The following is a 243,793-nucleotide window of genomic DNA, read 5'->3' as shown; positions in this document are numbered from 1 at the left end:
ACATCAATCATTTTTTTCTATTTTCTTCCTAAAAGAATAATGAGTGTTTTGTAGAAAGCTGCACAGACATTATTAATGGATTAAGGAATGACGTATTCATTAAGTGACAGTGTGACTATTGTCCTAGAAAACTCCCCTAGAAAAGCTAGAACAATCTGTCTTAAAGAAGACGGTCACCCCAAAATGGAGATCGTCATTATTTACCCATCCTTATGCCAAACCTGTTTGACAGATTTCTGGGCACAAGACAAACCAAGTACATTTGAAGATATATGGGCCCGTTTCAATAAGGAGGTTCAACCAACATCAAGTAAAAACGTGAACTCTGAGTTGATTTACAAGATGCGCTGATTTGAGTTAGTTCTATCAACTCTGGGTAGGCTTACCTTGAGTTAAACGCATACACCACGACAACGACAAGCCATGATCAATGGAGCTACGATATGACAATTCACCATGGCAACGGCACTAAAAAAAGCAACATGGTGGCAGAAAGCGCTTGAGAACGAGGCACACTTTCCACTCTGCATACAGTGGATTTTCTAATGTGCTCGAAATGACTTGAGTTCATCAAATCATAAATAGATTAATCTACCAATAAACAAATAAATAAATCAGGAAATGAAGGAATAATGAATGAAACGACAGACGCCATGGTATATAGGACACTTGTAAGGGTGTCAGACTTTCGTGGCAAATTCTGCCCGGAGAAGATTTGGGAAGGAATGGCTGCACATCTAAATGAATAGTTTATTACCTTTATCGCTTAATTTCTGCATTTATGTATGTATTTATTCATTTCTTTATTTGTGCACTTTACTCATACACTTTATTGGGTAACTTCTCATCCAGAACAAAACTAACAGGGAACTAGAGTCTAAAACTCAAAAATAAATTTTGCTCCTCAAACCAAATCTGTGTAAGAAATAGACAAAGGTTCTACATAGTATGTCAACAACATTCTTAGCTAGGGTTTCGTTGACTAAGCTTCAGCTTAAATACAAATTGTATCCAGAAAAACAAATAACAAAACCCACTCAACCTAATAACCTGTTTAGGCTTAATACAGAAAAGTGAATTTACTAAAATAGCATAACAACCCAAACAAAAGCACAAACATTCAATACCAAACATGCAAACCAGTCTAACCAGAAACTAAATAATATAAAATAGAGCTGTGTAATTTGTGTTATATTTTTTTGATATAATTTTTCCAAACAAAAATCTTAATATACAGTGGCTACGGTATTGACCTCCCCCCACACCTTTATTTTTTCATATTTTGTAATGTTGCGGCCTTATGTTGAACTACCTCAAGTTACTTTTTTCACATCAAACAATATTCATGTTCATTCAATTTACATTATAATGATGAAGCAATAGACAAATTTGTGACAACTTGGAAAAAAAATGTAAGTAAGAAGACTTAAAGAGGTCATATTGGAGCGCTAAAAACTAACATTATTGTGTGTATTTGGTGTAATACTGTGCGTTTACGTGGTTTTCGGTAAAAACGTTGGTTTTCATACTGTATACAGTGTATTACTGTTTCTCCTCTGTGCCCGCCCTCCTCAGACGCCTCGATTTTTAACAAAGCTCATTGTTGTGAAAAGCACTGTGTGCTCTGATTGGCCAGCTACCCCGTGAGTTGTGAGTGGCTGAATACCTCAAGCATGTGGCGGAAATGTAACGTCCCTTACCATGTTCGGAACATCAGTCTTCAAAGCATATTCAGAGTTAATGCCCCAATATGATCCATGAAAAAGCGGATAAATCAGCAGCAGAACGTAAACAATCAGTAAGGTTACATTTTTTAAAACTATTATGTTTAACAATAAGCTAACTATAGCTAACTTCTCGAGCTGCCTTTGATGCTTGGTCTCGACGCGACAAAGTCAATAAAACTTATTGTAACGAGGCATTTGTTGCATCCAGTAGGGACATAGTTACTGAACATAATGAATGAATTATATTGACCTACAAATCATTACCAGGGCCTTGAACGGCGCAGCTGTCTGTCTAAAACGCAGATCCTCTCCAAAACAGACAAAAAGGAAAAAGATTCATGATTCATAAGCACCTTTCATCTATAAGTGACTTCCTTATGAATCATTTCATTGTGCTCTACGTTTCCCAGGTTCAGTCTCAGTGAGGAGGCAGCAGTCATCAACAGAACCAAATAGAGCAGCAGTGCTCTTACCTCCCATGAGAGAAACAAAGTGCCAATCCTAATAAGTAATCGTGCAGCTATGGCAACTGCATGCGGCTGCTGGTGCCTCAGACTCCATTCCTTCAAGTGCGCACAGCGAGGAGGTGCATTATGGGATGTGTTTCCTGCTTTGCCTGGACCGCCCATGAGTTACAGGCACACAGATAGAGAGACAGAAAGAGAGATGGGGTGGTTTGTCAATACACATTTCATCAATCTCACATTTAAAGATGCGTATGCACACAGTCTGGCTTCGGTAAAATCTCTGGCCTGCATCACGTCTGGCGAGAAAGGTGTCCACACCGGAGGTTACTAACGCACGGAGCTGCATCAAAACAGAACAATTGTGACGAACATTTAACACATTTAAAGATGTAAGTTTTTCTAGCTTTCTTTTTCATTAACTGAAAACATTTAAAGAGAAAACATAACTTCCTGGAACTCCGTGAACCACGTGACACGTTACTTTTCTGTTGTCCCGACATTCTGTTCTCTCTCTCTCTCTCTCTCTCTCTCTCTCTCTCTCATCTGTAACATTACTGTCAGTCTGTTCATTTAAACACAAGTGTGGGAGGGGTCTACTTCTTGGTCCTGTCAATCATCCAGCGTCCCTCCTCCACCCTCAACTCAATTTTATTTAAACCTCATTTTATCTAATTGTGAGGTGCCAAGTCTTTGGATCATTTCCAATAAAAATGACAAATGAAACTATGAATAAATTCTTTAAAACATCAAAGTATGTTATAAAAAAAATTGACGGGGGGTTTAAATAGAGAGGGCCTGTCTGTAGATAACACCAAGCTGTCTAAGGGCAGGCAGTGATTTGATTGACGTTGCTCTGGAGGCTGAGACAGCATGAACACTGGCCTGGTGTATATACACAATATCACATGCCCTCCCATCCCACAATCACCGTTATGGATGCGCATTGGGTGATTTTTTTATCGCTGAATCTGTAGCTTTTGAAATGCAAAGGCGGTGTCAAATTGTCTTCAGAACAGTTGTGCTGTAGGGTTAGAGCACATTTACCTGCTCTCGCCAGTGACCAACTGGCACATTTCAAAGTGCTGAGTGATGTTTTCCAAAAACAAGTGCTACTTCAGCAAGAAACATATTAATGCATCTTTTGATGCAATGCTTAAAACGAAATGGAATAAAGAAGAATATCAAATAAAACAGAACAAAGCTCCCATGCAGATGCTCGAGCATCTTTTTCAAGCTGAACTCCGAATGAAAATTCAAACTGATCGCAAATACCCTTTGACTCCTGCAAAGTCTTAAATATGTATGTATCCTATTTAAGAATTTAACGGCACCATTGAGACGAAAGGCAATTTCCGCATTATCTACTCTAACATTCCCCTTCACCCCTGACACTATACTGATACACGCACACATGCAGACTTTATTCTGCAACTCCACTATCCACCGAAACTAGAGGCGATGTCTTACTCCCCGGATACAGTCTTGCTCATCCGTAAAATTGTGTTTTACATAAAGGACCCGTTACTGAAAGGCTGCTCGACCCTAAATGTCCACAACAGCTTCTGTTTCAATTGCTAGTTAACTAATGCTCCCCCTGGTTTAATTATATTACTTAAAGCCTCTAACTTTAAGAAGGGGCTTTTGGGGGGAATATGTGTGCATGCATGTGTGTGTGCGCTTGAGACGACCAATTAATTCAGCTCCTGGAGAGCAGGTGAGGAGACATAGTGACTTCCAGGCAGTATTAGTCATGCAGCGTGGCACAGAGCGGCAGTCATCGGGGGAGCTCTCATGCATTTTAAAGGGGATGGTGGAGATGTGATTCTTCTCTTCTCTGTTCCTTCTGGCTGTGGTCTTGGTCTTGGTCTTGTCTTGTCCTGTCCTGTCCTCTCCTCTCCTCCTGGCTGTGCAGCGGTGCGCTGGGCCCCAGCATGCTGTCCCCTCTGCAGCTTAAAGTTGTGCATCTGCAGACAGAATCTGAATATGAAATATGAAAACTTATATTGTATGAAAATGATTAACCCAAATATGGTCCCAAGTTAGTATGCATTTGTTTCTTCTATGGAAACCTTTACAGACACTAGAATTCATGGCGGCCAAATCTGTGGCTACGAAATGAGGAAGAGTAAATAATGACATCATTTTAATGCTAAATCAATCCTTTCCTTTTTATTAAATGCACTTCCAATGTAGAAACAGTTTACTAAATACATTTTATTCAAGCACACCATAATGTATTTAAAGTGCTCTGTTGTCACACATTAATTTTGTACTTAAAAGTCTAGTGTGTAATTTTGGGGATGATTTGTTGACAGAAATGCAATATAATATACATAGCTATGTCTTCGGAGGTATATAAAGACCTTACATAATGAAACGTTATTTTTGTATTACCTCAGAAATAGCTTTTTATTTTCTATCTACACACATTGCGGGTCTCCTTAAATGTAATTCTCCATGTTGTTTCTACCGTAGCCCTAAATGGACAAACTGCTCTATAGAGCATGTTTCGTAAATATGTTATCTCCTTCGGCAAAAACGGGACAAGAGGGCATCTTAGCCCTGTGTCAGCCTCCGTAGTGCTTTGATAGGGAGGGATGAGCGGTGATATGCTCACCACTAGATGCCGCTAAAACTATATACACCGGACTTGAAATGACTTCTATTCACACGGTTGAGTGCTTTTAAATGTTTATCTTAGATGATAAACTACTTTTTTTTGTATTGGTTAGGGTGACCATACGTGCCTTTTTTCCCGGACATGTTCTGGCCGGGATTTCAGATGTGTCCTCCGTAGGTCACATTTGTCCACCGCATATGTCATCGAGCGTTATTATTTCAGGTTTTTAAAATGTTTTTTATTTCCAGTTAAGAATGAAACTACAGCGATTATATTTCTTAAGAGAAATGCATGTTCATTTTATAATGTTTTTTAACGCAACCTCCGAAGGACGCACCTGAAATCCTGGCCAGAACGTGTCCGGAAAAAGGGCACGTTTGGTCACCCTATCTTATATTATTTTAACTTTTTCTTAAGTATATGTCTACTTCAAGTTCATTTTATTCACTACACTTATTCATTTCTAAGGGTCGCCCACCAGCAGCATGCACAAGAACACACACCGATTGACAAACTCAATTGCAATCATATCAACACCTTTACCTACTATTATAGAAAATGGAAGACAAACGATTATTTTTTCTGATCACTCAGGCTTGTCGTGTATCAGCAGCTGTGTTTTCTGCCTGTGAGGATGAAAACTTGTCTAGTTAAATGAGACGGATGAAGACCTGGGAGACTGCAGCTGTACAGAGCCGTGCTACATGTTTCTGGGCTTGCAGGAGTGTTATGAGTAATTAAGACTCGGTTGAAAGTGGCTTGGACCGCTAGAGGACTGTAACTCTACACTTATTGTTATCGACTTCTCCAGGGCTGCCAAAAGGTTATGCATGTTACACAATACAGAAAATTATCAAGAGCAATAAGACACTCGACGATGAGTTCAGAATTTCTCTGCAAAAAAATGCACTTGGTTGTTGAGTCCTGAGATTCTGACCTATGAACTTGGTTACATTCTCTCCTCATTAACTATTCACATTTTTCTCAGAGGGTTTGAGAATCAGGCTCTCGCTAATTTAGGCCCTCGTGCCTTTAAATTATAACTGAGTGTTTTGTTGTAATGCCAATGCTCAATGTAGAAACACTGTTGTAATGAAATAAACACTAGTGGAGTTGAGTACTACATGTGTTTGTGTATTTAACACCATTTAAAGCAACCATTTAATAAACACCAGTTACAGCTATCTTTTTTAAACAAGTCAATATCAACACGACAGACAGATTTTGGTGAAGGATGGATGGATTCTACCACAAGTTCTTATCATGCCTTCATCAAACACAGAGGATGTGCAAGGTCATTGAAAGCTTTGTGTGAGTGTCCGCTCCCATTTACACTCATCAAATATGTACTTAACCGGGTCAGCTGATCAAAGACTCATAAGTCACAGTCTTCAGCTGATGCATGAAGGCTCCCCATAGATATAATGGCCATGTTATGATTTACAGCGTCTCTCTTTAACGGAGGATATTAATTATCGGGAGCGGAGTGACAGGAACAATGGAAAGAGGAGAGGACGACTCTTCTAATGCGTTCTTCAACGTCTCCCCCTGTAGCAAGACTGACAGCAGCTCGCTGGACTTTAGATTAACCCTTCAGAAGCATTTGACACGAAGTTAAGGAAATTATTGTAAACCATTTGTTTAGCACAAGTGGAATAACTCATAAAGAAAAGGGCAAAAGATATAGCCAAAGAGGAAAGCCAGGAATATAAAGTCCAGGAATATTGAGTCAGTCCCATGAAAGCCTTTTACGAAATCCCCTGATCCAATTTGCCACAACTCACAAAAGCAATAGCTCAATGATCAGAGAATGCTCATAAAATATTTTTCTTTCAACCAGAACCGTTCCCAAGAAAAGCACAGCCAGTCTTTCTATCAGCTAATGGCAAGATTGTACTAAAACCAACAACATATCATCGTATTTAAAATCAACGAAAATCTATCTTACAAGATTTATTTATTGCAGGCCGAATCTTTTGATGTTTAGACGGGATTTCCAGGAAAGGGAATACGCAGACATTCTGCATCGGCAGGTTGATCCTGTGTGTATTCCATCACAGGACCTTGAAAGGAGTTGGTCGCTGATTTAATCAGCAGTCTTTTTGTTGACTTTTTCTCAGAACAGGAGTTATTGATCGGTGATGTCACAGCGATAAGCAAAAATGCCAGATAAATGGCAGTGAAAGGCATTCAGTTCGCAGCTGCATCACCTTCCTCTCCATCAAATACAGTGAGCGCGGAGAAACAGACGCAAGCTGAGAATGTCACTTTCATTCTCATTATCCCAAAGGAAATGCAGGATGACGCTGTTAATATACAATCAACAACTGCCAGATAATAAACATCAATGTAACTCCTTGAATAATTGAAACCTCCCTGATAGCTTTGCACATTAGGTGTGGTTAAATCTCACCTTATAACATCTCAATCGTGAGAGATGTGTCTCTTATCGTACAAATGAAATGAAATATACTCTTAAGTAAATCATTATCTGTGAACACCAGATCAAGCTTAATTAAATGAATTAGTTACAGCTAATTGCACTTCATGTGAAAATTCACTGCAAAACAAATGATGCTACTTTAATAAACCGATGGCGAACCAAAATGAAGACAAATGCTATGAAAATTGAACAGACAGGGACATTTTTTAAACACTAAAGGGCTGTGACACGGGGCATTTTTGAGAGTCTTCGCTGATCAAGAATCTGAGTTTGAGACGCCAGGACGCCATGACATTTCTCTCGCCATGAATTTAATTACTGGGGTTACCAGGGGCAATGGGGGAAAGAGAGGAAAAGACAGAAAGGAAGAAACTTGCCATTCAACAACTAGCCTAGTGACGCACTACTGCCCTCTATTGATGTAAAACAGTCAATGACATGGGTGGATGTCAAATTTGATTTGAATTAATTAAATAATCTAGTAGTCTGGACGATTGCTCACGTAGGCTGTTAATTAAATATAAACGCACATGAGAATATAGCAGCATTATTTTGTGTTTTTATATGATTTTGGAGTTTCTTATGCGCATGCGCGCTCCACAAACGCATGACATCATTTAAAGGACGGCGATCATTTATGCCAGTTAATTTTCCTCTTCAGCGAGTAACGAGTGGGCAGAGTTCAATGAAATGCCAGCTGTTCGAACTTGGCAAGAATTTGTCATCTGAATAAATGGGTCAGATCTGGCGACTGAATGTCGTCTGTCTGCTTCGTGTAGGTTATTTGTCTTCACAAATTAGGCTGCAAACTAAACATATCTGCAGCAGATTCGGCTACACACTGCTGGGTCAGAGGATTTAGTTAAATGTTTAAGGTGTAAAAGGTTGAATATATTTTTCTCTCATTGGCACTGTTTGGTCAAACTGTTTAGATCTGTAGCATCTTCACAATGTAAATGTTTAGGTGCACCAGTTCAAAACACTAGGGAGTTTCCCTGTATTAGTTGTTTTAACAAATGTAGGACGGTACATTACTGCCATCTGCCGGGAAAACGATGCATTCAAATCACGTTTTAGCTTTTACGTGTGGTAAACCGGAGAAAAATGTTGCATGCATTGTGTGCAATGGAAACACAAACTATACTATACATGGTTTGAATTATTCATGCAGATAATAAAATGCACAATTTTAAAACTCAAATACCAACAATGCAACAGCATATCACCTTCGTTTTTTAAACATTAGGTATGTAGGCTATAGGTAATATTAAAGGCAGAATTGAATATAAAAATATTTTCAGTACTATCGGATATATATTAAAATGTTACACTAAAATCAAACAATATCGTCTTTAGACAATTCTTAAAACAAAAGGCCTATCTGTTTTTGTATGTGTAGGCCTTTTTTAAAAGTTACCTTTTCAGGTGTGGAGTCTTTCGGCATCTCTTGTTTATAATCCCCGACACATACTTCGTTCATTGAGCAAAGCTATTTAGGGTCATTGAATGTTATTGTATGGGTGTCACTGCTGAATTGTTTGCTCAAGGGCATCTGGTGCAACGCGCCTCTCATTGTCCATATGCCGTCGTGACTCGTGACGTGTCGTGTACCGTGTTGCTGGTCATCCAGCTTCTTTCAGACTGCGATGACATTTTACAATAACTTTAAATGATGCCTGGAACAAAAAAACATTTCTTCAAAATAAGGCAATAATACTGTGGTTTTGGCATGTTTATTTAAATATGAGTTTTACAAACAAAACTGCACGTATGCATAAATCTTCCAATCTATGTAACATTTCTAAGTATTGCTTGTTAATATTTTTTAAGATATTAAATATGCTGTGGGTTTTAATGTCCTAATTTGGTTAATTTAGTGTCCAACAACAAGTTCGTGTAAAAAAACTTTCACTTTCTAATAATAGTTATTATTACCTTACTTCTTGACTGACTCTCAAATGATTCGTTCGGCGATTCATCTGCTCCCCTCCTTTCCGTCAGCCTACTCTGGTCTGATTGGTCAGATGGTCTAGTCTGCTGTGATTGGTCTACCGCGTACAGCGTCGCAAATGAAACGGCGGGCATTACACCTGGTGACGCACGCGGAACCAAAATTAGAACTACAGACGACTCGTTGGCGTGATTCAGAGTCGACTCCTTTTTTCTCAAAACAACAACTTTGTTATTTGTTCACTTTCGGCTTTACAACTCGGCAGACTGCTTACATTCATACGTCAGACATTACACGTTTTGAAACTATAGGCCTATTTAGTTTTGGGTCAGTTTATCTACAGATAAAACAGTATATATGCAGTGTATTGTAATAATATTTTTAAAGATAATGCAGTGTAATTTTTTTTTTAATTTCAATTAAGGTATATTTGTTTATTAAATTAATGGAGCAATTCTTCCACATAACATCAAGAATCTTTTTACCCTTTACATGTCCATTCAATAGTCTAAATTCAGCTAAATAAAACGGTAGCCTACAAATTCTATAATATCATAAAAGCCTAAGAAATTGCTATACTGCAGGTTTAATGAGCCCTTAGGCTTTACAGAATATTACTTCCTTTCCAAAATTTAACGAGGCCGCTAATTTCCTTAATTTGCGGTTAAACCCTTAAATTAGATTCAGAGTGACAACTTTGCGTCCAAAGAAGTACGTCCGTACCTCGGGCTGTATTGGAATAATTACATGGGGCTGAGATCAAGGGCTGTTTTCAGATAGGCCGAGCCATTTTCACTGTTTCTCTGTGATATTGTCTATTGTGTGAAAAGTGGAAGCGTTCGATCTCCGCGGGTCTTTAATTAACTAGAGTGAGAAACACACCCGATGCGTGCGCACCCCGGGTCAGATGTGGATCACTCACCCGCGCTTGACTGAACTCCGATGAAAGGAGTCATCGTTTCAGCTTCTACCACCACAACAAGAGCCCAACGGTTTATAAATGAACTGATGTAGTACTTCAACTAAGTAGCTGCGAGACTATGCTATGGTTTTGTCATCACTATCTTTATAAGTCTAGACTGTTTTTCTCTTACAGAAAAGTGAATGCGTCAATAATCATGACGCCATGGGGTCTCATAAAATGACCTTTGATATTCTTCTAACACCTTCCTCCGCCATCACAGTCTCAAGACCTACAGCAGATGGGGAGTGTGTCCCTGACTTCTCAGGTCTGCAGGCTGTTGCGCTGGCGAGAATTAAATATTCATGTACAGAAATGAATGGAGAACCCCTGGACGGAGAGCGTGCCCGTTTATTCAACTCAAGCAAGCCTCATTAACCCGATGACTGCATAGCAGGTCACGCTGATTTTCTTACCAACATTTAACATCTACCGCCTGTCTCCAAACACATAGAGCAACACATACACGGAGAGAGAGAGAGAGAGAGAGAGAGAGAGAGAGAGAGAGAGAGAGAGAGAGAGATCAGACTTTCCCTTTAAGATAAAAAAATTATGTTATTTTCAAATGTTTATATATGTTCGAAATATCCAAAGTTTGTTTCTATCTTGCAACGGTATTGATGCTGATGAAGCTGATGAAGTGATGAACAAACTTTTTTATTTCTTAGCTTGTTAAAATATGTAGTTGTCCATTTTGTGGTTCATGCTATTTATCTCCACCGTTCCAATGAACGAAATGAATCGGTCATTTGCGTAAATTATTTTGAGTTATCTTTTATTAATTTGAATTAACTTTTAAGCAATTTTAATTTTAAAGAATTGACTTAATTTGTTTAATTTCTTTTTACATTATCTTTTTACATTGACATTATAACGTCATGTATTGCCACAAAATAATTTAAGCCTATAAGTATTTTGGCAGAAAGGTTGTGCAGAGATGATGTTGTTGATGCTCAGTAATTAACTCTGTCACGGCTGAGGGGGAAAAGTGCGAAAGTTAAACTATCCCTGGACGCGTCGCGGCATATGGGAAACGCAAGCGTGGGCTCCTGACTGTGAGACGGGTGCCAGGGGACAACAGCTGACCGGGCTGAAGTTTGGTACTCTATTCAACCTTCATTAGGAGTAGTCTCAAAGGGGCCGCCACTGTCATAATACTCCCTCTCCTCCTCACCCCCTTTGAGCAGCAGTCTCGTGTCCAAAACACGTTGACATGTTCTTGTTGTGGAGCAGGCCTGACGACTGAAAAGAAGTAAAAAAACGGAATGGAAAACATAGATCACTGACGTCCCCATAGGCCTGCTGTTCAAAACAGGCATGCGGGTTACAGGCAGTACTTTAGCATTTAAGGGAGGGCTTTAAATGCATCCTTAAATTTACTAAATTGGATCTGAATTCGAAGACTTTAACAAGAATAAAAATCATTTGAATAGACAGAAATGACTACATTACATCCAGAAGTTAAAAATCGAATTAATTGATGCAGTCTATTAAATACATCACAAATGCATTTAAATAAATCGAAGTTTGCCAACCATTAAACCTAAACTGGATCATTTAGATTATAATAATACAAACACTATTTATAATAATGATGATAATAAAAAAGAAAGATCATGATTAAAAAGCAGAAGCAATTTAAGAAGAAGAAATACCTTTTTGTTTATCAGGAATCGTTTCTGCATGAATGTCTCCACGTCTGATTTGACCAAATATTGAATTGCTAAATGATTTATGACAACAATGAAGACACTTATCAGTATCCTGGACCTTGCTGACGACAGGTGCGACCTAAGACGGGCTTTCCACCTGCTCGTTTTATAGCTGCAGATTTTACAGTTTATTTGAGAAGAAATATGAAGCTGCTATAAGTTTCTTGCTAGATTTTATTGGTTGGCAATTCCGTTGCTTATCTCGAATAAAGTGGTTAAGGATCGTTGAGGTTTGAGATTAGAATTTTTCACTACGGAATTTAAATAGTATTTTAAATAGTCCTCATTTATGATTCTAGACCACAATAATGCATTATACTGTATGTTATTTATTGTGAAAGAAATAAAAATCGAAATAATCACAACCGAATAAAAAATAAAAAACAACATAAATTACAATTGTCATAAACTTTTGACATATTTGTAATAATATAGAAGTATTATTTAAAGTTGCTATTAAGACAATTGGGTGAATCTCAATCTGTGTTTTGATCATTCAAAAGGAGCATCCATCACTCAGGGACAGACATATCAGGAAGAAAAAAAGCCAACAACTCTTTCTTTCTTCTCTAGGAGTTTGAGGAAGATCTTCTATTGGCTGTGAGCATTGAAGGGAGGAGATATAAGTGCGGTGAAGCCACTATAAGGTCGAGAAGGATCCAGAATGAAGTAAAGGAGCAAAACAAGACAACCAGCTCTAGACAACCAGATAGTGATTCTACTTTAAAATTCTTCACAAAGCTGGATCAGGGAAATTAGCAAACTTTAAAATTTTATATTTTTTATTCTTATTTTTGGTTGTCTTGCATAAATACTGCATAACAGCAATGGCAGCCAAAACCAAACTATTTCACTGGCCAGATGTGAAATTTCGGGAACGACTGGAGGATTTTACTCTCTCTGAACATCCGAGGCTGACCCGCAGTGACCCACGGGCCTGGATGACCTCTGCGACCCCCTCGTACCCATCCACAGGTGACCATTACGCCCAGGCGTCGGTGGATGTCGCCATGGGAAAATACATCTCTGGAAACAGTCCTCAAACAGAGGAATCCGAACTGGAAAACTCTAACGCAAACGGTGGGACACAGCAAAACCACACCGGTCCTCAAAAACACAGACGCGTGGCCGCCAACGCCAGGGAAAGACGCAGGATGCACGGACTAAATCGAGCGTTTGACAAACTCAGGAGTGTCATTCCCTCCCTGGAGAACGAGAAAAAACTCTCCAAATATGACACCCTCCAGATGGCGCAGATATACATAAATGAACTGTCCGAGTTATTGGAAGGTGTTGTGCAGTCGGAGTGCAGAGGTCTGAGGGAAGGATGCTGTCCGGCCGGTAGCCATGGTAACCACGGCCAGAGGACTGGGGTTCAATCTTACGCAATGGACGCAACAACTTCTAACTTTATTTCGGAGAAAAACGACGCGACTTCTAACGCCAGCGATGGCGAATCGTCGCATTTCAGTGACATTGATGATGGACAGACTGGGGGACGCTGATGGTGACGTGAGCTGGACTGTGGCACTAAAGCGATTTTTAATCCTAATTTATTTGTCTGTGTTTTAGTAGACACTAAAATGACTAAATAGATAGGCCTTGTGGATAACGGTTAGTTTTCTAGATGATGCTAAGTTACAACTTGATTGGCAAAATTTATGACAGCTCACGAAAAGGGAAAGAAAGAACGAAATTACAAGCCCTTTAGTTGCACTTTATTGGCAGATCCTTGCCTAAATTTGGATTTTTTCCATATGACATGTAGTAACAGACATTGTGCTATTTATCTGTGACTTTTTACAATATCACAAATTTTAATAAAGATGTTTTTCATACATTTCTTTGATTTGTTCTCTCGGCTCAAAATAATCGGAAACATTCAAAAAAAGGACCTAGAACAGTTCAGTTCAGCACTGTATTATTGCTGTTTTTATAAGAATAATATACAGAGATGCTTTTTAGAATAGACAACATGCAAAGCAAGCTAAATAATTGACATAAAAAACATTTTCTTTGTATGAAAATTTTTCTTTTTTATCATGTTCAAATGTATAACTGGCTAATTGAAAAAGCATCAAGTTATAAAATGTCCCTCTATGAATTCAAGCAAAGCCCCGCCCACAACAGCAGACATAAAAAAGTGAATCAGTCGTCTGTTCTTTCTAAATGATCTGAACTTCCTCCGTGTGATCTGGGAAGAAAAGATGGTGATATTTTAGAGAGATCCTTTAGCAATATGTTAGAAAGAGTGTGTTTAAAGTCAGCTGTGATTTCTGTGGAAATCTGCTGGTCAATATCCGGCTGCTCTTGATCACCACCCTCCTCATTTTGGTTATTATCACTCTTAGCTGCCAAATTTAATGTGCTGTATATGACTTCAGCAGTGGTTTTGTCCTGTTCAGTAATGGTCTTAGCCGTCCAGTTTATGTAGGGATTGTCCTCCTCTTCGTTCTCAGAAGGTTCTTGTAAGGAATTCTTCTCTTGATCTATGCTCATATATAGATCGTCATTGATGTGAACTAGGCTAGGAGATGTTAGAACTCTTTTGGGATTCATTTGTGATCTAGGCTGTGGTTCTAGTAATAGGCTGGCGTACAAGACATCATCTGGGCTGCTCGGAAGGCTTTCGATGGAAGGAAGATCTGGTAAAGAGATGTATTGGCGTATCACACAGGGTGGCGGTGTAGGGACTGGCCGAGAAGGACTGGAACTCGCCTGTTGCCTGTTTGTCGGTTGCCTGTGTGTCAAACTAACCGGAGGAGGATTATTTACCTTAGGCCTTTCCTTAGGTCTATCTTGTGTTTTGGGAGGTGGGGGCTGGGAATCATTTTGAAGAAGGGTGGATGGTGCCAGCAGATCTGGAGCACTGAGATGCATGAGAACTTCCTCAATGACTTTGTGCATTTGCTGGCCGGACTTGCGCTGTACCACCAGGCGGGGTCGGTCCTGGGTCATTTTAATTGGAGGAGGTTTTTTCACCTTGGGTCTGTTCTGTATTTTACTGTCAGATGAAAGGGGCTGGGATGAAAACTCTTGTGGATGAGAAGTGGCTTCGGCCAGCATGTCCTGGACGCCCTGGTGCATGATAGCCTCTTCAATGGCCCGGTGTATTTGTGAACCCTGATTCGACAAAAAAATGAACTGACCCTCGCCCGTGTGACAGCGACGACCTGCCTCGAACATAATCCCTCCCTGGAAAGATATCAATAATGAATAAATTGAGCACTTATCATATTCTGTCACGAGAATGAATCACCTATACCTTAAAAGGACAGTTCACCCAGAAAAAAAATCTTTCATTATTTATGTTAACACAAAATAAGTCATTTTTTTAAATGTTTCTGTGGATTTGTGTCCATACAATGGAAGTCAATAGGGGGCCGATTTTATTTGGTTACCAACATTTTTCAAAATATCTTTTGTGTTTAGCCAAAAAAAGAAAGCCATACATAATTTCTGGCTGAACCATCCCTTTAATAATTCACAATTCATCAAAAGGATTTCCATTACTCAATAATACTTGGTTAGAAGTTCAAAATTTCAATCATCTTTCCGTATAATTCAATGTTTTATCAACATTTCTTTTTAAATAATATATTATAATATTTTAATATATTCTATGACATTATATTAATATTTTAATTTGGAATATTATTAATTCCTCAGGGAATCACCATGACTTGACCAAATTTTCTAAGGAGTCTATAGGGCCAGTGATAGAGGGTTTGTCCTGTCCTGAGGTCCAACAGAGCAATAGCCTCTTTCTCAACAGAGAACAGGTATGGGCCAGACATCCTGCACCTCTGAGACGCGTCTGTGCTCTGCACCGTTACCTGGAACTGACCTGAGGGTGGAAGTAACAAAAACGTTAAACCAGAGCATCGATATATAATGTTAGATCTATTGAATTTAAACTGAGATAGAAGTATCACGATATCAGATTGTCACAACACATACTTAGATTTCACTATGGACTAGCTCACTAGGTTCTGGTTATATTTACAATGGGGCGTTGCTACCTGTGTGCCCTAAACAGAGTGTCTATTTACACTGAGTACTATTAGGACGCCTTGTTGTCAGAGACTATTTGCACTTGCTTGGCCCACCAATATGAGATTGGAATAGAGAAAGTTAGAACGATGCCGTTTCAAACATTGACTCCATGCTGTAAGGTGTAAAGTCTATAAAGCTTGGCACGGGAGACCGGGGATCTGATCCACCTCTCATTTTAAAATGCTCTTTAACCTATTTAGATTCATTTTTATTCATAAAGTTTAGGTTTATGGTAAGTTTAGAGGTAGGGCTTTAATATCTCAAAAAGTTGCCATAATTGTAATTTTCTTTTTAAATATAATGATTTAAATTCTGTTATTCTTGCATAATGTTGAATGCACAACAATATTGAGGTGCAAATAGTAATCTGCCACTATTTATAAGTAAATAGGTTGCGTAAACAACATATCGCTAAGAAATGCTGCTATTTTCACATAATGTAAACAGAACAACTGCTGTTTAAGCTTAGTGTAAAAAGCCGCTGCCTTAAAATAATTACTTATAAAATATAAAAACCAGTCAAACTAAATAATGTTTATTATAAATAATAAATTGTTATTATTGATCACCAAAATTCTTTTTTAAATCTGTTAAAAAAATTAAGAATAACCATTTGAAATCTTATATTGCAAAAACCCTTAGCTGAATATTAAGAAATATTCTGTGGTTACTCTTAACCTCTGCTTTACATGTTTTTTAGAAAACTAAGCAATGTTTCTATTTCCTGCATAACTGACCACATTTGTTGCACATCAACTTTGTCGGCTTTGAAAAAAACGCATCATTTATCACCATAAGTTTAAGCCTAAACTCTGAGCTTTTTCTCAAACGTTCTTACCTGACCATCAAGCAATTTTATTATGTCTTTATAAAAATATTCTAGGGCCCAGTTTCACAGAAAAGGCATAGCTTAAGCCAGAACAATGCCTTGGTAAAATTAGGATATTTAAGTCTTTAAGTTTTCTTTGATTGACAGATCAGCCATTGAAAGGATCAGCCTTTGGAAAGCATTAACTCTGTGTAATCTCTTTTAGACGTGAAGCAATACAAAAATCTCTGATGGTATAAAACAGAGTAATGGTAATACATGCACATGAGCACATATCCTTTTACGCAACCGCAACAAACATTTGGCAACAGCAGATCATCTTTATCACAGCTCTAGAGAAGGGTGTGTTCGCTGTGACAGTCTCACCTACACCCCAATTGGAGTACAATAGATTGTCAGCCAGATGTTTGAATTTATCTCTCTGGAGTCTTCCGGCATCTTCATCTCCACTGGCCTTCTAAATATAAATAAAAATCAGTGATAAATGGGGCATTTCTCTTTACAATGTCAGTTGTCTTCGAAAATAGATCAAGTGGTCTTGTGTAAATTAGTTGTTATCGGCACTTCCTGTGTCGTGTGTTTCGTCGAAAATGAAGTGGAACCTCACAAAAACCAAATGTGTCAGAGTTCAGATTAAGTTTAGATCTGTGGATAAAGTCCTGAACAACATTCTCATCAGCCACTGTCAAACCTACAATGCAAAATCAATCCTACCTGAAATGCCAGCTGGCACAGAACAGACATCCAGTCCTCACAGGTGGGAGCAGCGATGGTGTAGGTGCAAGTTACAGTGTTTAAAAAGAAGGCGGAGCAATCTGTAGGACAGCTCTCTCCCGGAGCTGGGGTAATGCTCAGACAGTCTGACAGACGGATCACCCGTTTGTCCATCTTCTTGAGCCCGGCAGGCCTGGCAGTGTTCGAACCCAACAGCCCCCGTTTATCACGCATGTCGTACAACTCCATCCGACCAATTCCTGTAGAGCTGGGCTCAAAGACAATGAACCAGGTCATCCTCCATATCTTCTGCAGAAACAAGAGGGAAATGAATTAGACTGTTGGAGGATGTAAACGTCAAACTGTTTGGTTTTGTAGTTCTACACTGGGACTGGTTAGAAATCTAGAAGTGCATGCTGGTGCGGGCAGAAGTTCTGAAACTTGCCTTCGATTTATTTCCGATGCATGATTTATGGCGGTTAAACGTTTCTATGAAAATGGAAGCACCTCAGGTGGTTCAACGACAGCTGCTTTCCTTCTTATAATAATTATGAACAATAGAGGTTCTCTGACCACCTGTAATTCTTAAGGCGGGACGTTAATAATTTATGAAGACTTTCATGCTGTTATAACTACGATTATCAACAGTATGTCTTTGTAGATCTCTGACACAATCTCGCTGATACTTTTCACATGAAATGCCCTTATTTAAAAAGTACAAAAAGTAAACCAAAAATGTGACTCACCTTCCCAAACTTGATGCCTTGCAAGAAAAGTGGCCCCTCTTTAATGGTCACATCCATTGTGCTTGCTTGTTTCTAAAAGCAGATTTAAATAGTTCCTCTGTTTAACAGAAGTAAAGACGGAGGGGAGGAGAGTGTGCATGATGCTAAACCTAATTTTAGACAAGAGCTTCCGTTGAAGTGGGTGTCATTTGATACAAAATTAAACTTGTTTTCTACAAACTAAAAATCCTCTAACACTGACGCTGTATCCTTCGGCTTGTTCATTAATAAAATTGTAAAGATCAAAGCTAATATCTCATACAAGATTTTTATTGTGGTTCAAATAAGAAACAAACACATGAGTTGATGTTCACCTTCACATTTATTTACACGAGATGTGTAGCAAACAAATAAACACGCATGAGTGGGGTATAGACAAACATTGTTTTACTTCAGCTATCTTTAAAACAACCGCTACAATCATACATTGACTTTTTAACATATAAATGTTTTACTTTCATAAAGCAGGAATTCTTACTGCATTTTGTAACAAGAACGATCAAAAAATAATTTCACTGAAATCAATACAAAACAGTTTCAAGAATAATACACTTTGTACAAAATAATGAGATGACAGTGAGTAAGAACAGGGATGTAGACAGCATTAGAAATCCATCGAGCTGTTGGCCAAGTAGTCTTTGCGCCCAATGTTGGTAACCTGTTTCGTCTGCATGGCCTCCAACTTGGGACAATCGGTGATCCTGTGACCCAAACCACCACAGAATGTACAGCCTCTCTCTCCTGATATGAAAACAGGGAAAAGGAACAAAATATGTGAAACACTTTTCTAGAGACAATGAAGAGAAGTCTCACACAACCAGGAAAATTCTGCAAAGCTTTCGAGATGTCATTTGTACCTCCAATATCCAGCATTGTCTCGTCGCCCATTTGGAGGACCTGCAGTACAGGAGGAACCTTCTGCTTGGCTTCAACCAACAAAGCTTTGAGATCCATCAGTACTGACTCATCTGTGGAGAAATCACAGCCATATAGACCTTCACTTAGATGTACTTGTATGTTGAAAAAATTATGTTGACAAAAGATGAGAGAAAAATAAAAGAAAAAGAAGAATCAATAAATTAACCAATTAAAACATTTACCACATCCTTTGTTGATAAAAGTTGTGGCTATTCCAGTCTTTCCTGATCGACCTGTTCTGCCTATTCTGTGGACTGTGGACCGACATAAAGGTTATAAATATTGTCAGCATAACTAAAACGGATCCACGTGAAATATTTTGACATTGGGATGCACTGAAAAGTTTGATAACCACAAATCTGATCGCATACCATAGTTCTCGATCTCCTCTGGCATGTCGTAATTGACCACGTGTTGTATAGCTGGGAAATCCAGACCTTTCGAAGCGACATCAGTAGCTACCAAAACATCCTTCTTTCCCCCTTTGAATGCCTCAATGGCTTTGGTTCGCTCCTCTTGGTCTAAAAAGCATCGTTGTAAAACAACAGAAGGCTACAGTCAGAGCCGCATCTCATACTGACACCCAGTGGGTAATGTGTGTATCTGCATGGGCTCAGCTCGTATGAGGCTGATTGATGAGGTTTTTACTACAAACTGAGATGAATGAGGAAGTACCTTTTCCTCCATGTATGGCCACGGCCTCCACACCTTTAAGCAGCAGATACTCATGTATGGCATCCACATCTGCTTTCTTCTCTGCAAATAGTAAAACCTACGACGCAATGTTGAAAACATGAGAAATTAGATTTTTTCAAAGAGAGATGCAATTTGGATTAAATGAGGGGTCTACGCACTGGAGGTGTAGTCTTCTGGAGACACTCGAGTAGATAAACCATTTTAGCCTCTTCCTTGACATACTCCACTTCCTAAGAACACACAAGTTTAAATGAAACTTGATTAAAGAGCAGCATTTATAAGAGCATCAATCATTGTTTTTAACTGAAGCATTTGAGGATTGTTTTCTAAACGCAATAAGGCATTGTTCTTTTGGACAATAATAGTCACATTTATCTTTTACCTGAATGACATCCAAGCTCGCAGCTCCAGCACGTCCCACGTTGATAGTGATGGGCTTAACTAAAGCACTTTTGGCAAAATTCTGGATCTTCTTGGGCATAGTGGCACTGAAGAGCAGTGTTTGTCTCTGACCCTAAACACAAACATAACCATGAAAATCTAACTTGAAATCCCTTCTAATACCCAAATTCATAAAAAACAAGTTCATCCAATTGTTGAGGGGTCCAGTTAACTACATTTTTCAAAATATCTTTAGTGTTCTGCGAAATTTACAAGAGAGTGAGTAAATCATGACAGAACTTTTTGGGTGAACTATGACTTTAATATACATCCCTTAATAATACATAACAAAATCATGAGGTGGATTGCAAGAAAGATAACCTTAAAGTAAGAGAAGATGGTCCTGATGTCCTCTTCAAAACCCATATCAATCATCCTGTCAGCTTCATCCAGAGCCAGATACCGACAGATATCTAGACTCACCATCTTTTTGTTCAGTAGATCCATCAGTCTGCCTGGAGTGGCCACCATCATATGAACCCCACTGCAGTTACACAAGTTTGAGGGATTATCACATGCAGTAAACATCGTAGTGTTCTGTTAAAGACAACCGGCAAATGCAAATCTATTTATTTTTCTGACTTACCGTTTGACCACCTCCATCTGTTCTTTCACAGACATGCCTCCAATACACAAGGCACATCGCAACTGAGGAGCTCCCTCATCTTCCAGCAACTTACAGTAGTACTCAATTATAGTATGAGTCTGCCTCGCCAGCTCCCTCTACAGATGGAAAGAGACCAGCATTTTACAGGTTGTTTGGTGCATAACAAGCTATAAAACCAGCATGTGAGCGAGAGAGTGGGCTTACAGAAGGGCAGATGATGAGGCCGTACGGTCCCTCTCTCTTACAGAAAGGCAATCTTTTCTCCTGCTCCAGACAGAACATGGTGATGGGCAGCGTGAACACGAGGGTCTTTCCTGAGCCGGTGAAGGCGATACCAATCATGTCTCGGCCTGAGAGACTAGACAGACCATAAAGCCAGTTATATTTCTATTCTGTGCATTTTATTTAATAACACAAAAAACAGTTAAAAGCCCGATGGGACTGCATATCATAGTGCCCCAAGCAAAACAGCCCCACATGCTGACTTACATGGTTGGTATTCCCTGAATCTGAATAGGTGTTGGGTGAATGATTCCTTTCTTCTTCAGACCTTTCAGAATGGCTGCAAAAGACCATAAGGAGGAGGGCATTAGCGCAAGGCTGTGGATGAGATGTCGCCTGTACAGAAGGTAAGAGGTCGGATCTTACCCTGAGGGAGCTTCATCTCTCTGAAGCTCTTGATGGGAGGTGGAATGCCGTCACCCTCCACAAGAATATGGTACTTCTTCCGAACTCGTTCGTGGCGTGCCGGTTGCATGGTCAGAATGTAACGTGGTGCTTTCCAACTGAAGAGAAGACAAAAGCTTGGTTATACTGAAAAACAAACTAACAAGAGATTTAGAAAAACTGACACTCATTGAAAGCCACTTACCTTGTTCTAATAGGATCTTCATATGTGATACCTTTGGCCATTTCCTTCACAGACATCAAAGCTGATGAAGACATAAAAAAAAGTTGTGGTATTGTAATAATACGTAGTACTTGTTAAATTCATAAAAAACTTGGTGAATACTTACCTCTGCCTTCAGCCACACTCTCCAGAATCTTTTCTTCTTCTTTCAACTGCTTTTCCTTGGCTGACTCCTTACGGGCTATAATATCAATAAAAATATACATTTTTATTTTTCAATATTTGGACAAGAAGGGATAAGAGAAAATGAATGGTTGGGATGGCACAATGGCTACATCACAACCCCTAAACACTACACCATAGCTCTAACATTGATGATTTATTAAAAAATACTGTGCAAACCGTGACACATTGCACAGAGTGTAAAGACCTTCAGCTTTTTCCTTGAGGTGTTGATGCTGGTCCAGCAGACTGACGTTGGATCGTGGGCCAAGACCTTCATCCTCATCTTTCTGCTCTCCCCCACTGTCTTTCTGTTCCTCCTCCGTGAGCCCTTTTCCACGCAGTCGCATCACCTTCTGTAACTGTTGTAGGTCACATCATACAAGAAGTCTTTATTTAGATATCAAGGTAGACCAACAGAAGGATCAGTTTGCCTAACAGTGTAACATGTAACAATGCCAGCCTCAGCAAGTCACGTCACAGGAACCAAAACCACAATCTGCTTGAGTGAACATTAAACGTTGAAATTTTAGAAAGAGGTTACCTACCACATGCTGTTTTCTGATCTTAACAGGGACATATGGCACATAGTCATCTTCCTCAGATCCCTCCGATCCAGACCTGTCCTCTGTGTAGCTTCTCTGAGAATTTGAATAGAAGCATTAACATTTAAACAATCCCCCATAAAGCAATGCAACATTACACATAAAGGTCATATGGCTGTTCAAAAACACACATATACTGGTCTTATGGGGTTCTGCTTTAACATTTAAAAGTTGGGTACAATACCTACTATAGATTAGTATCGATGATGATGATTTGATTTACTTTTAAACTTAAATCTATATCAAACTTTACACGTTAAGCTACAGTACACAGCACATTTACCATGACTAGTTCATTTGATCATATAGTGAGAAAATAAGTTTTGACCACTTTTCCGTTAAAACATATAATAAAAACAAGTCCTACACGTTACACTTGTTACCCCAAACATACACTACACAAGTAGACACCGAGATATATTTAAAATACAGTAAATACGTAACGTTAGTAAACACGTCGAACGTGTTTATTTCCAAGAAGAAATGAAACTCACCTTTTTCGCGTCCATGATGGTCGAGTCTATTAAATACTTCCTGGGTTATAATGTTGCTACGATGCTTCGTATTAAAATGTTACGAATAAATATTAATCTCAATTTAAAGTAGCATTGTTTATACTAGCTAGCATGCGACGCTGCTACTGCACAACGGAAGCACAACGCGCTGATTACGTACGTTACTTAAGTACGGTGGCCCAAAAAGGACGAAACCGATCGAAGCGTTTTGCGAGTGTTTAACCTTGAAAACAAGTCAAACTAGCAAACTTTTTGGGTCAGAAATTTGTCTCCGTTTCTAATGGAAATTTCTTTAAGGTAAAACACACACACACACATACATATATATATATATATATATATATATATATATATATATATATATATATATATATATATATATATATATATGTGTGTGTATATATATACATGTATATATATACATTCTGCTCTGGTATAATGAAATAACAAAATGTGCACGTCAACAAACAAAGCAAACAGAACACGTTTTTTTTTCAAAACTGTCATGTTTTAATCTTTCGTCCATGAAAGATTTTCACAGTATCAAAAGTGAATTGTAATAATAATTATAATAATAATAATAATAAAAAACAAAATAAAACAGAAAGCCAACATACACTGGCCAATAATGGTATAGTATAAATCTACATTCCAATGTTTAATAATGCTTCTAGTTTAATATAACCTGGATAGAGTCAAAGATGTTGAAAAATATGAAAACAAAATGCTCAAACAGGTTAAAAACTATCATCATTTCATCTCAATCCTTCAAAGGAAATGTACTTTCAATCACATACCCAGACAGACCCTCATTATTATAGTTTGGATTTTTACCAGATGTGGCCTGAAATTCAGGGATACATATGTAGGAACACAAATACAAAGCAATGCTGAGGGGAAAGACAAAGCATTACGAGTGCTTGTAGTACCATTGTGGTATTTCTTAAAGCCTCATAAATCATGAAAAAAATTGATTGCAAACGTAACAGACATTGAGGGTAAAAATGAACAGGTATGAACATGTTACACACCAATGGAATCAAATCACACAAGCAAAACAACTGCAAGTGTCTGGACGTATAAAATCAGGTCTGATACCATCATGCATCCGAAACAAGAGTGATGCTGAACTGAGGTGCACTGCTGGAAAACCAACCACAAACTAAAACTTACAACAACAGCATTGAGAACGTGGTCACAGCACAGAACTATATCCAAACCACCACATGGGAGGATCAGCAGGAATATTACCATAAAATTTCAGTCTAGGGAATTTCGCCAACAGCATTCCATACAAAGTGAGAGAACATGGGAGATTTGTATATTTGTCAGTTTTAGGCATCATGCAATGAAAATCGCAGCTCTTCAAATTACTTCTAGAAAAGTGACACAGTCAACGGATACAGTTCTTTAAAATCAGTTCATTTTAGTGTTGATTCTTTTCTCCAAAATAACAAAGATTCGTTTCACAAGTCATACAGTGTATGTACCGATCTTGTTCTTGCACAGTTCACTTTTCGTGCATCTAAACTGTCAGAAGTGCAACCTTACACGGTCTACTGTGATCATTTCTCCAAATCTTCGTAGCTCACAAAGACGGTCGACAGTTCTACAAACTAAAGCACAACAGTCTCTGCTTTTACCTCCGTTATGAATATCAGAAGTAATACAGCAATTAGAATTTTGTTTAAAAATGCTTTCTTGCATCTATTCTAAAACTAGAGTATATTTGCAGGGTGAGTGGTGATGAATTAAAGTGAATTTAAAACAACAGAAATACCTTTAAAAGCATGTTTAAAAAAAAGGTTGATATTCACTGTTGTGAATAAAAACATTTTTATTGTAAAATTACTGTTTACATACTACATATAAAGCATCAAGATGGATTGGATCAGTACCCAAACGAGTTATGCCGTAACAGGATGCAGATATTAGGACTGAGGTCCGGACGCTGTGTGATCCCTCACAAACAAATGTCAAATAAACAGGTTTGATGATTGGTGGTCGAAATCAAGTTCCCGTGGCTTAGAGGCAAGAAATAGATATGAGAGGAAAAACCTTTGAGTGTTAAGTACAGTAACCAAAGGCCAAACTGGTTTTTAGTACAGTCTTGCTGGGGGGGGTCTGTTTACCATCACCCATCTGTTACTGAAATGCATTAGAGGGCATCTTTTTGAGGCTGAAGTTGGACCAGTTCACAGCCACCTTCTGTCGGGTCTGTTTAGCAGAGTCAAGGCAAAACCTAAGGAGACGGGGAAAATAAGAAGATTAAGCCACGATCTTCATTACTCAAACGCATGCCTTTATTTTTACATGCACATGTATTATAAATGTATTAGCTTTCCTGTAGCTCAGTGGTAAGAGCATGGCACTAGCGATGCCAAGGTAGTCGGTTCGATCCCAAAGGATTGAACATACTTAGAAACAAATGTATAGTATAATGCAATGTAAGTCGCTTCCAAAAGCGTCTGCCAAATGCATAAATGGAAATAAAGAAAAACTGAGCCTTACCTCTTGAAATATTCAACCTCACGATCGATCTCATCCATTTCCGTTGGGTCGAGGTCTTTGGGAAGGAACACATCATCTATAAAGGGCGAAACAAAAACAGCGAGTGAGATACTGTTAAGATAAAGATCGTCAAACAGGTTTACGACCAACAAGACAACATGACATCACTTACCAATTGCATTATTTGACTTTTCCGACTTGTTTCTGTTTTTATTTTTAGACTTTCCCTTTGGCTGCTGTGCTTGCTGCTGTGAATTGGGAGTGTTTGTGGTTTTAGTGTCTACGTCATGTTCCGGCCTGTTACCCCGTGTGTCCGAGAGCTCATTCTTTCCCCTATGTGTGTTGGGTCCTGTGTTATGGTGACCGTTTGATGCTCCATTAGAGGACTGCTTGCACGCTTTACTCTCTTCGGCTCTTTTATTTACAGTTTTCTGTGAATCCGCCAGTTGTTGAGTCTGTTGGTTCTGTTTCAATCCAGCCTTCGACTTCTTGTCTGCATCGGGCACCCTTGTTTCCAGCGTTTTTTGCGTCTCCGGTGCATTTTTAGTGCTTTTCGTACCGACCGCCTGATCTGAAGTCAACTGTTCTTGCTGCCTCTGATTTAGCTGTTTCTTAGCCTTCTTCGTCTTGGATGCAGTTCCACTTGAGATCTTGTTTTCAGCGATCTCATCCTTGGGCTTGGCCGAAAAAGCCGGGCTGGTCGGCGGGGACTCCGAACCCACAGCCGGGCATCTCTCCGGGGAGCGCACGCGGATGAGCTTGGACAGGCTGGGCGTGGAGTGGAGCCTCTGGATGTCTTTGGCTGCAGTGGTGGTATCCTCCCAGCCGTTGATAATATCCAAATCTCTCTTAAAGTTCTTCAACGAGAGCGGTGCCAGGTCCAAGTCTATCTGCTGCAGATCCGATGAGCCGTTGAGGTGAGACAGCAGGTGGTTTCCTTCGAGTGTAGCCGCCTTCTTGGGGAAGTCATTGACGTCCAGGTTGAGGTCGTACATGCTGAAAGAGGCACGGATGGAGTCTTTTATGGTGTTTTTGATCTCCTCCAAACGGCTGGTCAGGAAGCTGTTCACCCTCTCCAGCTCCAGCTGAGGCCACTCCAAAAGTCTGTTCGCTTCTCCGTCCGGAACGGAGTCGTCTTCGAGGTCAGGAGGAGACGCAGAGCGGGGATCGCAGTTGGCTACGTCGCCGCCGCCCTGAAGAGCCTTCTCCTGAAGAAGAGATCAGAAGGCAGCCACTGTGATGTTGTTTATAGAAACTAAAATGGATAATTCTGACTATGATAGTCAATTTCAACAGAAACTATTTTTGGAAATCACACAGACAGAGCATAAAAAGTGTGTGTACAGGAGCAAAATGTTGGGTTGAATAATGGTACTTAATTGGTAAATAATTCTAAATTACTCATACTTTTTTTTTCATCACAATTTAGAATCATAATAAACCCTCCCAAACTAAAGAATAACAGAAATTTAACTCTGGCAATTATGCTGTAACAAAAAACCCAAAACTAAGTTATGTTCTAGCATCTTTAAAGTTGTCGTCACCCTAAGCACAGAATGTGTTAAAATGTACTCTTTGTTAGTTTATTAACCGGTTTCTTAAAATATTTAAACTAGGGCTGCACAATTCATTTGTGAAAAAGCTTTTCAGGAATACAAATCCAGGTAAAACAATTACATAAAAGGCAAAATGACAGCTGTCCATTTGACTTAATTTCTCTGCGTTTAGGAAGTGTGTTTGAAAGAGAACTTAGAGATCTTTTTGTTTCGGATGTTTATAGTAAGAATATGGAATGCAACATTCAGAGCTTCAATATAAATTCTCCTAATCGAAATTACAATACAGATGAGAATAATTGACAGTTATGATTCTGGCCATAATCGTGTAGCCCTACATTAAACAGTACTAGAGTTTCTGAGCTCTTATTGGCTGTGTGTTCTTTATTATTAGGTCCAAATCATCATTTCAAGAACCCCTTTAATATAAATTTCATTTAGTTTAAGCAAAAAAGTCGCCCCATTACTCAGCCAAGAGACCCTAATCTTCTAACTTCTAAATAGTTTTTGTATGCATAAATACTTAGATGAGCCAAACAGCTAAAATGTGCATTATCTCGTTTCAAGCCACTTAAAACTATTATATTACAAACTTCTAGAGGACCAGAAGGCGTTACCTTTTTCTTCTGTTTGTGGCGGGCACGCTTGGCAGCCTTGGCACTGTTGACGGGTTTGGGTTCTGTGTTGTTGATAAAGTCCAGAAGCTCGTCCACGTCTCGATTATCAATGGTACTCTCCATTGCCGGGTCCAGGTCCTGTCTCTGAGGAAGCTCCTCTTTACGCCGAGTCAACCTGGACCGAAGCTTCTCCCTAATCTCAGCATAGTTTCGACTGGTGGGTGCAGCTGGGGGCTAAAAATGTACAGAACAATATTATTTATAATAGACAAGAGTACCAACATGCACATATATGAATGGCAGTAAGCAATGTTTGCACGTTAAAACGGCAGCGTAAAGACAATTGTACCGCGTTATGGCCAAAGAACTCGCAGTAGCAACAGTCACAGTATTTCCCGTCCTTCTGATTGGTGGATGAGGATGCACAGGAGCTACGTTCTGAGCTGCTGTCTTCGTCATCTCCCTCTTCGAGTTCACAGGGCGGGGCGTGACATAATGACCCGTTGGACATTTTGTGACCTTTACATGCCTGGTCCCTGCTCATACAAAACAACACAAACAACTTAGTCTTTAGGGAAAAAAAAATACAAAATCATCAATGAAATTGAAACCCAGCACGCATGCATATGTTTATTTTAAGTGATGCTAACCTGCACGCCCCAGACGTTACGTGTACAGCATTGGAGGATGCTACAGAGTTGCCGTTACTGTGCCCGTTGCATGGGTGACTGCAGCTTATGAGCGAGTTGCCGAGTTTGCCATGTTGCGTGTTTACAGCAGGAATGTGGGAGTTCTTGCATGCGCTGGGTTTGTGTACGGCCACCGGACTGTCAGCCCCGTTTGAGTGCTTAACTGTGGGAGAGTGAATGTTTGGTACCAGCGGGGAGAAGGGAGCGTGTGACGCCAGGCCCGGACTTGATGTGTTGACGTGAACGTGTTGACTGGAGTTTTGCTTGGGAGGCAGCAGCGAGGAATGCTGGGAGGAGAGACCGGTGGGACTGTTGGGCGGCACGGACAGGTCTGCAGCTTGGTGGTGGTCGCTTGGGTGGAAAGCTTCACCTGTGGAAAAACAAAAAATATTGATCCGATAGTTGTTTTGAAGAGATGTGCACTCAAGTTTTATCCTAGCTATAGTTACTTAAGTGAACTGTTTTTCAAATAAAAGTTCTGACTGAATGCGAATGTGATTTTGCAGTAAAGAAGAAAATCCATTTACGTCAATTTATTCATGCAGTGCAATATGAACACAGAAGTGTTTGATGTGAGAGAGGTTGTTTACTAGAAAATGAGTAAATACTGTTCACATTAAAGAGACAACACAGACATAATCTTACAGTTAAAACCATCTCCTTCAGCTTTTTTCCACGAAAAGTTGTGTTTCTAAAATTAGACCAAGCACTTTACAAACAAATAAGCTGAACATCAATAGAAAATAAAAACATCTAATGCTTCTGTTAACTGACACCATTTCATATGGTCTTCTCACCTGGAGGAGTTGGTCGACGACACATTGTTTTGAAGTGCTTTGGGTTGGTCTTACATAGATCAGAGGAAGCAGAAAGCGTCCCAGAAGACGCCGCACTAGAATTCTGGGATGCAGGATGACTGTAGGGACAGACTTTGGTCCCGAATGTTTTGGCAGCCTTCCCAGGAGCATCATGAGATGATCGCTTCTCATGGCAAGATGGTCCCAAGGTTCCGCCTGCCAGGAAGAGAAACGTATTTTTTCCGTTTAATTCAGAATACCCCTCACAAATAGCTAACAAAAACAATAGATAAATAATTGGTCAGAGATTATGTACAGTCAGCCTGCTATAAATAACTGACCAATCTAAATCAAGTAATCCAGAGAAGAAAACAGGTGCGTACCCTGTGAAAGCGTGGATGTGCTGTGGTTGCAGTGAGACCCTCCGTTAGAATGAGCGGAGTTCCACAAGCCCGAGAGTTTGCGTGCAGACAGGAAGGAGCTGGGATCCCAATCCACTGAGCTATGCTCTGGATAACCATTCCCACAGCTCTGAGACTTACAAGAGGAGTGCGACAGCGGTACCTGGATAACAACACAAATCCACTTCGTGAGATGTCAATCAAATGAGCCTATGAAATTCTAAATCACGACATTCAGGAAGGAAAACATTACAACAACATTAACACAACCTAATGCTTGCTGTACTGGAAGAGTCCCGTGTGTTAGACTGTATTGTGTGTAGTGTACACAGGATTGTCCTCAACGACACTGAGCTGAGATCTGGGTCTAAAAATAAGTTTCGGCCACAAACACTGTCGGTGAAATCGTGTTGTTTGATCATTCTTTAATCACAAACTTAGCACTGATCCCAAAAAAGGAACAACTTCATTTTGTACAAAAAAATCATCCTCAAATCTTGCACCTTTATGCATGTCAGGTGGGCACGAAGTAAAAAAAACACAACATGGGAAGCGCATGACAAGCACGCGTAACAAGCCGTTCTAAAATAAAAATACAAGCATATAGCTGCATAAGCTGTAGTGTCTCTGCTAGGACACATGTGTGAAAGAAACAGACTTTATGCATCCACTGCGAAGGATCTTGGACTGGTTTCACAAAAGAAAATCACAACGTCTGGCATAAGTGGTTGGTTGGTTTGCCACTTGGTTTGGCAGTTTCTTAATGCACTTACATTCATACATTTTTAATTGTGGTCTAAATACTTTCGCTGACACTGTATAGACCTGTTTACAAATTTGCTTTTAACAGAAATGTTTACATTAAACATATGATAATAAATATGCAGAGAACAGAATTAGAGGTCGTCGAGGCCCTAGAACTCACAAACATATAATTTATGATCAACCTGTTTCTACAAACGCTCCATTTCATTTATGCATTTACATGTATGCATTTGGCTCACACATTTTCCAAGTTCATTTCAATGTATAAAGTGTGTTTGTTCCCAGTAGATGCTAATACAACACTAATACAACACTAAAATTCAGCTACAGAAGCTGTAGTGTTCTCTAACAGTGTTTGTCCCACTCACCTGTGTGGTTTGCTCTTGAACCGTTCTCCTCTCCTCCTCCTCTACGCTCTTCCTGCAGCTTTGACAGATCCACAGCGGCACCTCGCCCAACAGCGACTGGGACAGCGAAGGCACGGCGTCCGCCAGCTTACGGCCCGGAACCTCCCTCAGCAGGGCTTGGGAAAGCGCCGGCATGGCCTCTGCCAGCTTGGAGCCGTGACTGGGGAGCCCGTTCACCTGGCCTGCCCCCCAGTCCTTGAATTCCCGATGGCACAGCAAGCAGCAGGTGTGCATGGACTGCGAGAAAAGAGCAAATGAGGTATGTGACAAAGATGAAGTGTGCAATATCTGTGCCTCCGGCGTTACCAAACATAAACACAAATAATGTTTGAAACAGGATGGCAGGCCAAACAAAAAGTCCTGATATTAAAGCTCTGCAATTTGGGCCAATAAACAAAAGACGTTGATTTGCTTTGTGTCAAATCCAAACCTGAAAACTGCTTTGTCATTTTTTTTGTTCATTATTTTAAGTAATGCTGCATGATATATCGAAATATTGTGCATCATAATGTGTGTCATAACTCGAAAAGGACTAATACTTTCAAGTTATATAAAGTCAAAGTTTTAATTTCTATTATATATAAAAAATGAAATATTGTTCAGTTTGAAAATATATTTTACATTGATTTTAAGAACTACCAAGTCATTGCACAGCACACGTTTCTCCAACATTATGCAGCCGCCGTTTCGCACAAATAAAATACAAAAATGCACAATCACACATAAAAACAATTTTTGTTTACATTGATATAGTTGTTTAAAATTGAAATGATAACAGAAAGCATTTCATTCGTATAGAATTTGGTGAGAGTTTGGCTAGTTCACCAACACGAAACATTGAATCCATTGAGTCCAAAAGCAGTGTGTCGGTTCTAGTCTGCACAATATTCACTTAAAAACTGTGAAATACACCAATTCAAACATTTCAACACTATAAGTTGACACTATACACTGTAAGTGTCACCTATAAAACATACCATATTAGCAGGTGGGCATCCAAGCATTATCTCAACCAATGACAATAACAGTTTAAAAGTCCCGAGGTGCACAAACGGATGGTAAGCACTCTCTAGATGGGCTAGTCAGGGGAGTCCAGACAGCCCAGCAATAATTTAGTAGCCACATCAATGTTAACACTCGTTAGCTTTGTGCTCGCCAATGGACTTTTCGTTTCGTTTCCTGTAAATCTGAACGATCGGTGTCACGAAAACGTCAAAACGTAACAGCGTCCTGCTAAAATGCTTAACGGGAAATACATTTCTCTCGTTATTTATGTATATGGCACCGGTGGCATAGGTGGATAGCGAGCTGGTGCCGCTCCGCCCGTACAGCGACGGGTTACGTTAGACAAAAAAACGCGAGATCAAACGTCAATAAGCGCGAAAACACAAATAACCGAACGCGAAACACAATCCAGGTTGAATCGACCGTTGAAACGGTAACAGATCAAATCACAGACGGCGAGAAACGGGTCCAGGACTCGAGCTCGGATGGAGCGTTAGCATTAGCTACCTGATTGGTCCTGCTCGCTCCTGCATCTCCTCCACCGCCAGCGTTACCGCCGCCTGGCGCCGCCGCAGCTGCTACTCCCGCATCGCCGGGCTTCTTCGACAGGCTCTGCTGCTGCTGATCCGACGCTAAATCCTTGGACCCGACGGCCTGCTGCTTGCTTTTTTTCCTCGCCATTGTTTTAGTCCGCGTAATGCCTCGTCGGTTGGTCACCGGGTTGCGTGCAAAAACTGTTTCGGTTCTCGCGGGCAGTCGCGACGCTCCGTGCTCGTTCTCAAGGCAAGAAAACAGTGAATATGGCGGAGTACTGGCGCACGCACACACACGCGCGCACGCACACACACGCACGCACGCACGCACACACACAGCCGAGCAGCAGGTTCATGGGTCACACGTACTGATGGCAAACGGCTTCAGGAAGGTTGAGATAAACACATGGCTCCATGTTTAGTGAGGGCAAGATTTCCAGGTAACAGAGTGCAGTCGGTCAAACTACAGTACTGCAGGATCGAAGGAGAAATATCAACATAGTAAACACGTGGATGTTGAATACATAATGAATGTGAATAAAGCATGACAACACTTCCATGTTTTGATAAACTAACATTGTTTATGTGCTTGTTTTAATTTAGGGTATTTTTGATCATTTAACATTAGATATTTAACACATTCAAACCATCATTGTTTCTTTGTGATGTTCATGTTTACACAATATTAAGTTGTGTATACGATTGTGTCAAAAAGAATTTGGATGTGACATTTCTTGATGCATTGTGTGTGTCTGTTGAATTTCAACAAAATCAAAACTCAGGAGCGACAAAGTCATCCAACAGCAATGCCAACGCAGAACAATTATGAGACCTATCGAGGTTATCACAAAAAATTGTGAACTTCTGCTAAATGCACGTGGAAATATTAATGTTGTATTGCATAAGCGTGAATATGAACTTGTTTTATTTGCGGAATTTGAGGTCTAGAGCACGCTTACTGTTATTCTGATGAATGCAAATAGAAACACTATTTTTATTTGGGAGAAATAATGTTATTTTTTCACCGAATAAAACAAAAATAACAATTTTACCTAAACGCATACCTATAGTTAATTCAGAAAAACTGATTTTTTTTCCACAGCTGTATATACGCACACCACAATATCCACACTGATGTACCCTAAAATTATTTTTTGAAGGAAAACATAACTCAATATTTTGAAATTTATTTTATTTTAGAGTGGAGATTATGAATACAGTGATCACATGATTGATCAGAAACATCACATATTGAAATATTTCAGTCTTGACTGTTTTTTGGGCAGGGGTTATGACGAAAGAAAGACATGATTTTTAAATAATATTTAACAGAATGTGTATTTTAAATTGTGTTCGTGTATTTCTTGCCACCTGAACTGTAATACCAATATCTGAAGATTCAAGAACTGGAAATGTCAGACTTTACTAGCTATGAAACAAGAGGACAATGCCATTTCAGAGATGCACTATTTTATAAAAACAGGAACATTTTGATCGTCTTGATTTTCTTTAAAAAGTACATTGCGCTCCACAAATGATGAAGTTTGTGAAACAAACCCATGGATTGCAACAGTTTGTAATCTGTTCAGGAAATACAAAACGGTTAAAAATATCAATACGTCTTGGTGCGTGCACATTCATTTAACATATAATTCAAAACACACTATTTTTCAGAAAACCTTGATTTGTTTTAAATTAATTATATTTGGAGGCACATCTTCATCTCGTGTTCAGTCTCAATCATGATACACACAAGCAAAGGCAGTGAGGTCAGGAAGACGAGGGTTTGTATGTGTACAAGCGTACAATGGCTTGATGCGAGTACGGAGGCGAAACCAGATATACAAACACTGCCCACTGCCTCTCTTTGTTAGCACCAGGATTTTGAGTTTAATTTGCTTCATAAAAATCACGACCATCATATTCTTCCTTCTTTGTCTCCACTTTTGTCATCATACTTTCAAAATGCCAAAATTCATGTCTTTGGCTATTAGCTGGAATACCTCTGAAGAAACCGGTCGTAGGCATCGTAAATTGCTTGCCTGCGGGTCGACAATCAAATGTGAATTTCGTGTTAATGAATACATTCACAATTTATTTAATTTAACTATAATACATTTTCAGAGAACAGGACGCGACTAAATAATCTGGGCTTACCGAAACAGTCCTTGTTTGAAAAGATAGGCGCTAACGTGGCCACCTTTGAGGTAGCGAACCTCACATCCAGGCCAGATTTCCTGTAAGCTGCGAACTCCAGTGCGGGGAACGTAAGCATCTTCCTTCGCTTGGACTATAATGATCAGACTGGGATCTACAGGCACTGGAAGTACAATAAATAATAAAGCCCATTTCAGGAATACAAGCTGTCAAAAATGTATTTCTAAGATTCAAGATTCTCACCTGAAAAATTAGCAATGTGTGTACATTCATCCATAACTCCCTTCATGAAGCACAGTGATTCTCTCTGCAGCGAATGCCGCTGACCCGATCCGCACGTGATGTTCTTAGCATGTAGCATGTCTAAATGAGGCCCGCTGCTGCTCACAGCAGACAGCATCTGATCGAATCCATCTCTGTCTCTCCGACCTATCAGCACGGTCGAGTCTGAGGTGTGACGTCCAGAACAAGAGACCGAGGAGTGTAGCCCCATCTGTTCCCTCTCTGGTGGGCGGAGGTTTAACAGGTCATGTGTGAGATCCAGGTCTGAGAGGTTGTCGAAGCTGCCTGGGGAATTTTTCACGAAGTCCTGACCCATCCGGAAAGAGTCTGTCTGAAAATTAAAGGCGTGATGGCTGTGAGTTACAGTATGTGTGAAAAATGCTGCACCTCGGTCATGTTATAAACACTTATTTTGTGTACTGTGAGTTTTGCGTTTTAAAGATTTAAAGAAACAAATTAATCTCTGCAAACCTACCCCACAATACTCCAGCATGTTAATGATTTCTTTCTCGTACACCGTATGTGCAGCATACTGCTTTTCAAGTTCCCTCCAATTCACAGCTCTACTTAAAACACCCTGTGGACAAGCAGAGATTTACATTTTCTAGGATTTGTAAACAGATTGAAGTCATTAATATGAGGTTAAGACACATGAGTCAGTCACGAGTGAACAATAGCTTTTGTATCGACATGTTTTGACGGCTCTCAGTCAACTGACACAGGAATGAAGATATTGTCGTTGAAGGTATTCATAGCTCAGTGGTTAAACGTAACTGATGCTGTCTTCAAGTCCTACTGCGTTCCTGGTGGAACCCTGTTTCTGGGTTTGAATGTCATAGTTATGATGTAACGTGTGTAATTGTGATGTCATGTCAAATGTGAAGTGATTTAAAGCATTTCAAACTAAAATATGCATTTCAATTTCCCGAAAAACATCCTAAAGATCTTTATGTATTTGCAAAAGAATAATTTTCTGGAGACTTACTGTGGCATTAAAGGAACAGTTAACCCAAGCTGTTCATTTACTGTTGACTGTTCCAAATCTCTATAAATTGTGTTATCCCAATGAACACAGAGAAAGATATTTGGAAAAATGCTTTTAACCAAACGGCCACCGTTGACTACCATAGTGGGAAAAATGACAACGGTAGACAAAAGTGCCCCAGAACTGTTTGCATTCATAAATTCTTCAAATCACCTTCTTTTGTGTTCAACAGAACAAAGTCATTTTCCTACTATGGTAGTCAATGGTGGCCAAGAAGTGTTTGGTTTTAAGCATTCTTCCAAATATCTTTGTTGCGATGAACACAGATAAAGACATTTATAGCAGATTTTGAACACCAAGACATAATATTTGGGATGAACCGTTCCTTTAACATATTCAACCTTAACGTAAAGTGTTACCGTAACATGTCTGACTTGTTCCTGCTAAAATGAAAAGATTGAAATCTTACTGTGGTAAAAACACTTGAGGCGGTAGTCCATGACAAACAAGGGATCAGTGGAATTGGTTTGGGCCAGTTAGTTACAGCTAATGATGCCATCTGAAAGTAAATCAATAATAGATTTCAGACTGGGATCTTCGATAGGTCTTCATGGCCTGAAAATGACACAGAGTCAAGTGGAACCTACATGTCCTCCCATTGAAATGCCAGTCATCCCAAGAGGCCAGAAACCCTCTCTCTCCAGCCAATGTAACAGAACGGCAGATTCCAGGATAAGAGCCCCGCCCATCACAAACAAGTCTGATACATTCTTCAGACTGGAGCGTCTAAATAAAAGCACGGATCATACAGTTAACATGTGTTAATCGTACTAAAGCTTTGATTTGTTCACGCTGTGTCAAGACTACTGTAATAATGAGATGACAACTCTGAAAGAACACTCACAGTTGGTCCTTAGGTTTCCTGTATCCATGTGCGGCTCAGAGTTAAGGTGGTGTCAAATGAGATCAATGACTGTTTAAGTAATTCACCAGCCTAAACTAAAATACCTGAAGTTTAGCATTTGTAAGGATATAATATGGATTTTCCAACAGAAGTGAAGCCATCCCAGATTCCTTTACCATTGGTCTAGCCATTAGTGTTCGTCTTCTCCAGAAAAACTGTAAAAATGTATGGAACAATAAAACAATGATGACGACATGCTGATTCTGTATTATCACATCTTGGCACACTTACGTGATCTCCTGTTCCAGCCAGGTGGATACAGACCGGCCGGTGCCTCTTCCATTTCTTAGGTACAATGAACTGGAATCTAAAGGGGGAAAATAAAACCAAACTCATCATTCGGAGCATTTAAAAGTACTTTGAATACAAGTTACTCAATAAGCCATCATAATCCTTTGCATTTGCATTAGGTGTTTGTAGGTGATGATTGTGGTTACCGGGCTTTGATGGACTCTGTTGGCAGGACGCCTGGAAGGATGTGCTCCAGCGGTGATATGAAATGACCGTTGTGAATTTTGCAATCAGTCTGATCTTCTACCTGCAGATGCAGTTGCAACATAGCGTTATTCTTAGTGTAAAATATTAACGTTGAACACAACTAGGTATTTATTACTACAGTTAGTTACTGTTACCAATAAGCTTTGCACAGGTGTGTCTTACTTTGTCAATAAATATCGGGTAATCCTTGGGTACCAGATCCCTGCATCTCTCCCTGTTACCAATGAGTTTCCGGAACTCAAAAATTCTGTAATAGTCACAATCAATCAAATTTAAATAAATATGCAAATCATTTTATAATGATCCATTCCAATCAAAGTGTGTGTGTTTTTATGATAGAATTGACCTTTTCAGGTCTTCTGGCTTTCCCCACCCTTGGATAAAGAGTTTGGTGAGGAGAAGCCTTCTGTAAAGAACATCAAGCCGGCTCACACCCATTGACAATAACCATTCTTCTGCAAAAAAAAGATCTTATCAAAAGCAAATTACTATTTAAGCTTGATAAACCTTTTGTTAAGGAAATTTTAGCTCTAAAAAAGCCTCTGAAAAAGTAAACTAAAGGGTTTTTGTGTGCATCTCTCATCAAAGAAAAATGATATTCACATAAAACAAAGCCTCACACAAGATTCTTGAACTACAACTTCGGGATTTCGATGATTTATGAGCGACATGAATCAGACATGACTGATAATATATCAAAACTGTCGTAGAAATACAGTTAACTTCCAGCTAACGCTGTACATACACACACCTTGAACTAACTGTACACCTGCTGTGAAATGCAAATGTGGCATCTGCTAATATGAAACTTTAGAGGGCGGATTTCACTTTTAAAACATCATAGCTAATAGTTTCGAAAAAAGTCAACGCCCTACCTTGATCTTAACTTAATAAAAACCATATCAGTGTTAAAAAAGGACGAAGGCGTTTCAATGAGTTTACAGTGCAAATCCAGTTCTTGTCAATGACCTCAAACACGATCAATTCCTGAACACGATCGGCTTCTAAACATCCCGCATTGACCGTGTGTGTTGCACATCTCATCGGCTGTCAGTGGTGATGGAGTTGCACTTTTGGCATCCCAAACTGCACGCCTCTGTCAATCTTTAAAAAAAACATTAAACAACGTCCGGATGAAAGAAAGTAAAGAAATAAATTCATACCTCGGGCTTAATGGACGTAGATTTGTGTGTCTCTGAGGAAAGTGGATCAGTACACATGACAGAGGGCAAATTCCAACTGCTGGTTCAACGCCATCCCAGCGTTCACTGCCGGAAGCGAGTCTTCTTCTACGGTTATGATCGGTGGTGCTGTACACGACTGTGTCAGCAGGGGGCAGTGCTGGACATATTGGTGCTTTTTTTTTTATTCAAAGAAATCTTGAAAGTAACAATATTATACAAATCACACAAAGAGGAAGAGAAAAAAAGATTAAAAGATAATCAATATTGAATTGAAAAAAAACGTCTGCATAAATTTTAACAACTTTACATTTTTTTGAATGTTTATGAGCAATAGAGATTTTTAAGTTCTCCAATTCTAACAAAAATAAATTGCAGTTAAGTACAGATTTTACAAACGTTTGTCTATGAATATAATATTTGCCATGTCAAATATAGAAATTCACCACATAATCAAACATTTTACATTCATTGGTATATAAACATATATTACTTTAAGAGATAAAAAATAATCGTCAAATTAAATTCGTGTCATTCATTATTTAACGTCCGATTTAGACATATATTAAAGCACACAAAATATAATTTTCAACATTAATAAAGTAGCTTGGTACACCGATCATCTGTTTCAGGACTTAGAATGGGATATTTCATATACAAATTCATAACATTTAAAATAATAAACACGTTTAAAACGCGTGACTTATTTTGACAATGTGAAATATCTCACTTTTTAGAAACATTTAATTCATTCCTTTCTGGACTTATTTGCGGTTCATTCTGTTGTGATGAAAGCTTTCCATTTATTTTCACTGCAACTGAAAACACTGAAAACTGAAATAAATTAATTGGATGCAGACTCCGCCCCCTTTCGCGCAGGAAAAACAACTATACATTATTTACATTTGTTAATAGTAAGAATTCAGTATTAGCAAACCACATAGATTGTATTTGTATTTTCTTGTCACGTAGAAAGTTATGCTACTTCATCATAATAATAATAATAAACGTGTAATGTTAGTAGTTCTTGTCAAATAAAAGAATAAAGGTCTTTTGCACTACATTAAAAGCACTATAAATAGTTTGTTAGCAGTTCACTTGCGATTTTCCGATAATGCTTTAGTTTGTAGTGTTTGTTTAATTGTCATGATTTATTTGTTTTGTCTCTGGAAACAAGCGGAGGTGAGCGGTGGGCTGAATGCCAATGGAGGCGCGAGCTGGGTCATCTCGGATACTAATACCGGACACATCGCGCCGTTTCTCATCGTTCATTCATTAAGATGCGACTTTCCTTGCGGATATATTGCATTAGGAGTCCCGTGGCGTCCTGCGCTCTTTCTGAGATCTTGATAATCTCGTGACGGGGCTTTAAACTTTCTCCTTTCTCTACTTCACTCGGGGGTCTCTTTGGATAGAGACGTGTGCGCTGTAAGCATGGCAGGCATTCTCAAATCCTTTCCTCGTGTTTTTACACTTTTACTAGCGACTGTAATCTCAGGAATGAAAGCCAAGTCGCTGCAGAAGTATTTTTTGAAGGATGTTCTTGCGGTTTACGGAGAAAACGGTTCGCTGGATCTCAGTGGCATTAACAGTTTATTGGGGGCGATCGTGAACGAAAAGCCCGAGGATTTAAACATTCCTGTACTCGCGCAGGTAATCTCTTTACAGTCTGTTTTACAATACATAATGATTTTATATGATTGAGGTTTGTTATTCTTTGTCACACGTACATCTTCTGACTGTCTTTTTAACCGCGTGTTGTAGTGTATGTCCGGAGAACAGATCCTGGTCCACTATGGACTTCAGAACATCACTTATTTAACGCAAGATCACTTGGTCACTATCTGCCCGGCTCTGCTTAACCAGGCGGTATTGCCACCGTGTCCCACGGACACTCTCGGAGTCATTCAACCTCATGGTGGGTCTGTAATACACTTGGTGGATCTTCATGATCTTGATACTAGCAATGAACTTTCTCCTTATTTAAACATCGCATTTTAGACTTTGTACCCTCTCTCCATACAAGGCAAAGCCATAAAAGGGGTTACAAATAACAACTGATCTGATTAATTAATAACAATAATATGGCTTTTATGTTTACAATTGAGATCAATTACTAAGGCAATGGTTTTAAAGCCTTATTAATTAATTAAACCCTAAATCATCACAAAATTAAACACGATATGAGGTTATATTTAAAAAGTATTTTGGGAGGTTGACTTGCCATATACATCTTTTTAAATGATTATATAGTTGTTTATAATAACACTTGCAATATAACAATGATATGCTATCGTAGTTAACATTTGTATTATTTATTTGATTTAATATTGTGCATGCAGTTTTTTAACACATAAATCATTCATTCGTTGAAAGACCAGGAAACATTTATTAGAATGAATTGGTCACACAACAGTGTTGTATTACTGTATTATTTATTTATTTATTTTATTGTATTTTCTCACATGCCGTTTTTGAGGACATAATTCATGAATTCATTGAAAGATCACATACAACTTGTATCATAATTCTGCCACCCAACAGGCTTATAAGTATTTTAAATGAACTAGTTAAGGCAAAAGGGTGATTTCACTAAAAATAATACAGTCCTTTTATTACAAAAAAATATAAATCAGCTTTGTTTTAACAATGATATTTTGTTCGTTTTAACACAGGGTCGATGGATTTACTAATGTTGCGTATGGTTTTATGTATCATTTGTTTGTATAATCTCTGTTTTTCTACATACAGTATGGGGATATGGCTTCCTGGCTGTTACAGTTATTAACCTGGCTTCACTGCTGGGTCTGGCTCTCGTTCCCTTCACTAAAAAAACATACTTTCCCAAAGTGCTCACATATTTCATTGGTCTGGCTATTGGCACGCTCTTCTCCAATTCTGCTCTCCAACTTATACCCGAGGTGAAATATTTCTGTCATATCTTCGTTCATTCATATTGTCCTACGGTTCATTTAGGTCGGGTTAAGGGAAAATTCTTGTAGACGACCTTGTAGGTCACACTGGTGATAGTACACAACTGTTACTCTGAAACATTTAAACTCAAGTTTTTACAATGTAAAGGGATAGTTCACCCAAATTCTGTCATAATTTACTCAGCCTCAGATTGATCCAAACCTTTATACATTCTTCCAAATATCTTCCTTTGAGTTTAGCAGAAAAAATACATTTAAACAGGTTTGTAACAATCTGGGGTGAGTAAAGGATGACAGAATGTTTTATGAACTCTTTGTAAGTCACTTTGGATAAAAGCGTCTGCTAAATGACTAAATGTAAATGTAATGTAACTTTTGGGTGAATTATCCCTTTAACCTGTATGTCCTTGGTTCAGATAATTATTTACAGTCTTTTTGAAATAAATACTGTCAGTGAAATGCAAAAACCCCACGCAGATAGATTTTATATTCTGAGGAGTTTGAATACTTCTGGCTGTTCTTGTTGTATATGCGATGGACTGTATGATTTGTGTGTGATATGCAATGTTTGTTTTGTTTGTCACGTTTCTCCCACTGAAACATCATTACATGACTGTGCACTTTTGTAAATAAACAGGCCCTCGGGTTCGACCCAAAAGTGGACAAATACGTTCCTCAAGCCGTTGGGATCTTCGGTGGATTCTACCTGCTCTACTTCACCGAGAAGATTCTGAAGATAATTCTGAAAGTTGAGCACGAGGTGGGATTTACACATCCTAATGTCTTTCAGATATAAACACACTGTAGATTATACCTTACTTAATATAAAGAAATCTGTGTCGTAGGCTTGATGTTAAAAATATACTACAACATATATCCCAAGATAATTCTAATCCTGTCCACTTTAGCACAGTCACTTCCACCCCACAGAGAATGTTCAACACAATGGTGTAACTAGTGTGGCAGATCACAACTTCAAAATTACCAACAGCGAGAAGACCAGCATATCATCCGACTCTCCAGTAGAACAGGTACAACTGCTCAGATCCAACATAAACAACAAATACTACAATCTGACAAACAAATGAGGTATAGTCTAGATATAGTTATTATTTAGAGTACAAATGGTATAGATACAACCAACCGCTTAACATTAAATACTTATTGAATGACTTATATATTCTGTATATATAATGGAATTCGGAAGTTAAATTGGTTCAGCTTAATGTAATTGTTCATTTAATACGGTAAATAACAGTAATAAAGTATACTCACATAGCAAAAAGCATAAAGATGCTTGCAAACATTTATGAAATGCAAAAGTGACCAGTTTAGTGGTGGCATCCAGCGTTGAGGTTGCGAATTGCAACCAACGGCTCTCTCCTCCCTTTCGATGCACTACGGCGGCTGACACAGGACTATGATGTCGTCGCGTTTTCGCTTCTTTGCCGGAGGAGATAATGTATTTATGTCCATTAAGGGCTACTGTAGAAACAACATGGTAAATTCCATGTAAGGGGACCCGCGGTGTATGTAGATAGAAACAGTTCATTAATAAAAACATAAGGCTTTATTATGTAAGGTCTTTATGCACCTCTGAAGGCATTTCTGTCAATAGATCCATCCGAAAATTACACATTGGACCTTTAAGTAAAGGTAAAGCGCTTTGTACAACATCAGATGAATAGTCAATGGTTAAACTAAAATGATGGATCACGTGCTTGGCCTTGGAAAGATTAATAACTGACCAAATGTATTCCTTCTAATGCTATTAATATGCCAATATCAACCTGCTGTTAAAGTTATATTAGGCAACACTGTAAGGGTTTGTGTGATTGAAACTTAACGCCACGGTCCAACAGGTTCTTAATGGGTGCTGTAAAACACTTTTTGAGTTCAAAGTGAAGCACATAGTGTACATGTCAGCGGAACCTACAGTCGCACACAGCTGTGTTTACTTACATCTGTCACAGCTTCCAGCAGCAACAAGATGGTCTTCTGACCTTTGACCTAAATCACAAGCACCGTCCAATCGGTTTGTCTTCTCATGCCTGTAACAATACAATTTCGCCCTTGGCGCTTAAAAAATAAATAAATGAAATGTGGAGCCCAGTGTCGGGATCAAGGAGCGGGTAGTTCACCCCAAAATGATCCAAATTCTGTCATCATTTATATGAACTCTTGTGATTTTAAACATGTATGACTTTCTTCTGCAGAACACAAAAGAAGATATTATGAGGAATGTTGGTAACCGAACAATGGCTGTACCGGTTGGGTTACCACCATTCTTCCCTTTAAGTTGTGTAGTTGAATAGGTTTTAATAAGGTGATTTGTGGGATGTATCTTTGGGAAGTTTCTGAAATGCTGGTCTTCGCTTGTGTTGAACGACCATGTTGTTGCAGGGGTCCTGTATATGGCTCAGAGGAAGACGGCTGTCCAACGTCAAGACGGTGGCATGGATGATCTCGCTGAGTGACGCTCTACACAATTTTATAGACGGGCTGGCAATCGGAGCCTCGTTCACAGTGTCCATTCTCAATGGCTTCAGCACCTCTATCGCAATCGTCTGTGAGGAGTTCCCCCATGAGCTGGGTAAGAGAAATTCAGCCAATGAGTCTCAATCCAAGAAGGGGTGGTAGGTTTATGATTTTGCATAGTTAGGTTAGCAAAATAATAAGGTTTGTTACCTTTGAAAGTGTGGAAAAAATGCTCCGAAAGAACTGTCACCACATGCAACTGAGGCCTTCTGTGCTATATATCTCACCCTATAGGTGACTTTGTTATCCTGCTGAACGCAGGCTTGAGCGTTCCACAGGCTATCTTTTTCAATCTGCTGTCTTCAATGTCCTGTTATATGGGTCTGGTTCTGGGAATCCTGCTGGGCAGCACTTTTGCACCCAATGTGATCTTCGCCATCGCCGGTGGCATGTTCCTCTACATTTCCTTAACTGATATGGTAAGATTACCATGACAATTTGGCTTATCCATTTTTGCCTAGCCTAGCTTAATATGCAGAGACAGCTAGCCATAAGTAAGCAATTTCTTAGCAACATTTGTATTTTACATCTAAGAAGACTGGTGCAGTCCACCCTAAACGTCACTTAGGGAGTCAAAACTGACCTCTCTCTTTCTCTCACAGTTTCCTGAAATGAACATGATTGCCCGAGAACACGCAAAGAGCACCAAGACAGAAGTTGTTTTCTTCTTAATTCAGAATGCTGGACTGCTCACAGGATTTTCCATCATTCTGCTCATCACCATGTTTGCTGGAGAAATAACCCTGGACTGATTCTCTCTGTTCGTTTTCTTTACTTCAGTGGTTCTCAACTGGCTTTGCTTTAGGATCTATAGTTCACATTGGTTGTCGAGAAGCGACCCAGCACCAAAATCATTTATGTACAAAATTACATAAAAATGTACTATTATTTACTTTTAACAACATGCAAAGTTAAAGAGAGAAAGTGATTTTATGTATGCGAAAAATATGAAAAAAGTGTGATTTAGAAGTCTACCAAACAAAAAAATAAAACACTTTCGGGAATAAAGATCAATGAATTTGGGCCAAAATACAGTAGGGTGCACAGCAATGACGCCAACGGCAGAAGAAATGGGATGTCTCGGTTTTAAAAGTAGCGCGATTATTTATTTGACTATCCTTATGAGTAGTTGCATTTTAATATTTGAATTTAGCATCAAAACCCAGAACTGTGGCCATTTTTGGGGTCACGACCCACCAGTTGAGGACCCTTTTAAAATATTGCATTTTGTGCCTTTCCCATTCCAGAAGATCCTCTCATATAAGCTGTTTATTTGAGACAAGATCTACTTCATTGCTTTTTAAAATCATTTGTATAGAAGAAACTTGAGGAAATCATTAGGTGTTACATTGAAGTCGATTCTGAATTCTTTTGTACTGTTGTAAATAAACTGCACAGACGTACTAACCAGGTTTTGTTAAAGGCACAAACTGTTGTATTTATGGCTCACACTTGCTGCTAACTGAGGGGGATCATGATTATATGTATTATTTGTAACCTCGTGCAAAATAAAAAGAAACCAGACCTGGATTAAAAATGAATGTTTTTTTTCTATTGGACACATCCATCTGTTGATATACATTTAGTTTTATAATATTCATTGAACATATAATGTACACTTAAATGCGTCTTGGAAACGGTACAGTCAGTGCGATATTCTTTACAGTCTAAATTAAAAACAACATTTTCTCTTCAAAAATATACATCTATATAGTTCTCAGAACCATAATCATAGACTTTTTAAGTAAAAATAAAACTTGAATTACACCAGGAGATAAAACAACTTTCAATATTTTTGACCAAATAAAGCGACCGGTTGAAATCACACAAAACCTCAAGATCATGCCTTCGTCGTATTTCACCCCAAAAGCATCAACATGTGAGGACTTTTATTGGCGTTTATGAGACAAGCAAACAATAATACGATGCATCGTCCTAAAGCCAACTACAGTTTTAATAGATTTAAAAACGAATATTTTCTTTGATGTTAGGGTGAAATCAGACCGGTCATGTTTTTGAGAGATTCGCTCTATTTGTAGGCACATAAATGATCTAGAACCGCACAGTTCTACTTCACAGCCACTGAATCAGCAGACGAACAGAACAGATGCAGATACCGAGGAACATCCAGAAGCACTTATATGAGGCACTATACACAGAACAGCACGTCAGCTCTAGTGGTTGTCAGGCAACAGGCACAACCGATGCGGAAAGTCACTACCGTACACGTCGCTGGCACAACAATGACATGGACGGAAGATATATCGAAGAACCAAAGCACAACGACAGTCAACCATCAAAAACATAATTTGTTCTTCAAATTCATTCATTTCTGGGCTTTTTTGTTAACCCTCCGTAGTTCAACATTCTTGGCAGTGATGTGTTCAGGTGAAGAGGTAGATGAGCCGCCTCATAGGTAACCGTAGTAAAAGCCAGGCATAAAAACTCCCCGACAGGGACGGAGAGTGATCGTATATACAAATCTAAGGCCAGCCTCTCAAATCCATATTGCTGAAGCAGGGCTGACCAGTCACTGTACACAAAGGACATATATGCTATTTTAGATGATTTACTATAGCAAAATATTACAGCACGATGCTCGTCTCTAGAGAGCCAACAATAGGACGAGTAGCTTTACACGACTGTCAGATAAACACAAACATATATTTTCAAATCACGAGGAGTTATGATTGATGCTCCGCTTGATCTACAGGATCTTGTAAACATGACGAATGAATGAAGATAAATGATGAATGCCATCAGTGAGACATACAGGCACCATCAATAACATAACCGTTGACGGCGATAAATACTGTGGCTGACTATGCGATCACGTGTGGAATGTTTTATCGGCTGTCTTATAATATAGTGTGTTATAGTATTTACACGAAAACACAAAGTGGTTAATGTGTCAATACACATCGTCATTTACAAACATTCATCTTTTGTGAATTGCGTTAAAATTCACATCTGTTTGTAAAAGTTTTCACAGTTTTTCGGTACCTCTTTCAAAACAAGTTTTTTAAATACGCTCACAATGAACACAAACTCGAACATTTGACTTGTACTCGCATACTGAATTGTTTTGGTTTTAATACTTGTAAAGCTACTAACAAACGTTGATCAATAACGCTAACCGTCAAGTTAAGACGGTTGACGATAACTAGACCACAAACTAGATCCTATACGAGCAGGATTGTGATGCACAAAGTCAATTGAGTAAATACTGCTTGCTACAGATACGTATGTGCGTCTGATATTACAGTGATGGACTACTTTAAGACAAAGTTCATTGAAATAAAAAAAACTGGCAACAACGCTAAAAAACGAAAATATAAATCTATACCAGCAAGATTCTAAGGCAAAAACAGGCCACACGGGCAGCTGAAGTCCTGAGAAACTGCAGTGCTGTATCTCACAGGGCTTTTTAACACTACAGACTCTGAGATGTTGGAGATGGAAAACCTTCACAAGAAAACATTCACGTTTCATTCTACCTGTTACATGTTAACAGTATTAAAGGGATAGTTTACTCCAAATAAAAATTCTCTCGTGATTTACTTACCCAGAAGTTGTCCCAAACCTGTTTAGATGACTTTTTTTAAACACGAAAAAAGATATTTGAAAGAATGTTAGCAATTTTCAGTTCGGGAAAATTTGATATTTTGTAGGAAAGCCAACAGTTCTGGGGAACCTTTGACTACCAATGAAATGTTTCCTACTATGTAAGTAAATGATGTACCGTAACTGAAAATCCTTCCAGATATCTCCCTTTGTGTTCAGCAGAACAAAGACATTTATACAGGTTTGAAACAGCTTGAGGGTGAGTAAATGATGACAGAATTTTCATTTTTGGGTGAACTGTCCCTTTAACTCCGCTGGAGAACCTGTTAAGACGACGCTTGTGAGCCAATGAAGTGTTTGCTGGGATCGTCACTGGCCTCCATCGCTGGGAGCCGGACTGTCATTTCGGCCTTCCTTTAAACTGCCCGATTGTTTCTTTTGCTTGGTTTTGGCTTTTCTCAGCATGCACACCTAACACAGGAAAGAAAACCAACGTAAACGTACAGAATACAGCACTGAATAAATAACAGGTGCATACACAGTAACACTTGTGGAACATCTGGATTCTTCTGCCGGGAGTAGTTTTTGCACCCGTCCAATTAAATGTGAATAAGAAAAACACGCATGTTTATAAATCACAATGTAGAGAAGGCTTAGCCCAAGAATATTAATAAGGTAAACACTGTATTGCGACCTTTCTGGGATCTGGGACACTCCCAAGTCACAATGTTATGTTATGGGATCATTATAGGTAGCATCACATGATATGGTATGGTCTGTGTGTGTGAGACCTTTGGTCCCGCGGCTGAGATGATGATCTGTCCTGGTGATTGTATCCAAGGTTCTCCGTCCACCTGCACTGGAATGGGTTTGGTCACAGTGATGCGAATGTAGCTGCCCTGAGCGATACGAATCCCAGAACGTAGCCCACTTTGAACCTGACCCTGACACAGAGAAAAAAAAGTGACATTTGAACCACAAATCAAAGGTTTGGGGCACTTCATATTTTTTCATAATATTTATTTTAGATTAATTAATTAAGAATAATTGAAAACACATCGAATTTATTCAATGACAAAATTATGAAAATCCGAAATAAATAAATAAATCTATGATGTATTTGACATCTTCACTAGTCTCCCATTGTCTAGAATTTGTCAAAATGTTCTCTTGGCATTTTATCAGCTGCGGCCAACTTGAGGTCTCACCCTAAGATGCTTTTCAAATAGTATTGACAGTTTCCAGCTATGCTGGGCTTTCATTGAGTGTTTTTTCTCCATGTTTAGGTCCATGTCATTCATTTCAAAAACATTTGTGACGCTGCTTTTGAGAACCCAACTAAAAGCTTTTTTTGTGTGTTTTACTGTTTTCGACATAAAATCATCCCACATGATGTAAAAACATTCTTGAAATCCTTTATATTGACAGAGCAATGTCATGTTAAAGATTGAAATCATAGTGAAATAAATGATTGAAATCATACATTGACGCTCATTATCTCATAATTCGTTTATAACATACGAGTCTGGTTTTCATAGACAGTGCTTGTTTTGGTTTGTAATGAAATAATGAATTATAAAGATAATTTTCTCCACATAATTCAATGGAAACATTTAGACATATATCTTCAGATCGTGTTACCCGAGACCTGTTAAAAGTACAGTGGTGTATATATTATTTTGCACACACATCTATGGAATGTAGAAAATGTCCTCCAAAAATAAATCCTGATAAATGATCCAGAAATACTGTTATTGGCCAATGGTTTCTTTGAGAAATGACAGATAAATATGCTTTGATATCTGTAAAAATACTTTCCGTTCATTACCATTGTTCATGAACAGCACTGACCAAATCGTAACTAAAAAGTAGGTGGAGCTTAACAAAGGTTAAATTATCATGATGGCGCAGTTCAGTGAATAGAGGAAGATGTAAGATAAACAGATAGAGAGAGTTTATCAGGGCTCACCATGTGCACCACACCCGTCACACCCACAACCTCCAGCATGCCGTCATCGATACTGGGCCGCCCGAAACGGGAGTCACTGTCAGAGCCCCACAGATCCGCACCAGAACCCCAGCTGGACACGCACACATACACAAAAAACCTGAACTTAATGGTTGAAACAAAGATATGATAATGACTGAATAAAAAAAGAAGCATTTCTTCTGTGGTACATCACTTATCAAAACACATCAATCTCACTATTTATTTCTATATATACTTTTCTATATAGGGTATTGACATATTTTAATATCTAAAATTTAAATATAGAAATAATGTATATATCTATACAGTATTTAGACATTCACCAATATATTACCAGGACACCTACATCAGTATGTGCTCGTTGAACATTTAATTTAAAGTATAGGGTCACATGGTCACATATCTCGCGTTTACCTGGGAATGTTAAGAAATATCAGTCCCTCTATACTGGGAAGTTCTATGTCTTGTTTGTCCACCTGGAGTCTGATGTCTTTATGAAGATTTCTCGTGTGACTCAGCTTCTGAAGGCCCACCTTCACATACACGCCTTTGTTGTGAAACCTGATGGAGAAATGACACAAATTCACATTCCGCTGCATCCGGTGATGTTTGCACTCTCGACGTGACCGATGCTGCTCACCTGCTGTTAAACTTATCCGGTTCCTCCTCACGCGCGTGATGAAAGTCCAGACTCAGCTCAGCGTCGATGCCCAGGCCAAAATAGTTATTCATCTGCACAATCTACACACAGACACATTTATACAAACCATGAATTCGAATTTTTTTATATACCGAGCGACTGAATTGTTATGCTATGGTGATTCAGGGGGTTGTGCAGAAGTTTAAAACTCTGCTTTTATCACAGATTAAAGTCTTTTGAAGACGAACCTTGGGCGGCTCTAGAAAGCCGTTCTCTTTGCCATCGTCTGTCATTTCCTGTGCATCCAGAAGAATCGTCCAGCGGTCCATGTGGACCTCCTCTGCCTCATCCACCGATATCAGAACGTTGTAGGGATCTTCTCCGCTGTAGCCCGCCCCCCACCGCAAAACCCGGGCCAGATCATTCCCTGACAACATAAACAAACATCATAACAAAAATAAAACATCCGTGGTAAAAGCAAATACAATAATGCTTGTTTTCCCATCACTCACCGGTGCCCAGCGGTACGATGCTGATCGCTGGCTCAGGACAGGCGATTTTGTGTCGGATGGACTCCAGAACTCCCAGCACCCATCCCACTGTGCCATCACCTCCACAGACAAGGATACGAAACCGAGGAACATCCCTGAACGTGTGTAGCCTGAACAATATAATGCATGGATGTAAACTATTCGTTTAATATCAAAGCAAGAACAAAACAGCAAAGCATGATGCAGAAATAAAATGTATGGTTTCATAGGAGAGTTTGTCTAACCCGGGCAACGGTCCTCCACTGCTGAGTTCAAACACTTGGTGAGGGTTTAGAAGTTTGCGGAAACTGTATAAGATCTCTCTGCCCTTTAGTCCTCCACTTTTAAGGTTGACAAAGACCAGCAATGGGCAACTTCCTTTGGGCAACTTGCTTTGCTGTAAAACAAAAATGAACATCAGTTACAATGAGCATTTGTAGAATTAATGTTGAAATGTTATGTAGTTTATTTCCTGACCACTAGGGGGCAGTGGCATCTAACGCTTGTACAGCAGCTTTGAGGCCTTTATTGTTTGTTAAAGGGACAGTTTACCCCCAAAATGAACATTCTTAGATCACCAACTCACTGTCATGTTGTCCCAAACCTGTATGACTTTCTTCTGCAGAAAACTAAATAATATATATTGTGACCAAACAACATTGGCCCCTATTGATTTCCAGTGTATGAACACAAAACCACCAAGACATTTCTCAAAATATCGTCTTTTGTGTTTCACAGAAGAAAGAGTCGGATCTATGTTATTATTTAGATTTTGACCCTAATTCCCGAAAAGCTCAGTGTGATTCACATCGATATGGTGCTGTACCGTGATGTCAGGTATAACCAGTGAGCAGAGCAGTTTGCCGCTGATGCTGATATCTTTAGCCAGCATGTAAATCCTCTCTGCCTCTGAAAAACAGCTGATCTGCAGAACAACGGCACCTAAAAACAACACACCAAATGAATAACACACACCTGTACACCCATGGGACCCACTTTTTACCTGTAACGATCAGTAGTCAAGTATACAAAAATTGCATTGGACATGGACAGAATATGATGACAGAATAGTGAAATGGGATTGATAAATGCGAGTCAGACAGCCCATGTGATAACCATAGCTCAATCTTTGACCAGTGCTTTCAATGGAACTTTTTCATACCCCCGCACAAGCTAACATGACAGCGCAGAAATAAAACAGCATGAAGGTGAAGGAGCCAGTGGAAATGTTGCGGATGACCGAGAACAACAGCCGTTCGTGAGTGTGGAACAACGGCTCTCATTTACAGAACCCTGAGAGTGGGCCAGACTTCAGCGGGTGGGCACAAAGAGACCGGTTTGTTCCTTTAACATTATCAAATAAAGTCCTGCACTTTGATGCCGAACTCAGAACAAAAGCTTTGCATTGTAGTTCTTACCTTGGCCGGCATATACATGAGTAATCGTAACCAGGTGACCTGAAGAAGAGAAAGAGAGAGAGAGAGAGAGAGAGAGAGAGAGAGAGAGGGGTTATTAGTGTTTGGTATTCGATCACTCACAGTCGCTGTATCACCTGCTGTAATCCATCCCAGCAGAATGATGATAAGCACTCTTTTCTTCAGTCTCGAATAAATTATGTCACACTTACAAATCACTTCTTTTATGAAATATTAAGGGGGTCATATGGCGCGTATACATGTATTTCTGTGTCTTTGGTGTATTATACGATACTAATAGTATTAGACACGTTAAATTGCAATCGGAACAAAAGATGCATTGTATCTAAAGGCGAATGCTCACCCAGACCTGCCTGAAACACCTCGTTGTAACCACACCCCCACAAATCTACGTCAGTTCATGGTATGATTTGGCTTAGACGGCCCAAATGTATACGCAAGTAAAGTGTCTGTGCCTGTCAGTACAATGGCGTTGAAACCTGATGTTCCAAATATGGTAAGAGGCGTTACATTTCCGTCACACGCTTGCAGTATTCGACCAATCACTATGCACTGGTTAACTGGCCAATCATAGCACACCTTGCTTTTCAGAGCGATTAGCTTTGTAAAAAATCAGAGGCGGGGATAAGAGGAGATACAAACATGCACGGTATGTGGAAAAGACAGCGTTTTTGAACCTTAAATCATGTATACACATTGTATTAAATCTAAAACAAAGGATAATATTTGTATCATACGACCCCTACAAGGTTTTACAAAAGCTTGATGGGATAAACGGTCAATATCTTATAGACATCTAAACTCACTCTTTATAGCCAGATGTTCTGATAGCAGGTGTGTGTATTCCTCTTTGTCGAGTTGTGTAGGAAGACCTCCCAGCAGCAGATTGACCTGCACCACACCATTCCTCCGCTCCTCGATGTAAAACCGTGTTTGGTTCATTTGACGCAATGAGATCTGAAACAAACAGCTAGAATTAGAAGCAAAATAAACGTTAACTATTACACAGTGCGAGGTGCACCTACAGTATTATAAAAAGATAATAAGAAAACAAACATAAAATTAAGTAAATTATCATTTGTAATAATTTTTTTATTTATTTGCATAGAGAATATTATTCAAACAAATTAAACTTAATTTTTCATATATAAAATGATATATAACATCTACATATGATTTATTTTCATATTTTGATTCCAGTAATACAGTTATTCTCTTTCTCATTCAGTAGGGTACTTTCTGTTTTCCAGTTTTTTTTAGCATGACTTTAAGACTTATTTTACGTGTGCTGTGCTTGTAAAGGCACATCACCTTGAGCTTTTTCCAAATAGCAAGAACTAACAGCATGACCCCACATACCTTCCGTATCTCCTGCAGTTTGTCCAGCAGAAGCTCCTGACCATTGAGAACTTGCCGTTGAACTACAGAAACATGAGACACATTCAGATTCAAACAAAAATCCTGAAATTTCAAAAGGATCAGATTCAAAGAAACTTGCTGAGAATTCCATCAAAACCAAATCAACTTTCCCTTTTACGTTTACAGTAGCACATGGTATGAATTTATACATGTAGTCTATGTATTTTCTGGGACAAATGATCTCAATGATTAAAACCCCTGCTTACAGTTATATAATAAAATGAAAACCCTATGATGTGAATTCATAGCAAGATAACTTACGAAGAACAGAAACTGGAGTGTGTAAGTCAGGCAAAGCAAAAGCATATCACACCTTGTTTGCTGTTCATCAAAACTTCCACTAAGTTGAAATTTTCGTAGTTTTCATTCTAAAGCGATAACAGAAAACATGAGGATTACCACGATGCACACTGTGTAGAAAAATACAGTACAGGATTAAAGCTACAGTGACAGAATGCAAGTGTTTATCTATGATGCTCTGATACATCTTTATACAGAAAAAATCTGCAAAAGTCTCATCATTTGAAGTTCACATCCCTAAATTGTCAATTATCAGTAACCATGGAAAACCACACTAACATCCCTCGGTTGGGTCTGGAGAAGTAAATTCCCACTCACCCGTCTTCCGAGAAGTAAAAGCACCTCCTTTATGACTGAATCTACCGTAGTGCTTTTTCCAGCAGTAACCGAAACGTGATCGACTCCAACTCTAAAAACACAAGTACATAAATTACATTTGGCAGACGCTTTTATCCTGATTATTATACACTTGTTTCTTAGTATGTGCAATCCCCTGGGATCAAACCCATTGCCTTGCTAGCGCCATGCTCTAACCACTGAGCTACAGGAGAGCTATGTGTACACATAGAGCATCATAATACAATTTTAAGAATTAAAGAGCATCCCATACCATGATTCGCAACATTTTTCCAAACATTTCATTATTGGATTACTGTGTAATTCTGACTGATTTAATACTTCCATACGCTTTATAATTTGACACAACGTTTTCTACTACCCTAAAGGTCTCCTGGCAAGTTTCGGCAGGAGACGAGACACCATCAGCATTTGCGATCTATTTCCTGTTGCCATGGCAACAACATCTAAGGTAAACCGTGGATGCTGTGTCGTTATCTCCGTGGCAACCGGACACACTGTCAGCAAGTCTGTCATCAGAGTCAAGTGTGTTTTGATGGGTTTTATAAACACATGCCTGCAGTGTGTGGCACACAACGGGACTAATGTCCGTCCCTTACGATGTTTGGAAATGATATACGATTTGTTTTGGAGAAGTTGGACAGCAGCTATCTTAGTAAATCCTTCGCCAGGCTAACATGGAGCTCACACTCCTGAGTAGCCATTAAAGGGATAGGTCACCCTAAAATGGGACTTCTTTCAGCATTTACTAACCCTCAAGTCATTTCAAACCTGTATGACTTCCTTTCTTCTGCAGAACACAGAAGAAGATATTCTGAAGACCGTTGGTAACCAAACAACACCGACTCCATTGACCTCTATTGTACAAACCCAAATGAGGCATTTGTCAAAATATCTTCTTTTGTGTTCCACAGAAAGAAAGAAGAGACACTTTAGATAGCAAAACCTTACAGAGTAAAAGCTAAATAAATCTCACTTCTGCCAGCCGGCGTAAATCTTCAACACCTCCGTTTCTCTGGGTTTGGCTCTGAGAAGCCAGGATTCGGATGCACTGTCCTTAAACACGGGTTTGTTGTCGGGAGTGCCGTTGCGGTTGATGATGTCATCTGTAAATAGTCCCTGTTGGCCATAACTCAGAAGCTCGTAATCCTGCGGCTCGTCTGGGATATAAAAGGCTCGGAGTGCTGCTTCCTGTCGGTATATGAAGAAGAATTCAGAATAACCCTGAAATGAAGTTTGAGCTCATGCAACATTTCCAGATAGTTGCTACTGTGTAAACACTTTTGAGACACCCAGCGTTCAGGTGAAACCTAATCAGGGAACAACATCTTACCACTACTTCCTCATTCTTGATTATTCGAGGGATCGCAACCAGACGTAACTGATTTCGCTTGGCTGCGTCGTCTCCATCGAACACTTTGAGCATCTGTTTCCCTGTAATGCAAGAATTGTGAGATTATAGTGGCACCAGGGGTGATAACCATAAGCCGTGATGTAATTTTTAGTCAGCTTTGTACCTGTGTCAGGTGATCCCGAGGACTGAGTTTCCTTTGCTGTACTCGGAGTATCGACATCATCCAGAGTATCTAGAGAAAACACACTTCTCTACGTGAATAAAGCCGTCATGTGATCTTGTGTGATATCCAGTATCACATTGAATTAAAAGCTGAATCAAGCATGTATTATTCTTAAACGTCATCTCAGCTTCAGTTTACGCCTTTTGATTATCTACATTATAATCATTAAGATCATTTACATGAAAGAAATGTTCTGGGTTCAACACAAGTTCAATGCATTTGCAACAAACAGTTTGTAAAAACAAGCAAAATCCTTCCCTTTAACTGTAAGGTGTGACAAAATGAGGCAAAGAGCCTCAATAATCTTGTATTAAACATGCACCTATTTTCTCAAAAATTAACAATTTATCAGTGTTATGGCCCATGTGCAGGGATTACCCATCTCTCCATGCTGGGAATTCTCTGAGATTCTGTAACAGTGCATTTTGCTGAAGTTTCGCGAGCAGATCCTCACGCAGCTGGGGTGAAGAATCATGTTCCGCAGACGCCCCAGGCTGCACTCCGGGGAAATGATTATACAACATGACGCATGTGCCTGCAAACATATAAACACAGATAAGTAGTCAAGCCAAGAACCCGGAGATGCAGCCCGGCTTTATGACTAATGCCAATATTCAGCGAATAATCTCAGGAGTAAAGCTCTTGATCACAAAGTTGTTCATTTCATGGATCACACTTTACATATAAACATATTACCATAAAGAGAAAAAAAGGAGCGCCCGATGACCCAGGGTCAGTGTGTCTATTTGGGGTCATTTAAGCATGTTCATTCGATGTAGCACTTTCACTTCATTGCATGTTCATTAAACTTAAAGGTAGTGTTCTCCCAAAAATACAAATTCTGTCTTCATTTACTCGTTCAAGAGTTAATAATGATAAATGTCTTTGTTCGCATGAATACAGAAGAAAGGTATTTGAAAGAATGCTTGAAACCAAACAGTTCTTGCCCACCATTGACTACCATAGTAATAAAATTGCTTTTTAAATGTCTTTTATAAAGAAGATATTCAGAAGAATGTTCAGGGGCACTTTTGACTACCAGTGTCATTTTACCTACTATGGTAGTCAAATGCCAAGAACCGTTTGGTTACAAGCATTCTTCCAAATATCTTTCTCTGTTTTCGTCAGAACAAAGACGTGTATACAGATTTGGTTGAGTAAATTATGACTATTAGAAATTTTTGGGTGAACTGTCCCTTTAACAACAAGCTTTTATGTATTGCAAAATCAGAGGATCTCTGTAGAAAGGGTTGAAACGATCAACAAATCGAGTCAACGAACTGGTAACAGGTGGTATTTTAATCGTGATAGCATCATCGTGATAAACTCTTCATTTGTGTGGCTGAGTGTCCAAATGATCGGCTTTGAAATAAAGTGTCTCGGAAGTTCAACAACAGCAGCTTATAACATGTATAAGTGCCATGGTGAGCTACTTGAGAAAGAGATCAGAAATCTCTGATCTCCATAAAGAGTGTATTACTGCATCCAATATTGACCATTACAATTCTGAGTTTGAAAGATGTTTCATCATGTCCCGAGCTTGATAAATAATTGATCCATTCGATGCGAGACACGACAGCATGAGAGCCCTTTTACCTTCATTCTTATCATTTAGTAATGAAGGCGTTTCAAGCGCTGAATTCAGGGTTGGGTGCACGGTAAAAACAACACACTTACCGTAACGCCGCACCACTCGCATCTCATGCCAGCCAGGACGTCCGAGGAGCTGCAAGTGCGCCGGCAGACCTCACAGCGGGCACCTGAGGACACGTTACCCTCCTGCCAGTGATGCTGATACGTGTCCTATCAGACCAGCACGGGTGATGCGTTAGGACGGTCCACGTGACCGATAAAAGATACGGAGATCAGTCAGGTTATGGCTTTATCCTCTGGTTTTGATGTTTTAAATGTCTGTAGTTGCGATACTCACAATGTCTTGACCTCCATCTTGGTTGCAGAAACGGCAGTCGCTGATGCTGAACGGAGCGCAGTCGCTGTGAACGTGCAGCTCACACACTGTAACACACGCGTGAGGCACAATTATGATGAGATATCAGCTGTGTACAGACAGAAGACATGTGAGGAAGCAGGGATATGAAAAGCCAATGTTATTGAATGTTATTCAATTCATGTTACAAATGTGTGAGTGGGTGTGAGAATTAAAGACGGCGGTCCAGTTGCAAGAAACCCCTTAAGTTAAGGAAACCCTTCATTCTAATTGTAACAGTATTGTCACTAAGGGTTTTCTTAACTTAAGGGGTTCCTTGCAACCGGGTCCGGCTTTTCTTCAGAGCTTCATTTGCACCTTTTGTAAGAGAGAGCGAGCGTGACAGAGTGTGAATTTTCTTTTAGCTCTGTTCCTGGAAACCTGCTGTAAAAGGCCATTCTGTTATAACCATGGAAACAGCTGCTTTCCAAACATGAACGTCCAGCGCACATAAATGAGCAACAACACAACATTAAAAAGAGGTGAGAAACTGAGGGAACGGGGTTTACGGAGAGAAAGAAGACGAGCCTGGTTGTTTATAAAGGATTACTTTACATGTACAATTTGTCATTGATTATTCACCCTTGTGTCATTCAAAACCAGAAACACAAAAAGAAGATATTTTGTCCATACAATGGAAGTCAATGGGGGCCAATGTTGTTTGGTTACCAACATTCTTCGAAATATCATCTTTGTGTTCTGACGAACAAAATAAGTCATACAGGTTTGGAATGGCATGAGGGTGAGTCATTTTGAGTCACCGCTTTAAAACAAGGAGCGCAGAAGATGTTGAAAACTGTAAGATATCACACCAAAGTTGTTAGAACCTGTTCTGCACTTTATCATTATATTTTTCACAGCTATACTGTAATCAAATGTTACATAATAGCAAAAGCACTTTCCGCGCTCTGACTCTTAGAAGTCTCGGAAGACTTTTTAATCATTAATGGAACAAAAATAGACCAGCGCACAGTGTTAATGCCATTTTTTACCAATACCCCAACCTCCCCTTTCTTGCTTTACAAACACACACAAACCTTCACAGCGCAGGGCCGAGCTTCCTTCTAAATGCTTCCGACACACACAACAGAACCTCTTCTTCAGACCGGCTGGACCGAAGCAATGTGCTACAGGAACCTACAGTAGAACACAAACATAGAGATGAGTGATGAATATGACTAAAACAAGTGCTGTAGTACTTGAGTCGAGACGTTTTTCTGTAGTCTCTGACTTGCTTTGGACTCGTTGGTATCTGCACTCGGACTTGGTCAAACGTTTTTTGGTCTCGATCGAGTCTGAGGATTTTTTTTCACCTTCCAAAGGAAACCGTTGATGAAGCATATATGCATTAGTTTGCATTAGTTGGACTCTTGACTTTCATTAAGTTAATTCTCTTTCCTCTTGAAGTACGTTACTTTTTGTGATGGGTGTCCAACTGTAAAACAGATGGTAAATAATACTTTGGACTGATTTGAGTGTTCTGGTTCACAACGCTAAGATAGTGAACCCAAAGTTTGGGTTCATCATACAACACTCATCATACAAACCTCAACAACAACAATCATCAAACCTCTGACAAATCTCTGACAACGATCAAACTAATTCAGATAAACAGATCAACTGCAATGCAGGGTGTCATTAATACGTTTTGTACTATGATGTTACCCAGTATACCTTATATACCCTTAAATAAAGTATATGGTTAAGTATAAGAGGATTCTTTTTTCGGTCTCTGTCTTGACCGTCTCATTTGGACTCGGTCTTGACTTGGACTCGAACCTCTTAAGACTTGGTCTCGACTAGTCTTGGTATAGGACTTGTCTTGGTCTCGACAAAGGCGGACTTGACTACAGTGCTGACTAAAACAAAACTCTTAAAGCACATATTATTTCTAAGGAAAAGGATGTTTTGCCTGTACTTAATAGAGAGGTGTGAGGAAAAAAGACCAACAGGTCAAGACATGAACAGAAGAAACAATCCTGCACACTATCTAACTAACTGATAATACTTTTCGGTCTCATGACTGTCCTCAGGCATAATGTCCAGTGTATGAAATTAAATGGGATCCAGCAGTGAGCTTGCCTTCATTCTAAGGTAATAAAAATATAGCGCTTCATTATGTTAGGCCTTTATACACCTCTGAAGACCGAGTTATGTATATTATATTGCATTTCTGTCAATACATCCTCCAAAGAATTACACACTGCACTTTTAAAACACTGCGTCAACCTCAAATTGCTGAATCAATGCTTGCATATGACACACCAGATGTGACATCACTTCCTGTCTCTGTGGTGTGAATGGTGGGAATGAGTCGTGAGATACGCATACTCTCTTCCTGTCTGAGAGAGGAAGTTGTACTGGAGGGTACTTATGCTTTAAATCACCAAATAACCAAATAACATGAACCAGCACAAAACTTAAGATACAGACAAACCGCCAACATTCAGATTCAGATGACAACCTCCCCCTGTGGAAATGCATATCTGATCTCTGTGTCACACAGTGATGTCAAATCCTGTTCCAGAAAGGTGCTGCAACACTACACATGGTGTCTTGCTTTATCTGACAACTATTTTTGCTCTATTGTTCCTTCACTAACTAGACGGTGTGTTAACATGTACATGTATACATTTGGCAGACGCTTTTAAAGCACTGCATACATTTCAGATGTCTAAAATATGGAACGACAACATGGTGAGCCTTTCAAGTTTTATACACCTCTCACGCTCTCTCATGTCATAGTATTCGTATAAAGAATATGAAGAGTGACACGTTAAACATGAGCCAATCTCAGATCTATAAAGTAAGAAGGTATAAATCGCATTCTGATAAAAGCCTCACATAACACCGCACTGAAACCTGATCTGTACACACGGATGAGAGCTAAAGTGCACTTATGCTATAGATTTAAACCCGCTGACCTAAAACAAACCACTGTCTGCACTTGACCGTTCTTCCACACTTCTACTTCCTACTGATTCACTAGTGGCATTCTCAAGCAAACTGGATCATGATGTGACCCTGACCTGAGCCTTCAAAAACCCACAGCAACATGTTCTGTTATATATTCAGTTAAGAAATGCAGTGAGAAATCCCAGCCGGGGTGTCACGAGGCGTGCGTGCATCTGTAACTGATTTAATGAGAACAAGTTGTGCATCAAAGCAGCTTGTAAAAGGAAACGGAGCTGTCTGTCTTATGGATAAATATCTCCAGGTACTTGGCTGCTTGATGTGCACGTGTACAAACTTTTTTTAAAGTTCTACAAGGTCTGTTCTGTTATTAGAAAGGAACAATGTTTGAGAGGATGCATTCTGGGTACGGAGTGAGGCACATCTGGGTACAAGAAATATCTGAACTTCCATCGTGCCCTTGAGCTAATTCTTAAGGATGGTCTCCATTTGCTTACTGCATGTCCCCCAGCATTTAAGCATCCTTTAAAAAACAAATTCCCACACACAGGAAAAACTCCCTTTCTTCAAGGACAAACTCCCTTTAGGGTATCTTTGTCGCAACAACTCGCTGCTGCTAATAATTTCCCAAGTGATTTGTAAAAAAAAACTTTTTAAGTGGTTACATTTTTGTGAGACTATTTTCAAGGAGGCTGCAACCTATTGTTTCTCTTTTTGTTTCAGTTAAAAGTAAAAGGCATTTAAACATCACAAGAAACTGTAATGGAATAATTGTATCATTTATAAGTTGAGCTGTCGGTTGCAATTACAAGCGAATGTCATTTGACTAAACGTACAGATAAGATATCTGCAATTTGATGTTTCAAACAGAGATGGCAATATGGAGGCAAAATGTAAAAACTGCATCTATAATCAGTTATATACGTCTTACCCAGTTTGTAAATTTTAATGTACAATACAATACAATAAAAAGTTATGGTAACATAAACTTGTTTCTGTACTGCTAGGCAGTGTTACACTTCGTGTGTTAACCTTCACAGTTAATGTCAAACGTTTAATCGCAGTGCAGAATTTTGTGCAAGATACGTGACAGATTAGTTGCGTCACTCAAGTTTTGGATATATGGCTCGGGAACACACAGAAAAATCGCCTGCATTTGTTCAGGCTAATCAGGATATTTAGGTGCTTGTGAAGGTGCCAGAAATAAAACATGCTGATGTTTGCGAGCTCACAGACATGAGGCAGCTGTTAAGAGACTTGGACTGCATTTATTTTTCATAATGCTGAGAAATGTCACGGGCTAAAATAAATCCAGTCCACAAAAAAGATCAAAACTTTACCCCCATATACAGGTTGCATACATTAAACAAATAGTGAATTTATCAATTCTGTCATTATGCATTCACGTTTGCCCTCTGAAACTGGCTTTCATTTGTATACAATCAGAATGATAGAATGGTTCCCATTCAACTTTATAAGACAGCGCATCTGATATTCTGTTACACATCAACTTTAATGTTCCAGGAAGGAAATTAGTTCGAAAGGGTTTGGAAGTGTGCTTTGTATTTTCAATGCACCCAAAATCTCTGACGACATATACACACATACACCCGACATCACAATGTGTCCTTGAGTTGCGGCCCATAACTCCCCGCTGCAGTCAATTATGTCCTGTCCAAGGAGAGGACTCTTCCTCACTGACCCGAACTACAGAGCATCCTACAGGACGTGACCTCATTTCCTGTCATCTACCGCCGTCACTCTGATCCCCAACGTGATTTACTTCTGTAAACGTCTTCTACTGCATAAGAATGTCGCACAGGATTGGAATGATACAAAGGTGAGTAAATGAAGACAGAATTTCATCTCCATGTGGCGATACATAAACAAACAGAATTCTCACGGCCACATTGTCTCAATTGTAATGTGTCAAACGGCTGTTTCAGTTTCAGCGTTTGTATTTCCTCAAAGACATTTCAAAAAGATCGTTAAGTTGAGGTTAATGGAGCTGTTGGCTGACTCACGCCTACAGATATTCATCCGCCACCCACCCACACATACACACATAAAAAGCACATCTCCGTTTCCTTTCAAAAACAAAAATGATACAAAAGGTAAACATTTACTGTGCAATGCATTTTAAAAATGCATTAAGTACATCGACTTCTAGAGGAGACTTTAATGGACTTATTTTTCGTTCACCTCACTATTGGTCTAAATGTTTGACTTTGGTTCGGTGCTCTGGACCGCTGTTGTCACATCCTGCGGCTTCTCTGATGCGTCATCAATGCTCAAGGCAAACAGTGTTTTCTGCGAACACACCAACATGTGCGCAGCATCAACACAATTTGAGAGAACGCAGCGAGCATTTTCTGTGGTTTTGTTTTGAGCTGTGAAGTTTGTCAGGCTACACATACATCCTGTTTCTAGAAACACTAGGTTTGCTTAAAGTTTTTCTCAGTACAGTATAGGCTGATGTTTTAAGTCGCCATCCTAACCATCATGGACCCTGACAGCTTTAGTCTATATACACTGCAAAGATGATAATTTATAGAACAAAAAAATACTAAAATAGTGTGCAAGCTGTGCAAATGAGCAAATGCAGTTATGAATTTTTTTGTTTTGGAGAATGAACGGAATGAACAGAATGTAAAACGGGTAGCAGAACTGCAGACACAGCAAACACAAACGTTAGGCAAATTAAATCATTAGAAAGAAACTTCCTGTTCGGGTGATTATAATGTAGCTAAATCGGTTTCTATAAAGGGCACAAAGGATGGCTGACACGTGGCCTTCACAAAACTCCACAGAACAGCGGGCGGGAACTCATCAGTAATTCATTATGAAGGATGGACAAAGGGGCGACAGAGACGGCTGTGTTACTGAGCAATCCAGTCAATACATGAGAGCTAAATTATTTATTGGGGATTCAGTGAAAAACTTCCATTCTGTAAGGTGAATCATAAACAGATCATTATGATCTCTCATGTGTGATCATGCTCCGTCGACCTGCCTGATCATTCTTCATTATGTTCATAATTGTTCAAGACTTCATGTTCTGTTAAATTAGTGCATCCTTTCAGTATTCTCATGCTTCAATTACGGAACATTAGCGAGTGGTATATAAAGACGCTTGTCCGGGATATCAAGTGTGGTTCACTTACCCGAACCTGTGTGGGAGCCATGCATGAACACACAGTCCTGATGTGCTTTATACACTTCTCATGGGACATGAAGTTACACACTGTAGACAAAGAGAGAGAAAAGTCATTCAGGTACATTTGATCAGTATCTACCATCTACATTTATGTTTACGCATTTGGAAGATTTGATCCAACGCGACTTACACACCCTCAACCTTTTGCGTTGCTAAAGCAATGTACTACTATTTGCGCTATAGGAACATTCCATAATAACAATACACCTGATGGAGTATGTTTACTGTCCAGTGAACGAAATTTGAAGTTGCGAATTGCAACCAATGGCTCACTCCACTATCCCACTCGAAGCACTACTGTGGCTAAGATACCATCATATTTGGCTTATTCATAAGATTACATATTTATGAAACTTGCTCTGTGGAGCAGTTTGTCCGTTCAGGGCTACTGTAGAAACATGGCGAATTTCATGCAAGGGGACCCACAGTGTATGTAGATAGAAATAGCTCATTCTAAGGTAATAAACATAACACTTCATTATGTAAGGTCTTTATAAACCTCCGCTCTGAAGACATAGTTATGTATATTATATCGCAGTTATCCTCAATAGGCGGACCGCGGTTTGGATATGGACCGCCAGACACAGCCTAAAGAAACCATTTAAAACTTTTGACTTACTTTGGTTGTTTAAATTGAGCCGTGCGTCTTCACAACGGAGAATCCCATCACATGCACTCTCAGGAACATTTATGTAATTTCTCTTTTACCGCTATATCCTATAATATCTTTATTTAGCGCCAAACTCGCTTCATTTGAACCCTTTCCGCTCCGCGCGCGCTGCTCCTAACTCTGTTTTCTGTTTATGATTTTGTTATATAGCATTTTAATTGTTACATTACATTTGCTGTTTGCATGTTGTCAGTGGTTTTTTTATTTACAAATATTAATTATCAGACTTCTATTAAGAGGGTATTCCCCTAAAACCACAGAGCCTATACATACATATATCAAAATATAAATAAATGGCCTGATAAAAGATCATATCTTTTATACAGTATATCCAACTGGGCTAAATTGATTTATATTTTCAAAAAAACATATTGTCCGAAGATAATATAAAGACCGGACCTCTTGGAACTTTAATTGAATACCCCTGTTAAATGGCTTTTTTGTCAATTGATCCTCCAAAATATTACTCACTGCACCTTTAATTCAAAGATTCAGAAAGACGATAGAAACGAAAGCTATAATTATTTAAAGTGCGAAATATAGCACTATAAAGTGCTTTTTTTTTTAAATAATATTTTGGAAAACAAATTGGACTTAGTTGCTAAAGAGAACAGTTTGCACCAAAGACAACAGAACTGATATCCAAGCTATGACAACATATACCAGCAGTAATCAAATCCTGTAATCGAGTCCTCTGTCAATCTCAGTACAGGATAAACATGACTGACGCATTTGCTGGTTCTGCATGCTGCTAACCAGAGACAGGAAGTGATATCGCCAGTCAGGCTGAGCCCCTTTCACTACCACATGAAGAACATGGTCTAAAGCGTAACTGAAGGAACTGGGCCATCACAGTAAAAACTAACTACGCTTGTGAAATCAGAAAAAGATAAAAACTACAAGTACATCGATAAAAGACATCAAACTGATGATCTGTCATATCAACCTTCGCAATTGGTTCATCAGTCATTTTCATCAAATACACCTTAACAGGATAGTTCGCCCAAAAATAGCTGTCGCCATTTATTTACCATCATGTCATTCAGGACCTGTATGACTTTTTTATTTTGTCTTTGTGTCCATACAATGGAAGTTAATGGGGTCAATGTTGTTTGTTTGCTAACGTTCTTCAAAATATATGATTTTGTGTTCTGCAGAAAAAAAAGGGTAATACATGTTTGGAATGACAAAAGGATAAACGATGAGACAATTGTTATTTTGGGGGGGTTAAGTATCCCTTTATTATTCAAAAGACTTTCAAGAAAAGATTAGGCCTAAACTAGCCTGTTTCATCACTGATGTTTGTTTATTTCAACATAAAACTTAAAAGGCAATAACCACTCCTGTTTGATTTAATTGAATATTACATTATTGACTGGCCATGAATCAATGGCTTTCCTGTAGCTCAGCAGAAAAGCATGGCTCTAGCAAAGCCAATGTTATGGGTTTGATTTCTGATAAAAGCTATAGCTTGAATCCACTGTGCACTTCAGATAAAAGCATCTCTCAATTGCATAAATGTAAATACATTTATCGATCTATGACTTCCAGGCTACTAGACTCCTCACTGACGCGTTATGCAGACGTGAGGTACAACGACACGCGTGCCTGTTTAAGTTCTACTCTCATTCGATCCGGCTAGAGCATCCAGTCTGCCTTGCCACTTCATTGGACTATGTGTTGCCATGCCAACCAAGAGGAGTCGATCCCGAATACACTGCAGCGCGTTACGTAACAGAAACGTGTCATTTCTGCCTAACTCTGCCTGGTAACATCCATGTTGTCAATCAACGTCTGCTTACACACCCTCCCATTCTCAAAGGACAACATAAATGTAAGTCAAGTTGTATTATAGAGATGTTGTGGTTAAAGCCTGCGAGTCGTGAAAACCCATCACGGTGTGAATTTATCTCTGTCTGAAAATCATTACCAGGCTTTAAAGAGTCAAGAAGCTGTAGTTTATGTAAACTCAGGAATCATTTAAGCCTTTCGTAGATGCCTTTTTCCTAAGTAGGTTGTGGGAATCAAACAATGTGCGACCCAACCAAATGTTCACGGTGTAAAACTACATGTTTTGAAAATGTAGTTGGTGGATTGTCTAAAAAGCCAGACGGCTTTAAGATGCGTCGTAAATCTAGGTTGGTTTCAGTTTAACCGATCCGGTCCATTTCTTTGCAGGCATTACCATAAAATGCGTTCTTGCGTGCAAAAACAGTCGGACAAAATGGACGGCAACACAAACAAAGCTTACAACGTTTTGCTAACCACTTATTGACTTACTAACCACATTTGGTTAGGGTGATTCATGTTATTGAGAAACTGTTGGAGAACGCTTGAGCTGTGCTATACAGTCAGTCAGCCTAGTCAGTTACAACTTAACAGCTTTTTTAGATGATACAAATATAAATCCAGTAAAGGATACAAATTGACTAGAATTTATAATTGACTAGAATGACGTAAGCCACAATGCAGAACAACCTACTTACTATTTACTCAAATGTGACAACTGTGGCTCTGTTCACGTCCTAAGTGACAGAAGTAAAAACAGAACAAATCTTCTCACAGTCACAGACCTCCATCCATCATCCATTAGATGGATCGCATCCAAGTGTCTCCGGCACAAGATCGGATAATTACAGACTCCTGTCCAACAACAGAAGGGCGATGGATCGATATGGATCAACCTGTCTTCTCCAGTTAAAAGACAACACATTCAATCATTCTGCATAAAGGGAGGTGTGGAAGAGAGAGATCTAACTTACACGGGCTGTACATCATCGTCTACAATTCTAACATCACATGCTGTCAATCAAGCAAAGTGGGCTGCACATTAAAACATCCACTCGTACTTTAATCGACACGATTAAATGATCAAATGTGTATAATAATGCATTTAAGATGCTCGCGAGGTAAACAAACAGAAAGCTGATATCTAGAAGAATCCATGGCATAACCACGATATCGGTTATCCTACGATACCGCGCTATTGACCACATCGCAGTACCGCGGTATTACCGTCTGACAGCATCTCTAAACACTTTTGTAAACACGCATCTCACCTTCACAAACAAACCCGATAATGCCCCATATGAAGTCGCTGCAGTGATGGCAGAAGGTCGGTTTGGTCAGGGTCACTTTCCGAAAGCAGTGTCCGGGAGCATTGACGGAATACCGCGTCTTTGAAGCGGGCGACTGGTGAGGCTTCTTCCTCCCGGGACTCGGGCTCGAACTCGGGCTGTCGCGCATCACCCGACCGCCGTCTGCCATCTCACTCACTTCCGATGGAAATCCAGCTCAAGCCGAGATTCGTTTCGTGGACGAGCGCGATTTAACAGCTCCGGCTATGCGAAGTGAAGCCGAGCCGCATCATCACTGAATAAAGTAAACGTTCCTCAACCTCTCTCCCGTTAACAAGATATCGGAAACCCGCCGCGTGTATAACGTTAACTAGATAAATCCATAACGGAAAAACGCTTCAATCACAGGGAGTCTCTGTTTCTGTCAACGCTAAACTGTGCGACCATCCTCTGCCCAGACAGCCGTTAAATCAAATCAATTTCCCGAATATAAAAAAGAAACATCAGAGACGGAAAGCAGCAGTCCAGACCTCCAGAGAAGCTTTGACAACGACACGAGAAAAACAAAGACACGCTGAGGTTTTAATCCGGGGATCGTCTGCGGTGGTTTTCACTTTTTTAGAGAAGACGAGATTTTCTCCGGCGCGAGCACCGTAACTTCCGCTAGCAGTTGAGCTCCGGTCAGACGGAGCGATGGCGCGCGCACACACGCGCGAGCTCCACGGGCTGTTTTTAGAATGCGGAATTCCGTTTTGACGTGACGTGCTTTGGAGAGGGTTCCACGCGAAACACGCCCCCAGTTTTCGCGTGACGTTATATACATACATACATAAAGTACATGCTTTTTTTGCCATTCTACATTGCGATCACAGAGACTTTTAGGTGTTCCCTACATATAAATGTTTTTTTATCCCACGGGGACTTTTAATTTTTAATTAAAACGAAGATTTGGGGGGTTATAACCTATAGTTCTACAAAGAGAGAGATTAGATTGCGTAAAAAAGACGGGTTTACTTTATAAAGTCGGAAAAGTTTTTAGAAATGCTATGCGCCATCTGCTGGCGTGTTTTCACAATCACAGCGATTTGAAAATGAGGTTTTCCAATTACTGGCAAAGATTAAACAACATGCGGATTAAAGATTACGGAGGAAAAACAAATCCATAGTATACAATGAATGGTTTTATTATAAAAGGTATCACAATAAAACCAATTACAAAGCCTAAACATTTCCCCTTGAACTAGAGTCCCACAGGGTCCACGGACATAAATAGCTACCAATTTACAGCCAATCATACATCATAGTGCCAATCAAACCCGTGGCTTGGGGTTCTGTGGGATTTGATAATGGTGTTTATTATGGAATTTCACAAAGCACATCTTGAATCAGTTCTACAACGTAAATGTGCATGTCGTGGCGCAATACATAGCTTACTGGGAGTCTATTGTGTTTTATACAGCCTGAGATGACACACAGCAGAAGGGAATGTGATTCATCACTTAACATACCAGTAGGCACTACATACAGTTAATAAAGGGCTGCTGGGCTGCTCCCAGTTCCTGAGAGTCTGTATAAATCACACACAAACAAGACACACATTCATACCATAATCTAGTGAGAAACACTCAAAATACGTGTATAACCAGAAGAAATCACTGCACATGACTAAAACTGTTTATATGTGAAGAAATGAAAGAAAAGAATCTCTCAAAGCTTATGACCTTGTTGGTTTAGACAGAACCTTTCAGCAGGAATTGCAGATAGCACCACTAAACAAATGAAGAAGCTCAATTTCCAGCCGAAATAATGCTGTACGTCACAGCAGAACAACGTTAATGTCTGGTTGCTTATTAATGGGTTAAGGTATTTATGAAAGACCTTTAATCATACAACATATCTGAATTGTCTAGACCACTTGAACCGATCATGATCATCTTCTTTGGGACTGCTTGACAGTTACAGGAGTAGGACTGGACACCCCTAATCTAGAAGGTCAGAGATCTAGTAGATCTCCTCTGCTTTTGGGATAATCTTAAAATTGTCTTCAGCATCATACGGATTTGAATGTCTTGCATTATCCAAACCTACGAGAAAAGCCTTTGTACGCACTTGAATATATAAAGAACATTGCATTAAAATGTTAGCTAAATTATAAAGATATGGTCAAGTGTGCTGTTCTTGAAAAAGAAGAAATATTTGAGAACACTGAAGACTCATCAAACTAGGAGCTAAAAAAATGCACCCAAACTCAACTTTGTCAAATTGTTTCTCATGCAATACATGTTAGCAAACCAGAACTGAGAATGTATCAAATTGCATATCACCTAAATATGAAGTTTCCTGAAAGAAATGTGAAATAAACATTTGCACAGGGATTTTGTAGATTTAAAATCTGGGCTCAGTCAAAACATCACGAATAAAAACACAGCAAGGGAATATAAAAAACAACAAATACATAATCTCTTTTATAAAAAAAAGTTCAAAGAAGAGATAAAATAAAAAAAAATCCCTTTAAGGATGCCCCAGAATTCCCTCATTTGCCTTTTAGATGTGACTGAGGAGAATCCACAACAGGCAGTGACCAATCAAAGAGTTTGGAGGCGTGTCTTGAGGTTGAGTGTCAATGCTGATGTAGTGAGAAGGGAGAAGCTGGTCTTAAGGGTCAAGCCTCGGTTTGTGCGGTTGCCCAGGACCAGAATCAGACACACAGTGAGTCAGCAAAACCTCGGCTAGGGTTCTAGAAAGAGGTCTCCACCCCGCTGTCACATATCCCGCTCTCCTCATGCTGGCGGCCCAACGTCAAACCCTGAATGGCCTTAAAGAGCTCTGCACCTGACAAATGATTTTCGAAGAAAAGACAGACAAATATTAATACAAGAATACTTTTGTTTCAATAAAACAAAAGAAAGTTATTAAACTGTCTAAAATCAGATTAACCATGATTTCTGATTAATGCAATTGTCAATAAAAATCTAACAAACCTGAAGGCAAAATTATCAATAAGTATAAGCACGCACGCACACACGCACGCACACACACACGGAAATAATTATTTGATCCCCTGCTGATTTTGTATGTTTGCCTGTTTACATAGAAATGAAGGGTCTATTATTTTTATGGTAGTTTTATTTTGACTGATAAAGACAGAATATCAAACAAAAGATCAGGTGGAAAAAATCTATATAAAGGTTAAATTGACTTGTATTTCAGTCAGTGAAGTAAGTATTTCATCCCCTACCAGCCAGCAAGAATTCTTGCTCCACAGATTGGTTATGTGCCCATATGGACCACGGATAAGTCCTGTCTCTTTAAGAAAGTACTCCTATATTAGCTTGTTATGTATATAAAAGATGCCTGCGAACAGAATCTGTATCTTCCATTCCAACTTTGGTCCAAGACCAAAGGATGTCAAGGACAAGATTGTACACCTGCACAAACCTTTAATAGGCTACAGAAAGAAGCTTGGTGAGAAGGAGACAACTGTTGGTGCGATTATTTGGAAATAGAAGAAATACAAAATAACTACCAATTTCCCTTGGTCTGGAGCTCCCTGCAAGATTTCCCCAATGGGGTAAAGATGATCATGAGAAAAGTTGAAGGGTTACTCACTTATTGTTATTTATTGCTCACTCTCAAGTGGTTTAACTGTATGACCTCCATTATTTTTGCAAATTAAGGTAGATTTGGATGCTTTCTGACTACTCTGTCTCCTCCTTAGATTGCCAAGCAACCAACACACGAGCTCCGGTGTCAGCATCGCTTCTGACCACACAGGCTCTACATCAAGCCAATTAAATGGCAACATTTAGTTGGAGTTATCCTTTAAAGATCAGCCCAGAACTACACGGAAGAAGCTTGTTAATGATTTTGAGACAGCTGGGACCACAGTTAGCAAGCGAACCATTGGAAACACGCTACGCCACAATAGATTGAAATCCTGAAGCATCTGACTTCACCGCATTGTGGGGCTGAGGGACGGCCCATATACAGTATAATCTTGGATGAGAACCTACTCTCCTTGACTAGATCACTGAAGATGTGTCGTGGATGTGCCTTTAACATGACAAAAATAAACGGGGATCCCAAAACCTATTTCCAAGACAACTAAAGACTGGCATAAGGAGAAGTACATTAAATGTTCTAGCCAGTCTCTAGACCCTAGTCCTATAGAAAATCTGTGAAGGAGGCTAAAACTTCAATTTACTGAGCGACAAATTGGTCTAAAATGTATCCTGACATGTGCAAATCAATTTATAACCTTTATATAAAACATTTTGCCCTAATATTTTTTTATATTTTGTATCCATCAGTAAAAATAAACCTACCAAAACAAAATATAGATCCTTAATTTCTTTGTAAGCAGGCAAACTTACAAAACCAGCAGGGGATCAAATAATGATTTCCCTCACTATATATATATATATATATATCACGGCTATTAAAATCCACAATTTTATTTCACATTTCATACAGAACTGATTAACCAGCATATTAACCAGAGTAAAAGGTCAACCTGAAAGACTAAGAGCAAAACCTAATCATCCATGTTAAGCCAACATGAATTTCATATATATAATTTTTTGAGATTCAATGGATGAAAGAAAATCTTCCAGGGTAAAATCCACGCGTGGCTTATTGTTTCAGTGAAACAAGATTAGTTGGCTACAGTAATCATTTAGTTCTTTCTCTTCCATCAATTCCAGCGACCACAACAAAGAAACAGAGAAAAACCTTCCCCCTGTTGGCTCACAAACACTCACTCGACCATGTCGATGACTAAGGCATCTCTTTAAAACTGACAGCAAGGTGGAAATATTTTTTTAAAGAAACCGCTCAAGTGTTTGAGACAAAAACCCGAGGCAATAACTCCATTATCTTCCTTTCAGTTCTTATTCCTGGGAAACCCCTTCAAGTGTCCACTTCCCCAGAAACAAAACAGCAGAAACAAAATATGCAATCTACCGCAGTGTGCAGGTCACCCTGAGATCACGGGAAACTCCCTCACACTGCAGTGGAAGTGGCTGTTATTGTTGACATCACAGTTAAGTTCACCTAAGGCAATGCCAGAGGACCACAACATGTGATGCTTTGTAAGGAAACGGGGGAACTTCACAAGAGATGAGTACAGCAGTCGAACTATAAATTGTTATGATGTACTCGTGTAAAACATCATAACTGTGCTTGATGATGTCATCCAAAAAGAAAGTTTTTCAGATACAGAAAACGTTTTATGCCTCGGTCAGACTTGACTTTTCGTTCCATTGACTTCCATTCATACGCATTCGAATGCGTCAGACCGGAAACACAAGCCCGTCAAAGTTCAAGTTTGGTGATACTCTTTTGTTGTTGATGTGTGTTATATAGCACTAAAAATAAAAAAAAGACAATAAAGTTCAAGTTTGGTGAACTCTGACCTGCAAATAAGCGTGAATCACGTGAGACCAATAGAAGATCAAAACGTCATAGCGTGACCTCTCGGTACAGAAATGTAATAAATGTAGGAATCGCTCCAGCCCATTTTCGAACCACCGTCTGAACTCTGACCACGGCATGATAAAAGATTTGAAAGATTGTTTTGTTTTTTTCTTTGAAATAGTGTGCAATGAATTGATGGCAAGGCCATGAAGGTGGATTTACCTAGAGTCAAAAGGTGCAATAGTGATGCATCATGAACCATGAGCCCTGATCTTTAACCTCTAGGTCAGATCATCCTACACAAACACATGTACAGTATAGACAATACCAAACAATAAGAGTTTCTGTGACGTACCTGCGAACTGAGGCGGTGCTTGTGCGACTTCAGTCTCCTTACACACACACTCCAATAAACTGACAGCATAGCTGTTCCCAACCTGCTTCAGTCCCTCGATCAGATCATACACCGTTCCCCCAGAAACCTGCAGAGGAGAGAGACAACCAGCAAATAACATTTTGATATTGTGAGACTTAGGAGGTCTTGTTTTTAATGCTAATAAAATTACAGAAAATACAATTAAGCAAATGTATTTTTTGGAATGTTACTTCACAATTACCGTAACATCTGCAAACTGCTGCTCAGGTGCAGATGTATATCAGTTGAATATAAGCTAGTTTTTGAGTTTACCTCATAGCTGTCCAGCAGCTTTCCAGCCGGGCAGGAGCTGAGTCTGAACGCACTGGTCAGTATACCCAGTCCCAAAGCATAAGCCAGACTCTCCCAGCCCCCCGTCGGTTCCTCCAACGCCTGACAGAGGTCCTGCTTCACCTCACTACTCAAACTGCCCATGTCACCTGCCATCACAAGCCATACAAATCACAAAGACACGAACAAACCCACATTTATATTTTTAAATGGGGCATGCAACAGTGTTTGCAATGTTAAACGTCTTCCCACGCCAACATCGTCATAAGTCCAACTAGTTTTTTGACAAGTTGACCGAGTATTTCGGTGCTCGATACACTCCCCCAGCGTTCGTATAGGTGAACATGAACATCCGTTTTGTAACAATTTTACTTAGTCCCTCATTGGTCAATTCTCCCCGAAAAACACACCCACGGCACCGACGAGTGATAGGAAGACCCGCTTACCATCAAGATTGGCTGTGCTACGTCAAGATTGGCTGCGCTGTGGGCTTGCAGCTGCACCTTGTAACTCTTGCAATAGAAGTTGAGGTGTTTGTTTGTTCGCGCCATTTCAGTGATGGATGTTAACAAACGGGGGATCTAAGGCTAGATTTGGAGATTGTTGGAAAATGATAGCCGGCGTAGTCCCAGCGCTAAAAGATGCCGGACATGAACCAAACGTGGTAAGTGAAACAAAGTCATATGTATGTGTTTTGTTGGCAAAAGGGTGCACACGTCTTTTAGTTCTACCCTCCTTCCCCCCCCACGTGTCTCATGTTTTTGGAAACAATCATGTATCTGTATCAGTCTTTTGTAAATGTGATCAAACTAAATGCGGATATTTGAAGGGTGCAGTACTATTCTGCAAATACTCAAGATTAACATGAGATATGCAGAGACTATCTGAATAACGGCCACTTGAATATCAAGCGGAACATTTTTATTTGCTTGTGTTATGTAAAGCTGCAATCTGTATTTATTGGTCAAAAATAAGCTTATATTTAATGATTTCTCATTAAAACAATCAGGCACAATTTCACAGTAAATGTCAGTTTGATGTTATTTAACTTCAACTGACATAAAGATGAGTACGCTTCAATTTTGTTACGAACGTGGTGACGAAATCACAAAGATGAAAATGCATCCCAAACTCTAGTTTAGGAGTTTATACCTTGTGGTGGTACAACAACAGTAGTGGGTTGATACTCCTGTCCGTTAAGAATATCATGCACCTGAAAACATAAAACAAACATCAAACTTTCAAAACCCAAGACAGCCGACAATATAATTACATTATAATACAACAGTAATCCAAATGTATAGCCCTATAACCCACTTCTGGGGATGATGCGATGTTCAGAGGGGTTGTCCCTGGAATATATCCTTCGTCTTCCTCCTCCTCATCACATGAAGCACACGTCTCTTCATCTTTGAAGAAAAGTGGTTCAAAGTTCTCTTTATGTGGATCTGCTCCTATAAAGAGAATACAAACACTTCAGGTAACAGAATAGAGAGATACAACTGTTGGTTCGAGATCTCTGCTGTAACGGAAAAATTGCAGGCGTAACTTTAATGCTGTGTTCACACCACATGTGATTTAAGCAATTTGCACGTGTAAATTACATACAGAGTCAATGCAAAGATGCGAATAGACACAACCTCACACCAGGCGATGCGTCAATCACATCTTCCGCGCAAGTTGAAAAATGTAACTCGAATGATAAATTCGTGGGAAGGGTTATTGACAACTACCGTTTGACACGTGACGACACTCCCTGTTGCGGGAAGTTTTTTGCATCACTTGCAAAATAACGAACTATTCACGCGAGTAATAAAAACTTCGGAATGTGATTCTTTAGCGTTTTGTGTGAACATAAGGATTAAACTTAAAGTCGGCGTTAGAGACTGAAGAAGCTATTGTCTTTTTGTCCGTACTGTGAGTTATACCCGAGTGAAACGACTTCTGAAATGAGATGTTTGGATTGTTAAAAGGTGAAAGATTTGAACGGTAGTGTGCGATCTGTCAGTCATTGCAGCCCCGCCCCCAGCCATTCCTTGTGACCAGAAGTGAAGAGGGGTCGTTTCGAGAGGGGGAGGAGTTTAACGTATTTGATCAAAGATTACAAGTGCAAAATTTTTTTTTTAAATTATGATGTGCATGTATAAATCATTTATAATAAATACTTCAGCACTGGGTAAAACAATCAGAATTATAAATTTTTTATTTCATTCCGTCTTTAAAGTGTGGTAGACAAATCCTCACCTGCAGCCATTAGAAGTGCACTCAGTTTGGTTGAGCCCCGCCCTGCGGCTACGTGCAGAGGGGTGGATCCATTATACGTGACGCTGTCTACATTCGCATTACCCTGTGATGACAAAATGGTTCGTGTGTCATTCAAACTATAGGACTTAAGGGGAAAACGTATAGCCGTTCTTGAAAACTATGGCACATTTAGTATAACCACATTGAAAACAGCAACCAAACTATTCAAGACTGAGATACTGAACAGTACCTCAAGCAGTAGACAGCCTGAGAGGGAAAGGTTATCCATCTCTATGGCCAGGTGAAGTGCCGTACGGCCACATGTGAGTTCCTGAACCTCTGCATCGGCCCCACCCTCCAACAGAGCCCTCACGCAGCTCAAACTGTTCGCCCGAATGGCCAGGTGGAGCGGGCAAAGACCTAAGAACATGACAAACATACGTCAACACACCTAAGCTTCTGATCGAACCCCTAAAAGCATCAGTGGATCTTAAAGTCCAGTGTACCTGCTGTGTTAGGGATGCCAGTCAACCTCAGCGCCGATTTATGTATTAGTAGCGATTGTAGCATGCTCGCCTCCTTGTGCTGAGCCGCAAGGTGAAGCGCTGTGTTTCCATTGCGATCTGCTAGCGTGACATCCGCTTCGGCCTCCATCAATGCCTCCACAACTTCTTTCTGCTGCGTCACCACGGCAAGGTGCAAAGCAGTCTGGGATAGATCAGAGAATGTAACTGTGCTACAAAATAGTGGTTAAAGATCTGGGTTTGTTACCAAAATATAGCAGCTTTGGTTACAAACCCTGAGCTAGCATCATTGTGCCTTTGAGGGCAGCACCAATGTGAAATTTATACTGACATGCGGCGATGATTAAAGATTGTACTGAACTGTATTGCAAGTAGGTTGTATACCTGGTACAGATCATTTCTCTTGTTAAGCACATCCGCTCCAGGAAGGGCAGAGATGATCTGAGCAAAATTTCTCACGGCGTCGGTTTGACTGTGAATCACCCCTAGATGCAAACCTCTAAATCAGACAAAACCGATGGGGAAAGTCAAATCACAGAGCGCAGTTTTTTGGGGGGTGAGAAACGTTTCTTAAAGCAGTGTTTACTTAAACTTACGTGTCTCCATTCTCATCCTGGGTGGTCATGAGGGGGCGCTGTGGAGCCAGAAGCATTCTAGGATCACCACTTAGAGCGTACCGAAAGAGAGCTTCAACATGTTTTTTCGCAAGTTCAGCCAAGTGTGGGTCAATCGCACACTCTGAAAGACAAACAAAAAACACACATGTAGTCAAATATCAGGGATCAAATGGTGCCTGAGTCAGCATCACCCTTGAATTATAATAAAAATCATTCATGTTCATTGTGTATGCTTTACCTGTGCCTTCTGACTCTAGATCTTCTGTAGGCTCTGCATTTTCACCGTCTACCCCGAGATCTGCAGGTTCAGACTGGGCACAGATTCGCACCACACCACCTGCTGCTGGATAATCATCATTATCACTGTTGCCGTCTTCATCACTTTTTTCCACAGGTTCTCGAGATGCTACTATATCAGAGGAGGAAGAACATTCAATGTTTGTCTTAAACTTAGTCCCAATCTTACCGGTGAAGAAAGAAAGAAGAACCACTTAAAGACCTTTAAGACCAGGGTATTAACTGACAGTATAGACAGACACTCACTATGTTTGATGCTTGTGCCGGCTCCACCCATTCCTGGAGAGAAGTTGTATCCAGACCCGTAATTGTTATAATTTGGATAACCCTGGAAGAAATTTCCTAAAAATAAACATTACACAAGTTAAACAAAAAACTATCCAATAGAAAACAAAATCATCCACTACAAAAAGCTTCAGGCAACATTGGGAAACTTTCTATATTTCAAGCTGCAGTGAATCAAACTGGTGAATGGGACTTTTAGGCTTTTGTTGAAAAAAAACTGTCAATTTTATATTTTACCTCCACTTGGGCCGCCCCCTGCTGTAGACCCGCCTCCTCTAAACATGCCCCCAGCTCCGCCTCCTGCTCCACTGTAGTCCTGGAAGTGGGGAAGGGTCTTCTGTCTCTTTCTCTGAACTTCTTCTTTATCTAAACACAGTTTTAAAATAACCAGGTATATTTCACCTAAACCGGCACAATGAGATGAATATAAACAAAATAGTACAGTGTTGCTTTAGACCGTACCTATGATCTGTGGATGGTATGTAAACGGTTTGGGCTCGCTTGTTTCATTGTCCGATTTTCTCTTAAGCTGGACAAACACAGATATGGGCTTCTGAAGGTTCTGGTCCCGATACTTAGGTGTCTTAAAGACAATGGCAAACTGAGGAAAGAAGCAAAGCAAGAAAAACAGAACACTGATTTTAATAACATGAACATTCACAAATTCCCAATACACTGATTACAATTACACTGACCTGTCTGTGGACATCAGTAGGGGAGAAATCGCCGTAGGCTTCCCAGGTTAAACCCGAATCATCGTCCTCATAAAATCTCACCTGAATGTCATCTATTACAAACAAACAAAGACATCATCAGATATAAGGAAAATGTGAATTACAACGAACCAGCTGGGAAAGAAAGAGGAAGTACTGTTGCTAAACACACACGCCAATACGCACACAAATATAAAAACATTTCAGTATGAGACACCTTTTACTATTTAATCAATTAATTACCACATAAGAGGAAGTTATTTTAGAATTGAATCCGATACTTCACAATACTGACACATGGTCAGAAAGCAACACTGTAGAAATAAACATCCTATGACATTTACATTTAGTCATTTAGCAGACGCTTTTATCCAAAGCGACTTACAAAGAGTTCAGGGAGCAATAAGCAATATGTCATACAAAGAGCAATAGTACAATAGGTGCTAATACAAAGTTACTAGTTTCAACAAAAGCTAGACCACTACCTGTTGAGAGAAGAGGGTTAGTATACTTGAATTTTTTTGTCTGTCAAGTATTCGCCAAAGAGGTGTGTTTTAAGTAGTTTTCTGAAGGTTGTGATAGATGTGGTTGACCGGACCGCATTGGGAGGGATGTTCCACCAGGAAGGAGTTGTGAAGGAGAATGAGCGGGAAAGGGATTTAGTGCCCTTATAAGAAGGCATTACAAGGCGCCGCCCAGCTGCAGGTAATGCTCTTTCATCTAAACTGAGAAGTAATCTAGGCAGGCTGTTATGCGAGCTGCTACAATGGTATCGTCTGGGTGAAACAAGATGTAGATCTGGGTGTCATCAGCATAACAGTGATACGAGAAGCCGTGTGCCCGTATGATGGGTCCTAAGGATGTCACGTAGATGGAAAAAAGCAGCGGCCCAAGCACCGATCCCTGAGGGACCCCAGTGATCATATGGTGAGCAGTGGACAGCGAGCCCCTCCATGACACCTTGAATGATCTGATGGACAGGTAGGATTGGAACAGCGGAGAGGGGAGCCTGAGATTCCTAAGGATGACAGGGATGCTAGCAGTATCTGGTGATTGACCGTTTCAAAACGCTGCAGATAGGTCTAGCAGAATCAGGACCGAGGATTTGGATTCCGCCTTGGCTAGCCGCAGTGCTTCTGTGACCGATAGCAGTGCAGTCTCAGTCGAGTGGTTTGTTTTAAAGCCAGACTGCTTGTAATCCTGTAGATTGTTCTGGGATATGAGGAAACTTGGTTGAATACTGCCCTTTCAAGAGTTTTCGCAATAAAAGGGAGGAGAGAGACTGTAACTGTCGGTAATAGTAGGGTCCAATGTGGGTTTCTTGAGTAATGTGTATGATGTCTTTTGTTTTTCTTGTTTTTCTTCTACAAGTAAGTTCTTCTGATGGAACATTTCAGATAATGATTATTTTGTATGAAATTCTGGTTCAACATGACTTAACTGCAGATTTTTCACATTTGTATTGTACATTAGTGCTAATAATGTGACAAAACAAGAAGAGAAATAAAGAGATGAGACAACATTACACATTCATTAAGTGTAAAGACGTTGATAAACAGACAGGTGGAAAAAGATCTGTGAGCTCTGGCGAGTAGGTCGGTTGATAACTGACAGAAATCTCTCTCTAGTTGTCCTCGTGCGACTGATTTGCATACGAGATGGGGAACTTCCTTCATGAAAGGCAACGTGCGTTCAACAGGAAAGACGCTGCCTTATTGTCTGCAGGAGAAAGGCTAAAAGACTTTGAAAGTGGTCTTATTCACACGCAGGTGGCTTCATTCAGAAGATCTGACATGTCTGATGTTGACCAAACACCACGTGTCATGCGGACATCACATTAGCATCCCTAGTTTTTAAAAAGAAGTTTTATTGGTGTTCCATGGGTATGTCAAGTCAAGATTTCTTGCATAAAAATAGTAGCCGCTTGGATTTACATGACGTTCTTTGACCTTTTGAATGAATCATTGAAGGCTGATTTTATTACTGTACTTTTTAGACTTCTATATTAAGGCCACCTGTATGTATGGATGTTATATGACTAACATTTCGGCCACTAAGTTGCTAAATAGGTTATGATAGTAAAAAAGGTAGATATACAATAATAAATGTTGTTTGGGCTGTGTGGTTTAAGTCTTAAATACTTCCAGATGTTGTCGATACTCTATCAACAAATTGAACACAAATGAATAGACCAATCCTTAATTCATTTAACTAAGTTTTTTATGAAATTACTAATTCTAGGTACATTTTTAAAGGAATATTTCAGCTTAAAAATTTTAATTGTATCATTATTTACACGCCCTCTTAACATTTTAAACCTGTATGACTTTCTGTCTTCTGCAGAACACAAAAGAAGATATTTTGATAAATGTTGGTAACAGAAAACGCTGATCCCCATTGACTTGCATTGGTTTGGTGTGCATTCAATAGAACCAACGGTTTTTGAAATAATTTAGGAGTGGTCATTTGTCTTAACTTTGTTGGAAAGAGTATTAAATGACCATTTCTGTAAGATATTGTTTTTATTTGCATTTATTAATCGACTTTTGAAAAGGGTCGAAACGCTGCAATGTTTACAGATCTTGAATACTGTAAAGAAAACAAGTTTACATTCATAATTTAAACCACAAAATAAGTAATACTGTAAGAATCGTATTTTAAACCTTCATGTGTCTTTGCATTCTCTCATGCGTCTGTTGCATGACTTTGTCATTCCTGAGGTTAGTTTATGTTGGAATTCAACAGTCACTGGACTGGAATTGCCACAATACATGCAGAAATGCTGATTAAATGCAAAACTGGAACAGTCTCTTATTTATATCTGAGGCTGTATATATCTCTGTATCTCTTGTTTAGTGAAATGTTATGTGCCAAAACGGCAAACGCATGCAAATGCTGCTTAATAAAAAAGATTTGTTGAGCTACCACACCTTTCAGGTGATGATATTTTGATATGTTTTTTTTAATCCAAACCATCCTCATATTACAGATGTGCATTTTTTGAGGAGTAATTTATCATCTACTTAGAAATAAGTGTATAGTATAATGCAATATAAGTCGCTTTGGATAAAAGCGTCTGCCATATGCATAAATGTACCCTGTGTTGCTTTTTAAGCTATGTTTTGTGCCACTTGTGAGGCATATTACTCTTAATTTTCAGCAATATCAGAGTATTCTCAGCACAATTATTCTGATATTTGATATACTGCTAAAGCATAGTATTATCATGGTTGTGTTGGTTGGTTTCATTTAGGATTGATCAATTGTCTGTGTGGACTGGGAAGAGAGCTTTGTGTGTATTTTAGCACATCAATGATTTTCTCTTAAAAAAAAGAACATTCAGTTTTGTTTTTAGCCCATTAAAACCGTTCCGGGCTTCTAAATTCTGCCCATGCGTTGCAAGGGTCAACTTGGTTCAGATAGACATATTAACGTTTTCTAACCTTTCTGGACTTTGTCACACAGCAGATAGACCTCCTCTCCTCCCGTGACACAGCCGGCGGTCCGATCCATTCGCACTATCTTCAGATTGGAGGCGTTTGGGGCCTCTGAGAAACCACAAGAGACAGAAGTGTTATTTGATTATCTACTGCGTGTGTTCCCTTTGTTTCTCATTTCTTGGGAACCCCAGTGGTCTCATTTTATGAACAAAGCAGCGCTGGGGAGAAATGGAGAGAAAAAAGGGAGGGAAATCGAAAGTGTGGGCAGAGTTTCAGTGCAAGAAAGGAAGCAAATACTAGCCTGCTCTTTCGGAGAGAGTGAGAGTAGAAGCGAGAGAGAAAGAGAGAACAAGATCGAGAGTGACGGTGAAGCAGAGGAAAACAAAACTCATTTATAACTCAAAATTCTACAGCGAGAACCAAAGACAAACCATGTGATTATTGAAAAGGAGCGCTAATCTCAGTTACTAGATTATAGAAATGAATCAGCCAATCAGAAGCATTATTTCTTTTAACGTGCTACTTTACAAACTGAGGTAGAGAAACATCAGATGTATTTGTGCGGCTATCAGTGGCCATGACCACTTTGCATTTCTTCCTCGAGGACGCTAGGAAAACATGGAGTATTGTGAAAATTCAGAGCAGGGCGTGGTCCCAAACAAGTCAAGACAAGGAAGAACTTGATTTTAAAGATAAGGTAACACATGCAGTTTCTGCCAATATTTTCAGTGTAATACTGAGTACCTATACAGTAGTAGGTTATTGCTGAGTATTTAGTTTGATCAAATTTATACAAGAAAGCTACAGCTGTTATTTACAGCGATTATTTACAGGGAAAAACTGGTGCCTGGAGGCGTTCTCTTTCTCTTTCTCTCACATCGCACGTGCTCTTTCTTTCGCTGGATGACGCCTGGGAAAATTGTCCAATAAGCGACTAACAGAACAGTGTTACAAAACAGAAATCCATGTTCAAAAAAACTTTCCAAAAACCTCTATGAACCCTGGCGGAATCAATCCAGAAATACTACGGCATACGGTCAACTCGTTTTTTGACAAGTTGACCATGTTATGCTTGAACAGCCAGCACGTTTAACAGTGTAAAAAAAGTCAGTATGCATGAAATAACATGTTACCTCATCATTAAGATCTGGCACAGCGCAGTTTAGTTGTTTAGAGGTCAACTAAATTACAATTTAATTGATTTGCGGTTTAAGGTGAATATTAGCTATTTTACAATGACATGACTTTTTTTTCTTAATAAATGAATCTATTTATATATTTTCATTAGCTTCTGTTCATATGTTAAGTATTTAGTGCACTTTATTAGCTACTACTTCAGGAGGAGACTTACTGCTGTCGAAGATGGGCTCTGATATGACCGGGTCCAGTCTTCGAGAGAACCCTCCGTCACTGTCGGGCAGGAATGCTGTGAACATTAGGCGCACCACGCTCAGATCCATCTCCTTTGACTGTTGAGTGGCCGCACTGCTTATTGGGTTTCTCTCGTGATCTGAAACACATTCAAATTTATTGCACCAAATAAAGGAGGTGGTCTGAGGGTCTATTAGAGTTAAACGTGTCGATTAAGAGCACAAGGGTGATATTTTATGTATGTTTCACACACCTGTCAATTCTCTGGGCATGCGGACCTCTCCCTGCAGGGTATCGATGTCAGGATGGATGTATACGCCGTAGTTATATCCCATCCTGTAGGCCTCGATCATCCTCTCCTCCAGAATTTTACTCACATTCTTCTTTGTCACGTGCAAAATGCCCAGGTTGGGAAAACTGCAGAATGTTATTTATACATAATTTATCTTTTTTAAGGATCAGAACAAGAGGCTTTGCATTGAATGGATGGTGAGGAATAAGGAATCTAGGTGGATGCTGCACATTGGTGGTGGTTGTGGAGATTACCTCCTTCAATGTAAAGCGCTTTGAGTGCCCAGCAAAGCGTTATATAAATGTAACGAAATATTTAACGAATTAATTCTGACCTGATGCTCAAGTCTTTGGGCTGCAGTTCAGCGATGCAGATTCCCTTTTCACACTGTTTGCCGACCAGACTGTGAGCGTGGAGATGTGGCTCCGGAGTGTTGGTCACCAGCTGAATGACCACTCGTGCAGCACCCTGGTAGTTACAGATCTGTTGGACACAAACAAATAAAACAACAGATCAGGGAAAAGGACACATTGCATATTCCAGGCATTTTAAAAGCGGACAGTCACAGAAATATTCCTATTCCAGTCCAGTCAGACCTAAGGAGTCAAATAAAGTTATTAAACAGCAATGTGAAAGACTGACGGCATGACAAGACACATTTAAAACTGTGAAAATAAATCCAGGTTATCACATAAAATGTATTCATTAAGCATACAACTTAATTATGAATGATATGTTACTTATTTATTATGATCACTAAATAATTATGAATTACAACAAACACATTTACCATTATTATAATGTTCTTAAAGTGATAGTTCACCCAAAAATGAAAATGTTGTCATCATTTACTCATCCTCTTGTCATTTTAAACCTTCATGACTTTCTGTCTTCTGCAGAACACAAAAGAAGATATTTAAAAAAAAGAATTGTTGACCGAACAGTGATGGCAGCCGTTCACTTGCATTGGTTTTGTGTCCATACAATTGAAGTCAATGGGAGCCACCGCTGCTCGCTTATCAACATTCTTCAAAATGTCTTATTTTGTGTTCTGCGGAAGAAAGAAAGTCATACAGGTTCCAAATGACAAAAGGGTGAATAAATGATGACAACATTTTTGGGTGAACTATCACTTTAAGACTAAGGTGTACTTATTTAAAGTAAGACGTCAAGCAAAACTTTGACATGTCTGCCTAAATACATCTAAACACAAAAGCGCTGGCATTGTTAACACAACTCCATCGATGTATATGCACAGATTTTGAGATCACGGTCTGAACCTTCACTGTCCATGCAAGTGATGAAATCATTCAAGTCAGTCAATCCTATTAGATTGGAAAGCTAAATCAGATTTGTGTGCGGCGTGAAGAAGGTCTAAAGGCAAGCCGAGGACATTAACAGCAAGGAACGTCACAGGTATGACAATTCTGTAGGGGGGATTCCCTGCATAAGTGTGAAAAGTGGGTGGATCATTTGTGGACTTTTCCACAACATCATTTGGCCATTTATCTTAACATCACCAACCTTTAGAAAGCACAACAAACACAGAAAATACAAACCAGAATCCTCAGCCCTTTCGTGAATCCTAAATACAAGTTAAAAAAAGTTTTTTCCTCCAGTTGAAATGAAAATCACGGTGTGTGGTTTGACTGTGGTGGTTTCTATAGGCAAAGTTGAAATGGGGCACAGAACACGCAATCTGTGGTGCGAAATGACTCAAGCACATAAAAATTTCAACCTCCAGAAAAAAATACCCATCGCATATCAAAGAATATGGACAAGGGCACCCTAAAAAGATGAAAGTGTTTGATGACCTCATAAAAAGCTCTTGATGCAACATGAAAACAAACAACTGTAAACTATTATTTACCTCCCTCTCCGATCTAACCGTGAGTCAAACAAGGGATAAAAACAGCTGAAGTGCATCATAGGTAACAGCTGAGCTAATTTCCTCTTGCAGTGAGCAATGATAGAAGTACCTCACACCGGAAATCTCTACAATAAACCTGTGTGATGAACATATTAAAGCTGTCATATCATAAGGAAGTGACTTATTAGTGTTCTGTAGAAACACACTGTGACGTTCGCGATAAAAACGTAAAACCCACTTGTTAAAATGACTTCAAAAAACACTGTTGTAGGACACAAATGTATTTGTCACATTTCATAAACGAAGGGCTAGTATACCAAAGGCACATCAGCCAAAAAAGTAAGCGAAACTAAAATATAAAAGCGATACAATGAATGTCCTGATAAAAAACATAATCGTCAAACAACAACATAAACATATGCATCATTTATCAACGTGCACATTTAAAAATAACATCAATCAACTGGAATTTCAGCCAAGCCCACCAGCAGGTGTATGTGGAAAGCACGCTGTGTGTGTTGTGTACATGTTGCACGTCAGTGTGTGTAGTAGTGGGCGAGTTGCTGCACACCTCTCATGCCGCGTCATACACAAAAATCTTCCCACTAATTACCCCGGTGACACATTGAGGAAATTCCCAAACGGATACGGAGAACACGGTAAAAGAGAACAGAAGCTCTCTGTAAAAGAGAACAGAAGCTCTCTGCCTGTTCTCTATTTCCTTTTTCTCGCTTCAGGACCTTCAGATACTGATATCAAAAGTAACTGACCTAACACGGATAAGTAGTAGGAGAGTTGAAGCTACTATTTTTAGCCGGGTGATCTAGAAAATATTGCATAAGCTTTATTTATCGGCTGATGAAAGAGCCGCTGCCGAGACGGCACTCGATGTCAAGCTGAAGGCAATACCAATCACAGTCTATTCAATAGATTATTAATGATATTATTAAAAAAACAAAGACAGCAAGGTTGTTTTTCTTATAGGCCATCACCAAATAAATCTCATATGTAAGAAAACGGGGCATATCAGGGTATCAACAGAGATCTTTCAGGATGAACTTACTTTCACTTGCGGGTAGGACTTCCTGTTCTTCTCACTGGAGGCCCCTGGGAGTCCGCCATGGGAGGGGCCTTCACATCCATAACGGAACCTAAAGCCCCTCTGGAGGTGACAAAGTCAGATTTATTGCTGCGTTATGACTGAGTCTGTTGCTAAAGCTACCAGCTACCAGTCTGGAGCTTTTTAACAATTGCATTTTAAAGGAATTGTTCACTTTGAACATACATTTTCACGATAATTTACTCACCCCTGTGGTCATCCAAGATGTTAATGTAATTTTTTCTTTCATCAAAAATATATTTATTTATTTTCGACTAAAACATTCCAGGTTTATTCTCCATATAGTGGACATCAATGGACTCCAAAAGGTTGAAGGTCAAAATTACAGTTTCAGTGCAGCTTCAAAGAAATTTAAACAAGACCCTTATTCATCGTCTGGTATCATCTAGCGAAACTATCAGTCATTTTCTAAAAATAATAAACATTTATATGCTTTATAAAAACAAATGCTCGCCTTGCTCTGTTCTGCAAAGCGCGCACACAACTTCACGTAATTACATGGAAAAGGTCACGCTTGACATAGGCGGATGTACCGAGTCAGTGTTTACAAGTTGAATGTACAAATGCTAAGTCAAACGGCGTTCACAAAAAAAGGGGGTCAAACGTGACCGTTTCAACGTAATTAAATATTGCGTGAAGTCATGAGCTCGCTTTTCAGAAGCCCTTTGTAGCGGCACTAAAACTGTAATTTTGATCTTCAACCGTTTGGAGTCCATTGAAGTCCCCTATATGGAGAATAATCCTGGAATGTTTTCATCAAAAACCTAATTTCTTTTTGACTAAAGAAAATAAATACATAAACATCTTGGATGACAACAGGGGTGATTAAATTATCGTGAAAATGTATGTTGAAAGGGAACAATTCCTTTAAGTAGCGTGCTATGTTGTGCATTACCTCGCTTATCGCTTTGGATAAAAGCGTCTGCCAAAAGAAAATGAATAAATTACCTGTTTTGGTTGTTCAACGATTTGGAGATAAGGTCCGTCAACTGTATGAAAACAAATACAACAAATATTCAAGGAACTACACTTTATAAAACAGTTCACTTGCAAATGCTAGTTTTGCTTTTGCTATTAAATGAATCACTTGTAAAAAAAACATTAAAAATATTCCATGCTACGTGACTTAGCAAATAGGTGCCGTCAAGTGTTGTATTTGAACACGTATTTCTGACCTGTGGTAGATGGGTGAGATTTAGCTCAATTTAAAACAGAAATATACACAGTCCAGAGAAAGCCACTCTGTGTTTAAAACTATACAATTAATAACTGAAATGTTTTTTAAACAGAATCATTAAAACAGTCATGCTTGTACTAAAACCTGTTCTGCAGTTACTCTGGTTGCTTGATATTCCCGTTTCTGATTCACAGAGACGTTTACCTTGTAGAAACAACATGTTTGAGAATTTTATGTTTTTCCATTGCCATAGTAATAATGTGAATGGCACGCTGCACTAAAAATATCAAACATAGCCAGCTTCCAAGCAGGAAGTTCATTACACCAAGTGTGTATTTACACAAAGTAAAATTTCTGTCATCATTTATTTACATTCATGTCGTTGACCTTCTTTCTTTTGTGGAACACAAAAGAAGATATTTTGAGAAATGTCTCAGTAGTTGTGTTTCCATACTGTGAAAGTCAATGGGGGCCAGTGTTGTGTGGTTCTTAAAAAAATTATTTTTTGTGTTCTGCAAAAGAAAGTAAGTCATACAAGTTGCAATGAAATTAGGATGTGTACGTAATAGAATTCTTCATTTTTGCATGAACTATCCCCTTAATCTCGTGGACTTTCTAGACGTGAAGCAGATTTTAGCTGTGAGTTTTCAGTAGATATTTCAAGGCAAAAGTTCTCGTTGTACCACGTGTTTCCACAGAAGCGCAAGCCTCTTCCTCTTCCTGTTCTGTAAAGAGACCACATCCTTCATCAAGCGACGCTAAATCATTTAGCTGCCAAACCTGCAGAATTGAACCTTCTCGAGCCCAAACTCACGGTGTCCAACACGCTCAAGTTATACAACTTAAAATCCTTTTTTTTATTTACGATGCAAACCTCAGACAGATGCTTCCTTAAAAATATATTATGAATTCAACCCCATATTTTCAACACAATTCACCTGTTATGGTCCAAAGATTTCGCTGAATTGGAGGAGAAATCGATTTTAGGGATGCACGATAAATTATCGGCCACATCGGTATCATTTTGATCATTTTTAATGTTATCGTATCGCACGATATATTGTAGCCGATAAATCATAAATCCTTTCCTGTGGTTAAACCTCTTCACAGTTAAAATACAGTACAGTTCTATCTTTCTGTCGTGATCATTCACATAGTCCTATTAGCAAAACATTGCTGATGTAGGTACAGTATGTAGATTTAGAGTATTTAGGAATGTGTTAATTACAGGAACAAAAGCATATTGTTTGAATCAGACTGCTGTCCGAATGCTTTCTATCTTGAGATCTGTTAGACTTGTGGCTATTAAGACATTTTTTCTGGGTTGCTCGGGAAGAACGTCTATAATTTGTTTGTTTAAAGAAATATATACCAGGAAAGTTTGAAGGTTAAATAATCTTTAACTAGTGTAAAGTAGGCTTGGTACATGATTTTCAGGGGAAAAAAAGAGAACAAACGGTTACCTTGTTTGAAATGTTATATTAACATCTAGATGTTGTTTATCGGCCAATTTAAGTACCACCGGTTACCAAAATTGACATATCAGTGCATCCCTAATCGAAATATAATGTTCACGTTAAATCTTAAAGACCTAACAAAAAAAGTGAATCCAAAAATCTACACTACCCATAATCACTACAAGGCAGATTACAAGCATGGTCAGATAGATCATGAGGGCTGGTCGATGGTGGCAGCCTAAAAATGGCACTTATCCCAAAAAGGGTTTCTCAAGCAACCACACAGAGGTGAGGAGCGGTTCACGGTCAACATACATCTGTCTCGCAAATCCAATGAGGAAGCAAAGAGCGGAGAAGAAAAAACAGATCTGCTCCTGTACCACAAGACCCCTCGATATACAAACAAGAATCTGCGTTGCCCCTAAAATTGTAGGCATATCATCAGTAGGACTATTTTACTTAAGAAAGGGACAGAACAAGACGAAAAGGGGAAAAGAGTGCTAGTCTTTCCTCATCTATTCCGTGAAGTTTAAAATTTTAACTCAGCCCACCTTGATCAACCAACAAATGTGACATCTCAGTCGTAGGAGACTCTTACCTGCCCTCAGAGAATTATTGTGCTGCATGGGCTGGTATGTGGAGTCCATGGGCATCCAAATTGGTTCCTCTCTGAATGGGTCTAACTGGTCCAAGTACTTTAAAAGATAATATAAAATCAAACATTGAGACCTTAAAAGATGTACATATCTCTAAGCTACAATACAGATAATAAACAGCTCTGACTGAATTTCAGTGTTGCACGGGCAAGCAGAGCAGTCGAGAATTTGAGGTGAATAACTATTACATAGCAATATATATAACAAACTATTCAGTTTCATTAAAAGACTAAACCAAAACGACAATTTAAGGTGTTGAAGACGCAACCACAAGCAGTTAAAAGCTTTCTAAGAGACGCTTCCTGTCTGCTCCTGTTCTTTTTCTAAATCAATCACTTACTATATCTGTTATAAACAACACTGAAGGTGGAGCACAAAGATCTAAGTTTGTTTATAATCGTCAGAAGTGAAATTACAAGGCATGAGAGGTTCATGCTGTGATATGTGCTGCTTACGACAATTAAACATTCATTGTACAAAATAAGAAGACGAAAAACAAAGTGTTTTTCACGTAAAACATTGCAGGAAAAAGTGCTCACCGCTGCATGAGTCGTGAGGTAGGGATCATCTCCAGCCATAATTCCTAAAAATAGAAGTCAAGTTCATTAATTGCTATTTAGAAGAGGTATCACACTTAGGGCCGGGCGATCTTCCCAAAAAAGCATCTCACGATCTGAATTGAAATACAGGGTCGTACACTAAGCTTTTTGCACATAGCACTGGTGCTACAGAAGTTTTGTAGCACAGTCCAAACACAGGTATCACGAGTAAACGTCTGTTATCCTCTTTAAAACACAGATCATCACATAAATAGACTGGTTAACAACAAATGACATTTATGTTTGTCCACATAAAAATACTGTAAAAGCCTATTCAACAGTATTCACTTGGCCTATAGCAAACCGCAGTAAAATTCTTAGATAATGCAGTGTGTTTGAACCTTACTAGTCAATATTAAAATATACTTCGATTACTACAGTTGATCAATTTACAACAAGAATACCACAATTTGCTATATCAAATACTATAGAACACAGTGGGGTGTTTTAGCATAACCTGTGTTTTATTTTGACAAGTCGTCGTGAAGACGCTCCCACAATAGACACTTGACTTTCAGTGTAAGTACACGATGATTTCAAACAGTTAAATGCACCCGGAATAAACCCCCAGGGCAACTCTGGACACGATGTTCGGTTCGTGTCCTCATACAGTGAGACGCAGTCAAATCCATGAGCGTTAAACTGTGCGACGCAGAACCGGCGGATGACAGATTTAAACAGCAGGATTCCGCGTCAGGCTATATGAACTCCGGGAAACAAGTTTCAATCGCAAAATACACTAAAAATAAGTAAACTAACATCACACACGAACAAGCCGCCCTGTCTAATGCACTTGCAAAACTTTATCGTGCGGCGAATGTTGTCGGACACACCTCTTGTTTTAAACGACAGACGAGATCCTCGCGATTCCGTTGAAAGGTGCACCGAAGACGCCTTCGGGATCGATCTCGGTTTAAGATCGTCAGATCGCCCACCCCTAATCACACTAGGCCTTGTGGTATTCACGCAACAAGCATATTTTATTACATTAAATCACGTAGTAAAGGGTGTGAATAGTGGAAGAATAAAATAACTCGTATTTAAAGAACACAAGCGATGAAAAGCTGCTCACATAATATCAAACGTGTCATAAACATATTCAAACTTAACACATACTGACAAGACTTTCCTCTTTGCGTTTATCTAACAAACTGTCATAAAACAAACTTCTCTCAAAGAAACGGTCACGCTGTAGGCTACACAACGGCTTTGTCTCAGTGGGTCGCTTCGCTATACACTTGCAATTCGGGCAAATGACTAATAATAAATGTACTTAAAGTCACTATGATGCTCAACTGTGCCGCCTACGTTAGTTTGAGGTGTTTTGAGGAAAGTCGGCACAGATTACACACAACAACACAATGTCTTCTGTTGGATCTCAACAGAAAATAATCCATACGTTTTTCGTACTCACCCAACGAACTCATCAAACAGATGAAACGTGCATTCGGCAGAAGTAGGAAGTTCAGTATCACAACAACCTTTAGATGGCAACACGGGCAACTCAAAGACAACAGGCGTCGATCCTCAAGGGCTCGGGTCGCTTACCTTTCCTGATAACGTTAAATATCCGAGGTTCGGGATCAACATCAAACAGCCGGGATGTGGGATTTACAGTCGCGATTTTTGTTTATTTCGCCATGTTGCCCTAAAGTCATGCAAGATGATAGAAAGTCAGTTCAGATACGAAGATGATCGCGGGTAATGCAGAAGCTCCGCCGGATTGAGAAAAGACCGATCGATTACTCGATTATAATAACCGGTCGCGGGCGACTACAGTAAATCATGTCGAGATGAACAGCTCCGTTTGAATAGACGACTCGACTTCCTTACTGGAAATTCCCTGTGACGTCAGCGCGTCGCGCGCGCGAAATCGCTCTTTTGCGACCGCACGTGGACACCGGCGGAACAACAACCGCGAGGCTGCGTGTGTCGACCGCATACGTCATCGAGGTTGTCTGAGTTTTTAAAAAACACACATTGTACAATTAACATTTATTTCTCATAAGATGTAATGATTGTAGATTCATTATAGCCTTGACATTTAAGGTTGCTTTTCAGAAATAGTGATACGCCACGCGGCCGAAAAAAATGCGACCTCCGGAGGATGTAGCCTTTGAATTGAGACGCGATGTCATTAAAATAGATCATTATAACACATTTCATTACATAAGCATTAATGACAAGCAGGTTTCTATTTATTACGATCTTTTTTTAAATCAGATCCTAAACCTAATTGTGTTGTGCTTAAAGAAAATTGAATATTTTTACATCATTAAGACTTGTGTTGATCCTCCAATTTTGTCGTAAAATACTTAATACGTATTAAAAATAGATATACATTTATTTGAGCCTGAAATCAAGCGTGACTAAAAATCTCCAACTGTCTTCAATTTGCAAGTCTTAAAACAACTTGGATTTTTCATAAGTCTGTTTAAGTCAGAATTTTTTTTCTGCTTTTGTTATTTTGGTCGAGCACTCATTATAAGCATTTTGCCAGTGATGTGCATGCTTTTGTTTGCGTTTTGCAACCTAACAAGTACCCTAACTGCTTGTTGAACGCAGGCATTGTTCTAACTTTGTACACATACAGATCATTGAGTGATATGACGCTGATGTTCCCCTTACAGACAGGGGTCTGTCTTTCGAAGAACTAATAATAGTCCAGCAGTTGTTGAGAGATCTCTGCTTTCGGTGAGAGGTGATGCCTGTTAGCTACAAGGGTCCAACAACTACAGTGTCAAATTCAATTTGTCCGTCAATACTACTTAGAAAGATCTCATAACAAACATGTCGCCGAGTACATTGCTCTTATAATACAATATCGTGAGGACATACACACATATACTGCAGAAACACACACTGAACGTTACTTTAGCAACTTTATTGAGCGAACAAAAATCAACAGCTAGAAGAGCTATTAGTTGATCGTTCATCCATCAAGAGCTTTCGATCACATATATTCAGTGCAATGAGAGAACAGTGTGTTTAGGAGGATAGATAACTAATAGCTCTCGGTTCTAAAAACATCAAAAACGGGAGAGAAAATGAGTAACAAAATAAGTTCTCAGACTCTAAAAGTGGACATGTATTTGCTTTACATCGTCTGCAGATATTCATTTTGGCAGACCACAGACCAATTACTTTAGTTGTTTCATTAACATGCAAAATATATATTTTCGTAACTGCTGATACAATGACGTGACTGATTTGGTAAGAAACAGTCAGTTAAGCAAGAATATATTTCACAGACCATAGTTTTCATTGCTATTGTAAAAGCATATAAAAAACATGAAGGCCAACCCAGCAACAAATTTCCATGTACGCTGGCACCTGTAGAACCGTTGTTTTATTTTCTTAAATAGCACCTCTAGCCTGTGGCACGAGTTACAAGCGACCAATGTTCTCTTACGTTTTTTTTTTCTTTTGTCTCAATAAAAAAAAAAACATCTGAGCTCGTCATTAAAACATGCTTCTTTGACACGAGCGTTTTTCTGAACATAAAGCTGGTGATCTTTACAACGTTGTGGTCCTTTTAACAGCATGTGAATGGATATTGAAGGGGCAAAATAACTAAGCAGAACTGATATGGTCTGAATACACCGGTAACCGTTGATTCATTAAGGGGAAGGGGTAAAGTTGTTTCATTTTTCCAGCTATTACTGCAGATTGGTCTGATTTTCAGGTATCACATGGCGTACTTCTGAGTCCATTCCCGAGCTATTCTGTTGTACCTGTGAGAGAGGGAGAGAGAGAAATAAAGAGGTATTAAGTGTGGAGGTAGCATCACACATGCTGGGTAAGCGGACTGTCTGCCAACTCGGCTCAAGCCAGCGCAAACACGCACAGTGCAGAAACAGCTCAAGGTCAAACACAGTGGTCTCGTCTCCAAATGATCCACACTGTAGCCACGACCGTTTCATATGCTGTTTGTTCTGATTCGACTTCAATAAACTTCAATACTAGAATGTCTGACTACATTAAACTCATAATTAAAGCATAGTTTAAAACATTACTGGGCAGTATTTAAGAGAATGGGGGGGGGGAGAGTATGGATAAAGTTAATTAGAAAAACATTTTCTGGTTTTAACACACACATTCATTTTGCCGCTAATCGGGTACAATTTATGATACAATTTTATCACAATAAGGACCTTTTAATAAACAATACATATACCACCCACATTAAAAGAAAACATTCAAACATAACCTTGCTCTTCCATCATGGGTTGTTCATCTTAACCCCTACAATATGGTATGACTCTCTCGCTAGTTTATTATACATCAGAGAAGACGATTTAACCATAAATCTTAGTATATGCGGGCTTAACACACATAAAAATGTATACTTACTTTTCATTGTCTGTTTTATAGATACGTGCTATCTCTGGCACTAATGGATCATCTGGGTTTGGATCGCATAACAGTGAGCAGATGGACAATAGAACTGCAAGAGAAAAATTAGACAGGTTGGCACACGGCCTCACACGGTATAATAGGTACGCGGTACGATAATAGTTTATATCTTGGCTATCCCATAAAGTGATTTTAAGACTCGAAGGAGTATTTCTCGTCAGAAAAATGTGCTATATTAAGGCATGCAATGTGTTTGTTCCTTTTTAATTGCGATCTGTCAGCTCACCTTTAGAGATAGTTAACGCAGGAGACCACTGCGACCTTAGAATATCCAAACAGATGCTGCCATTACTGTTAATATTTGGGTGATAAATTCTTGTGGTGAATGCAACCTGCAGGTTAGAAGACACAGTCAATCAAACACACACGTTTTTACTCTCGCTGTCTAATATTTACTAGACATTTCTATCATATCAACAGTAGAGATTTAACGATGTGACAATTTCAAATCACTGTCATCCGTATTATCACGATTTTATTAACATGTTCTGGAAATGTAAAAAAAAAAAAGTACTGATGTAAACCAAATGTAAAATTGAGTTTACCTGTAAATGTGCTTTTGTATGATTTACATCAAATAAATAACATTAATATTAGTCATGGCAAGGTATAAGTTTCCTAGTTCAGGTTAAACACAACCTTAAAGGGGAAGTTCAACCAAAAATCAACTGTGTCATTTTTTACCACATGAAGTTAAACACGTTTATAGAACTTCCGGCATCTTCGGAGCACAAATTAAGATATTTAGGAGACATCCGAGATATTTCCAGGCCTCCTCATAGACATCATGGTGTCAGTTTTTGCCAAGGTCCAGAAAAGTACTAAAGACATCGTTAAATTGGTCCATCTGGGCATAGTGGCTCAGACGAGTTTTTGTCTTCTTCTTGGACGAGAGCACTTTGACGCATGCGTATTAGGTTTGTGCGACGAACACCGCATGGGGCTTGCCCCATTGGATGCCGGTGCTCTTACTCACAACGCGGAAGCGCAACTCTCAAAGTGCTCTCGTCCAAGAAGAAGACGAAGAAGTGCTCTTGTGAATGCGTGCTGTACACTCACAAGACAGAGGAGAATATATCGATTAAAGTCTGTATTTTGTTTTGTTTATGTATAGGGATATTTTGTTCCGATTGTCAATACTTGTGACTCCTGATTTACTCAATAAATGAACCCATGTTTCATGTTACATCTACATTATACTCTTGATAACTTTGTTTGTTGCTGGATTTTTCAAGCCGTTTTTCAAGCCGTAACACTGGTATGGTTTAACGGTAATTAAAATATGAAGCAGTAACACTAACCGTTGGACGTTATTATCACGGTAAACCATTAAACTGGTAATCATTACATCCCTGATCAAAAGGAATGGCACATTCTGAATCAAATCTGCTCTTTACACGCTGACAGTCTCTAACCTGTCGGCTGCTTAGATTTTGTGAATGATTCTTACCTTAGGTGGTTTGAAAGGATAGTCTGTAGGAAAATGAATAGTCAGGAAAAACACGCCCCCCTGATATGGACTGTCGTTCTGCAAAACAAAGATCAAAACACACAGTTCTCAACATTCTGTTGTATTAACCTGAAAACAACTGTATCTGTGTGCTTGCACATGCAAATGAGGACATGCATCCACTTACAGGTCCCATAATTGTGGCTTGCCAATGAAACACTGCGAATAAAGAGCAAGAAATGTCTTATTATAGTGAACTCTGTGGTGTGTTTGATGTAATGAGAACAATAAGAGTGAAATAACTCACAATCATCTCCCACTGGTCCTGCAGAGCACTGTGCTGGGGGGTCCCTGCCCAAATCAGTAAGCTCCTGTAGAAACAGGAAAGAAATATAGTTCATTTTCATTTCATGTAGACTTCAGGTCTTGAGTCTGGAAGTATTGCATTACTTTGTCCACGTGAACTTTACATCATGCAGCTATGTTTAACGGGATAGTAAACCCATTTTAAGGAATGTTGGTAACCGAAAAAACGCCGGTACCCATTAACTTGCATTGCTTTTGTGCACATACAATATAAGTGAACAGGTGAGGTTGTTCGGTAACCAACATTCTTCAGAATTTCTTCTCTGCGAACAGCGCACCACTGTGCGTTTGTGTGTATGCGTGCACGCGGTGCGAGTCTCCGCTGAATGCTTGTGCGTTTTCCAAAACGGACCAGGTATTGCAAGTAAGCTAATGAATGGGAAACACACGTCCTTCCACGGTCATGTTCTGGGCAGGGAAAGTAGCCTAAGATCTTGCTCAAATGAAAGAAAATGACAAAACGGGGAGTCAAAAGTATTAAAGGGAATGGAATGTTCCTATATATATTTATATATCAAAATTTGATTAAAAACATCCCATTTAATTTTTATACAAGGGTTTTAAGTAAACCATCAGTTGATGTTTTGTATATACTTGATGAGTAACCTGCTTTTAATTCAATGCACATTATAAACCAATGTGTCGTTAAATATATTGTAATTTGCATTTAGACACTTTAATAGCTAACTTTTAATAAACATGCATAATAAATATCATTAGGCATTTTATTTATAAATGGTGCAATTTATGAACTGCCACAAGTAGACAAGAACTCAAACTGTTGATCCGGGATAACAATCAGATGCATGTGTCTTTAGGATTAGAGTAAATGTGTAGACAGATTATCCTTTCAATTCTCTCCTGAACGGTCAAACTTGCAGTCTCTCTGGTGAAAGAAACTTATAGTTTACTCAACTCTGGAAAAACACAGGCAGGAAACGACAATATGGCGTCTTCATAATGCAACAGTGTAAGAACAGAACAAATTGAGCAGTCTCTGGCTTCTCCCTAGTCGCTAAAGTCACAAACACAACCAAGTGTTTATCAAGGCCAAGTAATAAAGGCTCAGGTTTTTTTAATTGTTTTATCGCTACTGTATAGACATTTAGTACTTCAATGTGCTTTCGCCCATCTCACCAAGCATTTAAGCCAAAGTGTTCACAATAATAGTCATACTGGTTTAGATATGGGTGCTGACATAATAAACCCATCTACCAAAATCTGGCCACACCCAAGCATAAGTACAACAGAAAAATGACAACCATTCTTCTAGAACTTTCTATTTGTGGGAAAACAGTGGCACATTGCAACTTTACAAACCACTTCTCATGTTTCTGAGAATTCACGTATGTGAGGTGCAGGCAACCCTCTGGCAGTGCATGTCTGTGCATGTGAGCTGACAGGAAGTGGAGGTTTCTTTGATAAGGAAGAAGTCTTTGGTTGAAACATCAAAATAAACAAATACAGACTGTTTTGCTAAAAATACTTTTGACAGGTTGCTTCACTTTAAGATTTTCCATCGACAGGTGTGTAGACTCACACTTTAGTGCTTCATACCTGAGAGAGGGGTTTTGGGTAAAAAGCATGATCTTTACAAAAAAAACGAGTAAACAAATGTGAGTATTGTGATTTACGAGGCATTCTAATGTAAATTACTAAGAGATGCGTTCAATTGAATTGGTATAATGTCATTAGGTTTTGTCTTCAATATAGGTTATGAGTCAACAGGTCAATTCGTATCTATTATGTTATCTTATTTTAAACATAACCACATTGAGAATCACTGAGATTCATTTAGGTACAACAAAGACAAGTCAGCAAGTCATCAAACTCATACTTAATATTGGCATTATTATAAATTAGAAAAATCACCCTACTATGACAGACTAACGTAAGATCAACATAACATGAACACACAAACAACACAATAAAAAAATTCGGAAGGTCAGATGAAATCCATTCATTTTTGGACTACATGAGTGAAAAAAGTCTTCCTAAGATTCGATGTACACCATCTTATTCACCCAATATAGGCCAGTGTGAACACAGGCACTGACAGTGGCAGCTATTTTTATGGCTACATATTTCATACAAGGGTGTGGGGAATAAACCACTCTGCTATCACTTAAAATATGTGGCTGGCATTTTCAAATGGTCAAATATAAACTTTTTGGGTTGTTTGAGTCTTGTTGATACAAAGTTAATAACATGCCATGACACAGGCAAGGGGATAAGGAGATCTTCTAGGGAGACTGAGGTAAGGAATATATTAAAACGCAGTTGTTGATCAAATAAAGTGTTTAGTTCAGCCCTAGTATCAAAGACTGCTTGACAAATTAAGTATTTGGCTGTCAGCCCACAAACATTCTGCTGTGTCAGTCTAATTCATAGAAGCAACCAAACTCAGCAAAATGAAGGCAAAATAAATCATATCTTGCCAAGTTCAAAAACTATTGTGCAACTCCACACTGGTGTAAGCCGGAAATTTCAATCTTGAGTATGTTGTACTCGTAGTAGCTTTCCAGGAAGAACTTCTCTTAGTGACGCAAATGCTTGTTATGTTTACCAAACCAAGAGTCACAGAAAAGTAAAACAAAAGGTAACATCAAGTTTAAAGACGTACTACCACGACTGTCACTATTCTACATTATCTGCCCATAGCAGTTACTCGGAATCAGTCTAAGCTAAGACTGTCCTAACATGTACTTTCTGTGACTAAGATGATTCATAAATATTATTCATCTTAAGTCAACACAATGAGTCCAAGTATGAGAAATTACACATAAATGTCTGTTTTAATATCCCAATGTCTAATTCGAGAGAAATCCCAGCCACATGAAAATCCTTGTCATCCACCTTTATCACTAACGTTTCACACAGATCCAATCATTTCCACCTTTCTAATATGTAACTTATATGAGAAAAATGGTGGATAGTGTTTTTTTTATATAGTAAGTAAATAGTTCGCCTGTATAATTCAAAGACATCTCTTATATTCACATCCACATATTACATTCATACACAAACATATATCGCGTGAAATAATAAGACAATTATCAAATTACATTAAAATAAATAACTTAAATTAAAAAATATACCATAAGACGGCTACTCGCTTAACCCATCCTGCCATTCACATAACGTAGCATTTGCTAACCTGGTTAACATTTGCTAGCCCAGCCACGCTATCTAGACAAAACGCAAACCCTTTAAAGTACAAAATGTAAATGATTAACATAAAATGACATGTCTTACCTTGTGAATTCGTTTTAATGCCATTCTTTGTATGCTGTGGGCTCTTGGGGCCGAGAAAGCTAGATTTATCCGGCTAGCTGCGGCTACTTGTGTGCTCGCTAGCCAGACACCAAAGATCCAACAGAAATCCGACGAGATCGAACCGGAAACGAACAAAATGAGCCGTTGAGACGGATCAGCGTGATCCTTAGTATTTGATCAATATAATCCTGACGTAAACAAAAGTTATTGAATATGAACAGGCAGTCCTCTATTACAACACTAGTGAAGGTATGTCTCCTCCTCTGAGCTCTCGCTCTCTCTCGCTCAACACAAAATGTCCCCTCTCTCACTCCCTCTATCTCTCTTCTGACGCATCAGTTTACGGAACCGTAGAAGCATTGACTAACAGAGAAAGAGAAAAGAGATTATAAAATATCCAACAAAATATATATTTTTTTCAATGGTACTTTCTCTGGAGCTGCCTGTGTTATCCCATCAAACACGTTTTATTTTTGTTGAATAGAATGAATTGAACTAATGTAGCTCTACCCCTAAGGGCGGGGGTTGAGACAACGAAACGTTTGTTTCGTGTTATTATTTCACGGTAGATAGCAGAGATCTCGGGCTCTGTGCAAAGGCAATGTGCCTTTAGCTACGCGCTATATAGCAAATATATATACGTAAGTTGTTATATGTATTTATAATACAGCACTGAATCTAATTTCTGTATGAATTGGGATATACTTAAATGTGATGAACATGAATTGACAGTTGAACTATATTTTATTTGAACCGTGTTTCATTAATAGATACATTGTGCAGTGTAGTCCAAAACATCACACATTTAACTATTAAACAGTAATAAAGATGCGTATTTTATGTTACCCGCTGTAACGTGTGTACTAGTGTTAGAAAAGGCTTGTACTTTATAAATGGTAGTAATAATGACTGTACACAGTACACATAATCATGACTGTAACTGAAACTGACAATTGAAATTTCTTACATCGTTTAATACCAAGTCGGGAATGTCAAAAAGGGCCTCTTATTTTTTATTAAAAATAAAAAGGCCTAAAGACACATCTTTTTATTTACTTTCATGTTAATGAACCTTTTTAACTTTGGCATGTTGTTATTTTAATTGAATGTTATATATTATTAGGGATAAATTGAATCCGTCAGAAGAACTGCAACAACGTATACATCAAAACGAAAAAAGCGCGAAATGTTTGTCCCTTAGTGCGCTCCGTAGTCCGGTGTACATTGTTTTCAAGTGATTGGCTGCGACCAAATACCCTCACTTGCTGTCTTTCATGACGTGTTTCCTGTTTCTGGCCCAAGTTATCTCGGTGTGAAGATCGCAAGTGAGCATGTAGAATTTCTAACCCGTTGGGACACACTAACCAAGTGCAAACATGTAACGTTCATTAATGTGGTGTTTCTAAGCATGTGATATAAAGCAGTTTTACAAAATACATAACTCTGACGTTTTACTACGAAATTAATGTAATATCTAATTAATTGTATAGTCAAGTCAAATTTATTTGTATAGTGCTTTATTTGTATTGTATCAAAGCAGATGTAACAAAAACAAAAGAACACTTGTTAGCCAACCATAGAAATTTAAAGATATAATATTAAATATAGCTGCAAGCAGTAATAACGGGTTTCTCGTCATCTGAGCCATCCAAGGCAATGTATTATACTACTTAATTGCAAGTCAGTTGGATTATTTATTAAGTAGTAGCGACCTTAAACGTACATTCTGCACGTTAATATAATAAAGGACCCTGTAATGGTCACACAACAAAAAAAACTCAACATGTTTTTGATCATTATTAACCTAGAGAGTCCAGAGAATTGTACTGTGTTGGAAATTTTGAAATTGCTCGAAAATCTAAGAACTAGTTAGCAAAAGTAAGTTTTTAACATCGTCACTGATAACTCGTGAACCGTTTGATTGACATCAATGGATCAAGAGGCAGAGTTGTTCAGAATGTGGAGGACTATCGTATGATATCACTAGTTTGTGTAAATGTCAAATGTCATGTGATGCACAATTGTTTAAGAAATTAAATACGTGTCAATTTTGCCATTTTTACTGTTTTAGCGGCACCTAGTCTCCAAACGCCACCTTCTTTTGCAGGTGACCCCAGAGTGATGGTCTACACATATGTTCCAAGCCCCATGATGATGTGTTAATCCGTTCTGGATTTATGGCCATTTTAATGTGATAGGCTCCGCCCAGTTCAGTTTTTGCCCCCCCCTACCGTGTATGAATATACATTTCAACTTTTTTTCAATAATTATTTACATTCACACTCCACAGAAGTCATCTGCATTGGTTTGGTTCCGATTGGTTGAAAAACCAAGGACTTGTTCGCGAAAGTAGTTGACATCGTCAGCGATAACTCACGAACCGTTTGATCGACAGAAGCGTGTCCAGAGGCAAAGTTGTTCAGAATGAGAAGAGCTATCATATGATGTTAATAGTTTGAGTATATGTCAAATGTCACGTGATACACAATTGTTTATGCACTAAAACCGTTACTTCGCCCCCCGGTGGCCGAATGAGTTCATATTTCTTACAGACCTTCAGGACCACGAGTCGAACAAGCCCAGCGAGTGTCGTTTCGATCGGCCCCCGTCAACCCTGTGTAATGAGTGCTCAAAATTCATTGGCCGATAGCGGCCACGTTTTTTGAGAAACGCCAAAGGGTGCATGACACAAAGACACAACATACCAAATAATAAGTCGATCGGGCAAACTGTTGCGTAGTTAAAGCCCTTTTCGAGTTCTTTGCTATTATAGCGCCACCTAGTTGCCAAACGCCGAGTCTTTTTTATTGTGACCCCGGACTAAGGGTCTACATATACGGTCTAAGCCCCGTGAAGATAGTTCAAACGGTTCACGAGTTATGGTAATTTTAGTGAAATAGGCTTCTTCCGGTTTTGACGCCCCTAGCAACCCTGAATCGAAACTTCAACTTTTTTCAATGAATATTTACATTCACACTCCACAGAATTCATCAGCGTTGGTTTGGTTCCGATCGGGCAAAAATACAGGGACTAGTTCTTTTTTTTTCATAAAATGCTAATTAGTGGAAACATTTGCATACCGGAAATGAAATAGGAGATTTTTTAAGTTTGGAGCCAAGGATTCGAATTACGCCAAACACTTTGTTGTGCGACATCCGGTTTACGAGCATTGAGCCCAAACGCATTGGCCATCGCTATAGCGCCACCTATGGGCCGATTTGGCTGGTTCACTGTATCCGAGTAACCTGCACAGATACAACCAACTGACAACGGTTTGGGCTGGGCGACGCGTTTTAAGGCGGAAAAATAATAATGATAATAAGAAGAAGAATAAAAATCACTACAAAAACAATAGGTTCGCGCTCGAACCCTACAAAGTAGTAGCTGTAAAGCTTTGCCCAACATCTCGCAAGACCCTGGCAAAAAGTATCATGATATAGCCAGAACGTGATGCATGATGGGATACACTTAACCCTGAATACCACTCGGAAGCGGTTTCAAGATAGTGTGGGTTTAGTGTGCGTTAAGGGCACTGCACTTTGGCATTTTTAAGACAGCACAAACTTGCGCTCTTTCTTACTGTCGCGTCCACGCGCTCTTAAGTGGCCAAAGCAAGTGGGGTTATTTGGACGCAGCCATAGTTTTATAGTTTAACAGCCTGCCCTGTTGTAAATTCAATTCCAACTATTTTTTGGGGTTGTCTGCTGAATATAACCATCAAAGTATCCTGCCTTGTTTTTGTGAAGGATAAGCATTAATTTAAGCATACTTCCAAAAATACGGAACCCCTGCACTTAACAAACCCGACACAAATGCTAAAAACGAACTACCCAAATACTATTTTTATCGGATCAAGCACTTGCTGTAAAGTGTATTGTACTTCGTCTACTTGACGATGAGATCCATCATCTGTTGTGAGCGGAGTCAGTGAGCACAGACTATGAGCGGCTGATGGAAAACCCGGAGTGGAATACACAGATATCTAGCGGAGTGATAACAGAATGCTTCCACTATGAGTCCATTCCACTTCACTATCGTGCAGTTCGCTGTTGCATGCGTGCTGTGCTCGTGTGGGGCATTTACACATGTCTCTTTCCGTAAGGCTGCGTCCTCTAAAGGATGCGGTATATGGAGAATCCTCATCTTAGAATTAAACGAAACGTCCTTCGTAGAACTTGCTGACAGAAAAGGAAACCGGAAGTACCACGTTGCTAATTTATTAAAATGATTTCTAATTTTCTTTGAGAGTTTAAGAGGTAAAAAGTTGGTTACTTTCTACTATTACTTTCTACTAGGGCTGCTTTAGCCATCATGACACAAATAATTTTATTATTATATTACATTATTTAAATTATTACACGCGATTATTTTGGCCAATATTGAGATCACGATTATTTAACACAATTATTCATTAACCTTTTAAACAACATAGAAAATAAAAAACTTGGCTTTTAAACTCTAAATTTAACTGAAAAATAAATGTAAAGAAATAGCACCGCTGAACCGCTGTAAAGGAAATGTGTGTGCTAAGGATTTGTAGCCTATTACAAGAAAAGAGAGGATCCTTGCTAAATGGAATCGGAATTTACGATTTCGATTAATTTTCGATTAATTACACAGCCCTACTTTCTACCTTAAACAGAGGTTAGCAACCTTAAACCTCATGTGTCCTCCAAATTCTCGTGAAAGTAGGTCGCATTAGAAGGGTGTATACGGAGTGTCCTACCTCCTTTTATGAAACCTGCTTTTGATGTCTCGTTTCGAAAGGCGGGTTTCATAAAAGCAGGTAGGACACACCGTATGCACACTTATAATGCAATCTACTTTCACGAGAATTTGGAGGACACATGAGGTCATTTGAAGCCTGCTACGTCATCGAGACTGTCTCATTTCATAAAAGCAGGTATGCACCCTTCTAATGCAACCTACTTTCACGAGAATTCGGAGGACAAATGAGGTGTAACCTTTGTTGATAGAGATATGCCACAATTCTTTGTGTAGCCCAACGTCTGTCATTTGAATAAACGGCAGCAGCTGCACCTTCAATGTGGTGCTTAAATGTTAACACAGTTTACAAATTTGTGTCACGTTTTTTTAATCTTAGCAGGCAGATGTAGTAAATAGGTTTACAAGTGTCAAGGGACTTTAAATGCTTTAAAACAGTAAGGCAAAACATTTTACATTTGTATAACTCTTTTGGCATTGTTAAGGGCAGAAAGTAAACAACGTTTTACCTCTTAAAATCATTTTAATTAATTTGACAGGTGTGCGAGTGCAAACGTGTTGTCATTGCAACGTGGTACTTCCTATTTCCTTTTCTGCCAGTATGTCCTACGAAGGACGTCTCGATTAATTCCAAGTTTAGAATCCTCTGTATACTGTATACTGTTGCATGTCCTACGAAGGACAGAATCCTCTGTATAGCCTACCGCTGTATAACCTACCACATTTAGAGGATGATACCTCTGGAGGACACAAGGACGCAGCTAATGGGTCCAAGTAAAGTCATTTACAAATGTGTCTGCTTGCAGCTCGGTATACGCAGCAATTGAAGATATTAGAAGACATGTATTTTGCAGCATTCAACACGTATTTATACCGATTTCATCAGGCTCTGAAAACTCCTCAAAAAAACAAAGAATGGTCTTCTCAGCTGCCACAGTTCAACTCTTCCGTCATCACAACAGGGTGCACCACCGTTTAAAAAACGTTTTGCAACATTTTCTCGGGGCTGAACGCAGCCCCTAGTAACGGCAAAGAAAACAACTTCGCTCGACTTTCTTGCATTGCGCGTGAGCAAACTTATCGGCTACACTAAACCCTGCAGGATGTTTTATGGTAAGTGTCATGGCCACAGTCTTATTACATGCCCTATGCCCATCAGCCTAATGTTAGTTGCTTCATTTTGGTTGTGAAGTTTTATTCAAGCATGAGTTATGATCTGTTTCTTCATTATAATCTGTGTCAGATATTGGCAATAGATTGTTAGACATTGGCAGGGTTTTATTCTAATAAAGAGTGTTTCTCTGGTATTCTTTTGTATTTGCCTTTGATTATGTTTACATTGACCAATTTAAGTATGAAAGGGATTATATTTGTTTACCTTATTTATGTCTGTTCTGCATCCCAGATAGAGAACATGTTGACTTGAACCATAGTTTTTACACAGAAAATGTGCAATCTTAATTGGTGTTTAGGTGCATAAAGGTACATGCTTTGAAGTGTCATATGCATTTACATATGCACTTGCACTTCATTGTTTTACTTGTAAAATTATAAATACATTGAGTCGGTAATTATGCGATTATACCTTTTAGTAGGAGGAGATGAGGTGGGTCAGAGCAAGCATTATGCATTACACAGAATTTGGCAAGTCCTAGACAAGCTTTAACTCTGTAGAGGCCATACAAACAACAGAATCATTGTCTTGTAGGTCCATGCTATTACAATCTGTAAATTAGCACATTTTGCAAATAAGTACTATCACAATAAGGCTGTGTATTGGCAGGTGCCTCCCGATACAATATATATATATCACAATATATATATATTGCTATGTATTTCAATACGATACACATTTGCAATGTATTGTAATACTTCAAATAGTAAATGTAAAAAGTAGAGCTTGAAAAACAACATCCTGTGCACCGTTTTCTGTAAGGATAAGTGTAAAAACATTCCTTACCTCTGCAGAGTGGCCGTGATGTGCGATGCATGGACCTTTGGATCAGAGGTTTGGGTTCCCAGACTGAGCCACTCAAGTGGGTAGCACAAGGGAATAAGGTCGGTCACGCAATTCACTTGCCTGTTGTCATGCATTACAGTTAAAACAATGAACATGGGCAGTTTAAATCCCGGGTTCATCAGTGCTGGTGTCACATCCGTGAAAGCACAATAAATATTTTATTGGAATAAACTTTTTGTCTAAAGCACTAAAGTAGCCAAGTGACTTGGTGGGTCATAACTTGGTGGGTCATGACTAGAAATCCATTCTTAAAATTTTCACCATGCTCGCTTCCACTTACTTTTGGCGGATGTATATGACATGATTTAAAAGAAAATCATAGTAGAGGTATCATTATTTTTGCATAGCACCAATCACAAGCAATTTATTGACGTTGTGCAGAATTCAGGATGTTAAAAGCTTATTAGAGTAAACATAAAGTGAGAGAGAGGAGTACTGGTCAATTGCTGTATGAAACTGTAAACTTCAGAGATACTTTAAATCAAGAGAACTTATATTGATATAATGTACAGAACATTTTTATTGGGTTCATCAAATTATATTTTCTTTGCATAGAAATTGCATGGGGAATTCAGTATTGTGGCATGTGATGAAAGATTGCTTAAAAACAGAATATAAGAGCTTTTCTGCAGAAGATTTCTCTAAGTTTCTTTATGAAATCAATCGGACTGAATCTGACAATTCAGCTCATGTTTTTAGACAGATTTTCGTTAAAAAAACATTTAATTGTGTATTTACTAGGCAAACAAAACCCTCTTACCCATATTGATTTAGTAATTAGAACCCAAGAAGACCAACTCTTTTTGGTTTTCAATGTTTGCAGGAATAGCAGGGGGATATAGTCTTATGTAGAGAAAGTTTAAAAAATGAAAAAGAACTATGCTGCAGCCACATTTAATTGAATATATTAAACACTAGATGGCGCTCTTTACCTTATCTGAGATTCTGTCGGGAGATTGGAAACATTGTAATGTCATTAGTTAACTTAATTTTATCTGTCGAACCCTCATATGGTGTTTAAGCTTCTTTGAATGCAAGGAAAAAATAAAAGAACTGAAATGTTACTAGGTTTAGTATGATTGAAAAGGATGATTTAACTGACATGTTGTTCTATGAACAATCTTTTTCTCCTGCGTTTCATGGAAAATCTATTTCGCCATCTGTTTAAGTTGAGAGCAGGTTAATATGATGGAAAATAGTTATGAATTGCACTTTGACCACAAAGCAGTAAAACTGGAAATGCTTGAGCAGTGACTAGGCCCTCTTACCACACAACAGTTTAACATTTTAACATTGTGCTACTGTGTACTGCTGGTATATATTAGATGGGTTTACTCAATTCGATGAGACCCCTTTACATACAGTATTTAAAGTGTGTGACTTAACCTGTTAATGTTTGATTTAAGACACATACACTTTTTTTTAGAATGAATACATTTGAATATATTGGTAAGGCTTTTAAGTTGAGAAATGTACATTGTCATGTTTTGTGAAAACACCACCATGTAATGTAATTTTTCTCTTGCAGTTTATGAGGATAAATACCATCCCTGCGGTAAGTTTTGATATTTAACATGTGTCAGTTTAAACAAAAATGCATGATACATTATTGACCGTATCGAGGATGATCGTGTATGTATGTTGGTGGTAGGCTACTTCTACAGGAATTAACAAGATAATGCAAGACTTTTTCTATTAAATGTTTTTTTTTATCTTGGTTGAACCTTTACAGAGTTTTCACAAAATTAATTTTATTTCCATCTTTACTATCCTGTGTGATATTACAAAAATATATTTTTTTCTGTTTGCAGCATTTATCGAACTAATTCAGTCATGCAAGAATGCAAACAAAAGATTGTCAAAAGAGGCTTAAACGTGTAACGTGACAGACGTATGAGCGTTTTCACGGGTGGGTTGTTTCGTGTGTATTTATTTAGTATGTTTAGTTTACTTTTTAGCAACCAATTGAGCACAAGAGGGCGCTCCTTGCCTGAAAAAACGAACAATTTTCAATGCGTTAGTAACGTGAGTGTGATCTTGGCCATGGATTTAAAAGCATACCTGTTTGGGTGCTTGTACTTGTTAACTTCTCGTGCTTATTTTAACATGTATAATCTTCTCATTTCTGTTATATTATGTGTTGCATCATGCTCGTCATTTTTGCGTTATGGCCTAACATTTTTTTTGTCATTACGTCTTTAGTTATTTACGTTAAAGTGTTACTCACATCAGTATCTTTATCGCGTGTGGAACTATGACAGACATTTATATTTAAACTTTCGAGGTCCCTATATAACTTCAGTTTATCAATTCATATTAAGGTCATCCAAAGACCGAGTAAACGTTTTTTTTACGTTTTATAGAAATATAAATAATGAGAAATCGGCTTCCCCTCACGTTGTTGCGAAAAAGAATCACATTTGTTAAACAATATTTAATATCTGCTCTGATATCAATATTATGTATAGATTTTTAAGTAAAAAGGTTTTACTTTTATCTCGTTGACCACTAGATGGAAACAACTGCATTCATCTGACAGAAAGCTAGACGGACTGTACCTGAATTTATTCAATTAACCTTGAACATCTATTGTTAAAAGAAATATTGACAATATGACATTTGATATTTATAAACATAGGACTCTACACCACGCTACATATTAACTTTTTTAATTTTTGAGACATTACAGACCTGATCAAATGTCAATTCGTTGCATTTGTTCTTTACATAATGGTTTGAAATATTAACAAACTAAATCATGTTCATGAATTTTAAAACAAACGTACTCCTTTGATGTGGCATTGGATCGGTGAATATGACGGAAACTGTAAAATATATACGGCCCACCTGAGAGCTGCTTTGCGGTTTACGGCTGATCAGCTCGCGTGCAGTTTTCGTTTCTTTCAGGGGAATACACCATATTTAAAATAGTTGTTTTTTAATTTCTATACATTTATTAATTGTGTTCTAAACATGCAGAGCTTCCAAGATAAAGGGGAGCAGGAATATTCCTACAGTTCGGGAGAGTTTGTGACATGAGATAAGAGAAACGTATCTTTACCCGAGCTTTGTTGAACGTAGGGAATTTCGGTCAGTGGGACTTTTTCTGTGTTTTTTTAAGAATAGAATAGAATAAAATAGAAATGAAATGAAATACAAAGTGACATTACTGACGTGATATGCTCTGGATGTTGATCGCTCCTTAAACATGGAAAAAATAGAAACTGACACATGAATGGTATACTTGACAGCGCTATATAGTTTGTGGACCAGCATTTGTACTATTTTGATATTGTTGTAGACTTTAATAATAATAATAATTATAAGGAATCCACAACAAGATACTTGCTTTTAGACTAATAGACTACCGACATGATGCTTTATTGCAATAGTGCGCATGCAGATATACTTGATCAAGTATTAACCAATTTTTTAGGATAAAAGAATTAAGTTTTTTTTCCCTAAAACCCCGTGGGAGCATTTGTGGACTGTCATCTCCAGAGGGCTATTTTTAATAAATATTTAATCGACCTTGATTTGCTGAAAATCTGAATAATATCAATAAAACGCCCACACAGCCGGGGATCTTATCCATTTGACTAAATAAATGTGTATGAGCCGAAATTTATTTATTTTAAAAGTTATTTAGAAAATACATTTCTATCGTAGGTAGGATGTTGTTCAATTAAGAATAGTGTTTAATCGTGTAACGTTTAACAATGCAAACAACAACTCGGCTTCTCGAGTAGGCTATATTGAAAGAATATTTTTTTTATCGATTTAAGCAGGCGGCATCTTTTGCTGGTCGGGTGGAACCTCTGTGCTTGCTGTCTAACACGAATAACCGAAATATGTGTCACTTTAAAATGTCAAAATTTGACAAGGTTAAATTATTGCGCTGTGTTTGATGAAAAACAGTTCGCGTATGAAATCTTGACGCTTGCCTGCTCATAATCAAAACCAAAAACTTGAATCAACCTTAAACTATTTGGATCCCCTTTAAAATAACATAAATAAATCATAACATGACCCATAGACAGCTAGACTTGCTTTGAACTCTGGGAATTATGCCACAGTATTCTAATTATGATGTTTGTGGGTGAAATTCGTTGCTTGTTAATACAAATACAACGCATGTAAATGCACGGTCGCTTTCACTGTTTTGCGAGTGCGCTCGGTCTGTCCAACATCAGCAGCACTCTACAAGCAGTTTTTGCGGCGAATTTTGAAAATGACGCAAAGGATGACCAGGGCCAATCAGCAAGCGGAACCAAGATTGACATTTAAATGACTTTCCCTTTTAAGGGCAAGTCTCCTCCTTCGTCACGTCCACGTTTGTCCCCCCCGAGAGCGCCGGAGCCTCGGAACCCGAGAGAAGGTGCGCTCCGCTGGGACAGAGGAGGCATAAAGAGACGGGGAGGGAGGGAATGAGATTTCTTGCTACCCAATCCCTCTTTTCCCCTGGGACAGCAAGCCTTCCCTGGTCCATCCCTCCCTCTTGTTTGGTAATCATTTCATTTTACTCCTTTTTGAAGCAGTCGCCCGTTTTATCCCACTTTTCATTTCACAATCCCGTGCGCGTATGTTCGCCTTCTTCTTCAGAGCAAGTTCGCGTTCTCCCCTCTTTCCACCCGCGACGAGAAGGTCTTCTTGATCCCGGCTGATCGCTGTCCTTTGAGATGCTGCACAGCTCTTGCGCTTGCCTTCTCTCCACCCTCTTTTAACTAGAGACCGGTTAATCTTGAGTGAACTGAACTTGGGTTTGGAATCTAAAATAAAGAGGAACACCCAAAGGGATACGGTTACGCGTCTTTGGATAAGGACCTCTGTCGCTTTCCCCATTTGTTGCGCTTTGGGGAAGATTTTTTCCCTTTCAGTTGGTTTTTGGTAATCCAGGTGGCCTTGTTCTGAGAGTGCAGGAGGATTATTCCGTTCGAGCTATTGTAGAGACATCCCCCACAAGGTTATTTTCATGTTCTCCATCCAGGACGGTCTCCCGCGGGGAGCCTTGACCATGAAAGAAGAGCCCCTCACGAGCGGCATGACGCCGGTCCGCTCGTGGATGCAGAGCGCGGGGATACTGGATGCCAATACAGCAGCGCAAAGGTAAACATGACCGATAAGCTCCAAGTTTACCATATTGCAGGTGGTCGGGTGCTTAGCGTAAAACGCGCTGAACTCGAACAGTGATTGTACTGTGCGTAAGTGCGATTGAAGGAAGCGCTGCGCTCCTTTTCCACAGTTATCGATGTTTTTAGAGTAAAAATATTCATGCACCGATGTTGCATAAAGTATAACACAATACTGCTTAGCCAGTGTTAAGTTATGGATTTAATTGTCAACAACTATTCGAAAACTCATTGCACGAACGCTGCGCGTCAAAAACGCAAAAGCTAAACGCTCCGCTCCGGCAGTGCTAAACACTACACGGAAAACTCAATTGTGGAAAGGTGCGCTCTATTTAGAGTACCTGTCACCCATGAGAAAACGGTTTAACCCGAGTTCTCTTTAATCCAGGGATGACAGAGGGGTGGCGAGTTTTGGGGTTGTGTTTCACGAGTAAGAATGCCGCACTCGTGCCACCAAGGCTCGTCTTATTTAGCCTACTGTAAAAATATTGACGTTTGCAAACCGCCGTAATCTTGACAATGTTTCTGTGCCTCGCATGGAGAGTAGAGTAGGGACAATAACAAGCATGAGTTTTTGAAGCTTTCCGCACTGTCGAAATTTAATAGATTATTTTAAACAATTTGTCACGAGGCGTATTTTGCAAGGTCGCAGACCGTAATGTAATGACTGATAAAAGTTGCTAAAGTAGAAGTGACAAAGGTCATTCTATCACAGTTGTGTAATACATACAAAATCAACCTGTGCATACATCAAAGTTAGTTTTTGGACTCTTGAGTTCCTCTTCACATATTCTCCCATGGGCTGCTGAAATCATGAAGTGTTTTGAGATGTTGGCTGTTCTCAATCTCCAAAAACAGACCCGGGACTATGAGAAAGGGTAGACAGAACCAAAACAATTCAATTTGAGTGCAACCTGTTTTTACGCAGACACCTAAAATCAGTTTGCGCGCTCAAAGTCTGGACCATCCTTTCTCTCGCTCTTAAAAAAAGTAACATCATGTATCACATCTTTCTGTGTTTGTAATAAAAAAGACGAGAATTCTCAGATAGCACAACTTTGATATTGTGAAAATAACCAAAGGTAGGCTATTTTTAATAAGAAAAAACGTTCTTGAAATAAATCAATGTGTTTTTCAACTAAGAGTTGTAATTTGATTTTAGCACATTAAAACAAATCTCATAATATCAGCAAAAAACGTATTTATTTTAAATTGCTTTATTTAATAGAATTAAACAAAAACTTAAATGATTACATTTCTGCGTGAAACCCCTAAGACTGATTTAGTTTTTATACTAAATGGAGCAGTAAAACACACTTTTATAAGATATTTTGATACTGTTGTATGAGAATGCAAGCATACTGAAATTAGTTAAACGCCTTAAGTAGATACAGCCTGGGGTTTCTCTTATGTATAAATAATCGTACACTTATTCAAACATGCACAAATAAAAGGAGAGAGAGTGTGCTGCGTTTACACATTTTCATGCTTACTGATTATTTGTTCAGATGCAAGTAACCATAATAATATTGTAGGCTAGGGGTGTTTTAAACTTAAACACAAAGGTCAGTGCTTTCATTTCATTTCACTCCACAAACACAAAAAATCGTCAAGTCGATAATTCTGTTAACGTTTTATCCGTTGTATCAATTTGGAAGAAAAAAATGCAAAATCTTTGTGCATCTAATTGGTTATCCTTCAATAGATAAATTATTAATTTGATGCGAGAGGTCGCAAATTAGCCATATTGCATGTTAGTTGCATTGCTTGTTGCATATTAACCAGTCCTTTGATCTAGTTATTTTCTATAGTTATTTACAGTTGTTGCTGTTATGTGTCTGTAAATCCGTGCGCAGCTTGTAGGCTCTCATCTGTATTGCTATAAGTGCAGACCCATTGATTGAGCCTCATTTCCGTGACCCGAATGGTAGCAGCTTCAGTCAAAGAATAGATCACATTATATGCACTGCAATCCACAGGTGCAGTTCATTTGCAAATCCATCGCATATAGACTATAGCCTATGACAACATGTCATGTTGTCATCTGGATTTATTTCAACAATTTGTCTACATAAAATCTAGAAAAAGCGTTTAGACTGTTTTTCTGGACAGTTATCTGGAATGTGGCACAGACAAATGTAATACAATTGTAAATCCGCGCCGTAATTTGTATTAATATAAAGCAGGCCCACGCGTAATAAATGATCTGCGAGCCTTCCGCAAAAACCTGCGCAAATGAAACTCAATTAGCGGCTTCATACAGAACACAAATCTCTACCCTACAGTCGCAAACTAAAAAGAGATGACACGAAGCCATCTTCAGATCCCAAAGGTTTAAATGCTATTTAAATCATCATATTTTGCACATTTACGCGTAGGCTAAAATTCTCCTTCACTTGTATGAATGATTTAGTTAAATTCTCATGTAAATGTCTTGCGCACCTTTTCTTACACTTTCAAAATATCTGCCTCTGGTTTTCCCAGTTGTTTTTAATATTTTCCAAATGCAACATATATTGAAAGTCATAAGCTGAAATACGCACTGATCGCAGGGCACCAGTTTCACGGGAGTTCTCTTAGAGACAGCAAAGTGAGTAAATGTAGGTTGAAGTAATGAAGCAGAAGTGTGAGAGTTGTGAATCCTTGATCTTGTAAATAATGCCATGTGGTGGCTCTGGTGGTGATATGGAGGTGTCTGCGGGTTCTGGAGAGCAAGTGGGAATAAGCTTGGATTTATTATCACCAGTGTTGTTATGTGAAATTAATTTTACAAAAAATAAATATGCAATTCTTTTACACGACTTTGGCTTTAAAAATCGCTTTATTATATCATCACAACAATTTTTATTGTTGTAAATTCAAAATGTATTGAAGTACGTGTAGATGGAGTTCGGTGATGCTCAGGCCACTCAGGGGTTAGTTTGTGGGGTCCTTCTCCCCCCGACGTTTCTCCCTCTCTTTAGGCCTAGGGGTGAGCGAAAGGGCTGCACAGCTGGGGAACAGATTTCGATTGACCCTCTCACCGATTCCGTACCCCTACACTGTAAAACCTGGCAAAGTGAATTATGTCGCCTCTGTTTTGTCCACCGGGGAGGTGGGTGGGGGGTGTTTGGTCAGGCTAATGAAGTCCAGACCCCCAGGTTTTAGGTAGAGAAAAATCCTGTCCTTTATGAGAAACTGTCAAAATTGGAAACACCAAGAAGGCACATTTATTTGATGGCATCCCATAATTCCTTGCATGCACGGACTGTAAACAGCTGGATGTATTTGTTTTTGTTCAGATTTAACAATAGACCTACAGAAAATCTTAAGAAACAAAAATGTTGGCCGTTAAAAAGTTACTCCCCAAACTTGTCGACTGCAACATCCGCTTTACAAGGCATTTCTGAATGCAACAAATAATAAAACCCAACACTGAATCAAAAACGCACCTGATTTACGGGACTTGTTCTGTTTCGTCTCTGTTGACGCCTGGACGCTGGAACGTAACAGAGAAACAAGTGTTCTAGAAACAGCTGCCCCATAACATGCTTGCGATTAGCGGCCGGCTGCCGGGCCACCTCGGTAATGACCCCATTAGAAACATACAGGTGACCAGCTAATGATTTCAGCTGTAGGCCACTAACGATTTTAAAAATGACTGTAAGTTTTTTAGAGCAGAGTTGCGAGAGTCTTAGACGGCGAGAGAGGAGGGCAAGAAAGGGGTGCGATAATTTGTAGTGTGCGAGGAGGTCTGGCAGGTGCAGGCTAAAGCTACAGCAAACATCCACAAGCTTGGCACCAATAAAACACACACACATATGGCACCAGCTCTCAAAAAGCACTTATGTGGAGCTTTCTGAATCCAACTGAGGGGAGACATGTGACTAGTTCATTGATCAAGGCGTTCAGCTTAGATCAGTTTACAATGACTAATATTCTCTCTCTCTCTCTCTCTCTCTCTCTCTCTCTCTCTCTCTCTCTCTCTCTCTCTCTCCCTCCCCTTATTTGCCTGTATATAATAACAAAAAAAGAATGTAACACGATTAAGTCCTAAAACGCAATAATTAAATGATTAGAAAGTCACAAAAATCTGTTCCTCAATGCCTTGTGGACTTGATACAGTCGTGCAGACGACACGCTGCACTATTTTATGTCACATGCCCTATTAGAGATTCCTAATCGCATGAAACGTTCGCCTGTAATTTAGCCATCCAGCTCCAGGATATAACTTCTCACCGTGCAATGCTTTACTTGTCTCTGCAATTACAAGCAAATTAGCTGAAAGCATTTTGTACTGGCTGGTTATACACTTTTACGATTAAAGAAGCAGTGTATTACATTTCCAGCGTGATACATGGACAGTGCCATTAGCTGTTTAAATATATTTCTGTTTGTTTATTATCTTTTATTTTTACAGATATTTATATCATGATTTGGTCTTAAAGGTTATTGTTTGAAAGCCGCATTGCAATGGAATATGAAAACTATTCCTTGAGACTATTAAAACAAGATTTATTTTCTCAAAAATGCATTGTGTCATGCATGCTTGGTATTATTTTCTAAACAATATTATGAATAACATTATTATTGTTCTTTGGCCTGATTATCCATACAAAAACGTGAAAGCGTTTCATTAAATGAAAACCTGTTAAATAAAACCTTAAGGGCATCACAATCCGCCTGATACACATGTAGAACATTACGTCGCATTAAAGAAGTCTCAGTTCGGAAGTGTATGTACGCCATGTCATCCTTGTTGTGTCACAGCTGCGGAGCTTTCCATGCTGATGTCTCATAGCCAATGACAGCGAGCGATAAACAAACAGGCCTGAATGTGATTAGATGTCTAATCTGTGAGACTCTCCGTCGAGTCTTTCGACTCAGATCTTCTCGCGTCGATAGCCGCAATCAGAGAACGATGATGGCACATCAGCTCCTCCGACTACACACACATACAGCACTCAACACTGTGGCTTCAGTCCAAGTTCATACTGACTAATAGATCAAAAAAGTCAGTCAGTGCAGGATTGATGGCAAACCGAATATTGTCTTGACAGTGGTGGATTGTTTTAGGGTGTTTCGAGGATTTGTTAAATGTTTGTGGTTGAATTTTAGATTGCATTTAGTTGCATAACTTTGTTAAAAAGCATGAGCTTGTTTAGGAAAGGGATGGTTCACCCCAAAAATCTAAATCATCATTTGTTCACCCTATTGTCACTCAAAATGTGCATTTGACCCTTTCTTCTGTGGGACACAATGAATACATGTTCACGTTTGGATGAACTGTTCCTTTAAGCAGCAGTTTAAACTTTTTATTTTAATCAAATTGCAATACTTTTTCACCCTTGAATTTATGGCAAGTTCAATCTAATCCAACACGTTTCAAATTAATGACAAACTGTCCAAAAAAAACTCAAAAATGATTTAAGAATCTAGCAAGAAACAGCAATAATTCAGGCGTTTTTGAATAATTTAGTAATTTAGTGAACACAATCGGACAGGGAAGCACATAAAGATGCTCTTCTATGGAGGCTGCATGTAAATGTGTTAGTGTGTGCGCACGCGTGTGTGTGTGAATATAACAGTGAGCAGACTGTGGCAGTGATGCAGGCAGCTGGTGATGTATGTGCCAGCTTATCGCTGGGAAACGTGACAGACAGGACGTTTGTGTTTGCGTGGCCATAAAAATCACAGAGAAATGACAGGCCTTTCTTTATGCAAAGATCCTCTCCGACACGTTGGCTTTGACTTACGGCCGCACGTTACTGTGCGCCGGTGACAAATGCTTCTATTACTCACTGCGCTCTGTCATTCCAAGAAGGTTTTTCATGATTTTGTGTCGTAATATCCAATTAGTGTTAAAGAAACAAAGATGCTGAATATCCATAAACTCAATCAGCACATCTGGCTTGGAGCTCTTACCTCCGATAACAGGCACGTAAAATGTGTTTTTATACTTTAGGGTGATCTAAACTGGCCCTTTTGACAATTTACAATGTTGGGGGCCAATTAAATCATCACATACTTGAGTTGTGAAAGACATGGCTCCAGCAATGACATCGAATCGGGCCCAAAGAACCGAGAAAGACCAGGTTACACAACCTTTGGGTTCTCGAAACAAGCCCATTTCTTACTTTCTCCTCTGCTTTGCAGTCTTCTATCCACTAATTCCAATCTGTTGCCCGTGCAGCAATAGTGCTTTAGTCCTCAACTCATTAGATCTTATTACACGGCTAATAAGAGCTAACCAAACACACCGCTGCCATGCTGACTGCTCACTGCCGCCTCCCGAAACACAGCACACGCATGCAGGCCTGAGCAAATGTATGCCATGATAATTGTATCTTTCTGCATAAATTACTCATCCTCCACGTAAACACAGAATATATGCATATCTTCGTATCCATCGTCTCCAAAATAAATGGGTGAGCACGGGAAGCAATTTCTTCTCTCTCATTTATTTCAGTTTGGAGATAGACTAAAGGTCAATTTAAATGAGAATCCCTTATGCTGCCTAATTCACAGAATGATCCCACATCGCAGAACTTTGATGAGGTGCGATGCTTTATCGACCAGATCTCAGCCGATCGCGTTCTAACCTCGTAACCTGATGGTCAGACGGAAAATGAAACCGTGACATGAAAGAATGTGAAACGGAGGTATTGAGAGACAGAGAGAGATTTATATTTACTTGTTGGATCAGCATGCTGGCTCAGGGCCAGGGCAGAGATGATTTTTCCGCGTCACATTTGTATAAACAGCGCTGCTGTACGCCTCATTAGTTCGATAGTGAGAGAGAGATTTGGTGGCGCTGTAGTTAAAGACTTCCTCTTGTCACAGTCCATCACAGATGTGATTAATGTCAGAGATGTGGGCCGAGTCTGTGATGCCACCCATATGCCACACACAACCTGTGTCTTTCTAGAAGCCTTCTGGAAAAATAAGACAAGATCAAAACAAACTGCTGGGATTGACATTAGTCTCTGCATATTTGGGCGTATTACTATAGTTGCATAATTTTAATGTAATTTTGTCATTATAAATGTTGGAAAATCGAGGGTGTCTTTTAAATAGATCCAAACAAATATTTGGAGGGATCTGCCACAGTGTATGTATTGTTCAGTATACCTTGGATTTCTGAGAGACCAAACATACTAATTTTATATTTTCTAGAATTCTTTTTTTATATTTTAAAGTTCATGGGAATCACAAAGAGCACACATACTGCGAAATGTATACGATGAATGGTCTCTTTTGGTAACAGCGTCTGCCAAATGTGTAAATGCAATATTAATAATTTTGAGAGTTTTGATTGGCTTTACAATCGCTTCTGAAATGCTGTAGAAAATATCAATCTGACTCTTAAATGTTAAAAATGTATGTTTTAAGAGTAGGAACTTTATCTCTGCCTGATAAACTGCTAATGTTTCTAAGAACATATGGATTGAGAAAGTGCTAATATCGCAGTCTAAATTATAATTGTAATTTCATAACTAAATGATTATATTATGTTGCTTTACGTCATAAATGTTCACATTATGAAAGGTAATACGTTGTGACTGTTTTTTCATGCCATTAAATAGGCATGTTTTCTGTATTTGCCATCAAATGTAAATATTTGTAATGATTTACTGTTATTGAGATGTACATCTGAAGGCATGTCAGTGTACTCGCTCTGTTCTCTCTCTCCTCACGCACGTAAACATGCACGCACACATGCACACACACACACACACACACACACACACACACACACACACACACACACACACACACACACACACACCGTCTAACTCTTCAATATCACCGCAGAGCCCAGTGTGTCCTGTGTATTGGCAGTTTCTTCTCCTCTGCATGTTCATTAGCAGATGATTTCAGAGTTAGAGTCTCTGTGCTTAGTATCTATTTCCCTCAAGTGTTCAGACCCTCGAGCTGTGAGGATCTTTGCCTGGGGTTAGTTTTTTCATTTAACATAATTAGACTTTGCTGTATCGCATTAAGCTAGCAGTGTGCAAAGGGGCGCAGACTGGAAACACTGGCTGCCGTTGCATAAAGAGGGAGAGAGAGCTCTCATATTCTGAATAGTCGTCATTATAGAAGCCCTTCAGCTTCTGTTCTCGAAGTGGTTTATTGTTAAATCGATTCTATGAGACCGTATTTATTGATTTAAATTACAGATTATTTGAGTGGTGGTATTTTCACATCCAGAAATTGTTTTGTCATGAATGGGCTTTTTCTTTCGAGATGTCAAACAATGCGTTTGACGGAGTTAGACCGGCGTGCGAATACATGTCTGTTACACAGCTCTTCTGTGTGCGGACTGTGTGTGTTTGTCACCTCGATAGCAGTTATTTCAATACGGCCCGCCTCTGACTCATTGCTGGAGTGGATATGGCAGCAATCAACATAATTAAAATAATAACACTAACAAGCTTTCCGAGTCGATCGTTTCCTGTGCGTAAAGATCCGTGCCTTGTGAGAGCATGCGGGAATGCTCTCTCTCTCTCTCTCTCTCTCTCTCTCTCTCTCTCTCTCTCTCTCACCCCATCAGAAACATGACGCCTGGCCTCGTAACTGAGCTGATGGGGTAATGGAGAGGAACTCATGATGCAATATGTGTGTGTTAAAGTGTGATGTGTTTTTTCCCTATTTCTACGAACGTGTAATTTTGTAGTTCTGTCTTCCTTTGAGAAGGTGATAATTTGTGTTTACATCTGCTTGTGCGTTTGAGACAATGCAGAGACAGATCAGCCTACAAATAAAAATAAGAAATGATTTCTTTCTTTCATTTCTCTTTAAATGGAGACTTTTGCTTGGGTTTCCCGCATAAACATATGAGACAAAAATCCTTTTATAAAAATGCAGTAAGATTTTGAAGATATAAATCTACAGCCTCCAAGCAAAATATTTGTAAATATGGACAGATTAAACTATTTTGAAATGTATCATTTTGATCAAAAATGAAGGATTTGTTGTGAACTGCCTCAAAAACTGTTCTTTATGACATCATCTCTATAATGTTATTCTTATTTTTAAAGAACAACTTTTGTGTCGCATTTCCAAGTCATCCGTCAGGCTTAGCACATGCAGCTCTGACCAGTCGGGCTGCTAAGAATCTTCAATGCAAATCAATTACTACCGATAAAGAAGATCATATTTCCCATTAACGTTGAAGTCATCCCCCTTTAAAAGTCCACCTCCCCCAACGCCCCTCCCGTCAGCTCCTCTGTGAAAGCTGTTTTTGCCTTCAGTGTAGTAACCTCAACTTCACGAATGAGATTTCACCAGGCTAGGATACAAATGAAGCATTAAGCCCTGTTAATAGCACTTGGGCGGGTTAGGTTTTATTAATGTTCTATCGGGGGAATATCTCAAACGAGCGGAGACAGAGAGCAGGCCGCTTTCCAAAACATTGCCTCCCCACCCTGAGCTCACCAGATGAACAAATATTTATATTTGAGCATATTTTTGAGATTCAAATGACTCTCGGCCCATCTCATCAGGGTAATCAGTAAATAGCACATGGGCTTAACAATGACAGGTTCAATTTAGGAGTGTGAACACAACACACTCCTTTATTTTTGGGTGTTAAAACTGTTTGACTTATGGGTATTAATGCAGTTTTTCTATTTTACCTTAAAAGGGATAGTTATCGTCTATGACTTTCATTCTTTAGCAGAACACAAAAGAAGATATTTTGAAGAACGTTTGTAACCAAACAACCCCCCCATCGACTTCTATTGCATAGACACAAACCCCTATTAAAAATAAAGAGCACCTACAATTTAATCTTCGTTCTCTTAGTTTAGGCCTTCATCTGTCATCTTTCCCTCTCTGCGGCCCTCTGGTGAGGTAGGAGATGATCAGTCATATATTCATGGCAGTGGAGCAGATCTGACGGTTTGATTGATAAGTGGACGTGTAGGGTTGGCGTTGAGGTGCGAGCCACTCCCCGGCTCTCCTTCTCTTGTGCTGCCCGAGGTAACTCAGCCTCCCTCCCGTTCGCCACGCGTTCTAATCGATGCTCATGTGCGAGAGGCAGGATGCAGCCTTTCTATTGGCTGAACCCCGGGGAGACCCAGCGGAGTGCCGAGCAGGTTTGACTGACAGGTCAGGGAAAGAGGAACGCAGCGGTTGCCAAGGCAAGCCGTACCCAGTAGCGATTGGCAGCCGCGAAGGCAGACGGTGCCTTCTGGGGTCCCCCAGTCTGCGCCAAATTCCAATTGTCGAGGTGGCTGAGCAGAGAAAGAAAGACAAAAGGGTTCATGGCACACACGCAGGGCAGGATCAAACAAGCCAAATATCTCGCTTTGTAACACCTCTTCTTTCCTCTTATATCGCTTTGTAACCCCTTTCACTTCCTGTGAATTTATTTAGGGGGTAGTTCTTGCTGCTTTTGATTTGTTTTCATAAAATGTATATTATTATTGAACATTTGATAATGTATAATGAATTTTCAGCTGTATCTTCTGCCTTCAGACATACTGTCTACTAACAGTATACTCTTGCAATGTGATATAATTTGTGAAAGTTAATTTTAAACTATTTAAAAGTATTTGCAATACATTGAATGAATGATTTCTCTCTCTCTCTCTCTCAGCGGTGTGGGTTTGGCGCGGGCCCATTATGAAAAGCAGCCTCCCTCGAATCTGCGCAAGTCAAACTTCTTCCACTTTGTGCTGGCCCTGTATGACCGGCAGGGACAGCCTGTGGAGATCGAGAGAACCTCCTACGTGGACTTTGTGGAAAAGGACAAAGTAAGCACTCTGCGCTAACAGACACAGCCACACATCACCACGGGATTTCGGGGAGGTGCTGAGGTGCAGCATATTGAACTTAGAGAACATGCTAAGAAACAGTCATGTACTATGGGTTTTGTTTTAGGTTCTTTTAAAAGATCTTATTGAAAAATGCAAAAATAGTCTTGGTGCATTTGGTGCTTTCTTTATACAGTAAACCTAAAATATGGGAAACACTTCAATTTGACATCATCTTTGAGAAGTTTAATTTCAAATCCCATATGACTTTAAATATGAGTATGTTAGTCTTATGAATATCTAAAACATTGACAGAAGAGAAAAGAATTTCAAAATTAGTCTCTCGCTTCCATGAATGCGTATCAACCATTTCTATGACTTCAGCTTCTCATTAGATATCAGGCTCTGTGTTAATCCAAACTCCGTTTGCTATTTTAAAAGGAAGAGTAAATATTAAATATGTCCCACACTTCATAAATTACATCAATGCATTGAGCAAAGCTGCACATACCTTTTTCAGCTGATATTTATTGGTTTTGATTATGATTTGAAAGAAATGAAAAAAAGTTTCATATACATTTCTCTTATACTACCATGTTTGACTTTTTCCATTTTATCTTTGTTTCTGATGTGTAGTTACAGTGCATATTTGCACAGATCTGTTTGTGTGAACCAGAGACACAATCTCACACATCTCGTCTGTGATTTTCATTTGTAGTTGGACCAAAAGCTACATGTAGGGGGCAGCAATGAGACCCTATTTACACATGATATAGCCCATTACACTAATGCATCTGCATTTTGTGATTTCTAGCCACGAGAATGAACATTTTCTAAATATGTTATCTTTACATATTTAACCATTGAAGCAATCCTGTTTGAATATTTATCGGTATAAAAATCTTGGGGTTAAATATAAGCCACTCCTGCACACTTTCCCAAATAATTCCTATAAAGATCTCCATAGTACTGCTAGTTTCAGTTTGGTTTGTAGTCTTCTCGTACCTGCTCGGCCTGCAGTGTGTTCAGGGCATGTCTGGGGTAGTCCTGCTCGCTTCACGGTGTGTGTGTGTCGGGGGGTTGTTCTCAGTAAAAGGTTACAGAGAACAGCTCCGCCCACGGTCATGTGGGACGGGGTCCAGCTGGCACGGTCAGCGCTCTGTCCTTACTGTCCGATCACCTCCACCACAACCCCCTGCCCAGCAGCCCCCCACACACTCCTCCACTCCACCCTGGGTCACTGCCAAGACGCTACTGCTAAACTTGGCAGCGAGCAGCAGAGAAGACAGAGTGCGACTGACGACAAGCGTGGGCGCGCCGTGTTCTTGCGTCTTATTGGATTGATGTCACATCAGAGTAAAATAACTCACCTTAAGGGTGGACGTGATGTTTCGACTCAAACCCCACATGGTCGTAGTCTAGATGTGTGGTAAAAACAGATTTGACGGTGTTTGACTGGAATATGTGCACCCGAGCAGGTACCAGGGGATTTGTTTGGCGACTTTGGACATGAGTCATAATGCCTAACGATATCTGCGTTAATATGATTTGATTTCAGATTTGAACCATAGTTTAACCCTTACATACTTGAAGGCGATCCAAAAAATCACGTTGGTTGAGAAACATTGGTGTGAACATTGAATGTTAGAAACCAAACAACATTGGCCCCCATTGACTTCCATTGTATGGACACAAAACCACTTAGATATTTCTCAAAATATCTTCTTTGCATCTGATTGGATTAACACTGAACCTGAACAATGTAGCGCAACGTGTGCATGTGTTTGTTTCTGTTGTTTCTTACATGTTTCTTCTGTCCTTTTGCTTCTCAGGAATACAATGGCGAGAAAACTAACAACGGCATCCACTACAGGTTACAGCTTCTCTACAGCAACGGTAAGAGCCGTGGTGCTCCTTCAAACCCTTTCCATCCTCCATCAATAACAAAGACATATTGTGAGGCAGAGCGGGGCCAACTGTAAACGATATGTAACCACAATCATGTCTCATCACATCTGGAAGAGTATTCAAAAGCCCCATCTGTTTATCCTGAGAGGAGTGCATGCTGTTGAACACATTTGCCACCCTTTCACAGATGATGCTCATTCCACCTTCCTTACACGCACAGACATAGTAAACACTCCCGTTTTAGACTTCAGTCCTTAATTAAACATACAGACGAGCTGCATCAAAAACAGATAATGTAACACTCGCTGTCGTTTTCATTATGCACCCCTTAGAAAATGAACCTTGATTTTATTATTGTAAAAATGTAGTAATCCTGTTTTTTGACAGATCAATTGTCATTTATGTAGTTTTAGTATTATGGATAAATGTATAGACAGTTTCAAAGCAACAACATTAACAAAAGTTACTGTGCATGCACACTTTTGTGGCCCAAACCAAACATCCGGTACACATCCGCAAAGAAAACAAAATCAGATTATTTATAATAACAAGCAAAAGAGATAACAAGTAAATAACAAAAGTTAGCAAGTTAAAAGTATGTCTAGCCAGTATAATTTTGGATACCAGTAGAACCACCATTACTTGACAAAACTTAAATGCAACAAAATTCCACGACCCATTCAACAAATTGTTCATTTCATCAAATTAATATTCAATAAAAGTCAACAAATTGTTTATTTATTTCAATTATTATACAGTAAAATATTACTTTATTTATATTGAATTTATTTCAATATTATGTCATATTGTTAGCCACTAACCAGAGCGATCAACAAACACAGACCGAAAGTAAACCTTTTGCAAGGCGCGTGCGTCCGATGAAAACATCTGTACTAGCATATAGATGGCCCCAAAACTACTTTGCTAAACTCAGTATTGGTTTTATACGGTGTTAAAGCATATAATGTTTGTGCACAGCTTTATCATTAATGAAAGTTAATGGCAACTGTTACTATTGTCACATATTGCTAAGTGGAGCCATCACAAACGTCTGTAGCAAAAACAAAACCAGACAATAATGCTACCAGATGAGTGTTGAAGACGTAAGTACCCTGTTTTGTAAGCACAACAAGGAATGAGAAAACAGGGCTTTCGCGCTTTAAGGCGGGATGATCATAAATAATAGAAAAACTGAGGCGAGTTTGTTTTTGCTAAGATGCGTTAGCGGAACAGCTCAGTCAGCATGACACACATAACAAAATAAGCGTAAACGTACTGTAGGGAAAATAATAATAAAACAAATTAATTTCCAAGACTTTCCGTACGAAACAAGCCTTTTTATGTTGACTTTGGGTTGAATTGGATTTTGCATGTGGTAGTGGCTTTCTGTTATGTGTTAAGTCTTTAAAGAGGCTTTTAATTTAAACACACTTTATATTCCAATAGTATCTGTGGTGATATATGACACATTAGCTATTTTACGTTTGAAGCAAGCTGGATTTTACAATGTGTATAGTGAAACGGATGCATAATGATGTATTTTCTTAACATCTGCAGGTATCAGAACAGAACAGGATCTGTTCGTCCGATTAATAGACTCAATGACTAAACAGGTGAGTGTGAATTGGATCAACAGTCGATCATTTTGTCAATTTTGATTTCGTTACACATGTTGCAGGATTGTGTTAAATCTTAATTTCTCCCAATTAAACCATTTAAAACATGCTTAATTTAAGCACCTACGTTGTTAGCTTCATCACATCATGGACCAGACTTCAACCCCCCCCCCAGTGTCCGTATGTTCTATACTTTCCTCATCCCAGCAGGTCCCACTGTCACCGCATGTCAGCCTGTCTCAGATCAATATGGCAACCAGTTCCTCAACAAAGCATCAACCCCGGAGACCAATCAATAGGTCTTAATGTAGCTGCAGAGCCGACACACTGGAGACAATAATCCTCCCAACAACATAAAAAGGGCTGTAGCTGTGCACGCCCGTAAAATCCTCCCCCCCGCGCGAGCTTTACATATGTGCATCAACGGCAAAGCTGCATATATCGATCGAATCAAGATCTGCAAGCGTTCCTTATCCAGTTAGATTGCTTGGGCACGTAACGGCAAACATTTTTAGCGTTCGTTTATGAAATGGTTTCATGCTAATTTATTCCATGTAAGGTGAGAGGACTTAATCAGTAGTAACAAGTAACAGGAAAAACCAGGAGTGTATTTGTTCCTGGAGTTCATGGAAGACTATTCCGTATCGCTGGAGTCGTGTTTGGAGATGAGGGATGGGGCCGCTACTTTGGCGCCAGCAATGTGAATCAAGAACAATCATATATAAATATCGACCTGCTTTGAAATCCCCTCCCCCTCTACAAAAATTGGAGGATGGTGATTGAGAGACCTTCGTAGGCAGCCGAAAGAGAGATCAATAATGCAGAAGTGGTCGTTATCCTAAAAGTATTGTTCCCCGGGGCATTAGGTCAACCCCGTCTGGCCGACTGACCAGAGTCTAGAAAGATGGAGATTATTTTGTGGTGGACTGTGTTGTGAGATCTGTATGGGTGGGGTAGGATGGGTGCATTTCTTGATGTAAAGAAAATACACTTCCAGTTTTAATTGTTTCTACTTGACAACGGTGAAATTAGATGAGAAGCGAATTGAGACATTGTCTGAATTCTCCTTGAGAATCATAAAATGCATCAGTCAGAAGTGTCTCAAACTGGGTTTGCTTAGACAATGAAATTCTTAAGGATCTGGGAATAAAACTCTTAGACTTCAAGATGAACTCATACATTTCTTATCGAATACTTCCAAGACCCTATGATTTGGCCTGTGTTATACACATTACATTTCATATTTCTGTAATGCAAACAATGTGTGCAGTCTCTCAGTCTCCTAATTTTGGACAAAGTTTGTTCTTAAATGAAGCATAACCGAGAACTCAGTCTCCTGAGCTATGAAAGAAGCAATAAAATATTCCTTTGCGTTCATGGGGATGGAGGCTGGTGGGGTGGGGGGTGAGTCCTTTAACTTCCTTGATACGCACTGATCATCCGTCATTCAGGCCTGGCCTGACAGCTAGATGACGGATGCTGGGGAGGAGGCCTCTCATTCGGTGTCTGGCCGGCCATCTGGCTGCTCGGGGTGGATGCTGATGGGGAGAACGGAAAGATTGTTGCTCCACATGAGCCCCAGCAGAGTCTGGATCCCCTTCGGATTGCAGCGTACATCCATCCGCTGATGACCAGATTTAGCTTTTAGCATATGTTAAAGTTGTCAGCATGCTCCAAACCAAAAACATGACTAATGGCCAGGTGTCAGCATCCTGAACAATTATCTTGAGCAATCACTGTTTTCAGCTCCAGATAACAGGCGGGGTCAGTTAAAGAGATGGTTCACCTAAAAATGAAAATTCGTTCATCGTTTGCTCACCCTCATATCATTTTAAACCTGTATGACTTTTTTTTCTGCAGAACACAGAATAATATGTTTGAAGAATATTGGTAACCAAACAACTTTGGTTACCCTTGACCAAGGGTGAATTAATGATGACCAAAATTTTATTTTTGGGTGAAATATCCGTTTAAAGTCTTGCTATGTCAGTTACACTGGAAAGAATACTGTATGTCACAAACTTAACAGCTTTGAGTAAAAAGTACAATTACATTTAGTTTTCTCTAGATTTCCTGAAAAGTTAAACTTTGTTTTCAGGACAGGGGTATTTTCCGTAAATTTCATATCGGGGCAGGTTGTCACAATTTGTATAGCTTGTAACAAGTGTATCGCAATTTTATGGAATACAGTTTTTTTCTAATTATGCAGATTTATTAGTGGGCTAAAACAATTGTTGTTATCTAAAATTGTGTTCATAATTGTTTTATTTTAGATGAATCACCTTATCTCAAAAGATGAATGCACGTGTTCTGACAACATACCCCACAAATCAAATCAAAAGTTTATCAAAAAAGTAGTTTTTTGTATTTGTGACTTACTTCGTCTCCCTCCATTTTGTTTTCTCTCATAGGCAATCCTTTATGAAGGCCAAGACAAAAACCCAGAGATGTGTCGCGTTCTTCTCACCCATGAGATCATGTGCAGGTGAGTCCATTTCACTATACCGTAAATCATTTCTTCATTCAAGATCTTCAGACTTTTATTACAAATACCGCTACCTTATACTGTATAATAAAGGAGGACGTTTTGAATGCACGATAACATACAAGCTACATTTTGTTAATATCTCTTAATGCCTTATTAATTCTCGTTTCATTATTTAATGTGAGAAGTGTAATTCGCCTTAGAATACAGTCATGATTTGCAGTCGCTGTGTGAGCGAGGTTTTAAAAGAATATTACCATATGGTTTGGGAGTTCAGCGCAAGGGTTGCATAGGTGGGCCTACATATTCTTCCCTCTCCACTGTGAGGTCCTACAGGGCTTTCCTCATTACATTGACCTTAATGCAGTGTAATTATGGCTTCGCAGTAGGCCCGCATGGCTGGAGGCCCGAGTAGAAGTGTCTCGTACATGAATTCTTGCCTGACGGTCATTGGAGGGGGGTAAGGACTTAAGGGGAGCAGAGCTGGGGGGCTAGAGGAAGTTAAGGGGGCTCAGATGCTCGTGTCTTGGGGGGCTGACCAGGTGGGGAACCTTGAGTTAATAATGCAGTGAGGGAAAATTATGGGGCACCCAGGGGCTGATGGGGAAACGCAAATCTTCCACTGTTGCAATAATAAGTAAAAAAAGAGATTGCTGATTCATTTCGAGTTAGTTACAGACGCTAATGGTCTTTGTTTTACTAACGGAGATTTGCCGAGAACAGACGCAGTCAATTATTATTGGAAGCCTGTCAAGTTATTAAAGCGTTGATGGGAATTTCAACACATTTGGAATTATCAAGATGGACTTTGCTTATTACGTTCATCACTGAAGTAATTCCATCTGGCAGTCACTGGCGCTACATAAATCTCACGAATGCTTCATTGAATAAGGTGGACATCATCACTTCAAGAAATCTCACCTGTTTTACACCGCCGAGCAGTGCAGGGTGGGTATTTTGTGCTATTTTTTCCCTGAAGGAACCGGGCTTTCTGGCAGATGATTTCGATACAGGTTCCATTTCCATAATGATGGCTCAGTTTGAGTCGGTCATTATGTGATTGAGTGTGATTATTAACTGCCTCCCCTGATGAATGGTGTGTTTCCATTCGCTAATGAGAGAGAGATGAGAGATATTTCCCCCGTCTCTTACTCCCAGGTGATAGAACTCTTTATCAAGGCCCTGACGGAGTCTGTTTCACCTGCAACACCCATCAACAGGCCTGAGTGTTGCTCAAAGCCTGGCAGCTGGCGCAAACTTGACGTTCTCGTCCCGGGCGTGAGGATGGGCGTCCCATTCAATTTGAATAAATGACGCTTGTCTAAGCGATCGGTTCCTTTGTTTGGCAAATGAGCTTCGCAGTCAACTCTGACAGATTAATTGAGTTAAAATATTGCTATGTTTGTATCCAAATAAACCTAATTGTCGTAATTATAACTTTAAACTCTGTGTTAGGTGGAAAAAAATTGCTTTAAACCTTCAAGGTCCTTATTCGTCACCCCTGGCAATCCGGAGACTCCAAATGAGACATCGCAGCAGTCGGCTGGCAAGAGGAGCACAGTGGGCACAGGCCGGCCTCCGTCCGCCACTCTGCTGCCAGCCTGGCTGAGGATGCTGCTTTGGAGAGGTCTGCCATCGACTCTCACCCTCCAGCCTGGTGCATATCATTAGTCCTGGCCGGAGTCTCTGTGCGCTTGTCTGGATGATTACAACACTTGGCCTTTGAAAACAAGCCCTCTATTGACATCCATTCTCTCCCCTCATGTCTTATCTTACTCCATTGAGAATGTTAGTTTTAAGATCATGTAGGAAAGCTTTGCCGGCTGTTTTTATAAGCCTCGCTCTGTCTGATAAACCCTACCTTTTCTTGTTTTAAGTGAATGTACTTCAGGAAACCAGAGTTCTGGCTAGTCAAGGTGGAGATAGCCAGCCGAGTAGGCAGCTCTTAAAGCGTATGTTCCTCAATCTACGACTAATCGCTAGAAGTGACCGGTGACGGTACCTCTCATGTGCTCATAGCAGGAGCCGCGTCTGTTTCGTGGTTCCCGCCCTCGGTCATTAACCAAGCCAGGGCTAGTCTTCACAGACCCCGAAGGGAACTGCATTAAGGCCACATTACGGACTCTCCGCCAAGGTTTGTTTTTGCGATCAGGGGCCTGGCCCTCCCTCCGGACCTGGCTGTGCTCCTGGGGTCCAGTTTGTTTATAACACTACTTTCGCAGTTTGAGAAGGTTGTCACCACAGCCTCACCATTGGGTTTCCAATGCTAATTGGTCTCCTGGAACTTTGCTAATGGTTCCAAGTAGCCGAGGGAATAAATTATGGCGGCACGCGCTATGGCAACAGTCGCGCACACAAAGAACAGGAAAAAAACAAGGCACGGTTTATGTTTTTCAGGTTCTTAAAGATCAAGCGATGTGATAAATGATTCATAAAGTTAGATCATTTTGCATTCAGTGACTCTAAGTGAGGATTATTTGTCAAATGGCAATCTAATGCATGACAGCATGAAGCAAGTGGGATGCATATATCTGGAGTCTTAGTGGTCGGAAAAATCCATACGATATGATTTGAAGTTATTGCTTAGCTAATCTTAATCGCGGATAGTGATTTTTTTGTTTCAGCATCTACTCTATCATTTCATCAAACTGTGCAGAGTAAAATGCAGAAGAAAATGTTTCTGAAACTCTGGTGTGCAACGGCTATGCATGAATCAAAGAGTGATATTATGTACACAATGTATAATGCTGTGTCATATCATTTTAAGATTACATGCATCACAGAAAGGTCACAATTATTATTTTTTATTATATTTCTCTAATATTTCGTTTTTATGTAGTATTATTTTTGTTATATATACAAAATATATAATAAAAGCTCTTAATTTCAGTTGGGGTGGGGGGAGGTATGTATGTATGTGGGTGGTGATGCCCCCCTTCTACCAAAACAAATAGCTTCTAAGTAATGAGAGGATACACTTAATTGGACCCATTTTCACAAAGCGGGCGGCACCGCTGGCCTCCGCAGGTTTGCTTGGGTGAGAAGTGAATGATTGAGGCGGGATGCATTTAGGGGAACCACATGCCACCAGATGAGGTGCCAGCCTGTGGCGAGGGCGTGTGCAAGGGCAGAGGTGATGACAGTGCTTGAGAAGAGCATTTGGGACGGAGCCGCTGCACCAGGGCTTCTCTGGGTGCTGTCCAAACTGTCAGAGGCTGGCTGAGTGACCTTGGCGGGGCCCCAGCCCAGCTGGAGTGCAGGGCGAGTGGAGGAAAAGGGCGACCTGTCAGGCAGCCACCAGCTTGAGCAAGACTTGTCACCACATAGCTCGGTCACTTCTTAAGAAACAGGAGAAAAAAACACAAAAGCAGCAAAAAAATTACATTAATATGTTCATTATTTTACAAGAATTCATCAGATTCTATATCTTAAAATATAATCCCTTTAAAAAAAATTATCTTTGGTTTGTGGCAACTGGCCCAAGTGTACTTGATTTGTGACAACTTGGCACCATTCATGAAAGAAGAGACAAAATCGTGTCTTTTTTTGTTCACTTTAGCCGGTGTTGTGACAAGAAAAGCTGCGGGAACCGAAACGAGACGCCATCTGATCCCGTCATCATCGACAGGTAAGAAAATCTTTTGTCTTTTGTAAACACCAGCTCCACCGAGATATCAGTGTCCCAAAGCAAGTCATAACCAGACCTCTTTCTGATGTGCCTGACGTGGATTCGCACACCCAAAATTATTTTAAAAATGCTGTCACCATGTTGGTTCACCTGAATATCAATCTGTAGGCTTCCCACAACTACAAAAATTTTGATTTCCAGACCAGAAAAATTAGGAATTTAGAAAATCTACATTTATAATAATTTTTAAAAAGAAAATTCTGCTCTCATATTTTTCATTGGCTACAAGTTGCTCTTTGTTTGTGTTTGTGTAGAATCAAAATGGAAGGCTTTGCAATCTATTGTTTAAATATATTAATTTAATAAGACGCTGCCTAACCTTCAAATGGAAGTCTGCCATGCAAGCTCTATAAATAATAAAAAAATGCCCTTGATCACATTTGACTGGTCCTGGAAGTGCCAGTTCAACAACTATGGGAACCTTGAATCACTTACGTTTTGAATTCTTGAATATCTTCACAATCCCACAATGCCTTTTGTCTGCCCATGTCTGCTCCTATTACCTGGGTTAATTAATATAGCATGTAACTTTCACACACATTCTAGTCAGCTAACTCCTAATTCTATCTTGAATACCGTTCTTCCAACTCTGTACCCTGTTGACTGGGCGTCTGTGGGGAGGGTCTATAATGACTAGAATGGAGTGGGTATAATCTTGTGTGATAGTGTGCACTTCCAACCAGGGCAGAAGTGTGAGTGTCCTCCTAGGGCACAGGGGTCATTACCAAATCCATGTTGGCTCGTTAGAGCGGCCTTGGAGCGTATCCAGTGGACAGAAGTGAAGCCGGAAATCAGTGACCCTCCCTCTTTCTCAACACACACACACACACTTACAAAGGCACGTACACACAAGCGTGCACAAAAATCTTCTCACCTCTAGCTGCCATGGAGTGTATCTGATTGGTGTAAAGTCCAAACCTGCAGAGATGATGTCACCTTTTATGGTCTCCGTGTCGTTTATGGACCGAACCATTATTTAGCTGCTCTGTAAATGACAAAACCCCGCGCCCATTACGGTGTCCATACCCCCCAAACAATCTACCAATAATACCAATTTACTAACAAACCGACAGGGTGAGGAAACCATCAAAGGCACAACAAAAAATCACAAAAGTGTGCGAAAGATCGTTCAAATATTTCATTTCTCCACAATGAGGCTGATATTGGTGTCGGAAATGTTTCCTCTGGGAGTAGTCTCTATGAATGGTGCATTGTGGGGGCTGAATCACTGATGTCTAGCCTGCGTGTGTTTGTGTATAACGCCAGCGTGCCAGCCACATCTGAACCCCTCATTACGCTGACCAGAACCCATTCGAAAGTATTTACGGGTGACAGCGGATGCCTCTGATTTAAGACGGACCGGTCCATACGACTGCATTTTAGCGCCCTATTAAGATGGGCAGTATTTATAGGAGCGCCGCCCTGAGCTCCTTAAACCAACAGATAAATCAGTTTGGCGCGAGGGAAGGCCGCCGGCCCACCATGCAAATCAGCCGTAGCCCCCGTCACTGTAAAAGCCTTTAATGATGGCCATTCATCCTTTCCTCCACAGTTTCTACCTTTTGTTTCCAGCGCAGATCTGCTCTGTAAATCAATACCTGCTGCGAACGTGTGTGAGGCTCCATGCATCACAATCGCACACAAATAAGAGTCCCTCGTGCGCACGCACGCACACGCTCGCACTACTGGCACAGCCTCGCGTGCAGCCAGACCTGGTGGCGTTCAGAGGGAACATTTTTCAGGCCCGCCACACTGGTAATTTGTTCTCATCAATTTTCCCCAATTGATCGTGATGTTTGCCATTAATGGGAACAATAAACAACAATAGACTGTAAGTTTCTCTCCATTCCGTTTGATTTCTGGCTGTTATAGACTGTCGCAGGATATGAAGTCGTTACGATGACAAAGTCACTTCCTGTCATGTTTCGCAGTGTGAAGGCACACATATATAAAATAAAGTTACAAGTACATAATAAAGTTTTAAAAAGTAGATCCAAATTCAATGACAACTGTAAGGAACAAAATAGTTGGGATCGTTTTGAGAGGGCTTTTTTAGCTGATAAGCAATAAAACAGCCAATCAAAGCCCATCTGAATAGAAAAATATGAAAATGCATAGCTTACGTTTTTTATAGTTTTTATTGTAGTTTTATTAATATTTTAAATGAGCTTTTATTTTTATTGTCATGGTTATTTTAGTTTAATATGAGAATTTTTTCGCCCTATTTTATATTTATACATTTTTGTATACTGCTATCTAAATATTATTAAGTTCTATTTTGGTTTTAGTTTTAGAACGGTTTTAATTTCACATAATAATTTTAATGCTTAAACTTCAACATATCTATTTTGAATGCTAAAGCAACATTTTTGTACAATCTAGCTTTTTATTAGCATTTGGTTTCGGCGGCAACAACATAAAAAAACGTTATGTGGCCCAAACTTAATTCCCAGTAGACCTCTGCAAAAAATCCATAGCTGCAGAGTAGTTTTCATTTAATTTAATACAATTAATATAGAATCAAATCTTCATATAAACTAATATTAATATTAATTAAATATAAAACTATGAAACACAGACAGAAGGATAACTTCGGGCCAGTGTGTGTGCTACTGAAACTTCTATATGTGATTGCATTTCAATTAACAGAATTGTCTTGATCATTTGAGTTTTAGTAAACTATATTAACCCTTAAATAAACATTACGTTGGTTCACTAATATAATGATTGTTCTTGGTGTGAAATGGCCTTAAGTCGGTTTTGGAGTCCACTTATTTAGGGGTTAAGTACAGGTCAGAAAGATCATGGGTTGCATCAAAGGACCCTTTCCTCCGATGACACATAAGCACTTGTGTTAAATGCCTGTGTAATTTTACAGCTCTAGGAGTGCTTAGGCAAGAGCAAAGCGCCGACGTTCCGGGTGAAATATTGCTTGGTGAGCATTAGAACAGGTGTTATTACAAGCTAATATTGCAATTAGATTGTCCAGAGAGTTCTCCTAGTTGGACAATAAATTGTGCTGTGCTGTCAGCGTTTAAAGAGGGTGGGGGGTTTGGTCTAATTACCTCCTTTTACCTCCCACCCATCTCGACTCAAACACGGTCGTCTTAGTTCTCCATTCTTTTCGTCTCATATATGAGTAGGCAATGGAAAGGAAGGGACTGACAGATAAGGGGGATGTCCATTCCCGAGCGACCTTTTTGACCTTTGATCCATATTCACAAGTATCTCTCCACAGATCTCTTTATCGGGAGAGCGTGTTTTCATAAAGGTCCAATGCAGCATAGACTGGCAGGCGTAAAGTCAAAACCATTTCAGAAGATATCAGTACAATATATTTTTCATTCAATTGTTGATGTATTTCCTATTTAATCTGAAAGTTAGAATGCGACATCAATGGTCTTGTTTTTTTATAGTAGATGAAAGGAGTAGTTCACTTTAAAATTTGAAATGAGAGGAATGAATAGTCTCACTTTCCATAGTCATTTTTATTCCTACTCCTTTAAAGAGCAAATAATTTGTGATTTTTAAGGTCCTTCTTTGGTTTATGGAGTGTCCAACAACAAGTTCACGTACATTCACGGAAATTAATCACTTTAATTTTCTCAGTTATTATTACCTTACTTCTTGACTAACTCTCCAATGATTCGTTTGGCGATTCATCTGTTTAATCCCCTCCGTTCTGTCAGCGTTCTCTGATCTGATTGGTCCGATGGTCTAGAAGCCGTGAGTGGTCTACCGCGTGCAGTGTCGCGAATGGAATGTAGGCGGGCATTGCACGGCGTGACGCAAACCCGATGTGGAACTGAAATGCGAAAGACAGACGACTCGTTTGCGTGATTCAGAGTTGACTCCTATTTTTCCCAAGCCAATAACCCTTGTTATTCGTTCACTTTCGGTTTTACAACTTGACAGACTGCTTGTATTCACACATAGCAACATTACACTCATATATGGGAGGGACCTTTTTTCTAGATAGCATGTTATTGGTCTGAAAGCTAACAGATATGATTAAAAATGTTTTAAATTTTTAATACAGCTATCTGGTTGTGTCTGAACTTGACTGTTTGTGTTTTGGGATTGCGTTTAAACGTGTTGTACAAATACGTGTGTGCTTCTAAGCTTAACCCTGTGATTGACTATTTGAGAGTCTGTGTGTGTGTTGTACATATATGCGCACGTGTGTGTCAGAGCTTAACCCTGTGGGGGTGGCGGCTGGTTTTTGGTTATCAGCCTCTCTGGACTCTTCCCAGCAATCGCGTTCTATTGATCGAGCTGTGCGCCCATCGGTGGCGGCCAGATTAAGAGTATAGATTTGCAATAAAAGAAGGACATTACTGGGCAGCCTGGGTAAAATTGAAAAAAATGATGAGCTCTTGGAAGTGGTGATGAGTCAGAGGCAGAAGAAAAGAGTGTTAAAGAGGGAGATTTTATGTATGTATGTGTTAGGGACATTTTTCTACATGTGTGAAATTATACATTATTGTACCCTCGAGACCAGAAGTGCTAGATTGGTTTATGATCAAATTTGCAATGTTTTATTGGCAATTTTTTAGTTTTATAATATAATGAAGCTGTTCGCAATAGCAGCATTTAATAATCATTATGACGCGCTTTAACAAACAAATAAAGTTTGAATATTTAAAATCTGTATAATTAAGAAATGTTTTGTTATTTTAGAAATATGGTGTCAGTGCGTGTGTGTGAGTGTGAGTGTTTGTGTATTTGTGTGAAATATGGATGATCATGACGGGGCGTAGAGGCAGGTGGCCGGGTTGGTTGGTTCAATTATTCAGTATATCCTGTCCCACATGCGGTATATCCTACCCCCTTTGTCTCCCCCATTTCTTTTCTGAGTTTAGGAACACACACTTCGGCGGAAAACAGTGGAATGTAGGATGGAAGTGAGAGAGAGATATTGAAACAGTGCCATGGCTTTACTCCCGGTGGTGGCACTCTGATGAAAACAGTGACAGATGCAGGTGAAATGAGGCCAGTCGCCATGACGATGTGGAGCGTAAAGTTCCCATATCCATTCTAGAATGGTCATCTCTCATTAACCCTAAGTCTATCGAGCCACTTTTACCCAAAGCACCCCCATCAACTGCAGAAGCGCATTCGCTTATAGCATCCAATACGATTATTCCTGGGTTTTTAGCTCGGATCCAGAAACGTATCATGTTATTCTTGTGCTTTTTTATTGATAGTGAAAGTGAGAAGAAGAGATCAGGATACAATGCGGGCACAATGTGCTTTACATATAACTTATGTCAAAAACAAATTCTGTACCAAAACTGTATGTGTTATGGTGTATAGTATGTCACCTTAGTAGTGTACACGTTTATACAGTAAGTGACTAGAAGGCTCTTCAAATATAAATCTGAACCTTTAACCTTTTCATACAAGTGTGTTTTAATCGTAGCCGTACGAGCAACGCAACAATGACCTTGAGTAGTTGACTGCGGGAGATTAGAAGGTAAACACGACAGTTGCTGTTTGCGCTGTAGACCTCTCTTCTTACACACGGGCTATCCGTTTCAACTCTCGCTACACCAGCTACACAAGCAGGCCTGCAAATAGAAAGCCGCAATACCACAACTCATCCTCTGCAGCAAACAAGCCTCCAACAGAAGCTTCGCTGTAACTTATCTGAAGCGCCAGTGTCCTCATGGACCTAAGTGTTTATTTACATTTGGCAGACACTTTCATCCAAAGCGACTTACATTGCATTGTACTATATATTTGTTCTGACTCCCCTGGGATCGAACCCATGCCCTTGGTGTTGCTAGCACCATGCTCTAACCACTGAGCCACAGGAAAGCTGTTTGTGGTTTTGTTGTTTCAGTATTATCTGCGTGTGCCAATAGTTCCTATTAAAACCTTTTCTTTAGAATCATCAGTGAAATTGTTAGTTTAGATACTCATGGGTATATGTATTACATGGTTGGGAGTACATGTTACAAATCACATACACTACGTGATGTACAATTACTTTTTTAAGTAGGAAGTGAAGGAGAGTGTTACTTGTTAAACGTAAATGTATTTCTAGTAATGTTTATATTGCGTGCAAACTTTGTCATGCAAAAAAACCTTTCTAGAGTCAGCTGACAGTAAGAAAATCTAGCATAAACGTAACCTTTCTTTTTATAGAAAGTTTTAAAAGGAAACTTTACTGTCCCCAACACTAGATGAATAGTTTTAGTACTTTCGTTAAAAAGTCTCTCTGTCTGTTTCTATTGCTTTCGCTACAAACAAGTCAAAGCAGTCAGTGAGGCTATTAGGCTATTACCGGCGTGATGGCTAGCTGTAGTTCCCATTCACAGCTCTCTATGGGAAAGTGTAGCGTTTGCATCCAGAGCCTGAGGTGGGATTTATTTGGGAGCCTGTGGGGCAGAGCACTAGGCCCGGGCTCAGTCACAGCCTGCAGAGCCGCCCCGGGGCCTGCTGGGATGGATGTGTTCCTGAGGGCCCACTCTGAAGAAGAAAGACTGACAGAAAGGTGGAACACAAAGAAAACAACAGCACGTCTGTCTGTTTACACTGCTATGCCGGTTTACATAAAACTCTTCTTTGGGGATCCCCTTAGATGCTCCAAGCTAGAATCTCGAAACAGGTGAATATCGCCGCTTTCACGTTGTGTTTGGGATCATGGGAATCTGCCTGATCTTCCCCACAGCAAGTGTGGAGGTGTTGCAGGTAAATCCACCCCTCCAGTTCTTGTCACTAATGCTAGCGTTATCCCTCGCTACCCCTCTGCGAGGAAAAGCTATCGACCGGCTCTTTCGCATCCCTTTGTTGACATATCGCTGCCTCCTGCGGGTCTCAAAGTAAGAACGCTGGGTGCTGTGTAATCTGGTCAAGTAAACGCAGTAAGAGTCTCTTGTAGCCACGCCTCAAGTATTGACTTAGATCATGAACAGTTGTACGACTGAACTGGACCTGAACCCAAAGTGTAATTCTGCTGCTAAAATCTGATTATTTGAGCCACGTTTGTCCTTTGTTACTTTTGTTGTAGCTCATGTTTGCAGATCTGTTACTGTGCATTAATGGAATTGTTTATTTATTGTGTAATGCTCCTAAACCTGCAGTTAAAATGATAGATCCCCCAAAATGAAAATGTACTCAGCCTCTAGACATTTCAAACTGTATGACTTTCTTCTGCAAAAAACAAAAGAAGATTTTTTGAAAAATGTTGCTAAAAGATAACAATTGGTCCCCATTGACTTGCATTGGTTTTGTGTCAAAATTGTTTTTACAAAATTGCATCTTTAGCATTATCTGTAAGGGAATTTTTTCAGCTAGATTTGAACTCTTTCTTCATGTTCTGTGACAACCTCACCCTCTTTTTCTTTACCCTTATATCTGCCCAATTAAAATCATCCCTAACAAGGCCCCGCTGTGTCACAGCAGAGGGGTACCGTGCCATGGGCCGTTCATTAAGGTGGCTCTATCCATGGTGCTGATTCTGGCAGAGAGATGTGAAAGGGATTCATATGTTCCTCCTTAACCAACTGGAAGAGCAAAGCAGTCTCATGGGCTCGCAGAGATCCTGATCAGCATGGAGCTCAGTGTGGGTCACGGTCCGGTCAAACTGCCGATGTTTACCTTAAAAAGGTGCTCACATGTTTGAAATACGTGGTATCACACGTGTTACTCATAGCTTTGAATCACATAATCTGCCTTGAATTTTTAATTTACATTTCGGGTGGAAATCCGATTCTAACACGTTTTACAAATTTTCACAATCCGAACAGATTCTCTGATAGACACATTGAAATTCTGTGTTCCAGTTTTTTTCCTGATCAAACATCCCGTTTTACTTACAAATATACACGATTTTTCACATTATGAAATACTCGCTTGTCGTTTTTTCATGTCACAGCTGGTTATGATACACACTGTAAAATTTATTTCCTCGATATTTTAACATGTCATCATACAAATACACATTGTAAAAAGAAAGGTCATTCCGCAGTCAGTTTGCAAGCCGAGCCCAGCGAGTCCAGATCTAGTCTGCCTCACCTCCCAAATCCCACACAGCTGAACAGCAGGCGGACGCAGCGGTACAGATTGTCCTTGATACGCTTTTGAATGAGTGGGATTTATCCTCCACCACCCCATTTAAGCTTCCGCTTCTACTCCTGCCTTTGTCCTCTGGGTCTCGAACTGTCTTAGGGTGCAATCTGGCCTTGACGTGCCCAGACCGGCCGCTAGAAGTAGAGGGAGGCTGAGAGAGGGGTGTGGGGGCAGAAATGATGCTGTGGATGAGGGTAGAGGTGGGGTGGAGGGCAAACGGGAGTGGCTGGATCTGACGGAGGTGTGGAATAGAGTGTGAACGGAGGAGGGGGAGGAAAGGAGGCCAGAGGAGATTGGAGAGAAAGAGGAGCAGATTAAGAGGGTATTGATTTCTATATAAAGATCCATAAATCTGATGGGTGACCATGGCAGTGTAGTAGCTAGCCACGGGAGACTGGCCATTACATAATCACACACACGCACGGACACGCACGCACACACACTCATACACACACATTTATATTGTTTCGGTCAACTGCTAGATAAAGTCTTGTTGTAATACAAAGCAGCTACGAAGATTCTCATATCAGTCGAAATATTTATAAGAATAGCAATATTTGTAACATTCCAATAAAAATGGAAAAATATGCTAAATTTGAGTGTTACGGCACAACGCTGCTGTCCTTCTGAAACTTTTTGTGATTACATTTTTTTCCATTACTCACTATTATTAGTCACCCTTTATGTTTGTCACTGGGTATTCCAAATATCTAACCAATGAAAAGTATTAAAAAGTGCTTGTCAACTTTGACAACACGGATATTTAAAAAGTACAGTGTTTTTTCCATTCTCCTGAAAACAGCAAATTTGGACATCCACGGTTTTGGAAGTACAGCAACGATCTATTAAAACACATGACTTATCATGCTCATACTATTCTCTGTCATGTTGCTAAGACATTGTGTGCATTTGCTAACAGATTCTAAAGGCCTTTTTAGCATGCTGCTCATCTTCTGAGTGGTTACTAGGATGTTGCTAGATGGTATTTAGGGTGTTTTTGGTGGTTGCCAGGTGGTTATTTACTACCCTTATGACAATGAACCACGGTTTTACAACAAATAAAACCAGATGGTTACATAAATGGTTTTACTACAGTAACCATAGTTTAACCCATTTTTTGTAATGAATCCATGGTTCATTTTCATAGGGGTACCCTAAGAGCACACCCCTGAGTCTCAGTGATATTTTGCTTTGTGAACACTGCATTGATCATTTAACAAAGTATGCATTGAACTTGAGTTTTACTGTCATTTACAGTACTTCCCTAGTATGAGTTACATGTCTTTGCATTCACTGTTGTTTAGACAACTCGCCCAAATACAGTGATGTTTATTGCCATGAAACCAAGCTTGAGTCTGAGTTGTGGGTTTGTAGTTTATCTTTGTGTTGATGTTTGCCTGGGCTGGATTGGGCTTTGTTGTGTTGTGCAACTGACATAGGTCTCTAGAGCTTGAGATTCATGTATATTTGATGCTTTGCTTTTGTTAGCTAAGAGTCTATAGATATAACCCTATACATGCACGCACACATACGCAGACATTTCATATTTAAATGCTTTAGCTTACAATACAAACATACAAATACGAATATTCTTGTTTATATTCTCTCTCTCTCACACACACTTACTCAATCATCCACACACACACACACACACACACACACACACACACACACGCACGCACGCACGCACACACACACACGCACGCACGCACGCACACACACACACACACACACACACACACACACGTAGAGCTTACAAACTCACACACTTGTATACCTACCTGAAGCTATATACACCTCTTGTTAGAATTTTATCGGCCCCGTATAAACACACCCTTTCTCCCTTTCCAAAAGAATACAGCCTCTACACGCAAACACACACATACTCGCTCTGTCTCCCTTACACACACACACCCTTTTTCTATATTTCTCTTTCTCTCTAACACATACACACACACACACACACACACACACCACAAACACACACACGCAACACAACACAAATCAATACCAATTTATAATTCAGGATTGCTGGAGTTTGGGTTTTAGGGCAGGCCAGCATCCTGCCTTCATAAATATTACAGTGTTATTGACTGGATCCGAATGAATTGGAGTTTTTTTTTCTTTTTCTCTCCTTGCCCCCTTTCTTGTTTCAGGGTGCCGAGCAATAAAGCCTGCTTTTATTTATTCCCTTTGAGTTGGAGATGAGAAGCCTAACTGGATAACAAATTTGATCCCGGGAATGAAATAAAGTGGCTAATGGTGGACAGAAGGGGTGCGCCCCCCTCAAATCTGAGGAGAGTAATGTAAGGCGTGCTGGGATCGGGATAAGTGGGGCGATTTGTCTGAGTCGTGTCCCCTCTGTTAGCTAGAGCCGGTCACACTTTCACATGGATTTATGCCTTAAGTAAAACACATTGTCTTGTAAGGCATTGATCACAGGCGGCGGGCACAGTCTTTACCGCAAGAATGAAACGTGCTGTTGGCCAATCAGATCAGAATGCGATAACTTTTGTTAAACCCTAACTAAAAACAACTGCAAGCATTTCTTTAAATAAAAGAAATACTCCGGGGTCTATAAGTTAGAGGCTATTGTGAAAATGTATTTATTGCTAACTTGCATAAACTTACAGAGTGCCAACCCAAGTGCATCCTGTCATTAAAGAAAATACTTACAAATGATGATTTTTTATTACAATCTGTTTTACTCCAATTGCTATGCTGACAATATATTTCTTCCTGAATTACTTTTCTGAAATTAGAAATGACAAACAGAGAAGGTCGTAGTGGCAAGCACAGTTCAACAATACATATAACTCAATTGTCTTTTGGTGAAGTAAAACTAATATTAATCCCAAAGGTCAAAAAAGATCAGCACACATCCAACATGGGTCTACAAAGCTCGTAAACATTTTTGTACAGAGGCCAAATGTATATAAAAGTGCCAAAAATGTGCAAAAGTAGAAGGTTTTTCAGTTATTACAATTTTGGGCACGCGGCACTTTTGCACTTTTAATAAAGATTTGGCCTTTGTATACAGTATTACATTTTAGGGGGAGCTTGGATGTGTGGGCCGGACTTAACTGAGCCTTTTCCTTAAATAATTACATTTTCACATATTTTCTATTGATGATAGACTTTAAGACCTCACAGTAGTTTCATTCTCAAAAACCGGATTGGATGTGTCATCTATAAAAAACTCTTGTGACTACACCATGGTTTATTCAATATCTTTTAGTTATTTTATGGTAATATAATCAGAAAATTTGCTCTTAAAGCACCAACAGACCAATAATTGTTGGGCACAATATGACGTCTGTTAGTATTCACAGTCATGCCTTATTGTTTAATTGTAATACTTAAATTTAACAACTCCACGTCTACTGTGACTGTTAATAATAATCGTACTTTTTTATGACATCATACGTTTATGAGACGTTTTGATGTGAACTCTGCTGAAGGAATAAACTTTTTCCTTTGGAACATCTCCAGCGGTGCAGAGCTGTCAGTCTCACAGAGCTGTATAGACTGTAAGTGTGTGTGTGTGTGTGTGTACAGTAAATATGATGTATCTTACTCTCTTCAGCTCGTGTTCCCTAGCATGATGTATTCATACGCAGTGTGAAGCACTCATCTTCTCTATCACACTTGGAAAAAGCCAGTTGGTGTAGTCCGGTGGAAACGCACACACATGTGCTCCTCAGTTTTCCCTGAACTCCCCCCTCACCTCCACCTTCGAACCTCCGATCTCCTGGGCCGCCTCGACCGATGAAAGAAAATCAATCATGTCATAAAACTGAGAAGAAAAAACGAGAAGAGAAACCTGTTTTTACCTTTGCAAGTAAAACTACCAGCAGCTATAAACTTTCCCGGTAAAAGCTTAATGACACAGATACATTTAGACACACACATATACATTAGGGCTGGGCAATATTTATAATATTTGCAAAGAGTTTATTGTTGATTTCAATTGAAGCAAAAATATATCTATTGGACCATTGTTTTCATAAGAGATTTTAGTAATATAGGTTAAGACAGACATGTTTTATTTATGTTTTGGATTTTAACCTTAAGGGCAAAAATAGCATTGATAAGTTCAGTTTAACGTGTTCTATTATTCATTCTAATTATACATTTTTTGGTAAATGTGAATTTAGAGATAAAATAGCTGTTTTTTAATTATGCATTTTATTTTGTTACGTACATTTTTTTTGTATTATATTAACAGTATAATTATACTGTATTTCTATTATATATATATATTAGATTGCCAAAAATCCTTCAGCACTAACATAAACACGCAGAAACGTGCACACATCTGATGTAGGCAAGGTTTTGGGGCTGATGGCTCCTGAGAGAGGAGGGGGATTTAGACTTGTTCGTTCTCTCCCGACAGTCAATACTGAGCTCATCAACCGGCCCGTTTTAATCCCTTAATCAACCACAGCGACTGACGCCTAATTGGGCCGAGAGTCCAGTAAAGATCCCTTCCTTCACCTCTGTTCCCGTCGACACTTACATAAGGGCCACTATCCACCCCTCACGCATCTGAACCGCTCCGAAGAATCCGGCGGTAAGACCCAGTCAGCAGAGAATAAGAGTTTCTCCATCAGGGCTTTACTGTCGGTGTGATTGACTGGACTTTTAGACATCTCTGCAATACTAACAAGCTTACTAAGAGATCTCCACACGAGTTAAGCCAGACCTTAGAGACATTTAAGCCTGGATTGGTAAATGTTCCTGCTATTTTATATTCCTCGTTTAAGGGCAGGTTTTCTCAAAGTTCCTTAATGATAACAGATACACACAAGAAGACGACGGAAAAAAGAAACAAATCTTGTGAGGTGTAGCAGTAGCTTTTACTCGCACAAGCGTGGTCTGCTCTTACAAACCCTCCCCACCAGCTAAAAAATGAATTTATTGATTTCGTTTTGACCACAAGCACAATTTATTTCTGTTTTTCTCGCTCACCTGAGCCGGGTGATCTATATGTCCTCTGACGTCGGATAATGGCAAAGCTGAGCGTGGAAGGAATGGTGGCTATGTCTAGTGTGAAAATAGAGTAGGTGCAGATGCATTGTGGGAGATATTCGCCTTTGATATTTAAACCCAATAACTTTGATAAGTTGGAAGCAAGCTTCGGGAGTCACGTGAGCCTTCGCAGAAAAACAAATCCAGTGCTCCATCAAGCAAATTTAGGTCTCGCTTCTCATCAAACGCAGTCTGTAGGCAGTTAACTGCAGCCTTATGACGGGAGCGGAGAGATCAGTCTCCGTAGAGAAGTCGGGGTAATGAAAGGCAGGCCGTTTGTCTTTCTCTCTTCCGCTTTTCGACTAAAGGCCCTGGCTGCACGGAACCGTTCAGCAGACCCTGGTGGATGCTAAAGGATTGTTTGTTGCCTGCTAATCATGACCGCGGTGTCTGCTGAAGGAGCATTTGGCAGGGCCGAACGAGGGAGAGAGAGAGAGAGTGGGCACCGCTGCTGCCCGGGCGTCTTTAGCGGCAGTAAAACCCTCTTAGTGGGTAGTGCCATCTGGCCGAGCCCCTTGTGGGGGCGTAATGTGCCCGAATCGCGGGGTCGAGATGCTTTACTACCCAAGCTTGCCGGCTGCAGATGGCACGGGCAGAGCCACTAGAATCCGCCAAGGTCGGGCACGCGCTGTGGCGTGGGATTCACGGCGCTAAATGGCATGGAAAGCATTTGATGGTGCGCTGGACAGACAGCGAGGCATCTGAGAGCCTCCATCAGCACAGAAGCTCAACGGCCCCGCGTGCAGCTGTGAATTGAACATCATGGCTGCTGCCACTTTTTTAGATCTAAACATGTACTGCAGTGTTAAACATGTGCATCTCTGCTCATATATATACATTATTAAGTTGTTTAAAAGTGTACTGCTGCTGAAATGAGGCCCTGATTTATACTATTGCATGCATATAAAAGTGCAATATATTGCCGTACAGTACAGGCTGTGTGTAAAGCTATGAGCTCAGTTTTTATGCTTTTGTGTATGCGTGTACATGCTGGGCCCACTCCAGAAATCCCACGTCACTCGCACAGTTCTTGGGGACTCTTTATGTTGTAGTGGGTGGCAGCTGGCGAAATGAATAGCCATTTTAAGAGTAGCAAGACAAGAATGAGCGCCCCGCACAAAGGAACTTAATAAGTATGCAGTCACCATCCAAAAGAAATGACTGATGGAACAGAGAAGAAAAGGTATTGGGGGAGTCATGTTTTTTATTTATATAAGCCGGTGTTGCTTCCCGCAGCCCCCACCACACTTGCTTTGCCTACACCCTCCACAAACCGGCCGGGGGTCCCAGGACTCGCACCGCCCCCGGGCCAGAGATGAGAGCGAAAATGCATATTGGGGGGGTTTCATTAAATTCTGTATTTGGCACGTTTCCCTAAATGGTCCCTGAGCTGAACATCCTGGCATTCGTGATGTCTGTGCCAACCCCCAATGCCCAATTGTACACCCGAATGAGAAAGATAGGGCACAAAATGTAGAGGTGAGAGAAGCTTCGGAAACACATTTGTGACTGGAGAAATGTGAGATTATGAGACGTTCCTGGTGTGATATTAATACATCATTTGTATTACGATATTAATACTGAAATTATTTCATTGTATGCTTCATAAAATGCATTCTTTTTAAGTCGTAAATTGAAAGAAAAACTTTTCTTGAGTGTTCAGAATAGTTTGCCAGTGCCCTTTATGCTTGTATTATGAGGGACAGTATGGACAGTATTGATTGTTTTCTTTTGATTTATGTATGCTTTGCTTTTTGAAAACATTTTCTGTATTTTTTAGGCTGTTGAATTGGATATTTAAAATGTTTTGCTTTTTTATACTGTTTTCATTCCAACTAATGTAACACTTTAACAAAACAAAACTACTTTGAGAATGACCATTTAAGGTGTTTTTATAGACAGATACACGCACGCGGCAACATTGAGCTTGAAGTATGTTTGGAGAGCGTGCACCTGCGTTTTCTTCCCGATTTTTTCCCTGTGGTTTATACCGTCACTTTGAAAAGCTATCAGAGACCATCCCGCCGTTCTTTTGTTATTTTTCGCGCCGCGTTTTCAAGCAAATCCCTACCTTTTTCTCTCAGTCGGACCTGTGAAAATTGAGTTTTCAAGGTGAACATCTTATTACGGGAGAAGGTTGACAAATTAATTTGGTGTGTGCCTTGTTGCAGTGTGGGTAGTGATAGAGACCAGCCTGTCAATTTGAGAAATGAGGGCCTGCTCAGGCAGCCAGATGGGAGTGAAATTGAACAGCACATTAGCTAATTACTTATGCAAATCACCCGGTCTTGCACCTTAACTTAAGCACGGTGGATGATACTCGGGGCGGCTGGAGAGTTTTAGATAAAGCTAATCCCACTTCCATCACCCACACGAGCACATCTTCACCTGCTGAGAAAGCCCTATGAGGAATTGCTCACAAATAGCTGAATGCACAAACATACGCGCGGCATGCGGGCGCGCACACACACACACACATAAGGGCAAAAACAAAGAAACACTTGTGAGCCCGAGAGAAAACAAAGAGCTTCTGCCGTCAAGGGGAGAGAGTTTATTAAAACTGTTGAACTGGTCATATCTTCTAGTGAGTGTTAAAGTGCCTCGTTGTTGGTTTTTTTAAGCTCTGTGTCAAAAGTCAGGTGTTTCTGCAACACTTCACACAGCAACATCACAGTCAATGAATAGTGGGACAGGGGGCGGAATCTCTGCTGTCCGAGGTGTCAATCACCCGCTTTTCCCAGCCCCTCCTTCTTCCCCAAAACAGCGGTGGGTTTTTTGCGTGGTCTGCATGCATCGCATTGCTCCTCATGTCGGCGAAGGGCTTACGGGGGGCTTAACTGCCTCGACGTGGCCTCTCCCCTAATCACAGTTCGCTAAGCCCACCTGTCAAAACACGCTGCCACACCAGCTACAGATCTGCCTCAGTCCCCCTTAATTAGCTAATCTAACCGGTGCTGCGCACTGGGAAAACATTGAGAGAGAAGACTGGCAGCCATCAGAGAAGTCCAGCCCGGTTCATCCAGAACTCTCTCAATGTGTGTTTGTGTTTGAGTGGACGTATGTTGTACAGTGCAAAGCGTCGATCTATTGATTTGTGTTCGGCTGACAGGCCCAAGGCACAAGCTTAACTGTAATTAGCGATTTTGCAGTTTGGCAGCTGGTCATTAATGAACGCTCTCTCTCTCTTTCTCTCTGACAAACAGACACTTTCTCAAGCCATTATTACTGCAGGTCTTCATCTGAACTCCTTCTCTGACTTCCTGAAAAGCAGCTATCCAGTTTTTCACGATGTACTGATGTCACTTTTTTCTAAAAGTAATGAAGGCGATAGCCTTTGACTCTGGGCTCTCTGGTTGGATGTTTACGTCAGGGGTTTGTCCACCCACCCCGTAATATTTGAGCCATATCCTGTTTGACTTAAAAAAGCATTTCTGTTTGATAGTGTTAATGCTTTCTGTAATGGAGTTCTCGATTTTTGTGTCCATATGCTGTAACCGTCCCTTCTAAAATCTAGGTGTGTTTCTCATTATTTTAACATTGTTAGGTCTGTTTTATCTCAACAGTTGGCAGTTGTCAAGAGTGGCTGGACCGCATAGATTTTAGAGCATCACTATATAACGGTATTTTTAATTTGCATTTTTTTATTTAGGGGAATATTTGTTCATGCGTGGCCACAAAAAAGTCTTCTGACACTTTTTACCCCATTCTGTGTTCTTTTAGTAAGTGTTGTTTGGTTACCAAGATTCTTCAAATATCTTCTTTTGTGTTCTGAAGAAGGAAGAAAGTCATACAGGTTTGGTATGGCGTGAAGCTGTGTGAATGATGAAGCAATTTTTAATTTTTGGGCAAACTGTCCCTTTATGGCACACAGAATGTGTTGAAAATTACATTGTTCATATAACAAAATACCAAACCAAGTAGCATCTGCAAACAAATGATGCTTTTCTATGAGCTAACTTCAAACTTTCCAAGTAAATTTTAATAGATATATGAAATATTTTATGCTCAGGTTTACACAGGTAATCACAGGTGTGGATGTGTGAATATGACAAATATTTGACAACCATAGTTAAAATACATTTTTGTTCAAATATGTAAGCATTTCTCTTGTCTTAATAGTCACTTTTTCTTAAAGTGTTTTTGCTCTATTACTCTATAAATATAACTTGGTTTGATGTTTAGTTACATGATGCAAAGGCATTTACGTTTTTAGGTGTCCAAATACTTTTTAGGTCCGCTGTATATGTAACTGACCAAAGAGACCACCTCCCGTTCCCAGAGGACATAAAAACAAAAAAATACAAAGAGGAAGTGACCGTACATTCCCTAGAGAAAGACACGGACAGTTTTACTGGATTTCATGCAACACCCTTAAGTTCACACAGTGAGAGCCAGCGCTGTCTTTTATCCCCATACACTCAACTCTAGATGAAACCCTTACGGTGACCTGTGAACCCTCATCTTTGCTCTTTAGCCCACAGGGCTGATGGACACTCGCCTCTTAAGAAGCAGCTCTGAGAAATTCCATTAAACTTCCTCCTCCAAACAAAACGTCCCATGCGTTTCACAATCATGACGAAATGAGAACTTGATTAAAACCAGTTGTGTGCATTTGAATCCTAAATGCAGGAAGTTTGTGAATTTAAGTACAGAATACTCCCCGAGCGCGAACGTGAGTATTATATGCCAAGACGCTGGCACTGGCATTGAGGTTTTTCGACATGAGACAGATTTGAGGAGAAAGCAGCATCTACGCTGTGCTGCCTAAAGCTTTACAAACCATTTTGCTTAAATGGAACTCCAAGATAAACAATCCGAACGTGTGAGAAATGGAAGTGTGGAATAGGTGTGCGAATCCTGGGGGGAAAGAAATCATTATTCAGAGCCAGAATGAGCCCCGATCGCTTTGCAACCCAAAGATTTTCTGCTTTTAAGATTATCTTTTTATATCTTAAAGAAATAACACGTGCTTTGGATTTAAGTGGTGACGGTTGTGCCATTTTTGCGCATAAAAATGTCTGCGTTCGTGAAATGTAGTGGTGAGAGTGATAAGCAGATAAGCAACACTATAAGCAGATGTAAAATAATTTTTTAGCGAAACCATCCAGTCTTGAACAACGCTGAAATTTAGCATGTGGAAATGTAGTGTTTTTAACATTTGTATTCAACAAAGGAGGGCGGCTTCCAGTCATCTCGTTTACGAATGTTGTCATAATACCTATTAAGTGTATTTATGGTGCAAACAAGCATAACATTGTCATTGGAAGTTGGCAGAAGTGGAAATGGCAGCGAGCGAGTGAGAAAATGCTTTTGGCAGAGCGGCGCTTCGACTGGGCAGCGAGCGAGAGCTTTGGCAGCGTTCTGTGTTTTCTTTCAGCGGTGAAGTCGCTCTGCCACCAGGGAGGAAATGGAGATTTACTGACACAGAGAGCTCAGGTTTATCCACAATACTAACACACACACCAACATCAACCTTTGGCACGTTCATACCAACACAAAGTATACTGTGTGCTTTACACAATAAAATATGACTATTGTTAAAATCAGTTCTGTCATGAGTCCATAGACTTTTACAACCGGGAGAAATAAAGAGGAAGTCAGTGGGCTACACAAACTTCATGTTAACGTCCTTATTTTGAGAAAGTATCAAAAACGACTACAGGCTTGCTTTTACTGATCATTTTCTATCCCTTAGGATTAACAGCACAGGTTCTGATTCCTGTGTTTTTTCTCTGTTCCGAGCTGCTTCGCTCGCTCATAATTACAGCGGCGTGTTTTATTGACTCCAATAAGGCGTCATATTTAAGCAGTAATTCAGAGCTGCTCTTACGAGGGGAAATAACTGTCATTAAGCTAGCTGTACGCTATCGAGAGCCGCCTCTAAATCACCAGGTCAGGCCGCACGTGCAGAAAAATGCCAAACAAATGGGTGTTGGGTAAACACTGGTAACATAAAGGTAATGAAGCGAAGCTGTTATGTGCTCTGTGTGTGTGCGGCATAAAGTAAATTGGTACTGAGGATTGTTCACTCTCAATTTGTCTTTTATACTTTATAGTGAAGTTCCACATAAGACTTTAATAGTCTCTTTGACTATCTTGCGATAGCTTGTCATAGTTTAGGTGGTTTGTTAACATTTGAAAATGCAATAGCTAACATGAACTGACGACGAGCAATGATTTAAGCTTTTATTAATGTTTTTTAATGAAAGTACACTTATAATAACAACAACACAACATGGTTGTGCGTGTTTCATCGTGCATTGACTAATATTAACAGTTACAACTTTTTTACATAGTACTGTAAAAAGTATTATTGAAATGTTGAAATGAACATTAACCAAGATTTACAAATGCAAGTATTGTTCAATGTTAGTTAAGTCAGCTAATGCATTTACTAATGTTAACAACTACATCTTTATTCTAAAGTGTTAAATCTCTCAAAGTCTTATTGAACAACACGGGGGCGTGTAAATAATGATAATATCTGGCAAACTATTCCTTGAATGTTTATTTATTTATTGTTCCTTAAAGTCCCACAACAGTGTTTCATGCATTCTGATTTACTTACAATGTTAAATGTGTTGTCTTCTCATGATTGACATGGTCAACTTTTCAAAAAAACGAGTTTTAATTACGACTGTGCTTGATACACTACACCAACGTTCGTTCAGGTTTCGGAAAGTTTTTTTTGAACATGGAAAATCGTTACGTTACAACTTTTCCTAGTCCCTTATTGGACAATTCTCCCGGAAAAGCACACGGCATGTCCACGCATCAACCAAGGAGAGCGGGAGAAGGAGCATGCGCACAAGTCACTTTCACTTGTATGCAGGAGAGAGAGAGAACTACGTTTGCGAAGTTCAGCTTGGTTTTGTCTGTTCACTGCATTTGGATATAACGCTGGATTTTGAGATCGTTTGAAACAGATAGATGGAGCGGCGTTCCCAGCCCTAAACAATGCTGGAAGTGAACCGCACGTGGTTGAAACTGTCTGTGTTTTGTTGGCAATGTTTATGCACGTGCTTTAGTTCCACATCCACCTCCCGCCCACACGCGTAGCGGTTTTTGTTACCAACATTCTTCAAAATATCTTCTTTTGTGTTTTGCAGAGGACAGATAGTCATACAGGTTTAAAATGACAAAAGGGTGAGTAAATGATGACAGAATTTTCTTTTGGGTCAACTATCCTTAAACAGTTGTGGGTTCGTCCTTTTTGACCAACGATGGGTTGAAAATAACCCAGCATTTGTTAAGAGTGAATTTCTTTAATATTTACTAGAATGTCAACTTGAAGTACAAGTGCGAGTGTTTTTTTTAAATGGGTGATCTACAGAACAATATATGTCAAGTGTCCTCTGCCGTAGCTGACTAGAAAGTGAACGTAATATTGCCATTGGCAACCTGAGAGCCGTCCTGGCCTGACATCAGTGGTTAGTGTACACTTCTGAGATTTAGCCACCCATCTGTCCAGGGTCGTTCTCCAGGAGCAATGTGTCCTTGGACGGGCCCCCGTCCTGTGCGTGCTGCGTAGTGGACTCCAGTATTCACAGACTAATGGAGCCAGAGCTTCTCAAAAACCTGCCAGCTCACACCAACCCAGGTCTGGGCTGGAGTACACGGTGGGGCCCTGGGGGGTGTACTGGCTTCTCTGGTTGGCTATAATAGGGGGCCGATGGACTTTATTCCTGTGATAAGATGATTTCAAATGCCATGGAGAAATGGAATCAGGAGTTTGAACTTTGGAAGTCATGTATAATGTTAGAGCTCCATTTATATTCAACCAAAACCAGATTTTTCATCTTTATTTACATGTTGGTACGTTTGCTTGTTTAATTTATGTATGCAACCTGTTCTCAGGAAGGAGTGATTGAATTGAAAGACCAACTGCTCATAGAAGTGTTGGACAGGTGAATATGGGCTGGTGTGAACATGTTTAAAACGCGTGACAGCGTAGTGTACGGCGCTTAATAAAGACCTGTCCTGTCTAACGGAGACGTTACGGTGAGAACTGTGATCTCGGCTCATTGAGTGTGTGCCTATATCTGTGAGGTATGTTGTCATCGCTTCTCACGCAAACACACACGCGGCCTCCGTTCGTCACCTCTGAAACAGCTCCGGCTCGGCTCGTAATTAATCTTTATCTTTAAAGAATCGTATCCGCCCCTCCTCTGCCATTCTAAGGTGCTTTGGCGCTTTCACAACATGTCAGAACTGTTTTAAATGAAAAAGGTAGAAATCGCAGATCCGTGTCTTCACTGGGAATGTTTTGACAGAGATTGCACTTGATAGAAATCAAACGCAGGGTCCAAAAGGAATTTTTCGTACACGCCTGCTAATAGCTGGTAAATAAAAAATATTTACAGGGCATAAAAGACCATGCCACTATAAGCTTTCTTTTTGGAAAACAAATAAATATTTTAACTTATTAACAATTTAATAGTTTTCTTGAGATACCCAAGGTCCGCATCTCATCCGTGTGTTTGATAGTGTGTTCACAGGAAAAGAGGAAAATGTGATTTGTAGCGTCAGGGATGGCGTTTGTTATTCTCGCTATAACAGTTTAACACTTCACATACAGCTGGGTAATATTGGGCCAAGTTCAAACAGCAATAAGTCATTTTAAATCAATTAAGTTCAGTTTCCCGAATCACATCAGTCTTCTGTTCTGTCTTTACGGTAAAAACGCTCCTTTCATCTCTTTTTGAAGAATGCTGCTCTTTTTGAATTGGGACAGAGCCAGGTGCTGGTACTCATTTACATATCAGTCTTGTTTAAAATCGATCCCAATAAAATGTCATACAAATTTAATGACAACTTGCAGGTCTACATCCTATAGTGTGCTTCAATTCAACTAGAGCAGAGGACTCGAAGACATCCAAACCAAACTATGGACCCCTGGTGAAAAAGTGTAGATTTTGTTATGTAATACTTTATTATAATTTTCATTAAGGAACAGTCACCCTCAGGTTGTTCCAAATCTGTATCAACTTATTGTACCAACGAAAGATATTAGGAAGAAGGCGTGTAACCGAACTTTCTTGGCCACCAAAATTACAATGGTAGTCAAAAGTGCCCCAGAACTGTTTGCATTCCTACATTCTTTAAAATGTCTTCTTTTTGATAAAGCTACTATGGTAAAAAAAATACTATGGTAGTCATTGGTGGCCAAAAACTGTTTGGTTAAAAATCTGATTGAATGAAGTTTGTGAGCCCATTGACTATAATGCACATCTCACATGCTTTAATATACTTTACGGTACAACAATTTGATGAGCAAATATTCATTCATGCACTTACAAATGTTTATATTGTCAGAATTGCTTATTCTGCACACCATTTCTACAGATTCAGCGGGTTTTTTCACATGGATCCTTTACCTGAAAGGCCCTGTAGGGATATATATCCTTTCCACACACTGCGGTTGTTTGGCGTAGTGTGAGAATTTAGTTTTTGAAGTGTAGCTCATTGTGGCTAGATATGATCTGAAGAAACACAAAGCCGTCAGCGGGTAATACGATATTCTCAGAGCAAGCGGTTAGTGTCTGGCACGGATTTTGCGGACGGTGCTCATTGTCTGGGATAACGCAGACGATGGTCACGTGGCTGGAGACGTCCACCCCTGGCAGGGTGTAACTGCTGACGGGGCGGCTCTGATTCAGGCTACAAAGATGACTGAGACGGACGCATGGGACTTCCTGTTTCCTTTACCGGCGCACGTCGGGTTTGTTTACCGCTGGCCTCGCTGGCGGCTGTAATCAAAAGGAGGGACGGGAAAACAGAAAAAAAACAAAGATTGACACCAACCATACAGCCCTTGACAAGCCGCCTCAGCGCGTTTGTTCAGCAAAATTAAACACTCTGGACTTTTTTCACCTGCTTTGGCAAGCAGCGGCGCATATGGCCTGCGAGTTAAAAATAAAGACAATGCGCATATATTATCATACATAATGCAGAACGACCCCCATTTAATATGCAAATTCCCTGAAATATTACTGAACACCTTCTGTTCGGAGCGAATACATTTGAATTTGCAATTAGAATTATCCTGTATAATTAATGAAAAGCGTCAATTTTTGGCCGCTTACTAATTTGATTAAACATGTTGATGAGGCATTTAGCAGGCCGACTGAATGGAAAGTGAAACCGGATTGGAACGGAGGAAAGGGAAACCCAGAATCCGTCCAGTTCCCATGTGACCTCTCTGACCTGCCTGCCTGCCCGGCTCAAGCGTGTTTGCACGCGTGCCGTTTGTGTTTGTTTGTGTGGAAGGAAGGAAGGTGGGGGTTACAGGCAAAGCAATTAGTAAGGCTACGTTTTGTTTGGCGGTGTGTCGTAGATGGCATCGAACTAATTGCTTCAATTGCGTTATGGCTTCTTTTACAAATCGTGGCTGTGTATGTGTGTGTGCGCTCTCTCCCTCTCTCCCAAGTTTCTTTTCTTGCAAAAACATGGTTACATCATAAAACATGGCGATAAGGAGAAACAGGTGACCTCAACAATTGCAGCATGAGGCTGAAAAAGGCCAGATGACCCATTTACAAATGAACCCGAGCTGCAGCTGATGGCATGACTAACGTTTTTCCTTCTGTGTTTGTTTCTATTTACAAGTTTTTAAAGAATTCCTAAAGTATCTGGTTGTTGTTGTTTCTGAATCTTGAAGTACTGATCGTAGACTTTATTTTGTAGTTAGGGACTGGTTTTGCTGGTCCGGCTACTTCCCGAGGATAATTTGTGAGTCTGGGTTATTTCTCATTTATGTTTCAGGTTTCTCTAAACTTTTGACTCACTCGAATGTGTTTGTAAATTGATCAACGATACCCTGTTACTGAATATACGGAATCCAGTTGCCTTGGGATATATTATTGCGCTCACTTTTCTCTTTCATTGCTCAGGAAACATACATTAATGGTGTTTCGTGAGCTTCACTGTATCACCCTTGCCTTAAATTGTTTGGAAATAAAAAGACGCATGAGACCATTATTGACACTACAAGAATCAAAAGCTATAACCATTAATGTGGATAGCATAGCACAAATATGTCTTTTTCATTACAGACTTTGCTATAAAGATTTCAGTTTGAGACATTGTTGAGATTACCTGTAAAACTTAAAATCCTCTTTGCCATTTCTCATTTCTGTCCATGAGAAACAATTGAGATATTATAGAGATCTGTTGTGACTTTACTGTTTTATCTGTCTTCATAAGTCACTTATTCCTTTCGCAATACTGAGAAATCTGAAACACAGTTGGATGATAAACAGCATATTGTTATGCAGTGAAAATGTCATTTCTCAAAATGGATTCAGAATTTGAGACGGACAGTATGATTTCTCATGCATTCTGCTTCTCTTCAACCATCACATCCATCCGATATCCAAATTCTGCCGTTGCAGCCAATCGGATTGGACGATAAGCCCGTTCCAAGGGAATACTCATCTACTGCTTGTTTGTTTATCCTGACCGTTTTGATCTCGCCTCAACCCCTGTTGCTATTTGTTATGGCTGTGTTTGTTTTGCGCTGTATACAGTATCCATATTATACATAAACAAACTGGGTTGCTAAGATGACACGGGACTGGCTAGAGATCTTCAGAATGAGAAAATGAGAGAGCGAGCACGCCCAGCAGCTGATGCTGAGATAATTCTTTTGTCATGAGAGGTATTTGGCGAGCCGACTACGATGGAGGGTGTGTTAGTGTGCGCACGGGTGACCTGCATGATTGAGTGTGTGTGTGCGCGCTTCAAGAGTGCGCGAGCGCATTTCGACTGGGCCGCATCCAAGGTTCGCACCTGCAGTATTCTCATCGGGCCTGTCTTCCTGTCCCGTGGCACGTTGCCACATTGAAATATCGGCTGTTTTTATAACAGTTCACTTCCACTTGCGCAGAACTTTTTTCCTCCTTAGAGTCTAAACGACTGTTTGAATATTAAAACGCAGTCCTGTTTTTCTTTAGCGCTGCCCGTGGGAAAGAAAACCACAAATGGGTTTTTGTTAATATCTCAGATGTTTCTCCTAGACAGTGATGATATTAAATGGAGGGATGGGGGGTTTTTTTTGTTAAAAAGAAGAAATCTTTTCTGATACGACAGTGGGGAAAATAAATTAGGAAATGTAACTAAACGTATACATGTGCGTAGGTTGGATAGAATAAATGGTCAACAACAGTCGTAATTGTGCCTTTTTATTTTTTACTATGGTATGTCAGGAAAACCATCTGAGGCAATATCGACTCTGATGTGAAATGTATCCAAGATTTCCTAAACTTTAAAAGAGCAAGCAATAAAAATTTCCTCTGTGTGATGAAGTCCTCCACAAGCATGTGGGGTCTGTTAGCTCCTCTCAGATTTCTGAGGAGGTGCTGTCACACCGTGAGGCCGCGGGCCTCCTCGACAGCCACTCACTCTCTGGTTATTAGTGCCAGAGAGACCAGCTGCTCCCCCAGCTGTAAGGGAGGAGGTGATTTATTAATTGAGAGGCAGTTTTTTTAATCTCACACGTTCTGACGGGACGTGACAAGAGCTGTTTTTTTGTGTCCTCCTCAGAAAGTGACACCATCCCTGTCCATCTTTTTTTTGAGAACCTGCTGTAGGTCAGGAATGGTATAGAAGGGGAAACTCCAACCCGTGTCCTTTTAATAACTCAATACATCACACATGATGAAATGAAAGACTGATAGACTATATAGGAGTGTGTAAATCTCACAGGACCCCGCTGACTCATTACTTATCAGACCTTCCAGAACTTATCAACCCATCTACACAAATGAAATGCACTACAAGATTAGTTTGGCCTGTTTTAACACACCAGGAAAGGAAGAAATCTTTTTGAACGTTGCCATGTTGCTGATGCACCTGCCTTGCAACGTTTACACCTTACCATTGTATCTTACCAATCTTTTTTTTTACTTTCTACTGTATCATTTCTACTCTCACTTAAAAGCAGAAGAATATATTTTATTTTATAACTTTCTACTGCAGTATATTCTTTCTACTCTTACAAAAAACAGAATATCATTATATTATTTTATTTAATACTTTCTACTTTTCAAAGCATGAGACTATTATATTATATCACAAGTAAATTTGCCTTTTCATTAAATAAAAAATACATTAACAGATAAATGAAAGTCTTCTGTTTCTTCTCTCCCTACTCCAACTTTACAGCAGGAGATTTTATTATTTTTAACTAATTTTTATATGACTTTTCATTAATATTTATTTATTTATTAATAATATTATTTTAAATTATTTGCATTACTGCTTTGATGTAGAAAATGAAAAAAAAAATGCCTATTTTATAATCATAAGAATATTATACAGGGCTTACTTCTGACTTTTTTAACTTTTCGATAAAAAAAAAAAAAGATAAATAAAATAAAAATATAGTTTGCTGTTATCAAGTCAGTCCACTCATGTTGCGTACAACCCCAAACCCCACAGCGCACCAGTTTAAATCCAGCATCCCGAGCGGCCAGCCTCCAATAAATCAATACGCTATCTGAGCGGAACTCCACGCTCCCAGTACATGGAGTAAATCCATTTTGCTGTTTAACAAACAAAGCAGTTTGCGTTTAGTGGGTGTAAGTTTGCAATCTGGAGGCAGTCATGGCTAAACGCTTGACCTCTCTTCTCCCAGCGTTGGCAGGTTTCTATCATTGTCATGTGATTACTCATTCGCTTCTGAGCTCTCTCAACACTCAGGGCCTTTCTGGCAGGTTTGAGGCGTACCAGACAAGAAGATGATTTGAGAAATGCGGCGGACCGGCGTTCATCAAATTTCGTCGGAATGTAAATGAAAACATGAAGACTTCACCTGCGGGCACGGCCGCTGGAGCTTGGATTGCGAGTACGGCTGCCGAACAGCTTCTCATTAAATCAAACTCACCCCAGCTGTGTACACTCACAGCCTGCCTGAGCGAAGAGACCGGGCTCTCCTCGCTCACTTGCAGCGACTTTAAACTTTGGGGAAGGTTCGAGCCCTCTCCGGGGGATCAGAACCAATGACCTATGATTGGCGAGATGTGTCTTGGTACGCTTTGTTCCTCTAAACAAAGCCCCATCAGTAAGAAATGAGGCGAGGATAGAAACTTGCGTACGATTTGCTGCTCACTGAGGCCTTGAGAAATGTGCGCCGTTCATCTGCTCATAGGTTCAGAGAAGATTGGCGTCCGTGTGTGTACGTGCGTGTGTGTTTGTTCCTCTGGAGTGTGTAACTGTCCTCAGTCCTGTCCAGGCCGTGCACACACGTCCAGATGGTGATGTTGGGTTCACCTTGTCCGTGACCGTTTCTTCAATGCAGCAGAGAATGAGGTGTGCCAAAACAGATGGATAATATTGGTCTGCTCTGTGATTTTAAAACCTGCATCTGGATTTTTTTTATCGTCTCTTTCTCGCTTACGCTCTCGTCAAGCCGAACAAAGAGCAAACTTTCATCTTTACTGGCAGCGCGGCCCGTTCGTGATAATTTGATTTTGTTTTTCGCCGTTGTAGGTTCTTGTTGAAAATAACGTCTCTCTCCCTCCATTATTTGTGTTGCAGTCGTGTTTAATTAAACGCAACGTCTGATGCGTCTCAAAATGGCCGCTCCTCTCTAAACACTTCAAAAGCTTGTGCAAATTACATCTTCTATGTAACCATTGCATCATGTGATTTCATAGCACATGTTGTATCTGGGGCTGATGCATCGCAACATCTTCTAGTCTTTATTCTCTTTTTATTTTCCCCAACTTCAAAAACAACGCATCACACACACTTCACATAAAGGAAAACAACTGACCCGAAGGCATTTGTGGTTCTTGCCCACGAGGTGGCAAAATATATATTTTTTACTGATTTGAGAATAACTGTGTGTGGCAACGAATATGAATTTCTTTCAATTGACAAACAAATGACAGGCGCGGTGCTTGGAAAGGTTAAAGTGGCATGAGCGAGATTAAAATGAGGCAACCTCCAGGCGTTATTCAAATGGAGGAGTTATTTTTAATTTTGCTTCAATAAAGCAAGGCGCTCAGCCATTTCTACCCAGATACTTAATTAAATACTTCACGCACTATATTAGTTTTGTGTTGCCTGCCGTCGGTTTGGAATGGTAATAGCCATAAAGAGTAACATTTGTCTGACAGATAAAGTGAGGTATAAATCACTTTTCCCCCCGAAGAACGATTTTGGAATAATAAAATACTCCTGTTTGCTGGCGTGAGAGAAATTATATTAGTTTCTACTTAAGGAGGCAAAGGCTATTTTACCAACTGACTCTTTTATTCTAGCAGTCTTAAGGAACTCTCGCACGTATCGCGCTGCACTCACTTAGCTCTGATTTACCTTGCGTTTGGCTTCGGTTTGGCAATCTACACAGTATCTGTATGTGTAGATAGATTTGAGGGAATCGATTTTAGATAATTTGTTTTATTGATATGAATTATATGATATGAGTTTTTTTATTGATCCTATTCCTAAAATATTTATAGTCTTATTGTAAACGATTCAAATGGTATTTCGAAGAAAAACAATCCTTGAAAATCTTGGTAAATCATCACAATGAAACGGGTTTCCTTTTCTGCTGATATCATCAAGCCCCTTTATAGCCCCTCCCTTCCAACAAGACCGGTCGATTTATAATAGATTAAATCAATCATAGGGTGCACCGTTTGATATTGAATTCAATAGTATCTACAGTGTTGTAAAACCTCAATACTTCAGTCTCTATTAAAACATTCCGTGTCATTTAAAACAATTTGGAGAAGTGGATATGTTTATTTTTTGGTACAGAACATTAACACAATTTCCCCCAGTTCTCATTTATTATGACTATAATTACTGTACTATTTTTTCTATACTTTATACTGTAAGTGAACCTTAGGGATCTCTTTTGTATACTGTAATATGCATTAGTCCCTAAATAGGAAAGAAGAAACTTTCACCACACTTTAAAATTTATTAATGTCATTACATTAAAGGGATAGTTTACCCAAATATTAAACTTCTGTCATGATTTACTCTGTCACACTGTCACACAAACCTATATGACTTTTGATCTACGGCAGAACACAAAATAAGTTATCAAAATGCTTTTAACAAGACAACGGCAGTACCCCTTGACTTGCATTCGTTTTGTGTCCACACAATAGAAGTGAATGGGAACAGCCATCGATCATTATGTCAACATTCAACAGGAAGTAAATGAGGACAGAATTAAAAGATTTCCCTTAAAATGACAAGATATCAAGACAAGGGACATTTATTTAAGCGAAACACTTTACAAAAAAACATATTTGGTTACTTGCTGGTTGTCGAACTTTAAAATATATGTATATTTGTGTAATATTTGCTAGTTCTTGTTGTTACCTTTCAAAGTACAATATTTGGTCTAAATTATGACACACAAAATAAATGTCCACAAAGACATTTAGTGCCACTGTACTGTATAATATTTGATGTAATACCACAAATCTGTCTCTGCTGAGTAAGACATCTCCTCACGGACGGCTTCTTCCAGTCGAGCATTGTTGGACGCCCATATTTCTCACTCTGTCTCCCATTCTGCAGGGCTTTTACTGGTGGCATCTGGTTCTCTCTCTCCCTCTGTTCCCCAATATGTTCCCAATCTGTCCACAGGGCCTTGACTTGCTCTAATCTACCACTTCATCTTCAGTGAATATATCCCATCGCTCGCTGGGCTTAGACAGGGAACCAGAACTGTCCTGCAGCGTGGAGTGTTCCAGACTCAATGAACATTGAATAGAATGGGTGTCATTCTTTAGCCGTGCATGCTCACACAACTGTGTTTGTAAACATTTTCGTGGTTTTATTGGCATACACACATACAAAAAACACTTGTACGCAGATATTATTGAATGAAACCCTCTCTTTTTGCAATGTGTTGTTTTTCCTTTAGTCCTAATGAGACATGGCTAATGGTTCCGCTATGAAAATCTATTGGCCGTTTTCTTGGCGTGTTTGGAGAGACTGTCTGTACACATCCAAGAAATATGTTTCTTGCGGCGCATTAATGAAGGAAGATTCCAGAAGTTAAAACTGTATGTCTTAAGCGTTTATGTCTCTTCCTGAGGTTGAGTGGCCTCAGACAGCACCGTTTCTCCTCGTATTTCCACCCACGAAAAAATCCTTCCCCTCTCTCTCTCTCCATCCGTGGTGCTTCTCCGTCTGAGGAAAAAACAGCCGGCCTGTGGGTGAAAAATGGGGCCATTTGGGCTTGTTTGTAAGTTCTGTCAAGAAGTAGCACCCCTGGCTTGGCCCGGTTAACAAATTGGATGTTTAATCTGGTGACATTCGTATCTGGGCCAAGGGCTAATGTATGTGTCTAAGAATAACTGGCCAGCCATGCTGATAGATGGGAAGCTATTATAGGCGGTATTTAAATCTGAGGGCACAATTCCTCTATTTCCATGGCGGGAGACTGACAGCTTGATTTCAACACTGGGGGGCTCGGATAGAGCTGTCAGCCTGCACACGTCAGGAAGGGATTTTCTTTGTTTTCTTTAACACTGTCTTCTCTTCCTCCTTTTACTTGATTGACTAGACAGGCTGTTAACCGTGATGGTAGAGATGGAAGGCAGTGTTGGAACGGGATGTAGATATAGTGCTTTTAGATAGAGATCTTTCACTTTAGTTCTCGACTCAATGCTGTCGGAGCGGTGCGTTGCAAGATTGTGTTTTCTGTGAGCCTATGAATGTTTAGAAGTGCTTGCTAGAGCGGACAACATCACTGATGCTATAGTTCATGGCAAGATTTAAACGCAGTGTTGTACTCTAAGTCTCATTGGGTGAACATGTGAGGCATACTGTAAGTAAAGGTTTGAATCTGACTTTCCAACTTTTTGTTTCCTCTCATTTAATGTCATCCAGTAAATGTGCCAAAAAATAAAAAAGTGTACATCAGTGAACTCACCTGGTGTCAAGCTCCCCCATACAAACATATTGTTCTCAGAGTCCAACGCAACGTGTTGCCTCCCGCTGTTTTACTGACAAGCCTAACAGTTTGATCTCCGTGTAGAGCAAAACATTATCTTAACACTGCCTGTTTTATTCACTGTGCCCTCTACTGTACACGTATGCCCGTTTCACACGCTAAATTCGGATGGAGACCAAAGTAAACCATCTGTTAGATCTGCCTCTCCTTCCCTCCAGTCAAAGCCACCGCAGCCAGAGTCCATTAAAATTCACATCGTATCATAAGAGATTGTATTCGTTGTGCTTAGCGTAATGATTCAGAGTTCACGGGAAAACGTGCAGTTTATGGCGTGCATGAGATGGTGGCAGGTTTCTGGAGTTTCAGTTATGGGCGTAATAAGCGCCTCCGCTCTGTTCAGGAAGTGCAGCCTGCAGTAATTGCTGATCCATTCCTCTGTTCTGAGGTCAGCCGAGCTTACGTGTGTTACATGTTCGCTCCTCTACGCATTTTGTCACGGATGGATTTTGACTTGAGGTACGAATGTGTACTTCGTCATGGTAAAAAAAGCCAAAATAAAGTGAAGGAGGGTCTTGAGGTAATCGGATCATAGTGGAGGAGTTTTTGCGTTGTACGTGTGTGATTCCTGTTCCTCAATCTCTGGTGTTAAGTACAAACAGTGCACAGTGACACTGTTCATCGGTTCAAACAAACACACCTTTTTTAATTTACCTCTTTACAGCCGTCTTTCCTATTTTGTCAGAGAGCAGATGGTGAAGTCATGGGTTTGTCTTCTCATCAGTGACTCTAGAAAGATATCTTTGTTAAGAGATAGATATCTTACAAAGCATCTGGGGAAACTTATACAAATAGGAGAACGGTCACACTTCAGTAAAGGGGGAAATTCTTGCTATTAACAAACCATTAACTACGATTTTCCCCAATAAACTCTTAATTTGTTGCTTATTAATAGGTAGTTAGGTAGATTATATAGGTTTATGTATCGGGTGCTTTATATTAACAGCCAATATGCCAATAATAGGCATGCCATAATAACAACTAGTTAATAGTGAGAATTTTCCCTATACTGAAATGTTACCAAGAGAACTGTTGGCATGAGCAGGTGCCCAACACATTATCTATCGTAACTCTTGTGATCTTCAGTAAGATGCTAACTAGTTGTGTTTGCTAAGTCATGCATCACTAGAACATGAGGTTGGGGATTTTAACAAACACCCAACCCCTGGTAACCATTCAGAACACCCTAGCAACCACATAGCAACACCCTGGTATTAATTAAGGTATTCGCTCTTTTTCCCGGGCAAACAACATTCACTTTTCTTTAAAAAATATATAAATTTTGATTAATAAAAAAAATAATTCATTCAGTCTTATCACCATTCGTTTTCAACCAAATTTCTTGTGAAATCGTTACCAAAAGCTCAAATTATAAATAATTATAAAATTATTACTATTGCGAATCAATGTTTTTTCCCAAAAAACGTGCCATTGTCACTAGTCTAATGTGAACACAGCCTACAAGTCTACAGTTCTGTTTAAGGGATAGTTCACTTGTACACAATGAAACCAAACTACACTGGCCCCCAGTGACTTCCATTGTATGAACACAAAACCACTAAGACATTTTTCAAAATATCTTCTTTTGTGTTCCACAGAAGAAAGATCCTCTTATCCTTTCTAACCTGTACATGGCTAAGTAAATGATGACAAAAAAAATTTATTTTTGGGTGAACAATCCCTTTAAAATGTATTTCCCAATGTTTTTCAAACTTATCAAACACGTCTCTCCTGATTTGGAGTTTTCAAACGAAGCGCAGGTTCTCTGTGGCTTTAAACCAGAGCTCATTATGAGTGGCTGTGATATGTGCAGGAGTCTGTATAAACTGCTTATTGTGTTCATAACAAAGGTAAGAGGCCAGAAGAGCAGACATTAGATGCAATGTAAAGGATGATACTGAGGAGAGAGAGAGAGACAGAGATCCCTTCTAGAGACTGTTTGAGTGCCTTATTAAATATTTAGTCTGATTGTACACGGTCCTGTAATTGCCATCTTGGCTAGTGAATAATTGATGACGTGTAGGAGAGCAAAAGAGAAGCCTAGTCTCTCTCTCTCTCTTTCTCTCTTCTCTCCCACACGTCCACACCTTGACGTTTTTTGTACACCTTTATTGTTAATATTATCTTGTCCTCATTAGCCAAGATGATTCCTGGAGAAATTAATGATATGATATAACAACCTTTAGTTGCTTCTTTTCTATGATTTTTTACAACATCATTTTTTGGGAAGCACTGAACTGCTGCGGGAAAATCTTTAAAAACATTCACACAAGCTGAGCTTAGTTGGTCGATCAGAGCAAATGTTTTAATTTTGGTCTTTTGATGATTTCACCGATTCCCTGAAATTCCCCCCAAAACTGTTGACAAAGAGGAGCATTGCGAGAGCAGAGCTTATAAATCCCTCCCCCCTTTTTAACCATCCCAAAGAAGCAAATCATTTCATAGAAAACAACTAATACAAATGGTGGCCGAGATTTGGAGCCATGGCAGCTTTTAAAAATACCTCTGCTGACATATTGATTTTTTTTTCTTTTTCTTCTTGCCTAACGTAATAAGTGAGAGACTCCAGGGATGTGTGTGTGTGTGTGTGTGTGTGTGTGTGTGAGAGAGAGAGAGACGATGTGTGAGCAGACAGAGATGCTCTTTTTCACACATCATGTGAGGATGCTTGTGTGTGTGTGTGTGTTTGTGGGACTGTACGTGTGTGTTGAGCAGTCGATATGGCTGATTTAACAAGCTGTATATGATAACTATAATGAGGGACTTCGGTATGTTTTTCTTGGAGAGTGTATCTGGATGAACAACACAAAAGGGATTTTCCTTCAGAACATGAGATTGAATGGCGGTAAAGTCCAATTGCAACAAAAGACTCCGTCGATCTTACATGTGTCTCTGGTAGAGTCAGAAAAGGTCTAAACAATGTCTCAAACAACTCGAAACATTTGATCGTTTATTTATTCATTCAAGGACAAATGATCTTAATACAGTATATAGCTTTCTCTATAAGGTCAAACAGAAACATGTAAAAAAATATCTGGAACACCTGGAGTAAGTGTTCAAATAAACACAAAGGTACAGTATTTTAAAGAATGCTTGTAACCAAACAGTTCTTGGTCACCATTGACTACATGTTTGGATCTAACATTTATCAAACTTGATTTGTTTCTACTGTACAGTACACCTACCTACAATCCAAAGCGCAAATTTGTTTTAATGGAGTGTAACTCGTAACATTTTTTATTAATCAATGTTCATCAGCATCGTTCATACAACATCCCAAATGTCCTTTACTTCTGTTTGTACTGAAGGATTGTAGTGGTCAGATGATTTACACGATAGAGTAAACACCAGTTGACATAACTGATGTCAGTCACTCGGTGGACAGGCCACAGGTGAGACAGAGCCAAAACTCCCATTCCGGTCTCTGTTCAGTCTCAGACCCCTTCCGTGCCGGTCCCCCGAGTTCGAGGGAGAGAAAGAATTGGAGTGGGTGCTCAGGACCAGCAGTAATTTCTGACTCGGTGTTGGAGGCACATTAAGGACTGACAGGGCCACACAGCCCCCTGTAATTGATTGCAGACCGGCGTAATGAGGTGACGGCTTACAACACAGACGCCAACTCTCTCATTATCTTTACCCACTTTTTTAAGAGCAGGGAGAGAGAGGGAGACAGGCGCAGAGAGAAAGACAGAGAGAAGGATAGAAAGAAACACTGAGACTAATAACCGAGCACCGGCTCTAGAAGGTCATTAATTATTTATGTTGTTTTAATAAGTTTTAGATGGGGAGGATGAGGTTCAACGTGAGAGTTAGACTTTCCCTTCTCTGTGTTTCTCTGTGCACACCTCAATTGGCCTGTTCTGTCATTCTGTCGTTTCCTATAGCTGTCTGTTCGTTTCATTCTGCGATCTTTGTATGACATATGATGTATAATGTAAGTCATTCGAAAGGTCTCCAGGAAAGAGATAGCCACAGTAAAAGTTAAAAACGCTCTGTGTCTTAGCTTTAGTTAATGTGGATTTTTATGTTAATATTTATTTATTTAATTATATTAATATTATTGTATTATAATATTATACATATATATTATATTTATTTCAATATAATTTATTTTTGTCATTATTTGTTTTATCATAGTCATGCTAATAACTGGTTTGCTTGACTCCGTGTTGCCAAAAGAAACAAACTAGACTCTAAACTGGTTTAAGTGTTTTAAGTCTTTATGAAGAAAGAAAATGACATACAATGGTTGAAAAATGATGCAAGCCAGATTTTAAACTTGCACTGCCAAGGTTTGCTGGACTATGTTGAATAAAACAATCTTTGTTAACAAGCCGAACATACATATATAAGAGTAAATATTACATCAATGAATTATTAAAGAGATTTACTCTTCATGTAATTTACTTTCTTCTGCACAACACAAAAGAAGAATGTTTATAATCAAACAACATTGGGCACCATTGACTTCCATTAGACATTTCTCCACAAGAATATATGGATAAATAAATGAATACTGAAATGTTTTTATTTTTGGGTGACTTATCCCTTTAACAACACTATAAGGATTTATATTTACGTTTATATTTAAATAATTTATAATGGATGTCCTAGAGAATAAATGCAAACAAATGGCCTTTTGACCTTTATTGTAAGTGCATGTTTGTCAAGAATCCGAAAATGTTTGCAAACTGAAGAACAAAACTACTACGATGACATTTGGCAGACAGTGTTGCTAGAGCTTGTTTCTAACCTGTGTTGTTCCTTTTACTGTCTGTCGGTTACTCTGGACCTTTTCAAAATCTGCCCTGCCTGTTTCTTTCCATTCGCCCCCGTTTTCCTGTCTGAGATCTCTATTCCACCCCGAGCCTTGTCATCTAAAAGCCCCCAATGCCACCCCCCCCCCCCATCCAGCACACACTTCCAAGCGCTGGGCTAGTCCGGCTCCGATCCGAAGGGAGCCGACCCGCTTTGAAGTGCTGCCGCTATTTCCAGGATGAGACCTGGAATCTCACATTCCCTGTCAACTCCTGCCCAGTGGCAGATGGAGAAGTCTAGACCTATGAGACACGCGTCACGTGCTCCTCTCCCCCTCCACGCCCTCGCATCTCGCTATCTCTCTCTCTATATTCCTGCCCTGTCTGCCATTCCAGAACCGGCAGATCTTGCCCTCCGATCCGGGCAGAGTTCTCTGCTTTCAAATGGTGACCGGGGTGGTGATAAACACAGTCCTCCTCTAATATCTGAGAAGAGTTTCACTTACAAAGCTTGTCTCCTGCTGTGTTTTAATTCAATCCTTATTGATCCATATCTCTCCTTCCAAGGACTCCAATATCATATGAATGGTGCTCAGGGATGGGTTCCCCTTATTATTGTATTCCATGGCCATAAAGGGCATTAGCAGCCAACAGACCAACCCAGATCAAGTATCAGTCGATACGAACTAAAGAGAACAAGCTTTCTCTCTCTTTTTCTGCCTCTCTCTCTCTGTCTGTCTTTCTCGCTAGATTTCTCGGTATCTCTCTATTCTCTTTAAGGGCGTCTAAAGTATATACTGTGATTATGTCATGTGGTAAAGTGAGATCCTAAAAATCGCTTGAGTTAGCACTGTGTGTTTTTAAAGATATTGTTACTGTCTTATTAGAGAGAAATCAATGCCGTCTGCAGATAGCGGCCATTTATATCACAGACATAGGGGCTTTTCTTGCCACCGTCTCGCTCAGCATCTCTCGCTCCGCGCGCTCTGTGGGGCGGCAGCGATGGAGGTTATCCCGTGGTTAATGTGACATGGCTGTCTGCGACCTTGCTGGTTGTTAACTGCCCGGATTATTATTGTGATAATGTGGCAATTAAAAGGAAAGCACTCCATCAAAATAGTAGGGCTTATAGTCTCGGAGATGAATGCGTAGAGATTACCAGCCAGGGGAAATGCATTAAGACTGCAATCCATTTTTTTACTGTAGCCTACCTCCAGCAGAGGAGGCCATTACGGCTCATCTTCATTGATATCCATTCCCGATCAATAGGGCCAGGGTGAGGTAAAAAAAAGAGTAAATCAACAAGGCAGAGTTAGTCTTCAATATAAAGGATGAAAAATCAAAGCTCATCTCTAATTACACATCTCATGTCTATACGAGAGTCTGCTCCGAGCATGCGGACTAAATCACTTACTGACAGCTATTAGCGTGCCATGTGCGGTTTCATCTTGCTGACTGTAAATATTGCATACTATTTGCAGTCGGAGGCCTTTAAATGGTTTTACGTAAGTGACTCAAGAACGATGTTTGTGTTTCTTCTTTTCCAGATTTTTCCTGAAATTCTTCTTAAAGTGTAATCAGAACTGCTTGAAAAATGCAGGGAACCCCAGAGACATGAGGCGGTTTCAGGTGAGAATTTAGGTTATAGAGGATTAAAAACAGCTGATCTCATGAGGTGGGTGGACACATGGCCAAATAAACAATCTTTGTGCTCTTTATAGGTGGTGGTTTCCACTACGGTGAATGTAGATGGTCATGTCCTGGCAGTTTCAGATAACATGTTCGTCCACAACAACTCCAAACATGGGCGGAGGGCGAGGCGCCTGGACCCCTCTGAAGGTAGAACGCACACATCACATGTGGCTAATTCTCATGTAGAAAGCTTTCATTTTTCGGATGTCCGGCTATTCAGTATAATTCGCTTAGATTTTTTTTACTCCACGGTTATCATAGCAAAATAATGTACAATAAAGATATTATTGCAATATCTATTTTTATCAAGAATTTTACTCTCCGTGGCACCGTGGTTGGTGATGTGACAATAAAACTGATTAGAATTGTTCTATATATAATGCAATTTATATAATAAGGTAATTTTATATAGTTTGTTTTCTGTTTTCCATTTTTTTGGCCTATGACTTAGATCCAAAATAAAAGTGTAAAGAGTCCAAATACCATTTTTAAATGGGTGCTGTTGAATTATTTATGATACCATTTTAACATGATATAGAAAATCATGGGTTTTAACATCACGGTTTCAATGTTGGACTATTGTGACACCCCCATTTACAATATACTGTATAGAAATAACCAGAGATTTAGTTTGAGATTTAATGAAAAGAAAAGTCAAACCTCCCAGCGCTACATGCTATCAATCCTCACCTACTTCTTCGTGTACCACAGATAAATCGGGTTCTGTGCATCTGTGAAGTCGAGTTGCACTGGATAATCTTACCTTTGATATGATAAAAGTTTGCACAGAACTTCACATCCCTGCTGACCTAAGAACAGTTCCTGTATGTAGGAATTTTAGATGAGCTCTGCGATTGTGAACAGTCACTGTGAAATCACCAACACCCCTGTGTTGAAACTTCTAAAAAAAGAAAGTCATTGGTGTACTTCAAATAAGACTGTTTAGTAATTCTCTGAAGATCTAAAAAGATGAAGTGGAAGTCACTGACAGCAATGCATTGTGGAAAACAGGCAGGCTTTCATCTTCACTGCACAAGAATACCCATGCAGGTATTGAAATGGCAACAGCTGTTCCTTTCCACCCCAACAGGTGAATGCAAATCACGCCCAATGGTTTCCTTACTTTCATCTATTCATTGTCACAGGAATGAAAATTTCCCGTTTCCAGATAATGTTTACCTCCACAACAAAGAAAACTTTCATAAGCATTCTGAAGTGACCTCAAGTCAAAAGTTTTCAATCGTTGCATCCCGGGGATGTTGTTCGAGTAAAGTCGTGAACATGCAGTAATGTGGTGGGAAGTTGCTCAAACGGCCCCTTGGTTTGGCTGTTAGCTCACTGAGCAGCGACCAATCAATTCACGGTCATAGCCGGTGGAGACTGGGCCAGTCATTCAGTCAGCCTGTCTGCCTCCAAACTCATAGACGGATTTACGATAAAAGACAAAAAAACTTAATGGTTTTATTGAGCTGAGTGGTGCACAGACACCAAAGGAAGAAAAAAACAAATGAGCTCTTACGGTCATCCGACTTCCTGTTATTCTTTTTTTTCGTTTGCGTTGAGGATAATCAGACAGTAGAGCAAAACATTTCAGTTCAGATCAGTTTACCAGAATTGTTTCAAAACGTATAAGAATGTTGACACTGTTCTAACGCAGATTGTGTTATGTGATCTTGTTTTCCGAAGCAGCCACTCCATGCATTAAAGCAATCAGTCCCAGTGAGGGATGGACGACTGGAGGGGCCACCGTCATCATCATTGGCGACAACTTTTTCGACGGATTACAGGTGGTCTTCGGCACAATGCTGGTGTGGAGTGAGGTATGTTATGAAATATAAATGTATTAAGCTTTGAACATCCCTATGTATTTATTTATTTATGGTATAGAAACTTAATTGTATTTTACAATAATATATATATATATGTGTATATTTTTTTATTAATTATTATTTTTAGTTGTATACAAATGATATACAATTAAAAATAGATTAATTATTTGGTTATTAAATATAAAATTATTAAATAGATTTTACTTTTTAATATAAAAATAATAAATAATAAAAAGTACTTAATTAAATTACCTTTTAAAATGTTACAGTTTCAGCCTTCTGGTTTTAGAAGCAAATGCAAAAACTACAACATCTACTACACTATATGACTAAAATCTATAACTCGCTCCTTTAAGTAATGAATCTGTTTTTAAATTGAAGAAAGTGTTTGAGTATTGATTGTTGACCACTGAACGTGCGCTCTTATTGCTTCTAGCTCATCACACCTCACGCTATCCGGGTGCAGACACCCCCTAGACACATCCCTGGGGTCGTGGAGGTCACACTTTCCTACAAGTCCAAGCAATTCTGCAAAGGAGCTCCTGGGCGCTTTGTCTACACAGGTATACAACACTTACCACTGCCTGGAGCATCACGTTTTTATAGGTTGATCTTTGCATGTCTTTTCATCCATTTTCTCAAGTGCTTCTCCTTTCTTTGTTAACATATAAGTCTGCTTTTCGGTCCTTAAAGACAGCGTGCTTGTTCCACAATGTTGGTTGTGTCTTTACCTTTTGGCGATGTCCATTCTCCTGTGTCCAAGTATCATTTAGTCAAATCGATGCTTTTCATCCAGCGTTTATTTCATCAGAATAATCCAGTTGCCAGTCAAGGAAGGCAAAAGGTCAGATCAAGGACTGTTTGGTCCGATAAGAAAATGTCAGGCCTGTGTTCGGTCTGTCTGTAAAACATCAGCTTTATCTCAATGTACTTCCCGCTCTCTTTGTTCAAAGCGCCCCTCATTCAGATGCACTGGCCGTGTAAGCAGCAAAAAGAGACACTTTTACAATGGAGCGGACGAGCCGGTCTTACTTTCGGCCGTTGCTTTGCAATGCTAATGTCTGCTTGGGCCGACAAGGTGATTTGACTGACAGTTATACTGTGTGTGGCTTTTACATTGCCACGCATTGAGAATGGCTTGAATTTTTCTTAAAGTTCAAAAGAAGATTCTGTTGCAAATTGTAAAGATGAATGGGACGGACCTGTGGAATATCTTTGAGTCAGAAGGCAGCAATAGAACTCAAGTCAGGTCACACAAGATAAAGGACAGGGTCTTGGACACGTGACATCATTGCATAAAACAATCTAATGTATAGTATAGATTCATTATAGAAAACAAGTTCTTCAAACTTCTTCTTTTTTCTTTTATAAAATAGTTTCCTGTAAGAAACAATATACCTTTTTCGCACACTGCATGCCTAATCTTGTTTCCCAGAATGCATCTTTGTACACTGCAAATTAGATTCACGCATACATATTTTAGACCATGGATGCACGGACGTACATCCGGCATCTTATTTATTGTGCCAGAGATGTGTGATATTCATGAATGTGAAATTTGAAGCAGGCTTTTAAATACTAAATAGGCAGACTGTGTATAATTGAAGAGGAATGAGAGAGCATCCAACCTCAATGATGTCTTTCCCATAAGCCTCAGTGAGCTCAAATTTACACTGCATTCCAGCTCGAATCAAACTCACTCCTTATCGTCAGACCCTTCCAAATGAACGCCAGCCAGTTTGAATATTTTGAAAGAGATACATTTAGGTCATCAGAAATTAAGCGTCCGGCCGTAGGGAATGGGAGGGGGATCGGTGGATATGGACTGTACTGTACATTAGCGAAAGAGACTAGCAACTCTGCGCAGACACACATTATTTTTATCATATTCCTTTTATCTGTCTTTCATTAGCAGTAATGGAGCCCAGAAGTGCATCAAAGGCGGTCAATGTGCCCATTGCACTGATTGTAGGCTGACGGTCTTATCTTTGGTGGAGCGGGGAGCACAAAGACAAGTAGCAATGCTCAGAGACATGTCTTCTATACAGTAGTTTTAACGCCAGCACAGGAAGTGATCTCACAATCATCTGTCTGAAGCATCTGAGGCTGTTGTGGGAAATGTTCTGCTTTCTGAAACAGCTGGCTGTTGCTTTGCTGTTGCAATTGTGTTGAGGGAACAGTCCTTAGAAATCAGCTAAACAAACTAGCTCAAGCCAAACTTGACAAAGAGGGTCTGATTTAGATTTGAACGGAGTTTGAAGAGACAAATTTTAAATATTCTTTTTATATTTTTGTAGTTTGTGAAACATTTTTTTATTAAATCAATAAAGTGTACTTAATTTATAGATAGAATTTGACTTAATTTTATATTTTATAATAAGATAATTATAATAAATATTATTGTAGAATAAAATACTGTAAAAATATGTATAAACAGTTCTTTTGAATCGTACAGAAATATTCAGTTCAATTCAAATTCTATTGCACCTTTTAAAAAAATTCACACATCAAACATTTTTTCAATATTTATTGCATTTTATAGCAACTATTAACATGAGCGATACTGTAGAATCATCTCTATAAATCTATATACATTATTAAATTAACAATAGATCTGTCTAAACAATCTCATGCAACATTGTACAGTACGCCAGCGATTCTCAAGGGGGGGGGGGCATTTTATGAAATATAGAAATCTATGATACATTATGCACAAAGAAACATGAGAAAACCAACAGAATTGATGTTCCAGCATCGTACATTTGAATATGTTTTTGGTTTAATTAAAATGCAATGTTTAAGATCATAAGTCTTTATTTGGGGGGCCACAAAGCGATACACCCACCACAGAAGGGGCCATACAACGAAAAAGTTTGAGAACCACTGCAGTACACCGCCGATCGTAACTGTAAAAACAATTGTCTTTGGGAATGTAATCGGACGACTTAGTGATTTTGTTGATGTACACCTCTACTTCCCAACGATAGCTAGCACTACAGGGAATGTCAAAGATTGGCTCTCTTTTCACGCGTAGCACGGGCTAGTTAGGACATCTTGTTAGATTAGCAGAACGTTAAGTCCATTCTCACTTTCTGTGTTGCAGCTGGTACCTGATAACTATTACTGCACTCTTTCTCACATTTACCCTCTTCTGTCTCATTCTCCCGCCGGAGAGATCTTCTTCACTTCTATTCTGTGCTAGTTCTGCTTTCTGCCTGCATGCATCATTAAGTCCTTCAGTCCACGAGTGCTTGTCTCTCTCTCCCTCTCTCTCTCTCTCTGGGGGTTAGGACTCCCCAGGTGTTAGGTTTGGAGGAAGGAGGGCGAGATGAGTGTGAAGTGCCTGAGGGTATTGACTTTCCTGGGAAAACACAGCTCTCTAAAATCAGTAGCCAAATACTGCAATAACTCAACAGCCATTGATCGTCTTTCCCCCACGGCCACATTGATCTATACATTACAAGCTTTGAGACTGGCGGCATGGATCCAGCTTACGCTAACACAACCCTCCCAATCATCAGTAACTTACTGCCACTGCCATAATAATCATAATAATACATGTGACGAGAAGTAATGTATTCAGTTTGATACAGCTAAATGACAGCAAGGTAGTAAATCACGCCCCTGGTTTGCTAGCTTGTACCTGTAGTACTTTATAAACAAGGGTGTTTGGTTGTACTCGGGCTACAGTGTAGCCGCTACACTATTAAAAAATAATGTTTTTGTGTAACGTGAAGACAATAGTTTGCACAATGAATTTTTATTTAAGAATTACATTTATGTTTATGCATCTGGCAATGAAGCTATCCAAGCTATACTCTAAATCGTGTCCCTTGGGTATCAAACCCATCCACGTAACAGGAACACATACATTAAAGTCTCCCATTTGTCAGTATCATTTTATTTGATTTATTTAATTGCAGTCAAGGAAATGCATCTGAATAAACTAACAGTTGTTTCTGAAGCATCCTTACATCTTCTTGAGAGGGAAAGGGTTTTATTCCCCTAGCGGTGCTGTATGCATTCCAAGCAATTGCACAATATCCTGGAGACAGTGGCTGAGAGGACTGGAGGTGCAGGACTGTTAATATGAAGTATACTAGTCTCCAGGGCAGCTAAGTGCCTGTCAGAACATGCCTGATGTTCTTCAGGCTGACAGCCTTTGGCATCGCAAACAAGAGCCATAGCATCTTTGCTGAGACCCGAGACCGAGACCTTGTTTTAAGAACTAAGGGTCTCCTCAATAGGGTGATGGGTTACGCAGGGGCAGAATAAACGACCAACTTGACCACCTGCCTAACTAGTTGTCTACTCTGGCATATCCTTAATCTCTCCTTGTTTGAGCAGCTATTGTAGAAAAGGGGTTGTTTTGTGAAGCTAATGGCCACCATGGGGTTGTAGATTGGGCTGTATCGCTCCCGGGGGGTTACTCTGGGCGTACACTGTTTTTGGTCACTAAATCTTCATCTGCAGCACACTTCATACATTACGCTATTGCCAAAGTGAATGTAAAACTTTATAGCGCTCCTAACTGTGTTTGTTTCAGAATTGCAGCTCTGTTGAGAGTCTTGCAGAAATGTAGAGATGCGGTGCTGGAGCAGACGTGGGGAATCGGTGTAAGGGTGGGATTGGATGTCAAAGCCGCGCAACAAAGATTTCTCAATCTAGTTTGAGTGAATGTAATTGCCGCAGCCTGGGGCCAAAAGAGTTGATTGGAAAACCAAGGAGCTCCCAGCTGGTATGCAACTTAATGTCACAGGCTGGTTTTGGAACCTGCTTTTTGTGTTCGCACATCAGCCAGAAGTTCTGGCGCCGTCCGGTGCACAAGCTCTTTAAATCTGGCACTTAAGCTTAATGGCACAAGCCTGGTGGACGTGGTGCCTGATGTTTCTCAAAGGCCGTTCCCATACACGCAGCTCGGAGAGGGACCAGGAGCAGTTCACTTGTTGCCCAGACCGTGGAACAATGGGCCACTTTGTTACCTTTTCATCCTCCGCACGGGCAGATGGAACACATTAGTGTAACGTTCCACTGGATGAGCACCGCGGGGCTGTCGAGCACGTAGAGCGGCACCCGGTATGATGTCATCATTTCGTACAGTTGTTTCACAGCTTGGATGCTCATGTGTTTGAGAGACTCGCTCTAGGAGGTGGTCTGTCAACATCATCCTGACTATGGCATTTATTAGTCAGTTACATTAACAGTAGCTCTCAAATCTTCTATTTTAGCCAAAAGTAAGTTGCTATTACTAAAAGGGGAAGTTAATCCAAAAGTAGAAAGAAATAAGGTTGTACATGTGAAACAGCATCAAATGCTTAGATTAAAAGTCTAGTGGTTTGAGTGCTACTATAGCTATCAGTATCTCTTTTTGCTTTACTACAATCACACACCACGGACAGTACAAACTCTTCCTATAACTCGAGTGAAGCGGAAAAAGTGAAGCGGTGATATGAAATCCCTTCTTTTAACTCCACTAGTTCACTCTCTTTTTCTTCTTCTCTCCTTAGAGACACACTAGTGACGTAGTCCTGCTGATTACCGCTTGCATCCGTTTGTCGTGCCGGCTAGATATGTTAATCATCCACTGGGTAATTGCCTCTGTAGCGCCTTGATTAAGTTGAGTGACACGTCAAGAAAGTGTGCCTCAAAGCCATACTTCCCCCACCTGAGGAGGCTGTTATTATTTTGGAGTCACAGCCTAAAGTGTCCCCCCGTGAAACGACTAATTATCCAACATTGGTTCCACAGGTCTCCTCTTAAAGAGAAAAGTGTCTCCTTTGATAGTGAATATGAATCCCGGCTCTGTAGAGGAAAGTCACGTTCCCCTGGTGTAGAAATGCCCTCTGTAGCTCATCAAAGGCTCCTCTTCTTACATTCCTAGTTCACTACATTCAGTAGTCTCACACACACGCACGACTCGAGTGATATAACAGCCCCTGTGAATTCCCGAAATATATAAACCCCACCACGCACCTTTAAAGCCAGACAATATTTCAGGGTGTGATGTCACACAGGGGTAAACTAAGGTCAGATCACATAGCTTGGCTTTCCTAATTGCTGCCATAACAGCGGAGCGCGTTCAAGCCATAATTAAAAGTGTGCGGTTTGTTTCAGTGTGAGTGGAGCTCTCTGTTGACTGTGTGCTTGAAGAGGCCAGGGTGGGCTTTTCTTCATCTTCCCTGGTGGCTCTCCACTTTAAAGAAGCCTGCGCGGCCTGCCTCTACTGTCAATCACAGTTTAAAGTTCATGAAATTTCTATGAGGATCGATCCAGGGAAGAGGAGGTTGGGGTGTTTGGGGGTTGCAAGGAGCAGTCCGCAATGATTGATCAGAACTTGCACTTTGAATCTCACTTCTTGTTTTATTCTTTCAGACTGGTGCGGTGGTGTGCATTCAGATTTTTCCCTCCATAGTGAAGGCTGCGGTCGCAGCCGCATGGGCAACACGTTTGCATCTGTTCTGACCTTTCTGATGCAATGACGGATGGGTTCAAATCAATGGCACGCTATAGGGGGTCTTCAGACGTTTGTCAACAAGCTAGATCGGCGACCCGGCAGCGACAGCGGGGGCGACACTTGACAGACTAGAGCAGGAAAACAAATCGCTTCCTTTCCTTTCGCACCCCTCACATCGCCCCGTTGTGCATCCGCAAATGTCTTCCCTCTAAAGAGTAGACCGCCAATCTAAGTGCTGCAGGTGGAAGAACCGCCCGCTCGGGGCGATTCTCTCCCATATCAATCATGTAGCACATGAAAATGAGAAATTGAGGCGTGTTGTGTCGGAATCCGAGCCCGCAACAAATTCCCCATTCCATCAAAGCACCTCCCACGGATGGCGCAGGGCTTGATCAAGTGTTTTAGATGGATCGTGGGCTCCATCTGAAATCTTTCAGTCTGCGTTAGAGGGAGACCGCCGAAATAGCCTCTCTCTGAATCCCGTAGACACAAGGTTGGCCGGGAGGGGCGTGACTATGCTTACAATCAGGACATCATGGGGGTTAAAGAAGAGTGAACGGAATAGATATGTCACCTAAAGAGCTCCAATTTTGAAAATGTAGACGCCAACGGGGAGAAGAGAAACATGATCGGTCAGAGGCCCTTTTGGAAAGTGGGGATACGAGAATGTAAATAGAAAAACAGAGGAGGGTAAATAGATGTAAGTCCAGATGTAAACAAATGCAGTGTATACATATTTGGCTTTAGATGGGTTGGAAATGTGGGGGTCGGGAGTTTTAGATGTCTAAGAAATGTGTTTTGATAATTTTTGGAGGTCTGTGCGAGATCCAGACCAACTTAAAATAACTATAAAAAAAGTTTTCAGTACCGTTTATACTGTATGTTTGCATTCAAGCTATATTATCTTATAGGTGCGTGTGAATTCCTTAAGAATCCATTAAAAAAGGCTGTGATTGACCAATCAGAGAATTGTGTCGACAGTAATCACACTTACAGTATCCTTTGTTGGTTTGTTGGTTGTTTTATTTCTTTCCAGAATATATCACACCCGTAATGCATTAGAAAGCATTGCCCTCATTAGGTTTGGCATCATGAATTGGTAACTGTTGAGTGCTTTCCCAGTCAGCCCAATATGACCTCTGACCTCCGTGTAGTGTGTAATAAGACCGGAGAGGTATGCTGGGATTGATTTCAGAGTTGCACGCACTACGTCTAATTCGCTAGATAGATAGAGCCACAGCGAGCTGTGTGCAATGCAGGTTAACTGCATGCTATAGGTCAATAGTTCTCTGTTTTTGCGTGAGAGGATTGCGATGCGTTGAAGGGCGAGGATGCAGGGTGCAGTGGTGTACAGATGTACAGAAGAGCAAAAAGTACAAAAGCATCAACCGTAATAAATTAAGTACAAGTGTCTCTTTTACCTAATTCTTTGGCAGTTCATGGTGTTGTTTTCTCCCACCGGACATCTGAAAGAGGAAATCATATTAATCGTGCACTGTTTCCTCACACTCCGAAGCCACCTTCTATTTAGCATCAGTAGATCTCTGCGGAGCGTGCTATAACCTTTGAATGTGAAGAGATGCACAGCCCCACAGCGCTCGCAATAAGGAGATGATTAAATTAATAATAAATATACATCCCTCTCCTAGTCTCATCTGACGCTCGCGCCCGCATGCACACGCCCTCTCGCCACCTCTTCACCGAACTGCATTATCTTTCCCTTTGCAAAATCGCACGTCAGGCACCTCAAAGACGCGTGGATGGCTGAGAGGAAGGGAGAAAAAATCAATACAAATTACGACAGAGAAAGTGGCACTGATGGCTAGAATTGCAGCATATGTTTACACTAAATCAGGCAATCTATCTTCATATGGGCTGTGTAATGCAGGCGGGGTCAGGGTTCGGCCCGCGCACACACACTCTCCAATTACTCCCACTTCTCGGCGGGAGGCAGCCGTATCGATTGGCTGAGAGGACAGAGGCCCTGCAGGCAGCCAATGGGGCGCTGGGGTCATAGTTCAGAGGGATTTTAATAAGAGAAGTAATGGGCTTAATTTTTTGGGGGTGTGATAGAGAGACAAACCCCTCCTCCCTCTGTCGTCTGTCCAGTGCTACATTAAAGTACAAGTTTTATGGGATTGCTATATGAATTTGCTATTAAAGACATTCTTTCTTTTCTTTTCTTTTGCTTTTGCTTTTACATCTGCTTTCCTACCGTCCTTTCTTTCTTCAATCCATCCATCTTCCTTCCTTCTTTTTTATTTTCATTTCTTTTACAGTCTTTATTTTTCCTTCTTTCCTGCCTTCCTTTCTTCCATCACTGATCCATCCGTCCTTCCTTTATTCCAAGTTTTATGGGATTGTTATGTGAACGAGCTGTTCTTGTTTTTCCTTTTCTTTCATTTGTTTTTCTCTCTTTATTTATTTCCTTTTCTCTCTTCATCATCTCTTCCTTCCTTTCTTTCTTTCTTTTTTTACTTATTGATTACTTTCTTTCTTTCATCCATCATTCTCTTTCTTCTCTTTTCCGTCTGTCTCTTACCTTCCAGTTTTCCACCTTTACATAAAGATGCTGCCTGTTATCAGATGGCAGACTGTCAAGAAATGACACAACAAAACAGTGACACATCACTTACTGAACCTAATCAAACTGCATTTGATCATAGAGCGTTTCTCTTGAACCAGATCCACAGCACCTTTCTTGCAGCCTCCCGAGAGACCACGGGCCTGCCGAGTCCTAAACACCCCCTCCTCGACAGCCCGTCACTCCGCGAACGCTTTTCTCCTCCCCGCCGTGAAACCGGCTCAAACAAATTTGATTTAGCAGCTCGGCGAGAGCCATTCCTGAGGAAAGAAAACAAATATTGTTATAATGGTAATAACATCTATTTGCAGCGCACGACAAACGACGCCGGGCCCTTTGAAAAGAGGCCCCTGCTCCCGCGCAGCCACCTTATTCTTATTCATGAAAGGACCGCTTATGCATATTAGCGCAAACTAGGTATTCTACTCGCCGGCATTTGGACTGTCAATCATCCTTACAGAATACAAGAAGGAACGGTGACAAAAGAGAACCGGGCAGGAAGGCTGACAAATTGTCCCCAAAGTCAAATTTGACAGCCTTTTATGATTAATGGGCTTGATTATGGAGAAATATCTCCCTAACTGCTTTCCGGGTGTTTCTTTCTGCTTTTCCTATTGCAAGAAATGGGGAATAGAGGCGAAGCGGAGCGGCAAGCGAATAAAATCAGCCGCGAGAAGAGTTGAGGGAGAAGAAAGGAATTGAATTAGGCAGGAAAGGTTAGAGTTTGTGGCAAAAAGAATCGTGCGGGGAGGAAGAAAGACCACAGGGCCTCGCTAAACACTTCATAACACAAATTCACGCAGGAGGAAGCCCGGGTTGATGCCACCAGGACATGTAAACAAATATACGGGGACAAATGTACAGGGGCATGTAGCTCAAATGGCCGGGTATGAGATAAAAAATGTATATTCATGAAATGAATACAATGTAATTCACCCGTCATCCTGGCAAATGTATAAATGTTACTTGCTGAGTATTCATCGCTGAGGATTCAGTAAAAAATACATCATGTGTCTTTAACAATTAACCAGTTAAATCAAATAAACATATTTTCTGTTTCTCCTGCAGCTCTGAATGAACCCACCATAGACTACGGCTTCCAGAGGTTACAAAAGGTCATTCCTCGTCACCCTGGTGACCCCGAGAGGTTACCTAAGGTTAGTATCGTCTGAAGTTATTGTTTTCTTGGCTGTGTTTTAAAATCACACAACCTGTCCAGCGTCGGCATGAAATAAATGAAAAAGTGAGCTTAAAACGTATGCGAGACGGACATAAAACGGTACGTTGAATATTTTAGCCTCAGCATTGCCACTGCATCTGTACTCAAATGTTTTCCCGAGTCTCAAACCGAACCTTGATTCTCAAAGCCTGAGGGCCGTATGTTTGATAGCATAGAAAGAACACCTCATATGGGCTTGTGACTGAAAAAGCAACTGTTTGTGCGATACTGGCTTTGAAAGGGTGAGATGGAGGTTATATCCATGCTGGTGACTCGTTGCCACTTTGGAGCGGCAAAAAGCAAACAAATCTAAAGGAAAAATGCATAAGAAGGGGGTGTATGTATATGCAAAACACACATGTGTGCACATACATCGAGTCGAGCACGGAACCGAATGTGCAGTCAGGTGCCCTGGGCGGTTTGCCGCCTGGTTAGTATGAAAAGATTATTTTCCCCTAAAAAGGCAGGAAGCTAAGTGAGAGAGATTCTTTCGGGCAGGGTGCTGGTGTAGGAGGGGATCAGATCTGATGCGGACTGACATTTTGAAACAGTTGCCAAATTGAAACCATTTATCAAAATCTGACATCTGAGATCCAGTCACCAAAAAAGCAGTTTATTTGTAAATTGATACTAATAGTAAGCATACATTGTCTGGCTGCTTTGATGGCGTGATTTGTGGCGAGGGGAGGCCGCCAGCCATCACCTCTTATATACTTATACATTCGAGAGGAAAACTCAATAAGAATGTTGACGCTTTCCTCTTCGCCTTTATTTCGCTCCCGGTGCCGAGCGTTTTTGACACGGTCCTATAAATAAATAAGCAAGTAGATACATAAAGCAGTAACTAGGTAAATAAATAACTAAGGGAATGAATAAGTAATTGAGCATGCAAATAAGCAAATAAATAAACAAATAAAAGTCAAGTAAATAACCATGTTCCAAGCTGTGCATGAATATCCTCATTTGTGCTACTCCAGTATTTTTGTACAGTGTAACCTACATATCTTATATAGAAATTACTGTATATTTATTTACATAGGCCTTTAATATTTATTTGTTTTGAAATATGTATTTGTTTTGAAATACATAGTAATTTCCAAGTGTTTTATAATCCCAAAAATGAGATTTGTAGCATCTGAGTGGGCTTGTTTATGCGTGTGTGTTTACATGCCTTTGCTTGTTTGCATTAGTGTGTGTGCGTGTGTTTGTATGTGTTTGCTTGTTTGTGTAATATATAAGCTTGCCAGTGATGGCCCCAGCATTTAGAAACCCAGCTGTGCTCGCCTGGCGACCTTTGCTTGGGCCAGACGTGTATCAGGTTTATCTATAATTTCATTTCCAGTCCCAGGTTTGGCCGTCAGCACGCACCTTTCTGTCCAGATGGATCAGGAATATGGGCGTGATTCAGGGTCCCCTTATTTCTCGCTGGCATTCGGGACGCATGCAGACAGTCCCAGGTTGCCAGGAGGTTAACAGCCTGTGAGATCCACTCTTTCAGACACCTGGATTGCAGTGATCTCTTTTAGCAACGGATTGTGTTTCCAATACAAAGCCGGTGTGGTTTTATTATGTCTGTTTGTAAAAATACGATGCAATTGGAATATATTTATTTATTTATTTTAAAGCTATGTTATATTTTTAAACCAAATGTTTAAAAAAAAGCAGTGCAATTTGACTGAGCAGTAAATTGCTGAGGTAACAAAACTACGCTATGTGACAACTTGCCCCAGTCTGCTCAACACACCGCAAAAGTTTTGTTTAGCTGCTTTTAATTTTTCAAGCACAATCAAATTGGCTTTTTAGATCATTTCAACTTACTATATATGTTTTTACATGAAATCAACTTATCAATTTACAGTAAGTTTTAACTTTTTATTTTTCAACTCATTTTTGGAAACATGCATTTGCATGTTGGCACATTATACTTTTATGAGTTAAGTACTTTATTACTATAGTAAGCATGTATGTGTGTGTGTAAGTGTGTGTGTGGCAGGTTGCTGCTGTAACACTGTGTATGTGTGGTGGACCGCTGCTCACCAGCCTCAGTGTGTGTATGTGATTTATCATTGTTAGGGGACCTGTCGGATGGCTTGCTCTCCCGGGTCAGCTGATCTGCTCTCGCTGGGCGCTTGAGAACCATCCTTCCATAATTGAGCCCCTAGAAAGAAAGCACAGGGAAAAAAAGAGGAAAAAATATAGAAAGGAAGATAGAAACTGGCTTGTCGGGAGACAGCCTTCAGGGCCGGAGAGTCGAGAGCCGGGCCAATCTAGAGTCAAACAGACTCACCTTGTTACCAGTGTTGAATGAACTGCAGAGCTTCTGTGCTACTTTTTGTGACCCACCCAGCCATATACACTTCACACACACACTCAGGCAGACACAGACAGCGGGGGGCAAGAAGTCTAGAGATGAATTCATGCTGTGGTGCGTTGCTGTAGGGATCTGTGGAAAGGAAAAGCAGAGGAGCGCAGCATCTTGATGTTGTATCAAGCGTGCTCTCTGCCTTTTGGGCGGTGGATTGAAGAGGTTAACATGCAGACGTGAATTCAGCTCATCCAGAACACCTCACAGGGCAGAGAACAACTCGCGTGCCTCCGTGAGTGCTCATCGTGAAGGGGTGCAAACCGGGAAGGGGTGCGCCTCTTTAACATCCGGCAAAACGAATAATGTTTTAATGAATTTATTTTTAGTCTCTTTATTGATAGTTTATAAATTGAAAGTTACTTAAATGACAAATTTGAGCATTAATGACCTAGAAAAAAATCTCAAATATTTTGACCCCTGCTAAAGTCAGGGGTCAAGTTAAAGGTTTTTTGAGTTTACTAAAATGAAGTCTCTGTTAATTGAAATCAAATCAAATATTGACCTTCGCCTGAAAGCTTGCCTCAAAAACAAATTGAAATAAGTTTAAAGCACTAAAATTATATATATATATATATAATATAAAAAATATAACAAATACAAATATATACCAACATTTCTAAAACTTAAACTAAAATGAATATAAAAACTGAAACTAATTTAAAATATGAATACAACTAAAATCAAAACTACAATAACTCTGATTTGGTATGACATCAAGGTTTTTTTTACATTTGTTTAACACCATATAGTCTAAATTCATTACACGCATTTTTAAGTACTGGTTAATTCAACTTACTCTTAAGTTTTGGCAGATGTGAGTTGAAATAATAGTATAAATTGCATAACTTATATATTATATAAAAAATGACTTGTAAAGCAAAGTTGATTGTGCATAAAAATCAAACGCAGTAAAGATTTTTTTACAGTATATGAAATAACCAAACCCAGTTCCTGAATTCTCCGACGACAGATCCCTCTTGGTACAGTAGCACAAGAGGGACTTCTCTCTCCTCCAGCTACGTCCTCAACCTGTAACGCAAGGGACCATCCGTGAGGTCTTATCACCTGATGACTGGAGCTCCCGGGTGAGGAAGGGAAGGTGTAAAAATGGGGGTCTTCTAAGAAAGACCACCACCCTCGAGTAATAAAGATCACAGGATGACTAATTGTATGCCTGGCAGGCGGCAGATCTTTACACCTCGACAGTCGGCTAATAAGACGCGAGGCCCGGTACCTGTCTCTCTCTGGGCCAGGTGGCACACCTCTAAAGCCCAGAGCGGGGTCAGATGCTCGGGCCGACCGACTGTAATCATCAGCGGGTCTACTAGAGAGCAACTGCCACCTTATCAATCATTGATCGCATTTCATTAGGGGGTTCAACGGAGTAAGTATTGAGCCTTGAAGTAATATCGAGGTTATGGAGCACCATGACTACAGGGAGCATGGACTGATTCGTGCTGGCAGACTTAATTTGAGAGGGCTTTTTGTTTGGGCAGAGAAAGTGTGATGTGAAATAGTTTGTAGGGAATGTGAAGGGTACGAGTGTAAAGTAGCCAGCGGTGCTTCTGTAGACGGCACATAAATAATGAAGTAAAGCTGAGTCCACGGAGCGCAACTGTACAGTCTGTTCACCTTGTGGCTGTTTGAAATCATTTTATAACCAACACCTCTCCCCGAACCAGTTCCCTTTTCTCTTTGGGTACCATATTTGATTTCTGGATTAAACTCTTTCCTGTTTAGATTTGAAAACTCTTTTTGCATTTTTATAATTGTAGGTTTGAGTAGGAGAAGCAGCTGTATTCAGCAGTAGAAGAGAAGGAGAGAGAGAAAAGGAGAGCTGTGGAGTGCCGATAAGCGATGTTGTTAGTGATAAATGAGACACTGTGCATTAGGATATGGATCAGGACTGAATTCAGACCGGTGTTAAAGTGCACACAGTTCTGATTACACATAATACCTTGACAGGAAACCACACACTACAACTCACACACACACAAAGACTGAAATGAAACAAACAATCTGCTTTTGATATGACATCACAAGCGTTTTTTATTCAGTACAAACTCACAGTTACAGTACCAACATATTCACATTTACTACATTCAACAATTTTGGACATTTCCTATTTTCATTTTCATTTGATCTATTTCAATTTTGGGTGATTCGTCCATATTTTACCCAACCATGGTTTTAAAAATGTAAAAAACTACTGTATATAGTGTATATTCATCATATGGCATATATTACAGCTGGTGTCCAATGTTGAAGGGATAGTTCATCCAAAAATGAAGATTCAAAAAATAATTTACTCCTTCTTGTCATTTCAAACCTGTGTGACTTAGTTCTTCCGCAGAACACAAAAGATTATATTTTTATAAAACTGAAGAACGATGGTAAGCATTTACTTCTATTGTATGCACACAAAATCAAGTCAATATGTACCGCTGTAGTCCGGTTACCAACACTCTTCAAAATATCTTCTTTTGTGTCCTGCAGAAAAAAGTCATACAGGTTTGAAATGACAAGAGAGTGAATAAATGATGACGGGTGAACTGTCCCTTTAAGACAAAAATATTAAGACACATATTGCTATTTCACTTTATCTAAACCCTTTTGATCATATAAACACAAACACTCAAACAAAACATAGATGCACGCCCACACCAAAAGACACTCATTTATACTGAAAGCAACAACTCGCTGTCTGTAATGTGATAGTCATCACATATTTTTTCACTTGTACTTGTGAATGCATATAAGGGTGTGTTTTTGTGGGCGTGCGAATAGCTATGCAAGTGTGTTTGCGTAAGTTCATGTGTGTGTGTTCATGTTGTGCCATAGAGCCCATGGCGAGCTGTCGTAGCCAGCAAGCATGAGAGACATTAACTAACTTCTGTTTTATAATGGAGATTAATGAACTGAGCCACGGCCAGAGGGGACGGGAGAGCAAAGGAGAGAGAGGGTATGTAAAAGACAGAGAGAGAGAGGGAGGTATGCTGCCAGTGCCAAAGCTGTGCCGGTGACAGATTGCCCACTGGGTGTGGATGGCAGAGCACTGTTCAACCAGGGACAGGTTGGGCGGCTGGGGCCGGACACAGGGAACTGTGGCGGGGAGGCTGCCTCGAACATGAGCCCCATACCTGGACAGCATCGGGCAAGAGAGCAGGGGACTACCAACGCATAGAGACATGTACAGATGGGCAGAGGCAGGGAGGGTAGACCGGCATTTATAATATACCAAAAGATGATGCCCGTTTGCGTTGGTTTAATTGTTCTTATGTTTCGTTCAGATCCCAATACTTCTTACGTGTTGACATAAATGATTAATTTAAGCCTATATAAGTGGAATAGGTATGAGATGAACAGAGCACAAGGTCTCCCTCTCTCTCTCTCTCTCTCTCTCTCTCTCTCGTGTTTGTCATTGACTTGAGCCATCTGTGAGGATCGTTATTGCTCACAGCTGATTGGCCGGGGAAAGACTGTTAGTTCTAAGGTCATATTTTGTCGTGGGAAATGCAAGTAAATGAGGATGAGGAGGAGGAGGAAGCCCAATGCCCCCCCATCTCCATATGCCCCTCGATCCTCACACGCATATGTGTATGTTCACAACCGCACAAACACTGCCAGAGAAACACACTCCCTGATGAGCAGTTAAAGTTAAACTCCACAGAACGTTACAGTAGCTGCTGGTTTCCACGGCCTGGATCTCTCTCAGTTGTTCCTTAAAAATGTATCCCACACAGTGTGTTTAGTCACTGGGCCAGAACGTTTTTTGGTGTTTTTGCAAAGGCCTTGTGGCCTGGCATCCAGCAAGAGCCATGTTTAGAGAACACAGAGGCTGATGATGAAGGACATAAATGTCATCGATCTGCAAAATAATCTGTCTAGAATGAAGTCCACATTTCACATATTTTTGTGTTTCTAGTTCATTTGTATTTTAGGGCTAGCTACTAAAAGTTGAGCATTTATTTATAATTTATTAGTGCTGTCGAACGATTAATCACATCCAGAATAAAAGGTTTTGTTTACACAAACTAATGTCTGTGTACTGTGCATATTAATTTTGTGTTTATAAACACACACACATACATGTTCTGTATAAGAAATATTCAGATGCATTTATTTATATTTACCAATAATTACAAATTATATAAAAGTGTTTTTAATCATTTCATACGTTCCTTAAATATGTGCATACGTATGTGTTTATACACACAAAATGTAAAAACACAAACTTTTATTTTGGATGCGATATATAGTTTGACAGCCCTATAATTTATATAAATCTAAAATAGTTTGTAAAAAGATTGTATAATTGTAGAATTTTTAGTTGTTTAATAACGTTTAAAGAAGTTTAGGAGTTAAATTGTGCTATTGTTTGAATATAAAATTAGTTTTGACTGGGAATTGAGTTTGCTTGGTCTCGGTGTGTGTGAAAGAAAGTGTGTGTACAGATGTAGGCTGTTGTTCTCACAGTACAGTAATGATAGGTTTGGAAGAGACCCATCTGCCTCTTACCTGTTGACTCAAGAGGGGAAAAACAACTCTCTCTCTCTCTCTCTCTCTCTCTCACACACACACACACACACACACAGACTTTTGCACATTTCCTTCTTCTTTTATTCTCTCTCCGCTCATCTCTCAGTGCCTGTCCTCTCGTTGTGAGTTTTACGATTAATCTATGGTTTCCTCTGTGTCCTGCTTTCTGTATCCTGGGCTTATGCCTGCCATTTCATCATATCTTATCTTCCTTATCAGTTCTTTTGGTCATTGTCTGTGTTTTGATCTGCCTCTTACTATATGTGAAGTGTGTGTGGTAAGCCCACACCTTGTCTCAGTGTAATACCCCAGGGAAATCCAGTAGAGGTTGCCATAATACCAGCTCTGACTTCTTCTGTACCAACACCCCCACCATACACACGAGAGAGAGAGAGAGAGAGAGAGAGAGAGAGAGAGAGAGAGAGAGATTTTGTTTACAAATAGCAACATATAAACTCATTCCACATTTTATTCATTGACTCATGGTTCATTCATGGTACATTTGTTTAGATTTAGTGTATTCTGAGATTCCATGCTGGATTCACAACTGTTCTTAAACTCCCAGTGAAATTAAAATATTTTCATAAAATATTGCTGAGTTTATAGTAAATAGTTTAGCAATGTGGGTCATTTTCTTTTTAAAATTAATGTACCCTTATAATCTGCAGTTAAATTCTGAAAATGCACTTCCGCGCTATCCATCTCAAATGACGTAAATAACACAGCTTGGGACCATCCGTTAACTCCTCCCCTTCAACTGTCAGTCTGCTGCCAGTTCCATTTTAAAATGCAATGGCTGTTTTTATACATCCAATCAAATCGCGGTACAAAAAAGACAAGCCACACCCACAATTTTTTCTCATTCGAAATTTCGTTTCACTAGGAAATGCATGAGAATATGAATCTAAAACGATTCGCAACTTTCGGTTCACGGGGACTTTAAGACAAAATATAAGCTTGTTCTAAAGATAAATTATAGGAAGCTCGTAAGAATGTTCCTTTTTTAAGAAGTTCTCAAATATTTTCTTAAGAACATCTTCATTTGTTTTCCATTAGAAGTTTTTTCGGGAATACAAAACATTCCTAACTTAGTAAATTTTCTTCTTATGAATGTTTTGTAAATCCACCCCCAGATTCTTTATCTTGGCATTGCTAGTGCATCTAAAAAATGTAAACAGCATAATTTGTTTATGATTATTATGCACACAGCTCTTACAAACATATGAAATATTTACACTTTTAAGATTTTTTTTATACAGCAGTTCCATTCAAAACTAGTGAAACAAAAAAACATTTGACCAAAAGAAATAGGGTCAACTGCAACATTTTTGTCGATTATAGAGGTGAACATCAGGCCGATGTCAGTGATTTGTAATTTTCACCCGTGATGTAAACAGGTAAAGAGCAGAGACAAAAATGAGAAACATAAGAAATAAATTCAGTACAGATGGAGCAGATGGAAAACTCTGAAAGCTGTTTAATGCGCCCGTGTCCTGTTTGGTGCTCTTGGTGAGACCAGAACGAGAGTATGTGGGCCAGCGGAGATGTGTGACTTACACAGGAACACCACGAAATAACACGCAAACCTGCAGTCACACGCACCGTGTGAAGAACGACATAGCATGTGTGTGTGTGTGAGTGTGTGCACTCCAAACAGATCTGAGCTCAGGATCAGTGCTTGTGTGATTTGGCACAGGTTGTGTGCGTGTTCAGTGTGTGTACAGTGCATGTGTGTGTGTGACAGGTTGGTGTAAATTAGATTCAAACAGCTTCTTTTTCTGCCTGCTTCAATTTTGCTCTCTGTTTTAAGCACCTCTTATAGCACTTTAAACAGATTTTATAAATGAATATATTATTTATGATGCTCTACTTTGTTTGTGATGATATTATTTGTGATGATGCAAAAGGTGAAGTTTCTCACTAAACTGAATGTGTGTTATTAGGAGGTACTTCTGAAGCGGGCCGCAGATCTGGTGGAGGCACTGTATGGGATGCCCCATAACAATCAGGTATAAACAAATAACACAAGAAGCTGATTTTTATATAAACATTATAAATCAGCAGTTTATACGTCTAATAAACAGCATTATATCTCTCTCCTCATTACATCTCTCTTTTTTATGCTGTCTCCTAACAGGAAATCATTCTGAAGCGTGCCGCAGACCTTACGGAGGCGCTGTACAGCGTGCCACGGAGCCATAACCAGCTGCCCTCGCTGACGGGGTCCGGCGCTCACTCAGGCATGATGGGAGTCAACTCCTTCAGCAGCCAGCTCGCGGTCAACATCGCTGAGGCCTCCCAGGGAGACCAAGGTATTGTAGAAAGGTCTCAAACAACTGGCACATCACACAAACATGATCGAGACATTTCAAAAGAACATAAAACTCAAAGCTGCTCAACACACGTCATACAGTCTGTGAGTCAGATGTCTCTTGGTGGGCACAACACCCACCCTCAGCCCCGGGCCTGCAGTTCAGTACGTGACGATCACATGGCCGTGTTTTGGCAAGTATGTCACCCACAGCACTCAAAACTGCCACTCACATCCACATGCTCGAAGGAACGATGCGAGCGTGTCTGTGTGTGTACATGCTCGCTGTCAACCCGGAGAGATGTGTGAGGAGTGCAGACTGTGAACGAGCCAAGATGACATGTTTACACGAATGAAACACGCCGATCGCAAATAAAAACGCAGTCTTTGGTGGATAAACACAACATGCATTGTGTTTTGGTACTTGATCGCGAACATATAGTGATTTGAGTGTTCAGTGTAACAGATTAAACAGACTTAAACACTGCCTCACTCACCTGAATATAGCAATTTTGTCATAATTTATTCATCACAAAATCACAAGAGAAGATCATTTGAGAAATGTGGTTTTGTTGTCATGCAATGGAAGTCAATCGGGGCGAGTGTTTGGTTACCAACATTCTTAAAAATGTCTTCTTTTGTGTTCTGCATGCTTGGAATGACATGAGGATCAGTAAATGAATAACAGTGAACATTACAATATACGTGTCACTCCTGAGATAAGATTATATACCTTAAATTATGACTGGATATTTTTTGCATTAAAGGCTCTGCTAAATAAAGAAATATATCATAAAAAATATAGCATCATAAAAACTAATTATACAATTTGTTGACATACAGTAAGAGTAGAGAGCTGTAAAACTGACATTGACAGCACCGATTTTAATGAGAGCGTTTGAGTCCATTATGAAATCCCTGACCTTTGGTAGATCACGCATCACATGTGCGTGTGAGCGTTTCCACACACAAGTGTGTTTTCAATATCCGCCACGTCGAGCCATGTTTCATCTCACCCACCAGCCCTGTCACACACAGACAGGAAGCGGGAACGAATGTAAGACGAACAGATCACTTCGCTCCTATCCCAGCGAGATCCAGGAAGGCAGAGAAACTCTCATTCCCCTGACACTCCTCTGTTTTCTCTCGTCCTAACACTCATCTCTTCTCCTCTCATCTGTTTTCCTCATTCGTGCAGGAAAAGAACACCTACAGTTATCCATGAGGTCATGGGAAAGGGCCGTTAGCCATTATAAAAATATTACATTTCATACTTCACGCTCGTGTGCAGTGAAACTTCAGCGGGTTTTAATTCGGTTACTGGGCTCTTCTCATTCATCCATCAAAGTAATTATTGTTTCGAGTTATAATTACAAGTTGCAAACTCATTTATAGAAAACGCCACCTCTTTCCTGCAGCTTATCAAATCACAGAGGAACACAATTTATTTCGGAACATTCTTACATAAACAGTTTTCTGCCAGCAAACAATATTTTCAGACTGTAATTTGATTGGCCGAGCAGCCTTGTTGCCGCCCATTTTGAATATAAGATCCATTTTTGAGGTGTTCTTATAAAGGTCTATGCAGAAATTGCAGTCAAATGTGTATTTAAAGTATGTTCATGCTTTACTGTTTGCATTTTTGTTAAACCACTTACAAGCTTATATTTCTGTTTTTAGCAAAAACATTTATGTGTCAGTTAACATCATGCCACAAACACAGTCGATTGAGTTTAACTCGTATTGAACGAAAAACATTCCTTTAATATTTTCTCCTTTCCTCTCGCAAACTGACCTTTGACCTGCTCTGAGAATTTCGGCTTAAAGCCCAGAAAGTGAACCGAGATGAAAGCCAAATGGTACATTTAAGACTTCCTGTTGAGTTTTGAGCAGCTATGAGTGGCAGAACACTGGCTAGGGATCATACGAGGGAAATTAAAGTGAAATGGCAGCTTTGCCGCATCTTCTCATTGGAACACAAACACATGCCGCTGCTTATGGAAACATGAGTTTCGCCCGACTGCTGTACTAAGTGCTTCAATAACAACACCCGGATGTCTTCAAGATTTTCTCACACTTACTACAGTATCCCACCCACTGAAAAGACAAACCCAGCGTGTTACACACATGCGTCCAACTGCAACATCGCATATATTTCTCTCCAAATATTTGAACCGGAAGTTTTAACCGTGTCTGTTTATGCGTTCCAGGTTACTCTCGTAACTCAAACAGCGTGTCTCCTCGTGGCTACGTGCCGAGCTCCACACCCCAGCAGTCTAACTACAACACCATCACCTCCACCATGAACGGATACGGCGCGGCCGGAATGACCAACCTGGGCGTCCCCGGATCCCCCAGCTTCCTCAACGGCTCCGCCGCTAACTCTCCATACGCAAGTAAGTCTCCAAGCTTCATTTTGCACTAATAGAGCCCACAGTCTACCTGCTGAAAAGACCAGTGTATGTTGATTTTCAATGCCAGTGTTATTGAAGTTTGAAGAGCATGCTGGTCATTTCAGCAGGTCAGTTAACCCCTTAAGAGCATGTTTTGGATTTTGTCTAGTTGGATTTATCCATCCGTGATAAATTCAACTATTGTCTGTGATTTTAAAGGTCACGGAAGAGGACTCAGGCATTGCTTCAGTCAGGCCCGGCTCTAGATTTTTCTATGCATGGTGGGACAGACAGGGGTGGGTGGTTTTGGTCTCATGATTGGATGAGCCTAGTCCCCCGTGGAGCCGGGCCTGAACTCTTACATGGCCTCTCAATGCAAATCTGTGCACGGAAACACTAAGGTTATTTGTGTGTCTTGCGTGTCCCATGAGGCAGTCAGTTGTCTTGTCTGCTGTTCCATGCACTGTAAACGTCTCCATCCGAACTAACTCCACAAACGCCCCATGTTCTCCATCCCTCTTCATGACTAACAAATTAACAACTCTTCCATACCTCTCACTCACTCCGTCATGCTTTCGGGGTAGTGGGCTCTCCGTCTGCAACTTCACGTAGCGCCGGCGTATTTGTGAAAGAAAATAACACTCCGGGTCTCCATGACAATTACAAATGAGTTTTATATAGTAGACTGTTCGTATATTCAATGTGTGATTGGCACTTGTTTGGCAGGCTGTGCTTTGTGCAAAGCTGTTACAGGGCAGGTTTGCTTTCCATTCCTTACGAAAAATGGGAAACAAGCTGGCAAACGTCTGCAATTGGAATTTCATTGAAGAAATCTGTGGGTTTTACTCGAGCTGGTGTGAAAGCTCCTTTTGGAATTCAGAGCCAAGCTGCTATAAGATGTTGGCTAGCGGTGTCTCATCCCGTCTACCTCTCATAGCGCGCAGGTGACCGCACATTAGCCGCTTGTCTACTGGCATGCTTTACACGTGAGTGTGTCAAAGAAAATGGCTTTATGTGGGTGCTTCTGCGAGAAAACAAGTGCCAAATGAGGAGTGCAATGATCTAAATATGAAATCCTCTCCAAGAGTTCTAAGTTATGGATCAACTTTGCCATTCAGGTAGCACACGTTTTCATTCCCATAATGCATCACTGCCACAGCCCCTCCCCTTTAATTAACCCTCTAACAATCGGCATGACCCACCTCGTTAACCACCTGCTCACTCACCAGCATCTGTGTGTGTGTGTGTGTGTGTGTGTGTGTGCGCGCATGTGTGTCTCTGCATGTGTGTGTGTGTTTCAGTCACCCCCTCCAGCCCCCTCCTGGAACCTCATGTCTACTCTTCGTCTTCATCCATCCCTCCCTCCATTTCTCTGTCTGCGGGCCCTTTTTCATTCTCTCCTGTCCATATGATCTCTGCAGTCAAACAGAAGAGCGCCTTCGCGCCTGTCGTCCGGCCACAGACCTCCCCGCCCCCCACCTGCACCAGCACCAATGGGAGCAGTCTACAGGGTGAGCACCCCACCCCTCTCCTAAGGCAAAAAAGACCCTAATGTCACGACAAAAAAAATCACAAAATGTTGAGGTCAAAGTTGATCCATAACTTTCAATCTGGTTGTTTTTAAAACAAAAACTTGTGGACTGCATGACTAAGTCATTACCTTTTGTATTTATTAATTGTGGAGTGGTTTTTTTTATCGTAAAGCTTTCGTAGGATTATTAGGGTAAAGTATAGGATTTTAAAATCAAAATGACCAAATATTAGATATGCATGTCGTTCAGCTGCATGTTTTGTAGATGAAAATCTATTCATGTCATTCACATGAACTCATAGGTCCAATATGTGTCCCACAGCATGCTAATATTTTCACCAAAGCTCGATTAAATTTTTTTTGAAACCCTCAATTTGGTCTCACCAGTAGCATGTGTTTTAATACTCTACTGTCAAATAATGACGACATTTCCTTCTTCATAGTAGACGCAAACGCTTGTCTTTTGCTTAGATATCGCCTTCACAAGATCAATGAGCTCGCTGCATCTTATCTGAACTGTTGTCGACTGACCTCTCGGTTCTTCTTCTCTTTCAGCTATGGCCGGCCTGATTGTCCCTCCCATGTGAAGAGGAACGACAGATTTATCTAGGCGTCCTCGAGCCCATGACAAACTCACTGGCTCACCAAACCTGTCTGACACTCCTATCAGATCTTCTGAAGAGCTGCCCTATAACATCTACACCTGGACCGCTTAAAACAAACAAAAAGGAGGAAAATGTGCACCTGGCCTGAAATTGTCCCATGTCATGGCTGTAATGTCAATATATTGTGTTACTTTTGCCCTCTACAAGTTCATCCTTGGAGATTCAGAGAACGTTGAAGCTGGGGTGACGTTTTGAGCAGGAATCTAAGATTTCAGAGGAGGAGGAAACCCAGTCAACAATGATTCGTTCCTGAAATGTAATGTCTTCGGTTTTTAGCATCAAGTTTTTTTCCTTCCTTTTTGTTTCTCGACCATCAGATGTGGGAACAAATACAAAATGATCCCAGACAGAAACGCCCCGACCTAGATGATATTTAGCACTGATCAGGATTTTGGATGTCAGTCCTTTTTAAACATACTGTTTCTGTAGTTTCAATGTAGTTCCAGGTGTGTGGATAGGTAGATTTAAGCCAGGAATGCTTTCTGCAGTTTTATCACATTTAGGTACCAGACTTATTGTTGATCTTCTTATCGTGCTCTTTTGTATGTATTTATAAAGTTCGTTTCAGGATTTCTTCGGTGAGTTAGGCCTGAATAATAGTATCAAATATCTATGTCAACACATTTGATGTCTTAATACCTTTTAGATATTGTAAAAAGAGTGAAAAATAAAAGGGATTACACTTTTTTTGTAAAAACAAAAACGACGACAAAAAAATAAGTCTGGACCAGTACGCCTGTTTTTAAAGCAGGCTGCGAAGCTCCACAACTTTTGTAAAAATTTTAATTTTTTCTCCAATCGTATATTTAATGTTTTCTTTTTGCGAAAAGCATTTGTGTTCTTGTTCCTCCTCTCGTCTCGTGTGTTTTTGTGAAACGTGTATGATCATAGTTATTTCCTAATGCACTATTTTTGTTGGGGCACTTACAAGAGCTATGTATCTTAGCGAGCGTAAGACATTAACGAAAAGAACAAAAAATTTGAAAAAAACGTATACAAATATGCACCGGTATGTTTTCAGACGATTACTTTTTGCTTTGGTCATGATAACTGAAATGGCTAATTGTTTATCATGTGATTTTGTTGATGTTTCTACAATGTCTCCATAATATTTCTCTGTCCTTGTGAGGTTTATTTTACATTAGACATTCGTTGGTTCACCATGTAGCATTGACTGGTGAAATGTCAAAGTTTCTATGCCGTCATATCTAATGTGCTGATAAATATACCACATGATAAATGTGTCACATGAGATTTCCAAACCTGTTGGGATTATTTAAGTGGAGGAATACTGCACATGCGATTCATTTTGACGTGAGACCATTCATTGACGTCGGTGGTGGTATTGCTGTTGTCGTTGCACACATGCACAATTTATGCAATCTGTATTTAAAATAATGCAAGCAACTTGCTAATCCACACTCGTGTGGAACAGCTGTGAAATTTTATGAAGGGAGATGTAATGATGCCTTAAAATAAAATGTGCTCCAACACTAAATCAAAAACAAAATCTTAAAGATGCATGTGATATGATGCATTTAAATACTTTAGGGGTGACGTGGGAAGGATATTCTGTCAGAAATACAGTCGTTGGTTTACTATCGTCTGACACTACAGCGCTATATCCATAGTTTTGTAGTCATGTTTAGTTTTCTGTTTGTGACTCTAAATATCACCTACTGTGACCACTTGAAAAGATGTAATTTTAATATTCCCGCTATGGTTTTACTTTCATAAGGGTGTGTGTGTTTGCGCGTCTGTGAAATTGTGGTTTCTGAAAACCTCCTTTATTTCACAGGTGACCCAATTACTTTACATTCGTCCTGTCGGCGTTTCGACATAAATGGGGTAAAGGAAATACAATTTGACAGTGCCCGATTGTACTGAAACAGCTAAATTCAATCTCAAAGTTCACATGAAAACACACACACACACACACACACACAAACACACACACACACACACACAGGGAGTTTTATTCATTCCCCCATGCATTGTGTTTTCTAATAGCTTGTGAAAGGTTTTGTCATAGATGTAGAAAGCTGCCTTCTGCTTCTTTCATTTTTTTCTTCAAAAACAGTTTTCTTTGGAAATGTCGAACTCAAAGTGAAACGGGGAAAGGTACTGCATCTTTGTGAAATATGAAATATTATATCAAAATATATCAAAGCACAATGTTTAATTAATGTCTTTAGGATTCAGATAGGGAGATGTATTCTACTTTCCGTTCTTCTCGGACCATGCTGTAAATAAATGCATGTTTTGCCTTCATTTTCTTTTTCCTATTTGGTTTTCCTGTGATTCCGTGCTTTTTGTACAGAAACAGAAAAATAAAGATTACATTTGGCTTGAAGACGTCTCTCAGCGCTTTGTATCTCACACATTTTTCACTCTCGCAATGCTTTAAAAACATCAACAGTCCATCGAGTTCTAAAAGTCACTTTTTATGCTGTGCCTCTCAGCATGGGGCGGACCATCTCGGGCCAGAAATTTCGAGATCAGCTCCAAACTTCACAGCGTGGCTCATCCTTCCAAGGCTTCGACCTTTTGCTCTGCTCCGCCTGCCAGCACTGCTCAGTTGATGGGATATATTTTTGAAACCTTATCCAAAGACCACATTCAGTTTTTTGTCGAGTTTTGGCACTCGAACTCAAACGCCAGAACCTGCTTAAGACACACTGACCCGTGCAGATCAGAATCAATCATTCCTGAAATGGTTCCAGCGCAGTCATTTTCCTAAGCTCTCTGCCTGGATGTTAAGACGGAATGAGGGGGATATCCAGCACGTGATTTGTGCACATGACAAAAGAAAGGGTTTAAGGAAAGGGAAATATCTAAGCTACTTTCTTACAAAATGTGCATTCCACATTGAGTTAGTTGACATCAGACTGATTATCTCAGAGTTTTAATAGGTAAAACGAAGGAAAGGATGTTGCTCACAGGCTGTTTTTTCATAGCTCAATGACACTTGATCAACTCAATTGTATTTCATTCATGTATCAACTTATACTCCTAAAATGGCTTAGGAGGAATTGAAAAAGAATCAAAGGATACAATTGTTCGAATAATTTAAGAGTATATCGCTGTTGAGATTGTAGAGGTAAAATAATCTGGATTTGGCTCAATTTGATGAGAAATGTTTGAGGTCACTTTTGATTGCAGACTTGACAAATCTGAGCTCATTTTGTGACATTGTTGAGATCTCTTCTGATACTCCAATGGAGACATTTGTGAGGGTCATCATCTCGGGAGAAATATCTTTATTTTTTAGAGCAAGAAATTATCATTTTGATGTCTAATAAATATAATTGAGATGTTGAAGAGACACAATAGCTTAAATCCTGTGTCTTGTTGTCCAGTAAAATATTGGAGAAATCTTAAAAACAAGATTCATGTACATTTGAAAATTGCTTCCTAGGTAAATTAATCTTTCTTATTCGAAGGATGTTGAACTAATTTTACTGGAGAACAAGACAAACAATTTCAGATGATAGAACAAGAAACATTCTTTTCAGTATAATGCATCATGTTGTTATTTGCATGTATTGCATGAATAACTTTGTAAAGCATCCTTGGGTTCTTGAAAGGTGCTATTAAACAAAAAAAGCTATTATTATTATTTTGTTTGCATATGCTTCATAGGGATTTGCAAAGCAGACATTTAAATACATCAATACAATATAATTTTTTACATGTGTGTGTGTCTATATGCACTTTGATGTGGGCAATCTGAAAATGAAATAGCACAAATGTGTGTTTATGCAGGTCTACAATAAAGCCAAAGGGGTCATTTGAAGTCTTGTATCTTTATCTTCTGGACCTTTGATGCCACCGGGCAGCACAGCTCATATCAAAGCCTGAGCTCATGAGCAGGATGTCTGGAAACCTCTACAAACCGTGTGGGAGTATCAGAACTTCATCTATCTCTTCGCCCATGCTGCTGAGAGCAGACGCGTCACTTCCAGACTCCCCAGCCATGTCAAAGCAGCAGCATCCGTGACCTTCCTATTGTTGCTCTCTGACAATCCAGTTTAGTGCGGGTGGGAGAGTATCTTTCTTCAAAGATGCTGGGCTGCTATCAATTCTTTAACTTTCCCATGGAGGATTCTGAACAAGCTCTCAATATCTCTGCCACACTTCCTCATACATCAACCAAGATGTTTGGTGCAACTTAATGACCTCACTGATAGCATTTTGTGAAGACACCTTACAGAGAACCTGGGGCCTCATTTATAAAACGCTCGAAGAAACCGTCCTAAATTTGTTTTTACGATCCTTTTTCAAAGGGCATACGTCTGATTCATAGAACGAACGTATTCACAGAAAATGCGTGTCGCCTCTCTATCAGTTGTGAAATGTATAAATCACAAATGATCTTGAAATTCCAAATGGCTGAACAGTTTCAGATCTCCGCCTTTTAACAATGTATTATTAATGTCATTAATATATGAAAGAGCTCATGTCAACTTCCAAATCCTATACAAGCGGAAATAATGGCTTATATTTCCAAAATCCCACAGCACTCGGACAAGCAAAAGTGCATCTGCTCAGACCCTGACGTGGCGCTAAGCAGTTTTCCACTTTTCCAAGACTTTTATAAATATGACCGTTCCTGTGGATTCTTGCGTGCGCACACTATGATCAAATATGTGCACGATTTATAAATGAAGCCCCTGGTTTCAAAATAGCATGTCTAAAGATCTCAAAGAAATTCAAGCTTCAAGCTTAAAATGAATTTATCATATTTTGACCACTCCTAGAGATCTTATTTTTTACAGTTTTTAAGAACTTCCATAAAATTTGGGGGATATTGTATCATTCCCAAGCAATGGTATTCAACTGTGCAATTAGAATAATATTTTAAACAAAAAACAGAGAGTAGGGTGTACTTTCCGTCTATAGTTTTTATTTGACAACTAAATGTTTACTCTTGTTTCACTTAAAGTACTTGAAAGGACACTTTTATAAACTTAGACGTGGGCCTTGAAACAGTATACAGTGCTACAAAAAGAACACTGCATATTATAAGCATACAAATATTTTCTACAGCTTTTCTTAAATGTACCTTATGAAATGAATGTGAAGTATTATTTTTGAAAGGGTCATTTAAAATCATCTTAGTAGAATTCTGTTATTGATGTTATGCAAACTTTGCCAAACTCCCTACGAATAAAAGCAGCATTTTAGCTTTCCAACATAGACCATGTTTCGTGGTTTGTTATGATGGACATTTCAGAATAAAAGTAAATCTTGGAAGTAAAGAGCTTGTGGTAAGCGAGAATGTGATGGTGGCCTGACTGTGATTTTGGTTGATTTAGCAGGAACCACAAATAGGACAGTTCATGAATCCGAACTAGAACTGGAGTAGACCCATAAAAAATTTAATTTCAAAAGGAATCTGTGACAGTATTATTCATTTAGAAAGCACAGCTTTGCTTTTTTTTTGTTCATAGATTTTCCCCCAGGCATGCACCAAACAGTTATATGATTATTTCCCTTCCAGGTCTGTGGGTGGATGGGTGAGTCAAGAAACAATGTCATGACATCACTGCTCAAGTACGGCCCACCTGTTTCCTGTGTGCTGATGATGTCATAAGTTCTGCGAAGGACTGGGAGGCAATAAAATGGGCTCTATGGACTGACAGGGAACTTCAAATCACCTTAAACAGGAAGTGCCTGAGGCCTCAGACTGCGATGACATCGGAGCCCTTCACCAACTCAGCGCGGTGCATAAATCACTCGTGCGAAAGTTCACCTCGTGTCGGGGAAGCTTTCTCTGGGAAGCCCAATCGTTGAAGGAGCTTTGGAAAGATCACGCTGGTCCATCAAAACCATGTGTTGAGCTACAGTTGGCTCTTGTCTGTTGAAGCACATATTTCAGGAAGAGCTAAAGATACCTCCAGCTGGAGGTTGTGGTTCCCTCCCGCATCTGACGATTGTGTTACAGTGTGGTACATGCGAATGACCCCTGCAGGTGTGTGTCATTTAGAAGCGATCCATCATCTTGTCAATCTTGATTCTGGTTACGTGATACGACATGTCTTTTTGGATTAATAGTAAGGAAAACTCTATAAGGAGCCATCTCAGGCCAGAAAGAGAGACGTGAAATTGTATGGTCATACGACGATGTAGCTTAAGCGTAATTGACACAGTTTGACAAAGTTGATGTGAATTCAGTTATGAAGTGAGACATCCATTGCCGAACACTTGTTAGGGCTGATGAGACACTTGTGGTCGCTGCACCTGTCAATGATTATGACAAGTGTTACCGGATCGCTCGCGGTGAACACCGCTTTAAAATGCACGTCTTTCACAGTCTAGATGGAGGAAAACATCACTTGTCAGAAAACTTTTCAAACTGAATCAGTCTTTTACCACAGTACACGGATTCTCGAAAGATGGCGAGAAGGAGAGAAATCTCAATGATATTACAGACAGACCAAGATTAATGTTTGCCAAGCAGCAGAAGTTGGTTTTGAAGAGAAAAGAAAACAGTCAAACGCCAGTTGGCTGATAACTTTATTATGAACTACTACATAATACACTATATAAATTTAACTAAGAATGAAAATATGACCATAACTGATGTGATAAGTGATTCAAAACATATGCTTACCTGCTGCTAAAGAAAACGTGTCACAAATGTGCCAGAAGCTCAAAGCTCTCCAGATTTTCATGTGTAACAATCCTTGAAAAAGATTATCAAAACAAAACAAAAAAACTAAACAAAAATCATGATGCTGTTCATGTTCTTTTTGACAGGCGCAGTTTAACAGAGATTTGGCACAATGATCTGTGTTCTACCACAAATATTGTATACAACATACAGTAGTGTTAAAAAATGAGCTCATTGCTCTTCATCACGGGACGCTTCTGGCCCGAAGTTAACCTCCACTCTGTGTTTGATTATATATGACAAATTATTTGATATTGATATTTTATTGAATGTTAATTGTAAATGTTAGTTTATGTTATTGCCACTGGAACCATCTAAACAAATATATAATACAAATGTTAGGATTTAATTGAAAGAGTTTTTATGCATGTTGTGAAGTTGTTCTTGGGGTATAAATGAAAGCTCAGCTTTGAGAAGAATTTAAGGAGGCTTGGCAAAGAAAATGACAAGGCACATTAGCAAAGCTTATTTTATCAAAACCGAAAGAGGATCCGTAAATTATTAACAACAGATCAAATTAGAGTCAGTGTACAGCAGTGGCCAAAAGTAATGTCCAACTTAACACAATAGACATCTTCGCTTTTATTCTAAATATTTTATGAAATATGCATTAAAAGTTTTGCATGCAGTTTTTGTGCAACGTTCAAAAAGACAACCCTGGAGAATGACTACAACAAATATTAATAGATGATCAAATTCTAGTGATTGTTTCTTTTATTTTCAGTGAGCTTTTGGTTTTTACATGCAATTTTGTCCAATAAATATCTTTAAAGTGTGGTATTTTGTCCATTTTGTTCCATGCAAATCATATTGAATGGTTTAAAGCGATAGTTCACCCAAAAATAAAAATTCTGTCTTCATTTACTCACGCTTGAGTTGTTCCAAATCTGTATGTATTTCTGCGTTCTGATGAACACAAAGACAGATATTTGGAAAAATGCTTGTAACCAAAACGTTTTGGCCACCATTGACTACCACAGTAGGGAAAATTATAACGGTAGCCAAAAGATCCCCAGAACGGTTTGCTTTTCTACAGTCTTCAACATACCTTCCTTTGTGTTCAACAGAAAGGAATTTGGTTACAAGTGGCATTCTTCCAAATGTCTTTCTCTGTGTTCATCAGAACAAAGAAATGTATACATTTACACAATTAATACATATTTACACCGTTCTTTTAATCAAACCTGAGGTGGAATTAAAAGCAAATGTCATGCAAAATCGCTTTTTGCCACTAATGTATAGAGTATCAGTGGCAGTTACCTTTTCTGAACACAGCCGCTATTGAAAGCCTTTACAAAAAAGGTGAATATCAAATATCGAGCAGTCACAGTGCTTTTCTTCTAACTTTCTCAACCCCCTTTTAGCGCCTCCCTCCTGTCATCACTTCCACCTAAAACCCCACCTCATTCTCTCACCACAATCTCTCCATCTCTACACCTCTTTCAGTATCAGCTGAAGAAATATTATCATTTCCGTTGCCAATCCGACCTCGTGTAGCCCGTGAAGTTTTCTCCGATAGCTCTAGTGGTGTGCGGAGTGTGTGACCGGGTCACCGAGACGAGCGTCGCCGAATGTTGTTCCGAGACCCGGCCGCAGGTCCGCTCCGCTGGGGGAGAACTCCGTCAGACCACCCTCGGCTGGAAACTCGATCCCAGCAGCTGAGAGGAGAGCTGAAGAAAGCCCCATCACTCTTGAAACATCAGCATCCCAGGAACACTGTTTGTGTTGAGGGAAGAAAAACATCCCTCGTTTTGTTTTGGTATGCTTGCCGTTTTGCTAGACGAGCTTTGTTACGTTCGCCATAAACGCCTCCTCGAGAAAACATAAAGAAAAATAGGAAAAGAGTACATTTTACACCTGTTTCCTTTTTCCATTTGTCTTCATTATTCCGCAGGAGGCAGGATGTTTGGTTTGGCTGCGACCTGCCTCATGACTTAATCCCTGGGTGCTATTGTTAAATTTTCGAGAAAAAGAATGAAAACCAAATGTGGTGTGGGACCGAGGATTGTGTTTCAAGCTTGTGCTTTAACAATGTTGTATTTCCAGCAGTTCAGGCCAAATAATTCACTTATGTTTCTCTTGTAATATTATGCCAAACATGAGATCTTTACTTTGTCAAATCTGGTAAGTATCAAACCCACGATATCGATAGGAAAACAGTTTTAATAAGCATTCCCAGAAGAGTTCGGAGGAACACCTCTCACCTGGAAACGATTAAGCGGGACAGGAAATGGAGGCCGGGAGCATCCCGATGTTTCTCAATTCCCTTAAACAACAGAAATATGCAAAATCATCATAAAGCATTATCTGTGAGCACATCAAATCACTGCAGACACAAAAAATCCAAGCAAATTATCCACATGCACCGCAGTCCTAATCTGTTAGGAGATTTCTAAATACTGTGCAAAATGCTTTAGTGGATCTCAACAGGAGGGTTATGAACCAAAAACAGGGTCACGGGCCGCAGGGAAACACAATGCAATGCACATAATGAACACAATAACACGCAACTTTCAAACAGTCCTTCTTCAAGAGATCGCTGATGCTTAGGGAAGCCATTCCTCATTGACATGCAAACAGCAGAGGGGCTGTGATCATCTCCCAGGTACAAATCAGAGTTAATAAATCAATCCGCAGCTTGGGTGTGCTCACAGTCACTCCCGAAACAAATGGATTCTGCATTTTTAATAAAGACACTGGGAGGCAATGGAGGGGTGGAGGAAAAGTAAGTAATACCACTGATGAAACCAGCAGACGTGAGCTCCAGCTACCTGCCAAGAAGTGAACCGTGCCGGCCAAGTCAGGGATTTGGCCGGCGAGGCTGTGGCGGTAGGCACGCAGGAGAAGTTCTCGTTCCGTGGCAGATTTACAGCGGACCCGGAGACTTTTCTTGGAGAGACAATGGACTGTTGGAGCACCCAAGGGCATGCTGAGGATATCTATGAGAGCATAGTCAAATAATGATCCTAATCCAGGGTTTTCTATAGATGTCAGAGTTATTTAGTTAATACAAGGTGATGAAATGAACAGATGTACAGCGATCGGCAACACAGCTGCAAAACACATCGCTTGTGTCCAAATACTTTCACATTATGTACTGGATTTGGTAAAAATAAAAACTTCTTGACAGTTGATGAATTGTGTTTTGGAGGTACCCTATGCAGCTTAGGGGCTGCATAACAATAAGTCGCAACTAATCGTTTGCAGAATAAAATGTTTGTTTACATAATATATACATGTGTGTACTGTGTATAATAATAATAATGTATATATAAATACACAAACATGCATGTATAATCTTTTGAGATTATAAAAATATATTATAATATTATATTATATAAATACAGTATATATAATATATGTAGTATATACTGTAGATATATGGCAAGTGTGTATTTATATAAACATAATTATTATACACAGCACACACAAACACTTTTATTCTGTTGTGACTAATCTTTATGCAGCAAACACAATATTTCTGTCTGCCCATTTCTGGATATGGCCTTGCATAACATTTATAAATGAAACTTTATGAATGGAGACACATAAACCTTAAATGTGTCCCATGGTGTGACAGCAAACTTGTAGGAAACACTTACAATGAAATAAATCTATTAATATAATGAATTTAAACATCAATTAAATAATATATTATTAACGGTTTTTAATAGTCTTATTTTTCTCCATTTTTGCTGTCACAACATAGGACACGTAAAGGTCTACATTTGTCAACTTACCATATGCATTTATTTCTACTTCCACTATTTGTTCATTAGAAAATTAACAAGCCTGAATCAGACATTTATTTTTCATACACAATTCCATACATGAAAATATGAACGCCTACATGTGCCTGACATATATTTTCATACATCAGACTTACTGTATGTACAGTATATGTTAACTATACAGTATAAAAGACTGTGCATGCAGAAATACAGTAAAGATCATTTGCAAAAATACAAGAACATCTGAAGAACATTCGGAGATGTCTCAGGAGAACAACGTTCTGTAAGATCTATAAACTTCCTGTAAAATACGAGCTGACAAACTATTCATTCAGAAATCTCCTGTCTGTTCATATTACGAACTCTTTGTAATTTTTGACAGACAGACTGAATGTATACATTCTGATGTAATATTGAACATTAATGAAATGCACATGTGGGAAAGACGCACCGATGCAGCTTCGGTGTAAATGCATGCATATGTATGAAACTCTGTTTGGGAGCAAAATGCATTTTAGAAAATATTCCATATAGGTTCATACATCCCACGAGAGCTTTCATAGGTCATTCTGGATGTTTACACAGCAGCTGAACTCATGGAAAAGCAACTCAAGGCAGTTCTCCGATGGCTACGCGGAGTTGCTTGTGGCGAACTGGCTGCGAAGGCTCCTCATCATCGCGCGTTCTTCGACTGCTCTCATATATATTTCAGCTAAAGCAGATTGTTGAAGGACTTTTGAAACAGGAGACTTGAGATGACTCAACTTTCACTGCAGCCGTATAAACATTCACTGCCGCTCTGCCTGAGATCCATCAGTCTGCCCTTAGTGAAAGCGGCCATAAAAAATCCCCTCCGGGAACACTGAGAACGTACAAGAGTTCCAGCCTGGCAAGGACTAATATTAAAACAACGAAGCCCCATAATTATCAACGAATTCCAAAGAAGGCCGGCCCTTAATTAGGCCACACAGGATCCTCTTTATAAAGTATGGAAGTAATAAATAAGCCATTAGCTGGGCACTAAAGGCGCAAGAAATAAAACCCAGTGCAGGAGAAGGTAGAGATTGGCCTGGGCTCGGAGAGTGATGGTGAATGATATACTAAAGCCCCTGGGTTACAGATCTTCATCAATATTCTGAAACACGGCTCAGAACTGAACTCTTTTCTCGCGCTGCGTTATGACTCGCATGTCACGTGACCAACTAAAGCTATTGCGGCCTTCAACTAATTATTGTAAATAATGCTGCCTTCCCGTACTCGATCTTTTCCATTTTAAAGCTGAAATTATTTATGGAATGTTGATCTTTGAATGTTAACGGATACTTGTAATGTTTTAATGTTGCTAAAAACTTGTTTCTGTAAATCCAGACGTTACTTCTGCGTTTGTTGTGGGAAATATCCCACTTCCGAGGTGTCTTGAATGCAGTTGAGTCAATTGTAACTACGTCAATATATTTAGGGGTGGAAAGGACACTTAACATTTGTGATGCTGGAAAAGCGTATTTATGTCTAATTATGTCTGTGGGAAACAATTCTGCAGAAGATGGTAGCAAACTGTTTTGTGAAACCTATAAGAATATCTAAAATCAATTTTAAAGTTCAAGTATATTTTAAGTATTCTTTATGTAGTAAGTATATTCATTTCAATGTACTAGTAATATACTTGTAAGCACTATTTCAATACTTCTAGAGATTAAATTGGCCCACTTTTTAATTTACTTGCGTATAATATTATGTAGAAACTTTATGTTTTCCTTTTTACTGCAACTTACTACAAATTAACTGAGGTATACACATCGTTCACTATGCCTTTACTAATACTGCCTGCCTATTATTTCTATATTAATACGTAGTTTACTATTTTTACTATGATAGTTTAAAGCTTATAGCACATTTTGAAGTTAACCCCTCAATAAACTACTAGTAAAAGTGAGAAAAGTATACTTAGAGTAAACGAGTACAAGAATAGACCAAATATACTTTTCTGTCAGTCCTTTTAAGTGTAATTGTAAGGTTTTTGTTTGTAAAAAGTAGACTGAAAGTATACATTCTTATTTGTTGTTTAAAAGATGTATACGCATACCTTCTCAGGTGCACTTGAGGCTGTAAGGATGAGAGTCTCCGCCCATATCTGTTAGATGCTGTATGACACAGTTAGCCTAGTAACCAAAAGCAACGCAAATAATTGTATCATCATTTATTGAAGTCATAATGTGCTGCTGGTGTCGTATTTGTTTTTATTATTCTCTAGCAATAATATTTTATCAGCTTTATGACTTTTAGATTATTTATCACTCATATCACACTTGTATCCAATGTGTGGTCAAGCGCAAAAAGACGGGCTTGTCAGGGCTCATTGTGAAGGTCGAGAAAAATCTCATATCTATGAAATTATGAAGCTCTCCTTTAGGAACCGTACAGTTTTATTAGTTTTACAACTGCTGCCGTTAACGAATGGCCGCCTTCATATAGCAAGTAAAAAACAGCAAAGTTAATGGTTAACAAAGGAAGGAGCAACGCTAGCCTGATTATGGCAATAACTCTCACGGATACTAATTACAAATGGCTGTAAAATAAGTCAAACTGGTCATCCTAATGAGCACACCAGAGACCTATTGCTAAATTCCATTAAAAAGATCTATTCTTTCTCCTCCTCCTTTCCATTTTTCCCATAACATCAGTGTCATCTTATCAGACAAAAGACAACAAAGATATTTCTGTAAGGTTATTATACAGTAAAAGTTTGTTTAGGTAAATTATTCATGTAATTAACCAACTTAAAACTGAAGCAGATATGAAGAGGAAAGGAAGGAGCCTCACAGCTTCAACATAATGATATTCATTTGCGGTACATGTATTTAAGTAAATACATGTTGGGTTAGATCAGTTAGTTTGTACCTCATTTTCGCATGTTTATTTTTTGCAACGTGTGATACCATCACTGATTTTAAACATGGATGCTATGAATGTTTGTTAAAAATCCTCAAGTGTTCATAAATTTGTGGCATGTCTTTGTTGTCGTAAGAGCTGTTGAATATAACGTCAAATACATGTTTCCCTTTAATTTATGAAAAAGAAGATATTAACATTGACAAAATATTGACATTCAATCTATTGTAAGGGGATTGGTGTCTTAAAAATGGAAAACCACACAAATCATGATTTGGCATTAATTCGACAAATGTTCCCAGATAAAAATACTGTAAGTTTCAAAATCAAATATAAGTTGGCAGTCTACGTATTTTAAAGGTAAAAGACGTCTGCTTGTTACAAATTTTTTGAAAAAATGTAAAACAAATTAGCATGTGTCTTAAGTCACACTGTAGATTCACGATCCAATTCAGATTCGGATTAAATTCAGGTTGATAAGAAGTACTGCAATGCTTACAGAATACAGTTAAAAGAAGATTAAACCATTTTGTAAAGACAGGTTGATACTAATCCGGCTCTCCAGAGAAACATATGCCGCATGTCTAAAGAGGGGCCAGATTGGTTGTTCCTCTCCAGTTGAAACTCCTCGCTAATTTTGACGCAATCTTTTTGCCGTGCCATCCTTTGACTGCCTGCAGTGGACTCTCGAGGACGCCGAGCTCCGCGGGGTGGGCAGATTCTAATAAAAAGTAGTTGACATTTTAATTGCATTTTTCTCATCAAGGACTAATATGCAAGATGGGTCTGGCATCTCTTCGGAGAGCAATGTGGGTGATGTTATGATCAGTAATTTCTTTGATAAACACGCAGAACCCCCCATCGATATAGATCTCGCGGTGAGCGCCTTTGTGTTAAAGCGTTTTGTTGCCAAGCCTAATAGAGACATTTGATTGGAGGAAAGAGCTGAAAGTTTGTGCTTGCATATCTATTAAGCAAACATGCTAACAATGGTTTCTAAAAAATAATTTCAACTATTTTAACTCATCGTCGGGTTAAAAATGGACGGATCCAACTGTTTGTATTTGCCCAAGCAACGGGTTCAAACAAACGGGCATTTTGGCTGAAAAACTATTATTGCAAAATTTTTAACCCAACAAATGAGCTTGTCCATTTTTGATCCACATTGGTTTGAAAAAAATGAGCCAATGAATGTTCATTTAGCTCGACTGGTAATGCATTGGTGTGGTATAAAGGTTATGGGTCTGATTCCAAGGAAGAAAAGATTCATTATATTAAGGCCAAGGAGACAGAGGTCAATTCAATTATATAGTTTAATGCTCCAAAGCTTGTCACGCTAAATGAAACCATGTCCAAATCATGTATCGGAAATGAAGAGCTTTTAGCGTATATAATGCCTTTAAGAAGATTATTTTGTAAAGAACACAATGTTAGATTAGGAAGCTAAAGACCTTAATGATCTCCGACTGTCTGAATTAGTGTTTCCCAGAAGACCTAGTGAAGTTTAAAGACATAATGGCTTTCAATTATGACGTTCATGTACACAGCAAACCAAACGTGTCTGCCTGTGTTTATATCTTATTAATGTACAGGTTGGACAGAGAATGTTTTTGGCTTGTCTTTGAGAAGTTGTGAGAAATGAGTTGCAAGCTTTTTCTCATGAGGATCCAAAAATCCACCTGGATTAGCTGTTTTCCATTGAACACTTTCGGTTTACAGACACATACAAGCACACAAACTTCAGTGTTAACAACTGAATGAAATGAGTCGGTGTAATTTACCATCTGGTTGATGCCATCATTTCCTGCGTGAATGTTAATTGTTTCTCATTACATGCCTGCTCATATCCACTGTCACTGTTATGAAGTATAAATGCTTTTCTTTTAATTATTTGGATTTTGACTTTTTCCTTCACAATAAACCTTCTTATTTTAGTTTTTCGAATTTCAGCTACTCTCCAAACGTCTTAAATGTAATCGTTCCTCACTTGAATTCACTTAAAGCAGATGTTAACATTTCTTCTGCGCATCACTTTTCTCTAAGAGGGGGCGGGAAATGATTTATCGCGGTTTAGGGGTTAAAGGTGTAAGAACTTTCAGAGGGGCTCCCGAACGGATTAAACGCTGGAAAAAAGAGGGGTAATTGGAACTAGTCAGCGGATCTACAAACAAGAACTTCTCTCTCAGAAGCTTTAAATTTACAGTTTGAATGGCAGAAAACTCAGAGATTTTTCAATTACCGATTTTCCTCGTACTTCACCTCATTTCTTGTTCTCTTATGCATTTAAATTGGATATGATCTCAGAGGAAATGGTTATCATTTTAATGACACACTCCATTCATTAAAGGCTCCAGATCTCTACCGCTCGCACTCTCAGGGGGAGCCGCCGAATAAGAGGCTCACCCGGCGAAAGAGAGAGAGTCGCTCTGTTCAATTACCTTTGTGTTGGCCCTTTCTCACAGGGACGCGCTGTGTGGCCCTTAATACTATCCTGAGGAGTCGTTCCCAGGTGTGAAAGCAGTCGGACTGAAGCAAAACAAAGTTTGGTCTTTTTGTAGAGGGTGATGACAGACAGACAGACAGACAGGCAAGCCAGGCAGACAGACAGGCAGGCAGGCAGGCAGGCAGACAGACAGATAGATGTGCACCATTTTTGCATCATAGTTTTTAAGTAAATTTAACTTAAGGAGATTTTTAACCAAAATAACTTAAGAATCTTTTTTGCTTTTACGCAAAATATATCAGTTCGCTTGACCTTCTTTACTTAAAACATTATGTAGCAACTTACAGTGCTCATGTAGGCTGTACTTAAATATTTCATTCATCTACATTAATGTTTACATAGCATGGTGAAGTATATTTTTGTAACAAACATTCAGTCATTGAATGGTTCTCCACAGAAGCACACATCATTCTGCATTTCTGATGAGCGTCTTCCTTATAGTGGTAGAAATATGATGGTTTGAACAGGGTCTATGCTTACCAAAGCAAACTAATAAAAAAATAAAAAAAAATATTATTCACTCCAAAACAAAATCAATAATACTAAATACATCTTACATTTTGTTATACATCTCATTAACATCTATATAAATGCCCCAAAAATACTTATTATTTAAAAATGCATGAATAATCAAACTTTCCAGGCGCAAGGCATTTTTACTGATAACATTAAGTGAATTTTAACTGGAAATGTATGTGAGGTTTACTTAATTTTAACTGTTTGCCGACTCAAAATCACTTTATGCATACTTTGGAGTTTTTCTTGTAATTTATATTTTTTTGTTGCATGAACAATAGATTTTAAGTTAAGCTAGAAATGTTAAATTTTTTGTATTTTTAAGTAAAAGCTTCTTAAAATAATACAATATGGTTGTTGAGACAACGTATAACTTTTTAGAGTGTCTATTCCCATTGATAGTTACATTTTCTTAGCACACCAACGTGACTAGAAACATGATGTTGTTCAGTCATGACAGGAGAATAAATATTAGAAACACAAAGCCCAAACCCCCTTAATCATCCGTCACAATGGATAAAACCAAAGAATATACTGTAGTTCTGATGTGCATTATAGTTCTGTTCAAGTAAACAAGTTCAAATGGCTTTAAGGAAATAGTTACAACAATAAAAAATCGAATTTCCTGCATCAGGGCAATGTTTAAGAAGTTTTAATGGACTGGGGATGTTGAAAGTCTGGTTGAAACAGGATGTGTGTCTATATTGTCTCAATGAAAAGCGAGGAGAAGAATTTGAGTGGCCAAAGATTCTTCCAAGATCACAAATGGAGAATTGCAGTAATCATTTGAATTTTGGAAAGGAAAGGAAAACTTCACCTCCATCACCATAAGTTGTTTGGGACACTGTTCAAGAAAAAGATACATGGCATCATATCAAATATAAGCAGATAAAAAACAGAACCTTACTTGCGCTGCTAGAAATATTATATTTTTGTTTTGTGGTTAGATCTTCCATCAGCACACTGGTTCAAAATAAACAAAAATCAAGATCAAGCCATAGAAACTCCAGAAAATGAGTGGGATGAACTGAAGATAAGAGAGCACCAACATTTGAATGATTTTAAGAGATTCTGTATGAAGGAATGGACTCGGACAACTTGCCATATATTCTCAAATCTCGTCAGACATCAAATAAAAGATTTAGAGCTGTTTTTCACAAAAAGGGAGGCTGCAGAAAGTTGTGACTAGGGTGTATTAGAGAAAAACTATTTTCATAATGTGATATTCCCCACACTTCAAATTGTCTTACTTTAAAGAAATGTTGGAATATTTTAGATTTTATGAATAAAAGATCAAAAGGAGAAACAATTCAGATTTATTTGTACAGCCTTCTTTGCTCATATTTACCAAGGGTGCCAATAATAGTGGAGGGCACTGTAGATAGATGGATGTCATTGTAACTTCATATGGCTGAAGTCTTTGTGGGCCTCATTAATCATGTTAAAACGGCGAATTTCAAAGAGAATACAAGATCAAATATCAAACATCTACAGTTGTCATGATACACAAAAACGCTCGTTCGTTTGTTCCTCTAAACTTCCTCCAAACACAACTCGAACATCATTAATTGTAAAAAAACACACACCACCAATCCTTTGTCATTTGCATTTTAAGGCATGTCTTTAGCTCGCAAATGTGTTCTTTTTGTAAATAAACCTACACGCCAGATTTCCAGCTCACCTCAGGGGCAACAAAGCAACGTGTTTTAAATGAGGAGAAGAAACAACATTTGATCAGGGACTAATCACAAATTTCACTCTACGATGCTTTTAATATTTCAAGTTCCTAAGCATTATGCAAATAGGAGCTGCATTAATCGTCGTGCGCATTAGTAAGTCGAGGCACACAAACGCGGCTTCGGAGATCGGCTTTATTCGTTGTGTAATTAGGACCCAAATGTTAATGAATTATGCTAATTCGGGAAAATTAGCATATAATATTGAAGACAATCAACAATTAGCATATGCTATTGGAAACAATCAAAAGGGCTGTGTTCCCATATGGATCTTGCACCGTATGTATAGAAAAAGGCCGTTATGGGGGACGTGAATGGGGTTTGTGAATTATCTCGCTTTCGTTTCTCTCTCACCCCCGTGTGGTAGACGTGACCTCTATAACACAGCGGCGTGTGGGAGCTCGCGGCTTTGTCTGGTACCGTGCATGTGCGTTTCTTCCGTAAGCGGTAAATTTGTTAGTTTATTATTGCATCTGTCCAAGAACGCAGAATAGAAAGACCAATTAAGCGTTTTCTTTGCAGATAATTCAACCCTCAAATGAATTTTCACCCTTCACTATTGTGTTTCACAGCTTGACCTGAACCATAAAATTCACATAATATATCCATCAGACACTGTGCATGTTCCAGTTCAAGGCATTACAGCAATCAAGACTCACTCCCATTAGAAAGCTCTGGTATTTCCTCTCTGGCTCGCTGTTCTCCAGTGACCTTGGGCAGGTTGCTCCAGGTGCGCTGGCAAGCGTCATGTCAGCGAGGATACCCCGCTCGGCCTCCCCTCCCCGTAAAGCACACGTACAGCGCTCTGGGTGCCTCTGAGATAGCGGTGGAGGGGCGCAAAACCGAATTGCTACAGCCAGGTCGCCCATTTGGAACTTATTAAAACGGCAAGGCGGGCCAGGCCAAGGTTCTGCCGGCCCCCGGAGGCCCCGCACTGTCTGAGCTCATTTGCGAAGTGTCCTTTCCTACTGACAGCCTTCTAATTCGCATTTGAATTTAGGTCACATTGATCTGGGCCTGCGTCCAAAGCCGGCGCTCCCTGTGGAACCTCCTCACACAGGCAGGACTTTTCTCTCCTCTTCTGCCCAGAGAGAGAGAGAGAGAGAGAGAGAGAGAGAGAGAGAGAGAGAGATGAAAAACTGCCAACAGCGCTGAGGGTGTGAGATCTGTCGGTGTATGTTCCTTACTCTGGACATGAGGCGGGAAGGAACCGAGGGAAGAGGAAATTGGTGGATGAGGTAATGGCGTGTGTTAAACCAGCGGCAAACTGTAGAGGGAGGGAGAGTTCTCAGCGAAGAGGCGCTCTCTGAACCCCTGCAGATGTTTAACAGGGCTTTGGCTGTAATAGTTATATATGGAGACATGTGTTACGATATAAAGCTGACTTCATACATAAAGAATATAGCGAGCGACTTGTCATCTGTGGTTGAAACATAAGGCAGGCTTAGTTCAAGTTGAACGTGCACATGTGCGGCTGGACTCGAGGACCACATTTCTGTCCTGAAAAAAAACGTGGAAAACCAAGCTGTGAGGATGATCCTGTGCTATAAAACACCTGAGAGTCTGTAGAGAAGCGTGCAACCTTCTGTCTTCCCCTCCAGATAATTCACTCGGCACACCGCGTCCACATTTCTTCCCTTTGTATTCATTACCATTTCTCGCTTCTCTCTTGAAATCTGCAGATATGGAGGAGCTCTGACCTGAGCGGCGCTGATGTCTCGCGTTCCTGGAGAACTCAATTAATCACAGCATTTAAAATAAATAAATTAAGGGCGTCGTGTAGCAGTGCAGAAGCAGCTGCATCCTTACAAGTGCTCCTGAGAGACCAAATTAAGCCACAGAAATGTATATCTAATACACCGGCCCTCTAATGATGCCCGTTAAAAGAGCGGGTATGTAGGCACAGCTTAAAAATTACATGGGTCATTACGGCAAATTGAAACCAAGATTTATCTGCTGCCAGAGGAGCGCATAATTTGTTTTACCTGGTAATCACAGAAGCTGTATAATTAAACATGAAAACAAAAAGCATGAGTGCCGTGGAATAAGACAGGAGAGATGGCAAGCAGGAGGAGGGGGCTTGTGAAATTCATTGGATTCTGTTTGGTAGCAAGTCATTAAGAATGAGTCGAGCTTTAACATGCGAAACAATAGTTGTTGGAGTGGTGAAATATTGAAATCAAATTACCAACAGAACATTACAGACATGAAAAAGTCTGCAGTACTTCTGAATACTGTACAAATAACAATCCATATTATATCTACAGTACACAGACCATACACAATACATATACACATAATACAGTAGGACATAAGAAACGCAGGTGATGAGTTAATTATTATAGTTCTACCAGAAAGACCCGGGAGGCAAAATGTTTAGCAATGAACATTTATTAAACAACTGATCGGCGACAAGGTTTGAATATGGTAGATATAGAGTTCTTTGGCGTAGGCCCCGTCCGTAGCTCACGTCCAGAGGGTCAAGAATTGCTACACTCCTGCCTGGAGATGAAGGCAGGGGCGCAGCCAACCCTCCTGGGGTTAATGGAGGATGGTGGTGAATGTCTGCTGCTTCAACTGCGAACGCAAACAAAGTTTAAGTGGCGGTCTTATATGTTCCGGTGTTAGATGGTGATCGGAAGGTGATGATTGGTTAGGTCTATACGTAGTGAGTGATGCAAGATTGAGTCTTCCTGGCAGAACATGTGCTGAAGTTTACATTTCAAGTTCCAAGATCCAAGTTCACCCAAATCAAAAAATCATAATTTCTTTCAAAATTCATCTGCTTTCTTTCTTCTGCAGAATACAAAAGAAGATATTTTGAAGAGCAGTAGTAACCAAAAAGCAATGAACCCAAAATCTTACACGCTCTTTATTAAAGTTTCAGAATGTCACAAACTTTGAGTTTAGATTTGCCAAGTCTGCATTCAAAAATCATGATTGAAGATCTAAGTATGAATGTAAAGATTTTTCATCATCAATTTACCCAAATTCTGATTCTACATTTTGTCTTCATGTATTTTTACAACTGCTTCATTTGTTTCTATTTGTATTTCTCCATCGCAATTCCATGACTAAGTTGATACTTAAATAAACTGAGAACTCCATCAAATCTCCTGAGCTATAAAAGAACCACATCTGAGCCATAATCATTTCCTCTGGGAAGGTCCACTGACCTGACTGGTCACACTGGTCCACACGCTGTTTGACTGTCTGTATAAACACACTGAGAATTTCAGAGAGATGAGCAGTGAAAATACGATAATCACTCAGTCTAGAAGTAAATTCACAGATCATGCTTACAGTGTCACCCGATCTCTGGGAAAAGATGGAAACATCTGCATTTTAATAGATTCTTTTCACCCGTGTCTTTCAACATCATTAACTTTATTACGCCGGACACTCCTGTTGCAAAAACAATTCAGCATAATCATTTGCTACGCATCTCCCATGTGAGGGCATATATCCCCACCCCATCCACCCGCTCCCCATTCTCTGCCTGGCAATTACCGCAGAGCCACAGATGCATATCTCAGTCTGCACAAACTAGATGCAGCACGTAATGTGATTACTCAGTCATTACATATTGGAGTGCATTCATTACGGGCAAAGACCAAAAACTGGGCATCGTCGACAATGCCTGGGCAATGCCCAAGATGTACTAGGTTGCGGAAAACATAATGTCCATAATTTGGTGTCGGCGGTTCAAGACGATCAGCCCGAATCGCAGAGGAGTTTCAAATGCATGCAATTAATTCATTATGCAAACCAAATTCTGATGGGATGTGAAATCGTCGTTAAAATACAGGGGAGAGAGAAAGATGTTTGTTTTTGAAATGAAATGGTAATGCGTGAATCCAGACAATGACAGTAAGTCCCATCGGAGGAGACTGGAGGATTGTGGGTAAACAGGTTACAAACACAGTAAATGGTTTCAGCAGCCACCTGCAAAACGTTCATTAAAGTGATTGAGGTTCCCCGAATCGTTTTAGGCTTAACATTAATATCGCAAAGTTGTTAACAGAGTCATGATAATAATCTAGGACATTATAATCCTATAATGGGGTTTAGTGAAGGACACACTACAGCCAAATCACTCTACGGAGAATCCCGGTTCCCCAAGACTGTCATAAAAGAGCAGTTGATGAAATCTTGCCAAATTATGTCATTTAAGCGAGATACAAAAGTTGGTCAATCCATGAATCATTAAAGACAAGCCTTTTTCACGCACAAACTTCCAAGGCTTTGTTTTCGTGCTGAAATTATTTATCGTGAGGTTATTATTGAGCGTGTGTCGCCGCATTTGTGTATGTGGAAAGCGGGGCAGCGCTCGGCAGACTGAAAGAGAGCAGATGTTGATTATTTAAGCCCAACTGATACGATCTGCCGTATTCAAATGGGAACCGCCGACTGTAAGGAGTAATTTCATTCAGCAATTTACTGCAATATGTTAATGCCGAAAGAAAGGGGGATTAATCCCTAAATGTATTCAGTCAAATGAAATTAAATAACATATATTTGAAAGTGTAATTTTAACACACCTTATTATTTCAATCCCAGTAATTGAAACCGCAATCCCGGCAACTTGTATTAAATTAACGCGTGGCAAACGGCAACCTTTCGTTTGCCAAGCCTGAGTGAGTTTCTGCATGAAATGAATTTAATTATTCCTGTGGCCCGATATATTATTAATCATCTATATTGATTTCTGAACTCCCATGCTGCTTGTGGATATGCAAATTCAGCCGTGGCAATATTGGGATGGGATCATTTGCATGGAAGCCCATTATTATTTTATAAGTACATTTTAATGTGGACTCAATTAAAACCCAGCGAGTGGAACAGTTAAATTGGCTCAAGGTATAGTTCTTTGCATACATGCAACTGGGATGCATCAATTAGTAAAGATCAAACTTGTGCTCATCTGCGGAGAGAGGGGGTGCTGGAATCCAATCACACCGTCTCTTCATGTGTGAATGAGTCATTTTAGAGATTTTCTCTGCAGAGCAGGCATGGCCTGCTATAGGACGAGTTGGGATCATTTGGCCTATCTCGAACAAATCTTTAAAGTAAATCTATAACTGAGGTGTGACTGTGGCATATTCTTAATGAGAAAAGACTGTAACTGATAATGTGAAATGAGAAAACCTCAACCTGCGAAGAATAATTTCGGCCAGTCATACAATGGTGATGTCCGACCACACAAACTCAATTGCTAAAAAAAGGAAAACCATATTTAGTCTGTTACGTTTTTTTACTTTTCATTTTTTGGTTAAATTAATATAAAATGATGATTTTCTTTTTTATAATTACGTATCTTATTATAAGACACCCGATGAGCTCCGCACAAATCAAATGATTCTAATAAAGTGGCCTTTTAAAAAGCACTTGGGGCATTACACAACCTCTTCGTGTGGGTGGACGCCCTCTTTAGTTTAGCTTCCGCACACATACTTCAGGCAGGTAAAACACATTTATATGAGAAGAGAAATAAAAATTAAGCACTTTACAGAGTGATCTTTATCTTGAAGGTCAATGTGCACACAACGCTTTATTTCCCTTTTCCTGACCCCTCCTTACAGCCTATTCTGTTTTACTGCCAACCCAGTCTCACAGTAGTTCATGGCATATACACAACATTTCGAATCCATTCGTTCGTCTTCATGGACACAAATATCCCCATTTTTCGTGTCAGTCTTTTTTTATCGGTCACAAAGCACGACATTCCTTTCGTGTCACTGAGCACGACTTTCAATACACAGACTGCGTGTGAATTCACATTTACATATTTATAGCCTGAAATCAAAAGAAGTCGTACATATTTTAGGATGTGGCTAACCAACACCTTACTTCACACAAAACCCTAAAATCACAGCCGCGAAGGCCAATTTTGCTAATTTTGCTAAAAACACGAGGCAAGACAATGATGAATGGCCCCCATAACCCCGCCCCTTAACCTAACGTCACAGGAAACAAGTCGAATCATAACCGAACATACCAATGAGATCTTAGGCAATAGGAATTCACACGAATGAGCCACCTTGTAAAATAGGTATGAATTCCCATCGTATTGCGTTGATATATTTTTATACAATTGAAAGATACCGTGTATTTCAATTCAATCGATTGAAAGTCGTGTCAATAAACACAATTTAATACATTACAGTTTGTGACAATGTCACGAATTCCTGTGAGAGTGTTGTTTATTTCACAATACACCTCTCTCTCTCTCTCTCTCTCTCTCTCTCACACACAAACACACACACGATCACGATATCCCTGCACATAATTTTTTATTCAATTACCATTAATTAGTATGTAAAACAATAATGGTCAACACTGTAAATGACCCACTTGTAAAAAAGTGAATGCATGCACAGGTTCTGTGGGGAATCCTACTGCTCAGGGTCTTCACATTTGTGTACAGTTGTGCATATTTGATCTCATAAATGTTTTTGAGTAGGTGCTCTCAATATGTGGGTTAAATGTGTTTTTAGAATCTCTTCTAAAACAAATTCATACTTGGTCTCAGGAAATGTTTCATAAAACTGTATTGTGTACAGTGCACTGTAAAAAACCTACTTTACATTTTAGGTTCACAGCTTCACAATGTATTAAGTTAAATCAAATTATCTTTATGAGTGAATTAAACTATTTTACAACTATATTTTTTAGGTCAGTTCAATATAATTAAGTTCAATTGACTCATAAAGCTCATTTATTTTACATAAAAATTTCATGTAGCTAAAATTGGTTTTCATCCACAAATTTAAAGTAAAGAAATGTGCATCTGTTAATTCATGCTTTTACAACTCATTCATACTCAAATATATTATATTTCAATTCAATACTTTTTATTATTACTCAATTCTGAAAGTTGGTTATATTTATACAGTATGTGTGAATTTTTATATTAATGTGTGACACATTTGTATTAATACAAATACATTGTATGGGTCAATGCCAAAAATCAGTAGGATGTTAAGTAAAGATCATGTTTCTTGAAGATATTTTGTAAATTTCCAACCGTAAATAAATAAAATAAAACATTTTAGTGGATGCAGCAAAATCACGAACTAAAATGACAGAAACTCGACTACAAACTTAATTCGCTGCTGCCCGCTCTTTAGGAATCACCCTCTCAAGTTTGGTATCTATGTAAAGGTTACACTGTCTTCACACCCAGCGTGAATAATCGTGTTCCCCGCTCTTTATTTCTTGCAGCAAAAGTTCGTTATTTTCACTTGAGAAATACCAAGACCACCGGATCGTCCAGACCCGTCATGCAGTATGTGTCAATGAGCTCTTCGTGCAATTTCTCGCTCGAGTTTAAATGTTTCAACTTGTGCGGAAGACGCGTTGCCGCAATCACGCCGCCCGATACGCGTCATTCGCATCTCAGGCTGCAAATTGGTGTCTATCCGCATCATTGCATTACCTTTGTATGTAATTTCCTCGCGCAAAACGCTTAATTCGCATTTGGTGTGAACGCAGCATTAGATTTCGATTTCATCTATTCTCCACAACATAATAACAATGGTAAGTAAAAAGAGAGCATTAAAGAAACACCTGTTTCTTCTTAGCAGCAGCCAGCTATAGCACCTCTGATAAACAACTTTAAATGCTATTTTCTTAATGTTAAAATTTTTTGCACCCTCAATATGCACCATTTACATCTCGGCCATATCTCCGAACAATCCAAATATCAATGGAAAGCTATTCATGTACCGTTCAGTTGAAGTAAAAATCTCAATTTCCCCATAAGGTTTTGTTGTCCAGGGTCACATATAATCAAAATAGTGCGTATTCTACTATCTTTCATAATAGGTTACATCTGAGCAATGACGATCTACAGACAGTGCATTCTGAGAATGTCTGACACGCCTGCACGCACATTTTCTCATGGGAAAAAATGACCTTCACACAGGAAGTCCAGTGCAAGACGTAACAGGAAATGATGCAACTGTTAACAGTGAGAACAACTACTGGCAAAAGAAGGAAGGTTGATAATCTCTGGACAAAAAAAACATGAAAGAACATTTGTCCTTTGTCAAAGCGGACCCGTGATGGTGGTGTGATCTTAAATACTCTTTCTGCCTTACATCCAAAGACATACAGTATATCTGTAATATGTTATACATCATGCAAAATATTGTTCTACAGGTCCTGTAAACTTAAACCTTTCCTCCACCTGAATGACTAGACAATCATAAAAACATCATCATTGTTTTATTTTTACAAATACACAAGCCAGCATCAAAACTAGACAATTAATAAAAACTCAAAATATTTAAGAATTAAATGAACTGTAAATGCACTGAAAGAAAGACTTTTTTAAACATTTCGAAATCTAGTCCGCAGTTCCAAACACAGACAGAAACAAACTCACACTACACCTAAACACACACACGCACATATTAAAATAGCTTCCGGCATTCTCTCGCAAGAGCAAGGAATGTTATTTGATAAACGAAGTCAACAGAATTAGTTTGCCGGTGATATTGGCGACGTTAAACGTAATTGCTGAGCTTACTCAAGTGGTTTATGGGCGATTACTGCCCTAAGTCATTTAACTTTCCTAATTTCATTTTCTCGTGTATCTCCTGCTGTGTGTTCTGTTACGAGTAAAAGGTGCATGAGAAAATCACATCAACCCCGAGCAGTCAAGTTCATCATTTCTCATAAATCAGCAGTGTAACATCAATCGGCCCAGTTTTATAGATGCTGAAAATGCCAAAGCGCTAAGCCAGAAATATCACGGAACAATAAATGGAAAATGCTTCGGTTATGCACTGGAATGTGGATTTACTGATTTAAGATAGCATTATTTATATTAAGGGTCACTCATACAGTAGTAAAAGCAATGGATTATGTGCCGGAAATGTCTCTATAAAACTTGTGTGTGTATATGTTTCATGCATTCTGACTTCTTTACAATGTATGCTGGCTTTTCATGCTTAACGGTCAAATTGTCCAAAACCGATTTGGATGTATCTCACAGTAATTCAATGCCCCCAGGGTTTGTATAGGTTTCTGGGTGTTTTTTTCAAACATGAAATCCTCTTACGTAATAAGTTTCTTAGTCAATTACGCCCATCTTTGCGCTTTGTTCATTGCACTGGAGTTCGTATGTGTAAGTTTAACGCATTTCTGTGATGAATGCTAAATAAACAGTGAAAATAACACTGGATTTTGGAGCAGCCCCAACGCTAAAAGATTTCGGACATTAATTGTATGTGTGTGTGCATAAGTGAAACTGTGTCAAATGTCTGTGTTTTGTTGGCAATCGGTGCGTACGTGCCTCATGTAAACAACACAAACTTACAATGAATCAGCTGTTATGCAGGGATAATGCGATAATGTATTATGTGCTCGTGTTTTAGTTCTGAAATCCCCAGCAATGCTCGCCTGTCTTTTATAAATGTGATCAAATTATATAAACTGAGACACGAAGAATGCAGTACTACTCTATAGATACTCAAGATTAATATAAGATTGGCAGACACAATGTGTTTTATCTCCGCTTTAAAAAACACATAATCAACACCAGCATTACAGTCCAGTTCTGTAGTTGAATATACCAATATAAACCGAAATAGTTTTGCATAAAAGAATAATATTTAAGTATGATGTATTTCAAGTCTGAATTAAGATCCACTATAAAAAACACACACACACACAAGAAAAAGTATTTTCCCTCATTCTATCTATTGCAAACACAACAAAAACATGTACAACGTACAATTTACTGACAGGCTATAAAACTCATGTGTGTATTTGTCAGCAGTGCCGAAACATATTGGAAAAATCCACATGGAGATGCAGGCTCGCTTATATGATAGCAGAGTAATATATGACCCTTCCAGTCAAGCCTTAGGGACCGTCTGCCACAGCAAATCAAAATACAGGAACGAATATCCCACAATGCCACTGGGTATTTCCCCCTCTTGCCCCTGAGGACTCCTGGAATTTCAGCCCAGCCATAATTCCCACATCATTTGGAGCGGTAACGCTCGGATGAGAGCAGAAGTGTGTGGAGAGTGGAGACCCCTTTTACTAACCGAGAGCGTCCCTCCAACAGATTCACAATCCTTGATCGTCTCTCTATTCAAATCCCTGAGCTCTACACAAGCGATTAAAACGTATACGCGGATGTCTTTTGGCTCACAGACGCCCAGGAGGTCATTTGTTCAGGACAGAGACTACAGTGGTCAGTCAACCAAGCACAAACCCAATCCCCCGCTCGGCCCAGGTTACGCTTCTTAGAAGAAGTGTGCAGATATGAAAGGAGAGTACAGTAAAGTGCATGGGTGGGATCGTTTCTCATGTAATGCTGGAATTCCAAGGCTCAATAAAGAAGTATACCTAACGCGTTCCAGATGTGAGAAGCCTGTTCCCAGGTCTGGATGCTCAGCGATGTCCTTTACCCCAACATTGCTCTCGCTGTCAGAATATCGCATGGAATGGTTCTTGGCAGAGGGGGGAGGTTACATTACCCCGCTGGCTTTATTCTTTCATTACTCAAGTCCTGTCATAACACATCCAATCAAATCAAATCTGCTCAGATCAGACAGCATTATCTTTTTATGGGCATGTAATATGTTTTTTTGTTAATTCGCGTAACTGAATTTACCATCCAAAGCGTTTTATGTTGAATGTCTTGGAAAGGAATGGACAGGACCTTGATTCTTTTGTTGCCTTGCGTCTCCAAAATAAATATATTCTCTATGTTGATTGATTGTGTATACTAAACTCTGATTCTTAATTCATTTTGAGTCCACCCTGTCTTTGACAAAGCAATAGAGCTATTTTTTAAGCCCAGTGTGTTGACATACAGAGCAGGATGTGGGGGTTTTGCGGGTGTGCGCGTATATCTTGGAAGGCTCCTTAACATAATTTTTCTTTTAATCTTATGCCTTATTTTGATGTTGAAATATACTGTTTATTTATCATCTGAGTGCATTAAGATACTGTTTGGAGCCATGGCACAATGAGCGCAAAAAGGTTTTTATTGGGACGGTCACCTGATCCCGTTCAACACACATACACCTTTTAAAAAGTTAAGGTAAAAACATCGTTTTTAACGCACTCTACAACTTAGATGTCTGGTCTTGATTCCAATACAATGCTTTTGGAAAATCAAGCGAGCACATCTTCACAAACCAATGGAGTCCACTTGTTAAACACAGTTGAAAAACAGTGCTCTTTTCTGAGACCAGTCAACGGGAACAGAAAGGTCTTTGTTGTCCATCAGTCACATAAAGTTGACAGCCTCTGCCGTAATCTGCAATGAGGGGCGTGTACACCGTTTCCTTCCTCATACACCGCAGGTATGGATTTCTTAATTACCCACAACACATACACACAATCCGCCTAAGACCTGTTGATGGCTTACAGAGCGCCTGTTCCGTTACGGGTCTGAGCCTTTCACCTCACAATATACCTGCTTAACAGCCTCATTTCAAATTGCAATCGTGAATGTGCAATTTTCAACCCTGCCAAATGGAAATCCCAGAACACCCTCGCGCAAAAAAGAAAGGCAGAAAACTAAAACAGTCTCTGTTCTTGGAACTTATTGGAATTAAGTTTCACTGGACGCCTGCACACCCAGGACTGTCCCTTCCCATGCGGATCCTTGCAAGTCAAAGCTCATGGACGAACAATAAGGAAAAGCCCAGGCATAGTCCATTAATTTCACATTTTTTTTCAATAAGTAACCTTTAAGTATTCGTGAAATGAGTACTAAAGCCTCTTTAATGGTGTTTTCACAGCTGGCTTGAGCTCTCCTCCTGCTCAGCAATAAAGGTCCTTCCTGAATGAACATTAACATGGGAAGCCAGTAAGATCATACTTGGCTGGCAGCCTCTCCACTAAACACCTTGTGAACCCGCACTTATCCTGCACAGCCAGAACTGAAATCTGCAAGCCATTCCTGATCCAGGCCTGCGTTTGCACTGGTAGCCTCCAATGTTTAACTGGTGACATACAGACAGTTAATCATACACCTCTTTTCATGTTTTCCTTCTCCCCACGCTCTCTCCGTTCCTTCCAAGCTCTCTTTTCTCAGCGTTAGTCTCGCTAACACTCACCCATCTCTCACTTGTCTGAAACAGTGAGATGTGGTACACGTACGGTTAGACGTGTTATCTGGCCCAGATTGATGGTTTGGACTGTTAACAGGCATGTTAAACATGGCTGGGGCTCACGGCACCTCAGGCAGGCTATTCAAGTTCTCCGTCACATGATTCTCACCGCAACCCGCCTCTCTCACACAAACATACTGAAAATACAGACATAAAACATTCTTTTAAAAGAGATTACGAGCTGTCGTCTGGAAAGGTGCTGCGAGAGGATCGTGTTAGACGGTAATAAATAACAGGATATCAAAACGTGAGGGTGAGTAAATACGGACAGAATGGCTGCATCAAATCCTTAGCGTTTGAAGGATATGAACTGTAAGCAACAGCTGAAAGGCAAGAAAGAAAATTGTCTACGTAAATCTAAAAGGAAAGCTGAAAAAGACCTCTTTCCTCCAAAACAGTCACTCGCAGAATGACATCATCATAAACAAAATGACTGAACCCCTGGATGAACCAGATTTTTCTGCTAAATGATGTTATCAGATCTGAGCATCAGTACGACACGTGTGGATATGTGGATTATGGGAAAAAATGTAGTCTTTCAAATATGTCCTGTTTCTCATTTCCTGATTTAAGATGAGCAACCCAGAAGAAAGTCATACGAGTTTTGGAATGACACGACGGGGAGTAACCAATGACAGAATATTCGGTTTCTATAAACTAACCTTTAAACGTATGATCACGTAGCACGAAATCGACACAAACTCACCTCGAGTTCATCATCGACGTTTATGGCGCTCTTGCGCACACTTACACTGCATTCATCTCTGTGCATATAGTTGTTCACTTTACCAAGGCAAACACACAACGGAAATAACTTAGGTAGTGCTGTTCACCGCTGCGATTTGCCAATTAAAATGAAACACGAGCGCTCTGAATCGGGCTGCAGTTCTGACAGAAAAAGCTGGATCGTGCAGCACGGTTTGGGTCTCGTTCAAAATGCAGATAAAGTGCTAAGATCTACACTTCAGTGGAGCAAACGTCACTACATTTATGATGATGAGGTCTGACTTAATGCAAAAGGAGGAGAGAAATGAGGGGAGCGGGGAGGTGAGGCATAAATGATTTTCTAATTCGAGAAACTACAAACTGACGAGATTGCAATTTGAGTTATCGCACACAGCTGTTGGTTGTCATGGAAACTGTTGTGAGATAATGCGACACGTTCGAACTGTTTAAGAGTTTCCGTAATATCCATCTCATGATGTCACAGGCGACATCACAGGCTGGGTGGCATGGAAACGCTGGCCCAAGTAAAACTTGCTTGATGTGGTATTGCTGGGGTTGTAAATCGAGCCGCTGGTGGAAACATTTGTGCACCCCGAGCTGTGAAACCCCTCAGGTGCCCCTTAAAATCACTGACACAGCCATAGACGAACACTTTCATATCTCGCTTAAATGAAAAGTGTCAGTCTGCCCATCTGGTACGTGTCATTTTAAACGTGTCTTATGATACGGTTTCTTTATAAAACATTTTATTAAAGCTGAAGTGAGTCATTTCCGTGCCACTGGCATTCACCAAACGGAATGATCGTTTTCAAACAGGTTTTCCGAACACCAAGTTCATAGAAACGTGAGAATACATTATGACGTTCATTTGATTTTTATTTGGATCGAAAATATTTTTACGTATATAAGGTAGAACGGTTCAATTATTTAAGTTTCATAGTCTGCAGGTTATTTGTGATTTACACATGATGCAACTCTTTCAAACACTTCGAAATCTCATACTGTGACAGTACGTACTGAATTTGAATAAGTATGTACCTATCGGCTGTTAAAACAGTACGTTCTACATAGTATGGGTGGCAGTAGTATGAATACATTTCGGACATACTGCGTCCGCCATGATTAATGGTCATGTGACCCCTATGCTCTTTGACCTATGATGTATTAACAACAACCTACACGTGAGCGTTGAGTCACGATAAATTCATTTATTGGCGCTTACATTAAAAACGGACATCCACCTTAAAGTTTTCCACTATATTTATTTGATTTAATTTTGAAATTTTTGTTTTGAATGTAATGACATACGTGGGTCTCGCTATAGACAAACGTTACTGTGCATTCGCACTTTTGTGACCCCAACTTAACTTCCGGTACACATTCACAAACAATAGCGTGCCTGAAGTACCCAGAAGAACCAATATTATGAATTAAGACTCCGATACCAAACTCAACCACTAGATGCGTATGTACAATACGGTTTGTATAAATGCGACCAAACTACAGGACCCATTCAACAAATTGTTTATTTAATAAAATTAACATACAACAAAATTCAACAAATCGTAAAATAAGTGAATCCGATGAAACTGCCTATAGTTGGACTTTTAGCAACAGTTAGAAAGTGAAAAAGAAAGCTTCAAAACGCATCAAGAATGTGGACTGTTTTAAAAAGAAAACAGCATTTAATTCATATGCTGTCAAGTTTTTTTATTTTCCTGTTTTAACCATTTTTATTGTGAGCAATTAATTAGACGAGGTGGAGGTCTCAGTGCTGTACTCATCGATCCTTCAAAGTACGTCTTCATGCATTTATCTTTTACTGCACTGGTAAGTAAATAATTCCATTCTCTCACTAAGTAATAAAACTTCTATGCAATGCGGCAGTCATTTTTCTTTTTAATTCACTTCGAATGTGCTTTCATACAAAAAAGTATTTCTGGATCTCTCAGTCTTCCTGCCAGATACTGGGCATGAATCAAGATGCATCCCAGTTCCTTAAACCAAATCTGATCCTGGACTCCAGGACGTCACATCCAGTTCGGTCCTCATTCTCATTAGCACATCTGTCACTTTAAAATAATATTCATCACAGATTTAGACTTTTAGACTTCATCAGAGCAATCAAAGGAACCAAAAAAAACATTTCAGGGAAAGTCATTTGTTCTGCTCAATGAAAAATCTACTTCAGAATTCACAACAAAGGGCAGATGAGAATGGAAATTCTCATTCTTTAATCAAATGATGTCATTATTTTTAAATGTTAAATGGTGGAAGGTATGACCACAATTAATAAATATGTGAAAAAGTGAATGAAACATGTTATAAAAATGATTCAGTTTGGGGTACAGTTTGTAAATATTAGATTCAGTTTATGGAAATGCTAAACTAAATCCAAATTTTAAATGAAACAGCTTTAGTTTCAGTGTGTTCATTTAATCTCATTAATCAAGCTAAAATACAACTCATTCTGTGTATTGACACAAGGAAAACTGAACCTTGCTAACTGTATAAATTTTTAAAATCTCAGATTGCTGAAGACATTTGTTTACATTCCATTTATAAGATCATTTGGCAAAACAAGCACTTGTCATAATTTGAGAGGATTATTTTCTTTGTAACAGATTTGAACTGGATCTCTGCCATGTCCTGGACAGTTAAGTCACTCATGTTAAAACATTATTACATTTAAAACGTGAAAAAAGTTGTCACCAGGATATACGCTCATGTCTAAAGTATTTTTCATGATGTGACTTCAGTATTTTAAAATTCTGAATGACATTTCCTCAAGTAAAAGAAAAACACAGATGTGTAGTGAGCCTAACTAGAAAAGCTTGCGTAATGTGTTTTCAGCCTTCCTCAGAACTTGTAAAAATCTGAAAGCTAAACTCAAGTGCATGTTTCTGCTTGAGCTTCACTTTTACAGTTAAAAAAATGATGACCTTTAAACTAAAAAGTTTTAAACACAAATTTAGGGACCCCAGGTTTCTACACATCCACAGCCAAACATTTGCTCTCAAATAAACGCCCTTAATGAACATCTAGATTTATGCTTTTGTAAATGCTTGCTCCTGTAAAAATAAAACATCAGCAAGGTGTTAAAAATTCTTAAACGTTCTCGTAATAATCATTTTAACATCAATCCATTTGACATAGGCGTTCATTACACGTACGTCTCTCTCCACAAGTTCTTAACTGACCTGGGAATTGTAACTCAAACATGGCTTCCCTGTGCATTTCTCAGTTTAAAATGAAAGCATTTTTTGTGGTTATTGAACTCAGCCCCAGAATCTTTCCTCACTCTGTATGAGAGAGAGGGCGTACAAGTTGCTGTTTTGGGGAAGGGGATAAGGTTATTCCAGTGGTTTTTGTGTCAGCAATCATAGGGCCAACAGTGTTATTGTGCTGCAGGCAGGTCGTAAAGATGGGATGCCCAGCAATGTGAAATGTAAAACATGTTTGAAAACCTGAAATTTCATTTTTTCAGTGTTGAAAAACAAGATTCATTTTGATGAATTACACGATCAATGTGCAAACGTGGGGTCAAGAAAGATTTCTGCTTTTTGCTTTCTAAAGGATTTCACATGCTACACAACCGATAAACCAACAAATTATGGAGACTGAAATACTAAACAAGATCAAGACAAATTTAGATCTAATTTTTAAGACACACCAGTTTCTCATTCAAAATATTGGATGCAATCTAACGCGAAAGAGAAAAAGGCTGAAAATGTCAAAACACCAATTTATATTCTCTTGCTCTTTCCCGCTATTTCTCTGACTTTATTTATCACTCTCAGCATTTAGATGTTTCCAGCCAGATGAATAAAAAACACACCTCTAATCCTCTTGTCAATCTCCCAGCTGACGCTTACTGGATTTCTGTTCACCCCAAGAACCATTGGACACACTAATTTGTCTCCGGCTCTCCCGATTCAGACCACGTACAGAAAGTAACTCCACCAAGTCTATTATTGACACATTGCCAATCACACAGACTGACATCAAAGACTCAGGCAGGTTCACTCAAAAGAAATCAACACTGTAACCCTGGGACGACGGTGCACGGTGGAAACCCTGATGTCTGACCCGTTATCGAAAAGATGCTCTTTGTAACACACCTAGCCGGTATGAATTCTCCGAGGATGTGTCGCAGAGCTGTTGTTTTTGTTATTTTACTTTTACTCCGGTGTTTTACAGTTCAGGAAAGGTGATAAGGTGGTTAGTTTCTCACAGCAGGATACATCGGTCTTATTTAGAAGCCTAATAGTCGTTGATAAGTTATTAGAGTGGCCTTTGAGATCATTGTTGCATCTTTAAATGAGCTTTTTTATTCTATTTATGAAGTTTGCAAAACAAAATGAATCTCAGACAAATTTCCTCCCAGAAAAGCTCTTTCCCTAAAAAAAGAAATTCTGTTTAAAGGTGTAATAAGGACTTTTTAGCATCATCTAGTGGTGATGTTGTGAATTGCAACCAACGAATCACTCCAATGCTCAACCCTTCTTTTTGAAGCATTACAGTGGCTGACACAGTGCTAATATGTAATCATGTTTTTGTTTCTTTGCAAAAGAAGATAACGTATTTATGAAATGTGCTCTATAAAGCAGTTTGTGTATTTAGGGCTACTGTAGAAAACAACATACACTGCGGATGCGCGGTGTATGTAGATAGAAATAGCTCATTCTAATATAATTTATAAGTAACGCTTCATGATGTAAGCTATTCTGTCAATAGATCCTGGTAAATATTATACAACATTTTTACCAAGAACATTTGATATACTTCTGTCTTTTTGCCAAGCTAAATGCATCGATAAAAAATTCTTTTAAACTTTTAATATTCACTTTTCCTTCATCATTACAGATAGCAAATATAATTGCTAACAGTATTTAGTCATTTCAACACTGACATTAATAATTAAGTCATCTTCAAAACTTAAAATGAACGCTGCTTATTGTCAACGTTGAATCAACATTAAATCAATTCTATTTGTCAACAACGGCAGGCCGAAATTGCTGCACCAAGTCATTTGTGATGTTGTAAATAACTTCAAATGCCCCTTTGTGAGCCATCCTCGGTCACAACAAGTTTGACAAAAGAACAAAGCATGTATTAAAGATGATGAGCCATCGTGCCAGAGTGCGCGGTCTCTAGACCCTTGTGCATCCGTGAACCGTACCAGTCCATTTCAGCAGTTTTAATGCACAGATTTAAGGGCTTGTAGTGAGGGACGAAACTTTATGGAAGTTTCAGTTCTGGACAGAGACAAACCCAGAGGCAAAGTGGCCTGCAATGAGAGGACTGCTGGGGGCCGTTCTGGGCAGTGGGGGCTTCTCCCAGCTGCCCGGGAGATGTAAATGAGACAGTATGTGGAGTTAAAGCATCTCCTCTCTGCTCTGTCCACCACACCGGGGCAGAGAGATAGATGCGGTGTCAGCTGTTTGCGGATTCACCCTCATGATCAGAGCGAATGCTTTTGAGCCCATGGGTCTGCCCTGAGAGAGAGTTAGTGTGATATACGAGCGGGACGAGATTTCCAAGGCGGACCCCCCGATCGCCACTGCAGGCACGTGGAGGGGTGATGGTTGTTTGTTAAAGCTTTCTTGGCATCCCACACTCACAAGCAAAACATCTCCCGTGGGTTCGCTCTCTATGCTGTGTTTGTGCAGTTCTGCTGGCTGGACGCGTAACTCGCCCCGCGTGTCAGATGGTGCAGTTCAGGTTGATAGCAACTTGATGGACCTGTGATGAAATATGAAAATAGAAGATCTGCTTTCAATCCCGGTGAAATAACTTGACTACATAGGCAGCAGCTTTCTAAAGAAGCATTCATGAAATCTGACAAGTGACTGATGTGAAACGTTCTAAATGGGCAACAGCTTCCACCGAAATAAATAGGAGACTAGAATGGATAGATTGATGATGTCAGCATGTTGACAAGCTTACGATGCAATTTTATAATAAGCACAAAAATACATATAACACAAGAATTGGCTCAAATAAACTAGTTCTGATCAGTTTTTATTTACAAATATTTACTGATTTGGTAACACTTTACAATATAGTTTTTCAGCATTTTTTGTAAATGTTAGTTAATGTCAAAACAATTGTTTATTATAATTGAATGTGCATTTACTAGTGTTTACTAATATTTATTAATAGTTGAAAATAACATGAACTAAGATTAACAAATGCTGTAGAAAGCTATTCTATTATATAAAATACTAAATATAAAATGCTAAAATGCTAAATAATGTTAACAAATTAAACCTTCTAGTGTTACAATATTTTTTCTGTATTGAATAAAGACATTTATCTAAAATAAAATTTGCCCCATCTCAGAGTTTTTATATACGTTTTTGTTTTATACACATACACATACACATGCACACGCACACATACACAAAAAAAGGAAAATGTCAATAAACAAAAATTTGGGTTAAACAAAGCATATTAGAACGCATCTAAAAATCGCATTAAAACGGACCAAAGCAAAGTTAGTAAAACAGACAGGATCCTCCTACCACGCAATGAATTTTAAGTTTCTTTAAAGCCTTCGGACACAAAGCCTTCCTTTACAACACTTTGCAAGTACTGTAGAACACTAAAGTGTGACATTAAGGAGCCTGTTCACAATAACTCACAGAACAATGAAGAAACCTGCCACAGCATGTCATTTAGTTGGCGTGATTTGATATGTGTAATGTTGTAAATACTGACTAGATTTTGACAAGCCCCCCACATAGAAAAATAAGGGAGGATGGTTCTGGTTCTGTGATGACCAAGGCCTCGCTTCTCTCTCTCCTACACACACACCTAACACTCCCTGTGAGTCGGAGGTACAGTAAATTCCACATGGTGTAGAACGCCCCCATAACACATGAGCCAATACAGGTCATTACACAAAGACTTCCTTTCCTTTGACACTAACGCCACAAAAATAGGAAACAAATTAGACAAACATGAACAGTTTGTGGGATGCAAAAGCGTGGTTTGTTTGACATTTTTGGTTTTAATAAAATAAACAAATTCTGGGGAAGAGTTTGTACTTAAATACTTCACTTCCTCTTCAACTAAATCCATAACACACACAACTCTTAGGATTGGTGGTGGAACAATTAGCAACACATTTCCATGGACAGAATATTTACAAGGACTGCCAATTCCCAGTTCCGTTTTACATTCAGCATCTTTCCCTCCTCAAGGTAACACGGTGCGTTAAAAACGAGGAAACAATGATCAAGTGCCCATTGGGTCAGAACCAGATTGAGATGGTGCAGTTCTCCCAAAACCCCTATTAAAATGTCAAGCCGCAGAAAAGAGAGAGCTTGTATCCCTCCCTCTTAAACCACAGAGGAGAAATTAAGTGTGGCCTCTTTGCAAGCCATAAATTACAGGTTTTAAACAACAGGGAGTCAAGGAAACTCTCCATCACTGTTGTAATTGCTCTTTGAGTGCTGCGCTCTTGTAAAGAAATTAACCTTGCTTTTGCAGCGGCGCGCGGGAGACGACAAAAGACAACGAGAGAGAGAGAAGAGGAGATGTCTTAACTTGAATGCCTCGACCTCCCTATCTAAACTGTTTGAAACAACTTCATACATAAATATAAAGTGTTCCTTCCTCAGTTACAAGATACCCATACATTAAACTTTAAGTATGTTTTAGAAAGAGTCAAACCTCAAGGTTCAAAGAGTTTATTTGCACCTGTACAGAGAACAGGTTTGTAAATGTAAATATTAACAAAGTCGCAGCTACGCATAGATGCAATTTCACTGCTTCATTTAGTTCAAGCAGACCAAAGTTACAGCAAAACTAAATGTCAATCGATGTTCTTATTTATTTAAAAATTCAGAAAAAAAGAATTACAATATAAAATAAAGAAATAATAAAAATATGTACACAAACACTTACAAGAAAACAAGTTAAAAGTTCTTCGAAATGTATCTATGTAAAGAAATTCCTACGGGACTAGACAAATATAGATTTTTTTTCACATTGCTGGAGAGCAGACAAAATATCTGTTGGACACATCTTTCAAGGGCAAAACTAGAACAATTGCAACAGTATAATGGTGAAAACAAACATTTGAAATATGTTTTTAACACAAATGTAATTTTGTTATAACACTAAATCTTAAAATTAAAACTGCATAAAAATATACCCAAATATCAAGTTTTCTATCTTGGAGCACACACGGTGGCACACACAGCCCGTTCCCAGCATTTTTAATGCCTTAAAAATGGACCGAAGCAAAGTCAGTAAAAATTCACCATCAAAAGTATATTTTAAATATTATGTGTATTGGTCTTCTGCAAGAGAGAGCAACGGTCCCACCAGCATGAACTATGACAGCCGCGTTGTAAGATCTACTGTATTAACACATAAATATTAAAATGTCTTGTGCTCTCTGCTGGGTCTCTGTAGGGTTATGCCGGGCTCTGTTGTAAGAATTTCTGACACCACAGGGACAAATCAGCTTTATCACACCACCAAAGTCAAGCGAAACACTGACCTAAACACACGCTCATACACCATCAAGCACTTTCTCTGTGTCTCTCACTCACACATGCTCACAAATTATGCAGGAGCACCATGAGATATAGAGAGAGACCTGTGAAAAAGTGAGAGGAGTCCACTAATACAAGCTCTGAGGGACTCTAGCCTGTCTACTGTAGGTACCATTAAGAGAAATAGCATGTCTGGGAGAAGAAAAAAGAGACACAGAGAGAAATCAAAGCCACCCATGTGAAGACAATAGTAAAGGGGGATGTTTTTTCTAATAATGTGAATTTCCAAATGCTTTTGTTACAGATAGATACGTATTAGATATATTATCAAATTTTTATGAGTCCTTTTCATAATTTGGAAAGCAACCATGTATTTCATTATAAACTAAATGTCTTTTTTGTTATTTTTTCCCAAATTAAATGAGACATTATTTAATATGACGATAATCCTACTATTTAAATGTGGCTCATAGGTCCAAATGATTTTAAGAGGTTGCATATTAATGATAAGGCTGAATGAATAACCCACTGTAGGTGGGATTCCACGTTTACCACTAAATAAAGATATTACGAGTCGCATAGCATCTGTGGCACAATTGATGCGAGGGGGGGAAACGTGACAGAAAGGGAAAGTAAATGTTTCCTTTTCAATAACGAGAATAATTAGCAGCTCTTTGAAAGAGCGAGACCAACAAATAAACAAATAGCGTTTGATTGACAGTGGACACACGGTTGTTAGGCCTATTTCTTTCCTTCTGTATGGATATTGTTGCTTTTGTTCGTAGACACGGAGAAACATACTGAACTGTGAACAGTCCTTTTCTCTCCTCTTCATCTGGTGAAGGGTGAGAATCCTGTTTCAGCAGATAAATGTCGAACTCGTGTTACAGCGCGAGAGGAAAACAATTACCACCGCACGCGCTTCACGCCGGATACAAACATACTGTACACTTTCTCCTCAGTGCACAATATTTATTCCCCAATAAAACAATGCATTGATAAACTGTAGGAACGTGCTTTTTTACAAGGCCAAATGTTGTTCATGATTTTGTTCATTTTGCTGACAAATTTTGCTGTAATTCATGAATGTGATGTTTTGTCGTTGGTAAAATCCCTTTCCGTATCTTCGTTTAATGTGCAGAAACATACTGAAGGTGCATTGTTCCTGGATTGGTTTAATCTGTTCGTTGTCCAAAAGATCACGTGACCAACTGATTTGGAGACTCTATAAACTATTAAATATAAAAAGATTTAACAAGTTTTTTTTTAACACTATGTGTAAAAATGCATGAAATGATTATACAATGAAACCAAAACTAAAGCTTTTTGTGAAAAAAGCATGTTTAGTTAGTCCACCGGAGGTCCCCTGCCCCCTCAGTTTACGCCAGCATGGCATAATAAAATTAATAAAATAAACACACAGCAACATAAATGTCTTTACACTGTTATAGAAATAATAATGTATTTGTTTAAAACACAATTTCTATGAGCCAATGCAAGCTCTGCAGTTTTTCTTCGTTATTACTAATCATTAAAATGATCATATTTCTGCTGCTGTTTCAACATCATAAAAGTTAGGTTTTTGGTCTGTAAACTGCTACCCCTCCTATACCTATAAGTCTTGATGTGCTTCCTGTTCAAGCAGGATTGAAAACTTTAGTGAAATATGCCTCAAACTCTGAGAACATACTTCTTTGTTATTTTAAAAGTAAGCAATATAAATGTGAGAGAAGTTTGAACTTTCTATCTCATGGAACGCAGGGGGAACGGTATCTGACAGTAAAAGCTGTCAGATAGCGTTACCCCTGTTGTGGATAACCAAATTTAGCATTGATGTGCTTCATGTTTAATCAGGCCCACCCAATTTGCCCACTGGTGTAGTGGTTAATGCTTTGGGTTTGTGATGGGTGTGTTGTTGGTTTGAGCCCTGCCTTCATTTGTTTCTCACTAACTACAGTTGAACCCTATCTGATTGCAACATTTTAGTTGTGCAGTGGTTATTGCTTTGGTTATACTGTTATATAATAGTACTAAACCATGACTTGGAAGAAATGCTTTCTGCTTCATACTGTCTAAAAAATGCTTAAGATGCTTAATGGCAGCAATGCTAATATATTGCAGTTACAGGTATTGAGTCACTCTTAGCCTACAATAAAGAATAAACCTAAAATTTGATGATAAATTCTCAAATTCCTTCTAATCACACAAGTTTATGAAGACAATCTTCCCAAAAAGGGATAGACTTTCCTAGACATTGTGATGTTTTGAAAGATGTCAATTGAAACCGGAGATCTGCTATTAAATGTCTCCAGTGGTTTGACTGCTGTCCCTAAGAGAAGAAGAAACCTCAGCGTGGACTCTGACATCAGTGCGGACGGGATGATGTCAGCACAACACACAGCTGAGCTCACAAAGAGGTCAAAGAGTCTCTCACACACATAAATGTAAAGCCTATTGGCCTCTTGTATTGCTGTGTGTGTTGCATGTACGGACACAAGGAGGCCCTGGGATTCATTACTACACCTTCAGATCTAATGTCTGTTCTCTCTGTGCCATGTTTTATTTGATGCACATGTGCCATATCCAGCATGGGCCTGCGCTGGTCACAGCAGGGCTCGTGGTCTATAGCGCGTGTGTGGGTAAAGGTTACAGTGCAAGTCCTGCGCTTTCTCAGATGCACTGCCCTGTACCGCACACAGAGCATCGCTAAATGTCAGATTGTCCATATGGCCCCCTGGCCAGCAGATGCCACTTTATAAACCGGCCAATCACGGCGTGGCACGGGCAGGGTCTCCGGGGCCTCCGTCGTCACGGTAGCAAGCCAGTTACACCCACACACACATGCCACCCTCCAGCAAGCCCTCACTACAGGGCCTAACACTGGACACCTGCTCAGGAGACGTGGAGATGGAGAGAGAACGAGAGTAAGGGAGGGTGGAGTTCAGAGCACATCTGCTCCTGTGGGCACCTCAGACTCGCAGCCTGCAGTCCTGTACAGCCCTGATTAATGAGGCAGAGCTAAGGTGAGGGGCCCCAAACAACAGGGGCATCACGGCTGTATCGCAGGACACGCGCACACACAAGTTCAGCACATCCACTGTGTGATGACAACATCATTTTTCATAATCCTGCTTTCGTGGAGATAGAAAAAGAAATATACATATTTGATTGTTTGCTTCATTTGCATTCTGATTTCATCTTTTTATAACAACACTTTTACTAAAAAAGATTTACTTTTTCAAAAAATTCTCTACTGATTCATGTTCTTGCTTTCATTAGGAATGATTCATATATGAAGGTTAGACAAAGGTTTGTTCTCGAAATCCTTAATCAAAATATATATCCGAAACTGCTGACTTCATAAGCCCTGTATTTTTCCACCCCTCCCCTCAAACCAGCTGTCAAATACAGACGGATACAGATTTTCACAATCTAATCAATTCCCAGTGGATAAATACATTTCCCTTCTCCACCCTTCTCCATTCTTTCTATCTATCTATCTATCTATCTATCTATCTATCTATCTATCTATCTATCTATCTATCTATCTATCTATCTATCTATCTATCTATCTATCTATCTATCTATCTATCTATCTATCTATCTATCTATCTATCTATCTATCTATCTATCTATCTATCTCTCACACTCTTGCTGTTTGGCCTAAACGTCACAAATCAAAAATGGTTACAAACAGCAAATATGTTTTATTTAACTGTTAATTTGTCTTTGTGTGTACGTGTGTCCTCGTGTCAGGGGAAGCAGCCCTGCATTAACCTCTTTGCTAGGGTTCACAGGTCAGCAGGGGGAGATTGAAGAACATTTCCACCTCCAGGCTGTGCAGGGGAACGTTTAGTGCGCACGCTGGGACGTTACGTTGAAACGCGTCTGTGGGAAGAGGTCAGCTGGTCAAAACTATCAGAACAAGCAGTTCAGGCAATGGAAACTTAAAATATAATCAACTCTCTTTCCATTATTGTACCAGCATCAGATTTCACGAAATATCAAACGGCTCTCTTTTTTAAAACAACCTAGTCATTCATCAATGCCAGTTTCAGTTTATCCACAATAAAAATATGTGTGAATAGAAAAACGGGATAAGGGTTGTTTTCGCTGACAGATTATACATTATTGTTAATATTTCTTCTTATAATTGTGCATAGATTTCATGCATTTATGTTTACCTAACAGAAAATATGATTATTTATTTTGTATTATGTGATTAAATGTTAAATATATAAAAAGTGTGTATACATTTGTTTGAATATACACGTTGGAATACATTTATAAAAATGACTATATGAAGAGTTCATTTGCAGACACAGATGAAAATGTTCAATAATGTTTTATTTGTGTGCATTCCAAGTAAGATCAGTCAAACTGCAACTGGGTTATTTTGAAGTTTTAAGAAATCAAAAAGTAAAAACTAATACAATGAAACACATGATTTTCGAATTTTAGTTTTCTGTTTTTGCAAATAAACTCTTCATTTAGTCAATGTCATAAACATCGAATTTGCGTGTCAGTGAAACATTTGTAAACATACAAAATAAAATATGCAAAAACTAAGCTATACATATTGTTGCATCCAGTAAACTCTTTCTTCCATAAGACTTCCGAGTTACCGCTAACACTTTTTCTAACCGAGTACAACAGAGATGTGACGTCCCTCAGAGTCCCCCGCCTCCAGGGCCCCCGCCACACACAGCATCTTATATGTAAATTAATACCTTTTTCTAAAAAGCCTCCATTTAAGTAAAATATTGTTCACTTTTGATCCACTATTGCTGGATTATTCATTCCTTGTAATTGCCTGCCAGGTTAACAGATATTTGCCCATATCACAGGAGACTCTGTGTACGGGGGCAAATCCACAGCAGTGGGACAGGGAGAAACAGCCCTTCATGAGAAATTAAACGACAATAATAAGAGTTAATAGAAAGACAAAAGATCTGAAGATGTTTCAAAGTGTCTAAATTCCGACGAAAAATCCCCAGCCTATGCAAATCCCTGGACCCTCTTAAAGAAGTGAAACTCAAAACTAATTAAAATTTAATGAAACATTTTTGACTGTGTGATGGCAAATTGAGTTGCGTAACAGGGCTGTGAAATCTGAAAAGTTTAGAACACACACACACAAAGTACAAACTGTTTTTGGCCACTTAATCAAGGCTGTAAATATATGTTCATGTAAATGTGCCCGTTTAAATTAAATGTGATGTATATGGCTTAGATCGGCGATAAAATATCAATTTGGATTGCTGAAACAGACCTGCTTAACATAGTTTCTACATGCTGACACTTCTTCATCGAAACACATGATATATTATTCACACTTTGCATTAACTGCGGTCCAACACTCTTCATTTTTTGATGACAGCTTTAGCTGCAAGGCCAAGATTTTTGTAATTGATTCACGCTAGAGCAGGTAAAAGATAGCTGACAAAAAGGTGATTGCGGTCTGGAAAAGTCCCAAGCACGACGAGGAAAAAAAGGGGAAAATTAAAACCAAATAATTTTGCCACTCAAACGCTAACATTACCATGATATTAATTGTAATAAATTTCCTTTAGCAGCTGCAGCTGAAACATGCGTTTCTGCGAGGCTTGTTTCGATTTCATATTTCACTCGCATCCCTGAAATCACAACCAGATGTTGTCATCGGCTCCCCTTCCTGTTTCCTCTGCCCAATTCCCACCAAACGATGGAACGTGACACTTTCCCTGGAAAATACAATAAAATAGAGAAGTAATGTACAGCTATTTCCTTTCATAAATTCTTTGGCCCTCTTGCCATGCTAGTACAAGTCTCATGTACATATAATTTAATGGAAAGCAAAGCAGTAGATGGCTGTAAATCGGAGGCTGACAGCTACCACTGGGCTTTTGCGGCGTACCTGGGCGGTGGTGATTTATGAGCGGCCGCATTGCTCGTGCGTGTAATTCTTCCTCCCTGCCTGTTGGCGGACCACATACCTCAGGCAAAATAAACGTGGGCTTCGCGTCCTTAGCATTTACATCAGATCCATAAATTCTCCTCATAAACGACCGTGTTAACAAACTCCTCGTCCACGTTTTAGATGTCGGTCACGGCCGGACAAGATCCAGGACGGAGCCCTGTTACATTTGAAATCTAATTGTTGGAACGAGGTCTAAACCGACCCACTTTGCGCTCAAAGTAGTTGGGCTAATTTTGACCGAAATATATCAAGTGCTGCCTCTGTGGTCGGCCATAAATGTTTATGAACATTTTCCATTCGCTAACCCTCGTAGAGAGAAGCATAATTTAGCGGCTTTAAACATTGTTCAATGGCGTTTTGGATTGTAATATCGTATAAACTTCAGATGTTCCTCAAGGGCTGGACTCTAGCTGCCATTACAGCATCTGACCCCTCATAAATGCACACCTCTTTAAACGGTGTTGCGGAGCGTGACATCATTTCCCTGTGTAAAGATCAGAGATGTGTGAGGCAGGATTGCTCCCCAGCGTCGAGCGGCCTCGGCTCTTTTTGTGTGCTGAGCTAATTGTGTCTTTTGCCTGAGCGGTTGCTCACGGTTTTTACGTCAGGTTAAGAGCGCACTCCGTCCGCTGGATGCAGGGGGCAGCAAGCGTGCTGGGAGGTCGGTTGGGTGTTTGAAGTGAAGGTGTAAAAGAGCTCAAATGGATGAAGAATGGGTACGGTCGAGAAATAAAACTTGGTGTTAGAATGAGTGTTGGATTTCTGTTCTGGAATAATTGGTTGTGGAGTAATTTAACAAAACAAAGAACAAAAGCTGGTGGTCTGATATGAGAGTCAAACATGGCATGATGACAGAATACTACAAAAACTGTACTGAAGTGTTTCCCAAACTTTTGACAGTAATGTTCCCCTTCAAACAATCATCATCCTGGTCCTACACGCACATGCTACAGTAACACGAAGTATACTTTATAAATTCAACATATATTGTTCAGTATTATATAACAGACATTAATATTTAAATCGCGAAAGACATACAAAAACATGTTTTATTTATAAAATGTATTTTACAGTGATTCTCTGCTGTTGGTGTGCTAGAAGGTGATTTTTGTCTGTAATTTAACTATTTTTTTAGGTTTTAAAGTTTGCACGCCGCTCATCACCTCTCGTACCCCTGGGGCTACATAACCCATTCTGGGAACCATTGTTGAACTACATATAAACAAAGTATTACTTATTTTGTTTGTTCGTTTCATCATATTTTAATATTTAATTAAATGTAAGTAGGCCGATGTCTCGAGGTCACAATGATCTGCTTTGATGAATGAATGTTTTCTTAAGATTTTTGAGCTACTGTTCGATTTTTGTTTTAGATTATCTTTTTGAGAGATTTAAATATATTAAATGCAATATTCAAAGCAATCTATTCACATGTGAAATGTACCTGTATGTGCGAATAAAACATATCACCATGAAAATATTAAAATAAATATTATAAGCCTACTTTTATCATTGAAAAGAACAATATATTGTATTTAATACGACACATTAGAATTATAATATATAGAGTGACCATTATATTATTATCATATTGGTAACACTTTACAATCAACTAGGTTGTATTGGATACCATACTGTAAGTTAAGTTCTAACATCAACAAAGATTAACAAAGGCTAAAAACGATATTGCTCATTTACTTATTTTACATAAGATACAACAAATGTATTTTCTAAGTTAAGACGTTTGTGCAGATTGTTTCTGGATCAGACTTCGGCCGCAGCACCAGTGCCCCGGTGGAAAAGGTGCTTGGGTGGGAAGAGTAAAGAAGAAATACTTGCTGTAAGCAGGTCCAGGTTTAGCTAAACTCTGTACGACCACCTGCAATCCTAAATTGGGCAATTAAAACCGCGGAGTGTTTTCTTAGTGGGTAATGCTTGGTAATGAGTTCAACAGTGCAGGTCCAGAGAGCCCACCCCTCAGGCTGACACCCCCAGCCCGAAACACAGGAAAACAAGCAAATCTCTTCGCCTCTCAATCAATCACCTCACCCCACCACCGCTCTCTAATTTCTCTCTCTTTCCATCCCCATAATCTCTCTCCTTCTACATACCATCATTTCATTGACCGGATTCCTAAAGCTGAACCCAGCTTCGGTAAATCCCCCCACGTTGCCCCCTCTTCTAATTAAGATTTCTCTCACCCCTCTAACGTGTTTTTTTCCTTCTGTTTTGCTCTCCATCTCCCTCTTCAACCCCAGGCCCTCAACACCAGCTGAGAAGTTCTGTGGCTGACAAGAAATCAATGGTGTCTGGGCGTGGGGGCTCAGGTATTGGATTTCAGGTGGGCCCAGAGGTGCCCGAGCACAGGCCGGCGAGCCCCGCAACGCCGTCCACGGCCGTTAGCCTCCCGCACCGGAGACGCAAAGTCTTTGGCTGCCGGATAAAAATGTCAAGCGCTAATAGGTTCCATCGTGATTAACCGAGATAGAGTTCGCAAATCCTCCCCAGAAAACGTGTTAGAAACAATCTTCACAAGGTCTTCGGGGTCCTCCGTCTTCTTCCGAAGCGCAGCTAAGCCGCTTGGCTCTTGTGGTGGATAAATAAATAAACAATGGATGAAAAAATTATTAATTGAAAAATCGAGAGGGGGAGAAGACGGTTTGATTGACAGGAGCCGTCCAGCTGCATTGAAAGATGAAGGAATATGCATGAAGGGGAAAGAGGTGCTCTTTACCTGAGGATGCTCCCATCTGCAT

General features: G+C 39.6%; 10 protein-coding genes across 14 annotated transcripts; 3 read left to right on the top strand and 7 right to left on the bottom strand.

The window, feature by feature from the left end:
* The first annotated feature begins 12,567 nt into the window (after positions 1 to 12,567).
* Positions 12,568 to 13,714, top strand: atoh1b (atonal bHLH transcription factor 1b). The gene has a single exon (XM_079479297.1). It carries the CDS (start codon positions 12,709 to 12,711, stop codon positions 13,384 to 13,386), a length of 678 nt encoding a protein of 225 aa, XP_079335423.1. The 5' UTR covers positions 12,568 to 12,708; the 3' UTR covers positions 13,387 to 13,714.
* Positions 13,581 to 18,295, bottom strand: dok3 (docking protein 3). The gene is made up of 5 exons (XM_079479296.1): positions 18,227 to 18,295; positions 17,481 to 17,789; positions 17,133 to 17,223; positions 15,559 to 15,728; positions 13,581 to 15,076 (listed from the first exon to the last, which is right to left on the bottom strand). The coding sequence occupies exons 1-5, from the start codon at positions 18,281 to 18,283 to the stop codon at positions 14,030 to 14,032; spliced, it is 1,674 nt and encodes a 557-aa protein (XP_079335422.1). The 5' UTR covers positions 18,284 to 18,295; the 3' UTR covers positions 13,581 to 14,029.
* A 273-nt stretch (positions 18,296 to 18,568) lies between these two features.
* ddx41 (DEAD (Asp-Glu-Ala-Asp) box polypeptide 41) lies at positions 18,569 to 23,418 on the bottom strand. The gene is made up of 17 exons (XM_079480520.1): positions 23,099 to 23,418; positions 22,548 to 22,640; positions 22,208 to 22,361; positions 21,944 to 22,018; positions 21,799 to 21,859; positions 21,576 to 21,712; positions 21,417 to 21,489; positions 21,132 to 21,285; positions 20,907 to 21,043; positions 20,642 to 20,804; positions 20,262 to 20,393; positions 20,038 to 20,109; positions 19,859 to 19,955; positions 19,555 to 19,704; positions 19,366 to 19,437; positions 19,123 to 19,233; positions 18,569 to 19,006 (listed from the first exon to the last, which is right to left on the bottom strand). The coding sequence occupies exons 1-17, from the start codon at positions 23,111 to 23,113 to the stop codon at positions 18,870 to 18,872; spliced, it is 1,833 nt and encodes a 610-aa protein (XP_079336646.1). The 5' UTR covers positions 23,114 to 23,418; the 3' UTR covers positions 18,569 to 18,869.
* A 321-nt stretch (positions 23,419 to 23,739) lies between these two features.
* fam193b (family with sequence similarity 193 member B) lies at positions 23,740 to 32,771 on the bottom strand. The gene is made up of 10 exons (XM_079480381.1): positions 32,375 to 32,771; positions 30,824 to 31,099; positions 29,673 to 29,853; positions 29,290 to 29,505; positions 28,454 to 28,862; positions 28,153 to 28,339; positions 27,804 to 28,037; positions 25,803 to 26,838; positions 25,631 to 25,706; positions 23,740 to 25,361 (listed from the first exon to the last, which is right to left on the bottom strand). Exons 1-10 carry the CDS (start codon positions 32,546 to 32,548, stop codon positions 25,265 to 25,267), a joined length of 2,886 nt encoding a protein of 961 aa, XP_079336507.1. The 5' UTR covers positions 32,549 to 32,771; the 3' UTR covers positions 23,740 to 25,264.
* Positions 32,772 to 34,239: 1,468 nt separating this feature from the next.
* abhd18 (abhydrolase domain containing 18) lies at positions 34,240 to 38,574 on the bottom strand. 2 transcript variants are annotated; one of them, XM_079480378.1, is made up of 13 exons: positions 38,450 to 38,574; positions 37,633 to 37,741; positions 37,449 to 37,533; positions 37,226 to 37,326; positions 37,020 to 37,095; positions 36,859 to 36,943; positions 36,729 to 36,756; positions 36,472 to 36,610; positions 36,294 to 36,383; positions 35,315 to 35,416; positions 34,801 to 35,170; positions 34,558 to 34,720; positions 34,240 to 34,442 (listed from the first exon to the last, which is right to left on the bottom strand). In XM_079480378.1, the coding sequence occupies exons 2-13, from the start codon at positions 37,722 to 37,724 to the stop codon at positions 34,391 to 34,393; spliced, it is 1,383 nt and encodes a 460-aa protein (XP_079336504.1). In that variant the 5' UTR covers positions 37,725 to 37,741; positions 38,450 to 38,574; the 3' UTR covers positions 34,240 to 34,390. The 2 variants fall into 2 exon arrangements, with proteins under 2 accessions (XP_079336504.1, XP_079336505.1); XM_079480379.1 differs by lacking the exon at positions 38,450 to 38,574 and having other exon boundaries at positions 37,633 to 37,864.
* Positions 38,575 to 39,538: 964 nt separating this feature from the next.
* On the top strand, positions 39,539 to 45,470 carry LOC306907941 (metal cation symporter ZIP8). The gene is made up of 8 exons (XM_079480480.1): positions 39,539 to 40,120; positions 40,232 to 40,385; positions 41,219 to 41,388; positions 42,038 to 42,160; positions 42,309 to 42,431; positions 43,804 to 43,993; positions 44,173 to 44,357; positions 44,541 to 45,470. Exons 1-8 carry the CDS (start codon positions 39,902 to 39,904, stop codon positions 44,688 to 44,690), a joined length of 1,314 nt encoding a protein of 437 aa, XP_079336606.1. The 5' UTR covers positions 39,539 to 39,901; the 3' UTR covers positions 44,691 to 45,470.
* dgkq (diacylglycerol kinase theta) lies at positions 45,466 to 68,302 on the bottom strand. The gene is made up of 23 exons (XM_079480479.1): positions 67,598 to 68,302; positions 63,816 to 63,895; positions 58,776 to 58,875; positions 57,682 to 57,767; positions 57,429 to 57,554; positions 56,130 to 56,286; positions 55,692 to 55,760; positions 55,508 to 55,608; positions 55,151 to 55,365; positions 54,136 to 54,226; positions 53,831 to 53,885; positions 53,458 to 53,519; positions 52,905 to 53,055; positions 52,081 to 52,119; positions 51,489 to 51,604; positions 50,908 to 51,059; positions 50,645 to 50,793; positions 50,381 to 50,559; positions 50,133 to 50,233; positions 49,907 to 50,053; positions 49,472 to 49,583; positions 48,294 to 48,446; positions 45,466 to 47,973 (listed from the first exon to the last, which is right to left on the bottom strand). Exons 1-23 carry the CDS (start codon positions 67,803 to 67,805, stop codon positions 47,872 to 47,874), a joined length of 2,751 nt encoding a protein of 916 aa, XP_079336605.1. The 5' UTR covers positions 67,806 to 68,302; the 3' UTR covers positions 45,466 to 47,871.
* A 975-nt stretch (positions 68,303 to 69,277) lies between these two features.
* nfkb1 (nuclear factor of kappa light polypeptide gene enhancer in B-cells 1) lies at positions 69,278 to 92,338 on the bottom strand. 4 transcript variants are annotated; one of them, XM_079479333.1, is made up of 24 exons: positions 91,947 to 92,338; positions 90,339 to 90,382; positions 89,742 to 89,838; positions 87,458 to 87,498; positions 86,453 to 86,551; positions 83,854 to 84,002; positions 83,481 to 83,644; positions 83,208 to 83,366; positions 81,860 to 81,964; positions 78,399 to 78,490; positions 78,166 to 78,304; positions 77,941 to 78,069; positions 77,665 to 77,760; positions 77,360 to 77,530; positions 77,101 to 77,242; positions 76,889 to 77,003; positions 76,487 to 76,688; positions 76,231 to 76,400; positions 75,981 to 76,083; positions 75,054 to 75,190; positions 74,889 to 74,949; positions 73,719 to 73,885; positions 73,386 to 73,512; positions 69,278 to 70,447 (listed from the first exon to the last, which is right to left on the bottom strand). In XM_079479333.1, the coding sequence occupies exons 2-24, from the start codon at positions 90,375 to 90,377 to the stop codon at positions 70,353 to 70,355; spliced, it is 2,799 nt and encodes a 932-aa protein (XP_079335459.1). In that variant the 5' UTR covers positions 90,378 to 90,382; positions 91,947 to 92,338; the 3' UTR covers positions 69,278 to 70,352. The 4 variants fall into 4 exon arrangements, with proteins under 4 accessions (XP_079335459.1, XP_079335457.1, XP_079335458.1 ...); XM_079479331.1 differs by having other exon boundaries at positions 91,813 to 92,273; XM_079479332.1 differs by having other exon boundaries at positions 77,360 to 77,527; positions 91,813 to 92,273.
* Positions 92,339 to 93,267: 929 nt separating this feature from the next.
* Positions 93,268 to 100,403, bottom strand: ube2d2l (ubiquitin-conjugating enzyme E2D 2, like). The gene is made up of 7 exons (XM_079479987.1): positions 99,886 to 100,403; positions 96,572 to 96,635; positions 96,452 to 96,483; positions 96,265 to 96,342; positions 95,041 to 95,146; positions 94,752 to 94,845; positions 93,268 to 94,132 (listed from the first exon to the last, which is right to left on the bottom strand). Exons 1-7 carry the CDS (start codon positions 99,907 to 99,909, stop codon positions 94,087 to 94,089), a joined length of 444 nt encoding a protein of 147 aa, XP_079336113.1. The 5' UTR covers positions 99,910 to 100,403; the 3' UTR covers positions 93,268 to 94,086.
* An 11,220-nt stretch (positions 100,404 to 111,623) lies between these two features.
* On the top strand, positions 111,624 to 197,999 carry LOC306907183 (transcription factor COE3; the record flags this gene model as incomplete). The annotated part of the gene is made up of 16 exons (XM_079479124.1): positions 111,624 to 111,757; positions 122,363 to 122,519; positions 124,352 to 124,415; positions 125,985 to 126,040; positions 128,455 to 128,528; positions 132,088 to 132,156; positions 169,614 to 169,695; positions 169,788 to 169,905; positions 171,448 to 171,578; positions 172,024 to 172,150; positions 181,694 to 181,782; positions 190,692 to 190,757; positions 190,886 to 191,060; positions 193,270 to 193,455; positions 194,874 to 194,963; positions 195,539 to 197,999. 16 exons carry the CDS (start codon positions 111,624 to 111,626, stop codon positions 195,568 to 195,570), a joined length of 1,650 nt encoding a protein of 549 aa, XP_079335250.1. The 3' UTR covers positions 195,571 to 197,999.
* Positions 198,000 to 243,793: the final 45,794 nt, after the last annotated feature.

Source organism: Barbatula barbatula (assembly GCF_947034865.1).
Source record: "Barbatula barbatula genome assembly, chromosome: 18".
Classification (NCBI taxonomy): domain Eukaryota; kingdom Metazoa; phylum Chordata; class Actinopteri; order Cypriniformes; family Nemacheilidae; genus Barbatula; species Barbatula barbatula.
This window is presented reverse-complemented; position numbering and strand designations above follow the sequence as displayed.

Coding starts and splice junctions, on each gene's coding strand:
- fam193b (XM_079480381.1), bottom strand. CDS start 32,548: ATGGCGAGGAAAAAAAGCAAGCAGCAGGCCGTCGGGTCCAAGGATTTA. Junction 29,854..30,823: donor TTCAAGAGCAAACCACACAG/GTGAGTGGGACA, acceptor GTTGTTATCCAG/GTACCGCTGTCGCACTCCTC. Junction 25,707..25,802: donor AAAGTCAAATAATGCAATTG/GTAAGTGATGTC, acceptor CGCCCTTTATAG/ATGATGTGTTCCTTCCCAAA.
- ddx41 (XM_079480520.1), bottom strand. Junction 22,019..22,207: donor CCTCAAGGAAAAAGCTGAAG/GTCTTTACACTC, acceptor TTGATATTATAG/CCCGTAAGGAGTCAGCCAAG. Junction 21,286..21,416: donor ATTCAGGGAATACCAACCAT/GTAAGTCAGCAT, acceptor TGGTCTGTCTAG/TCTCTCAGGCCGAGACATGA.
- nfkb1 (XM_079479331.1), bottom strand. Junction 86,552..87,457: donor TCGTTGAACAACCAAAACAG/GTAATTTATTCA, acceptor TGTCACCTCCAG/AGGGGCTTTAGGTTCCGTTA. Junction 84,003..86,452: donor AGTCCTACCCGCAAGTGAAA/GTAAGTTCATCC, acceptor TGTGTCCAACAG/ATCTGTAACTACCAGGGTGC.
- dok3 (XM_079479296.1), bottom strand. CDS start 18,283: ATGGATGTGACCATTAAAGAGGGGCCACTTTTCTTGCAAGGCATCAAG. Junction 17,790..18,226: donor AAGGCATCAAGTTTGGGAAG/GTGAGTCACATT, acceptor TTGTTTCTGCAG/AAGATATGGAGGATGACCTG. Junction 15,077..15,558: donor GAAAATTTGGTCAAGTCATG/GTGATTCCCTGA, acceptor ATATCTTTCCAG/GGAGGGATTATGTTCGAGGC.
- dgkq (XM_079480479.1), bottom strand. CDS start 67,805: ATGGCAGACGGCGGTCGGGTGATGCGCGACAGCCCGAGTTCGAGCCCG. Junction 63,896..67,597: donor TATCGGGTTTGTTTGTGAAG/GTGAGATGCGTG, acceptor CTTTGTCTACAG/TGTGTAACTTCATGTCCCAT. Junction 47,974..48,293: donor TCTCAGCCGCGGGACCAAAG/GTCTCACACACA, acceptor TTCCTGTGTTAG/GTGTGCATGCTGAGAAAAGC.
- atoh1b (XM_079479297.1), top strand. CDS start 12,709: ATGGCAGCCAAAACCAAACTATTTCACTGGCCAGATGTGAAATTTCGG.
- ube2d2l (XM_079479987.1), bottom strand. CDS start 99,909: ATGGCATTAAAACGAATTCACAAG. Junction 96,636..99,885: donor CATTAAAACGAATTCACAAG/GTAAGACATGTC, acceptor CTGTTTCTACAG/GAGCTTACTGATTTGGGCAG. Junction 95,147..96,264: donor ATCCTTTCAAACCACCTAAG/GTAAGAATCATT, acceptor TCTAACCTGCAG/GTTGCATTCACCACAAGAAT.
- abhd18 (XM_079480378.1), bottom strand. CDS start 37,724: ATGGGTGTGAGCCGGCTTGATGTTCTTTACAGAAGGCTTCTCCTCACC. Junction 37,534..37,632: donor AAGCCAGAAGACCTGAAAAG/GTCAATTCTATC, acceptor TGACTATTACAG/AATTTTTGAGTTCCGGAAAC. Junction 34,721..34,800: donor ACACATTGCTAATTTTTCAG/GTGAGAATCTTG, acceptor TTGTACTTCCAG/TGCCTGTAGATCCCAGTCTG.
- LOC306907941 (XM_079480480.1), top strand. CDS start 39,902: ATGGCAGGCATTCTCAAATCCTTTCCTCGTGTTTTTACACTTTTACTA. Junction 40,386..41,218: donor CGGAGTCATTCAACCTCATG/GTGGGTCTGTAA, acceptor TTCTACATACAG/TATGGGGATATGGCTTCCTG. Junction 41,389..42,037: donor CTCTCCAACTTATACCCGAG/GTGAAATATTTC, acceptor GTAAATAAACAG/GCCCTCGGGTTCGACCCAAA.